This window comes from Fusarium redolens, assembly GCF_020744475.1.
Source record: "Fusarium redolens strain MPI-CAGE-AT-0023 chromosome Unknown BKA55scaffold_24, whole genome shotgun sequence".
NCBI lineage: Eukaryota > Fungi > Ascomycota > Sordariomycetes > Hypocreales > Nectriaceae > Fusarium > Fusarium redolens.
The window spans coordinates 1-242505 of record NW_025763687.1 but is presented as its reverse complement, the minus strand read 5'-3'; the positions used below and the strand labels follow the sequence as shown (position 1 = coordinate 242505).

At 46.4% G+C, this 242505-nt stretch overlaps 67 protein-coding genes across 67 annotated transcripts; 33 read left to right on the top strand and 34 right to left on the bottom strand.

Annotated features, from left to right (window-relative positions):
• The first annotated feature begins 7480 nt into the window (after positions 1–7480).
• Positions 7481–8669, top strand: BKA55DRAFT_210113 (uncharacterized protein). Its single transcript, XM_046185151.1, has 2 exons — positions 7481–7963; positions 8022–8669. Exons 1-2 carry the CDS (start codon positions 7726–7728, stop codon positions 8549–8551), a joined length of 768 nt encoding a protein of 255 aa, XP_046042729.1. The 5' UTR covers positions 7481–7725; the 3' UTR covers positions 8552–8669.
• A 24311-nt stretch (positions 8670–32980) lies between these two features.
• BKA55DRAFT_583805 (regulator of G protein signaling domain-containing protein) lies at positions 32981–35145 on the top strand. Its single transcript, XM_046194250.1, has 3 exons — positions 32981–33422; positions 33571–34914; positions 34990–35145. Exons 1-3 carry the CDS (start codon positions 33363–33365, stop codon positions 35083–35085), a joined length of 1500 nt encoding a protein of 499 aa, XP_046042728.1. The 5' UTR covers positions 32981–33362; the 3' UTR covers positions 35086–35145.
• Positions 35146–37654: 2509 nt separating this feature from the next.
• BKA55DRAFT_583801 (uncharacterized protein) lies at positions 37655–38856 on the top strand. The gene is made up of 2 exons (XM_046194249.1): positions 37655–38447; positions 38508–38856. Exons 1-2 carry the CDS (start codon positions 38008–38010, stop codon positions 38740–38742), a joined length of 675 nt encoding a protein of 224 aa, XP_046042727.1. The 5' UTR covers positions 37655–38007; the 3' UTR covers positions 38743–38856.
• Positions 38857–44139: 5283 nt separating this feature from the next.
• BKA55DRAFT_626377 (uncharacterized protein) lies at positions 44140–44691 on the top strand. Its single transcript, XM_046196854.1, has one exon. The coding sequence runs from the start codon at positions 44324–44326 to the stop codon at positions 44507–44509; it is 186 nt and encodes a 61-aa protein (XP_046042726.1). The 5' UTR covers positions 44140–44323; the 3' UTR covers positions 44510–44691.
• Positions 44692–47642: 2951 nt separating this feature from the next.
• Positions 47643–49013, bottom strand: BKA55DRAFT_696819 (alpha-amylase; the record flags this gene model as incomplete). The annotated part of the gene is made up of 1 exon (XM_046200306.1): positions 47643–49013. The coding sequence occupies one exon, from the start codon at positions 49011–49013 to the stop codon at positions 47643–47645; it is 1371 nt and encodes a 456-aa protein (XP_046042725.1).
• A 4080-nt stretch (positions 49014–53093) lies between these two features.
• Positions 53094–54009, bottom strand: BKA55DRAFT_599028 (uncharacterized protein; the record flags this gene model as incomplete). The annotated part of the gene is made up of 3 exons (XM_046196324.1): positions 53094–53493; positions 53545–53848; positions 53973–54009. The coding sequence occupies 3 exons, from the start codon at positions 54007–54009 to the stop codon at positions 53094–53096; spliced, it is 741 nt and encodes a 246-aa protein (XP_046042724.1).
• A 5737-nt stretch (positions 54010–59746) lies between these two features.
• On the top strand, positions 59747–61159 carry BKA55DRAFT_696815 (uncharacterized protein; the record flags this gene model as incomplete). The annotated part of the gene is made up of 1 exon (XM_046200305.1): positions 59747–61159. The coding sequence occupies one exon, from the start codon at positions 59747–59749 to the stop codon at positions 61157–61159; it is 1413 nt and encodes a 470-aa protein (XP_046042723.1).
• A 2435-nt stretch (positions 61160–63594) lies between these two features.
• Positions 63595–64854, bottom strand: BKA55DRAFT_526862 (kinase domain-containing protein; the record flags this gene model as incomplete). Its single annotated transcript, XM_046188881.1, has 2 exons — positions 63595–64265; positions 64344–64854. The coding sequence occupies 2 exons, from the start codon at positions 64852–64854 to the stop codon at positions 63595–63597; spliced, it is 1182 nt and encodes a 393-aa protein (XP_046042722.1).
• Positions 64855–65614: 760 nt separating this feature from the next.
• BKA55DRAFT_583782 (uncharacterized protein) lies at positions 65615–66053 on the top strand. The gene is made up of 2 exons (XM_046194248.1): positions 65615–65899; positions 65978–66053. The coding sequence occupies exons 1-2, from the start codon at positions 65688–65690 to the stop codon at positions 66018–66020; spliced, it is 255 nt and encodes an 84-aa protein (XP_046042721.1). The 5' UTR covers positions 65615–65687; the 3' UTR covers positions 66021–66053.
• Positions 66054–67078: 1025 nt separating this feature from the next.
• On the top strand, positions 67079–69187 carry BKA55DRAFT_696812 (uncharacterized protein; the record flags this gene model as incomplete). The annotated part of the gene is made up of 3 exons (XM_046200304.1): positions 67079–68196; positions 68290–68777; positions 68964–69187. The coding sequence occupies 3 exons, from the start codon at positions 67079–67081 to the stop codon at positions 69185–69187; spliced, it is 1830 nt and encodes a 609-aa protein (XP_046042720.1).
• Positions 69188–69254: 67 nt separating this feature from the next.
• BKA55DRAFT_655157 (peptidase S8/S53 domain-containing protein) lies at positions 69255–72141 on the bottom strand. The gene is made up of 3 exons (XM_046197410.1): positions 71906–72141; positions 71496–71858; positions 69255–71450 (listed from the first exon to the last, which is right to left on the bottom strand). The coding sequence occupies exons 1-3, from the start codon at positions 72029–72031 to the stop codon at positions 69315–69317; spliced, it is 2625 nt and encodes an 874-aa protein (XP_046042719.1). The 5' UTR covers positions 72032–72141; the 3' UTR covers positions 69255–69314.
• A 917-nt stretch (positions 72142–73058) lies between these two features.
• On the top strand, positions 73059–73552 carry BKA55DRAFT_680676 (uncharacterized protein; the record flags this gene model as incomplete). The annotated part of the gene is made up of 1 exon (XM_046198225.1): positions 73059–73552. One exon carries the CDS (start codon positions 73059–73061, stop codon positions 73422–73424), a length of 366 nt encoding a protein of 121 aa, XP_046042718.1. The 3' UTR covers positions 73425–73552.
• Positions 73553–74038: 486 nt separating this feature from the next.
• On the bottom strand, positions 74039–74392 carry BKA55DRAFT_471180 (uncharacterized protein; the record flags this gene model as incomplete). The annotated part of the gene is made up of 1 exon (XM_046186142.1): positions 74039–74392. A coding segment is annotated over one exon (354 nt), but the record flags the coding sequence as incomplete, so codon positions are not given.
• An 8-nt stretch (positions 74393–74400) lies between these two features.
• Positions 74401–75958, bottom strand: BKA55DRAFT_667868 (uncharacterized protein; the record flags this gene model as incomplete). Its single annotated transcript, XM_046197856.1, has 4 exons — positions 75009–75958; positions 74850–74951; positions 74483–74808; positions 74401–74451 (listed from the first exon to the last, which is right to left on the bottom strand). Exons 1-4 carry the CDS (start codon positions 75532–75534, stop codon positions 74401–74403), a joined length of 1005 nt encoding a protein of 334 aa, XP_046042716.1. The 5' UTR covers positions 75535–75958.
• A 175-nt stretch (positions 75959–76133) lies between these two features.
• BKA55DRAFT_209975 (uncharacterized protein) lies at positions 76134–76797 on the bottom strand. Its single transcript, XM_046185150.1, has one exon. The coding sequence runs from the start codon at positions 76696–76698 to the stop codon at positions 76231–76233; it is 468 nt and encodes a 155-aa protein (XP_046042715.1). The 5' UTR covers positions 76699–76797; the 3' UTR covers positions 76134–76230.
• Positions 76798–80579: 3782 nt separating this feature from the next.
• Positions 80580–81076, top strand: BKA55DRAFT_583768 (uncharacterized protein). Its single transcript, XM_046194247.1, is given in 3 exon segments — positions 80580–80603; positions 80620–80622; positions 80635–81076. The coding sequence occupies 1 exon segment, from the start codon at positions 80649–80651 to the stop codon at positions 80823–80825; it is 177 nt and encodes a 58-aa protein (XP_046042714.1). The 5' UTR covers positions 80580–80603; positions 80620–80622; positions 80635–80648; the 3' UTR covers positions 80826–81076.
• Positions 81077–81286: 210 nt separating this feature from the next.
• Positions 81287–82978, bottom strand: BKA55DRAFT_583766 (S-adenosyl-L-methionine-dependent methyltransferase). Its single transcript, XM_046194246.1, has 8 exons — positions 82877–82978; positions 82796–82828; positions 82645–82735; positions 82538–82579; positions 82332–82486; positions 82233–82270; positions 82043–82180; positions 81287–81994 (listed from the first exon to the last, which is right to left on the bottom strand). The coding sequence occupies exons 1-8, from the start codon at positions 82919–82921 to the stop codon at positions 81571–81573; spliced, it is 966 nt and encodes a 321-aa protein (XP_046042713.1). The 5' UTR covers positions 82922–82978; the 3' UTR covers positions 81287–81570.
• Positions 82979–83400: 422 nt separating this feature from the next.
• On the top strand, positions 83401–84051 carry BKA55DRAFT_209866 (uncharacterized protein). The gene is made up of 2 exons (XM_046185149.1): positions 83401–83461; positions 83515–84051. The coding sequence occupies exons 1-2, from the start codon at positions 83454–83456 to the stop codon at positions 83942–83944; spliced, it is 438 nt and encodes a 145-aa protein (XP_046042712.1). The 5' UTR covers positions 83401–83453; the 3' UTR covers positions 83945–84051.
• Positions 84052–85290: 1239 nt separating this feature from the next.
• On the bottom strand, positions 85291–86208 carry BKA55DRAFT_696806 (uncharacterized protein; the record flags this gene model as incomplete). Its single annotated transcript, XM_046200303.1, has 1 exon — positions 85291–86208. The coding sequence occupies one exon, from the start codon at positions 86206–86208 to the stop codon at positions 85291–85293; it is 918 nt and encodes a 305-aa protein (XP_046042711.1).
• A 548-nt stretch (positions 86209–86756) lies between these two features.
• Positions 86757–87704, bottom strand: BKA55DRAFT_526800 (uncharacterized protein; the record flags this gene model as incomplete). Its single annotated transcript, XM_046188874.1, has 6 exons — positions 86757–86837; positions 87028–87049; positions 87286–87328; positions 87480–87524; positions 87589–87612; positions 87662–87704. 6 exons carry the CDS (start codon positions 87702–87704, stop codon positions 86757–86759), a joined length of 258 nt encoding a protein of 85 aa, XP_046042710.1.
• Positions 87705–92134: 4430 nt separating this feature from the next.
• BKA55DRAFT_483902 (uncharacterized protein) lies at positions 92135–95118 on the top strand (the record flags this gene model as incomplete). Its single annotated transcript, XM_046186204.1, has 2 exons — positions 92135–93119; positions 93173–95118. Coding segments are annotated over 2 exons (2931 nt in total), but the record flags the coding sequence as incomplete, so codon positions are not given.
• A 2006-nt stretch (positions 95119–97124) lies between these two features.
• Positions 97125–97889, bottom strand: BKA55DRAFT_526861 (uncharacterized protein; the record flags this gene model as incomplete). Its single annotated transcript, XM_046188880.1, has 1 exon — positions 97125–97889. One exon carries the CDS (start codon positions 97887–97889, stop codon positions 97125–97127), a length of 765 nt encoding a protein of 254 aa, XP_046042708.1.
• Positions 97890–99459: 1570 nt separating this feature from the next.
• Positions 99460–102402, top strand: BKA55DRAFT_655124 (uncharacterized protein; the record flags this gene model as incomplete). The annotated part of the gene is made up of 3 exons (XM_046197409.1): positions 99460–100510; positions 100674–101294; positions 101363–102402. The coding sequence occupies 3 exons, from the start codon at positions 99460–99462 to the stop codon at positions 102400–102402; spliced, it is 2712 nt and encodes a 903-aa protein (XP_046042707.1).
• Positions 102403–104097: 1695 nt separating this feature from the next.
• On the top strand, positions 104098–104691 carry BKA55DRAFT_526576 (uncharacterized protein; the record flags this gene model as incomplete). The annotated part of the gene is made up of 1 exon (XM_046188855.1): positions 104098–104691. One exon carries the CDS (start codon positions 104098–104100, stop codon positions 104689–104691), a length of 594 nt encoding a protein of 197 aa, XP_046042706.1.
• A 1942-nt stretch (positions 104692–106633) lies between these two features.
• Positions 106634–108702, bottom strand: BKA55DRAFT_526654 (uncharacterized protein; the record flags this gene model as incomplete). The annotated part of the gene is made up of 3 exons (XM_046188866.1): positions 106634–107460; positions 107531–108155; positions 108208–108702. The coding sequence occupies 3 exons, from the start codon at positions 108700–108702 to the stop codon at positions 106634–106636; spliced, it is 1947 nt and encodes a 648-aa protein (XP_046042705.1).
• A 1387-nt stretch (positions 108703–110089) lies between these two features.
• Positions 110090–112207, top strand: BKA55DRAFT_680667 (heterokaryon incompatibility protein-domain-containing protein). The gene has a single exon (XM_046198224.1). The coding sequence runs from the start codon at positions 110232–110234 to the stop codon at positions 112032–112034; it is 1803 nt and encodes a 600-aa protein (XP_046042704.1). The 5' UTR covers positions 110090–110231; the 3' UTR covers positions 112035–112207.
• A 2370-nt stretch (positions 112208–114577) lies between these two features.
• On the top strand, positions 114578–115831 carry BKA55DRAFT_526614 (uncharacterized protein; the record flags this gene model as incomplete). Its single annotated transcript, XM_046188859.1, has 2 exons — positions 114578–114664; positions 114848–115831. 2 exons carry the CDS (start codon positions 114578–114580, stop codon positions 115829–115831), a joined length of 1071 nt encoding a protein of 356 aa, XP_046042703.1.
• A 2075-nt stretch (positions 115832–117906) lies between these two features.
• Positions 117907–119586, top strand: BKA55DRAFT_545560 (uncharacterized protein; the record flags this gene model as incomplete). Its single annotated transcript, XM_046190829.1, has 4 exons — positions 117907–118084; positions 118291–119037; positions 119109–119453; positions 119573–119586. 4 exons carry the CDS (start codon positions 117907–117909, stop codon positions 119584–119586), a joined length of 1284 nt encoding a protein of 427 aa, XP_046042702.1.
• Positions 119587–120355: 769 nt separating this feature from the next.
• BKA55DRAFT_526621 (heterokaryon incompatibility protein-domain-containing protein) lies at positions 120356–121504 on the bottom strand (the record flags this gene model as incomplete). The annotated part of the gene is made up of 1 exon (XM_046188862.1): positions 120356–121504. One exon carries the CDS (start codon positions 121502–121504, stop codon positions 120356–120358), a length of 1149 nt encoding a protein of 382 aa, XP_046042701.1.
• A 244-nt stretch (positions 121505–121748) lies between these two features.
• On the top strand, positions 121749–123388 carry BKA55DRAFT_209635 (uncharacterized protein). Its single transcript, XM_046185148.1, has one exon. The coding sequence runs from the start codon at positions 122170–122172 to the stop codon at positions 123118–123120; it is 951 nt and encodes a 316-aa protein (XP_046042700.1). The 5' UTR covers positions 121749–122169; the 3' UTR covers positions 123121–123388.
• A 586-nt stretch (positions 123389–123974) lies between these two features.
• BKA55DRAFT_526676 (uncharacterized protein) lies at positions 123975–124540 on the top strand (the record flags this gene model as incomplete). The annotated part of the gene is made up of 2 exons (XM_046188867.1): positions 123975–124256; positions 124349–124540. Coding segments are annotated over 2 exons (474 nt in total), but the record flags the coding sequence as incomplete, so codon positions are not given.
• Positions 124541–132461: 7921 nt separating this feature from the next.
• On the top strand, positions 132462–134644 carry BKA55DRAFT_599013 (uncharacterized protein; the record flags this gene model as incomplete). Its single annotated transcript, XM_046196323.1, has 5 exons — positions 132462–133038; positions 133139–133208; positions 133442–133632; positions 133678–134308; positions 134452–134644. The coding sequence occupies 5 exons, from the start codon at positions 132462–132464 to the stop codon at positions 134642–134644; spliced, it is 1662 nt and encodes a 553-aa protein (XP_046042698.1).
• Positions 134645–140704: 6060 nt separating this feature from the next.
• Positions 140705–141541, top strand: BKA55DRAFT_526859 (Alpha/Beta hydrolase protein; the record flags this gene model as incomplete). Its single annotated transcript, XM_046188878.1, has 3 exons — positions 140705–141149; positions 141221–141303; positions 141365–141541. 3 exons carry the CDS (start codon positions 140705–140707, stop codon positions 141539–141541), a joined length of 705 nt encoding a protein of 234 aa, XP_046042697.1.
• A 6087-nt stretch (positions 141542–147628) lies between these two features.
• Positions 147629–148267, bottom strand: BKA55DRAFT_545555 (uncharacterized protein; the record flags this gene model as incomplete). Its single annotated transcript, XM_046190828.1, has 2 exons — positions 147629–148125; positions 148222–148267. 2 exons carry the CDS (start codon positions 148265–148267, stop codon positions 147629–147631), a joined length of 543 nt encoding a protein of 180 aa, XP_046042696.1.
• Positions 148268–148412: 145 nt separating this feature from the next.
• BKA55DRAFT_716163 (uncharacterized protein) lies at positions 148413–149155 on the bottom strand. The gene is made up of 2 exons (XM_046200897.1): positions 148941–149155; positions 148413–148878 (listed from the first exon to the last, which is right to left on the bottom strand). The coding sequence occupies exons 1-2, from the start codon at positions 149029–149031 to the stop codon at positions 148505–148507; spliced, it is 465 nt and encodes a 154-aa protein (XP_046042695.1). The 5' UTR covers positions 149032–149155; the 3' UTR covers positions 148413–148504.
• Positions 149156–150461: 1306 nt separating this feature from the next.
• Positions 150462–151839, bottom strand: BKA55DRAFT_583719 (uncharacterized protein). Its single transcript, XM_046194245.1, has 4 exons — positions 151411–151839; positions 151146–151358; positions 150696–151092; positions 150462–150622 (listed from the first exon to the last, which is right to left on the bottom strand). Exons 1-3 carry the CDS (start codon positions 151488–151490, stop codon positions 150843–150845), a joined length of 543 nt encoding a protein of 180 aa, XP_046042694.1. The 5' UTR covers positions 151491–151839; the 3' UTR covers positions 150462–150622; positions 150696–150842.
• A 977-nt stretch (positions 151840–152816) lies between these two features.
• On the bottom strand, positions 152817–153725 carry BKA55DRAFT_583713 (uncharacterized protein). Its single transcript, XM_046194244.1, has one exon. It carries the CDS (start codon positions 153325–153327, stop codon positions 152884–152886), a length of 444 nt encoding a protein of 147 aa, XP_046042693.1. The 5' UTR covers positions 153328–153725; the 3' UTR covers positions 152817–152883.
• Positions 153726–154973: 1248 nt separating this feature from the next.
• BKA55DRAFT_583710 (S-adenosyl-L-methionine-dependent methyltransferase) lies at positions 154974–156245 on the bottom strand. The gene is made up of 5 exons (XM_046194243.1): positions 156038–156245; positions 155951–155988; positions 155770–155904; positions 155300–155722; positions 154974–155251 (listed from the first exon to the last, which is right to left on the bottom strand). The coding sequence occupies exons 1-5, from the start codon at positions 156116–156118 to the stop codon at positions 155224–155226; spliced, it is 705 nt and encodes a 234-aa protein (XP_046042692.1). The 5' UTR covers positions 156119–156245; the 3' UTR covers positions 154974–155223.
• Positions 156246–158556: 2311 nt separating this feature from the next.
• Positions 158557–159087, bottom strand: BKA55DRAFT_526680 (uncharacterized protein; the record flags this gene model as incomplete). The annotated part of the gene is made up of 1 exon (XM_046188869.1): positions 158557–159087. The coding sequence occupies one exon, from the start codon at positions 159085–159087 to the stop codon at positions 158557–158559; it is 531 nt and encodes a 176-aa protein (XP_046042691.1).
• Positions 159088–159758: 671 nt separating this feature from the next.
• Positions 159759–160336, bottom strand: BKA55DRAFT_526783 (uncharacterized protein; the record flags this gene model as incomplete). The annotated part of the gene is made up of 2 exons (XM_046188873.1): positions 159759–159919; positions 159967–160336. Coding segments are annotated over 2 exons (531 nt in total), but the record flags the coding sequence as incomplete, so codon positions are not given.
• A 133-nt stretch (positions 160337–160469) lies between these two features.
• BKA55DRAFT_680658 (NYN domain-containing protein) lies at positions 160470–161641 on the top strand. Its single transcript, XM_046198223.1, has 2 exons — positions 160470–160587; positions 160647–161641. The coding sequence occupies exon 2, from the start codon at positions 160683–160685 to the stop codon at positions 161577–161579; it is 897 nt and encodes a 298-aa protein (XP_046042689.1). The 5' UTR covers positions 160470–160587; positions 160647–160682; the 3' UTR covers positions 161580–161641.
• Positions 161642–162479: 838 nt separating this feature from the next.
• BKA55DRAFT_583694 (uncharacterized protein) lies at positions 162480–163502 on the bottom strand. The gene has a single exon (XM_046194242.1). It carries the CDS (start codon positions 163426–163428, stop codon positions 162595–162597), a length of 834 nt encoding a protein of 277 aa, XP_046042688.1. The 5' UTR covers positions 163429–163502; the 3' UTR covers positions 162480–162594.
• Positions 163503–165400: 1898 nt separating this feature from the next.
• BKA55DRAFT_583690 (uncharacterized protein) lies at positions 165401–166917 on the bottom strand. The gene has a single exon (XM_046194241.1). It carries the CDS (start codon positions 166802–166804, stop codon positions 165632–165634), a length of 1173 nt encoding a protein of 390 aa, XP_046042687.1. The 5' UTR covers positions 166805–166917; the 3' UTR covers positions 165401–165631.
• A 150-nt stretch (positions 166918–167067) lies between these two features.
• BKA55DRAFT_209331 (uncharacterized protein) lies at positions 167068–168286 on the bottom strand. Its single transcript, XM_046185147.1, has 3 exons — positions 168279–168286; positions 167174–168216; positions 167068–167113 (listed from the first exon to the last, which is right to left on the bottom strand). Exon 2 carries the CDS (start codon positions 167989–167991, stop codon positions 167392–167394), a length of 600 nt encoding a protein of 199 aa, XP_046042686.1. The 5' UTR covers positions 167992–168216; positions 168279–168286; the 3' UTR covers positions 167068–167113; positions 167174–167391.
• Positions 168287–168889: 603 nt separating this feature from the next.
• BKA55DRAFT_583684 (uncharacterized protein) lies at positions 168890–171532 on the top strand. The gene is made up of 9 exons (XM_046194240.1): positions 168890–169459; positions 169513–169559; positions 169606–169646; positions 169712–169905; positions 169958–170301; positions 170359–170703; positions 170750–170881; positions 170931–171347; positions 171400–171532. The coding sequence occupies exons 1-8, from the start codon at positions 169192–169194 to the stop codon at positions 171147–171149; spliced, it is 1590 nt and encodes a 529-aa protein (XP_046042685.1). The 5' UTR covers positions 168890–169191; the 3' UTR covers positions 171150–171347; positions 171400–171532.
• Positions 171533–177716: 6184 nt separating this feature from the next.
• BKA55DRAFT_486626 (uncharacterized protein) lies at positions 177717–177941 on the bottom strand (the record flags this gene model as incomplete). Its single annotated transcript, XM_046186227.1, has 1 exon — positions 177717–177941. A coding segment is annotated over one exon (225 nt), but the record flags the coding sequence as incomplete, so codon positions are not given.
• Positions 177942–178295: 354 nt separating this feature from the next.
• BKA55DRAFT_474080 (uncharacterized protein) lies at positions 178296–178679 on the bottom strand (the record flags this gene model as incomplete). The annotated part of the gene is made up of 1 exon (XM_046186157.1): positions 178296–178679. A coding segment is annotated over one exon (384 nt), but the record flags the coding sequence as incomplete, so codon positions are not given.
• Positions 178680–179375: 696 nt separating this feature from the next.
• Positions 179376–186808, top strand: BKA55DRAFT_696782 (armadillo-type protein; the record flags this gene model as incomplete). The annotated part of the gene is made up of 3 exons (XM_046200302.1): positions 179376–179440; positions 179494–186322; positions 186374–186808. 3 exons carry the CDS (start codon positions 179376–179378, stop codon positions 186806–186808), a joined length of 7329 nt encoding a protein of 2442 aa, XP_046042682.1.
• A 208-nt stretch (positions 186809–187016) lies between these two features.
• On the bottom strand, positions 187017–187451 carry BKA55DRAFT_526613 (glucosidase II beta subunit-like protein-domain-containing protein; the record flags this gene model as incomplete). The annotated part of the gene is made up of 1 exon (XM_046188858.1): positions 187017–187451. A coding segment is annotated over one exon (435 nt), but the record flags the coding sequence as incomplete, so codon positions are not given.
• Positions 187452–191372: 3921 nt separating this feature from the next.
• On the top strand, positions 191373–192189 carry BKA55DRAFT_680652 (uncharacterized protein; the record flags this gene model as incomplete). The annotated part of the gene is made up of 3 exons (XM_046198222.1): positions 191373–191535; positions 191578–191602; positions 191649–192189. 3 exons carry the CDS (start codon positions 191373–191375, stop codon positions 192187–192189), a joined length of 729 nt encoding a protein of 242 aa, XP_046042680.1.
• Positions 192190–193758: 1569 nt separating this feature from the next.
• BKA55DRAFT_481360 (uncharacterized protein) lies at positions 193759–194802 on the bottom strand (the record flags this gene model as incomplete). The annotated part of the gene is made up of 3 exons (XM_046186197.1): positions 193759–193840; positions 193922–194059; positions 194276–194802. Coding segments are annotated over 3 exons (747 nt in total), but the record flags the coding sequence as incomplete, so codon positions are not given.
• Positions 194803–195252: 450 nt separating this feature from the next.
• On the top strand, positions 195253–196473 carry BKA55DRAFT_583661 (uncharacterized protein). Its single transcript, XM_046194239.1, has 2 exons — positions 195253–195631; positions 195689–196473. Exons 1-2 carry the CDS (start codon positions 195554–195556, stop codon positions 196361–196363), a joined length of 753 nt encoding a protein of 250 aa, XP_046042678.1. The 5' UTR covers positions 195253–195553; the 3' UTR covers positions 196364–196473.
• Positions 196474–197887: 1414 nt separating this feature from the next.
• BKA55DRAFT_583659 (uncharacterized protein) lies at positions 197888–198437 on the bottom strand. Its single transcript, XM_046194238.1, has one exon. The coding sequence runs from the start codon at positions 198173–198175 to the stop codon at positions 197948–197950; it is 228 nt and encodes a 75-aa protein (XP_046042677.1). The 5' UTR covers positions 198176–198437; the 3' UTR covers positions 197888–197947.
• Positions 198438–198863: 426 nt separating this feature from the next.
• Positions 198864–199774, top strand: BKA55DRAFT_583658 (uncharacterized protein). Its single transcript, XM_046194237.1, has one exon. It carries the CDS (start codon positions 198905–198907, stop codon positions 199481–199483), a length of 579 nt encoding a protein of 192 aa, XP_046042676.1. The 5' UTR covers positions 198864–198904; the 3' UTR covers positions 199484–199774.
• Positions 199775–201201: 1427 nt separating this feature from the next.
• BKA55DRAFT_626285 (uncharacterized protein) lies at positions 201202–202631 on the bottom strand. The gene is made up of 2 exons (XM_046196853.1): positions 201825–202631; positions 201202–201773 (listed from the first exon to the last, which is right to left on the bottom strand). The coding sequence occupies exons 1-2, from the start codon at positions 202558–202560 to the stop codon at positions 201421–201423; spliced, it is 1089 nt and encodes a 362-aa protein (XP_046042675.1). The 5' UTR covers positions 202561–202631; the 3' UTR covers positions 201202–201420.
• A 364-nt stretch (positions 202632–202995) lies between these two features.
• Positions 202996–204662, top strand: BKA55DRAFT_655073 (uncharacterized protein). Its single transcript, XM_046197408.1, has 2 exons — positions 202996–204275; positions 204326–204662. Exons 1-2 carry the CDS (start codon positions 203097–203099, stop codon positions 204470–204472), a joined length of 1326 nt encoding a protein of 441 aa, XP_046042674.1. The 5' UTR covers positions 202996–203096; the 3' UTR covers positions 204473–204662.
• A 566-nt stretch (positions 204663–205228) lies between these two features.
• Positions 205229–209166, top strand: BKA55DRAFT_655065 (uncharacterized protein). The gene is made up of 3 exons (XM_046197407.1): positions 205229–206378; positions 206438–208290; positions 208456–209166. The coding sequence occupies exons 1-3, from the start codon at positions 205358–205360 to the stop codon at positions 209068–209070; spliced, it is 3489 nt and encodes a 1162-aa protein (XP_046042673.1). The 5' UTR covers positions 205229–205357; the 3' UTR covers positions 209071–209166.
• Positions 209167–211255: 2089 nt separating this feature from the next.
• BKA55DRAFT_482047 (uncharacterized protein) lies at positions 211256–211989 on the top strand (the record flags this gene model as incomplete). The annotated part of the gene is made up of 2 exons (XM_046186199.1): positions 211256–211850; positions 211901–211989. Coding segments are annotated over 2 exons (684 nt in total), but the record flags the coding sequence as incomplete, so codon positions are not given.
• A 116-nt stretch (positions 211990–212105) lies between these two features.
• BKA55DRAFT_583647 (uncharacterized protein) lies at positions 212106–214908 on the bottom strand. Its single transcript, XM_046194236.1, has 5 exons — positions 214624–214908; positions 213363–214578; positions 213197–213313; positions 212609–213145; positions 212106–212562 (listed from the first exon to the last, which is right to left on the bottom strand). Exons 1-5 carry the CDS (start codon positions 214818–214820, stop codon positions 212152–212154), a joined length of 2478 nt encoding a protein of 825 aa, XP_046042671.1. The 5' UTR covers positions 214821–214908; the 3' UTR covers positions 212106–212151.
• A 382-nt stretch (positions 214909–215290) lies between these two features.
• BKA55DRAFT_583646 (uncharacterized protein) lies at positions 215291–216214 on the top strand. The gene has a single exon (XM_046194235.1). The coding sequence runs from the start codon at positions 215355–215357 to the stop codon at positions 216129–216131; it is 777 nt and encodes a 258-aa protein (XP_046042670.1). The 5' UTR covers positions 215291–215354; the 3' UTR covers positions 216132–216214.
• Positions 216215–216224: 10 nt separating this feature from the next.
• Positions 216225–220496, bottom strand: BKA55DRAFT_716104 (uncharacterized protein; the record flags this gene model as incomplete). Its single annotated transcript, XM_046200896.1, has 7 exons — positions 216225–216710; positions 216783–217019; positions 217394–219368; positions 219418–219446; positions 219499–220101; positions 220164–220291; positions 220349–220496. The coding sequence occupies 7 exons, from the start codon at positions 220494–220496 to the stop codon at positions 216225–216227; spliced, it is 3606 nt and encodes a 1201-aa protein (XP_046042669.1).
• A 963-nt stretch (positions 220497–221459) lies between these two features.
• Positions 221460–222779, top strand: BKA55DRAFT_526933 (uncharacterized protein; the record flags this gene model as incomplete). The annotated part of the gene is made up of 2 exons (XM_046188888.1): positions 221460–221847; positions 221902–222779. 2 exons carry the CDS (start codon positions 221460–221462, stop codon positions 222777–222779), a joined length of 1266 nt encoding a protein of 421 aa, XP_046042668.1.
• A 1384-nt stretch (positions 222780–224163) lies between these two features.
• BKA55DRAFT_526931 (uncharacterized protein) lies at positions 224164–226028 on the top strand (the record flags this gene model as incomplete). The annotated part of the gene is made up of 2 exons (XM_046188887.1): positions 224164–224370; positions 224421–226028. 2 exons carry the CDS (start codon positions 224164–224166, stop codon positions 226026–226028), a joined length of 1815 nt encoding a protein of 604 aa, XP_046042667.1.
• Positions 226029–226486: 458 nt separating this feature from the next.
• On the top strand, positions 226487–227338 carry BKA55DRAFT_583645 (uncharacterized protein). The gene has a single exon (XM_046194234.1). The coding sequence runs from the start codon at positions 226535–226537 to the stop codon at positions 227291–227293; it is 759 nt and encodes a 252-aa protein (XP_046042666.1). The 5' UTR covers positions 226487–226534; the 3' UTR covers positions 227294–227338.
• Positions 227339–227655: 317 nt separating this feature from the next.
• On the bottom strand, positions 227656–228171 carry BKA55DRAFT_526890 (uncharacterized protein; the record flags this gene model as incomplete). The annotated part of the gene is made up of 1 exon (XM_046188883.1): positions 227656–228171. One exon carries the CDS (start codon positions 228169–228171, stop codon positions 227656–227658), a length of 516 nt encoding a protein of 171 aa, XP_046042665.1.
• A 3546-nt stretch (positions 228172–231717) lies between these two features.
• BKA55DRAFT_545528 (uncharacterized protein) lies at positions 231718–233511 on the bottom strand (the record flags this gene model as incomplete). Its single annotated transcript, XM_046190827.1, has 1 exon — positions 231718–233511. One exon carries the CDS (start codon positions 233509–233511, stop codon positions 231718–231720), a length of 1794 nt encoding a protein of 597 aa, XP_046042664.1.
• Positions 233512–234941: 1430 nt separating this feature from the next.
• BKA55DRAFT_583639 (antibiotic biosynthesis monooxygenase) lies at positions 234942–235577 on the bottom strand. Its single transcript, XM_046194233.1, has one exon. It carries the CDS (start codon positions 235424–235426, stop codon positions 235028–235030), a length of 399 nt encoding a protein of 132 aa, XP_046042663.1. The 5' UTR covers positions 235427–235577; the 3' UTR covers positions 234942–235027.
• Positions 235578–242505: the final 6928 nt, after the last annotated feature.

The window sequence follows — 242505 nt, the reverse complement described above, 5'->3', positions numbered from 1 at the left end:
ATATTATTAAGAGAATAATTTTATTATATTTTATATGTTATGGTTTAGTTTACCGTAAGCTCCTATAAGCAGCTGTATGCACCACTGTAATTGCTATAATAGCAGTTATTAGCTAATCTTTTGCCTCATGGCGTAATGGTTAGGTGCAGCTGTTATATTATATACTATCTTACTTATTTTATTTATTTTAGTTACTTAATATAGGATATTTTGGGCTACTTAAAAAGGCCTCTAGTTAAGAAACTAAGTGTTAAATTAAAAAGTCTATAACTTATATTTCTAGGACTAAGTTTTTCCTAGCTTTTTATATTACTTTTTAAGCAATTATAATAGAAGGTAATATTTATTAGAAAATCCGGGAATCCCCCTTCTCTTCAGGGTTCAGACTGTTAGTCTGAAAGTCCTAGATTTAAAGTTCAAACTCCTAGATACAATCATCTAGAGATTTAAGCACGAGAAGAACTCTCAGCTTAATAATAGAACAACCAAGTTTCATAAATATATATATATATATACATATTCACCCAGCACTACTGTGCAATATAAACAACAATATTAAGGGGGGTTTTAACATAGCTAGACTTATCCATTTGAATTTAGAATATATAGTTTTAAAGCTTAATATATAGCTATAGACTTTATTACTTGCTAAGAAAGTAGCTAGCCCCTTGACCACTTAGGTCTTAAAGACCTTAAAGATAGTTTTTAAGGCTAGATCTTAGTTTAAATACCTTAAGAGATAAATTAAAAGATATTAAAATAGCTTTCTAGAGTTGATTCTTAAAGCTTTAAAGTCTCGTAAGAAGCGAATAAAGATAAATATATGTAAGGTTGCTTTATTAAAAGCCAGGGTTAAAGACCTTAAAGAGGTAAATAAGATACTAAGCTAGTACTAGAGGGTAAAAAGAACCTAACCACAGGATAAAGGAGATATAATTATAGAGGAAGGGAGGGACCTAATTAATTAGATAGATATTAATATATAGGTAGTGACTAAATTATCGAGAAGAGGTAGTTAGGGAAGTTCGGTATAACCAAGGGTTTACTATTATAAAGGATGCGGAAAGACTAGGTATAATATAAGAACCTGTTAGGAAGGTATTAAGGCCTCTAGAGAGGAGTATAGTAATTAATTTTAATTAATTAAATAGTCTATTATGGTTTTTAAGATTTCTATTCTAATAATTAAGATTCTTGTCCCGCCCGCTTGTCTGTCCTGCCCGCTTATTATAAACGTTACTCTCTTTTTGTGACCTAGAACAGGCTCGGTCTCCAAACTAGTTATATTTGTCAACCCGACGGTAATAGTCGTCGAGTGTCCTCCATGTGCATCATTCGTTTATCTTGTTACTATGTGCTTGAGGCTCGAGCAAAAGTAATGAGAACTGAAACTTGTCCTCTAGAGCTTGCTGCAAGCACCCACATCCCGCGATGCCTTCCCTATCTCTTTGAGTGTAACAAGCCTCCACTTCGTACCTCGCCCCACTCTCGTTAGTCATCATAAAAGTACATGCGGGGTACGAGAAGTTCGTCAGACGACGCATTTTCCTCGAAACACCACTCAAATTAACCCAAATCAGTCTCAAGTAAAATATTGAATTCTCAAGAAATCTTGGATGAAATACACGTTGAAATTGATGATCATAGCTTTCATACACATTCGCAACGCACAGCTAATAACCCCACCGGAGTGCCCATTTTTCCGCCCGAAGAGGGAGCCGGCCACAACTTCACACCTTTCAACATAGAATATCGTGATTTCACATCAATATCCTCCCTCCAACACCACTCGAGCTTTTCCAGTATTTTATACCTAAATCACTTATACTCTCATGGATTCAATACACTGAAAGCTGGGTCCTTTATCTGCTGGAAAATGGCGTTATTAACAGCTGGAATACCCCAATTTCCGACCACTCGAGGATCACTAAATAGGAGGGTCTCTCCTCTTCACAAGTCTACGTATAGCTCGGTGTGCTGATTTACCTAGGAATTCATAGGGAAAATACAATTACAAGCCATTGGAATACCCCTTCCTTAGGTGTTCAGGCCCCCCTACACTCAATCATTAAGTTCATGCCGTTATACCGGTTCCAGCTAATCTCACGCTATCTTCGCACATTTGACTACATAACACTCGATCTTGGCAACGAAGAGGACCTTCCTAAGGTATTCCAAGCGGCTAAACCGTAGTCTAACCACATACAGAAGGTATCTGCTGAATTATACACTCCAGGGACTAATATCACGGTAGATAAGTGTATGGTTCCTTTCACAGGCAGATCAAAGGAGACAACCCTCATCAAGGGAAAGCCAACGCCGGTAGGGTTCAAAGTCTGGGTTATTGCGCAGAATGGCTTCTTCTTGCGCTGGCTTTGGCACCTAAAGGCATCACCATATACCGCTGTGATCATCAAGATGCCGAGCTCGCAGTCAAAGTCACAGTCACAGGGAAAGAAGAGGAAACCAAAGGAATATATTGCCCTCAGCAATACACAAAGCATCGTCGTTCACCTATGTAAAATGCTACCAAAAGCGATATATCACGTCTTCACAGATAACCTCTTTTCCTCACCAAATCTGTTCCGTGCCCTTCGTGATACCGGCTACGGTGCCACAGGCACAGCACGCCCTAACTGTGGCATCACGAAGGAGCTGAAGGATGCCAAAGAGGATGATAAAGCCGGCAAAGCCCCCCCCTTTAGTACAATGAGGTACGAGCTATCCCTACAGAAGACTGCAAGGTACGGTCGTCAGACGGGATTTCTATGTATTTTCTTTACTAATTCGTCTTTCCTAGGTTATGCAAATCGGTTGGCAGGATAGCAGCTACGTGCTTTTTCTCTCAACTGTGCACACAGGGGCTAACGAAGAGCACATACAGCAAAAGAGGAAGAAGCCGGCTACGAAAGGATCTCGCAAGAAAGAAAGAGAGATACAGCGCTATTTTGGAAAGAATTCTTCAATAATTATCGCGATCCCTACGGTAGCTGCCTCTTATAACGATGAAATGAATCATGTTGACCGAGGCGATCAGTTGAGGTCATACACAAGCTATGAGCATCGCTTCCGCCGCGGCCCTTAGCAAGCCCTCCTTTGGTCCTTCCTTCTCGATGTTGCCCTTGCGAATAGCTTCATTTTACAGCTCAAGACGACATCCCCTAGGTGGCCTCCCTTCAAGACCCTTCAGAAGTGGAAGGAATGCATCTGCAACGCTCTTTTCATCATATACGCGCACGAAAGCTCGGCAAGGAAGAGATGTCGTACAGGGAAAGAAGAGGACATCGGCGATACAGGAATACACGAAAAACACATGCAAAGAGATATCAACCATATCTGGCGAGGCGTTAAATCAGATTGCCTAGCTTGTAAGGGCTTTAAGCAGGGACAGCTCCGACCCTTCAAGAAAAGGAAGCTTGAAAAAGGATCCCTGCAGCCGATAACAGGGAATGCACGAAAAACCAGGGGCCGACAGACGAGGTACGGATGCAAAGTGTGTGATGTAGCTATTTGTAACAGAGACCTGCTGGTACTTCTATCACACACCAAATTAGCTGTGTTTGAAAGTACCCTTCGTTCTGATCATTTTGATTGGTCTTACACCCTTGTCGTGACCCCGCTGGAGGCTTGTTACACTCAAAGAGATAGGACAACTACGAAGGCTTGCGGGTCTTGGATAGCACTGAAAATACCGTCATTTGCATCTGCTGGGGGTTCCCAGTGGAGGTGGCTGGCGAACCGCGTTGGAGGCCATCTTAGGAGAAACAAAGCCAGCTCGCCGAGGTTCCAGTTCTTCACGCTTACGTTGCTATATCTCGCCAATTTAGATCTCCTCCCGGCCATTAATAGCAATCTAAAGATGAAATGTTTCCAATTGATATGGGGGGATGCTATGTTTCCTAGTGTAATCGATAATGGACGAGAAGCTAGGGGGTACAGGGCACCAGGGAAGGAGCAGAAGCAGAAGTTGAAGGATATGGCATCGTTGTTATCCCTAGGATTATTGGAGAGATTTGGCCTGCGGGAAGCGATGCGCGCCGTACCAATTGAAGCGATTATGGACAAGTCTACCACATGACGGAACAATGCGGTGCTCTGGTGGATGACCGCCTTAGTGCGGTAGCATTCGCAGGCTATGTGGACAGGATCGTAAACAACAGAAAGGAAATTAACAAGCGGCGTATTACCCTCTAGCGGCTAATTGACTATCAAGGCTTTATAATTGCCCCTCCTGGACCTCCCACCTTCCGTCGGCAGCTGCTTGCTAAGGCTGACTCCTGGTAGCGCTGGAGCCTGTACCGCATATCTGGGACCTGGTATTGGCCTTGAGATGCTGGCATTTGCCGCATTCTACCTAACCGGAGACCCGCTCCGGATCCTCCGCTGAATTACGGCAGTTTTCAGTTAAGTTACACTCTTTAGATAACTTGGTTTGGCAAACTAAAATGACCCCACCTTTCCAGCCGCCTGAGAAGATCGTCAACAAGGTTACAAACTTCCAGTGAGCTAAGACTGCTGTCGTTAGGAGAAATAAAATCTGTCCCGGCTACATTAAGCTTATTGGCTTATGGGCTGGTTGATCCAGAACCAATGAGGCCGTGTAAAAGCATGTGAACTCTTGTTCGGAATATCCCTGAACTTTGAATTTTGCTTGAAGGGCTTCTCAGCCACAAAGGTTACCCAAGGTGAAATCAAAAGGCAAAGATAAAAAAAGAAACTAAAAAAATAGCCTTCTGGGCAAACACGAGTCGACCCATATCTGTCACTAACACCCATCTCATATTAAAGCTTAAGCTAAGACGGTGAGGATGATTTAACGATGATTTAATGTAAATATGTAGGTCTAAGAAGAGTAAAGCTTGTTTTTATTAGTCCTTTATCGAAATACACCACAATAATTACTTAACTGCAGATTAATAATCTCTATATGCCTATAAGTATAATGTACTCTACAAGCGAGTGTCAAACACAAGTGAGTGTCACACTATACTGCGTAACTAGAAATAGCCTACTCTATAGCCTCTAAAAACCTTGAAAAGATAATCAAATATTACAAAAAAATATTATTCAGTTTAGTATAGTTAATTAAAGCTCAGAATATTCTTTGTAGAATTTTGGCTATTTTACTATATATATTAAAGCATAAGTATATAGTGTAAATAAGCTATTTTACTATAATTTTATTAATACATTAGCTACAACCTTTTAAAGAATAGATATAAGATTATAGTTTAATTTTTTACTTAATATTAAAGTTAACGTGGTTGATAAGCATGCGACGCAGATAAGCATGCGACGCACTTTTTTTACCCTTTAAGCTAGAACTTGCTTTAAATCCACCACAAACTATCTAATCAATTAAAACTACTTACTATACTCTTCCTCAAATGTCTCAATTACTACCCGACAGGTCCTTGCATTATGCCCGGCCTTGCCGCATACACCACAACGCCGACCAGCCGGTCGCTCTGACCGGGCCCGACCACCACTTCTAGATGATTCGGCCACTACCTGTGTATCAACATCCATCTGATCAATTACTTGTGATGCATCCTCTACAGTCATGGCCCCTCCTTTCTGTAATCTAGTCCTTTTTGCCCTCCGGCGCCGGCTTAGTATCTCATTTGCATCTCGAAGGTTTCGGACCTCAGCCCTTAACAAGGTAACCTCATGCATAACTGCCTTTGTTGCTTTAGTATTAGACTTTAAAGCTTCAATAATTGACTCTGGGGAGCTGCTTTTATGTCTTTTAATTCGTTTTTCAAGGTATTCAGACTGAGATTGGGCCTCAATTGCCGTCTTTGGCGTCTTTGAAACCCATGGGGTCGAAGGTTCAGCAGCCTCCCCGGGAGGCGTTGGAGTCCGTAACTGCACATCAAGCTTTGAGATAACATTTTCCGGGTCAAAAGGAGCAAGCCCGGCTCCTTTAAAACCTCCCTGGATATTACTTTTTGTAAAAGTAGCTTTAAAAGCGGCGTAAAAGGCGGGAAAGAACTCGGCCTTCGAAATGTGAGTTATAGAGCATCTGATCAGATACTCAATTTCTCGACCATATGCCTTTTTCAGCGGCCCAAAGCACCCAACGTCAAGAGGTTGGAGTAAGTGAGACGCATGAGCAGGCATACAAAGCGTGATAATCTTGTTCTCCTCGCAATATCTCTCAAAATCGGCAGAGTGATGGCTTTCGTGACCATCAAGGATCAGAAGACGATAGGGACCAGTTGATCTATTAGTTGTAGACCGATCAAAGTGCTTTAGCCAATGGAGACCTAGCTGGTTATTTGTCCATCCATTTTGGCTCGTTGCAATAACCCAATCGCCTGGGAGGTTGCATTCTCGGTACCAATTCGCAAGGTGATATTGGCCTGCACCAATGATAAACGGCGCGATCGATTGACCTTCCGCATTGATCGCCTGGATCACTGTAATCCATTCCCGGTTTCCAGGCTGTACTGATTTTGGCCTTCCTTGCCTTTCTGAACCTGTAACGACCATTCCAGCCATAATAGCGCCCATCATAAAGCCAGTCTCATCAAAGTTCCAGATATCATCTGATCGGATACCGTACTTCGCGATTGTGTTCTGTACGAGCCTAAACCAGCCACGAATAATAGATAGATCTTCGCATTTGGCTCTCTGATAGTCATATTTCCGAAATAAACGCGTCTTTAGCTCTGGTTGTCGCTTGACGAAGTTGTGAGCCCAGCGCTTGCCAACAGGTGACGCGTCGCGGTCAGCAAGAAGAGAATTGGCCATTTCTTCCACAAAACGCAGTCGCGAGGGAAACCCTCGCGAATCTAGGTCAAGAATGAATTGGACTATTATCTGCTCTTCTAGATCAGATAGTTTCCGCGATTTCGGGATAAAATCGCGTCGCGATTGAATGCCATTTCTACGGCGACGTAGCCTAGGCTCAGAGATCTCGTATATCTTTGCAGCGCGTCGGGTACTTAATTTTGGGTCATTTTGAAGGGCCTGAAGGGCAAGGAGGGTTCTGGCTTCATTTGAAGATTGTGACATTGTTAATGGTTGACAAATATCTAATCAGATAAAATCTATAATGTAAGAGGGAAAAGTGCGTCGCATGCTTATCTGCGTCGCATGCTTATCAACCACGATATAGCTATTTTAAAGCTAAATTGAAATTTTAATAGAATTTTGAAAATCTGATTTTTTGATAGAGATTAGCTGGTGACACTCACTTATGTGTTACACATGCTTGTGGAGTACGTTAATACTAGTAGCCATTAACGACATAGAGATATAGGGCTAGAGCTAGCGCTTATTAGTTAGATACCTGCGAGTAACTGCTTTGGAGGCTTGGCGCAATCCAAGGGATAGTGCTAGGAGACGGATTTGCAAAGCCTATTTTAACATTATCATGAAAGTATGAACATGATTTCATCGTTGCATCATATTCCCTTGAAACGGTGTTCTAGGCTAGCGTTTGGCATGTGATTGTAGCGAGTCGCCTCCGTCAATCTGGCCAGAGTTCTAGCAAATTATGAAAGGATACTTAACAAGGGTGGCAACACCCGCTCGTAATTTACTCTTCTCCATTGTCTGGCTTGACTGTTCTCTTTCTCGCGATCGCTCCGAAAAGCAGGCGAGGGCGAGGGCAAGGGCGAAAGTGTCATTTCGAGAATATCGCCGCCATAACGGGCGATGTCCTACGGAATCAGCGTCTAATCTCTTCGCCTTAATCTCGACTATCAATTCGATACAATGTATTCGGTATTACCCCTTACGCTATTGTTGAGTGGCTTTGCCGCCAAAGTCCGCTGCGACAGTCAGTTCATCACACCTCAAGCTACGGTCGGTTGGCGACACAATCCAACCTTTGATGTAGGAGATAGCGTGAATGTGGAATGGGTGACGGATTTTGATCAAACAGACCTATATATATACCAGGCTTACCCTCTTGCGACCGAGAATGGGGACTTGTGGTACTCCCAGCTCCGAGGTACGAGAGAAACATGCCTTCAGGGTGGATGATAACGAAGCTCACTAAAGAATACTAGCGAACACAACATCTACCAGCTATATCTGGCAGGCCAAGTCTGATCAATTCGACACTGACGTCAAAGACGGCGAGGACGTCGTATTCTTCTTTGCGATATACAAACCTGGAACAAATTTAAGTTCACCAAACCATGACCTTGCGGCGGCCAGCTCCGGTGTGGTCAACGTCACCGTATCAAACGCGCCGGAGTCAAAAACGACGAGCGGGATAACGCCCACTGTAGAACCTAGCCAAAAACCCACCACGTCTAAAGCCGAATCAGGGCTATCCAGCGGAGCGGTCGCTGGCATTGCAGTTGGTGCCACGCTTGGCGGCATCGCGTTTCTCGGAGGCCTGGGATTCCTGGTTTGGAGGCATTGCCTACAGGGAGATGCGAGTAGAAGATATGCACCAGCGGCGCCACAACAACCTTCGCTGGTTCAAGAGCACTACAAGCCTCCACAGGCACCAGCTTACGTAGCCTGCCAAGCAGAAGATTTATCCCCTGGAGGGCAGGAACAGCTAAGTGCGGGGGCCTCGCGGGTTTAGGAAGTACCTTAATTGCCGTATTATTTTAAGAAAAAGCATGAAGAGGGTGCCGGAGTAATAAGTCAGGGTTGCCTTATTCAGAGAATGGCTTGAATTAATTTGTATAAGTACAACATAGGGTTTATTAATTAACCAGATTCTTCCTAATATTGGGAGAGATATACGTCACATGAGGATTGGCGGAAGTGCATTTCAAACGCCTTATTCAACGCTTATCATCAAGAAAGTCAAGCAAGGAAGAGATATCGGTCAGGGGCTGAAGAGGACATCGATGATTAAGAAATACGGCAAAAACACATAGACAGGAACATCAACCATGTCTATCGTGGTCGTACATCAAGTTGCCTAGCCTGCTCAGGCTTCCGACAAGGGCAAATAAGGTCAAAAGGGCCAAAACGGCATTCCTTAAGTGAAATCAGCGGTAATGCAAGCAGCAGGCGTAGGGCAAAGCAGACTAGGTATGGCTGTAAGGTATGTGATATAGCGATTTGTAATAATAAGAACTGCTGGTACTTCTATCATCGCCTGATTAGGTGGCGGTAGAAGTACCTTTCGTTTGGTGCATTTTAATTGGTTATAACCCCCCGTCGTGACCGGATTGTAGCCTTATGACCCTCAGGAGATAACAAATGAAATACACGAACTAACATCAGCGTGATGATCTAGCTGCTTTCTAAGCAATGAGATGTTCCGCAAAGCGTGCCTGCATAAGAGAGGACTCGGCACTTGTTACAACGTCTCTAGTTGTTTTTGTTGACGCAACGGCAGTTGTTCAGCTTGCTGCGCCTAATAATGCGGACACCAGCCTGGTAGTGGAAAGATCAATCGTCGTTGGAAATTTCAAAAGCCAACAGTGGTCTCAATTGCCAATCCTTTGGGTTTCCGTCAGGATTCGGAGACGATGATAAATCAGGCGGGTGACGCATTGATGATGGGTAACAGCCACCCTACATAAATTAGTATTGGCACACGGGATATACGTCCCACCCTATCGAGTGATAACCGTTTGCGCCACGCACCTCAATGTGTTTCATCGATTGATGGGCATTGGGTTCGAGTTTATACCTGTACGTGAGTAGAATACTATGCTCCGTTGCTGCTATGTGTGGCCCTCTCTAGAAGAGACCAAGAGGAACGAGAATGAGAACCTGGATGCCTTCAAAAGGCTCCATGCGGAACTCCACAGGGCGTAAACTCGCATACCCCACGAAGCATGTCCAGGAATTAGATGAATTGTGTAAACGTCAGTCCAGATTAGCTTTTTCGAACATCCAAACGTCAACTAGGGTTGCGCACACCACCGAAAACGGGCCTCCGTCCCGAGACGGGACGTGCCATTTAGCGTTCCGCCTCATTAGTATGGCTTATATGAGCCTTTTTCTACTGGCTATTACATAAAGAAAGCAGTAGGCGACGCCGTTAGAATGCAGTACCATATACATAACAGTATCAGCGTGGCGACCTGATTAATTTTCAAGGGTTATGTTGAACAGGTGCTGGGGTCTCACATGCAAGCAGGGATACTTTAAGATTACAACCGAAATGGTAAAACCTCTAAGGGGTAGAATTCAACAGAACACAACATGAATATACGAATCTGGATCAATGGACCGAATACACGTAATGTCTGACAGGTTATCGTTCTGTAACGCAACAGTACGTCCTGATATTCATGGCCTGTTCTTTAGTCCAGGCGTTATTCAGCTAGAACTCTAGGTTAAGGTTAGTAAAATTATATGGCAGTTGCAGGTAGTGTATAGGCTATTTTCCTTTTAATTATTATAATAGTAAATAGGTTAACGTACATGATAAGTATGCAGTACAGTTTCTTATTTATTAGTACTTATACTTTAAAATCCTACTTTTTTAAAAAATTCTTAGAAATTTAAACTAAGTCTAAAAAAGCTTTGATTTTAACACTAAGTATCTAACTATATTTTCTTTATTTATTAATTTTCTAACTTTTCTTACTATTTTATTTAATATAGTTTTCCTATAAAATCTATTCATACTGTGATTTATACTATATAATAAGGTTTTATATAAGAAATAAAATAGTTAAAACTTTTTAAAAAATTATTTCTGAAATAACTAAATATACTATTATAAAACTAACCTTTTTTATATTTTTATTCATTTTATTTGAGCTTTAAAATACTATAAAGCAGGTTATTTTTAGCTACAGTATGCTGCGCCGCACACTTATCATGTACGTTAATTTACTTTTTCTTTATATAAGAAATTAGCACAGCGCTATTAAGTTATAGGATACTTTACTTTTTTAAGAAAATAGACTTTTAATGATTAAATTAACTTTAAATTAAAGTATATAATGTGTTTAATAAGTAAGCTGACCAGACAAGTGAGCTGACCAGTGCACTGTATAGTATAAAACCAGCCTACCCTATAGAGTTTAAAATTATAAATAAAATAACTGAAAACAACCTTCCTTTGTCATCACACTTTCTTGGCATACAAGTGTTAAGAAAGTGGCCCTGCCTACACCTAGATCCTTAACAAGTGCACAGCAAACATCCCAATCTGCGCTTTGCGCAGTCGCAAGCCGCGGTGATGGCTTCGTCTACGACGATCCCACCCGCCGCCCCGGATCGCTTCGATCTGGGGATCCATACTCCCGTCAACCTGAACCGAGGAGCCCGTGCAGCCCTCTTGCAGAACAGTCCGGCAGCCGTCAACGGCACCATTGGTGTTTCACCTGGACCTGGTCGGATGGCCCAGACACCATCTTCACCACTCAACCCCGCCACCACCGCTGCAGCTACGGAAGGAGCTGAGCGTGCCAGCCCCGCATCGATTTTTGAACAAGGACCAATCTCTATCATCGAATCAGCCAATGATCTCGCGCGAGAACGCGTGGAAGAGTACAACACCAAGCTGATGGTTTTCCAGGCCTTCTGTGCCAAGTTTGAAGAAGCGGCCCAGCAATTCGCCACCGGACCGCAGCGACGTTTCGCTCAGCAATTCGCCGATAGTTTCCTCGGCATTTGGAAACAAGAGCTCTCCTGCTCCGGGCCCGCGACCCCCAAGCCTGCATACAGCAGCGTGGCCGCTGCCACGCCTCCCACTGACCACGACCGTCTAACCCACGGACAACAACAACATGGACGCCGACAAACAGACCCACCTCATCGCCAAGGGCAACAGTCGACCATCGCCCCACCCCGGCAAGACCTCCGTGTCTTCATCCGTCTAGAAGCCGAGGCTCCGGCCAGGGCCCACAGTAGCTATGCGATCCGGACCCTAATCCAGGAAAAACTCGGCGCCGTCTCGGACAAGATTCGACAGGTGTTCCAGGTCCGGTCTGGATGGGCCGTCCTGGCTGCAGACTCTGCAACACGCGACTTTCTAGTAGAAAAGCAGGCTGAGTGGGCCGCTGAACTGGGAGCTACAGCAGTAGAAACGAACAAGGAATGGTTCACCTATGTGGTGTCAGACTTTCCCACAAGACTGACCGACTTCCACGGCGATGAGGTGGATAGTGACAGCGTTGTCAGCGACGAGATAGAAATCCAGACTGGGCTCAAGCCCGTTGACGTACGCCCTGCGCGACAATTCTCGGATAATCCCTTAACCAAGGCCCTGCTTGTGTCTTTTATGAAGCCCACGAAGAGATTCTGGTCGCTTTTCGGCAGCAGCGCAGCCAGACTCATGGACAAAACCGACCGACCCAGACAGTGTGAGACGTGCTGGGGCTACCACTTTACCCGCAACTGTCACAGACAGCCAGTCTGTCGACGCTGTAGTAAGGCTGGCCACCTTGTAGACGATTGCATAGCACGAGAGCAGTGCATCAACTGCTTAGGCCCCCACCAGGCCAACCTTCGTAGGTGCCCAGCTCGGCCAAAGACAGTGCACGGCGTGCTCCGCCGACTCACTAAAGAGCAACGAAAACATGTCCGGACCGTAGGTGCGGAGACATACCGACAACGACATCGAGAACCACATCTGGAATCGCACCAGGAAACCCAGCAGAGCATGGCTGAGCGACAAGCGAGGATATCACATCACAAGAACAGCCGAACGTTCGTGCTCTCATGACTAGGAATAGATATTCTCAAAGACGAAAGAACGACAGGAAGCCGCTCAGGATCTTCCAGGCCAACGTCGGCAAGATCCCTCCGGCCCACGACTGCGCTCTGGCGCTGGCCGACTCGGAACGATATGATATCGTGCTCTTGCAAGAGCCGTGGACGGCTCATACAGAGACCCGCTCTCTAACCAAGACTCACCCTGCATATGACACATTCGCGCCAGTCGACATGTGGAACAACAACGACACTCGGCCTAGAGTGATGACATATGTCCGACGAGACCCCAGACTTCTTGCCGACCAGATTCGACCCTTCCAGACTCGCGATATCCTTTGGCTCACGATCAACGGCATGACGGTAGTCAACTTCTATCGCCAGAATGATGAGAGGGACGCCTTAAACACGCTGCTTCGATGGTCTGTCCCGGAACGCTGCCTCGTAGCTGGCGATTTCAATGCTAGACATCGTAGCTGGCAGACAGGCCAAACTACGAACCGTGGCCAAGAGATAGCAGGCTGGGCGTCAGAGAACGACCTCGACCTTCTCAACACTCTAGATATCCCGACAAACCCGCACGGCAACACGATCGATCTTGCATTTACGAACATGCCACTGGCCGAAGCTACCGTCGAGGACCATCTCGCCACTAGCTCTGACCACTTCACACTCAGCTTGACCTTCCCTGACCTCCGGCCGGCCCCGACGCAGCCGGGCAAGATTCGAGTGACGACGGAAGACGAGCTCAAACGATTCGTCGAGATCGTAGAGCTTGGCGCCACAGAAATCCCCCTCTCAGATTCGACCCCCGAGGAGCTGGACGAGCTTGCGTCTTCACTTGTGAGTCTACTAACATCAGCAGCAAAAGCATCTGGACGGCCCGCACGGAAAGGCGGACGTCCGGTTCCCTGGTGGACGGAGGAGTGCGCCGACGCCGCGGCTGCTTTTCGAACCATCCGAAGAAGCTACCCGCTCGGGTTCAATCAAGATGTCCAGATTGCCAAGAGGGACTTTCATCGCGTGGTCCGTCGGGCCAAGAGGCAGTATTGGCGGAACCTCATCGATAGCTTCTCCAGCAGTAGCGCTGTTTTCAAAGCTGTCCGGTGGCTGAAATCCCCAGGAGCCTTTGAGCCCCCACCCTTACAGGTTGACAACGTTGTGTACGAAACCCAGATGGATAAAGCCAACGCACTCCGACAGGCTACGCTTGAACGGAAAACTGCGGAAGACGATATTGCAAACGCATGGACACCAGTCTCTCCTTCTAGGTTGATTCCTTTCTCGCCTGAAATCTCGCTGGATGAGGCGGAGTATGCGACCACCCAGACAGGCAATACATCCCCAGGGTCAGACAACATCACCGTCAATCTTCTCAAAGCCGTGTGGCACATCATCGGGACACACGTCCGCCGCTTGTTCGAAGGATGCCTCTCTACAGGCCATCATCCGAAACCATTCAAGGAGGCGGAGGTGGTCATGATCGCGAAACCGGGGCGAAGAGACCTCACAGAGCCACGGGCTTGGCGACCTATCTCACTGCTCTCCTGCCTCGGTAAGGGACTAGAACGACTGATTAATAAAACTAGCTATACTATTATAAGAAATACTTTTTTTTAGATTTTTAACTATTTTATTTATAATAAAAAAAATACTATAGAGTAGGGCTTTTAATACTATATAGTATAGTGGCTTACTTACTTGTCTGGCTAACTCGCTTATTAAACACGTTATAACGTACACAATAAGCGCGTGCACCAAACAAGTGCATGCACCATTACACTGTGCGGCTAAAAATAGCTTACCCTATAGAAACTTAGCACTTAAATAAATTAACTAAAATTCTAGAAAAGTTATTCCCTTAAATAGTATAGCTAATTATATTTAAAAATATTTTTTAACTATTTTTAACTATTTTATTTTATATAGAAAACCTTAATATACAGTGTATTTTACAGTATAAATAGACTTTTAAGTTTATAGCTATATAGGATTTTTTAAAAAATCTAGGAAATTTAGTATAACTTATTTTAAGACTTATATATAAGATGTTAAAACTCTAGCTAGTTTAAACTTAGTTTGGACTTTTAAGAATTGTTTAAAAAATAGCTTTTAAGGTGAAAAGTGGAGTGGTGCATGCACTTGTCTGGTGCATGCGCTTATTGTGTACGTTATAAATTGTTAAAATTCCAGCTATTTCAAGATATAAATAAGCTTTTTATAAGCTTTTAAAAAACTAGGTTTAAGGTGTATAGGTTAAGTGCGGCGCTGGCTTGACTGCGGCGCTTGCTTATTAAATACGTTATAAAGATATCTATATACTTATACTTATTAATAAATCCTTTAACATACTTCTAGCTATAGCTACTTATTTTAGCTTGGAACTCCTTTAATATAATTTTATTAATACTTTTATTAATACTAAACTAAAGTAAGATATCTATATATAGATACCTAGAGACTATTAAATGCCTAGATTAATTCTTAAGCTCTAGAAAGCTTTATATACATTATATTAATTACTATTACTATAGTAAAAAGAATTAATTATTATTTTTATAAATCTTAATTTTAAACTTATATTTTATAAGCTATACTATTTCTTAAAAGGAGGTATTGTTGAACAGGTGCTGGGGCCTCACGTGCAAGCAGGGATACTTTAAGATTACAGCCGAAATGGTACAACCTCTAAGAGGCAGATTTCAACAGAACAGAACATGAATACTGTTGAACAGGTGCTGGGGCCTCACGTGCAAGCAGGGATACGTTAAGATTACAGCCGAAATGGTAAAACCTCTAAGGGGCAGATTTCAACAGAACACAACATGAATACACCAATTCACATCAATGAACCGAATACACGTAATGTTTGACAATTAAGAGTCTCAATTGCATCTCGGCAACCCGCGCACCCAAATGCATACGACCTTCGGTTCATTCTATCACCATGTCGGCCAAACACGCCGAGAGGACCATTAGCTACGCGTCTCCGGAGGATTGGGACTCCTGGTCCAACGAATTCAAGAAACTGGCGCACGCCTACGACCTGTGGCAGTATATTGATCCGACCGATCGTATCCGATGGCCTCAGCGACCAGAACTTCCAGAAATCCGAGACTACCCCAGACAAGCAGATCCGGACGATCCCGATAGTGGCACAATGACGCCCGGCTCAGATTACGTACCGCCCCGGCGAATCGGAGAGTTGACGTCTGAAGGACGAGCGGAATACGAGCATGATATCAGGATCTACTCTCTGAAAGAAACGGCGTATAGAGAGACGAAGAAACAGGAGCAGAAGCTGGTCGAGTTTGTCCTCAAGACGGTCTCGGCCACGTATCAGAAAACATCCTGCGTCACGGGAGACCGATTGGACAAGTGGTATCAGGAGCTACGAAGATCTGGAGTGGTATACAACGAACGCCTTCGACCCGAAGCGCGCGACAAGTACCACAAAGCCGTACATACAGCCCCGAAGATCAACAAACTCAACGAGTGGGTCACGGAGTGGGAGACGACGATGGCCGAAGCGATCAGCAAGAAAGTCCCTGATGCCCTCGACGCACAATGCTGGGCGGAAGACCTGAACCGAGCAATGTATCACGTCCTCCCCAGCTGGGCATCTACTTTCCGACAACACCGACGCCCTCAAATCCTCAATAATTCCCTCAACTATCGAGAGGTCGCTGCCGACATTCGATACGAAGCCAAAATGGCCAACGCTAGCGGAAGGCCGCCAGGAATCAAGAGAGGCGCCTTCGCAGCCACATACGGCGCTGCATCCAGGAACGACAGACCTGCAACCACAGACCGCGATAATGACACTATTGAAGTCCAAGGAGACGCCTCAGATTGGGCGACGGACGAAACGTCCTATGCACATCGAGATACGCGAGGCCAAGGCCGTGGGCGTAGAGCACGAGGCGGCGGAAGAGGAGTATCAATAAAACGAAAACGAGCAGAGACGACCGTCAATCCGAACCCGGATGGCCCTACTTGTCGAGGATGTTTAGGTTTCCATGACTGGAAAGGCTGCTGGTACTTATTCCCAGCCCAGAAAGCCGAAGGATGGGAGCCAAACCAAGCGATACAACGATTAATAAATGACCGTCTCAAGAACGATACTGGTTTGGTGGAGGAAGTCAAACGATTGTCAAAAAGTAGAGACAGAACCACTCAGGACGAGTGACTTGGGCGGGGTATGGCACACGTCAAGGCAACCTACCTAGTGATGCACAACTTTATCGCAGCCTTCAACTGTGCCCCCTACCCTCTCAGACATTCTGCCATCCTTGACTCTGGATCGACAATCCATATCTTCAATGAAGTATGCAGGTTCCTCAACTACCGACCGGCACCGTCTGGAGACTTCGTCTACGCAGGGGAGTCACCAGTGGCCATTCACGGGTACGGGAACGTGGATATTCGCGTTCAAGGACCTCAAGGACCCTCTCTTCTCAGATTGCGAGATGTTGCTCACTGCATAAACTTCGCCTGCAATATCGTCTCATACCGCCAGTTGCGGAAAAGGGGCTACTACTGGGATACCAAAGGGAACAACAACCAAATCCGCAGGAAAGATGATTCAATCCTCTGCACATTGACGGATCATTTCGACCAGTACGTACTGGAGTATATCGACAAGTCAACAACAGCAGCAGCATTCCTAGCCAAACGGAAACAGTATGATTCGTGGACTAAACGCCCTCCTCGCAGTGGAGACGAAACCTTTTGGCACCTTCGACTTGGACACCCAGGGCCTGAAGCACTCAAGCACCTCGTGGGCCAATCTCGGGGGGTGAAGATCAGAGGGATCTCCACGGTTGAGTGTGATGCTTGTGGAATGGCGAAGGTGAAGCGCCAAGTCCGTCGACAAAGACGAGTTCCACCCGAGAAGGCTGGAATCCGACTCGCTATTGATTTCCACGACATGAGTGGGGATCCAGGCTACACTTCAGCTATGCTGGTCATCGACCGTTACTCTGGCTATATCTGGGACTATTATCTTCCCGATCGAACTGCACCAACGCTTATCGGTGCACTTGAGCATCTACTCAGAACACTAGAGCGACAACTCCAGTGTAGGCCCGAAGTCATCGAGTGTGATAACGAGATCCCGGATAGTCACCAGGTAAGTGACTTCCTCAGTATCAAAAACGGGATGCGCCTAGAGCCCTCCGCGCCATATGCCCAAAGTCAAAATGGCGGCGCAGAGCGCTCGGGGGGTGTGATCAAGGAGAAAGCTCGCGCGATGAGAATCGGAGCAAAGCTGCCTTCGTTCCTTTGGGTTGAGATCTGGCGTGCTGCCGTATACCTATACAATAGGACATCCAAGTATATCTACAATTGGAAGACGCCATATGAGCGTTTCTACACTTACTTTGCCTTTAGGGACGGCGTGGTTGTCACGGAGCGTAAGCCCGATCAAACACACCTACGCGTGTATGGCTGTAAAGCCTTCGCGATGACGACCGATGCTTTGAAAAAGAAGAATCGGCGACAACGACTCAATCCCCGAGGGTGGATAGGATACCTGGTCGGGTATAACTCGACAAACATCTACAGGGTCTGGAATCCGTTGACCAACAAGGTCATCTCCACTAGAGACGTGATCTTCAACGAGAAGGAGACGTTCTCTGGGGATGTCCAACACCTCAAGGATGATTTAAAAGAACTAAACGAGGAAGAACTTATTCAGCATCTCACTGATGCTGAGGTCCCACAGGGATCTAGCATCAATCTGGATGCTTCTACCCAGGAAGAAGACGAGGAATTAAGCGCCTTGCCAGAGGGACTAGCGTTTGAGCGGGAGGCTGCAAGTCATCCACCTGAAGGGTTGGAACGCGATCTGACGATCACGCAGGGTGAGACTGGCAGGACACTAGTCGTAGGAGATCGCAATCGAGAAGAGCCTGACGGGACTGATCACCCCTACACGACCGCTCGATTCACTCCCTACCTGACCCCGGAGACTTGCCCTCTACGGCCTGCTGCCCTTCTGGTCGCTACTATCAGAGAACCTCCCGCGAGGAAGGAGGGGGAAAACCCCCCTCAGTTACGAGCTGCCAAGATGGTGCATGTCCCACCTAGCGCTGGCACTTCCCCGGGACGAGACGGCGCAAATGGAGCCCCTCGTGTCATTTCAACTCCGAGCAGTTACTGGGAGGCCGCATTTAATGCCGGTCGACTCGCATCTGTGAAAGGGACCTGGAATGGCAAGGTGGTGAGTAAGCGGAAGCTCGAGAAGCAGGCGAGCTCGGCCAGCTGCCACCCTGATAGCGGAGAACCTCAGTCTACGGGAAGTCGGGGGGAATCTACTAAGCTGATGGATTCTCCCAATCGCAAAACACAATCTGCAAAGCTGACAGATTTAGGTGACGGCCAACGCCGAATACACCGGCGAGACATGCCAATATTGCCAAAAAGGCATAAAGACCTCAAGAACCATCCACTAGGTGACCTATTCCGCGAGGCAGAAAAGACTCATCTTGAAAGCCATAAAGAAATGCGCTCCTGGCGTGAGGTTCAGGGAGAAGAAGCCGCAGGCAAGGAACTCCTGGACTGCATGTGGGTTTATGTGTACAAGTTCGACAAGCACGGATGGTTCACCAAGTGCAAGGCCCGGCTCGTTGTACGAGGCGATCAACAGGCCAAGTCGACACACGAGGATACCTATGCATCTACACTTGCCGGCAGATCTTTCCGAACACTCATGGCTATAGCTGCTCGCTTTGATTTAGAACTTCTCCAGTATGATGTCGTCAACGCCTTTGTCAATGCTGAACTGAAGCAGGACGTCTACATGCGGATGCCCGGAGGCTACCGAAAGCCTGGCCTGATTCTCAAACTTCAGAAAGCACTATACGGCTTGCGCCAGTCACCATTACTTTGGCAAAAGGAACTAACCACCACCCTTACGAACATTGGGTTCAAGTCTGTACCTCACGAGCCATGCTGTCTCTCGAAAGGAGGAATATTGATATTCTTCTATGTGGACGACCTCATTGTTGCCTACGAGAAGACCAATCAAAAATCGGTCGAATGGACAATAGGCAAGCTTCGAGAAAAATACCAACTCTCTGGAGGAGATACGCTACAGTGGTTTCTTGGAATTGAGATTATTCGCGACCGAAACCAACGTCTGATTTGGCTGTCGCAATCGTCATTCGTGGATAAGATCACTAGTCATTTTAGGATTCAAGGGGGAAAGCCTTCCCTCACTCCAATGACCACGAAAGAACTTCTTCCGAACGAAGAGCGCGCATCAACAGCGTCAATACAGCAGTATCAACGCAAGACTGGATCAGTGCTCTACCTGGCAGTAATCACTCGACCCGATATTGCCTTTGCTGTTTCTCGACTTTGTCGATTCAACATGAACCCGAGCGACGATCACCATGAGGCCTTGGACCACCTATTCCGGTATCTGCAAAACACTAGGGCACTCGCACTACAACTCGGCGGAACAGACACTTTTGATGTGTACAGTGACGCTTCCTTTGCCGACAACACAATCGATCGGAAGAGCTCGCAAGCCTACGTGATGAAGCTATTTGGAGGGACTATTGGATGGCGCGCCAACAAGCAGGACACCGTGACTACCTCTACAACAGAGGCGGAGTTGCTGGCACTTGCGCAGGCTGCGAAGGAGTCCATGTTCATCTCCAGATTAATCACCGAGCTCGGCGTGACCCTTGACAACAGAAGCATCATCATTCAGTGCGATAACGTGCAGACTATTCGGCTGATCAATTCCGACGTGGCGCTCCTGCAGACCAAACTTCGACACGTCGACATCCATAACCACTGGCTACGCCAGGAAGCACTCGCTAACCGGATCTCGGTGCGGCATACTCCCACCACCGAGATGATTGCGGACGGCCTCACGAAGGCATTACCCGCTCAGCAGTTCCAGAAGTTCGTCACACAGGTTGGCCTAGTGGATATCAAGGACAGGATTCAAGAGAGAAGGACCAAGGAACTCACTGCGGAGGACTTTGTCAGAACAGAGGAACATCTCGATGGAGGAAGAGCCGAATAAGGGATCGGAAGGATGGCCAACCTGACAACAGGAATACGGACTGCACAGACTGAGCCACGATGGCCAGTCTGGGGGGGTGTGTTGAACAGGTGCTGGGGCCTCACGTGCAAGCAGGGATACTTTAAGATTACAGCCGAAATGGTAAAACCTCTAAGGGGTAGATTTCAACAGAACACAAGATGAATACATCAATTCACATCAATGAACCGAATACACGTAATGTTTGACAATTATAAACTAAATTTTTGCAATTGGCAAATTTGGGGGATGATTTTAATATTAATGCTATAGTAAGTTTAAATAACTATAGTAATATTTTTTTCTTTATTTTAATATTAATATTTAATGCTTTTAATCTACTTATAATATAAAGAATTATTAAAATCCTAACATATATTTCTAAAGTATAATTTAATTAATATAGTGATTTAAAATATATTACTTAATAGTTATTTATATACTAAGATATAAAAATATATAACGGTCGCACCTACTCAAGAATTATCAGCAGAAACGCATTGCGTTTCCTGTTTTTGACCAATCATCGTCTGGCATTTTCGCCCCATATTTCCCCGATGGAAACGCACTGCGTTTCTCGTACCGCACTCATGAAATTAGAAAACCTAAAACACGAAACGCGTCGCGTTTCCGTCGGCTGACCCCTGTAGAGTTTAGGGTTAGGGTTAGAATAGAATAAGTATTAACTATCTAAGCTATCTTTGCCTAAGTGTTTTCCTCTAGCTAAGATATAGTAATAAAAAGAGGAAAAGGTAGATATAAAAGAAATAATAAGGAAATAGGCTTAAAAGGAAGGTATAGCTAAGGAAAAGCTAATAAAGAGAGATATAGTAAGATAAGCTAATAAAGGGAGGTATAGCTAGAGGAGCTAATAAAGAGAGATATAGCTAAACGAGCTAATAGAAGAGGATATAGCTAAATAAGTTAAAAGAGAGAGGTATAGCTAGAAAAGCTAAAAGATAAGAGATAAAGGGGGGATAAAGCAAATAGCCTATAAGAGGTTTTTAAGGAGACCTTCTAGAGGTATTCCAAATTGACTTAGCTATGCCTGTAGGGATATCTTTAGCTATAGAAGCTGCTGAGATAGCCCTAGTTTTCGTTAAAGTCAGGCCTATTGTGGCATCAAGCTGGGCAGCTGCTAGGGGACCCACAAGCTCCTGAAGCTTCTTATAGGTCTTAGCAGTCTCTAGGTCCATAAGGCTACTTGCAGAGATAATAATAGGCTGAAAGAAGGCCCCTAAAGATCTATATTTTTGGCGCTTTTCCTCTGCAGCCTCTAAAAGGGTGCTATCTCTTTGACCGGCACAAGACTGCAACGGGGTCACGACAGGGGTCTAGAGCCAATCAAAATTAGCGCAACTCAAGGTACATCCCCACGCACCTAATTTTGTGTGTGATAGAAGTACCAGCAGCTCGCTGTGTTACAAATAGCTACCTTACATACTTTGCAGCCGTATCGGGTCTGTGACCGCCGCTGATTTCCTGATATTGGCTGTAGATAACCTCCTTTTTTGCTTCTTTTTTTGAAGGGTCGAGGCTGCCCTTGCCGGAAGCCTTTGCAAGCTAGGCAGTCGGAATTTTTGCCTCTACGGACATGATTGATATCTCTTTGTAGGTGAATTTGCCGTGCTTCAAGATCCTCGCTGTCTTCTTCCTTCCCTGTACGGCATCTCTTCCTTGTGCCGCTATCGGTGCCGTACTTGTTGAAAATGGCGTTATAAATAGCCTCTTTCCAGTCTCGAAGCGTGCTATAGGGCTTCCAACGAGGCTGCCGGGTCTTCTTCTGCAAAATGAAGCTATTCGCAAGTGCAACGTCAAGGAGGAAAGACCAAAGCAGCGCCTGCCAAGGACCGCGCCGGAAACGGTGCTGATATGAGGTATAGGATCTTATCTGATTGCCGCGATCCACGTGATTCATTTTATCGTTATACTGAGCAGCAACAGAAGGAATAGGGATTATTCTAGCCTGATCCCCGTTGAAGACCTCTCGTAGGCGTTGTGCCTCTGCCTTCGTGCCTCTTTTGGCAGGCAACTTCCTCTCTTTTGGTGTGCGGTTGAGAGGGGCTCCGCTGTGCACAGTTGAAAGGAAGAGCACCACAGAGCTATCCTTCCAAGCGACTTGAAGGACCTAGAGTGAAGGGAAAGAGACAAATTAGTAAGGGAAATACAGGTAAAGTTGTCCGTACCTGTTTATCCTTCGTCGGGATTAAATATACCTCGTTATATAACAAAGGCGTGCCGTCAGGAAGCTTCCCGGTCTCTTTTATCTGCTTCATCTCGGTAGTAATGCCGCAGTTAGGGCGTGCCGTGCCTGTAGCCCCGTATCCAAGCTGCCGAAGAAGGCGGAAGAGCTGCGGCGACGAGAAGAGGTTATCTGTGAAGACGTGATGTGTCTGCGTTAACAGCCTTTTCAGTAGGTGAATCACGACGCTCTGTGTATTGCTGAGAGGGATCTCGGTCCGTAGCTTTCCCTTCTTGCCGTACGGCGTTGGTACCTCTTGCTTGACTGTTACAGCTATAACTGGTGATGCCTTCACATGCCAAAGCCACTGCAGAAAGTAGCCCTGTTGCGCAATAACCCAGATTTTGAAGCCTACCGGCGTGGGCTTTCCCTTGACAAGCGTTGTCTCTTTTGATCTGCCTGTAAAAGGGACCATGCACTCATCTATAGTCAGATTAGTCCCTGGAAGATAGAGCTCGATAGACACCCTTTGTATGTGTTCAGACCACTCTTTAGCCGCTTGGAAGGTCTTTGGAAGATCCCTCTCATCGCTCACATCGAGATTGGTGTGATTAAAAGTGCGGAAATACCGTGTGATCAGCTCGAACTTCTGTAACGGCATGAACTTTGTAAATGGATGAAGGGGGCGCTGATCTCCTAGGCTAGGGGCCTTCCAATGGTCCTCAAGGGATATTTCCCTATGAATTCCTAGGTAAATAAGGATACCAAGCCATACATAAGCTGTTGCGGTGGAGATGCCTTCCCAAGCGTGCAACCGCGAGTGGTCAGAAAGGGGGGTATTCCAGCTATCTTTGACGCCATTATCAGCGCAAAAAAAAGCCCAGTCTTCAGTGTATCTAACCCATGACTGTACAAGGGAAATAGGCACAAAAAGCTGGAATAATTCAAGTGGTTGCTGGGGCAGAGGGTTAATCTGAAAATCACGATATTCTAGGTTGAAAGGTTGAAAATCATCACTGCAGCCCTCTTCGGGCGGAATATTAGGTGCGCCGGTGGGGTTATTAGCAGCTGCTATAAAAGGCAGGCTATCAAAGCTATGATCATCTAGTATATGTATCTCTTGGGAGCTCATCGTTTTAATTGAGACTTGTTAGGGTCAATTTATATGAGGATTTTGATGATTTTGGTGGTGTTGAAAGAAGCAGCTGTCTGACGGGGAACTTTACGTACCCTGCAGGTACCTGCAAAAAAGCGAGGTAAGTTACATTTTGCAGTCTTGTGCCGGTTAAAGAGATAAGGGTCCTCCCTAGCAGAATCCTTGGAAATAGCTACAATTTGGATATTGTAAAAATACCGGCTTGTTCCTAGGGTAACTGCTAAGTCAGCCCGGAGGCTAGTTTCCTTCTCAACTAGAGGCTCTTTTTCAACCTCTAGGGAAGGCTGGCTGCTTAGGTCTCTATAGAAGGCCCCTATAATCTTATTATGCCTTGCAATCCACCTTCTAGAGGCACCCTTACAGGTATCTTCATGGCCTAAGGCTGCTATAGACCCACAGGAGCTACAGAGCAGGCTTGGGGGCTTAATAGGGTAAAAGAGTCTGCTTCTTAAGGCCTCAGTAATCTCAGAGTCTGCAAAAGATAGGTCTTTTTTAGTAGGCAAGACTCCTAGCTACTTTCGGCCTAAATAGCTAGTATTTTCCAACCTGGCCTGCTTATAGCTAGTAGGTAGGTCCTGTAGAAAGCTCTCTAACCTAGCCTTATTTACTTCCTTTAGCACCTCTTTAGCTGTTTTTCCTAGCTTAGGGCCTGTATTTATAGGTTATGTTATGTTATGTTATGTATATTTTTCGTCCGGGGGGCCGTAGGCCCCGAAAGTCTCCTAATGGAGCACAGGACGTGCTGAGCTAGAGAAATTGGGACCTATCTACACACTAATTACAGAATACTATGACTTCCTCTCGAATTCCAATTCTGCAGACGCGTCGATAGACCTCACACTATCCAGCATATCAACGGCACAAATGGCGCATCTTATCTAGCCTGTTACCCGTCAGCGGGATGATCAGGCGCGGCTGATGAACGACAGCCGCAAGGTAAGCCCGTTGTTAGGCGATCGTGAGCCTCTGGGCGCGGTAGCCTCAGGGCTGCCTTCAAGTGGTCACGATCAGATAGAGGGCGTGCTAGCGCCCTTCATCTGGCCGAGAACAGGTAAGAGAGAAAGGTAAGAAAAAGGAAATGTATAAGGGTAAAAGAGGGGAGGAAGGATGCGAGTGCGTCCCGGGTCGTGCTCGTCTAATAACGAGGACAGATCTTTCCAAAGAAAACGCTGGCTTTAGACAGTTCGGTGAACTTGGTGAAGTCTCTTCCTGTTGCCAGGTTGACTGCTGCATTCGGTGAGGGTGCCAACCTCATCCGATGACGCGGCGGTACCTTTCTGCAGTAGAAGATGTGGTCCGGTGCTTTGCGTCGGTTGCATGAGCAGACCAGGCGTGCATCACTATGGTCGAATCTCTCGTGATATGCGGCGAAGTCCCCATGAAGCGACCTTGCTGCCAGCAGATGGTGCAAGGCTGCACGCGGGAGCGACAGCTCCGGCGGACAGCCTGTAGTCGCCTTGAGATTGAGTCTTTTGTACTGCTCAGGAGCGGAGGTGGACCACCACGCCTGGAACGCTTCTTTCGGCTTCTGTCTTGCGATTCTTCGTAGGTAAGCCAGCGTCGGTTGAGCGCCTTCGGGCTCGGGGAGCGATGACGCTGCCTTTGCCAGCTTGTCGGCCTGTTCGTTGCCAGGGATGTTGGAGTGCCCTGGCACCCAGCGAACTTGGATGGCTCCATGCGATGTCGTCAGAGCTTGGAACTCGAGAAAGACGTTTTGAGAGGATTCAGAAGGAGTGCCTCGTAGACACGTGGCGGCTGCCAGGTTATCTAGGCAGATGAATATATTCTGTGTTGCTAATTCTCGCAGGTTTAGAGCAGCCTTCAGGCCCTCTAAAGCCCCGGTAGCTTCAGCATCGAAAACCTCAGCAGGTCCGAGGCGACCTGATCCGTCAAAGATGGGGATATTGTTCTGATGGATGGTGAAGCCATAGCTGGCAGCCCCTTCTGAGGAAAGAGAGCCATCCGAGTATACGACCAAGGTGAGCGGGTCGAGAGACTCGACCCAGCGGGAAAAGGCGTCAGCCGATTTCTCTTTAGACGCTGTCTGCAGTGGGGGCAACTGTTCTTGATGGAAGCATCGATAGACGAGTTTCGGCCGCGTGCAGGGTGCAAAGAGTTCGTTTGCACGTCGAAGGCGCGTCCTGAAGCTGCTCTCTGCCTGTATTTGATATCTTCGTTTGATGAGGTCGTGGTAAGTAGGCTGTCGGGGCGGGCGCGTTCGGATCGCCAGAGGATGAGCCTCATCCAGCGATTTGAGTCGTGCGGAGAACCTAAGTCGCCTCGCGTCAAGCAATTGATCGACTGGTGGTATCCCGCTTTCTCTGTGGAGGACGGTGATGGGTGTCGTCTTCCAGACGGGAAGAATGGCCTTCATAGCCTGTTTCATGGCTTTTGTCATTATTTGCACGAGATGCTGGTTACTCGATGGTAGATCTTTCGTAGGATGGGTCCACCGCGGCCTGGTCTTGCCCGGGTACCACGCCTCTGAGCCGTGGAGCAGCACTGGCTCGACACATGCTCTGACGGCGCCTCGCACGGCGCTCGGTAGAGGGCCGTGTACCGTGTTGGTGAGCCCCCGCAAATGATAAGCCACTGCCTTTGCTTTGGCCGCCCACTTTTCGACATGAAGTCGAAAAGATAGTCTGCTATCCAACCAGATACCAAGCCAGCGTAGAGCTGGTTCAGGGTATTTCTCGACATCGCCGTGGCGCACTGCCGGCGCAGTCCTGAGTTTGCTGCGGGAGAAATGCATGACTTCGGTCTTCTTCGTGTCGAAGGACACGCCATTCTCCGCGCCCCATCGCACCATCTCGGCGATGGAACTAGATGCCATGGCAGAAGTCTCGTCTACTGTGTCGCCTATGGACAGGATGGCCGTGTCGTCTGCATAGCCGAAGCGACCCTGAGGGTTCCCTAATCGATAGATTGGCTCAGTGTAGAGCAGAAAGAGGATTGGCGATACCGGCGACCCCTGAGGGAGGCCGCACTGAAGGGGAGAAGAGGGCGTGACTGTGTCTTGGTACCTGACACGCGCCGACCGGCCGCCCATGAAGGAGCCGGCCCAGCGAGCCAGATGATTAGGCCAGCCTTGCTCACGAAGACGCAGGACGAGCCTGTTGCGCATGACGGTGTCGAAAGCACCTTGGACGTCCATTGTGACTAGAGTCGCCACCTTCTTGCGTGCAAACGCTTCTTCAATATCATGGACCAGAGCAGTTACCAAGTCTGTTGCCGACCTCTTGGGGAGCGCCCCAGCTTGCTGCGGATGAAGGACGCTGTAGTGAACGGCTGCCCAGGCTAGGCGGCGCGCGATCAGTCGTTCTAGTCCCTTACCAAGACAGGAGAGCAGTGAGATGGGTCGCCATGCTCGTGGTTCGGTAAGGTCTCTCCGTCCCGGTTTCGCGATCATGACCACCTCCGCCTCCTTGAATGGTTTTGGATGATGGCCTATGGTAAGGCATCTTTCGAAGAGACGCCGGACGTGTGTACCGATGGTATGCCATACTGCTTCAAGAAGTTTGACTGTGATGTTGTCTGACCCTGGGGATGTATTGCCTGTGTGACAAGTCGCATATTGCGCCTCCTCCAGAGAGATTTCGGGAGAGAATGGGATCGATCTAGGTGGGAATACTGGCGTCCATGCGTTTGCGATGTCGTCCTCCGCAGTTCTTCGTTCAAGCGTGGCCTGTCGGAGTGCGTTGGCTTTATCCATCTGGCTTTCGTACACGACGTTATCGACCTGTAGAGGTGGCGGCTGGAAGGCTCCTGGGGACTTTAGCCACCGGACAGCTTTGAAAACGTCGCTACTGCTGGAGAAGCCATCGATGAGGTTACGCCAATAGCGCCTCTTGGCCCGACGGACCACACGATGAAAGCCTCTTTTGGCGATCTGAACGTCCTGGTTGAAGCCGAGTGGGTAGCTTCTTCTGATGGCTCGAAAAGCAGCCGCGGCGTCGGCGCACTCCTCCGTCCACCAGGGAGCCGGGCGTCCGCCTTTCCGCGCGGGCCTCCCAGACGCTTTTGCTGCTGATGTTAGTAGACTCACGAGTGAAGACGCAAGCTCGTCCAGCTCCTCGGGGGTCGAATCTGTGAGGGGGATTCCTGTAGCGCCAAGCTCTACGATCTCGACGAATCGTTTAAGCTCGTCTTCCGTCGTCACTCGAATCTTGCCTGGCTGCACCGGAGTCGATCTGACGTCTGGGAAGGTCAGGCTGAGCGTGAAGTGGTCAGAGCTGGTGGCGAGATGGTCCTCGACGATAGCTTCAGCAAGTGGTAGGTTAGTAAAGGCAAGATCGATTGTGTTGCCGTACGGGTTTGTTGGGATATCTAAAGTGTTGAGAAGGCTGAGGTCATTCTCAGACACCCATCCTGCTATCTCTTGCCCCCGGTTCGTAGTTTGGCCTGTTTGCCAGCTACGATGTCTGGCATTGAAATCGCCAGCTACGAGGCAACGTTCCGGGACAGACCATTGAAATAGCGTGTCTAGGGCGTCCCTCTCGTCGTTCTGACGATAGAAGTTGACTATGGTCATGCCGTTGATCGCGAGCCAGAGAATGTCTCGGGTCTGGAAGGGCCGAATTTGGTCGGCAAGGAGTCTGGGGTCTCGCCGGACATATGTCATCACTCTAGGCCGAGTATCGTTGCTATTCCACATGTCGACCGGCGTGAATGTGTCGTATGCAGGGTGAGTCTTGGTTAGACAGCGGGTCTCTGTGTGAGCCGTCCACGGCTCTTGCAAGAGCACAATGTCATATCGTTCCGAGTCGGCCAGCGCCAGGGCGCAGTCGTGGGCCGGAGGGATCTTGCCGACGTTGGCCTGGAAGATCTTGAGCGGCTTCCTGTCGTTCTTTCGTGTTTGAGAATATCTATTCCCGGTCATGAGGACGAGTGATGAGTACGATTCGGCGCTTTCGCGGTGAGCCTGGTCTGGGCTGTTCGGGTTCTTCCTCTGCTTCATAGCCAGCATGAGGGGTCGTGGCCACCATGATGCACGAGGGTGCTCCTGATACAGCTGGGCTGGGAGCACGATGGTTAGGCTGTTCTTGTGATGTGACATCCACGCTTCGTCGCTCAGCCATGCCCTGCTGCGTTTCCTGATGCGATTCCAGATGCCGTTCTCGATGTCGTTGTCGGTATGTCTCCGCACCTACGGTCCGGACATGCTTTCGTTGCTCTTTAGTGAGTCGGCGGAGCACGCCGTGCACTGTCTTTGGCCGAGCTGGGCACCTACGGAAGTTGGCCTGGTGGGGGCCTAAGCAGTTGATGCACTGTTCTCGTGCGATGCAATCGTCTACAAGATGGCCAGTCTCACCACAGCGTCGGCAAACTGGCTGTCTGTGACAGTTGCGGGCAAAGTGGTAGCCCCAGCACGTCTCACACTGTCTGGGTCGGTCGGTTTTGTCAACAAGCCTGGCTGCGCTGCTGCCGAAAAGAGACCAGAATCTCTTTGTGGGCTTCAGAAAGGACACGAGCAGGGCCTTGGTCAAGGGGTTATCCGAGAATTGTCTTCCGGTACGTACATCAATGGGCTTGATCCCAGTCTGGACTTCTATCTCGTCGCTAACGACGCTGTCACTATCCACCTCATTACCGTAAAAGTCAGTCAGCCTTGCGGGAACGTCTGAGACCACATAGGTGAACCATTCCTTGTTCGTTTCTACTGCTGTAGCTCCCAGTTCAGCGGCCCACTCAGCTTGTTTATCTACCAGAAAGTCGCGTGTGACAGAGTCGGCGGCCAGGACGGCCCATCCCGATCTGACCGGGAACACCTGTCGAATTTTGTCCGAGACGGCGCCGAGTTTTTCCCGGATCAGAGTCCGGATGGCATAGCTACTGTGGGCCCTGGCCGGAGCTCCGGCTTCTAGACGGATGAAGACACGGAGGTCTTGTCGGGGTGGGGCGATAGTCGTCTGTTGCCCTTGGCGATGAGGTGGATCTGTTTGTCGGCGTCCATGTTGTTGTTGTTGTCTGTGGGTCAGACGGTCATGGTCAGTGGGAGGCGCGGCAGCAGCGACGCTGCTGTATGTAGGCTTTGGGGTCGCAGGTCCGGAGCAGGAGAGCTCTCGTTTCCAAAAGCCGAGGAAATCATCGGCAAATTGCTGAGCGAAACGTCGTTGCGGTCCGGTGACGAATTGCTGGGCCGCTTCTTCAAATTTGGCACAAAAGGCCTGGAAAACCCCCAGCTTGATGTTGTACTCTTCCACGTATTCTCGCGCGAGATCGTTGGCTGATTCAACGATAGAGATCGGTCGTTGTTCAAAAATGGATGCGGGACTGGCACGCTCAGCTCCTTCCGTAACTGCGGCGATGGTGGCGGGGTTGAGTGGTGAGGATGGTGTCTGAGCCATCCGCCTGGGACCGGGTGAAACACCAATGGTGCCGTTGACGGCTGCCGGACTGTTCTGCAAGAGGGCTGCACGGGCTCCCCGGTTCAGGTTGACGGGAGTGTGGATCCCCAGATCGAAGGGATCCAAGGCAGCGGGCGGGATCGTCGTAGACGAGGCCATCGCCGCGGTTTGCGACTGCGCAAAGCGCAGATTGGAATGTTTGTTGTGCACTTGTTAAGGATTTAGGTGTAGACAGGGCCACTTTCTTAACACTTGTATGCCAAGAAAGTGTGATGACAAAGGAAGGTGGCCTGTATTTATAGGAGGGTGCTTTCTAATAGCATTTAGGGTAGGTTGGGAGGCTTCCTTAGCTGCCTGATATAGCTGAGCTGCTAGTTCCTTATGTAAAGGAATTCCTAGGCCTCCCTCCCGGACTGGAAGAGCTATCTCTTTGGGTGGCACAAGGCATCAGGGAGGTCACGACTAGGGTCGGGGGCCAATCAAAATGATCGCGACGATCGGTACATTCTACCCACACCTAAATTGGCGTGTGATAGAGGTACCAACAGTCAGCATTGTTACAAATCGCTACATCACATACTTTGCAACCATACCTAGTCTTCTGGCACCCCTGATTTCCTGATATCGGCTCGAGATAGCCTCCTTTTTCCTTCCTTTTTTTAAAGGGTCGAGGCTGCCCTTGCCGGCAGCCCTTGCAAGCTAGGCAAGGCGAATAGCTGCCTCGGCGGACATGATTGATATCTCTTTGTAGGTGATTTTGCCGTGCTTCTATATCCTCGATGTCTTCTTCCTTCCCTGACCGGCTTCTCTTCCTTGTGCCGCCTTCAGCAGCATACGTGTTGAAAATCGCGTTGCAGATGCATTCCTTCCAAGCTTGTAGCGTGCCGTAGGGCTTCCAACGAGGGTGCCGGGTCTTCTTTTGTAAAATGAAGCTATTCGCAAGTGCGACTTCGAGGAGGAAGCTCCAAAGCAACGCCTGCCACGGACCACGGCGGAATCGATGCTCGTACGTTGTATAGGACCTTATCTGATCGCCGCGGTCCACGTGATTCATTTCATCGTTATACTGAGCAGCAACAGTAGGTATAGGGATCATTTTGAAGCTATTCCCGTTGAAAAGGCGCTGCAGCTGTTGTGCCTCTGCCTTCGTGCCTCTCTTAGCCGGCAGCTTCCTCTTTTTTAGTGTGTGCTCGTGAGGGGCGCCAGTGTGCACAGTTGAAATGAAGAGCACCACGCTGCTATCCTTCCAAGCGATTTGGATGACCTAGGGGGAATAAAAAGGGACGAATTAGTAAGGGAAATATAGCTAAAAGTCATCTATACCTGTTTGTCTTCCGTCGGGATCAGTATGACCTCGTTATATCTCAAAGGCGTGCCATCAGGAGCTTTGCCGGTCTCTTTTATCCGCTTCATCTCGGTGCTAATGCCGCAGTTAGGGCGTGCCGTGCCTGTGGCACCAAAGCCAAGCTGCCGAAGGAGGCGGAAGAGCTGCGGTGACGAGAAGAGGTTATCTGTGAAGACGTGATATGTCTGAGGAAGCAGCCTTTTCACTAGGTGAACCACGACGCTCTGTGTATTACTGAGAGGGATCTCGGTCCGTAGCTTTCCCTTCTTGCCTACCGGCTTCGGCGTAGGTAGGTTGATAATAACAGCGGTATATGGTGATGCCTTCACGTGCCAAAGCCACCGCAGAAAGAAGCCCTGTTGGGCGATAACCCAGACTTTGAAGCCTACCGGTGTGGGCTTTCCCTTGACAAGCGTTGTCTCTTTTGATCTGCCTGTAAACGGCACCATACACTCATCTACAGTCAGATTAGTCCCTGGAAGATAGAGCTCATTCGACACCTTCTGTATAAGGTCAGACCACTCTTCAGCCGCTTGGAAGGTCTTTGGAAGATCCCCCGCATCCCTCACATCGACTTTGGTTTAGTTAAAAGTGCGAAAATACCGGCTGATCAGTTGAAACTTCCTTAAGGGCATGAACTTGATGATTGAGTGAAGAGGGCGTTGATGTCCTAGGCTAGGTGCCTTCCAATGGTCCTTTATTGAGATTTCCCTATGAATTCCTAGGTAAATAACGACTCCAAGCCATACATAAGCTGTTGCAGAAGAGAGGCCTTCCCACTTGAGGATGCGTGAGTGTTCAGAAACAGGGGTATTCCAGTTGTCAATAACGCTGTTTTCTTGGAGATAAGAGACCCAGCTGTTGGTGTATTTAATCCATGACTGTACGAGGGAAATAGGTATAAAAAGCTGGAATAATTGAAGGGGTTCCTTGGGTAGAGGGTTGATCTTGAAATCACGATATTCTAGCTTGAAAGGTTGAAAATCCTGACCGCGGCCCTCTTCGGGCGGAAAATTAGGCACGCCGGTGGGGTCACTCAAAGGAGGGGTCTCAAAGCTGTGATCATCTAAGCTATCTTGTATCTTTGAAGAGCTCATCGTTTTAATTACGACAGGCTAGGGGCTATTTATGTGAGGTTTTTGATGAATTTGGTGGTGGAAAATCATTAAGCTGTCTGACGAGAACTTCATGTACCCCGCAGGTACTAGCGTGGTTAGTCAGCTAAGTGGGGCGAGTGACCTGTTGATGCCTTGTGCCACCCAAAGACATACTATTCTTTTCTCTTTCAGCCGACGGTGCCGCGCCGCTTATTCCCGCTCACGTTACTAGACGTCTTGGCGGTTACCGTTACATCGTTTCCGTCTTTACCTCCAGCTAGTGTTCGCTGAGTCGTATTCCCGCTTTGACTGAGGCCTTCCTCGACCGTACCCAAAAGGTCATTGCGTGCATCTCGAAGCCAAAGCCTGTACGACCTCGCCTGTCCAATGGTACTCTTGCGGTATTCAACAGCTCTAGAACCTCATCGAAGCGCTGGAGACGAAGAAGTACTACTGTTTGAGTAACAAACTCACGCCAGTCTCTTCCGTCTAACGCACTCACACGGCAAAGCAACCTTGTTCTTTCAAGCAGCACCCTCAAATCTCTTGCTTCTTATCAAATCTCTCTGCGATATCAAAATGCATCAGTCATCGTTGCATTTGCTTCGCATGGTGGACGATGGCCGACCGTTCAGTAAGGTATGTATCATGACTCTCTGCATCGCTTGACACGCCTGTCTGGCATACTGAGGCCAAGTATAAAACATGGCCGTCACTGCTATGACAGTTCTCGAAACCTCATTCCTCGCTGGGATATTGGCTATTGGCTGAATGTCTCATCTAACAGGACTTTAAGGATATCTTCTCCACGCTAATTGTCAGCCTTCTTCCTCTCTCGGCCCACCGCGTCCGGTTGACAAAGGTCGAGTACACTTTCCTCTCTCAAGACGCCATCAGTAACCTTATGTATCTCAAATTCTCTCAATCCAATCGCCTACCCGACCCTAAGGATCCTTCTCGTATTATCAACACAACCACTGCCATCACATTCTCAATGTCCAAGGATGTGGCCCGCTCTATCTGTCAATGCTTCGTTGACGCCCGGCTTATTGAATCGGCGGATGGTAAACACCAGCAGGTGTATACCATAAAGGGATCTGTTTGGCAATTAACGCCAAAGGGAATCACTATATTAGACCGTTTCTGCGCAAGAAATGGCATCCAGAAAAAGCAGGTTTCTGAACTTGCTAATCTTAAAGCGACGCGGCTTGTTGTCCTTGAACGAGACTCACAAACTGACAAACTTCACTATGATCAAGGCACTATTGAGATCGTTTTTCGTCGACTCATCGGTGCCGATAGCTGTAATGCTATGTCAAGCTTCACCGCTGCTGATTCAAGCTCGATGCTCGAATATAGGGATAGTATCACTGAGGTCAAGACTTCTGCTGAGCTCAAGGTCAATGGAAAGATCTACCGCGATACTTTCACCGGCAAGGCTATAATCGACTGGTTAATGAACTATACCACCATTATGGAAGAGCGCGAAGCCGTTGCGGTTGCCACTCTTTTCATGGCCTACAGCCTCATAGATTGTGTGACCAAGGACAGGGCATATACTTTCCAGAATCCAGCCGCTGGGAACAGTATCTTCCATTTCAGCAAGCATGCTATCTATCAGTTAACGCAACGAGCGAAGGACCTCACCAATGGCTCGAATTCACCACGACAGTCTCCAGAGAGGGAGCACTATACTAACTACCAGCGGAACGGTATCTTCAAGGATTCCAACACGCAACGACTTGACAAAATCCTGACAGATCCGTCAGTGCGACTTCTCTTCCGCGAGCAATCCCGAGACACATATTGCGAGGAGAACCTGACATTCTACCAAGACGTGGACGAGTTTATTCGGAATAGTAAAGTGGCCACACGTGCTGCACGTAGGGAGCTCAATATGACCACAAAGGCCGGCATCAATGATAGCATAGCTCAGTCGTATAGAATCTATCATGCTTTCCTTGCTTCTGGCTCGCCTTGCGAGCTTAATATTGACCACCAGCTACGGAACAGTCTTATAACGCAGATGACCAAGGCTGTGAGTCAGGATGTTACCATGATCGACACTCTTGAAGAAGTAATATTTTTATTCGAGGAAGCTCAAGATGTTGTATTCAAATTAATGGCTAGTGTAAGTTGATTTAATACCCACCTCGTTATCCAAAACCCCCCCTCGAGACCTTCGACCTGGTGCTAACAGAAACAGGACTTGGTGCCAAAATTTCTAAGCAACCCTAAGTACCAGCAGCAATTGAGAAGCTATGATTTTGGCGTAGTTAGAAAGGGTCCCGAACGAGGATAGAGTTAACTACCTTTGTGTACCTTATACGCTTATAAAGATGATTCGTTACGAGTCTCCCAGAGCAATATGGTCTGACCTTACAGGTTGAAATTATAAGTTTAGATTTGAAAGAAAATGCAACATAGGTCACTGGGTCGTGATGTCTATCTGTATACTTAATCTATTTCCTACTGTAAACAGACCAAAGTCGGACATTGCTAAGTTCGGATGCGGATGCCAGGAGTCTCGAATCTTATAAGAGTGTCATAGATACTACTGCATGTCTATGGCCTTGAAGTTCCTACAAATAAATAAATATCAGGGAGCCAAAATATAACAGTTCTATCGTTGGAATTAGATGCAAGAATTTTGCAGTTGTGAATAAAAGTCAAATACGTCACCCAGTTGCCATGACCTTCTGAGACCTCAAGCATGTGGTATTTCACAAACTATCTTAAAATACAATACTTTTAGGTAAAAGCCAGGGCTGCATAGTATACTTAAAAAGGATGAAAGCAGATAATTAGAAATTAAGAAAGGTCAGCCGCATAACATCCCGCAGGAGCTATGCCAGGTTTCTGTTCCCGTCTCTCTCAGTTCTAGTCAGCATGATATCGGATAAGTATATATCCTCAATCCCCTAGGCTCTTGGGTAGTGTTGCTTGATCTATGCAGGGTTCTCTCTCTATAGACGGGTCCTGATAGAGTTCAACGACATGTCGAGGATGATGCTTGGTGACAGTGGCATTGGCGCAAGTTAACCCCTGTGGCTTGTGGATTCTCTGATAGGATGAACTCCTTGGACGAGTTATAGGCGCCCGCTTTGGGAAGGGGGAGTAGTTTGCCATAGCTTCTTGTGCAATGTTTGGGGAGCTTCGACCAGGAGGTCGAGAATCCTGTTCCTTTCGGCCAACCCTGTCTAATGTTTTATGGGGTCAAGTTTGTGTGGGGATTTCAGGAAGTGGTTTTTCTGGAGGTGGTGTTGACGGGGGTCCCAGTAAGTGAGGCTTGGCAGGGAACAGAAAGGCATGGTGTAGCTTGTTTGAGAGATGAGAGTTGTTACTTTTGCTAGTTTCCTTGGGTTCAGGCATAGGGTTAACCCAGATCTTATCGGAGGGTTGGTGGTACTGGTAGGCCTCCTCATGGGATTTCTCTGGTTCGGTTTAGTCGTCAACAGTCCCAGGTGAGGATCTGTTAAACCTAAATGACCTCACGACCTTATGTCCGAAACATTGGCAGGGGCACTTCTGCGAGCCAACCTCCATATGTGGGCTTGTCGTGCTGCCTTGATAAAAGTGCTTGCGAACCCACTTGAGGTGGAATGGCCCGTTTAGCTGTTTGGTGATGCAGGCCATTACAGGAAAATGAAGAATGCTCAAATGCAGTCGAGTGGCAAGCAGAAAGAGGACTAAACGAGGGCTTCTAAGGCACAACTAATCTGGTGGGACATTTACACACGCACGGGTGTTATATGCGTTTCTTCTATATATCAAAACAAATCCCTTTTCAAGAGTGAGCCATGGATAGGGGTATTCACACTTGGAGGGACAGATACACAACCAACTCGGTAGACGTAGTACAGCCTTTTTCTTCTTCAGGGGTTAGGTCTGGGGCCTGGAATTCTGCATGCTGACCTCGATGTCGAAGCCACCTACCTGGAATCCCTTGTATTGTCCTAGTTTGCACTTTTCAGTTGCGTGGTTCAAACGGCATATATACCAGTCGCCAAGCCTTGTTGAAGCAGGAGCCGGTTAAGGGTAAGCAATTAGTTACAGGGCCAAAGCGCTGTGGCGCCATGCTTTGTTGGGGTAGTGAGAGTAAGGCTGGGGTATTGCGTGTACGCTACGCTCAGGCTCAGGACGACACAGCGCGTTACATTTTCGTATTCTGTTGCTAACATTTTAAATCCAGCATTGGCACTTGGATTCAGGCCACGGTCAAGTAGTTGGCTTCGGTTTCAGCAGAGCTCCATAAAGTTAATCCCTATCATTGGCCAAACAGACTACCTCCACTTCGCTGGCGGACTGCTTACTGGGCTGAGGCTGAAATAATGAGTGGCCTGTTACGGAATAGCTCGGTTTAGCTAGGATGCTGGCGCCATGGAGTTGTCTCGCTTTGTTCACCAGCTGCATTATAGTTAGTCTGAGTGCTCTCGAACGGCCGTTTCATGATAATATTAGTCAACTCGACTTTAGGATGCATATTTGCAGAAAACTAGAGATAATGATAATAATGAATGTTTCCAAGTCCATAAATTCCATTTTTCTTGATATGTACACCGGATAAGGCTCGGATACACATTGTACACACCTCCACTCGTTCGATCATTCAAACACTTGGAACTCGGAATTTATCCACGAAGAAAGCAAAGTAGTCAGCCAATTAAAAAGCCTGAACCCCTCTTTTGACTTGAAATTCGATCAGGGGCACTTGCACTGACCAGCGATCGGGCCTCCTTCGAAAATTCGACAGTGGGTTTTATTGGGTAATACGTCCTGTAAACCGTACAGATACAGCTAGCTACCTTAGCGTGACAGGGGTAATGGATATTCGGCTGGTAAATTGTGAGGGCAAAGCATGTCATCACGCATTTAAGAAATCATACGACAACCAATGATTGCCTATTCTGTTCCCTTACTGCCATCCTCGATTCTATTCGCCGAGCGTTTTTGAGTTGCTAGCCTACACTTGTCACTCTGTCACAAATGCCACGGGACGCCCGATGACAGGAGTGCCCCTTTACAAATTCTCACATGTGAACATAACCCCGCCGACAACCGCTTTGCCGCTCTTCGAGACGCTTTCGCATCTTGTCAGGCACAAGCCGCAACTCCACGGCACGGGCTATCTCAGTATCCTTTTTCTGTTCCTATTTACCTTCCGCTGTTTTCTTCGCTGCGGCCAAACGTGGTTAGAACGGTGCTCCTCTGCCATCACAAGGACATGTTGGCCCGAGGCGGAAACTATGCCCAGAGTACGAACCAGTTCGCCGCCACTTCAGGCGTCCCCGGTCACGCTCACCCTGCTCCTGTCGCTCCACAGAGAATAATCCCTTCGCAGCAAATGTCGTGGGTAAATTGGGATCCAATTGGCTCTGCTCGCGGCATGAGTATGATTAGTATAGCCTCTGATGAGAGCGAACAAGCCAGGCTCAATACTCGAGGCATGGGCAAGAGAAACCCCTCTCCCACTAACGGCCGACGAAAAGCGGATGAGTCCACGGTCCAGGCTCCCACTAATAAGAAATCCAAGACCAATGCCGCTGCTACCAACAGTGACATGGATTTATCGGATGAAGGGTCCACGATGAGACTGGAGGAGAGCGTGTCCATGTCAAAGATGACAAATGAAGAGAACCGAAAGAACTTTCTCGAGCGCAATCGGTATGTCTTACAATCCCTGATTGTTCTGTATTGTGGCAGTTTACTGACTCCTCAAACCAGCGTCGCTGCCCACAAGTGTCGTCTCAGGAGGAAGCAATGGCTTACCCAGCTACAGACCAAGGTTGAGTTGTTCACTACGGAGAACAATACCTTGATGGCGCAAATCGCCCATCTCAGAGAAGAGACAGTCAACCTGAAGACACTCCTTCTTGCCCACAAGGACTGTCCAGTTGCTTATCGGCAAGAACTATATAGTGCTTCTATGTCGCAGGTTATTAAGCCCTGTAATTTATGACTCAACTCTTGTAATATGGTTAGATATATGCTGAATTAGGTTGTAGCTAGTTAGGATGGTGGCGGTATTTCTTATAGTGTAAGATATACAGGAGGGTGCGTATCGACTGGACTGCCTTCCACGTGGAAAGGTGTGAAGCTGTGCCCCCGGATTCAATCGGGTGGGATATCAGCCTGCCTCCTTGGCCCAGGCCGATTTTGGCACTCAAAGCTCTTGTTATTATAGGCAGAAGATGTCTCCTTATCAGCTAGAATTAATTGGGAATTCATTACTTTATTTGGGACAGATTTGTATCGTGACGTAATTTCAAGTCACAGGGCATATGGACAACTGGAGTTTGCAGCAATTTGAAAAGTTTACCCTAGCTTGATACGCCCTAGTCTCTAGAATCCTCCCTACCCCTACTCCCTCTGGACTTACTCCGCTGAATAATAGTGCAAGTATAAACTTTCATTATATTTCATGAATATATATAAACACTTGGGCTTATGCCTTGCTACCCTTCGATAGACCAAGAACAGTTGTCACGACTCTCAAAATGAGCACGTATCCAATGATTAGATTACAAAATTTAATATTATTCGAAATCTCCCTTACCAGAATTATATAGACTATAGAACACTGCCGAGAAGAATGCGCAAGAAGCGTCCGCGAAGCCATTGTTGAAGGTTTTAGTAATGCTCGAGAGCCTATTCGTCATGCCGTCAATGACGGGCTTCAGGATGGAATCCGGGAGGGCCAAGGAATTATGCGAGATACTATCAGAAGCAGTACCCAGGCCGAAATTCGTTTAGCCCAAGAAAACATTGTCGACATCGTAAACAATCGCAACAAGAATGGCATCGATAGTACTGATAATACTGGGCTGGCCTTGAGGTGGTGGGATGAATTTCTCCGACACACAATTGCAATATCCGTTTTCGGAGGATCAATCACCCTTACAGTCATTATCCAAGCGATTCAGGATCCTGCCGAGCTGAATAAGGACTCAAGATTTCATTACGACACCGTCCGCATATTTCTCACAGTAGCCTGGCTTCTCTTTGTCAGCGCACTGGCTCTTGCACTCGTCAGCAGTCTTCTACTGCCATTTGATCATGAGGCAGTTAATAGAGCCTTTGGAGGGGACTTGCCCTCCATTTTGGGTGCCTTGTTTCATATACTATCTTTTCTACTCTGTGCTGTTTTGCTGGGAGCTTTCATTATGCTCTCACTCTGTGTAGTACATCCTTATTGTCCGTCCCAATTTCACTGAAAGAGGAAATTCTGTATCTCTCATTGGCTTATACCCCTGCTAGTTCCTCTTTCACTGAAAGAGGGACAGTGTTTTCGACCCCGCCGGTTTTTTTGATTACAAGTGCGTGATAATCCTTCTCATTGGCTGGTTCGTTCCTTCGTCGCAACCTTCGCAGATAGCGTTACTTTGGTGGCGCAAAGCGATATTACCTCCTGAGCGCCTACGTGTAAATTAGTATCTTGACCGCGCGTGTTTCGTGACCGCGTCGTAGTAATTTAGCAAGGGCTCTACCGACGCCAGTATGTTTGCAACCAAGATTTCTCCCTCCTTAATTGACTCTTGATCTTGTCAATCGTCTTCTGTCGCAGGGTAGGCATTAGTAATCTAGCTATATGCTTTAAGTAACTCTGCGGGATGGAATACCCCGCACAAGGGATAACTTAAGACAACAATCAACGTATTTTTGCTGCTGCTCAACACATTTTACTTTAACCCTTTAAGCACGCTCAGTGCGACATCTTCTTTTCCCATGAAGTATTGACTACCCTGACTATCTTTAAACATGTGGCCTCCAAAGCTCCGTGACCACCAGGCTGATGGTCATGATGTCGAGCAGAATGAAACAACTCCATAGCTACAGCATACAGGATGGCCTCGCTTATTTCATAACTGTTGAACAGGTGCTGGGGCCTCATGTGCAAGCAGGGATGCTTTAAGATTACAGCCGAAATGGTAAAACCTCTAAGGGGTAGAATTCAACAGAACACAACATGAATATACCAATCTGGATCAATGGACCGAATACACGTAATGTCTGACAATTTGTTGGTTTCGCTTATCGTGTACGTTATTTTATACAATGTTAATAGCTTTTTTATATACTAGCTATATAGAATTTTTTTTTAAAAATCTAGGAAAATTAATATAACGTGTTTGATAAGCGAGTGTCGCAACCCATTTTTCACCTTAAAAGCTATTTTTTAAATAATTCTTAAAATTTTAAATTAAGCTTAAAATAGCTAAGATTTAAATAGCTTATATATAAGTCCTACGGTAAGTTATATTAATTTTCCTAGATTTTTAAAAAAAAATCCTATATAACGTGTTTGATAAGCGAGCGACGCAGACAAGCGAGCGACGCACTTTTCTTACCCTTGATACTTTTAATCGCTTTAAAACCACAACAACCTATCTGATCAATTGAAACTATTCACTATGCTCTTCCCCAGATGCCTCAATCACTACCTGACAGGTCCTTGCATTATGACCGGCTGTGCCGCATATACCACAGCGCCGACCGCCCGGTCGCACCGACCTTTCTCGACCACCACTTCTTGACGATTCGGCCACTACCTGCGTATCAACATCTATCTGATCGATTACTTGCGATGCTTCCTCTACAGTTATAGACCCTCCTTTCTGTAGTCTAGTCCTTTTTGCCCTTCGGCGCCGGCTTAGTATCTCATTTGCCTCCCGAACGTTTCGAAGCTCACTCCTCAATAAGATGACCTCATGCATAACTGCCTTTGTTGCTTTGGTATTAGACTTTAAGGCTTCTATTATTGACTCTGGGGAGCTGCTTTTATGCCTTCTGATTCGCTTTTAGAGGTATTCAGACTGAGATTGAGCCTCAATTGCTGTCTTTGGGGTCTTTGAAACCCATGGGGTCGAAGGTTCAGCAGCCTCCTCGGGAGGCGTTGGAGTTCGTAACTGCACATCAAGCTTTGAGATTACATTTTCAGGGCCAAAAAGAGAAAGCCCGGCTCCTTTAAAACCTCCCCGGATATTGTTTTCTGTAAATGTAGCTTTAAAAGCGGCGTAAAAGGCGGGAAAGAACTCGGTTTTTGACAGTGTTGCTAATAATATGGCAATAAAGTAGTATATTGCAATACAAACCATATGATATGGATCTTCTCATATTGTCACAATATGATATGAGCTTTTTGATATTGTACCAATATAATATGAGGATGTCCATATTGGCAATATATTATTTATATTGGGTTGTCGGTCCTGAAGCGAAATTGCCTCTTGACCGTGGTCTGTCTTGACTTACCCTACACCCCACGGCAGGTATACTCGGCATTTTATTGGTGAGCACGCACTTCCACTTAACACGCGTCGCTATTTATAGTTAAGCCCAGGACGCGACCACGCGTTTCTTCCGCGCGCCAAGATTGGTACGGACCATGTCGGCCATTGTCACCACAGGCCATTTTCTTTACCACTATCGAGCTTGGACGGACCTACCACCATGCCTCAACAACGCCTCCCTTTTGTAAAATGGTCACAACGAAGAGAATCGTCAATCTCAGTAGACTTTTCGGACTATTCCGGCCAGCACTTACACAGCCCAGACGAAAGCGAAACATCCAAATCCCGACCTTGCACAGCCTCTACAACTTCATCCATCAAGCCCAGAACATCATGGATCTTCTCCCATATGCCGGACGAGGAGATAGAGACGAGATACTACAATGAGCGGACTGGAAAAGAAGAGTGGCGCTGCAAACACTGTGACAGAACCTATGCCTGTTCTGGGGGTACTGCGGCTCCTGCAAACACCTTACGGACCCTCCTCCTGACGGCCACGGTCTGCCAAGAGGAGCCCCGCGAACGACTAAAGTGACAACGATACGAACGATTCTCGAACGAGCTCGTGCTGTGGCAGAGGAAAATCCCCACAAACGTCGTCGGCTCAACGATCAACCCGGTGATTCCATCAACCCTGACCAGCTCGAAGTTTTATATGTGAGGTTTATTACGGCCTGCTCTCTCCCATTTCGGCTGGTGGAATGTCCAGAGTTCCGGGCACTCTTGGCCTACATCAATAAAGATGTCGATACTTGGCTTCCAGACACTCATGAGACCATCAGAAAATGGATCATGCGGCAGTACGAAGACCAGAAGGAGAAGGTCAAACAGCGCATACAGTCGGCCAAGTCAAGAATTCACATCAGTTGTGACCTCTGGACTTCTCCCAACTCTTTGGCCATCCTAGGCATAGTCGCACACTATGTCACAGAAGACGGTCAGCTGGAACACCATGTTTTGGCGTTGAAAGATATCGACAGTGAGCACGACGGTTCTCATCTTGCCGTGGCTGTTTTGAATGTGGTAGATGAATGGGGCTTTGCCTCCAAGCTTGGCTATTTCGTAATGGACAATGCTGGGAATAATGACACCATGATGAGATCCCTTTCACTTGGTCAGCACAATGACTCGTTGTTTCTCCTGACTGGTGGCCCTAACATCCTGCAGGCCTCCTACGCCGATATGACATCCAATACGACCCCAAAGTGCACCGACTGCGCTGCCAAGGTCATATCATCAACCTCGCTGCCAAAGCCTTTCTTTTCATCACCGATGATGAGAAACTCGAAGTCGACGATCCTAGCGTGCATAATGTGACACTAAGACATATTGAAGCGTGGCGGAAGAAGGGGCCTCTTGGCAAGCTTCACAACTTCGTCGTTTTCATCCAACGCAGTGTCCAGCGCGGCCAAAAGTTCCTTGCCGTGAGCCATAACCACAAGCTCGCACGGGACAACGATACAAGATGGAGTTCGTGGTATAACATGTTGCGAGTGGCCCTGAACCTCAGAGATGCGATTGACGGCTATTTCAACAAATGGATGGAATCAGATTGCGCTGGAGACGAGCTCTCTCCAGAGGACTGGGTCATCTTGGAGAAGGTTAAGTCCTTCCTGGAGAAGCTGAAGATGACGACCAAAGCTCTCGAGTCATCGTTTGCAACACTCGACAATGTCCTCTTGGCGATGGACTTCGTATTGGCACAATTCGAAGCCGGCAAGGAGGCAACTATGAATGATCCGGTGATGGCATCAATGTACAACTCGGGCTGGGCCAAGTTGGATAAGTACTACCGCCTTACTGAAGAATCGCCTGCGTACGTTGCGGCTATTGTGCTTCATCCTTCGCACAAATGGCACTACATCCAGGAGAACTGGAAAGAAGAGTGGATTGAGCCGTCAAAGAAGCTGATTGAGACACTGTGGAACGAATATAAACCTATGGAACCACCGCTTCCTCTCTGCGAGGTCCCATCGACAACCACCAACGAGTTCTTGAATTGGAGGAACAAGCACTTGCAGCCGTCACTCACCATGGACGAATATGAGCGATATTGCAACTCTGAACGGGTTTATGGCTTTACGAGCGCCCTCGCATGGTGGCTAGAGGAGACACAGCAGAAAACCTACCCGAACCTGAGTAAGATGGCTGTGGATAAACTGTCAATTCCTGCAATGTCTGCGGAGCCGGAGCGGCTCTTCTCTGGGGCGAAGATAACGATTACAGACCGTCGAAATCGACTTGGGAGTGATGTCATTGAGGCATTGGAGTGCCTTAAATCATGGTGTGGGATACGAGATTTCCAGGGTGACGAGATTTGAACGGGTCACGTGGAATATATTGCATGTATTGTCACACTGCCAATATATTAGCTTCTTGGCAATACATATAATACGAGTCATGTTCATATTGGATAATACAATATGCGCCCCTTGACAATACAATAATATTGCGAGGGGGTTCATATTGCCAATATCGTATTGTTTATATTATTAGCAACACTGGTTTTTGAAATGTGGGTTATAGAGCATCTGATCAGAAACTCTATTTCTCGACCATATGCCTTTTTTAGCGGCCCAAAACACCCAACATCAAGAGGCTGAAGTAGGTGAGATGCATGAGCCGGCATGCAGAGCGTAATAATCTTCTTCTCCTCACAGTATCTCTCAAAATCGGCAGAGTGGTGACTTTCATGACCATCAAGGATCAAAAGACGATAGGGACCAGTTGATTTATTAGTTGTAGACCGATCAAAGTGCTTTAGCCACTCGAGACCCAGTTGGTTATTTGTCCATCCGTTTTGGCTCGTTGCAATAACCCAATCGCCGGGGAGCTCGCATTCTCGGTACCAATTCGCAAGGTGGTATTGGCCTGCACCAATGATGAATGGCGCAATCGATTGACCTTCCGCATTGATCGCCTGGATTACTGTAATCCATTCCCGGTTTCCAGGCTGCACTGATTTTGGCCTTCCTTGCCTTTCTGAACCTGTGACAACCATTCCGGCCATAATATGGCCCATCATAAAGCCAGTCTCGTCAAAGTTCCAGATATCATCTGATCTAATACCGTACTTCGCGATTGTGTTCTGTACGAGCCTAAACCAGCCACGAATAATAGACGGATATTCGCATTTAGCTCTCTGATAGTCATATTTCCGAAATAAACGCGTCTTTAGCTCTGGTTGTCGCTTGACGAAGTTATGAGCCCAGCGCTTGCCAACAGGTAACGCGTCGCGATCTGCAAGTAGAGAATTGGCCATTTCTTCAACAAAACGCAGTCGCGAGGGAAATCCTCGCGAATCTAGGTCAATAATGAATTGAACTATAATCTGCTCTTCTAGATCAGATAGTCTCCGTGAGTTTGGGATAGAATCGCAACGCGATTGAATGCCATTTTTACGCCGACGTAGCCTAGGCTCAGAGATCTCATATATCTTTGCAGCGCATCGGGTACTTAATTTCGGGTTATTTTGAAGGGCCTGAAGGGCAAGGAGGGTTCTGGCTTCATTTGAAGGTTGTGGCATTGTTAATGGTTGAGAAATATCTGATCAGATAAAATGTATGATGTAAGAGGGAAAAGTGCGTCGCTCGCTTGTCTGCGTCGCTCGCTTATCAAACACGTTATACCTCTTCCACATAACTGGATGTGCTGGCAAGCTTGACTAAAATGGATGACTAATATTCCTGCTTATCCTGGTCATTTTCAACTACGATCGATTAATTGCATTGAACTTCAAGCCGGTCGCAACGTTGCAATTCTGATGTTCTGTTGCTGAAAATGAAAATTTAATATGCTCTTACTATAATGAATTGATTCATGTGCTTGAAATCCATTTTACTAAACAAATGTTGGGGATGACCTGAATCCGTTGGGGTCCAATGGATTCAGGTCGTCTGTCCATTAGCGCCTTTTTTTTTTGTATGGAAAAGCCATTGGATTCGCAGCTGAATCCGCCGCGCAGCTAGGATAACAGTTGGATAGGGTGGGGTAACTTTGCACTAGCTAAAAATGGACGGATTTTGCCCGCGAAATTCAGTGATTGGCTAAATGGAGGCCCCATATATCCGAAAATGGATGGATCTTGCCCGCGAAATTCGGCAATTGGCTGAATAGATGCCCCATGTATCCACTAGATTCTAATTGGCTGTAATACTTGGGGGTCGACGACAAAGTCAACCTCTTCTATGAAGAATATCTAGACAATAAGCAAGAAGAAGTAATAAGCAATTAGATACAGCGAATTTCAATCTCTTACATTATATATTTCTCTGGTATTAGTAAGTTTTATACTATATCTAGTGTCTAGTTTGAGTCGGTTAATATGTGATGTTTTTGGTAGCGACTCTGATTGGTCAGATCAGGTCGCCAGCTATTAGCAGGTTCCGGGTAAGCTGCAAAGACGTGCTCATCAGCCCGACAGGTCATATCGCCAACCTTATATCCTGTATCAAATATATCAAATGTTATTTCAAATCTAAGTTTTCTATTTGTTTGATTTGAAATAAGATTATGGCATATTTGGTTGATTTGTTTGGCAGTTTGTTTGATTGGATTTGATTTGTGGGCAGCGCTGGAGCCATGGGATCGGCTCGCTCGTTCCAGCAACCGCGACACGATCAGTTTGAGTACTTTCGACTGGTCTTTTCATGATGAGAATATCCCAACTTCGGGATTGATACTTGCGGATGGCTTGAGAGGGTGATGGCAATGGAACTCTCCAACTGCTCAAACCCCGTATGCCTGAACGTGTAGGCGGCTAGGATAAATACGTCGTACGCGCGTCGACGCGTTCAGGTCATTTAAATGGCTTGAAGTCGAAACTCTTCAATGGAAAAAAAAAGCAAAGTCGACCAATGAAATAGCGAGATCACCACTTTGGCTTAAACTTTGCTCCGAGCACATATATTGAGAACCCTCTTTCAGGTGAAAGTGGAATGCGGGGTTGATACAAGGATTATCAGCCAATGACATTGCGAAACGTCCACCTTCATCGAAAGTGAATGAATCCATAGAGATGTAGTGACTGATGGTCAGCCTAGTTCTACTCTGCTAGTTTTGTTCAGTAGAATCCTAGGATTCTCTTTATCTTCGGGTTTATTTTTTCCAGCGAAGTCATATACGCCTTACCTCTCAGGCTTGTTGTCTTTGGTTAGGCATAGCCGCATATGCGAAGTCTTACCGCATCAATTAATTCTGCCTTGGCGAAAGCTGAATGAAACCAACCGGCATCAAATCACGTGTTCCGTTGTTCTTCAAGGCTGTAGAGGTCAAGGTTGATTCAATCTGATAACTGAGTCCCTAGGTACTATTCGCCCGGTGGTCCTGGATAGTAGGTCTAAATCCACCATCACACAAACCAGTAATACCAGCTATATCAATCAGATAGATATTAAGGCTTAAAGAACGAAAGGACGACGTGAAAACAATCTCCAACTGATAGCGACGCTCTTGACATGACCGACAGGGATCATTAGGTTGTGATGTACACTGCCACCCCTGGGGTTACACTACGAGGAGGCGCTGTCCCTGCTGTTGATAATCGTCACCTAGCGGGTAGGATAGGCTCTCAGCAGGATGTCTTCCCGGCGTAGATGGCCAGCGCGGTATTGGAGCCCAGGGTAGCGGTGAACTGGCCGCTCGAATTCACCGTCACGTAGGTGTTACTCTGCACGTTACAGTATGTGCCCGCAGGCAGTGAAGTTTGGTATGTATGGGTCACTGAGCTTGACTCGTGGTTGATGGCGACGTACCCCATGTTGCCTCGTCCGAAGCCGATGGCGTTGTTACCATTGTCCCACCAGTTCGTCAGCCGTTGGCCGCGGACGGCGTTGCGGAAGGCGACCATGCGCATGATCTCCGGCCAAGCGTGCTGACATTTCCAGCCGTCCTGCCAGCAGGCGTCAACGGTGCCGTTCTTAGGCGGTCCGGCGTCCGTGTCGGAGAACTCGTAGCCAGAGTGAATATCGGGGGCGGCATAGGGGTAAGCGAGCATAAAGACGTTAGCCAGCGTGTACTTGGCGTTATCCTTGTAACTGAGAGTGGCGCCGTTACGCTCGGTGTCGTGGTTGTCGACGAAGACGGCGGCGATGGAGCTGCTCATGTAGCCCCAGCCCTCCCCATAGTTCTTCAGATAGGCGAGCCTCTCGTTGTTGAAGACGCGCTTAAGGTTGTAAGCATAGCGGAACTCCTGGACGTCACCGTTGCCAGTATACTCGGTGGGCTGGACGGCTTCCCCGGCGCCGTAGATGACCTCCTGCTTCCAGTACACAGACGGGTTAGCCAGGCGGGACTTAATATTAGCAAGGTCTTCAGTTGCCATGTGCTTGGCGGCGTCGATGCGGAAGCCGTCGACGCCGAGACTGAGCAAGTCGTTCATGTAGCCGGATATGGCCTTCCTGGGGTACTCCTCAGGGGTGTCCAGATCGGCCAGGCCGACAAGTTCGCAGTGCTGGACGTTCAAACGGTCAAAGTAGTTGGAGATGCTGGAGGTGCAGTCGTTAAAGTCGAAGGAGGAGTAGAGGCCCGGGTAGTTATACTTGGAGTACGACGAGCCGCCGGTGCCGGTGCCACTGCCGGCCGACATGTGGTTAATGACGGTGTCAACGATGACCTTGACGCCGGCTCCGTGGCAGGTATTAATCATGTTCTGGAAGGACGCGCGGTTGCCGAGGCGGCCGGCAATCTGGTACGACACGGGCTGGTATGAGGTCCACCACTGCGAGCCCTGGATGTGTTCAGCAGGCGGAGAGACCTGGACATATCCGTAGCCGGCGGGACCGATGGTGTTGGTGCACTCCTTGGCGACGGAGTCGAACTTCCACTCGAAAAGGACAGCAGTAACGTCCTTAGTGCCAGGCGGGAAGGCATTGACTACAGGGGTGGTCAGGCCAGCGGCTATTAGCGCTACGACTGCAGCGATGCCGGTCTTGCGTGCCATAATAGAGGTTTCGGAGGCTTCTCGGATTCTTTTATACTAATAACCTCAAGGGCGTATGTGCATAGAGAAGACATATAGCAGGATAGAACAAACTTGGTAGTATTGATTGTTGTATAATGAAGATGAAGGAGAGGACATCTATTATATATATTCGTTCGTACGATACATCTGTCCAATAGGAACTCCTAATCACGAACCTGCTACCTAGTAGTCAAGTCATCATTCACGTGCCTCCCTCACCGCCTAGTCTCAGTCCTTTGTTAAAATGTCTCATCAATGAACATTTCAATGTCTTGCAGAAACCTGCCTCAGCCTAGGTGGCTTGCTCTTAGAAGGCGATGCAACCAGTTGGAATAACCCCGTGCGGTTGCAGTGCGTCCCGGGCTTAAGTGGATCCAGTCCCCCCGGCGCAGGCAGATCTGACAATTGCCAGTCAGTCTCTCCCCCGCAAACGGATTCGTACGGTGCCAGGCGAAAGCTAGCGATCTCTAAGAAGCAAAATGCCCGAATCCTGGGCCGAGATACCTGACCATTTCTGGGATTAATCATCCTCCTCTGGGCTGAAGAACTTAGTAGGTATAGGAACTTTTAAAGCGAGGCATTAAATGCACTGTGTTTTGTGAATACAATTTGCATAAACCTCTCTGTCTGTACATAGCCTGTGTGAGGGAAGGCCCTAGACTTATTTGACAAGAGTGAATTGAATAGATTAAAGTATGTTAAGCTGAAAAGACGTCATAGCTACGTCACTAAGACCTCCTACCACTACTGTAAACAGTCGTGGTTGTAATTTGTCAAATTATAATGATTCTGGCCCGTGCACGAAGTATGTCTATCACGGCGGTAATAGGCGGCCAGGTGCCCGTCCTTCTAAAATGGTGTCACGAGCCCTGATTTCGCCGGGTGTCTTATTGGATGTGTGTATATTCTGAGTTGAGTTGCTTCCCCGCTCCAAGTCCCCTGGTCATCTTTTTACGGGGGCCAAGCTGGAGTATCACTGCTATAACGATCACACGCCCCATTGCCTAAAATGTACATCGTGACAAATGGGACGGGCCCGTCCCAATTACTGTTAGATTGGCGCCTGCGTGCGGATAGAAAGGGGTTTGCCCTTCGTTATAACAATATGTGTGGCGTGTGGCTGTGAAAACATCAAGTACGGACCAACGCCCCCGCACTCTGACGAGAGAGAAAGACAAGGCATCGTCAAGACTTCAATCAATAAGATCACCAGTTTCTGCTCCATAATCCGTCGAATTCACCTCATCGTGCGCTCAAGATACGTACCGCGTATCCAATAATAACGATCCACTTACACAGTCTCGTTCAACCAACACATAAAATCTCAACACAGCCTACATCACCAGCTTAGTGACCAACTCGGTTTCTCTGTGTCCACTTGAAGCATTCTAGCCCCCCATCTACCTCATAGCTTCGCTTCGCCCAAATGTCATCCGTTCCCAAGTCCACAGCTGAGCAAGCCATAGCTCCCAGCTTTATGGTGGAGATCCGTCGTAGACCGGATCACTGGCACCGTAACCCAAACGCCTCTTTATGCTGATTGGCTTATTCGATGTCATAATGTCATCGCCTAATAATGTATGGGCGCCAGAGTAGAAGAGGCTTCTCTAGAAGAGGCTTTTCTAGAAAAGGCCGAGTCAATTTGCTGGGCTATGTCGAATAGTTAATTCTATGTTAGGCCTGTTTGAGGGTACTTGGGCTATCATTTTGAGGGTTTGTAAGACTAGATCTCTGGCCACGTTTAGATCGCGAGACAGAGCAAGCAGTGCCTCAAAATGCGAGTTTAGTGATTTCAGGATCTTTGCATAGAGGTCATTGTGCATAAGAAGATGGGTTCTCTCGACCTAGGTGTTATTCGCAGGCGATTTGACTCAAATCGTCTATTCAAGTATTAAGGACAGAAACGGGCCCCGTTTCCACTTCTCCTCCAATCAATTCCTTCAATTTTAATAAGGGTCTTACAGACTGAAACGGGGCCAGTTCCTGTCCCTGCCTTTCTACATCCCTACTGTACCAAGGATAGACGGTAATTTATCAAAATACACACTTTGCGTCCGTGCGCGCTAACCTTGCCTTTCATACCTTCATGAAATCACACACTTTGTAACCGTGCAAGCTGATTGGGCCCTGGGGGTTAATAACCCGTCGTCGTCGTCATCGTCGTTGTTTATTTGCCCTTCCCTTGCCGTTGTCAACACGCGGCGACAAGGCTCTCTCACTCACCCATCTCAATCAGTACCACTCAACTGATATTATCTATCAATCAATCAGTATCTCCTATCTAATCATATATGTAATTATCATCTCCCATAATGACGACCTACTGAAGTATATAGACCGGAAACGCACTGTATTCCCCCTTTCCGTCCAATCACAGTCCCATAAATCTCTTCCCCGTATTTACCCTCCAGAATCGCACTTACTGCTGTTTAGTAGGTAGGGGACAAAAATGGCAAGTGGGGTTAGTGACATATAGCTTATGTAAATACACCGTCATACGCTAAAGCTAGTCTTGAACTTTTCCTCGTAAACAGCTATTTTTAGCCACTCCCCAGCTCGGAATATTATTGAAACCAAGCCGGGACCTTGTCGAGCGCGACACGCTCCGTTGAATTTATCCCCGCTCCTGCCTAAGAGCCTTAACTTTGTCTCAACAACATCCACCAACGCGCAACAACGCAAAAAAAGGGGGACAAGTGATGCCTTGCAATATAGATCTAGTCAAGTATATCAATATAAAACGGAATGTATTTGTTATTATAGACCAACAGCAATTCATACTCTTCTACACCTCATTAAGAGCTCTAATAATCCTATAATAAAGCAGAGTTTGTAACTAATCTAAGGTTTTATGGCTTATACTTATCCTTAAATGCATATCAGCCAATATAGATGAATAGTCCTATACTTCCTTAATTAGGCGATGCAACAATAGCATTATGGTTGAATATGCCTTAGGTTACCGGCATATGCAGGCTAAGTGAAACTTCCCACTCTAGGCTATCATCTGCCGGCAATATCCGACTTATAGGTCAGTACACCCACAATTAAATAGACTGAATCTAGGCCTAAACCTTAAAGCACTTACCAGCAGCTTAAGCTCGCAGTATAAAGGTAGCGCAATTAAACCTGCAGACTCTAAGACTATTATTACAGGTCAAATTTATTAAAGCTTAATCTGCAATACAGCGATAATAATGAAGTTCTAAGCCAGCCCCCTATATGAGTGAATTTAGGCTTTTAGGAAATGTTCCCAAAGACGCAGGTTTTTCTAACCAATTGCCACAGGGGAGCTAACTTTAGCATACGAGTAAAGGTGCATTATACGCAGGTTAACGGCCACAGCGCGACCAGCCGAAGGAGAAGAATGATTCGATAATGACGACGAGATGCGCAGTGTTCCTGATAGTCTATATCGACGTGATAATGGATAAGTGGCTGCCCGTGCGCAGGATGTGTAAAAGGATGATAGACAAGCTTTGCACAGAAATGCTAAAATTTCGGCCGGAGCGTAAGTCGGTGCCGCGGAATTTGAAAAGGAAGCATGCAACGATGAATAAACTGTTGGTCAGTCTGCCAGTGCAAGAATATCTACGCAATTAATCACTTGTCAGGCTCGAATTTGATTTACAAGTCAGGGGCATGCCGCTCCAGGGCAATCACTTGATAAGATCGTTAGACAACGGTTTTAATCATTCATCAGGTTAATTGGGAGGCCAATGATACATCTCGTGCTTATTTCTTTTGTTAGGAGCCCGGATACTATAGAAAAGATATTAGACAGTTCTACTAAACCCTCCGCGGAGCGGGTGCTCCGGGTGAGGGCTAACTCAGCAGGTGTCATACTAGAACAGATATGCCGAAAGCTAAAACTACATCACAAGGCAGATAGATTATAAGGTAATTATGTTATGTATTGTGAGAGGGTTATTTGGATAGTGAATTGCAGCTGATAGGATAATATTTCATCTATAGTTAGGAACTCTCTTCTGTTCCTTCAGAATCCATTATCGCGGAGGTCAAATTAAGAACGATCCTTGCGTCTAGTAACTTCCTATATTAATAGCGCTCCATAATGAGCTGCATCTTTAGTGAGTCCTTACAGAGAAACCAACCCTTGCCTTGCAGGTAGGAGATAAGACTGTCATGCTTAATCGAGGTTGTCCTGCAACACTCAGTCTTAAAAGATGCCTCAACGAGGTAGTCGATTTCAGTATCTACACGGTTGCCAATAGGCCAGACCTTAATGTAGAGCCATATCCCCTCCCACTTACCAACAGAGCGCTTAGCGCAGACCGGCCCAAAGATACGCAACTCTACCAACGCACCAGTGCCCCAGTCATTGCCCTGCCAGTTATCAAAATTATTAGGCGCTTCGTCAATTAACATTACACGCAAGTTTAACTCCCCCGGCAGATCCATCCAGCTATTTATAGACTCTACCACCTTCGTCTTGCAGCTAATAGAGAGCGTCTGCTTCTAATAGCCCCATTCGACTTGCGCCCCGTACTTCGCATCGCCGGCGTCGAAACCATCGTCGTTCTCAATCTTGCGAATGGGTACGCTCCAACCGGCGGTATAGATATCCTTACCAATCGGGTTGAGAAACTGGATATTCTGCTTGGTGACACTTGAGGGCATATCAAAGGTCGATAGGACGGTGCTCTCGAGCTCCTTGTTGGGGCAAAGGACTGCGGTGGGTTCGAGCGGGAGCTTGACCTCGTATTCAGGCATCGTATTTGGCGCTGCTTGCGTTAAGGGCTCGGTATTGGCGGTTATAGCGAACAGGCAGCGCGGCAAGGGCTGTATAGTATCTGTGCGTTAACGGGCAGGGTTTGAACGAAGCAATAAGGGCGACTAAGTAGCAGTAGATTGCAAGAGCAGACCAAATACATATAATAGTAATAGTTCTTAAACAAAATGCCAAAACTCTCTTACTGAATACGAATATAAGCAAGCGCCAGTCTATTACCATTATAATTTTTACTTTTTAAGCATAGGGATAAGACAAGAAAAAATAAAATCAGGATAATTTAGTACAAATTTCATTATTCTGTATTTTAGTTATATAAATAAGGAAGTAGAAAAGGTAATTATAGCATAATACAGATAATTCGAGGATGTAAGCGCGGTAAGACCTTGACGTTTGGAGCGTAAGTTCTTATTTTAGACTTACCATATAATAAAACGTCTGAGCTTAAGTTTAGGTCGCATACTGGCATCTGCACTTGGTGCTTAGTTGTGGCAGCAATCTGGCGGCGCCAGAAATCTTCAATTTTCGGTGACGGCCTAATGGTTAGGCTGCTATTTTCAACACATTTTACTCACCTATTGTCGAGGCATCTAAACTTTCAGTTATAGCCCTTATTCTCTTGAGGGGAGAGAAATATTAGCATTTGAGCGAAAGCCTGGTTATAGAGTCTTTTTGCTGTTAGGGGTAAAGTTGAGTGGATTTAGGAATTGAAGGGAGCAGGCTGATAGGGTTGGGAGTGATGGAGAGAGGTCAATGTAAAAGCAAAATCGTATAAAAAGTTATGTCGTTGCACATTGTGACGACATGCCTTGGATCGACGGCTTGAAGATGTAAAGAAGCAAGGTAGCCACAATATTGAGACGGGATCATCTGCATCTGAAGAGACGTGGTCCAATTGTCTCAATGGATGCATATGGGCAAATCTATCATGCCAAGCCCAAGCAGATCCATGCACCAAAAAATGACCCAGGGTGATAAATTGTATACGGCACTGCCTTTTAAGCGTAAATAGTCAGCAGTATCCAAGTCGAACAGCAGTAAGTATTGATGGGCAATCAAAATGGAACTATCTCGCCGCCAACATCTTGCGGAAGAACAAAAGGAACATATTCCTTCTCGAATCTTGTATGTGTATAGCTATGAATTATCGCTGCGATTATTAGGGCGTTCTGTGCCTCATTGGAAATAGGTGAGCATCTCTCGCCAGTTCCAAGCTCTTGTGCATTTTGGGGTGCAAGCATTCAGAGTGACGCTTGATATTCTTCTTCCCTGCGCGTTCTTTACTGCATTCTGGACATCATAAGAGCGGAAAGTAATGGGTAGGCATATTCTTTGGCCATCGTTGGTATTCAGGAGACAACTATTCGATTCCTTTCCATAGTGTACCTGAACATGTATAAAGTGTGGTACAATCTTCGAGCTTCTAACTGCATCCCTAGTAGGAGCAAAGTAAGTTCCAGCAGTTGGCAAGATCTTGACAATGGTTGCAATGTCTTTTCCCAGCAAGGATGGGAACCACTCAACGTATTTCAAGATATTGAATGGATTGATGATCAACGTCAATTCAACTCAATCAACATCGAGATTTGATTATGCAATACGTCAATCCATTTTGATGTTCTGTTGATTGAATGGGTTGAATTTGTTGACTTGTTGATTTAGGGTAACTTAGAAGATTTTGCCCGGATTTTTGGCCGTCGGTCATGGCCCAGCGGCCGTGACATTCGAGCCAAGTCGACTGGTGGCCCCTGCACCTCACAATTCAGATCACGCTAAGCCCAAGGTAGTTGAGACAAGCCAAGGGTAATGCCCAGAACCTAAACGCGACTTCGCGATCGCGTCTCAACGGACAAGAAGTTCCGTGCTGCGACACCAAGGCCAACGACGTGCTGTATCCGACAAAATGGAACCCACCACGCCTTCAATGAACGATGAAACCGAGACGCTCTCCCGCATGACGCCTGTGGAAGCTTTCCTAGCAACACCTGCCTCCAGCGTGCGATCAGAAACACCTCAAGGTCCAGAACATCAATACCTCTGGCGGTGTTTCCCCGACCATGTATGGTCACAACGTGTTCGCGATACATCATCCTGGGTATGGGATTTTGGGTACGATATTCAGAATCTCAATGGCAGCCGCCGATGGGTCTGCAAACGCTGTATCCAAAACAAGAGCCTAAGACTAAGAAGTTTCGCAAAAAAGGGCATCCAGAACGCGAACGCTCATTTATTCAAAGGTCATGGAATATGGGCTCCTGCTGAAGCGACGAAATCAGCAGCTCAGAAGAAAGCAGAGAAGATGAAGACGAAAGATCAGAGGTCGATCGCTGATGTAATGAAGCTCGATACTAGGCTCCCACGCGAACAAGAGATTGCGAATAGTCTTGTTAAGAGCTTCGACCGGAAGCACTTCCAGCGTCTTCTACTGGAATGGATCATTGAGGAGAACCACTCATTCAGCATCTGTGAACAGGGAAGACTGCGCCAGATATTCGAATACCTCAACCCACTTGTCAAGATCACTGATGCCAGTATCACCAGGAAGACTATCCGCCACAGAATCCTGTCAGCCTACGAATCACACAAGGGTAAGGTTATAGCGGCGTTGAAGCAGTCAAGCGGCCTGATTCACGTCTCCTTTGACGGATGGAAGTCAGGCAACAGGCACAGCCTGTACGGGATTGCTTGTTTCTTTCGGGACGAGAATAGCCAGCCGCGCAAGCTGGTGCTTGGCGTGCCTGAATTATGAACGCGCCATTTCGGACACAACATTGCGGCCGAAATACTTGACGTTCTTGATGTCTATGGGATCCAGGACAGAATTGGGTACTTCACACTGGACAACGCAGAAAGCAACGATAAGGCCATGGAGGTAATTGGTGGCGAGCTTGGGTTTGTCGGATCGACGAGGCGTGGACGCTGCTTCGGCCATACTCTAAATCTCTCGGCCAAAGCGCTGCTGTTTGGCCACAATGTTGAGGCTTTCGAGGAACAGTTATCAGGCGCAGCGGCACTGTCTGAGGCAGAGCACGCACTCTGGCGGCGCAAAGGACCTGTCGGAAAGCTGCACAACCTCGTGGTTGAAGTCAGAAGGTCGGACCAGCTTACTTATCTTCTGCGGAGCATACAACGTTCTAAATTCGACATGTCTTCGGATCCCAGGATCAAAGCAGGGAAACCACTCGATTTGATCATTGACAATGATACCCGGTGGCTTTCTCAACTGTATATGATCAGGCGCGCCCTCACTCTTCGGCCATTCGTCGAGCAGCTCGTCTTGAAGCATCGTCAACAATGGGAGCAGGATAATCGGTCGAGGAGGACAGGCAACCTCAGGAAGTCAGCCAAGGAGCCCCAGATTTGCTTGGAGGAAAACCAGCTTACGACGAATGATTGGGACGTGCTCGACCACCTGGCCAAGCTTCTTGGGTTCTACGAGGATGCTGTCAAGACTCTAGAAGGGGACGGTCAGCAGCGCAGGCGGAAACGAGGGTGGGTTGGCTCCTACGGTAATGTGTGGGAGGTTATCCAGGGCTTCGAGTTCCTGTTGGAGGTGCTGGAGGACTACAAGAAGCTTGCATCGGAGATACCTGATGCGGAGCACTTCAGAATCAACATCAATCTGGGTTGGGAAAAGCTCAATAAATACTACAGCAGGTTGGACGAGACGCCGATCTACTACACGGCTTTAGCGTTACACCCGGCCTTCCGATGGGGATATTTCGAGAATGAGTGGAAGGACAAGGCGGAATGGGTCACAAAGGCGAAGCAGATGGTTCGAGAAGTATGGGAAAGGGAATATCGTCACCTTCAGATTGTACGAAACTCCGTGGCCGACGAACCAGTTGCCAAGCGACAGCGGAAGTACTACAACCCGTTTCAGGCGTACTGTGAGCGCACTCGACCAGTCTCCGGGTGCAGTATGGTGAAAGAGGAAGCTTCTTCGCCAGACGGCATCGATGACGAGATGGACGAGCTCGAATCATGGCAGTCGTCGTGGGAGGATGGGGACAACGATGTTAGAGACCCAATATCGTATTGGCATGAGCGCAGACGGCGGTATCCTCGTCTCTCACGAATGACGTTGGACTTCCTTACGATTCAGCCGATGTCAGCAGAGTGTGAGAGGTTGTTTGCAGCGGCAGGACGTATGGTGACGCCGCTACGGAGCCGGCTTGATGCTGATATTATAGGTATGTGCCAAGTGTTGCGGTCGTGGTTACGGGCTGGGGTGATCGACGATTTGGACGAATTGTTTCTTCCTGTCGAAGAGAGTACTGGTGTTGGGGCGGATGAAACACCGTGGGTAGCGATGGGATGTGAAGGCAAGGAGATGGAAGAGCGAGGGTGGATATAGCTTGGCTTGGAGGTCAACGACTTCAACCAGTGGACATTCAACTCAATTTGACTCGCAATTGATCAACTCCACTGGGAATTATGATTGACCAGGTCAACTCAACGCAACTGAGGCATTCCGTTGATTGAATTGAATGGTTCCCATCCTTGTTTCCCAGGAGCCTTCGAGTTCACAGGAGGTTCATTGAGTTCCCCGAGTGAATGGCGGTTTTGCCCCTTAGACCTTGGGCTTGCGTCCACCAGTTAGCGCCCTCGAGGAGGAGCCTAGGATTCGCTGCGCAGCGAAAACCTGACTGGAGTTTGAGATCCCGCAGTGATCGTGCTTAATATCGCAAAAGAAATCTTCCACGCATTGAGGAAACAACGCTAATACTGGTGGATGCGCTTTACGTACTCTCAAGCACACACCAGGGTGAATATAGTACAAACACGTCGGTGCGGGTAAATGTGCCCACCACTAAATGTAACGCTGAGGGTTACGATGACTTGTAAATGTCAAAACGCTACAGCGGCAGTTAAATAAGCTCCATACAGCTCTCTGGTAATAGTCCCGAAAAGACTATAAACTGCGTCACTAATACGCATGATATCCGTTGGCAAAAGGAGCTTCCTGCTAAGGGTCAACGAAACTAGAGCCTTGTCCAGTCGCAACACGCTCTAATTTACAATTTATCTGCACCTACCCAAGAGCCTTTAACCCTATCTAAACAACATCCACTAATGAAGCATCCAACGCTAGGAAATGAGATAAGCCAGGCGTTACAATATCGGCCTACTCAAGCATGAAAACATATAACGCAATGCCTTCCTGTATTAAGGCCAATAACAATGCATACTCTTCTACCCCTGTGTAATTATTTAATAATCCGTCATGAAGCTGGGTTTATAACTGTTTTCAACTTTTTGACTTATCGCTAATATTCTTTTCAAACCCATGTAAGTCAATTTGAAATAGTAGCCCTGTACTGTGCCGTCCGGTGATATGACAATAGCGCCATGGCTCCATATACCTTCATTTGCTGGCACATGCAGAAAGAGTGGAACTTCCCAGTTTTAAGCGATCACATGTCAGCAGCATCTGCTTGTAGCACAGTTCATCTGTCAAGTGGATAGCCAGGATCTGTGGCTTGAACTATTAAAAGTCTACCAGCAGTTCGATATCTCAGTTCGGACGCAGTCCAATTGAATCTGCAGCCTCCAAATTTATTCGTACAGATGTTTACGCACGGGGTAAACCCTAAAATAGGAAGATTTGTTATGGTTGGGCCATTACAAGCCCATTCTTCCACCTTCTTCGTGCATAAATTCCTGTGACTTGTATTTTACGAAATTACATCATTTTATCTCTGTGGCTTTTCGGATTTGCATTATCACCTAGACCTCTGGTTGGGGTACATGTTTGTGGCTGCGGGAGGTGGTGAGTTGTGGTACAGCATGCTAACCTACATTCAACCCCATGCCGACACAGATAATCTAGCTATCTTCCATCTATATCTTTGACCTTCAAGAGCAATATTTCTACATATACTTTGTTACTCCTCCCCGGAAAACTTTGCAGCTCGTATTTCCTTCTTTAGCTGTAAGAGCATCTTAAACACCAAATATGAGTCAAGTGCGTTATAATTCTTTGGTTGAAACCATCTTCAAGTCTCCTAATCTTGACCGACGTATCCAACGAAAAATCATTAGAGACCTCTCGGACAACAACAACCCCCGATTACAATCGACTATTGAATTAAATGCGAGGCACATCATATGCCAAGCCAGAGCGCAAGGCTATAACGTTATCACTCGCTTTGTACCTCCTTATTGCTCAACTGTAACCTTCTATACCACCAGAATCGGCTTTGTTACAGTCTCACAGCTCAGTCCGACCTTTGATAGCAATCTCGAAAGGGTTGCTGACAATTTCGATGTTACCCGAGGGGCAATCAACACTCTCGAAGCAGCCTACCGTGATACGCTCCTCCTCAACGGTGCAAGGCACGGAGCGAGTGCATGTGGATCTATTAGTCATCTGCGCGACAAAACGGCGCATCAAAAAGCCCTTAATGGCTCAACTCTGGAGTACAACCAGGTTTACATCCGTTTAGAATGTCCTCCTTCTACGAATCCAGGACCTATACTCACCTTCAATCCTCCTCAACAAGATGGTGGAGTGCACATAGTTCAACATAAACTCCGTATCATCTTTCATTGCTTGTTTGGGGACAGCAAAGTCAACTTCCGAAAAGGTCCTGCCGCCGTAATCAATGACTTCCTCTACAAGACTCATGAAGGCAAATATGCGAAGAACGTACACCTTATCGGAGGAGAACTGTCTGCTCATTTAACCTTCCTTGGCCGAATATTTGCCTGTCTCAACCTCAACGCTACCAACGCTGGCATTGCGGTTATAATTGGGCTCTTTACTTCGGCGAAGATCGGCAACGAAAACATAGCTCTAACCCTAGCCGCATCAATACTACTAGGTCTTCGTATTTGGCAGTGGCTCTGGACACTGTTAATGACCACCACAACCTACGAAAATATTGCCTCCAATGACTTACGACTACGAACCGAGGAAGCAGCGGCGTCCTTATACGCTCTCGATTACTGGTACCTGGCGTTATTACTGGCGATGATATCTCCTCAGGAGAATATCTATGGTCGTGGGACCTACCGCTCATGGCTAGACGTTGCGGGGTCGGGAATTCTTGAAATGACTGGCCCGGCGCCGCCAGAACTTCTTTACTTTGCAGGGTATATCACGACTTCACTAGATCCAAGTGAACTCGACAATAGGTGGGACAGCTGCGCACCACTAGCGGCTTGGGTTCCTTACGATACTCATCGAATTACTTATGCGTCAAATGACAAGGTGCGAAAAATTTCGCTAATCGATAACTTCCTTCACTTGTCCAGTTCCAGCAGAGCATCGCTTAGAGAACATGCAGGCTCTTTGGTTTTTAAGCATGATGGAGATGAATTCAGCCTGCCACGGACACTTCGTATATATAGCAAGGAGATAGGGTAGGGGGTAGCTATACAAAGATTTGTCTGCTATAGGGAAAAACAGTAATTACCGAGGGTTTTACTATACCAAAGGCTGCTTATAGCTTAATCTATTAAGTTAATTAAGATTTTATCTTATAACGTGGTTGATAAGCATGCCGACCAAAAATCCCTCAATCTACATTATTACTATCTGATCAAACAGTTCTCAACCACCCAATATGTCACAATCTTCAAATAAAGCTAGAATTATTCTTGCACTTCAAGCCCTTCAGAATAACCCAAAAATAAGTCTCCGACGTGCCGCAAAGGCCTGCCAAGTCAGCTATAGAACCCTCCGCGATTAAAAGAATGGCATTCAATCACGATGCGATTTTATCCCAAAGTCACGTAAACTATCTGATCTAGAGAAACAGATAATAGTCTAATTCATTCTCAACCTAGATTCGCGACGATTTCCCTTATAACTATGTTTTATTAAAGAAATAGCTGATTCTCTACTAGTTAACCGCAATATATTACCCATTAGTAAGCACTAGGGTTAACGTACATGATAAGCGAGACAAGCGAAATGGTCACATTTCTCAACCTCTAAACTAGAAATCGGAATAAAAACACAACAAATTAATTAATTAATTAAAACTACTCACTATACTCTTCCCCAGATGTCTCAATTATTACCTATCAGGTTCTTGCATTATGACCAGGCTTACCGCATATACCACAATGCCGAACCCTTGGTCGCGCCGACCTTCCTTGACCACCACTTCGGGATGATTCGGCCACTACCTGCGCATCAACATCCATCTGATCAGTTACTTGCCTTCCTTCCTCTACTGTCATTACCCCTCTTTTCTGCAGTCGGGTCCTTCTTGCCCTCCGGCGGCGGCTTAATATCTCATTTGCCTGTTGAAGGTCTTGGACCTGACCCCGTAATAAGGTAACCTCATGCATAACTGCCTTTGTTCCCTTTGAAAGAGACTTCAGAGCGCCTAGGATTGACTCTGGGGAGCTGTTCTGATGCCTTCTAATTCGTCTTTCAATATATTCAGACTGAGACCCAGCCTCAAGCACGGTCTTTGGAGTCTTTGAGACCTAAGGTGTTGACGGGCTAGCCACCTCCTCAACTGGCGTTGGAGTCCGTTGCTGCATATCAAGCTTTGAGACCACATTTTCCGCATTAAGAGGAACAAGCCCAGCTCCTCTAAAGGCCGACTTGATATTTCTTTCTGTCATAGTAGCTTGAAATTCGGCATAAAAGGCCGGAAAGAACTCAGTCTTCGAAACGTGGGTTATAGAGCATCTGATCAAATGCTCTATTTCTCGACCATAAGCATTCTTAAGCACGCTAAAGCACCCGACGTCAAGGGGCTAAAGTAGATGAGACGAATGAGGCGGCATACAAAGCCTAATGATCTTATTTTCCTCGCAATATCTCTCGAAGTCGATCGAGTGGTGGCTTTCATACCCATCAAGGATTAAGAGACGATAGAAACCAGTTGATCGATTGGTCGTACACCGGTCAAAGTGCTTTAGCCACTCTAAACCGGTCTTATTATCGGTCCAGCCATTTTGGGTTATTGTAATAGCCCAATCGCCCGGGAGGTTGCTTTCTCGGTACCAGTTGGCGAGGTGATATTGGCCCGCACCGATGATAAACGGCTGGACCGCCCAACCATCCGCATTAATCGCCTGAATGACCATAATCCATTCCCGGTTTCCAGGCTGCACTGATTTTGGTTTTCCACGCCTATCTGTACCTGTGACGACCATTCCGCTTGCAATCATGCCCATAAGAAAGCCAGTCTCGTCGACGTTATAGATATCATTTGATCGGATGCCATATTTCGCGATTGTATTCGCCATAAGCGTAAACCAGTTACGGATAATAGTTGGATCTTCACACTTGGCTCTCTGGTAGTCGTATTTCCGAAAAGAACGCGTCTTAAGGTCTGGGTGTCGCTTGACGAAGTTTGAAGCCCAACGCGTGCCGACTGGTGGCGCGTCGCGGTCGGCAAGTAATTGATCAGCCATTTCTTTCACACTACATAGCCGGGGGGAAAATCCTCGCGAATCCAGGTCGAGAATAAACTGAATAAGAGTCTGTTCCTCTAAATCAGATAGTTTGCGTGAATTAGGCATTATATCGCGTCGAGCAGGAATGCCATTATATCGGTTAAGGAGATTACTATAGCGAACTTTATAGATCTTTGCAGCGCGTCGAAGACTCAATTTTGGGTCATTCTGGTAGGCTTGAAGTGCAAGAATGATATTTGCCTCATTAATTGATTGTGGCATATTAGGTGGTTGAGAAATAAGTAATCAAATAGAAAGAGGAGAGATTGAGGGAAAAGTGACCATTTCGCTTATCTGACCATTTCGCTTATCATGCACGTTATATATAAAATATAAAGAAATTCTTATACTAATAGCATTATAAAAAGACATTATAAAGTTTTATAATCTATACATCTCTATAAGCGCCTTTAAAGAATTATCCTCTAGCAGCTGACTGGCAGTTAGGCGATTCTCGGGCAGATATGAAAGTCCCTTCCGCAGCACGGAAAGCACAAGCTCTCGCTCTACCGTATCAGCATCCGGTCGATGCCGTGCTACCTTGTTTTCAAGTGCCATTGAAGGGATTCTTTCATATCCCTCATTATACCACTGGTCATCACAAGCGCCGCCTGCCTCATAAGTTCCCCTCCATATAGCAGGAAAGGGTCCTAGAGTCTGAATCATGGACGACACTATTAGAGAGTTTGTCGCGCCATGAAAGAGATTATAGCCCATATATAGCTGTGCGAAAATGCACATGTAGCTCCACATGTCAGTGGCGAACGTTGGGCCATGATTGTGAATTTTCTCTGGTGCGCAATAAATAAGAGGCGACTGCAGCTTTTGCGAGACTGGAGTGCCTGACTTAATTGCTAGTCCAAAATCTCCAAGAGATATATCATCTCCTATTAGGTTTTTGTCGACCTGCATTGGCATGACGAGCTCGCCTGCTTTCCATAGGTCGGGATATAGAGGTATTTTCTTAGGGCGCCCTATGCACTGGTACTTTGCAGTTGCAGTGCTGTGATCAATAGGCAGGAGAGAGTACATAATATTTGCACTACTTAGATCTGTAAAAATATATTAGTTTACATATTATTATAAAGCAGTATAAGGGGGCATAAGAGGGCTAAGGTAAGTTGACTAACCCCCATGCACGATTCCACCATCATGCAGTTGTTTGATAGCTTGTAACAGTTGCTTGGCAGCTGACATCCGATTGGCAGCTGGTTTTTGACGTCGATAATCTCGAAGGTTAGGACCTTGTAGAGGCAAAACGAGGACGCGGTGGGTGCCGTGAGATCCACGAAGGGTGAATGTATTTTGATAAAGCGTGAGATAGGAGGTGGTCTGAACGACCTTGATAATCTCTCTCTGCATTTCATACTCACGCTCACCCGGCTTCTCAGGCGTCATAATCTTAAGAGCCACATCTGTCTTCCCAAGTATGTCATATGCCATCCAGACAGTTGAAAATCCCCCGTGGCCTAGCTTATGTTCAATGTGATACTGGCCGGCTAGGATGTCGCCAATGCAGATAGGGTAGTAAAGTCCCTCTAGATAGCGTTCAGGGTCTTCAGAAGCCTCCTCGACTTCATGTTCGTTATCTGAGTCCACGAAATCACCTCGATCAAGGATATCATCGTCACAACTGGGCATACTGATGGCAGAGAGTTTCGAGTCGTAGGGTGGCCTTGATTATTTCTGAAGGTAGGGGAGATTGAAATCTTTAGAAGTATATAAAAGCTAGAGGAAGCGCTAGGATTAGGGCTAGGAGGGGTTATGGTTAAGATAGAGGTAAGGTAGGATTAACAAATCAGCCAAGGTTCCTGAGAAAACACTACAGCGCCTCTTCACGTGATGGATTTAACAGGGGTGTAATAAGTGGGCCTTTGTCAGATAAGGCAAGGCCCGACACAGGATGCAGCCAAGGCGCTTATATGAGTGTTGGTTCAAGAAAATATTTCTCTATTCTTATTGTAAGGTAATTAATTGGCCAGTCTATAAAAGGATTTCTTTACAAGGGCTGGTTTAACCAGGTTATAAATATAGGCCTAGTGTTGAATGAATCTAATAATATGCTAATAATAGGGATAAGAACCCCTTGCCACGGTTAGTACCAGGACACCAGGCAGATAAGTGTTACAACCTAGAGTTATACCTATGGCCTAGCAGCAAAATCATACCAGTAGCCCCCACCCGCTGGCGATACGCTGGCCTTGTGTTAGCCATATAAGTTATATAGCGCGCTTAAAGGCCAGGCCAGGATGGAGCCAGAGGGAGTTACCTTACTAACAGCCAATGGGACTAGGTCAAGATACAGACAGCCGCCATAGCATATAAGAACATGTATAAGTATATAAGGGGTCTGTCTTGTCAGTTTGTTAAATCTTGTATCACTTAACTTAATCTCTTACGGCTTAGCACCATTATAACAACACAATATTTTCCCTACAGCAGGCATCTGTAGCCTAGTTCTGACCTTATCTATCATGGCTTTTGCACACTATAACTGTATACTCCCGGCCGAAACATATGATGGCCATGTCGGCAGCATCCGCATTCGATGGTCAAACAGCGCGATGCAGAGGCTTCACGATGAAGCCAATGACAGTGGAGTACCGGTTATGACGATGAAGGCTCTCTGTGAGCATTTGGCTTATAGCAGTGCCTATCGGCTTCAGAATGACCAAGCCCTAATACGGTATGAGAACCTAACCCAGGGATTAATTCAAGATTCTCTTATAACCCTAACCCTGACAATTATTTGTTGCGTCGACAGCCTGCCGAGGATTAAATTTGTATGGGAAATTTCGTGGCGCTAGCAAGACAATGGGTGGCGCGACGATTAAAATGAGTGTCTGCCGACGATTAGCGTTTCGGGCGCTATAGCAGCTACAGTAAGTTTAAAACAGGTAAGAATGTAAAAGAAATGCTTGCGAATCGATTGATACTAATATCAGTATATAAAGTCGCGATATCAGCAACTGCGCGGTGTATTTGCTTCGAGGTCATTTTTTTTGATAGTTGTTGGGCGACAGGGTTTGTGAACATGGATTAGTCTGCCACAGCCAACCAGAGCGCCTTCTTGACTTACAAAGTTCAGCAACAGCTGTAGCCATATGTCTCATCACATTCAGGTCACATTCAGCTCGAACTGCCGATGTAGAGTAAAGGGGTTCTAGGAAAGTATTAATACTGCATAGTAGCTAATAGAGCTCGAAGTTCAAAGTAAGACTTTAATCCCGTTAAATTCGTTCGTAATGGAGTACTTTACATATAATCCAGAATTCCGACTTCTCTGCTGCCGTATATGCCAGACTATGGTTACACAGAAACAAGTTAAGGTGCATCTTTGCAGTGAGCCGCATAATCTTGGTATTGAGGCAGTCAAGGATGCACAAGTGTGGACATCTAAGCTTATAACCCTAACCCTAACCCAGTCAACCATGCCGCGTTATGGCCCTCCTCCACCAGTTCAACAAGTCCCTAATTATTCTAGACATCGGCCACAGCCACCCCCTACTTTGAACCAGCCAATGCCAAGGCAACAACATTAGGGTCCAATGGAAAATCTTGATGCTGGTCATAGGGTTTCAGGCCGACACTCTGGCTCTCAACAGTACTCCGCACCTGATCGGGAGGAGATCGAAAAGGTCGCTAAGGCTTATATGGAAAGCGAACAGACGAACTGGAGAAGACATGAGGAAGAAACAAAGAAAGACGCACAGCGGCAACTCGAAACTGATCGAGCACAGATAGAACTTGAGCTAAGGAATCAGTACTAATCAGAACTTGAAGCCTAGCGAAAGAGAATGGCGAAGGAGATGGCCAAAGATCGAGATATGCGTGTTAAAACTGAAAGAGAATACATCGCTGCCAAATGGGAAGAAAGGCTAGCTACACAGTCCCAAGCCAGACTTCAGTCAGAGAAGCAGTGCAAATCCAATTAGAGGAGGCAGCCGAGAGAGAACGAAACCTCAGAGAGAGAATTGCCCAAGTTGAGTCTCAGCTTCAAGCACAGCAAGCTGGCCAGGATGAGATACAGCGCAAGATGATGACAGAGTCGAAGGATGCTTTACGTCGACTCGAGACCAGAATTGAGTCCGAAGCCAGACATAGAGAGCATGTTGAAGATGGGCGCAACAGTTTGATTGAAAAGCTATCCATATCGGAAAGACTCTATCTGGCAGAGGTTGATAAAAGCACATTGGCGAGCAACGAGTGCGGCAAGCTACAGGCACAGCTTTCTCTATCCGAAATGACGGTCAAGGCAAAAGACGAACAAATTGCAAAAGCCACGGATGGTCGTGATGATTTAAACAGGAAACTCGTTATGAGCGACGAAGCGCGGAAGTTGACAGAACTTGAAATTAAGGCGACACAAGACGACCGCATTCTACTGCAGACAAAAGTCACCGAGTTGGAAGAACGCCTTACATTGGAAACTAGTCAGAGGACAGATTTGATGAAGGAATATAGTGAACTACAAACACAGTTTTCTGAGTTGCAGGAGCAGTACAATGACAAATTGGAAGAAGAGGAGAGGGAAGCAACAGAGATTGAAAAGGTTCTTGAAGCAGAAAGAAATCTTGTTACCTCTGCAATGACAACTCGGTTCGGTGAGGAGGTTGCAGATCTAAGAGCAAGCTTGGAAACGACTATGAACCAAGAAGCAGAATCTAGGCTCGCACCGATACAGCAAGGCCTAGTAATACTGGCGGGAAAGCTTGCATCAGAAACGACGCTCCGACAAAGGGCAGAAAGAGAGTGTGATAGCTTCCGCACCGAACTTTTCGATATGAAGCAGCTGGCTCATAGACTACAAACACACTATGGACATAGCCCACACAACAACTATGGCGAGAGGAGAGAGCAACGAATTATCACAGGCAATGATGTGGCATTCAGACCTCTCGATCAAGTTGATCATCGAGAAAGAGACCACGTCAAAGCCCGCACCCATCGCCTATCAACTGCACCTTCTGTTCCGGACGCGCCGTAGTTTTTCATAGGCCAGAGTGAAGCAGAAGACTTCTCAGACGTTGGTCTAAGTAGCAGTGGCTATTATTTGGTTGATCCTGAGACTGGCAGGTATCTGGGCATTCCACTAAGGGACAGCTTGGGAAGTTTCACTAACTGGAATGCTATCAATGGTCACAATGGGGCAATCGCAACTAAAGGCCATCTTTATCAGGGTGCAGATGGCCGAACTCATATTGCCTATGCTGACAGACGGCACACACCTCTTGATTCAGACAGTCAATCGTATTCAGCAAGTGCTGATAGTGACCTGGATCACGGGGAGAATATGAATGGAACACCTATGGAGTCCACGACAACGGCCTCGCACCACTCAGCTAAACATCAAGGGTCATCCCAATCAGAAGATATGGAGAGAAGGAATAACGACGAATATGTTCCTGTGCAAATCCTTGATGGTAGAAGAAAGGCAGACACTAGATTGAACAGCCCCGAAGAGAGAGCATCTGATCATACATCCAATATCCATCAACCTACTCCTCTCAGACCGGTCCAGCTCAAAATTGACACTGGAGAAGACAACGGTCATGATCAGGACGGTGAGCACGACTTTCAAAGTGAGGTCAGGTCCGAATCATTTCGAAATGCCCAAATGAGGCCTCAGGTCCCTCAACAACACTCCAGCAGTGAGGTATCACATTCTACAAAGGATGTGCCTGCATCTGACCTTATAACTCAACATGGAGAAAGACATGGCGTTACATCTTACGCTAATCACATAATAGAGCCTATGCTTCTCCTACCGTATGCGGATCCTATAGGAAGGCCTGTCTTTCTGTTTCCCAATCCGAATGGTAGAATTATTCGAGCAACACCCAATGGAAGAGTAGTGGAGGAAGACCAAAATGGCGTTATATGGGGCTTCCAGAGATCCACGACTGTCAATCACTTAGAACCCGGAAATAAAAATGCCACAAGGAGGCCAGAGAGTATGAGTAAGGTGCTTTAGAATAGAGATGTAAGGATATTACGTTATTAATGAATGATACCATCACGTAGCTACTGGCTAAAATATACCCACCACTGTCTGTAATGGCATCACAGTCATTTCATAACGTGCCAAACAACCATGATGTTCAAGGGTACCTAAAGCTGAAGACAGGCGACTCAGACTTATCCCAATCGCTCTCCTTCTTCTCATTTCCGAAGATTCTCAGAGCACGATAAGCAACTTTGTACTTTCCAGCAGGTGCATATCCTCCATCGGCCATCTGGCCGGTGAGAGTAATGGCATTCGGGCCCGAAGGGACCCACAAGGCAGGGAACCAAGCAGGTGCTCCCACACTCTTGCCAGTCGAGTTACCATGGACGGGAATCAGTTGAGCTTCTAGCTTAGCAGATCCTAAAGCGAGATTCCATGCTAGAGCAGGAGCAGGCTTCTCATTAGTAGCGTTCTGTCCTCTGATAGGAACAACAAAAGTGTAATTTCCTGGTACGGGATTGAGGTTTGTATCATTAGACTTGGTGATCCAGGTATCATCAGCGGCTAAGACACGGGAGTTGCGAAGAGAGCCAGTTAGACCCTGGTAGGGAAGAGACAGGGAGACTCCCGTGCCATTGACAGCGATGTATCCAGACCAAAGTGCAAGACGCTTAGCATCAACGCCCTCGGGAGGAGTTGGCATGACCTCAATGGTAACAGAGTCACCAGCACCAATGCTAACCTTGGCCTCGCTGAACTTGAGGCTGGCGTGGGCATCTACAACTTCGTTGGGGAACATAGAAGCATACATGCTGCCATTGATAAGAGTGTAGACGCTCTTGGTGGGAACATGCGAGATGCTGAGATCAAGACCCTTGTCACCAGTGTTGTGAAGAGTGAAGTTGAGAACCTCAGTGAAGTGATCGGTATCGTTGAAAGACAGGCTGGAATGGCTCATCAAGAGGGTAGAGTAAGCAGCGTCGTAGGCTTGAATCAAACCAGCACCTTGTTGAGGCACAGGAGCAAGATAGTCGTAGGTCTTATTACCGTCGTTGTAAAGCGCAGGGTTGGCAGTGGAAGACAGAAGGGTCTCATACTCCTGTGGCTCAAGTCTTCCTCGAACCTGAGCAATGAGAGCGATAATAGCGGCGGCCAAGGGAGTAGCCATTGAAGTTCCGGAAAGAACAGCATAACCTCCCTTCTTGAGAGGATAGGTCGAGAGAATGTGTCCACCAGGTGCACCAAATTGGGGCTTGACATCCATCTCCCAAGTCGGTCCCCAAGAGGAGTAAGTGCTCACAGCGCCGCCAGTCTGATTGTTCTTGTTCTCTACAAGAATGACCTTCTTATTAGAGCGGTGAGCCATATCGAGAGTGACTTTAGATCCCTTTTTAAGAAGTTCAACCCACGTGGTACCGACCTTGGAGTTCAGCATAGCAACAGCACGGAGACCATCAACAGTTGAAAGGTCAAGGGTTACAGAACCGGCCCCGGGAAGATCGTTGTAGAACATCAAGTACTTTGCGCCATGCATAGCAGCATTCTGTGCCTTCTGGACGAAAGTACAGTTTCCACGACGGATCAAAACGATGTTTCCGCCGAGATCAGGTGTATTAGCAGGGTAAGGATCACAGCCACCGTTGGGTATAATAGGGTCCAGGTTAGGAGCCCAAAGAGGCAGAGTAACGTTGTCCCAAGCAGCGGGAGCGCCAGCAGTGTAACCAAAGTCAGTCTTCTTGCTGGAGCCATCGACAGTGTAGTGAGTGATGTTGATAAGAGAAACGTAGTCGCTGTTGTCATAAGACGCAATAGCCATGACCTTCTTACCGTTGGCGGCGCTGGAGGCGTAAAAGATACCCTGATCGCCAGAGTTACCAGCAGCGAGAGTACAAGGAACGCCCTTCTCGACAATTCGAGAGACGACGACAGCCCAGGGTTCCTCAGACCATCCACTGGGTCCTCCAATGGAAGCGGTAATGATGTCAGCGGTATCCTGGTAAGCCTGGTTAAAAGCGGCAATGAGAACATCGGTACCGGCTTGTCCAGTGCATCCAAAGACTTTGTAGGCGCCGAGTTTGACTCCGGGAGCAGCACCAGTGAAACCATACTCGTTCTCTTGAGCAGCGATAATGCCAGCGACGTGAGATCCGTGTCCCATGCAATCCATTGGGTCATCGTCAGGGTGGGCAGTGTTAGAACCATTATAGGCGTCTCCAACGAAGTCAGTACCAAAAGAAACAAGGTAGTCGGGACTGAAGCCGCCACCGAGAGCAGGATGCAAATAGTCGATCTAATCAAGTTAGCCGGAGTCCAAACAAATGAGTTATAAACTTACACCAGTGTCAACAACAGCAACCTTGATACCATGTCCAGTAATGCCCTTCTTCCTCAGCTTATCAACCTGAGTCATGACGTGAGTCGAGTACGTATCAGCCTTACTATGCAGATTACGCTTCTTGAGAGGAGCCTCCATGTCAGCCGTAGCAGTCCACTCAACACGTGGCTGAGGAATACTGTAGAGCTTGACAGGCCACATGTTCTTGATAGGTGGAAGCTCAGCTATCTTAGCGGCCATCTGCCCGGCAGTAGTAACATCGTTAAACTGGACAGAAACGCCCTTGAAGAGATCATAATCGAGTTCCAAGCGGGTGGTGAACTTGACATCATCATCAATTAATTCGTGAAAATCCAGAATATTCTAAAAATATTAGCGGGTTGATGAGTGTGTTGGTGGCAAAGGCGTACGTGATTTTCTTCGAATTCAAATATGTAGGCACCAGGAAATTGGGTAACATCAGTAGCCTGTTCAGTTGCTTGAACAGCAGTGGACAACCCTGCGAAAAGCAGAGCGGTCAATCCTAAACGGACCATAATGAGCGTGGCCGGTAAGATAAAAGAGTGACTTGAAAAGAATGACAAAAGACAATAAGGAGCGTGAAACAGTCAAAGAGTGACAGAATACCAGAGCGAGTTGAATGAAGGGGAGGCCTTGGTATATCAACAGCGTCTGAGCGTTGCATAGCATTTATATAGGCTATACGGGTTAGATCAATGCAACGCCATCTATATGCCGTTACATGTGATGAGACGTTAAAAAAGGTTAATCCTGGAAGACTAGCAGATTACCGGTAAGTGCTTCAAATAAACTCCCTTTCAACCAAAGGTTCCAATCAATTACCATAAGTTCTCGTTACATTTTTCATTCCGACAGCTTTCTTATCATCAGACGTACCACCTTGAAGTTGGCGCTAACTCATCTAGAGTCTTGAATTCAGGGGAAATGCAGGGATTGGCGTTACAAAATCTCGGTTTAATTCTGGAACGGAGAGATTACCTCCAGGGAACATTCATCGACTGCCGAAACTCCGCTGATATGCCCATGGTCTGTAATTTTAACGATATGGATATACGATGATTGATGCAGCAGGTAAAGGCTTGAACGAGTTTATCTGGGGGGCCTTTTTTGATCCGTGGGTTTTATCGATGTAAGCAAAAGATGGCTACATCCCTACATCCCTATTGTCCGTCCCATTTTCAGTAAAAGAGGAAATTCACCACCTCTCATTGGCTTATACCCCTGCAAAATCCTCTTTCGCTGAAAGAGGGACAGTGTTTTAGAGGTCCCCGCAGATTATTTTGATTAAAAGTGCGTGATAACTTTCTTATTGGCTGGTTTGTTCCTTTGTTGCAACCCTCCTAGCTGGATTTACTTTGGTGGCGCAGAGCGATACTACCTCCTGGGCGCTTACATGCAAATCGATATCTTAACCGTGCATGTTTCGTGACCGCGTTGCAGAAGTATAGAAAGCACTCTACTAATTGATTCTTATTCTTGTCAGTCGTCCAGTTTGCTATAATAATACATCGACTACTCTAGCGACCCTGACGATCTTCAAACATGTGGCCTCCAGAGTTCCGTGAACATCAGCCAGATGATCACGACGTTGAACAGAACGAAACAACTCCATGGTTACAGCATACCGGTTGGCCTCGTTTATTTCACGACCGACCGCTTGGCATCATCGCGGCCACGGCAAGAAAGCCCAAATTAGCATGGAACGAAGACTATCTATTGGGCCAATGGAACGATACAGCACTCCGGAGTCCAGCTGCCGTGGAAGCCCAGCTACGAATCATACTCCGTGGTGTCGACCTCATGATTGATCGAGCCGTGTTCACGTTGGCCAAGACTTCATACAGATCTCGATGCTGTTCAATACCTACTGGAAAGATAACTTTTGGCCCCACAAATTCAAAGTTGTGAACTGCCTGAAAAGATATGTGGATGTATAGAAGAGGTTCATTTGTTATGTGTCCAGAGTTCAACATGTTGAAACACATCAGCAGCAAGATATATACAGCTTACGGCTCGGACGCGATGAAACCATCATGATGTGTCATATACTATATCTGGTTGCTCTTCTACAACGCGAGGCTGTGAACTCTAACTGGAATCTGGATAAAGGACATAAGGAAGATAAGGATAAGCCTGGCGACTGTAGTAATAGAGATAAGTATGAAGATAAAGATGACGATGGTGATGGAGCTAACAAGGAATGGTATTAACAAGTACGACCGAGTCGAGACTGAGAATCATTCCAACAAAAACGGTAAATATTGCACTTGTTAAGGATTTGGGGGAAGACAGGGCCACTTCCTTAATACGTGTATGCCAAGAAAATGTGATGACAAAGGAAGATTTCTGCGTAGCGGCTGAGTTCATTGTGTATTTAATGACTGAGCAGTACAAGAGACTCCATCTCAAGGCGACCACAGGCTGACCCCCTCACCGCTGTAGCGATCAACCTCGCAATAGGCGGTACCATCAGAATTTGTTGACCCTGATCTCTTCACAAGGTATCCTGGTGTAGCAGAGTAGGTATTTGAGTCATGTTGCTTTCTTTTGGTGGTCCTCTGCTGCAAAGTCCGCTTCGCGTCATTGCGCACCTTTTCAGCGATGTTCTTCAAGAGCTTCCTGTGAGCTTCTCGAGCTTCCGCATCGTCCTCGTCAGAGATTTCCGGTAAACGCCAATTTGGGTACAGATTCAGATGTGAAGGCCGAACTTGAATCTGGCTCTGTGAGTGTGAGCTGAAGTAATAGTGGCATAAGCGACAGGTTGGCTTGCTGGCGCTGATGTATTGCCATTGCCGCCAAAATCTATTTGGCATTGTGATTCCGTTTTTGTTGAGGTAGTGATGAATGAGAACTTCTGCGTGTACGAGTGGCCTGAAAGTTCTCTTCAAGAGTTGAATTTGGATAGCCTTATCGAGACCCATCCTGCGGAGATCCTCTGCATCCTGCATAAGCTCTGGCATCTTTACTTTCTCGAAAGCCTCCATGTGTTGAACAATGGCAATAGCTGTCAGGTCCGACTGTACAATGGGCTTGGATATGCGAGTACTAGACGGTAGTGAGGTGATTGTAAAGTCCTGAAATAGTAGCGGCCAGGCTGTTGCTGCACAAACAATGAAGCTCGCAGCTTGACGGTAGGAATGCCAACGGCCGAGATAATGTTTTAGCTCGCACCACGGCCCAGACCTGAGGAACTCGCTGCCCCTGGCTTTCGTCCTGACGGCTTTCTTGATCCCTGTCATCGCCAGCTGGGCATTATGGATCAGGTTGATCAGCCTTTTACAGTCTCTCAGTGCTGGGGTAAAATTAGTTTCGGTATATATAAAGTATGTCGACAGAAGGGGGGAGACTTGCACTTGATTTCCTCCTGCTCGCGTATGTTGTTGACCGAGAAGCTGCATTTCTCTCTGAGCTTTTGAAGCTCACTCTTCAAGGCCTCTGTTCATCGTTGGAGTCAGTGTCATGTAGTGGGCATTGCTATATGCTATGTCATACCGTCTTCGGACTGTCGCCATTCATGGTCTTCTAGACAAAGGCCTAAAGCCTTATCGAGTTTGTCTTTGTATTCGGTAATTCGGGGCATGTTGAAAGCTAATATCATCCAGAGTACTCTCTTCTCGACGGCATCGGAGCTAAGATTTTGGGGATTCTGCCCGGCCAACTGTAGTAAGTTCGTTACGAATCTCGTGGTTGCCCTAGTCTCCTCTTCGTCCTTCCTGTTCGCTGCAAACACGAATTGGGGCCCATTCGTCCCTTCGAGAATCGTCATGGCGGTGACTGAATTCCCGCCTCGGTCATTGTCACAGACCTGGGCGAGCTTATTTACGAGCACGCGAAAGGCTTCGGAGTCGGATTGCAGGTTGTCAAAGTCGACCGTCGCGTGGCTTTCTGGTTCTTCTCGGGTCAGGTTGCAGCTTTGAATCATTGCATACTCGAGAACGATTGGCTCGTAGAGAAGTCTACGGTCAAAGGGATCGAGACCAGCATAGTATTGGAACTCCGAAGTCTGGACTACCGCCATTCTTGATGATGCGTGATGATGCTGTCATGGGAGAACTCCTGCCTGGTAGCTTGATGTAGCATTAGCCGAGCTTTGGTGATTAAACGCCTGGAGTGAAGATAGTTAAGCAGATTACTACCAAGACTCCTAAGGCAAATGAATAATCAAGTCTAACTCTTTAATACTTCGTACTAGGCCGGCATCATCATCGGTGATGACCTATGACACAATCGTGAGTAATATGGCTGGGGAACTAAGGTCAGCTTTGGCCGAAAAAGACTTTTGCCACCGCATCGGTATTCCTCGTCTGATTAACCAGGAGCTATTGAAGGCCACCAGAAAGCCCCGACTTGCTAACACCAGCTTCGGATACCAGGTTAGTATGAACTTCCATAACCACTCGAGTAGTAAATGTCGAGCGTATTTACCACAAAAAGTTGATAAGATACAGAAATCATTCAGGAAGACTCTTGACAACAGATGCTCACTAAAAAGCTAATTCGGGAAGCTAAGCCGCGCCGCCGGGACACAGTTGCGTCATTCGAGTGGTGGCTTACATACCCTTCCCCCCGCGTCAATGACACCCTGACCCTGGAAGTATAACTATCTTCACATGCCCCCGCACTGCTGGTCCGAATTACTTTTAACCAAGAAGTCCAAAGGGCGCGTCTTGCGCTTTTGAAGTTCGTCGCTTGCGCTTAAACACTGAGCTTACAACTAGGTACACACGGCAACCATGAAATGTGGAGAAGGCATCGCTTTTTGCTGCTTTGAAATAAATACATTAGCTGATGAGTTCCCAGAGACCCCCTCAATTATGGAGCTAGTACCAGAAACGGCTTTTAGGCCGCATGCCTTGAACCCAACTCTACTCAATAAGACCGGAGGGATTGTAACCGAGGCACCTGGGATGCCACAATATGGGGACCTTATCACTGTCAACTCCCTCTCCCTAGGCCATACAGTCAACCCGGCTCTCCTACACGCTACGGCTTCCACCGACACTGTCACCGCCAACCCTTCTAGTTGCTTGAAGGCATAGTCTTCTCGTAGCTCGCATGCTAACAGTGAGGAAGACGATGACTGGAGGGTGCTTACGAAGGATTGCGAAGATGCCCCCGCTAAAGTCAAAGTGAAGAGTCCCGGACATGTTATCAACGCCATTGAACTATCAAGGTGCGACATAGAGTCTACTCAAACTCTAGAACAACATTTGCCGACCCACGCAGTCACTCCGAGAAAACGTATAAGGCATGCCAGGGGGCCCAATGGGGAGTATTGTTGTTCCTGGCTGGCGTGCTCTCGGACCTTTTTGACAAGCAAAAAGCTGAGGTAAGCGCCTATCTTTCGATTACCGACAGTCGAAGTATTGGTTAGTTGGTTAATGAGTTCTGCAGCATTCATATTCGCACAATGCATAAGCCCCGACGCTTTGTATAGCAGGATGTGGACAGATATTTGGGGACAAGAAGCCCATGCTCCGGCACGTCAGGGTCTACCATCGGCAGTTCCTGCCCACCCTAGATGCGTTCGAATGCTCCATCTGGGAGTGCAAGAGAGAGTTCACCCGCCCTGATAACCTTAAGCGTCACATTGAGGAAGTGCATACCAAGCAAAGATGGAGGAGGAGATGATCATGGGTGGACAAGGTTCTCCCAGCGTTGCAGAGGATGGGGGAGACTAAGGCGTTATCAATTGATTGATTAATTGATTATATCCTACGCGGTTATAATCATCTAAACGACTATGCCTAATTAACAGGGTCCAGCAAATAGCCGAGGCCTCGCGGATTAGCATTAGTCTGCATTACCCTACTTCGCCAAAGTTAATAATAATAGCTAGCTATCACTGCCGCGCACTTCAAGAATGAAAACTCAAAGCATGTTCGCCGTTAGCAGTTGCAGAGTCTGTTCCACTCTTTTGACTTTCTTTTCCTGCCCTACCGGTAACTAACCCCCCCTACGTCTCTTCACAGGCTGAAAGTTCGTCTTCTAGTTTAGGACAAGGCCCGGCTAGGTTTCGAATTTGTCGCTGGTGAAGCCCTTGACCATGCTGGCCACTGGTCGTAGATGAAGGTCTCCTTCAGAGGCCGAGTAGTGCTTCTGGGGGAGGTCACAAGAGAAAGGTACAATGCCGAGCTACAGCGCTCTGTCAACATGCTACCAATCCTGAAAGCACGGGACATATACCTTCCCACCGACGTATATCACCCGTTTAGGTGGTTCCTTATTGATCAGATTTTGATGCCAAATTAACTCCTTGCTGGTAGGTGGCGGTTATGAGAGAAACTATTAGTCGTCAAGTGTGGAATGGGAGGTCGTTAGATGTTAAGCATCTCATGTCGTAACTTATCGGCCACCGAGACCGTCCTGGCGGTGCAAAACGCCCAGTCTTGTGGCATGTTGAACATGTTAAGGGAGGAGGAGGGCGAGAAACAGAGACAAATTGGGGATCGTGTGAAAAGGAGCTGAAAGAAGAGAAATTGGAGGCAAAAGGAACACGAACAGTTTGTGCAGAGTCGGTTGTACTCGCATTGGCATGGACTGCTCTAGATGGAAGGCGGCGGCGTTGTCGATTGATGATCTACACGGGAGGAGTCGCACAAACTGCAGAGGTGAGTTCGAGAAACGGCCGGTCATCTGCCTTCTGCTGTTCGTCGCCATCTTCCTCTTCGGTCGTCTGAAGAGGAGTGTTGAGGTTGCGAAGTTGGTGGCGATGTGGAATTTTGTAGCCAAGGACCAGGTAGTGGTGTTCAGGAGCCTCACCTGTGATTGTGATTCACCACAGGTAAAGTCGCATTGCGCATCGAGCTCTGGGCGGAGATGGTTGCTAGTACCATCTTGAATGGTATCGCTGGTAAGAATAGTTCTGTTATATATGGATCTATCATCGCCTACATATTCGTCATTGCGTAGTTTTCCGCCAAGGTATATAGAAGAGATCAGAACTGGCCATTGACCCAGCCCAAAGAGAAACACGCGAACACTGATTCAATAAACATCTTATGGTATCAAGTCAAAGACAAGAAAGATCATTATTGATGGTTGCTCATCTCCTACGCTTGCGTTATCTGCATATATGCACGCCATTTACCACCCTCTAGTCCTCATTCGTGGCTTCTTTCGAGGTCGTCCAGGGCCACGCCTACTCTTGCGCTTCTCTGAAGCACCGCTAGCTAACTGCTTAGTCTCAAACTTCTCCAGTTTATCCGGTGTAATCGTGCGCAGTTTGGACTCGTGCTCCCAAGTAGATTCGGCTGGACGGTAGCCAACCCACTGTACCTGGTACATGTGTTGGGAGTTTCCGAGCTTGTCGGATGGTGGGGCTCGCTTTAGGATCTTGAAGACGTGATAGGTATCAAGGTTGGTGGCAGCCTCGCGACCGTCCAGCTTTTCCCAGTACTTAAAGACAAGCGCGGGCACCTTTTCTTGAAGACTCCATTCTGACTCCCAAGTGGTTTCCCCGTCTTGCCACTTGACTCGGATGTCTACGGTGGAGTTTTCGGTGTCAACACGATGGCCAATGAATTCGCCAATCGCAACGTCTTTTTCAAAGCCAGGATCGATCTTCTCAGTCGCGTATCCCTTAGGCGCCGATTGCAATTCGTCGGCATTTGGCTTGAGGCTCTTACTGACAGACGTGTGAGGTATATTAGGCATATTTGGTCCCGTATTGGAAGTTCCTTGAGTGCCAGTTCCGCTAGTTCCGACTCGAGATGCCCTGTCGCTGGGAGTGCTAGACCTCAAGGCTGGAGAAGCCATAGTTTCAACTGGCTCTTGGTGACGAGCCGGGCCATGATTCTTGGAGCGTGTAACAGCAGCCATACCGTCGTCTCGAGTTTGAAACGTAAAGCTAGAAAGTTGTAGGGAGTTGGTCCGTTGGCGTATGCGACGAGTTCCGATAAGGTCCAAAACACCTTGTTGTGCAAAACAGAGATAATGAAACAAAAACCCTGCTGGTCACAATTGACTTTGCGGTGATTCAGCGCGTTGAGCCGTGTTGAAGTGGTTGCAATATTGCGTTACTGCAGATGCTGATCGCAAGTTGCGCGTGAACGCGTTCACCCGCAACGCGTTGACAGGGTAAGGGCGCCACAATTAGCCACATGCTCACCTCCATAGACATCATGAAAAGGGTGACTAGACATGGGCGTAGGGAGCTGACCAAAACTACTTTCCATACACTATACCCAGTCTCAAGGTCATTTAGATATTATAAAAACTCTTTTTATCTTCATTCCTGCTCTCGTTGTGACGTTATCGCTCGTATTAGTTGTGGACCTCGTCGTCGCTTCACCAGCCCAGAGCCAATCAGAATTTCGTGGTCAAAACTAATCCTTCTTTGAGCTAGCGCAGCAGGTACCCGCGCTAAGTCTGTTTAGTCAAGTAATCTCCACATCTGTGGCCTTAGGGGGTTTACTGATGTATTTGTGTAAGTACTTTGTTTTGTTTCATCTCTATGCGTCCCAAACCTCTCACCTATTCTTTGTGTTCAATAGTGCCTGTTAAGCCTACTGTACCAAGGACAGCTTGTAATTTGCTAAATTACTCACTTTTCGTCCGTGCGCTAGCCCCCTGTCTCCATTATCTTCATGAAACTACATCCTTTTTATCCGTGCACGTTGGTTGGAATGTGCTACTGTACCAATTACCACTGGTAATGGCACCCAATACCATTTTTTCTAGGCCGTGCACCATTCCTTTGATCTTAGGATTTAGGTCCGAATCCAAAAATTACTCGGCCTGCGCGACTTCCCTCGCTTACATCATATTGTTTAATGTACTAATCCCTTGTCGTTACAAATAAGTAGGAAGAGGCTTGGTCGGCTCAATTTCAATATGGACGAGAATATACTGCATGATGACCTTATGTTAGCATTGCTCCAGTGCCATTTAGCCCGTTCCGAAAGCATGGCTTTACCATGTAGTGGGCCTTAGGGCCACTGAAGGGATGGATAACAGAGTTTATTCATTCTCCGAGGAAAAAGAAAATAGCCTGGGTCTATGGCCGTTTTCGTTTTTGATGCAGACCCTGTCAAAACCCCTAAAACGGCTTGCTTGACCGGCTGCAGCAATAAAAGCCCCTCAGCAGATTGACCATACAGGGCTTGATGGCGGGCAGCTGACCACACAGCGATGGAAGCACTGGGCCATCGGACGTTCAGTGGCACTTGTGACAGACTGACAAGTGCAGCCGAGCAACTCAAAAGCGGCTCGGCGAGTCACTTAGCGGTGCGAGAGGATAATTACGGCATGGCAGTGAGGGCAAGCGAATGGGCAATCATTGGCTGTCGTATGTTTCCTCAATTGTGACGCGACACGCTTTACCCCGCAAACTATGTTAGCATCAAGTTGTTGTTAGGCAGATCGGCCCGCTCCGCGAAGATAGCTAAGACCTGACGAAGGAACCTGTATTATGGATTCGCCCTCGAAGAAAAAGCCTTCTGCTGCATTGCAGGTATTGGCTGTAATGGAGCTTCCTGTCTCGCCTCATTATGAATACCGACGAGTTGCTTCGTGTATGGTGGCGGGGGTGCGCCATATTCTCAACCAATGTAGTCGAGCTGAGGTGGCTAGCTGTAGGGTTGCAGGACTTGTTCCCGACTGTCGAACGTTCGAAAGAGGCCCGGGCGTTGGTCTGACCAAATGCCCTTTTCCCGTCCTTGCAGCCTTATAGACCTTGGCATTGTGGATTACAATGTAGATCATTCTCAGTGGGGCTCTGATCGCAACAGCGCGTCCGCGATTACAATAGAAATTACTATTAGAATAGTTATTAATTAGGGTACTAATAAATCCAAGCTATTTAGTATATCTTTTAAGCCTATATAATGTGGCCTCAGGACTATATATCAGAAGAGTAATAAAGCTAGTAAGGCGTGAATTACTAGCTCGCTGTCCACCGTTACGAAACAAGGTTTCTCTAGCCCTCCTTGATGTTTCCCAACCCTATTGCTAATATTATGATGGGATACCCCCTCATACTAAAGGCTTTCTTCCATAAACGGAGCAGCTGTCGGCTGATTAGTCGATATAACTAGTGGATAACCATATGCACTTACATTGGCCAATACCCATGTATCTTTGGGCTGTTAAGATCTTTTCTCACACTAGACAGAAAAGTATGGACCTCTTCAACAGACCAACCATGGGCTCTCGTAAATGGTGCTATAGTCAATGACTCCAGAGCGATGGCAATATTCTCATTATTCCATACTCCAAGCTCTTTATACTTCTTATCCTTTGGCCAGTGGTTTGTCGGCCATTTGAAACGCATGTCGACGATTTCGGTAAACCCTGCTTCGGCCATCATGTCTTTGAACTCGTCAATCTTTTTGTAAGCTTGTTGCAGCTTGACAGAGGCCTCGTTCAATAGGTTACTCCACTTCATGATTGCACTGTCGTCGCCAAGCGTGCCGTCGTCAGACTTCATCATCACGTCGATCTCTTGGATCTCGACATAGCCCCCAGGAGCGAGGTTTCTGAGGTTGTTAGACTATAGAGAATACTGAGGTACTGGTTAAACTTACTGGTAGATCTTGTTCAAGTACTCTGGCCAATTGGGGATACTGAAATTCATCATCCTGCTATGTATATAATCGAAGGGCTCAGAAAAGTCCCATTGCTCATGAATGTCATCAATAAGGAACCGAACATTGGGCGGAACGCTAGCTAATTATTAGCATCTATAAAGAGAAACGATAGTTATTCAAAGCTGACAAACTGGGCTGGATAGGAGATAGATCGACGCCGATAACCTAAAAGTATCAGCTTCTAATCCTCGCTTCGAGTTTTTAATCCTTGGTTAACTGATCCTACCTCGGCTTCGGAATGGTCGTCACCAAAGTCTATTGCCCATATTCCCGTTCCAGTTCCCAAGTCCAAGACGCGCTTGACCTTGGAATCAGGAAGGTTTGGAGGTGAAAGACCAAGTTTGTTATCAAAAGTGAGGAGGAATAAATTATGCTGCAAGTCTGGACTTCTTTAGTATAAACGTTACCGCCATACCGCAACCGGGACTGTACCTAGCCTGTCATTTTCACGCTCATCGTTGGGAAGATGATATTCTTTGTGTGGGTAAGGTTAGCATTGGACTCCGAGCTAGGAAAAAGAGTCGTTGACGGTAACTGACTTCCATCCTTGTATGCATGATATGTTCTCCCGTTTTCGTGACGAAAGTCGAGGATTGAGCTGCTCAAACTTGCTGTCGATGATGTCGCATCCTGCCACTATTTGTTAGCTCATTCTCTCCCCGCTACATAACAGCCAGAGACAGATCTTACATCTCCAATTGATGAGTCGCGGTCGTCTTGGACCTATATCAGATATCAGTCGAGGCACATGAACAAAATAAGGGATCTAACATCTTCGTCGGGTGCCACGATAGGTCCATCATTGTTTGCTGCCATTTTGTCGATTAGACTCTCTCGTCTTTGAGTAATGCGTCACGAGAGAAATATCGAGGCAACCAGATTTTAATACCGCAGCGAGATTTTTGCCACGTGAACGATGGCCAATCAGACTTTCGAACGACTACATTGTTCTCTCTCGTCTCAACCAATGTGTTGCAAGGATATCGACCAACAACCAAGGCTGACAGTTTATCCGACACTTCCAGTTGGATGATCGATCTGACAGGCTCAGTCCACATCTCGCTTCGATGCAGAACAAGGGTAGTTCGACGGGGAAATAAACTGGACCAATAAGCAGCTCCCATCATTTGGCATTACCGTTGCACTACCCCACTTCAATCCCAGCTTTCCCTAAGCCCATAACGGATGGTGTGTTGACATGTCTCCACTCCAGTAGGCAAATGCGACTTATGTCTTCAAGACCGCCACCAATTTTTTGGCTAAACTTAATTCTATTATATGGTTCTCTGGTCTAAAGAGCATGAAGAATGAAGTTTTATCCTTTTTGAATTAATATTGCTGTCGCGGCATGTCATGGTATATTGCGATGGAATGACTCGATCAAGCGTTACATTTCCTAACATGGCTAGTTCTCCTAGCTTCGCAAAGTTCAACTGTCTTACCCAATGTTTTGTCAGGTGCGGGGTGATGAAGGTTCGATTTGTAGGCACAAAAAAACAGGACAGCGCTACGGTACGTCGGCGCCTTCTACAAGCAATTCGTACACGAAACTACCGAAATCGCCAGAAAACAAGAAATGATATTACCAAGGCAAACCACCGGGGCGAACTATTGCCAGCCGCAGTTGGTTCAGTGGCAGAGAATGGGCTATCGGAACTTGAGAACAATTCATTACGCGACACTGAGGAGATTGAAGAAAGCGGCAATTTTGCCTGTGACAACTTTACTATCTCTAGTCAGGAAGTTGATGATCCCAGCATCAGTACCATCGAGCCAGATCCCTGTTATGGGGAGGAAGTAGTCGACATCTACTCTGGTGAAGAAGGCGGAGATCGGTGACAACCCCAAAGCCCACAAATCTATACCGAGGAGCCAGCAGATCTGGCTAATGATAATGCCAACACTGATGTGGAATATACCACATAGAATTGTATTCAGCAGTTCCTTGTTTGTATACATGGCTGTAGCGCCCAAAGCCATCGAGAATCTCTGACAGCGCACATCGAAGCTGAGGGACCAGATAACCATTACGGAATTAATGGATTAGTCCCCCATGACGTGCCTTATACAGTTGATAAAGAATACATTCTCGCCCCCGAAACTGATAGCGATGCAACGAAGCTTACCCCGGATCAATGGCAAGCGTTATTCACCGGCTATGCAACCCAAGACTCTGAGGACAAACCCAAGCAGGCTGGCCTCCACGTCGAACGGCCCCCTCAGACTCAACCTGGTATTCTCATTTGACGTCGATAGCCTCTTAGGCTTTGTGGGATCTCCGGCAGTTGCGACTCATGGGATTTGGTTTTATTCTGCTCCTCAATATAAAGTTATAAGCCTGGCGCTTGACAATAGGTAACGCATCGCAATTAGCAAGGAGACAATTAGCCATTTCTTTAATAAAAGAATACCGCGGAGGAAACCCTTTTAAATCTAGGTCAATAATAAAGTGAATTAAGATCTCTTTTTCTAGATTAGAGAGTTTCCGAGATGTAGGGATAATATCGCGCCGTGATTGAGTGCCGTGTTGGCGGCGTTGCAAGGTACGGTAATAAACTTGATACATCTTTGCGGCGCATCGGATACTTAGTTTCCGGTTGTTTTGAAGCTCCTGAGGAGCAAGAGGCATCCTAGCCTCATTATTAGGTTGTGACATATTGAGTGGTTGAGAATTAGCTGATTAGATGGTGATGATGAAGGATGAAGAATTTTTGTGACAGTCGCTTATCTGTACCACTCGCTTATCATGCACGTTAAAGACTGTATCATATATAATTCTGTTTCTTTAACCTAATTTTCAAGTTTGAGCTCCTTCAGACTCAGTTTGAATTTTTACAAAATTATTTTCAGTCTGGTGTAAGCTTAAATAAATTTTCCAGCATGACACATACTTTTGTAGGACCCAGGCTTATGATGTATGTTAGCGTGTTTTTAATTTTTGTGCGATTTCAAATGGACTCTACTACAAATTCATTTATAAATTTCTATTAGAGCTATCAATTGAACCCAGTTTGGCTGGATTTGGGCTTAAAAAAACTCTATGAATTCTGACCCCTCTTGTTTTAATGAACTCTGCCCCCTACCTTTAATTACCCATATTTTATTTGTATGGTGTTTTCTATGAACTCTGTCGCAGGTTATCGTGGATTTATTGTTAGGTTTGAAATGCTCTCAGTAACCAGCCATTACTCATTTGTTAACCGTCCGTTCAAGAGATACTCTCCAATTACGGCAATCCCGCCATTCTCTCCTCTGTCCTTCACCACTCCCTCCATCGCCGTCGTCAAGTTCTTCAGAAACCCATCATCCATCCCATCATCACGACAAGCCTCCAGAATATTCCTTAAAGCCTGTGCTTGCATTCCAATTGGATTCCCCAGGTTATCATCCCACGCCTTGTCATCCCAGCACCGAGCAATAAGTCCATTATACGATATCAATGCGCCTAGGAACGGGTTCAGGCTGCCTGACACAACAGGTTCAAGCTTCTCGTCGACTATCGCATGTCCCTTTTTGAGAAGTCCCATAGCGACGAACATTCCGCTAAACATGCCATACATGGACGACAGAGCAGCAAGGTCGTATCGAGCAGCAGCATCTATGGCTGTGCCGAGATACTCCGGCCTTCCGAGGGGTTCAAGGAATGAGGCGATGGGCTTGAATGCTTCGGGGGTTTCTCCACTGACGACAAAGAATGACTGGGGCCCTCCGATCATTTGAGGCGTTACCATGACCGCTCCGTCGAAGTATTGTTTGACAGAGTGGGAGGCGGCCCAGTTTGCCATCTCCCGTGCTTGTTTCGGGGTACCGTTGGTCAGGTTGACAATGGTCTTTCCCTCGAAGGCAGAGGTCGGAATGTCAGCCAATACATTTTTGATGCTGGAGTAGTCGAGGAGACAGATGGCAATGATGTTGTTCCTGGAGATAGCATTCTGGACATCCGCTTCGAGGATAGCTCCCGCCTCAACGGCGACTCTGACCTGAGGTCGGGCTGTCGTGCGGTTCCAGATCGTCACTTTGTGAGAAGCCTTCAGAAGAGCTTGTACAAGGGCGGAACCCATGTTCCCGAGGCCGAGAAATGTGAGAGATTGAGAAGTGGTCATTTTGAGCGTTGCAAGTGTGATAAGCAATGAGTGCTGAGTGTGTTTGTTGGTATTCTAGATGTTTGTTGATTCACGACTGCTACGGAACCTTGCCATCTCTTTATACTACAGTCCAGGCGATAGCTACCTTCGCATTACGGCCTCATCCCTGTTTGAGCTATGCAATCTGCTGCCTCGCGAGCGGTTCATGATGCATGAAGCCATTGAGTCGGACTGTCATTCATCCGCGAGTGACATTTTCTTAAGGTCTCCTTCCGACTTCTTAGAATTTGCGAGTCACGTCGAAGTAAGCAGGTATAGATCAGTCGAATATTTCGACTAAGCTCGGGTGAATTTGAGGTCGTTCGGAGGATGTTGAGGCTTAGAAATCAAGCCCCAGAAGTGGAGGAGGTTCAATTAATCAGCATCCACACCCAAACGGCAGGTAAGCTTAAATTCCCGGTCGACTAAGCCTAGTCCTACAGTTTTGCCCCACAGTACATGGGTAGAATTGAATTTACCAAAGTCACTAGCCGGGGAGTAGGTTTGAGTTTCTGATTGGCGCTTGGTTACACGTCACGGTACAGCGACACCATGATGCAGCGCGCAAAGTTTTGGCTCAGGTTCATCAACATTACTGCAAATGTGAACTATAGCCAACATTAAAAAGCCTAGTAGTCAATGACAATATCAATTGTAGTAGATTTGAATTATTTGCCCCACATTACACAGGGTAGATTTGACTTTTGTGAGCCAATCAAATCCCATTAATATCTTCCTAAGACACGCGACGCGCTGATCGCGTAAAGCACCTCAGAGTCAGTCTTAACTTACACTTACATGTCCTTCAAAGCTTTGCCATCTGATTTTTCTTTTAATAAACATGACGGAACTAGGCCCTAGTAGCTAATGACTAAATCAACTCTACTAGAGTTGATTTTACAGACCCACTTTAAACCTTGTAGGGTTGATTAATGCCAGGGTGTAGAGTTGATTTACATTGTTCCATAGTTATACAGAAGTCATTAAGCTGATTGAAACCGGGGTTAGCGCAGAAAACGACAGGACGCGTCGCGTGAATTACTAACTTTAACATACTGAATGGCGTTGGCATTAATTGGGCCGTGGACTTTTGCCGAGACTACGCAATTAGTAGTCAAACCGTGGTGATGGACTCCCCTACAAGGCCTGAACCATGCAGTTCATTTTATCCATATGTTCTCTCTTCATGCCGCCTCCTCGTGAGCCAAGTATGTAGATTTGCCTTTATAGCCGATGAAGTGGCCACTCACTTACAATCACGACACCGTGATATAAAGCCAGAGCATCAACAATGACTGGTAGAAAGGATACGGCAAATTACGAATATTCTGCGTAGTCAAGCCGACCTACGCGACTTACAATATCCAACTTGTACGCTTGAACCTATTCCGCATCTTATACCACCGAAATCAGACGGACTGAAATGTCGTACATGCGACCATATTGTTCGTTGGTTCCAAAAGATACAAATACATTGTGCTTGTCGCCTACCCACTGTTTGTTCTCACGTATGCGTCTATCTCCGACCGATTTCCATGCATCGACTTCCATAGCGACTACGTACAATCGCTACTTTACGTGTTACCGGCTCCTCTAAACGCGTGCCACATAAAGGCTCTCACGCTGCTCAAAACTAACGATCAAGGAATGCTAGTTGGTCAACTACATCCCTATTGTCCATTCCATTTTCAGTAAAAGAGGAAATTCGCCACCTTTCATTAGATCATACCCTTGTGAAAATCCTTTTTCACTGAAATAGGGACAGTGTTTTGGACGTCCCAGCAGAGTTTTTGATTAAAACTGCGTGGCAAACCGTCTCATTCCCTGGTTTGTTCCTTCGCCGCAACCGACGAACTAATAACATCCAATCGAATTGCACCCCTTGCCATGTTGCTTAATAATCCCAAGGCACGCCAACTATCGATTGCAAGTAATTATATGAAATCACTAAGAATTAGTCACACAGGCCATGATATGTAGTTCACACCGCTCTTTATGAGAAATTCTCTAAAATTCTACTTTGTCATTGCGCAACTCCAGGTAAAGATACAAGGTAGCACGATGACAATTTAATCTCTATGTACTACACGATAACCAGTGTCTTGTCGCCAACCACCAATTTGTACAATCATACTGAGCCTTTTTTTTTCTCACCTGACTCCAAACCATGTCATACAATAGCCTCACAACGGTCTTCGTATAGAGCGAAGAATACAATGGACCAGGTAGAACCTCAAGCAGAACACACAATCCTTGCCCGCCGGAAACTTTAAGGGAGGACTTACTATCCATACTATATCGCATTGATAACAGAGTTAATCGCCCTGAGCTATGCCACTTATAAACGGGAAATAATTGGAAGAGATTGATAAGAATTGTATTTAATTCAAGTGAAAAGCCATATGGGGGAATTTGGTTAGTAGACACCGTTTATTTTATGAGATTTTCCAAAGTTTTACTAACATATTGTGCGATGTGTGACAAAAGCAAGATGTTTCATTGTCTAAGACGCCATTAAGCTTTTGCCCTCGCCTACTACCTGTATCGTGCAACCCGAGACGAAAAGAAGAAGGTTTCACAACGTAATACTGTACTACCATCACCGTATTTTTATTTTCGTCTAGCTTCCTATATTGTTTTTCACGGGAACAAATGGTTTCACGATAGAAGATTGTACTACCACCACCGTATTTTCATTCTCTTGCACAAATTATCCTGTATTTTACAACAGAACAACAGAATGATAAATACCAGGTTTGCGACAGAGCAAACGATGAAGAGTACTAGAGTATGAAGAAAACACAAAAGAATAATCCTACCCCTTAGCATTGATTACTCTACGCTAACTATCGAGAGTTAGTCGTGTTGCTGGAGTCCCTAAGCAAGCCTCGAACCTCAAGTCAGATAATAGACCTTCCTCAACCATTACGCAATTGTTCTAACGTTATTAGAAGCAAACTCAGTCCGACCGGCACATCGCCGCTTTGAACCAATCCAGGATGCGCTCAAGCTTCGACGTTGTTGATAGACGGGCTATCAATCATCTGTGGGACTTAGTAGTCGAGAAGCTCCTCGAGTTCGCAAGTGGGCGTCGCGGACTGTCAGAACTCGAGGAGAAAGATGTCCAGTATTAGAAAGAGTGGTTACGAAAACACCGGTCATTAGAGGGCCCAAATTACCATGCCAAGGGGTATGCTTGGAAGCATATCAACGACGTAGCAAAAGTCGACCGTGGCCTCGCATTGCTGGTATTAATAGTCAGCAAAGCGACGCATCTCATGAAACTCTGCCCGGGATATTGTTGTTCGTTGGAATTTCAACATTGGTGGTATGTATTGGTAGCGAACGGCAGTTTCCAACAACTGGTTGCCTTGCAAACAATCTTTCAGGAATATGGACTTGACGAAAATCTAGATCTAAACAGTTAGCAAGGAAGATACATGGGGAAATATGATGCAGATAGTTAGTTGAGAAAAAATATGACACATATAATACCCTAAAGATGCAAAGAACTGAATATAAAGTTTCTATCCCTCCTGCCCTGTTTTTTTTGAACTGGGAATTCTGCTTACCAGAGATTATTATCCCTCGCGTAGTTTGGCAACCGACGAATGATTTTTGGTGGGAAATGAAAGGGCGCTAGCATGACATAGGGTAGCCGACGAACTCCAGTTTCTCCGTAATATACTAATGGGATTAAGATAAAAATTTGTGCATTCCAGCCCCATGTTTTCGTTGAAGGAGGTAGATGGACTACTAAGTAGGGCCAATTCCTGAAGCTCATTTAGAATACAGCAGCGTTTATGAATAGCGTAGTAGGAGAATTGGGCAGGATTAGGAGCAACAGCAAAGGGGCATGTCTCGTGGCGGCAGATAATGGCCAAAAGTATAGCAAACTACTCGTTGGAAATGCCTAATTCGGCCCGAGGAAACATCCCAAAAGGACAGAACAGGGTAAGTTTGAATTATTTATTATATATACAAGCAAAGTCGATTCTCAGATCCCTTGAACTCTTCAAGGGTTTTGGGGATTTTAGACTGGGACAGTTCCTCTGGCATGATAGATAGAGTTCAATAATATAGATTAAATAGTAATGCGAAAGAGTGCAATAACCTGAGAAACATAAGGAAGAGGAAGAGAAGGGTGCCTATTTATATATGTTTCTAGAAACAATTGTATGTCACCATATTATTCCTAATTTACCCCGAGCAGTGGCCGAGCCCGGTGACGCCCGTTGCGTGGACCTTGTCGGTGAGATACTATTGCCGGGACAGATTAGGCAAGCCTTACGGTATTCACTGCTTATCATTTGAAGCTTGGATCAACCAGCGCTTGCCCAAGTCCCATTTATGCTAGTTTGTGTGCTTGCGTAGCTAGCAATTCCCCTAGCCCTTTTTTCTCGCAAACGAATGACATCGGTCTTGTTCTCTGCCTACTTTAGTGCTGATCGGCCCATCCATCGACTTTAGGTGGTGACTAAAAACGTCATGGCGGTGAAATATCACCCTCTTCCGCACTGAATGACTAAGTGGCTGGCAGGCGAATTTCGGACAAATGGTTAATAGCGCAAGGCTGACCTGATCTGTTCCATGCGGCAGCATGAATGCCAGACATCCCCAGACGGCTGCCTAAATACCTTGCCCCTACTGTAGCTGCATACACACGTTGTAGAGTGCCCGAGCCCAAATTGCTGAGCCGCTGTGAGACTCATACTTACATCAAGCCCAGCGCATTAATCAAGAACCGCTAAGCCGAGAGGGAGAGTAGATACTCGTTGATTGCCCTCCAGAGTGGGAATGCTGACAGTTAACCAGAAGAGCAGGTCAATAAGCAATTCGAGTTTTCGTTCAATTGTTTACATTACAGGCACGGATTTTTCTGCTCTAGCTTCAAATCAAGTCCTGGGTTGCAATCATGTCAACCATCTCTGCCGAGGCTTTGGACACGCGTCGAAGCCTAAAGCCTAGTCCTACAGTCCAAAATCAATTGTTGTACAATTGATTTAATTTACCCCACTTTACAGGGGGTAGAATTGATTTTTGACAAGGGGTAGACTTGAATTTCGAAAAATGGACTAGCGTTGGGGTCAACTCGATTTTGACAGGGGTTGACTTGGATTTCTGATTGGTTCTTGGTTACACGTTCAGGCAAGACAACACTTTAATAGCAGCGCGTCAAGTTCTGGCTCCGATTTTATCAATGTCTGTCGCGACAAATGTGAGATCTAGCCAACAATTATTGTTAATTCTTTTTAGAACTGATTCGTCAGGCCATGGCGCTCAAGCCTACGACGGAGCTCGGTCCTTCTAACCCTACTCTTCTATTCTTAATTGTCGTGTACCCCAAATTGTCGCCTACCCCTTGTTCATTCTCACGTATGCGTCTATCTCCGACCGATTTCCATGCATCGATTTTTATAGCGACTACAATCGCTACTCTATGCGTTACCGACGCGTCTGAACGCGTGTCCCATATAGGCTCTCTTGCTGCTCAAAACCAACGATCAGGGCATGCTAGTTGGTCAACCTGATTGCAACAAGTAGCATTGAGTACGCCACTTTTGCGCTGGAGCCCCTGCCGATTGGGTTTCAGCCCTCGTATTCGGCCGTTATATAAAGAGGCTATGGTGTTGGCATGGACGCCTATCGCCAATCACGCGTTGAGCATGCTCAGCTTGCGGCAACACTGCGAAGAGAGGCGTCTAATTTACGCCACCCCCTCATTCATGCAGCCTGGTGAGAGCCTGCTCTTCTGCCTGTTCAAAATTTCTGTCACTTTGTCTCTGGTTTACTTTTTGACAATTTTGCATTCTACATCTCCGGTTTCAGAACCATTGTTTGTCGTATGGTCGACCAATTTACCTTAATCAGTACCTTGCTTTCTCCTGGCATCATATCGCAAATCATGGCGAACCCCCAGGACTACACAGTTGGCTGGATCTGCGCCCTCACTATCGAGTCTGTCGCTGCCCAGGCTTTCCTCGACGAAGAACACGAGGGCCCTCGAGAAGTGGCCCAGAACGATAATAACAATTATGCCTTGGGCAGGATCGGAAGTCATAATATTGTGATTGCCGTCTTGCCCGACGGGGAGTACGGTACGGCCGTTGCCGCGGCCGTAGCAAGAGACATGCTTGGCAGCTTCCCGAATATCCGCATCGGACTCCTAGTCGGTATTGGTGGTGGTGCGCCAAGTCCACATCATGACATACGTCTCGGCGACATTGTGGTCAGCAGCCGTGATGGCGGGAAAGGCGGGGTGTTCCAATATGATTTTGGCAAGACAATCCAGAATCAGTCTTTCCAAGAAACACAAGTCTTAGACCAACCGCCGATGGTGCTGCGGACAGCAGTCAGTGCCCTTAAGGGTAGGTACGAATTGAAGGGCCACCGGCTTAATGAGGACGTGGACATGGCATTGAAGAAGATTAAAAAGCGAAAGAAGTACTCCCGCCCACCTGCCAATAGCGACAGACTGTACCGAGCTGCCATCACACATCCTCCAAACTCGTCCGAAGGCTGTAGTGTGGTGTGCGGCGACGATCCATTCCATCTACTGGCCCGGGCCGAACGGGATGAAGAAGACGAAAACCCAGCCATCCACTACGGACTAATAGCTAGTGCCAATCAACTGATGAAGGATGCGCTTGTGCGGGACAAGTTGGCGGCGGAAATGGGCGTCCTCTGCTTCGAGATGGAGGCGGCAGGCCTGATGAACCACTTCCCATGTCTGGTTATACGCGGTATATGCGACTACTCTGATTCTCATAAGAACAAGGAGTGGCAGGGCTTCGCGGCCATGGTGGCAGCTGCTTATGCGAAAGATCTTCTGCGCCAGACCCCGCCTAATAGGGTTGAGGCTGAGAAGAAGTTAGGCGATATTCTATCCGGTAATTCAAAAGTTCAAAATCATACTATCAATGCATACTAATTCTATCCACAGGCCTTCAAGAAACTGCAGAAGAGCACCGGGACATTGCAAAGGAGCAGCTCCAAGTCCAGAAAGACCTAGCCAAGGAGAGGCTGTCTAAAGAAGAAGAGAGGTGTCACCAATTGTTCCGCCTCACAACCAGCGGCAAGGACGCCACGTATGAGTGGTATAAAGACCGAGTGGAAGAAAGGGTTGAGGGCACGTGCCTATGGTTCCTCAAGCACGAACACTTCCAGAGGTGGTTGAAACAGGACTCTGGTCCCCTGCTAGTCACGGCGGATCCTGGCTGCGGAAAGTCGGTACTGGCCAAGTACCTGATCGACCACGGCCTGCCACGATCGACAACTATCTGCTACTTCTTCTTCAAAGACCAAGATCAGAACACTGTCCGGCAAGCGCTTTGCGCACTGCTTCATCAACTCTTCTCTCAAAAGTCATGTTTGATTGAACATGCTATGCCACAATTCCGTAAGGATGGGCAAGGTTTGATTAACTCTACAGACTCGCTCTGGAAGGTTCTACGAAACACTATAAAAGATCCCCAGGCAGGACCTGTAATCATGGTCCTTGATGCCCTGGACGAATGTGCTGAGTCGGAATTTACGGACCTCATGCGGAATGTGGAGAGCCAATTCCGCAGCGACCAGTTGGGCTATGGCAAGTTGAAGTATCTTCTAACATGCCGCCCGTATGACCAGATTGTGTCCAAATTCCGCGTCCTATTGGACGCTTTTCCAAATATCCATATACCAGGAGAGGAAGAGTCAGAAACGATTAGCCAGGAGGTAAATCACGTCATTACGCGCCGGACCAATCAGCTGGCGATTGAGAAGCGCTTCTCAACCCAAATCAAGAGCCACCTAGAGAAAAGACTACAGGAGACTACCCACCGCACATATCTCTGGGTATACCTTGTGTTCGACTACTTGGAGAAAGACGACTTTAAAAAGACACTAAAGGGGGTCGAGTCCGCTGTTGCAACACTTCCGAGGAGTATCAACGAGGCGTATGAGCAAATTCTTAATAAGACTAAGGATGATCCGATGGTTCGGAAAGTCTTGAGTATTATCTTGGCAGCGAGCCGGCCATTAACCCTCTCAGAAATGAACGTTGCCGTGAATATTGACTACAAATCGCAGTCTATTCACGACCTCGACTTGGAGGATGACGAGGACTTCAAGATGCGTCTCAGATCTTGGTGTGGATTGTTCGTCTCAATCCATCAAGGCAATATTTATTTCATTCACCAAACAGCTCGCGAGTTTCTCCTCGTAGATTTGGCATCGCCCACAACTGTTTCGTCAGAGCTGCACTGGCATCACTCCATCACTATCCAAGAGGCACACACCGTTCTTGCGGAGCTCTGCGTGCTCTATTTGAACTTCTTTAACTCTAACGTTAGTCTACCGACAGATTTGAATGGAAAAGCCGGTCACTCTTTCGATAGATATACCTTTTTAGAATACTCGGCCCAAACTTGGGGCACTCACTTCCGCGAGGCTTGTGTCATCAATGGCGCCGCCATTATACCTCTCGCCCTGAGAATTTGTAATCCTGATTCGAATAGCTACTCGGCATGGTTTGGAATTTATTGGAAAACTACAGGTATGATGACTACCAAGTATTTTACGGATCTCATGATAGCGTCATATTATGGCCTTCATGCGGCTGTCAAGCTACTTCTAGACAAGGATGCGAAGATCGAGGCGAAAGACAGCGAGCATGGTCAGACGCCACTGTCGTGGGCCGCCAGGGAGGGGCACGAGGCGGTCGTCAAGCTGCTGCTCGAGGAGGGCGCCGACATCGAGGCCAAGGACGACTTTGGTTCGACGCCGCTATCGTGCGCCGCTAAGAACGGGCGGGACGCCGTCGTCAAGCTGCTGCTCGAGAAAGGCGCCAACATCGAGGCCAAGGACAACCGTGGTCGGACGCCGCTACAGGCGGCTACCGAATATGGGCACGAGGCAGTTGTCACGCTGCTGCTCGAGGCGGGCCAGCGAAGTAAATAATAACCTGATTGGTTTATGTTGGCAGTTGTGACGATTTACGTACGGATCACGTCCTTCACCGCAACTCTGGGCCTACTGTACCAATTACCACTGGTATGTTGAAGTAAAAGGGTTGATTGTCTTGTTATTACTTCTAAGTTACATGTATCCGAGAGGAGCGCAGCTCCTTACATACCGGTACCTGATAAGTTTCGGGAGTGGGATGAATCATATCATGCGCATCCTCGCCTCTGCCCTAGTAATTAATGACCAAATCAACTCTAGTAGAGTTGTTTTTATTGACCCACTTTAAATCTGGTAGGGTTGATTATTGCCAGGATGTAGAGTTGATTTTATACTTTTACATAAATAGAAATGGAGGCGCTGATTAAGACAGGGGCTCAGAGTGAAATGCGACGCGTCCTGTCGCCAGAGCCTTTATATATCGTTTTGTAGTAGAGAAGGATTGTTGAGTCTTAGGACTGACTTTTGGTTCCTGATGATAATAATTCCCCATGAGAAAATCAACAGCTGCTTTTGCGTTCATCTCGAAGAGGACGTACTGCGACGCCAGGGGGGGGGGGGGGGGGGGGGGAGATATTAGTAAAGAAGTGAGCTGATTTGCCAAACCAATTCTTAGAGAGCTACTAAAACTTCTCACTTGGACTACAACTGGGAACCTTGACTCCAAACTAGCACCTGCTTTAAGAAACATCTGAATGACGTCTGAAAACAGTGGTCCTAATTCCGATTTTGATGTACCATGAAAGAGCCTCCAAGGCCTCTCCAGAAGAGCGATGAGAAAATTGACCCAAGGATTCGCCACGAACCGATTCCCTGTCATTGTAGGAGTGTTGACTGCACTCCAATCAGAGCTATATCGCTTTTCCAGTATGTATCTAATGCAGAAAAATAAGTGGAGGAAGACCTTAGAGCACTATGCAACAGCCTCGACGAAAGTAAACGCCAAGGAACCTGCACCGCGAGGAGCGAAGGGGATCTCAGAGCAAGGAGCCAAGGCCTTGAAGCAGAACGTGAGAAGGAAAGGAGAAAGGTATAAGGAAAAGTGGGTAGAAATGTGGCAGCGGGTGATGCATTACCCTAGTAACTAATGACCAAATCAACTCTACTAGAGTTGATTTTATTGACCCACTTTAAACCTAGTAGGGTTGATTATTGCCAGGGTGTAGAGTTGATTTGACTTTATCCTGTATACAGGAATAGTAGTGCTGATCAGAACAGGGGTGTATCCCAAAACGCGACGCGTCATTTCGCGTAAAGTGCTATGGGTATTTCATACTACTAAATTATTTTATTATTAATCGAAGCACACTTGTAATTCAAATCTTACTATCAGTGACTAAGTCACTATGAAGATCACTATGACGGCTTCAAACTTGCAATCTGAACCATGAAGTGCGATTTATCCCTACGTTCTTCTCTCTACTTACCACCTTCTTGTGTGCCAGGTTTGTTGCTTTGCCTCTGTAACTGATGAGGTTGCTACGCACTTGAAAACACGACGTCGCGATATACAGCCAGAGCATCGACAAGATCTGGTAAAGAAGATAAAACAAATCCCGAATATTCTCCGTGATCAGGACGAACTACGTGATTTACGGTACCCATCGGATACGATTGAACCCATTCCGTTTCTTGCGCTACCATAAACCATTAGAATCTCTGAAGCAGCATTTAGTGATGCTAGCGCGGACCAAGCTACCTCGGCGGACTGGAATCAATTACGCCGAGATCGTGGAGACATGCTTGACATGTCTTGATGATGACTATAGATTTTGGGGATGAGTCTGAGTTTGTGGATGAAGATGGCATCCTGGTGGGTGTTCGATATATTGGAAAAGTAAGTAGACCTGTCCTATCTCATCCCTTAAAGCTAATGAAACCTAGGTTGTTACCACGCTAGATTTATTATATATTTAACCCTCTAACTGAAGTTGCCTCGAAGAATAATTCCACTACCATCCATGTCTGAAAGTGAGCTCCATCACTCTTAACTCTTTCTTCCCAATCACCATCCATTTATCACCATCCCTCATCTGTTGGCCTCTTCCCATTGCATACCGTTTATAGTAGTCTGTCTGGCTGCAATCTTCCAGCGCGCACACTCCGCCAGTCCAATCGGTAGGGGGCATTTTTTCATCATACATAAACACAGTCATCTCAACCAGCTCGGGGAACATATGTTTAATAAGCATTCTGATCGTGTCGCCAGCTCCTTGATGATACGTCCAGCTGGCGCTGACAGCCAATCTCTGCAAACCTTTTCCCTCCGGATCACCAAGACGCAAGTCAGTGAATAGTCGTGATATTCTGCGATAATCCAGATCGCTGAGTACAACGACGGTATCGACCGCAGGTTTAATGTATAACACACGATTCAAGTCGTTTATACTATCGCCAGCATGCTCATATGGCGCAACAGTCGCAAGGGGGAACTTGACAGGATAAAAGTCCAATGCGGCAGATCTCGCCTCGGAACTGACTGACAGCGCAACAGGGTTGTTACAACGGCTTTGCCATTTTGGCACACCGCCATGTTGAAAGTCATCGGCGTAATGCGATCTGCGGGCGTGAATTTCGACGCAACGGGGAACGAAAGAGTAGCGCCAGATTCTTAGCCTTAGCTCAACGGGCAGGTTGGGAAAGCAGTGAAAAGACAAAGATGGCACAGATGCTGGAAGCGCTGGCTCCACTGTTGTTTGCAATCTGCCGCTGGCCATAGTCAGCGTCCTCAAGGAAAGACTGACACAAGCTGATAAGATGGAGCAGGACTTGAATAAATGACGCAGGTGGAGGAGAAGCGGGGAAGTTGGTAATGTGATTCCTAAAATCTACTTGTTTATAAAGAAAAGGTGGGGTTAAAACCTATAAATAGTAGATAATATAACGTACATGATAAGCATGTGAACCATCCAAGTATTTGAACCACTTTTCCTAACTACAAGTCAGCAACGGCCTACTCAAGAATTATCAGCAGAAACGCATTGCGTTTCCTGTTTTTGACCAATCACCGTCTAGTATTTTCGCGCCATATTTCCCCCGGTGGAAACGCACTGCGTTTCTCGTACCGCACTAACGAAATTAGAAAACCTAAAACACGAAACGCGACGCGTTTCCGTCGGCTGACCCTTATCGAGTTCAAGAACTTAACTACTCCAGACCTAATCAACAACATTCATTACTATCGTCTACTGAAACTCACATGTTTATCATCTTCGTATAACATCTACTCCATCTCCGTCATTCCATCCTGTCTATTATATTTATATATGCTTAGTCACAATGACCCGCGCCTCTGTTCATGAGCCATGTAGCCATCCCACTTTACCCCCAGCAAAGCTGCAGAAGCTCGAGAGGCTCAGTCTTTATTACAATTTGCCGGAAGCAGCTATTATGTATACCAAATGCGGTTTTGCTTTGAGTCCTAAACGTGCATGTATTTTCCCATATATCTTGGTTGGTTCAGGGCTAATCAGCTGGACTGCAAAGATCACCTCAGGGTAGACAACTCTCCATTCAAAGTGTTAGCGTCTGTAGCCCTGGGCAACGTCCCCGCCAATCTCCTTAATGTCTGTGTTTATCTTTATACGACAGCTGAGAATAGGGTCAGATCCGGTCTGCCAGGTGATAATTTGTGGATGGACTAGATCGAGGACAATATGAAACAGCATATACTTACTTAGTAGTCCTATCTAGAGGTTGGGTGGGGGGAGATGCCCCATTTAATACGATCTGGGGAGGAGAGATTGTGAGCATTAGCGACCGACTGGAAAGAATATGAATTGTAGTCATTCCATTATACTACGATAACTTTGTCATCCGTAAGTCGACTTTCGAATATATACATATATCGTACCTCTCCTTTACCGCCTTTGTATAATCGAAGAAAATAAAAAAGAATGATAAGCGGGGCAACGAGGCAATTGGCTGCTAATAGTGGTTTTGTGCTCCATTGCTCTGCCACTTGGCGTGGCTGGCTGCACTTACCCCTACGGTGGGGAATCACGAGCCAGTCAGGTTAACTGCTAAACGAGCGCGGTGGCAGCCACAATTAGCGGCAGCAGTGCATGTGAGAGCCTGACAGGGACACCATAAATGAGGTGTCTAATGCACGTTCAACCACCCCTACCTTTTTCTTTCTGCTGTTTCCAACCACGTATCCCTATGACAATCACCGCCTTTCATTGCACGCCGTTCACTTCAACCACCCGACCACATTTTTCGAGACCGACTGCTACACATAAAGAGGAACCGCCCGTTTTAGCCGTAACCAGATGGATCCTCGGCGTGATGGAGGGGAGACAATCTCGGTACCAGCACCTTGCCGAAACGAGCTCTCCTCAACCTCAAAAACGACGAAAGCTCGCACATCATGACCCGGACGATGATATTCGTTGGTCGCGAGACTGGCCGCTCCTCTCGCGCGATCAGTACACCATCGCCTGGATTTGCGCGCTACCTATAGAGATGGCCGCAGCCCAGGCCATGCTGGACGAAGTTCATAAAAATTTGCCACGCCTTATGAACGATACCAACACCTATAAGCTCGGCAGCATAGAGAACCACAACATCGTTATTGCGTGCTTGCCCAAAGCCCGATATGGAACAAATAACGCGTCGAATGTGGTGGCAAACCTGGTTCGTACCTTCTCCTCGATCCGCCTGGGCTTGATGGTGGGAATTGGAGGCGGAGCGCCAGGCCCAGCCGATATACGTTTAGGGGACGTCGTTGTCGGAACATTTGTGACGCAGTATGATCTCGGAAAAGTTATCGGAGACGGACAAATACAACATACTGCGACCCCGAAGATCCCAGATCAGCTACTGAGCACAGCTGTGTCCTCCTTGCAAGCTAAACACGAACGAAACGTTGGACAGGTTCCGAGCATTCTGAGAGACAGGTTCGAAGGACTAGCTGGATACGGTCGTCCGAGCTCCGCGGATTGCCTCTTCCTCTCAACGTATGATCATATATTCACCGTAACACCTGGCTGCAACGAATGCGACCATTCGAAGCTAGTATCGCGAAGTTGGCGGAGCACATACGATCCGCTCATCTATTACGGTGGGATCGCTTCAGGAAACCAAGTTATGCGAAGTGCTACGCAACGCGATAGGATTGCTCGACAACTAGGCGTCATATGTTTCGAGATGGAGGCTGCTGGCCTGATGGATATACTTCCTTGCTTACCGATCCGGGGAATCTGTGACTACTCAGACTCTCATAAGAACAAGGAATGGCAGAGATATGCTGCCGCTGCCGCCGCCGCATACGCAAGGGAGTTGCTTACGGTTCTAACTGTGCTACCTGTCGTCAGCGCGCCTAATGCTCGTAAGTCAGGTTCATCGTTTCGAGAGCAACTCCTGCTCATCTGGGGCCACATTCGGTGTGCTAGTTAAGCACCTCTTCGAATAAGTCCTGGATAGTTTGGTGTTCGCTTACTGTTTCGTACTTACACAATCTATCTATCTGGCATGAAATCGCTGACTCCAACTTGTTGAAGCTCACAATTCCTTCCAAGTACCCTTTAGCCTACAAGGTATGCCTGCATCAGATAACTTTATCGATAGTCCATCCGATAGGGCCACGCTCGAACAGTACCTGCTGCCCGAGCGGTGCCCCACCGAACGGCGGAAGGTGTGCATTCTGTATGGACTGGGCGGTATCGGTAAGACGCAGTTATCCATCGACTTTGCTCGTCGCCATAAAGCTAGTTTCAGCGCGGTCTTCTGGCTAGATGGACGGTCTGAAGACCAGCTTAGGCAAAGTCTTGCCAAGTGTGCCATCCGAATCCCTGAACTGAGGAGGACGAGCCGCAATTCCGACGTGGGACTCTCCAGCAAAGATGACTTCGACGCTGCGGTGGCCGATGTGATGGAGTGGCTCGCTCGGCCAGATAATACCCGCTGGCTACTAATCTTTGACAACGTTGATCAAGACTATCAACAGGGCGGCGCAACAGGAGCGTATGACCTTCGACAATATTTACCTGGGGATCATGGTTCAATGCTGGTGACGACCCGATTATCACGACTTCAGCAGCTGGGTAAGCCGAAACATTTAACAAATGTTAATCGAGACCTTAGTAAGGCCATTCTAGAAAGATGGTATGGGGAAGAACTGGGTGAGTATCTACACAAGTACTAACACATCTATAAACAACGTACCCCTTATCGCTAACTAAGATCGCAGATTCGGACCCGGCTTATGAGACTTTGCTTGAGCTGCTACAAGGCCTGCCTCTGGCTCTGGCACAAGCAGCATCATACATGCGTGAGACAGGCATAGATGTTACATCATACAATCGTATTTATAACGAACAGTGGACAAAGCTTATGAACTCTGACGACAATCCCGTGACAGACTATCAGCAAGGAAGTATCGCCACTACATGGGCGGTATCTCTCCACACAATCAAGACCCAGAGTAACGACTCGGTGAACATATTACGACTGTGGGCATTTCTAGATAATAAGCATTTCTGGCATGGAATCTTGCAAGCGACCGTGGCTCCGCCTTTTCAAAAGCAGTGGCCTACATGGTTGCTTGACATGGCACATGATGTGACCCGTTTTAGAAAAGCAATGAGCCTGCTACTCCGCTTTTCAATGGTTCAAACCCGGACAGAACCAAAAGGAAGCTACACCATACACCCAGTGGTCCACCGATGGGTGTCAAATCTGGATGACGACCAGCACAAAAAGGAGTTTGCGCGCCTGGCGCTTATGCTGATCGGCCACTCCGTACCAGCCCGTGAGAAAGAGGAGTATTGGACTCTGCAGCGAAGACTTCTCCCACATGCGGAGTGCTGTTCGTTGTGGATGCGCAAATATGTATTTGAGTTGAACAAAGATACTACTAGTAATTGCGTGATAAGCGCGATACACTACCTGGGGGATCTCTATGCAGATCAAGGCAAGCTTGTGGAGGCGAAAGAGGTGTATGATCGAGCACTACAAGGATACGAGAAGACACTTGGATGCGATCACACATCAACTTTGAACACAGTTAATAACCTGGGGCTCCTCTATGTAGATCAAGGCAAGCTTGTGGAGGCGAAGGAGATGTATGACCGAGCACTACAAGGCAAAGAGAAAACACTTGGACGCGATCACACATCGACTCTGAATACAGTCAACAACCTGGGGAATCTCTATGCAAAGCAAGGCAAGCTTGTGGAGGCGAAGGAGATGTATGATCGAGCGCTGCAAGGCAGGAGGAAGACATCTTGACACAATTACCCCGGGACATCGTTGGCCGTGCGCATTGTGGAACCTACATCTCTATTGATCCTCCCACTTTCACTGAAAGTGGACGTTTTGCAATCCCATTGGCTGGTCATCCCTGTGATAACCCTACTGCACCAATTACCCCGCGTATCAGGTCCTGCTACACGATTTGATGGTCCGTGCCCTTTGGTATTGTGCCCTGATACATGAAATCATGGCCCGTGCACGCCACGTCCCCACTTATTATTCATTCTGATCGTGCTTTGCAAGATCTCCACTACTGGCCTTTATTGCGGTAGAAAGTGAATAACGCAAGAATCGATACCCCTCTTCAAATCATATCCTTACAGGTTTAGGTGAGTAGCGCTGCTGGAATGGTACTGGATTGTTGAGCGCGAGAAGAGTCGGCTCCAAGCAATTGGGATGTAGAATGGTAAAATAGCTGTGCAATTTTCCCCCCGAATCCTGTTGAGCTTAGTTGATCGAATGGTTTGCATCGGCTGCACAGCCTATACTAAAGCGCTTTAGCGAATAAGAAGACCAAATGGGTCATCTTGGTGTTGATTGAGTTATGTTTCTTGGGATTATAAATCATCAAAAAAAAAAAAGAAAAGAAAAGAAGAAGAAAAAGAAGAAGAAAAAGAAGAAGTAACCACGAAATGGTGAAAAAGTCCGTTCAGCACAACGGCTCGCTTCGTTGTGCAGGGAAGCCAAAGATGCGAAACAGACACAAATTGCCCCAGCATTTACATAGATCGTAGCGTTGCACCTTGTGTGGTGCGGCGAGAGGACATCAGTCTACTGTTAAGCTGCTTCTAGACACAGGAGAAGTCGGTGATAATGCCCAAGACTTGGATGGCCAGGCGCGCAAAATTGTCAAGAGAATCATGGGCACGAGCGAAAGCTCTCTCTAGAGCAGGAAAAGGGCCCCCCGAGGATAGCAGCCAAGTCGGAGAAATATCACAGTATAGATGGATTGACTACGTCGCACTAAGCGGTATAGTGGATACTGGGGCGATCAGATTGGCCTCACTAATGAGGCTTTCAGCGCTCCAAATTCCTGTTGTTCCGAAACTCTAAGTAGAATAATTCATAGTGACGCAATCATTCTGGGCTGACGTGGATGTGTCTGAATCCCCATTGTGAGAAGGCGCCGTGGCTTGAGATCTAGAACCTCGGTCGCTATTTTTAGGGGTTTCAATACTGAGCCACATCGATGCTATACAGCCCTATCGAGTATTGAAGAGGGTGTACTGCCAAGCCATCAGACTGTTAACAGCAGGGCAAAGCCGCAGAAGGGTTGAGTCACACCAGGCCATTCCAAGAAGAGCATAGCTTAATTGAAATATATGTCTCCTCTATCAAGAATCTGCGCTAACTAGTATGTCTGGGGTCTCTTGTCAATGACATCCTCTCTCTGTGATAGGCCAGGTCACAGCCGCACAGGTCTCATATAGTCGGATTGTGGGGTCTCCGGGTCTAGTTATCATATTGTTGCTAGAGGTGTAAGTGACGTTCTTCAGATAAAAATACTCCAGTAACATTTATCTGTCAATTCAGAAGTGTATATAACGATCATCAAGGTCCTAGCAAAAGTCCCAATTCTCACCAGCATCGCTACTATCAATCACTTGCTTAACAAAACAAATCAACTCAACCACATCTATCTTCGCTCGACAACTTAAGCCTCTCGATAAAATGCATTTCACCACTGCTGCCATCTCTGCCCTCCTCGCCTCCGCTGCCTTGGCGGCTCCCCTCAACTCCACTCTTTGCGACAACCCAGACAGCAACATCTTCCCAGACTTTGACCGCTACTCAGACTGGGCAATCTGCAAGGGCAAGATCACCAAAGACCGCTTCCCCAACCTTCAGGCTCCCAATCGTGACGGCGGCTGCGTCCGGTACTACCGGGGTATCGATATGACAGGCGTCGTCACGGAGCAACACTTCTTCTTCAAGGATGGCTTCAAGACCGCCTGCGACTGTGCCGCCAAGTGTTTAGAGGAACCCAATAAGTGCACAAACTGGGTGTGGAAGCATACATTCATGCCGGAGGATGGTGGCAAGCGGTCGTGCACTCTGTACAGCAGTCCCAATCTGCCGACTGACGTTACGCTTAAGTACGACTTGGCGAACAGCAAGGGCTTTAATCTATTGCAGGCTGCGAATAACCCGCAGGCTGGAGCCCCCGCACCGTTGACTTTCCTGGACGCGGCGGGAACGATCCCCGACAAGTTTGGCGTGTCTGGCTTCATGGTGCAGGATCAGAACGGCAGACAGTTCTGTTAATGGGCTTGTGATTCCATGGAATTGCGTTGGCCTTCGGATTGGCTTGAAGAGGGGGTTTAGATTAGCACGATGTATCGCTTTTGATTTTAATTGTTATCTGGATGTTTAACTGTCATTCCTTAATATTCTGTCAGTTTTTGATAAACTACCCTAAGTTAGAACAAGGGGTAGTATGCGTGTTTTAGAAAGGGGGCTTAGGCGACATATAGGCTCCGCAAGGAAAAGGTAGATAGTACTGGTATATAAGATAAATAGAGAATCACCAGAGTCTAAAGATGAATTCCTATAGTGGTATCATTTATTTGGTAGCGTTGCAATTGAGTGTTGTGTTAAAGAAGAGGATTGTATTGATAACGTGATTTATAAGCGAACAGCGGATTTTCCACCCCGATGCGTCTCATCTTATTTTGACATGATGCCGTTCAACCGCACAACATGGGATCAGATTGAAGTGGAAGGAGAATACTCCTAGCTGTTCAAGCTATTTGAGAAAATGGCAATTTTCCCGCAACTCAGGTGGTAAAAAATCCATACTATGCCTGAATTAACACTACGCGCCAGAATGAAAGGCCGTCCGTCGCGACGCCATATCACGCCCGACTCTCGGAAACTTACTGACCTGGAAGAAGAGGCCGTTTTTGAACATATTTTAGATCTGTATTCGTAAGGCTTCCCGCCAAAGCTTGCTGACGTGGAAGATATGGCCAATCTGCTGCCGCAAAGCGTGCTGGAGAGAAAGTTGGCAAGCTATGGGCTAGAAACTTTGTCAAATGACAAACGTTGCTTCAACCCCGTATTTACAGCCTTTAGTATGACATTGATGATATCGATATTTATTAAACTTTGACGTAACCGGGCTTATGATGGGCGTTATTACCCAAACTATGGTTATGATACGCGTCAAACGGAGTGGAAAGCCAAAAAGGACCCAGCCAGGTAATCGCGAATGGGCCACGGTGACTCAGGGGATTAATACATAAGGCTGGCGCATCCCGCCGTTTATCAGGTGTAAAGGGGCCTACCACCTCGCAAACTGGTACTCAGAGTGCAACCACCTACTAGATTGGATCATTAAGCCTACTGAAAACGTATAGAAAAATAATAATACAGGCTTGAATGGATCAGCATTTCGATAAACAAATAGCTGATCGCAAGAATGGCGTCTATTGCATGTTAGTGATTGACGGTCACTTGAGACATCTCTCCCCGGTTTCGGCCGGTTCTGTAGGGGCAAGGAGGTAGTCGCGGTTCTATGCCTCCTCATTTATCAAATCCTCTTCAGCCCCTAGGCCTCAGGTGCTTCGGCCCTCTGGGGCGGGCATACACTTATCAGGATGAGCAGCTGGTCAAGTCACACATTAACCACGTGACCAAGATCGATTTCATCGTTTTTAAGGCCACGTTCTTTGCCGGTAAGGGGAAAACAAACATTAAATCAGGGCTTAGTGCATCAGGATTAGTACCTCTGGGCCCAGAAATTGTCCTGTCAAAGCTGAACATCAAGAAGAGGATCGAGAAGAAAATGGACGGGAGTGGTAGCCAACCTGCGCTGGGCAAAGCAAGTAAACGGAACTGCGGGAAGTGCGGCAGGCCCGGACATAATTCCCGGACTTAGGAAGAATAGGGAGAGGTGATTCATGTAAATAATTCCGAGTAATATTTTAGGATTAAAGACGATATGGTGGTGTAATTGACATTGACGTTAACAGGGATGGAGTGGTGGAAAATCCGCCGTTTGTATAAACCACGTTATATTTATTCAAGTCATCAACGTTACTACCTCGTAGTCATTCGATGAAGTCATACTGCTCAAGTACGTTTTTTTCCTCTGAATTATTCCCGAATCCTTCGACTGCTGGGGGTCTGCAAGCTCCCCCTGTCAAAGCAGACCCTAAAGTCCTTATAGAGGACCACCTGTTTCTGAATCTGGCTGTTGTGGGGGTCAAGAAGGCGATATCGTTGATATTATATTCTCTCTGTCGGACGAGATAGCGCAGGAACCTCCTTCACTGCCGCGTACGGCGGCTGTTGGTGGCAAATGGTTAGTCTCCGGCGATGTCACTGGCGGAGTCAAAGCCCATCTCAAGCCAGTCTCCAACAGACTCGGGATCGAGGATTCAGACCCTGACAGTAATCGCTGGGGCTGAAGCGGCCTTGTATTCAGCGTCGGATTCTGTCTCCATCCAGAGCTCAAACTAACGGGTGCATCGCCATGTATCATCTGCAAGACTCCTGGTAATTTGACAGACTCAGTTATAGCCTCTCTTCCCGTTGCTCGCCCCATTACATGCTCAGATCGTGCAACTCTAGCACTGCGAAGAGTCGGAATAGGCGACAGAAGAGGTTGCATGGATGGGAGAGCCCCCGATGTCGATGACATCGCCACTAGTGTATGTCCAGTCATCTGCTGTTGACAAGGTCCGGACGCTGCCCAATATCCGTCAGCAGTAGCCACCAAACCGCTGCCAGGTATCGCGTTGGGTTGAATAAGGTCGTCGACACCGACTTGTATGACGCCAATGTCTTTATGCGAGCCGACGATCCTGCCGTTCGACGAGTCCCTCTTTCCAGATTCAGAGGTCAACCAGTCCTTATTTTGTAGGTTCATAGCTGGCACATCTGTATATAGACTGGGGGCTGACGTGATCTGGGATTCAGCAACACCAGCGAAATTCTCCAACTTTCCCTTTACAGGATAGTCGTCTTGAGAAATCATCTCGCATGCGGTAGCAGATTCGTATGAGGTTCGCTGCTTCTGGGTGTCTGCCTCTTGAGACATGGTGTCAGTAGACTCATCGGCATGGGCCAATAGGACCCTTGATATTACTGGACGACATACCGTTGGTAATTCCCAACTTAACTCGCTTAGCCTCTGTGCCTGATTGTGCGCCCAGCTGACCATTTAAGAATTTCTGAACCGTTTTTGAGTGAGGGATAAGAAACGAGTGAACTCCAGGGTCGTATTTATGCAGTTCTTCGATGTGCACCCAATCGGTTCTGCATTTTGCTGGAAACTCCGGTCCTTCAAAATACATGATTGCAACTTGCCGCTCAGCTATTACAGGTTTAGTCTGGTTATGGCCTTGCCGCCATCGAAATCCATCTGTTTCGTGCATGTGCTCCCAGCACTCCGCCACTTCCTTCGTCAAGTCGAAGCTCGCGATAGTGGCGGCAACGCCAGCCTCGTTGAAGTTGTTTGGGAGGACGAGGGCAGCTAGCCATTGCTTTAGCTTCTTCCGAAATACAAGGCATATTTGCCCACAGACTGGTTCAACACCCTCCATGGCAGACTTTCTTTGTCGCTTTCGACCATTATCGCATGGCCTAACCTTATCAGGCCGACTTTGGTTCTCTAAAGTGTGTTTTTTTATCATCTTATCTGGCCTTCCACGGGTCTGTACTCCACTAGAATGGCGGCGTTTCCGTTTACTAGGGATGGAATCCAGACACTGTGCCTCGTCATGCTGTATATGTCAACAGAATTCTAAAGTCAAACACAGGGCACAGAATACTCACCACGCAGACGTAAATGACGCTTTGCTCCAAGTCTGTTTGCGTATCCATCTTGAACACCGAATTGCATCTCTCAGGGTTGTCCGATGAACTGGTAATCTGACCTTGGTTGGATTTTGGATTGGCGACCTTAGGGATAGGTTTCAATGTCTTGCATGGCCCAATTACCGTGTTCAGCTTGTCACAGAGCTGCTTCATAGCGGCATCGATGGTTTTCTTATAGAGTTCCTGTTGCTGTCCTATCGTCCTATCGTGGTTCAGTTGCAGTCCCCTTAGCCGGTCAGAGTGTTCGGTAAGCTGTTTCTGAAGTGCTAACTGGATGGAAGGTTTAGTACAAGTGGACAGACTGTCGAACACCTCGTCGACATTCACTCTCGCAGCCGCCACCTGCTCTTGATACGCCTCATGCGGGGATTTGAGTGCTCCGAAGTCTATACACCACGCCTCAATCAACTCGGTGGCCCGCTCAAGTATGTGTCGAGAGTCCGGGGTTGGCATTGTGATTGCCGAGAAAGTAGGGCTCCTTTGCAACGCTCACTGCAAAATCCTCCCAGCGAGACATAAATTTGTGGCTGATGCCGCAACTAACACGCAGGACGGTACCGCGAGAAAACCCGTTGCCAGAGGCCAACCAGCCTTTCTTAGGTGCCAAAGAGAGGTGATTCCACGTCTCGTGAAAAGTGAGTTGACGCCTAGATGAGTGGCGAGAATATTGAACGCGTTGATTGGCTGGGCGACTGGAAGGGAGAGATTAGTCATTTTCTCCATGCATATTACTTGTGGGGCATGAGCCCACTCGCCGTTTTCCATTTAAGCCTATCTCTTTGAGCGGCATAAGACTACCACAGGTCACTCGCTCCACCTTTTCTGACTAATTTTGCGGGTACCTGCGGGGTACATGAAGTTCCCGTCAGATAGCTTCTTCATTTAATACCACCAAAATCATCAAAATTCTCATACAAATTGACCCTAATGAGTCTCAAATGAAACAATGAGCTCTCAAAAGATACAAGATTATATAGATGATCACAGCTTTAATACCCCGCCTTTCAGGGCAGCTGCTAATGACCCCATCGGCGTGCCTGATATTCCGCCCGAAGAGGGCCGCGGTGATGATTTTCAACCTTTCAACCTAGAATATCGTGATTTCAAGATCAACCCTACTGTACAAAGGTTGAACTAAATCCCGCCGCATTGTCTAATTTTTATCCGTGCCAACCCAGGCGACTACAAATTTCCCCATCGTTTTGCCGTAAAATCGCCTATAGCTTCTACACTTTTTGTCCGTGGACATTAATATGGTAACCAAGTTCAATAAAACTAACCTGTTGTTTACCTCCTTTTTATCCGTGCGCACTCGTGCTTCCGACTTCCCACTTTTATTCCATTCCTACCACGTTCTATCCTAGTGCCGTAGTACATGAGGAACTCTAGTAGGGTTCTTTTTTACGCCCAACCTTACAGGCGATAGAGTTCTTTTTTTGTGACCGCCAATCAAAGCAAGTAAACTAAATATTGGTCATCCACTTTAGTCGAGTCAATCCATGTATAAGAGGACTAATATTGAAATATATATATATATAAGCCTGGTTAAGATTATCGCCAAAGAGCAAGTGCTTATTTGTGTAAGTAGGTGTTGCTGCACAAGGACACGGTGGAGTAACATGAAGTAGTTAGCTATCGCTAAGGGTTGCGCCTTTAGAGGCGGGGTTGAAGAAAGATGATGTCAGGAAGTGCCCGGCTAATATGTAAGTCGGTCTGACATACTTGTTTATCATATGCAGGCTATACCACGCGTGACTTGTTGCGTCCACTAACGAGTGCAGCTGCTCCCTGCTTGGTCTGATCAGAGACATCATTCCTCTGTGAGTCACAGACAATTAATATGCCTTAAATACCCCATTCCTGCCTAGAATCAAAAGCAATAGTCAACGCATAGGTTGAGTCCTGACGAATACATATTAAAACACATTTCTTTACATACTTCCGAACTAGGATTTGAAACCGGCCTTAGCCGCGAGTAAACCATGGATTCACCACGCCTGTATCACAAGCTTCCCTTCCCTGACAGTATTCGATTGCTCGAACTGAGCCAAAATGAAACGAAATACTCCATATGTGGCCATCTCGTATTGTCCAGACTCGAGGATACTCCATGCTTCGCAGCACTGTCATATGTCTGGGGCTGTGCATCGTCAGAGGATCCAATCCTCCAGGTAGACGGCTTCGAGCTCAAGATTCGGCAATCCTTAAAACATGCCATCGACGCCATTTTCTCTGGCTCAGACAAAATTTTGTTATGGATAGATCAAATTTGTATCGACCAAGAGAACTATATCGAACGACAGTTTCAAGTTACGCTTATGTCAAAGATTTTCAGACAAGCTCAGCGAGTAATATGCTGGCTAGGCCCTGACGACGAGAATACCAAAATCGCCTTTGATCTATCAACTGTCTTGGCGATTGAAGGATCCGACTTGGCGTCTGGGAAAGAGCCGATGCAAAGGCTGGTTGAAGCTGGGTTTATCCATGATATATCAGATCTGGTTAATCCAGCTAAAGTTCCATTATCCGCTTTGGCCTGGTTGGTCAAGAATACTTGGTTTGGCAGACTATGGATAGTGCAAGAGGTTGCACTCGCATCACAGCTTGAGTTTCGATGTGGTGGCTCAACTATTAATGGAGACATCTTTTTCGCCGCGATTAGGAGGGTATCCTCTTCCGTGCATAACCCACCTGCACCATTGGTGCTCGAGCCATTTCGTCATGCTGTTAGGTTGGGCCAGCTCAGAGCACAGATTGCAGATGCTATAAGCTGTTCATATCCACACCTGGCTCATACGTTCAGTACGTGGGACTGCACAAAAAATGAAGATCGATTGAATGCACTTTTCGGGTTGGCTTTCCCATACAACTCCGATTCAACATGGTTTCAACCACGATATGATCTGACTGGACCGGAGTTATATATCAAATTTGCAAAGGATTACATCAAAGAAACTGGCAACTTGGACATCCTTCACTTCTCAGGCTGCGGCGATTCAGAGAAATATTCACTCTACTATATTGGTGGTATCCCTGTGCTAGAACCTAGCCCTCCAGTGGATGACGTACCGTCATGGGTGCCTGACTGGCGCGTGCAATCGCGGCCGCTCGTGCTTCTGTCCGACCCTGGATATGATGTAAGATCTCATTTTACAGCAACCCTGTCGAAAGTGGACTATTTCTTTGATGAGAACGAACACAAACTGCATGTTCGTGCGCTTCTGGTAGATGAGATAGTTGCATGTGGCTACCCTTACTATCTATCCCTATGCCGAAACCTTCAGATCACTGAACATGGAATTTTCGAACAATGGCACGAACTAGCCAAAGACCGTCTGAACAGCGATACATTTGAGAACATGTTCTCGTCGACCTTGGTCATGGACGCAAGAATGATGCTTACTGAACGTGGAGCTCTGAACGTGAACCAAGACGAGATACCTACTTTATTCAAATATTGGCAGAAAATGATGAGAAATGACTCATTGTCCTATGATCCAGATGAGGCCCTACCGGTGATCGAGGGCTCTGCACGATATGGTTATGTTGCAGAGGAAGTCTGTCGCAACAGGGCAATGTTTATTACAAAAAGAGGTCGTTTAGGGTTGGGCTCAACACACGTCTCTCCTGGTGCGCACATATACTTACTTCATGGTCTGAAAACACCGTTCGTTGTTTTCAAGACTTCCCAAGGACATATACTGCGCGGGGAGTGTTATGTAAATGGCCTAATGGATCAACAAGTTCATACTTCAGAATCAGACATCTATATTGACTTGATTTAGATATTAGTTTATAATACTTAAGATATCAATGTTGAGCTTCGGGTTTGGGGTTTTCACCTACTACTACTCCCGTAACAAGGGCTGATAACAAAGTGCCAGATTACACGGGAATTTACCTGCGCATTAGTGGAGGTTCTCCCAAATTCTGGCAAGATTGATCAATCGTGCGCCACTTATTCTTTATTCTGATTGCAATTTTCCAACTGTGCACAATACCTTAACCTTACTCTAGAATACTAGATGGTAACGGGGCCCGTTACGGGTTTTGGGCCAATCAAAACTATTGAATTCGCCATGGGCTCCTCAAACTCGTAACGGTCCCCGTTACTGTTCGGGTCGTGTTTACAAAAACGCGGAACGGGGCCCGTTTCAGAACACGGTGATCCGTACCATCCTAATACTACAGTCCAAAATCAATTGTACAACAATTGATTTAATTTACCCCACTTTACAGGGGGTTGACTTGATTTTTGACAAGGGGTAGATTTGAATTTCGAAAAATGGACTAGCGTTGGGGTAAACTCGATTTTGACAGGGGTTGACTTGGATTTCTGATTGGTTCTTGGTTACACGTCAGGCAAGACAACACTTTAACAGCAGCGCATCGAGCTTTGAATACTATTTATCAACATCTATCACAATGAATGTGAGATCTAACCAACAATCTATTATTCTTTAGCTTGTTTCAAGAATATCCGTCAGACCATGGCACTCAAGCCCTCATCCCCATCAAACCAATTTTGACCCGACACACCGCTTCTTTGCTATTAACGACCTCGGTACGGACTCCATCCTTATTATCGATTCCAAGGATGATGCCTTCCAGGTCGTCAATATTATAAAGGTCTTGCCTGGCTGTGACCCTCGACATGGTGTCTTCTATCCCGAAGGAGTATTGTGGGCTACGCATTACATCGTCATCTGCGAAATCAGCGACCAATTATTAGTTTATACAGTGTTATACCGTGGTACCTATCTTGATCTCAAACTGATCCAGGGGATATCTACCTTCGGCCCTGGCTTTCCACCAGTTAACGCAGCCAGCGCTGCTGCTGGCGCTATCCTCTTAGCACCAAATAATAGAGATTTATAAATCTCGAATTGACAGACAGGCAACTCGACGGATTCTATTTCTCATTTCAAGATCATCTCGTTAAACGCCACCTATATCTCGCTAAACTTCGCAAGCTGTGCTTCCACTCATGATGAGCTTTAGTAGTGATGATCAATATGTACTTATTGCTAACCAAAAAGATGGATTCGGCCTTGTGGCTTTGGAGAGAAACAATAATGATATTCTTGGAGCAAACCCTGCGTCGGTTCTGGGTGCATCGGGCTTTAACCCACGATTCGTACAACAGATTGAACTTGATTAGAAGTAAAATTAGAAATCTATTATTTATTATGGTATAGCAAACATCTACGTCCCTGACTGCTAGAAGTTGAGCGATGTCGGCAACTTCTCGAGGAACTCAAGGAACCCAGGGGGGTCGCCTCCCGACAAGCGGTGAGGAAGCAGATGATCAGATTGTTGCAACATATAATGGGTAGAGCGGAGGTGATCGGATGGTGGATATAGAGTAATAGCAGTTATACAGTTGAGGTTGCCTCTAGGGTTAGGTGGTAGGTTGAGTTGCTGGTGGAGGTGCAGTCTCGCGTGATACAGGATTATTTGATCAGGTATTTACTGTATGGTGAGCTCAGTTCAAATTGGGGTTGGCTTCGGGAAAAGGTGTCAGGGACCTGCCGCAAAGAGCAAAGGTAGACAAGTTCCGGATCGAGAAGAAGCATAGACGTAAAATGTAACATGGAGCTGATTAAATAGAGGCTGCAGAGGGTATTCCTGAGAATTATTAAGGTCAAAGTTCGAATGAGGAAGGATGAGGACTTAGGGTGTGTTGGGAGGAAAGAGACTTTGTATATGATGCTGCTGAACAGTGTTGATGCTGTGTAGGTGCTGTGTCGAGGAAAAGTGGGGCTCGATTCACAAACAACCCGATCAACTACACAACACCAAGGAATTTGGATTGCAATGCAGACTTGCTTCCCTCTTCTCTCTTCACCACCTCTCGTCATTTATTCTCCCTCGTTCAATTGAGGCAGTTATTTCCCGTGGTCTGCGCTAATTCCCTTAATTTTGAGCTGTTTCTTGTTGTCCAATAAAACCATTTTCATGCGTTTATGTTAGTTGATGCCTGAGGCCTAAATATTAGTCATCTCCTCGTCGGCGCAACAGGGGCAAGACTTTGTCCAGCCAATTATAGACAGCAACCAGCCACGTATTCCCCATCACGCTAATCCTGTTTCTCTCTTCTCCTCTTTCAATATGACTAAATCCATTTCTGCCTCCTTTGAACCATCAATGACAATTATCAACACAGCATAACACAACACAACACGTCCAAAGCCCGGTGAATCGTTGCTACAGGCCGCATAAAATTCCGAATTGTACCCATCGAACGAGCACGCCCGCATTACGTGTGTGGCTCCTTTGCTGGAACAACCGGGGACTGTAGAAGGGACCTGGCTCAGTTCTGCCAGCTATGCTCTGGAGGACTGACAACTGGTCTGCCAGCTTTGCTCTGGAGGCCAACGGGTCGCCTGTCGACGAAGCTGGTTCTCTTTGGTCTGTCTTGTGTGGTGACGCGACGTGTTATTGCGGCGTGAGCAGGTAAGTCTGCTCAGCTTCCCGTCCCACTAACCGCGTCATTTCGTCACAGCCATAGACAGATATGCCCGACATTGGTATCCATAACACGACGCCTGCTGTCATCGGATGGCAGCGGAACAATGCACTCCATTTCTTGACCGAGCCCGACCCCAATTACAATAACATTACCCTCACGACGCGCTTTGACACGACGTGCTCATTCTTCGAATTGAGCGTGCCAATCAAGATAAAGGGCATCAGGCTGAAGGATGACAAGGCTCTGGACAACAGCATCTCAGCGCTGCTTCTTCGTATATGCCCGTCTATCGTCAAATCCTTGTCCCTCACCTCCATCGCAACGGCCCCCGAAGCGATACGAAAGAAGTTCACATCTGCTATTTTGCGACTTGACCTCGGACTTGGTCGAAACCTTGACATCGTTGTCCCCTCCAACGCCGAGGAGCCAATCGTCCCAGGTCGCGCTGCATCAGGAGTGGTCCTTGATGCTATCCGGCAATTCTCCAATACTACCTCCCTGTCCATCTACGTCCAAGATTCTGAGCTGTTTAATACGAAGCTGCAGTCCATCAGCAACGCATTCAGCCAGGGTCTCTACAAGTCAGCTCGCAGTGCGCAACATGACCTTGTAAGCCTCTATGGCGGTCGAGGAGCCAAGATGATCCATCTCTCGGCCGAGACTGGACAACTCCCTCCGCCTTATACCGAGTCCACATCTCCGCCACCAAGTGCTTCCACCTATCAACAGAAGCGACCTCGCCAAGATTCTCACGATGACCGCGATAATGCCATGTCCCAGATCTGGGCTGTGCTGGCAAAGATGAAGGAGCGTGACGCAAGAATGGAGGCATTGGAAAATGAGAATCGACGTCTGAAGCAAGGCATGGAAGAGCTTCAAGAGCGCCTTGCACTTCTAGAAACGCAGAAAGACGATGAGAGACGTGTGGAGAGCCAGACTGCTGAGAACGCCGCCGAGTTAGTAAACATCGATCTCGAATTGATGGAGATCCGGCAGGATGTCGACGAGTTGAAGATGAAGGCTGATGCTGTTGAAAGAGGCGAGTTAGTGGACACGGTTAAGAACGATGTCCTCGAATACATGAGGATACGTCTCTGGGGCGACGGCTGAAGCAGTAATTCGCTGTCAGCTTCCGTGCACAATGTCCGATCCAACTAGGCATGCTTTTGATGGCTGATATGGATCAACAACTAACGTCATGGCCGGAACCAGTACATGCCAACCTCTCTACCATACTAGATGACGATGCTCTCCTAGGAACAAGAGCTAGAAGTCACCAACTGCGCAGGGCAAGGCGTTGCTTAGCGTTGGTCGGATGATTGGATCAACAGCCAGTATGCGAGCATCCATCGTATCACTACTTTGCCAATGCTCCATGCAACAGTAAGTGGTTGGTACATCAACGACACAAATACAGGTTAGACATATCAGGTCGCCCTTTGAACCTGTGTCAACTAACAAGGACAGATACGGCTGTGCTCGGCTTACAATGGGATCTATCGGACACCACGTCATATCAGCTGGCAATGATCCAAGTCACACAACAGGAGAGGCAGAGATAGTCAAGAAAGGCAAGGACCAAAGAATCCAATACCAGGCTTCAATCCACGTGGTTTAGCATCACTGTCTTTTAGATCGCTGTTACGGTCGAGCTGGGCCTACAGTTATGATATGTCATGTAATCGGTTCACTTGATCTTGGTAAATAAAGGAAACGTGTTTGCATGTATATGCGTCTATTTGTGATAAATTCATACTGCGCCTGCCAATTGTTTGTTGTTCCTGTCATTTTGTTCTGCTGTATTGCTCTTGGAACTGTACCTTGTGTGCTCACCCCAAAGAATGGCCCAAATACCGTTTGATGACAGATCAACACATGGTTTTAAACGTGGCAGCATGTGCCATAGTTGCTTGCTCTACCTCGGGCTATTGTGAGCAGTTGATATGCTGCCTGAAGTGTGTTTTGAGAAGTGTTATGTAGAGTTGATTTTGGCCAAGAGCTGACGCAGACCGCGCGCCTTACCTCGAATCTGGCCAGGAGTGGATCAACAGACCCGCATAGGTTCGAGACATAGGACATGCGAATCGGGCTCCCCCCAGGCTTGGGGGTCTTAGTGGAATTCGCGCGGGCAGTCGACAGAGGCATTTTATTTTGTCAAAATTCAACCACAACGATACATCTAGCGATATGTATATAAGCCGATAGAGAATAAAGCAATTAATCGATAAATCTCCATAAAACCATTTTTTATTCATCGTTGGCTAAAAAACACGGGAAAAGAAAGCATCTAACTCGGTGTCGAGACGAAAACATGGTCTGAGCTCAGAGGCTGCTTACGAAATATCGTTACACCCTGGTCGCTTGGTCTGGAGCTCAAACCAATGAAAGGAGGGCTTGGACCGGACGGTATCCTTGTTGACTCCACAGTGGTTTCCTGAAACAGCTAGCTGAACTGAGTATGAACAGGGGCGGGTCGATACGCTGATCGTCTATCATGACTTAAGCCAATGATAGCATGTCTTGGGCCGGACGGTATCCTGGTAGGCTCCACAACGATATCCTAAACAAGGTAAGTTTAGTTTTGCCCATAGAACTGGCCGAGCGAGTAGTCAAGCAAGCACTGTCAAGACTAAACGACCGAGACATCATTGTATTGCGGACAACCTAGACTTATCACTCAACATAGCATGAATTCAAGATGCAATAAATATGATTTTGAGGGGCCACTTGGTTCATTAAGAGATTATCATGTATCCTTCGTCACCGAGTTTACTTTTCTACTGCGATTGCTTGTCGCGATTGTTCTTTGCTCCTACCCTAGATCGCCGTATTTTACCTGGCGGCCCTGACCTGACAACAAGTGCCGGGTTGACCTCTTATTTGCTTTTTCCCCATCAGCTCGCAAACTCTCAACAGGCGCTTCTGTCCCTCCGAAACCAGTAATCATTTCTCAACCCTGTCAGCCGATCCAATTATGTATTGAGTCTCGTAATTAAGCTCGCCCCTTTACTAGGTATGTTAAAGAATACGCATCGCACCGACGCGTAGAAGGAGATCAAAAGTGAAGATGACCAAAACACCGCCGGAAGCAGAGGGAGAGAGAGAAAGTCTTGACGAACCTACCAATCCGGGAGCGTGCAATTTGTTCTGCCATATCCTCTCGAGATCCTTCGCGCCCTGAGATCATGCTGCCTCCATCGGTTTCGGTCGAGTCCAAGAAGCAGAAAGAACGGGATCGTGGTAGAAAACGGCGCCAACAGTTGCGTCGGCAGGGTCAAGCGCGGCAACTCCGAGAAGTTGACAGCCATGAAACCATCCGGCTAGTGAGTCAGGTCCATGACGTGGAGGATGATGTTACCAGCCGTGAGTTGGACTTACCAATCCAAGATATCTCTTCCTACTCTCAAACTCGCGGTCCCGTATCTTGTTAGATCGTCCACACGAGCACTCCCATCGAGGCCATCCTGCCACCTTGTCGACCAGTATTCAGCACCTCCTACCAGAGACCTCTACTTTTCGAGATTCCTCCGTCAGCAACTATACTCCTCCACGATTTTGTCCCCCTACAGCTGTGTCGTCGGGCCCTCCAGTGACGCGTTCTCCGAGAGATATAAGACGAACGAGGGGTGCGTTTGAAGCCGTCACTGATTCAACAAGTGCGGGAGAACCGTTGATGCAAGGGTCATCCGAGACTGCAGCTACCGCCGTGTCCGGTCTTTCGGATGCAACCGAAGAGGTGCAAGCAACAGCGGGTCGTCCACGAAGAGACCCAGCCTTGTCGGAACGTGAACTCACACGACTCCGCGTCCGAGCCTATCGAGCCCGTCAACATCCGTCCAGGATTCTACAGACTGCCCAACCCCAGGATAATACCCTTTTTTCAAACCGGATTGATTCAGAAAACCAGTGTTCTGCTCAGGGTAATCCATGTTCTCCACAGAACGAGCCGACTTTGCCTGTTCGTTTCCATCAAGGTGACGACGCACAACAGGCAACAAGTGACTGGAGACGAATTAATTCGAGCTCTCCGGCCTCTTCGAGGACCTCGGCCTCGGACTTTGCTCTCGCTCCGCTTGATATTAATGATCACTACCACATAGCGGGCGATCATTACCGTTCGCTTTCACCCGACCGCTTGATAAGGGAGAACCCAACATTCCCAGCCGCCGACCGAATACAGGTGGGCCTTCCATACCTTAATAGCTTTATTGAGGCTCTTCAGGCTCTGGAGACACGGAGTGGCCTTGACTTTCTTGAGTCGCAAACCACGACCTATGATCGTATCTTCAAAACATTGTTTACTGCCGAGTGTCACTGTAAGTCTGTTCCTCCACCGCATCGTGTATGTTTAATCACATCATCTGATAGGAGGCTTCCTCAGGTTCAGGTTCGCATAAGACTCATGATCTTGCACGGTCTCATAGCCTTCAAGAAAGGGCGCGGTTCCTCCAAAATTCATTGCCACTGCTCACGACTGTCTTCGACGAGCGCTTTGCCTATAAAGCCATTAAATACCTTCACCAATGGAAGGAATTTCTTTCTGATGAACCTGCTGAGCCTTTATCTTTCCACAAAACCGAAGCTACTCTGGAGCGTGGTCCAGCCCATGTCAAACGGCAGTGGGACGTCGATAGTATTTGGTTCGGGCCCAAGAGCCTGCAGGCTGTCCACAAACCCGGCATTTTCCGCTTATCTTTTATGCCGCCGTTAACGCAATCTGTCCACGGATCAGGTAATCCGGCCGCAACCACGTTATAATACTTTATATATTAAATAGTTCTTATTTTATTTAATTATTTATTTTAAAAATTATTAATAATAAGCTTAATAAACTTTAATAAATTATTTTAGCTTTTTTATATTAAATTTAATAAAACAGCAAATATTATATTTTATATTTCAGTTATATTACTAACTAATATATCTTTAAGAAAAAGGGAACTTATTACTTAATTAATAGTAAATCTAAATATTATTACTTATTATTTTTACTGTAATATAATAGGGTTTATAATAGTAGACTTGTTTATAGGTTCGCCAAACATCATCCCGTATACATAGACCTCTCCAATTAGCCAAAATTTGTCTGGTCTCTCTTGCAGTGGCCGAATAATATACGGTACTTTCCCCCTAAGGAAGATACAAATTTGATCACCTTTTTTGGTATTGTAGGGTGCTAATCCCACGTGCCCAGACTCTAACAGAATTGGGACTCGTGTATTTAGCAAGCGTAGCCGTGTCGTGTACCAGTGAGAAGACAGCCAACTATCCCAGTCGTAATCGCCAGTCAACCCTTTCGTTATATGTTCGTCTCTCTGAGGCTCCACGACGCTACTGTCTGTTGGAGACATGGCGCCTTTCAAATAATCCATCACCTCTCGCCAACCTTGGATACAGTTCTGAAACTCCTTCTGAACTTTTGTATTATCATAGGCGGCCGCGATGGCTATGTGTGCAGCCGCTATCTCCACCTCATCTGACGTCAATTGCTGGGACCTGATGCAAAATGCTTGAACCTCCTGTAGATAAGCAATTGTTTGGGATAAATCCAGAGAACCAAGCCAATCAGGATTCCATACCGAACCACATTGTGCAATCGTGCCAATTATCGCCCCTTTGAGCTGTATGGTGTGCTCATCGAGCGACGTTACGCATTGTTGGGAAGCCATGCTTGCAGATGCGCAAAAAGCTATTCGACCACGGAGGCCCAGTACAAGGCGAACGTATCTGAATACGCCAATCCGGAGTCCATGTTGGCATGTCAAGCGACAGCTTTGGGAATTGACAGTATGCGAGAAGGTCAATATGTCCTTGTTTCAAAATGACCAGCGCAACTTCGCGATATATCTCTTCGCACGACCGGGAGTAGTCTACTATGTTAACGAATTCAACGGCGTCCTGGGCTAGATGCAGAATTGAGAATACTCTGTCCAGCGGGTTGGTTGCTTGGGGATGATTGTAGTCGTGCTCTAGGACTAGTGTAGTAACTAGCACGCAAAAGAGAGTGTCGCTGTCGATGTCTCCATCTTGACGCGCCCAGTATCGGCACCGCCTGGTTACGACGCCTTCCATAAAGCTCGTCGCTGACGTCAAATAGGTACGAGGCATACTGTCGTCGAGAACATTACTAGTCTTTCCCCGGGATCTTGTATGATGACCCTCTAAGAGCTGATTAATATAGGCGAGTAATGCTTGGAGATTCCAATCCCATATCATCATCTCACCACATGCAATACGCAGGCTACTGCCGACAGCGAACTCTTGAATGATCCAGAGTCTCTTCCAGTATTCCCGTTCGCAGAGAGAACGAAAAGCACGGCTGATGGCTTGTAACCCTTCTTTATTCGAATGAGCAGCGAGAATGCTGCCGTGATCGTCTGCCCAAATTGCCTCCCCGATTTTCTCGATGTGTTTCAGAAGCATATCGCTATCGTCTGCGGCAGGTCCAAGCCAAGCTATGACAAGCCTTGCTTCGCTGTAAATACTTTTCATCTGCTGCACTTGGTCGCTCTTCTCGGCGTTGTCTTGTTGGTTGATGCACACCTGATCCACCCAGGCGAACGTGTCGGTATCCTCAACCAGGAGTTGCCGGAGGACTTGCTCGACCGTACAGCTAACTTCGTATATCTGGCCTCCAATTGCCAGTCGGGAGCTTGTTGTGCTTTTGCCCCAAGCGTAGGATACAGCTGTATATGGTGGGCAGCGACCACGGGAAAAGGAAACTAGTTCACAAACGACAAGGTCTGCACTTATCCCGGCAGGTCGACGGCAGGATCGTGACATTAACCTAATTAGTCGTATGGCATTCGTACCCGTTGGGAGAGGCACATAATTCATATCATGTAGGGGTCGAATTCGAGCGACCATCTCGAACGGTAGGACTCAGGTTGTTGGTGAAGGGGGAGTTTTATTTTCTATTTTTGTTCCGATCATGTCCTTCTGAGGCTGCCTAATATGAAATCCCGTGACCAGGAGCGTAAGGCTTTAAATGCGGGGTAGGCATGGCAACACCATAATCTTTACCTCGTAGTAAAACAACCAAAACTCCACAATGGAGAGCCTATCGACCGCCGCATCTATAATGGGCATTATTTCCATTTCATTTGAATACTCTCGTATCAAAATCTCCTATGATTGCCTCAAGGTGAAAGATGAAAGTTTTGGGAGTATGGCCAAACTCAAGCCGACAATCAAAAGGGTACACGATAGCCTTTCCAATCTCACCTCGTCAATGGAAAGACTATGCGATATCCTTCAGATGCTCAAGATCAAGCCACGAAATGCCATGTGTCCGCTGCCAGTAGAAGAAGAGCTAGCGGTTGGCGAGTGTGCTTCCGACCTGATAAAACTTGAAAGTCTGGTACGAAGGATACAGCAAGAAACGCCCGATACGGGGAATACTTTACGCAATACTTGGCGGGGATATCCAATGGTTCTGAGAGAAGAGCATGTCGAGGAAATGCTGGCTATTTTGGAGACCCATATCAATGCCTTGGAGCCTTTGGCTCGCATGCCTTCTAGGTATGCCCTCCTCCAACTACAATGTTGTTAGTGGCAGTCTAACTGTGTCCTTATACAGCGTCAGCCAACCGAGAAGTTCTGAGCATTTCACTTGTGTGTCAGAAAGGTTGATGGACGAAATGGGTTCGGCAAACTTTATACCCGTATGGGACCCCCCCACCCCAAACTCGGTCCGTCTTCGAGACGATGAAGGCCGAAAGGTTCTGGCCAGTGATGAACAAGACGGGTTTTCCAGCCGCGTGAAGAACGCAATGCAGCGATTGCATGATGAAGACATTACATTTTCCAGACTACAATTATATAACCTGTTGTGTCTCCTTAGGGAAATAAACGGTCTGAAGGAAGACGAGGAGGAAACCGATATCCAGGGGGAAACCGATATCCAGGGGGAAACCGATATCCAGGGGGAAACCGATATCCAGGGGGAAACCGATATCCAGGGGGAAACCGATATCCAGGGGGAAACCGATAACCAGGACGAAACCGATAGCCAGGACGAAACAGAATACAAGGCTTTCAGAAGGCAAAGTCATATATGCGCGCGACGGCTAGCGAACCTTGCGAAAACAAAACTATCAAGGTCCCGCCCATCGATGGAGGCAAGGAACATCATCCTGACCTTAAAAGAATTCATCTCGGAAGTAGAAACAAGGTCGGATCCACAAAATCACAACCCCGTGTCCTTAACAGGGAAACGGAAGGCTGAAGCGGGATCTGGGAGTGAAATTCCTAGTCATGGGAATGATTCGCACAATTTCAAGAGGGCTAGACGCATGAGTGTACGGTATTGGTGGCCGTCTATGACGACGCGGAAATCAACAGTGAAAATCCAGGAGTGTGGGCGTCTTGCAGTTGAAGATGGCACGAATATATGCTAGAAATACAAGGTTGGACTTAACTATTAATGCCTCTGTTTTTAGTAATCGTGGACACGCTGCTCTTATGTTTCTGACGCCACCGCTCAGTTGTCAGTTCACGCCACTGGATCCAGGCCATACCTCGCAGGGACTAACTCTAATTGGCTCCCCGCAAATCTAAAATTTAGCTTATCGCCTTGTCGGCTTCAATACGGCGATACGGCGGGGTTCCTACATTGTTTGAGCCGTGATCGGCAATTAGTTCGATTTATTGGCCAAGATGAATTGGGCCCGTCACTCGGTTTATAGCGACTATAGCAACAACAACAGGACTTTCCATTATTACGAGATGGAGCTAACATAGCCTTTCCACTGGCTATACACCGGGGCGGACCGGTATAGATTAGAGAAATGTAACGTTGAGAGGTGGCGCGGGAGCTGTTCATTTCGACCTTTCAGCTCCCCACTCTTGAATCTTGGCATCTGGTCAGGTCATAGTTAACAGGTGCCAAGTGGCACACGATTTGTAATCGAGCTTGCTGCCTCCCTTAGTCCTACATGTCTTATTACCCCGCCCTTCCCGGGCCTCAATCAAAGACGGGGTTGATAGCTTCCAAGGGTCAGACAGCACAATTCAGGGATGAGTGCAGAGGTTCTGGTAGTCGCGGCCTGTTGCTTTGTTATCTGCGGGGGTTGAAAATATGCAGCTGCTTCCCTTTCATCCATGCCTGGCGCAACCATGCAGCCAACAAATATATTTTAACGAATCATAATGTGACTGCACTGCTCTCAAAAAGAAGAAAAAAGAGACAATATGAACATATCTACGCCACGTAAGAGATTGCAATAGTACGGACTAATGATCGTTATATTTTATATCAATAACAGGGATTCTTTCTTCTGATATGCCGCATGCCACTTCTCGCACCTCATCTGTTGTTTCTCCTTATACGTTATTTTCTCGCAAATGGATACGCTTCCGTTCGTCCGATGAGGCTGACGTGCCAGTTTTCTGTATTCGAGCCAACAAGAACCTGCAGGTAGAAGGCCTCATTATGAATATCGCTAATTCTGAATTGCTAGCCGCACCAATTGGTGAGCCTCTGAATGATTTTATTTTCGTCGGATCATCGGCAGGCCCTGCCGTCCGAAGTTTGGTTGGTTAGCTGCCATGGAACCATCGGTGATCTCCCAATAAACAAGGAAGCAAGACTTACCCCAGTAGACCCTGTGCGCCTATTTTCTGCAGACGAAGACCCATATCGCCCAAATTTTCTCAGGCTGCAACTCTCTCTCCGTAGACACTGGTACGGACACCTGGCGACCCGAATTATGCGTGGCATGCACGGACCATCAAATCGTGTATCAGGACCTGATACGCGGGGTAATTGGTACAATACAATACAATTTATTACGCCCGGCGGCTTATTTTGGCCGATAGGGCACTAGTCACTAATTCGTACGTACCTTGCCTAGTTTTCGTCCTCGCCTCCCCAAGCCCATGCTGTGCTACACGTTGCTCAATCTGTGTCCGCATTTCCTAAAGCCCAGACTGTACCTTGCTTTTCACCATATGAATTGAAATAGGTCTCCTCAAGCCCATAATGCGCCTGTTCCTCGATTGTGCTTTTTCCTTCTACCCTATTGCTCCCTGCGTTTTCCCGTGATTTACTAGCATAGCCAGCGAACTAGCTTGAAGGCTATTCTTCAAGTGTTCAACGTCCTATCTACGGCGGCTGAAGCGACGTCCGCTTTTATAAGACGGGGTGTTTGGTGTTTAGTGTAAGTAGGTTAGTAAGAATAAGTGGGTGTGATTCTTGCAATCTGGTTTCAGTATTGTGTGTCGAGTCGGCCTGTGGCCATTGCAAATCGTATAGTTGCATGGACTGCCTGCATGTTTGGCGTCCACTTGGCGTCATCTGATGGTGATTTTCCTCCTAGGTAGAACGAGAGATTTCCTCTCAATGTCTCCGTGCACTGCAACATTTCAGTCCTATGCGCTGTCCATTTTGTGCATCGAAAGAGAAAGTGCTCTACTGTCTCTATCGCTTGCCCGCATACGCATTGCTGTGACGCTGCTACGCTGATCCGGAAGAGGTACCCGTTCAGTCTGGCCATGCCTGTCCTAAGCTGTGATAGCACGCTGGCTTCTCTCCTTGATAAGTCATCATAGAGCAGTCGGGTGTGCTTGCCTGGGAGCGCAGCATCAACCTTCTTTGAAAACTTCCCAACATTGTCTAGTAGCCGTTTGCTTGCACGCTGACTCGATCGGGCTATGTTCAGGGTCGTCGATCGCATTCGGGGAAACTTCCGAGCCGGGACGGCACCGTCTTGGCTCGCACTTCGCGCCTCATTCTTAGCCATTTCCAGGAGCCTGTGTTCAGCACTGATGGGCATCCATACGACAGCCACCACGTTTCCCTTGAGCCTCAATACATTGATGGAATCATATATGCATCCAACATACTCTTGACCGGACTGCTGGCGAGGGTTTCGGACCGTGAGCACGGCGGCTTTGTTGCTCGCCAACAGTGCCACGCTTCGATACTCAAGGTCGGGTAAGTGTCTCAACGTGTAAGCCATCGCTGCTAGTTGTCCGGAAAATGGGTTCTGCTCCGTCCTCATGCCGAGCGTGAAGGAAAAGCGCTCAAGCTTCGGTCCTCCTCGCACCGAGGCAGGGATCTCGATGACCCCGCCGACTCCGACTACCCCATTCCGCGCCGAACTGCTCACTGCAGCACGTACCGCCCATCCTAGGGGTCTGCTTGCGTTGTCCCTGAACTATCCCCTTCATCCACTATAGTTTGCACCCGTTCTACCCAGGGTGCCAACGTGAAAGGGTTGATCGTTTCTAGTTCTTCCATTGGGATCTCATTGAGTGCCACTGCTACCTCGTAGAATGGCGAGCGATTGTACCTTCTGAATTTTCGGATACGAGATGTAGCATTTCGGAGTGGGTTAGTTGCTGGCAGGGTGTGTAGATCAGTCCACATCTTGATTGCTCGTCTCCAGAACCGTTCATGTGCGCTAGCGATATGCGCCTCTGCTTCTGCTACGCTTGTTGCCACCGTGAGGAACGTCCCCACGATTGTATTTGCTCCGATCCTCTGAACCCGATTGATGGGGCTGGCTCTTCTATACTTGCATGCGTGCATCCAGACGTTTGAGGCATAATCCACGACTGGAGCCACCGTGGCTGTAAACAGCTGTCTTGCTGTTCTTGGGGTAAGACCCCTGAGCCTTTGCAGCTCCATCGCAGCTTTCAAGCCCTTGGTTGCTGCTCGCGCAATATGTTCTTTGTATTTGAGGCCAGAATCCATGATCAACCCGAGAACCTTGACCTGGGTCTTGGGACGAACAAGCTGTCCCCTGATCGTAAAAGGCTCCGAGTCGGACTTGTATGCTTTTCGAGTAAAGTGTATAATCGCCGTCTTTTCTGTCTCGAAGGTTGCACCACTTCTCCTTTCCCAGTCCAGCGCCTTCTTGATTATGCTTTTAATCCCATCGCAGTTGCTTTCTGCTGTTGGACCCGTGACCCAGGCCGTGAAGTCATCCACAAATGCTATCGCTCCCCCATAACAATCAATGCGTTGCTGTACGAGGTCTGAATTAAAGAAAAGGAATAGAATTGGAGACAGAGGTGAGCCTTGTGGCAGCCCAGCTTGCGGCAAACTTTGCATCTCGGATGTCTGTCCGTTAACCTGAATAGTCGCTGTGCGATCCGAGCAAAAGGCTTCGATCCAGCGAAGCAGATCTTCTGGTATGCCCCTTGCTCTCAGTCTTTGGATAAGTCTCTCCTTGCATACTCCGTTATAGGCTCCTTTAATGTCAAAGCTCACCAGGCTAAGGATCCGCCGTCCCCGCCAGGCGGCGTAGATCTGCTCTTGCAGCAGCATCAGGGCCTGCTCAGCGGAACGCTGCTTGCGAGCTCCAAAGTGGTTTGTTGGCAGTAATCCGTGTGTCTCAACAGCGTGCGAGATCCGTTCCGCGACAACTGCCTCTAGTACTTTGCCTAGGGTAGATAGGAGCGATATGGGCCTCCACGCCTTTGCGATCGAATAGTTTTCTTTATTTGGCTTCTTCAGTGGAATAATCTTAGCATGTCTCCATTGATTCGGCAGCACTCCTTCTTCTAGCGATGCACGAAACAGCGAGAAGACTCGGTGCTTAACAGAGGGCCAGATCTCTTTCCAGACTGCTGCGGGTAGTCCGTCCTCGCCAGGTGCTTTCCACGCCTTTGCCGAGAAGAGCTGTCGCTCTACCTCCTCCATGGTAACGTCTGGCATGACGATGGCGGCTCCGCGCTGAGGTCGCTCCCCTTCCTCTTCGATGTGTTCCGGCAGTGGAGGGAAAAAGTTGGCTAACATCTCCTCGGCTTGTTCAAAGCTGTTGGTTGTGCGGGTGCCGTCAGCCCTTGTGAGTTGGGGTACTTTGCCAAATGCTGTATCATCTCCAGACTTGAGATACTTTGCCGCCTTCCATATGTTGTCGTTATCTGCTAGAAACTCGTTCCAGTGCGTCTTTTTCTGCTGTCTGATAGCATCATGATACTGTTTTGCTGCTCCCCTGGCCGTCTCCTCAAGCTCCTGACATGCCGATCCTGCTCGCCTCAATGCTCTGGTGCGATTCCTCCAGTGTGTGTATATCTGCCGGAGTTGCGTAAGGTCTGAGGTCCACCAGCGTTTTGCATAGGGTGACGGCTTAGCTCTGGGTGTCAGAGCGCGAACCGCCTCTAGCACCACTGCCATAAGCCTGTCAGTCTTCTGCTGTACGGTACCTTCCTCCAGGGTGGACTCTAATGCTGCGGCAATTCGAACGTTGATTTCCTTCCATGGTGCGTTCTTGAGTAAGAGCCGTTCTTGAACTTGGGGCACCGGGACGGAGACGTCGAACTCCGTCTCAATAGCACGATGATCGGACCCGTGCTCTGTACCGTGTATCATACACTTGACAGTCGAAGACGCTAGGTCCGCGGAAGCGAGGACCAGGTCGACTGTCGTCTCAAAATCTCCACCGCTCCACGTCTTCGTTCCTCTCGGGAGCAGGCTCATAAGTTCAAACTCATTCATAAGATTGATGATCTGATCCGCTTCGCCTTGCCTCGTCAAGCATATGTCGTCTCCTCCCCATAGCTGGTCGTGCCGGTTGAAGTCTCCAACAACTACCACGTCCACCAGTCTACCGGCTTGTCCTCTTACGTCTGAGATGACCTGGCGCAAAGCGTTGCAAGTGCCTTGTAAAGCTTGGGTGTCTCCTCCTGGCACATAAACCGAAACAACCAGAACCAGCCGCTCAGGGAGTCGCAAGATGGCTGCCGTCATATCCGCTGTCTCAATCGGTATCTGCTCTGCCTCCACATCCTTGTTTACCCATAACATGCTTCGGATCGGCCATCGGCCCTCTCTCCAAATCGTGGGGACTATCTTAACCCATCTGGGGTGCCCCATAGGGACAGTTAGTAGCTTGACGTCCTTTTGGTGTGCCTGGGGCTCTTGGATCGCTATCACTGTATATTCTTGTAGTTGCTTATCGTTCATGAGGCTCTCATGTACCATATCCTGCTTTCTCACATTCAGTTGAATCACCTGCAGCGACTTACTCATGCCGCCTAGGGTGAAGTTTTAGGCAATTTCTGCTGAATGACTCATGCGGACCGCTGCAGAGAGCGCAGGTAATTGGTACAGTAGGGTATGGAAAGTAGTTTTGGTCAGCTCCCTACGCCCATGTCTAGTCACCTTTTTCATGATGTCTCACCGATGAAGTACACTATTCTATAATAGGAAATGTAACGCTTGATCGCGAGCCACCGTATGGCAACATACTATGACATGCCGCGACAGCAATATTAATCCAAAAATAATAAAGCTTGGTCTTTAATGATCTCTAGACCAGGAAGTTATATTACAGAGCCAAGTTCGACTAGATTATTGGGGGCAGCGTTGAAAACCTAACCTGCAAATGCCTACTGGAGTCGAAGTTGCTCTGAGCAGATGCAGCCTAATTGCTGCAGGAATGGGGCAGTCGACAGCATCTTCACCCAGTCATTCTCGTTGTCCGATGGTGAGGCAACCACATCAAACGAGAGCGGAGGCGATTTCATAGGACGTCGATGGTTACACTGCTGGCCTTAAACGTTGCAGAGTCTTGTATTCGGAATTTCCAATTGCTACGACTACCTATGCAATAATTCTGCCTAGTGTCGAAATCGGGCTGAAACATTGTCGGCTGCCGGGGTGTGATATGTGAGTTCATCATATGGAATTGAACTATTAGCCGAAAAAAGCCGCCGGGCGGAATAACGTACACGATAAGCATGTGGCACAGCATACTGTGCAGCTAGGAATAACTTACCCTATAGAAATTTATTTCTTAAATAAAATAGCTAAAAATCTAAAAAAATTATTTTTAAAGATAGTATAGCTAGCTTAGTAAAGAAATATTTTTATAAAATTTTAATTTATTTTATTTTATATAAAAAACCTTAAAATACAGTGTAATATACAGTGTAAATAGATTTTAAAGTTTATAGCTATATAGAATTTCTTTAAAAATCTAGAAAAATTAGTATAGCTTATTTTAAGACTTATATATAAGCTATTAAAATCTTAGCTATTTTAAGCTTAATTTTAATTTTAAAGAATTATTTAAAAACCCGCCTTTAAGGTGACAAGTGGGGTGTGCCACATACTTGTCTGTGCCACATGCTTATCGTGTACGTTATAGGAGTTTAGTATAGTGCCATTATATTATAGGTTAATTTACCTTTTTTATACCCTATAATTTATCTTTTCCTAGAGTAATAGAAAAGTTACCCTTCCCATAATTAGATTTATTTAAAAATAAAGTATATATTATATAGCTATTTAATTAAACAGGTAAGCCTCTTTTTTATATTAACCCTGGTATTATTACTAAGATATTAATATAACCCTGAGATTAATTTAGATTTTAATATAATAGACCCCTGACCTAAGCTTACTATATCTGCTCTAGCTGCTTTATTAGCTTAGGCTAATTATACTTTGATATTTTATTAATTAGCAGTTTGCCTTTAACTTTTATTATTTATTCTAATATAAATTATCTAATTAGATAAAAAACTCCTAAAAATATATTCCCTTTATTTTAATATATCTCTAATAAGTTAATTAAGCTTATTAGTTAATATCTTATTATAATTTTATTTATTATTATCTGTTTTTATTTAGTGTTACGACCCTCGCGGTTACGTCACATATACCCCATAAAATTCCCTACTTCTTTCACTAATCACATAAGGACCAAAGGATTCCTTTTTAGTCCTCTAGCTTCAACTAACTACAATAGGATTAAAGCATTAAGATATTAGTCCTTAAGGAAATACTATTAAGTACTTTATAACCATTAGTATATAAACTATATTTATTTACACTTTTATAAACTTAAGCTTACTAGCTATTAATAAAACTTCTTTATATTAATTAAGCCTAATATATATTAAATCTACTATTAAGAGATATAATACTTAATAAGCTTAGTAATATGCCCTATGTAATCTACTAATAATAAACCTAGTATAGCTAGTTTAATATAATTAGACCTAACTATTATATATTAATAACTCTTATTTAAATTATACTATATAATACTAAGTAATATAAATATAATAATAACTAAGTATAGAGGGGCTTAATCTCCTAGCTAGGGGGTCTTTTAATAGCTTAAGAGCTTTCCTTCTTTATAAATTCTTATATAAATTAATATACTAAGCTATATATAAATTTATATAATAGAGATCTTTTCCTAAGCTAGGAGTTTTAACTATTTAATAAGTAGGTTATTCTAGCTATTAACTATAGTATTTTTAAATAAGTAATAAATCTAGCTATTAATATATTTAATTTATCTCTAAAGTAGTAATTTAAATATAAAAAGCTAAAAAAGATTAAGTGGTATATTAGGTAAATAACTAATATAAAAATTATAAGGTTATATAATAAAAGGGCTAAAGTTAAAGCCGCGGGCCTTATTAGGCAGAAAATCATTAGCCCTGGTATGATCCTTAGGGCCTATGCGCGAGCCCTTGTATTCCTTGCAGAAGCTCTTGTCATCATAGGAATCAACCTCCTATCTTTGATCGGGATCTGAAGATATATTCATTGTTTGAACTGCCATAGATTGTATAGTAATTTAGCTGTGAAAGGTTGGAAGTTGAAGCTTTTGATACCCCGCTTGTACTGCTGTGATGACAGAGATAAGGTGGGGCGGGGTACGCATTGGAGCTCTTAGATGAGACAGAACATTTTTACACACTTTGGAATATATTACTAAAAACCATTGCCGAAAAAAGGCGGACCGGAATCCATGGCTTTTTGCTGTCTATATGTTTGGTCTGTTCTCAAAGCCACACGCGAAAGTGTAAATAGAACCCCCAGTAAAATGCACAGCCTTCTAAGTTAAGACGTAGGGGTGATGTGGAGCGGAAGGTTCCGTCGAATCCTCGGTAGATTCATATACACCAATCAACACATAAACGATCTTCACATGCATCGTCTTTAGATGAACTTTTCGTATAGATGGTACCTATATCTACCTTCAGTCAGAGGGCCGTGACCGGGCATATGTATAATCGAACAATCTATATATAATGCCAGCGGGCTTACCCGCAACGGTTCACGCGCGCACAACGAAGTCAGGTGCAGCCCGTGGCGCTCCAATAGGTCTGTAACTCCGTGGGTAGGCATGCTGGGCCCCTAAAACAACTGCCCCGCCATAGGAGTGATGTCGACGGTTAGCACTGATTGGCCCCCATTGTTCTCTAATGACCAGTGTCGACGGAGCGAGATTGGAGGACGCGCCATCTATTTTCTTGATGCGTAAACTATTATCCCATTCTAAAGTATCTTGAGGCATTCCTTAAGCGGTTTCAGTCACGAAGTCGGGTGTACAATACAGAGGAGCTATGGCTATCAATGCGAGTTTGATATAATGCTTTGTACATGAGGTATCAGCATTCGCGGGCTTAGTTCGTACTTATGTGTGACGCCACCTTGTTTACATTAGACTATAACAGCTTAAAATCATGCATGTTCTTTATGGCTTTGAAGAATGCCTTACTGTTCTGCTGAGAATGTTGGTGTAGCTAGTTAGCCAAGTGCAAGTGGGGGGCTGCACATCCGGGCTAAGGTCACCATATGTCCGCCATAGCCACCCCCAGAGCCGGATTCTATTATTAGCAAATAGACTACTTCAGTTATATTTCTGATAGTCGAGGAATATTGAAAAGAATGAAAATCCTTAACAACACCACTTTGACACCGTCACTGGATGTCGCCCAAGTAGCAGGCATAACTTCTAAGCCAACTTTTCCGACATTCCTCACCATGTACGTCAACGTGTATACTGGCATGTGGGTCGATTATTCCAATGGGCAAATCACTGGTGCAACCATAACTCTGACTGCTCGAAATGGCTCAATCTTGGTGGCTGCCCTGTCCATATTCCTTGTCCTTGTTGGAAGCCAGTTCTGGAGCATTCTGAGCTTTGTTATTCACCAGATGAATGCAACAGACAAGGCTACTGATATACTGCACTTTCAACACCAAGCAATTTTTCGCAATGCCGGCACATCAATCGGTGCTGCTCGAGAACTGCTGGCGCTTCCATTGCCATGGCGGCGTCGACAAACGGGGTCAAGAGACTTCTCGATGACTATACTTCGGTCGTGGGCGTGGGCTTTCCTTGCTCTTACCAACTTCTGCGTCTGGTCTACGGTTGGACTCTTTTCATCTGCCATTACAAGATCTGCCGGAAACCACATTTTGATCACGCCCGGAACTTGTGGGATAGTGTTTGACAACACGTCTGAAACCGGCCTTTCAAGCAAATCACTTGGCAAAACCATCATTGCGGACACACACGCACGAGGTTGTTATGGGAGTAATGATAGCTCGGCACAATGTAACTTGTTTGTTCAAAAACAAATTACATGGACCGAAGATGCAAACGCGTCCTGCGCTCTCGGGAATGGATTCTGCTCGGCTACGCTTGAACTTGACAGCGGATGCATCGACTCTCACTACGACCTGGGTATTAACGCGCCCTTGGAAAACAGAATTTATTACCGCAGGGTAACCAAATGCGCCGTCGTCGATCCTAAGGTGGTCCGAAATTTTACAAAGGAGACTTACACTAACTATACCGCCTACCCCGTGTATCAATATTATCTTGGCAATAGCACAGCTCCTGAAACACCATTTACCTTTGAATATGACTCGTACCTGGCCGTCTCGGATGTTGGATATGGGTTGAGGTAATTTCAGTCAATCGTATTTCTCTATATCGCTAACACCTTCATTGGCAGCTCGATAAGTCAGTATGGCGGAGATATTAAGGCCTCAAGCTGGCTTCCCTCGGAAAAATTCTACCTGCCAGATGCAGATCTTACCCTCGTCTGGCTACTTCCAAATTTTGTGTTCTCCATGACCCCTATCGACGACCCATTTTTTGGATTTCATCCAAATAATATCTCAAGAAAATTCTGCCAACCCGACAGTAAGTCTTATCGAATGCTAGAGTGCTAGCGCTAATTGGTAACAGATTTGGTAAACATCATGGCTTGTACTGATCAATATCAAGTGTGTAATCCAAAGAGACAAACGCCTATATGCTCCCCGTTAACCGCAGCCGTCCTATTACGAGACAATATTTCCAACATTGAGCTGAATCCCACTCAGAATGTCACAGCCAGACTGATACTGGCCCTAAATGGTGCTGATGGTATTGGTTCCTCACTTGGGGGAAGAGGGGCAGGCGCGCTTCTTGCAAGCGAAAAGGTTGCTCAGTCCATACAAAGTTTTCTTCCTAGCAACCAATGGGCTACTGAAGTTAAAAACTGGTTTGCGATCAGTTTGATAAAACTCCAGTATGCCCTTGTTGAGTATCCAACCGGTCCGACTTCTCCCTTAACGGAAAATCTTGCCCTGAAGGTTCCGCAGACGTCTGAATCCCAGAATCTCTGCCGATCAATGAAAGTCCCAAACCCAGGAGGGTACAAGTCCTTTAGCGTTCTTGCCCTCGTTATCGTCCTCGTTGTAGGAGGCATGGTCATTATCATAAGCATCATTCTTGAGCCCGTCACCAATTATATTTATAACAATTGGGTCACAGAGCACCAGTTCCGGAGGCTTCAGTGGATTCTCGATGGAAAGCTGCAGCTACAGCGAATGGCGTACGAATGTTCCGGGGTAGGGACCTGGGTGAATAAGGACAGATATGTTCCCGTTACCACAGAAATCACGAAGATAACTCATGTCGACGGAATCCCCGTCAATTTACCTGGCGTAGAGTTCGACCAGGAAATACCTGAACAAGACTTCATTATCGGGCGGTTGGAAAGCCCAGGACGACACCATTTGATGATACCAGGCACACCTGGCACCCAAGAACACGCACCGCTTCGAGAGCAGCTTGCATGAATGTGAATAAACAACACAGAGGTTGGGAAAGGAAAGATGGTGAAAGGCACCCTGGTGCTGCGCCACCAACTCGATCCAATCAAGGTTGATATGGTCATCAGCTCGGCGGTTCTGGATAATGACCATGAGGTCCGGGACGGAGCAGCGGAGATGTTCTGCGAGAATGAAGCTAAGGCGGCAAAAATTGCATGGTGAAGCAGACAGAATATTGGGAAAGCGTATGGATCGATAGTGGTGTATTTGGTGGATGCCACTAGTATAGCGCCGCCCAGAACGCTAATCGTCGCCAGGCCCATATCGTGCTAGCGCCACTAAATTTCCCATACAAATTTCATCGTCGGCTGCCAGCCAACGCAAACAATAATTGCCAGGAGCTGAGGAGAATGAAACTCACACAATAAATTGATCATAGTTGTTATCTTTGGGCATCTTGCTTCTCCCCGTCTACCTAGCTGACTTCTTGAAGAGTGTCAATGCGATATGAGCATGGGCGATATCTGTAAACACCCCACTTCCAGAGATGATTCATATATGCATATAAGTTGAAGTTCTTATGCTTTTCTTTGATTATATTCGTACCTCTGACTCTGCCAATAGTTCTCTTAAGAGAACCAATAATATTACTACAACTGATGTCCAAGTTTGATTGTGATATGCCAACTACTAAAATTCCATCCTTACTGCCATTTCTGAAGATTATGGCATTGCTATCAGCCCGTTTCCTAAGGACAACCCTGTCACTTCGGCGGTCGGTTTTAATCCGGCTTGGTAAAGAACTCATCTATCGTACCAACTGAACTGAAGCAGATTTTAAAATTGCTCCATTTATATTCCCAGAGTCCTTTACTAAGCCCTGAAGTACATGGACGATACGTGGACGAAGGGGGAGACTCGGCGCCAACGGAGAGCAGCGACTCCTCTCATGGTGGGCTTTCTAGCGACGCCAAGGCTCGCATCGGAGCTGGTGCGGCTATCGGTGCACTTGCCATCATCGGATTGCTGCTATTTCAAACGACAGAAAATAGCCCATATGATCGTCAGCACAGACATCTCGTAGGCGGCACTTGGCGTCTTGAGACCTTTTGTCTCAGCTCAACCAGTCTCATAATCATCGGATAAGGTCATTTGGCCAATAGCTAGTATATTGTACCTCGACTAATTGCCAAAATTGAGCCTAATAACTAAACCTCTGCGGCATAGTATAGCGGCAAGATATACTATAATAGTGGGTAGGCGAGAGCATCCTATTATCGTCTATGCTTATTTATCTTTTCTTGGTAGAACTTCGTCACAGGACTGTGAATCTCTATAAAGATCCTTTCTACTTCGCCTAATAGATATCGCCCTCCATATCCCTGTTAACCTACCCCTCGCGACTCTATTTTTTTCATTTTCCCATCCATGCAACAAACCCATCACAGCATCCCCTTTCACTGAATTCCTCTTTCACTTAACTCCCTCCCTGGCCCTGTCGACGCCAGGTCATTTCCCATGCAAATTACCCTGTCTGAGGTGCCTTCCAATCCGACAGGGGTCTCCTCTTTCACTAAATAAGGACCGAGGCATTATTGCTAGGCGGGTTTCTTTACATGTTGCCCCCCTCGTTTTCAATCAATGTTGCCCCCTATGGTTCAATAGCGCCATTTCATTTTGTATGTATTTTTCAATCATGTAGCCCCCAACATGAATGCTGAATGGTTGATAGGTGCGTAAGGTAGGCCTGGCAGAGCACGCTCTTGTTCCAGCGGCCGGCCTGAGAGATTTGGGCGAGCGACGTGCCGTGGGTCTCCGCGTCCTGGGCGCCTACCCTGCGCGGGAGGTGCATCTTCTTTGATGCTATAAGGCCAGCGGCACCAAAGATACGCCAGGTCTCTTATAGCTGTGTCGGATACGAGAGCTCCTGCTCGCGGTCTCGTCTAATAAGAACCTTCATCTGATACTAGTCCTGGCGGCGCCGAAAGGACAGGGACAGCTCGCCGGCAATATGCTAGCGCCAGAAGAAGAGCTGTGCTAAGGCCCCTTATATACAGAATAAGGCATCCTTATGCCGGAGGGCACCTATAAACTCTTTCTTTGCTGTCTTATTTAGCTTACCGTCTTGCAAAAGGGTAATAAGATAGCCACAGGGGGTCAGGCCTTTGGAAGACGGATAGTCGAGTAGAGACAGGTCTGCAAGCTCTATCTTACGGCGGTTTTGCCCCTGTAAGAGGTAGTAGTGGCCGAATAGGAGGTCGACTCGCATACAGAGGTTTTGCAGCATATATGCGGCCCCGCTAAGAAGGAGATCCTAGACCCGGAGCCATTCATCGGGTGAATAGCCGGCCTGGATCCCATCGGTTCTGCGGTCTTTAAAGGAGGCGCGGTCGTGCTTCCCCCGCTGCCGGCCGCGTTGCTCAAGGAAGCCTCGTACGGCGGCGCCCCGGGGGTTTTCCGTGTTTGCGTTACCGTGGGCTACTTGGAGCCGCCAGAGCTCGATAACGGCCGCGATATAGGCATCGATAGTGCCCCTCGTAAGCAGAGATCCTTCGGCAAGGTCTGCTGCAGCCGGCGCAAGGGCCGTGGGTGGCACATAGCCCTCGCGATCGTCCGCGAGCAGCTGGGCGGCCTCGGCCAGGGGGACCTCTAGGACTTCGGCTAGGCTTTCGGCCTCTGCCAGGGCCGCGGCCTCGAGCTGCCGCCGTAACTGCACAGCCTTTACTTTGCCCTTGACCTTACCCCGTGCCCGTGGTTTCTTCTGCGGTAGGGCAACGCGTCGTAAGAGGATATCCTCTTTGAGCCACGCTGCTAGCTTGTCTGGCGTCACGAGCTCGCCGTCGGGCCAGCTATAAAGTGAGCCATCTGCCGTAGCCCGAGGCGTACGGCACCAGGCCTATAAGTCCTCATCTATTAGCCGCCCATAGGACCCTACGTAAAAAAAAAAGACAAGGTTAAAGGGGAAAAGAGAGGGCGGCGGCCGGGGGAACGCGCCTTCCACTCCCGCTGCTTCGCAGTATAACTCCATGCCGTGTTCGCTGGCTGTTCGTCCTTCTTCGCCTGAAGGCCTGCCCTCCGGGCAGCATGGGCATGCTCGTCTGCGGCTATATATACGTCATCTGCGGCCATCTCGGTCAATCAAGGCCTTTCTACGTGGTGCTTTTTTCCTGTCTGGGGCCTGATAAGCTGCAGGGAACTTATCAAAAGCACTTATTAGGCACCACGCACACGATTTCACGGGCCGCTTTTTGCGGGGGATAAGTCGTTACGTGGTCTGAGCGAATTACGACGTAATTGCGGGCACCATCGATAAGCTGGCACGTATGTCTGCAGGGCTGAAGACAGATAGAGGTATACTCAGATATAATATATTATTACTCCCATGATAGTGCCAGGGTTCTATATATAATTTGCTTAAAGAAGGCGACGTTATGCAGTATAGTGCAATGGTTTCCACCCTGGCGGATGCGGCTTTCGTGCTTATAACTATAAAAATGATATTCTTTTCAATCTACAGGTACAAGGAGGCAGCCCTTATTTTAGATACACGCGAACTCGTTCATTATCCACTACATTTACCTCCAAATGTAGGCGGAAGGTCCAGGTCGAGAGTGCTGGGTCATTGATCATGATGTGAGCTGACAGCGAGGTATCAGGGGTCAGGGACTTCGAGGTCATCTGAACATCTGTATGAGAAGGCGAAGGCAAACAATGGCCAAGTGGGCTGCTGCCGAACTCTCCTGCAGCAAGAACAGGCTCTGAGTCTTGGACGGTGATGTTTGCTGGAAGGGGGCCATGGCTGGAAAAGACGGGCTGAGCAGCGCTGCCCACAAATCAAATCCAATCAAACAAATTACCAAACAAATCAATCAAATATCCCGAAAATCTTATTTCAAACAAACAAATCCAAAATCTTGGATTTAAGATAATATTTAATATATTTAGTACAGGATATAATGCCATAGAAGATAGCTGGTTAGGCTCATAGCCGCCTTTCCTTATAACTTACCCAGTACTCAAGAGGTGCCAAAGATCTGGCACTTAGATCAGGCCAATCAGAGCCATTATCCGAGCTCTTACGTTAGTCAGCCGCCCTTATATAAGCCCCTTAACATCGAACACGCATCGTCATTGGTGCTTCTTTGTTATGGCGTGTGGCAGTCCTTACCTAATAAGGACTAGTCCAGTGGAGCTCGACGGCAAACTCATCCCTCTCCATCCCCTGGTTTTACTTACCCTTCACCAGCGTCAAGCACTCAGCAGCATCGCCAGACCTCCCTAGTAGAATAAAGTCCCCACCTGCAGCGGAGAGTAATAAACGACATATGCTGAGGAAAGTTACGACTTTATGAGGTTAAATCCGACGACAATTAGGAGAAAGGAAGACCTATAACGATCCCTTTCTAACCAACTAGGCTCGCCTATTCTGGGATTTTGCATTAATAGAACTGCAAGGCGTGGTGTTTAGTAACATAGAGTGCCGTGCTTACGGATAGGCAAGCAGATAGATGTACTAGAAAATCTATTATAATTAAGAGGCTTTTTTTGGCCGTTTTCGAGCTGCGGCTTATAAGGCTCCTGATAAGTATAGTCAGCGCTTGAGACCATGCGTGGTGCCCTACAAAGAGGTCGGAAATAGCATCGGAGAAGTATAACGCTGAGATTTAGAACATTTGAAATGTTTAAATAAATGTCTTAAACAACAAATCCAGTGTCTAAAAGTATTAAATAAATCAAATTCGACTACGGATTTGATTTGTTTGATTTGTGGGCAGCGCTGGGGCTGAGAAGATACGTATGATTACATGATCCGTCCTACGCTTCCTGAGTTGGGTTGAAATGCCTCATCGGCAGGCCTACCCACCAGTCTGGATGCATCTTCCTTGTTGACAGAGTGAGACCCAGCCAGGTGAACCAGGAAATGCAGACCACGAGCGAAAGATCACTATGATTCTTGACTTTCTCTATAAGGTGATCCATGGTTATGGGGAAAGAGGCCGAGGGCAACTCTGCTGCCTGGGAAGTAGTCGACCCTTAGTCTCCTTGCGCGTTATCCGAAGCGCGCCCCAGGGCATCCTCGCCGAGCAACCTGCCGACGGAGCCCAAGGCGCTGACACACATGTAAGTGACGAGCGCAGGCGCCCCAGTCGGAGTAACGTGACCAGCCTAGAGCGCGGGCACGGCGCCGAGGGGTCGGACCTGCAGTAACATTGAATCCTGGATGGAGAGGCTGCTGTCAGCGGCCTTGCGTCTCTTCGGTGTAGCTGGTCAAAATCAGGCCCTGACAGTTTGACATTCAGAAAGCTCATGTTTCTCCTCGGTCTCGGCGCCGAAGGCCGAGTCGAGCATGCCGCGGAGGATGACGGATATGGACTGATGGAGGTCGATACGGTGATGCGGCGTTCACCACAACCTACTAGCCTGGTTTACCACATAATCAGGCACACCATGCATTACCCCGCGAATTGCCCCTTTCTGTTGACAGGGGATCAAGAGAGTCGGGTATCGTTTCGATGCCGGGGTTCTACCCCAGAGTAATGTCGGTGATGAGCCATTGCGGGGCTATATGTAACTTCACAACCCATCACCATATGTTGGGGTTCAGTAGGCCCGATTAGAATGCACGAGAGTCCAAATATGGGCATCATCTTGCAATACTTTTGGGTTAGTTCCTGGGCAGGTAGGCAATATTCTATGTCATAAAAATCAACCCCAAAGATGTACTGCGATCTGAAGCCAAGTGCCGTGTTGAGGTCCTCCGCTCCAATCCTTGGAGATGCTAGTCATTCCACGAACCAGATCAATGACCAGATGTGAGTTCAACACAGAATCCCTCCAACCGGCCTGAAGGAAACAAGACTATCGCCTCTATAGTACCACCGATTCGTTGGATAAACATTGCCGATTATACCCTCCACCACGGCCAATGCCCTATTTCAGAATCCTCAATGCGCCAAAGAAGAATCACGAGAAGCCTCTTCGGACCGAACCAACGATTTCATGTGATGCGGGGTGCATAACGAGAGATGAGCGACACGGATAGAGGGTATCTTTTGTCTTCAAGAGAAAGATAAATAGCCAGTCAGCTCCGCGTTATCAACAGTCAACTCCATCTACAACAACGCTACACAACAACACTAACTAACCGACTTGGCCATCCATCGCCTGTTTTGAAAATGTTGAACACAGTTTTCCTCGCCTCTCTTTTCCTCATCCCATTGGCCATCGGCGCTCCGGCCGTTGACATCGAGGAGCGCCAAGCGCCATGTCAAAATGTGCACATCTTCTTGGCTCGTGGCACTGACGAGCCTTATCCGGGTCGCCAAAGCTCCCTTGCCTCGGCCATTTGCAGTGGCTTGCCTAGCTGTGGCTACGAGAACATCAATTACCCGGCTAATTTCAATACATACTGCACTTCGATATACGCTGGGATCACCGGCGGTCTGTCACAGATCACGGCATATGCGAATCGATGCCCTAATTCCAAAATAGTCCTGAGCGGCTATTCGCAGGGTGCTCAGCTCATTGGCGACATCCTTGGTGGCGGCGGCGGGCAGAGCTTGGGATGTACCCAGCAGTCCAACTCTGCGTTGAATCCTGCGACTTCGCCTGGCAATAAGAGTAAATCCTTCTCCTTAATTCGTATGGCGATAATGGTGTTCTGGCTCGAATGGCTAATCTCACCTGCATAGTTGCTGCTGCGCTGTTCTTTGGCGATCCTCGCCACGCTGCCAATCAGGCCTACAACACTGGTACCGGTGCTTCAAGGAACGGCGTAAGCAAATCAATGTGTCCTAGCAACGCCCGACAAAGAGTTGACATTTCCCCTTTAACAGATAAACCCTCGGAATGGTGCTCAACTGACCTCGCTGAACCGCTTTTCCAACAAAATCCGATCCTGGTGTTTGGCAGGCGATAATGTGTGCGCGCAGGGTACTGATCCAAACGCCCACACCTCCTACTTTAATGTGTTCTCTCAGGAGGCAGGTGCTTGGGTCAAGACTAAGGTCTAAGGGTTCTCTGGTTTCTTCAAGTTTGTGGCTGCTCCGCTACTCCCATGCTACGAAACCCACAAATTGTCTGTATAGCATGGGACTCGGCGTTACTTTTGCAGCAAATTAATCCGAGAACAGTTGGTTTGCCTGAACGAGTACTTTAACATATGACGTCTAGTTAGTCTGTTTCCAATTTACACCCTTGAGCCAATTACTGCTCGTGAGTCTGCGAGTTGTGCGTATGAGCGGGTATGGCCGAGTACTACCTGACCCCGTTACATACTCATCTTGGTCATGCAAAGCGCGGCAGCAACTGAGCTTGAAGTCCATTTTTATGCTGTAGAACTAATAAACCCCATTTGTACGATTTCATCGGGAGGATGACAATTGACCCTAGTCCATCCAAGTAGCCTCATATGGTGTAGCATTATCGGGATAATGCAATGATGCAACCAACTCCAGGGTAAGGTTACTAGGGGTCCAACCAACTACCATGCAGTACCCACCTGTAACGGTTGCACAAGCCGTTAAGCCACAGGGCAAAAGATCGGGCCATAATCGCTATGCAAGCAATTATAGGTGTGCCACAGCTGCCTTATAGAGCCTTATAACGCTGTTACGGACACGAATCGTAACACCACCTGCCGGACATACCCACCTACCATACACCAAAAAAGATTTTCCCTATACAAAATGCCCAATTTCACTTATAGAGTATGTTATTAAAATAAAAGGTATTTTAATAAGAAAATATCTATTATATTAAGAATTACATAGAATTTAATATTTCTACTTTACTTTTATAGCAATGCTTATAATATAATTACATAGAACTAATATAAAATATCTTAAAATACCTCCCTCATTAACCAGCCTCCTTAAAGCTTTATCTAAACTTTTCTCTTCCTTATCTTTCCTTAGTTACCTTAAATATGCCTTAATTATCTTATACAGAGGATAATATTATCTAGGCTATCGTGGTTGATAAGCATGCGACGCAGATAAGCATGCGACGCACTTTTCCCTCTTACATTATAGATTTTATCTGATTAGATATTTGTCAACCATTAACAATGTCACAATCTTCAAATGAAGCCAGAACCCTCCTTGCCCTTCAGGCCCTTCAAAATGACCCAAAATTAAGTACCCGACGCGCTGCAAAGATATACGAGATCTCTGAGCCTAGGCTACGTCGCCGTAGAAATGGCATTCAATCGCGACGCGATTTTATCCCGAAATCGCGGAAACTATCTGATCTAGAAGAGCAGATAATAGTCCAATTCATTCTTGACCTAGATTCGCGAGGGTTTCCCTCGCGACTGCGTTTTGTGGAAGAAATGGCCAATTCTCTTCTTGCTGACCGCGACGCGTCACCTGTTGGCAAGCGCTGGGCTCACAACTTCGTCAAGCGACAACCAGAGCTAAAGACGCGTTTATTTCGGAAATATGACTATCAGAGAGCCAAATGCGAAGATCTATCTATTATTCGTGGCTGGTTTAGGCTCGTACAGAACACAATCGCGAAGTACGGTATCCGATCAGATGATATCTGGAACTTTGATGAGACTGGCTTTATGATGGGCGCTATTATGGCTGGAATGGTCGTTACAGGTTCAGAAAGGCAAGGAAGGCCAAAATCAGTACAGCCTGGAAACCGGGAATGGATTACAGTGATCCAGGCGATCAATGCGGAAGGTCAATCGATCGCGCCGTTTATCATTGGTGCAGGCCAATATCACCTTGCGAATTGGTACCGAGAATGCAACCTCCCAGGCGATTGGGTTATTGCAACGAGCCAAAATGGATGGACAAATAACCAGCTAGGTCTCCATTGGCTAAAGCACTTTGATCGGTCTACAACTAATAGATCAACTGGTCCCTATCGTCTTCTGATCCTTGATGGTCACGAAAGCCATCACTCTGCCGATTTTGAGAGATATTGCGAGGAGAACAAGATTATCACGCTTTGTATGCCTGCTCATGCGTCTCACTTACTCCAACCTCTTGACGTTGGGTGCTTTGGGCCGCTGAAAAAGGCATATGGTCGAGAAATTGAGTATCTGATCAGATGCTCTATAACTCACATTTCGAAGGCCGAGTTCTTTCCCGCCTTTTACGCCGCTTTTAAAGCTACTTTTACAAAAAGTAATATCCAGGGAGGTTTTAAAGGAGCCGGGCTTGCTCCTTTTGACCCGGAAAATGTTATCTCAAAGCTTGATGTGCAGTTACGGACTCCAACGCCTCCCGGGGAGGCTGCTGAACCTTCGACCCCATGGGTTTCAAAGACGCCAAAGACGGCAATTGAGGCCCAATCTCAGTCTGAATACCTTGAAAAACGAATTAAAAGACATAAAAGCAGCTCCCCAGAGTCAATTATTGAAGCTTGAAAGTCTAATACTAAAGCAACAAAGGCAGTTATGCATGAGGTTACCTTGTTAAGGGCTGAGGTCCGAAACCTTCGAGATGCAAATGAGATACTAAGCCGGCGCCGGAGGGCAAAAAGGACTAGATTACAGAAAGGAGGGGCCATGACTGTAGAGGATGCATCACAAGTAATTGATCAGATGGATGTTGATACACAGGTAGTGGCCGAATCATCTAGAAGTGGTGGTCGGGCCCGGTCAGAGCGACCGGCTGGTCGGCGTTGTGGTGTATGCGGCAAGGCCGGGCATAATGCAAGGACCTGTCGGGTAGTAATTGAGACATTTGGGGAAGAGTATAGTAAGTAGTTTTAATTGATTAGATAGTTTGTGGTGGATTTAAAGCAAGTTCTAGCTTAAAGGGTAAGAAAAGTGCGTCGCATGCTTATCTGCGTCGCATGCTTATCAACCACGTTATATATTACTCTTACCTGCCTATATACTACTCTTATAGGCTATAGCTGCTAAATAATAGTATTTTTAATATATTTAAGGCTACTTATTAAAAAGAACTATAAAAACTTATTAGCCTAATTAATTCTATACTAGTAAATAAGATTAACTTTATTAAGGCCTATACTAAGGCTAAAGAAGTAAATATAATAAAGTAAAATATACTCTTAGGCTAAAGAGTAACTAGAAACTAGCTGATTTTATAGTAAAAAGCACTTATATATCCTAAGATTTAGCCAGATAAAAAGGAAGTAATACCTAGGTTAAATAGCTACTAAGATAAGTAAGTTAACTTTAATAATATACTAAAGACTAGCTATTATATCTAAGATATAAGGAAGAATAAGAGCCTATTAATAAGAAGGTATTATTTTATAATATTAAAATAGTTTAAAGCCTAAGAGTTAAAGATTACCTCTTTAAGTATTAGAATAGCTAGTCTAAAAAAGGAAGTTAGCTAGTTAAGTAGAGGTAAAAAGAGGAAGGTAATATTAAATCCTAATAAAAGATTTATAATATTAGCAGAAGCTTTAGTAATTAATAAGACTATTTCTAAGGTAAATAAAGTAATTAAAGAGGCAGATACTATTAAGGATATAATTAAGATAAAAAGGATAAAAGAAGTTAAGAGTTTAAATTTAAAGGAGGAAGAATTAAGTATAATATATATATATATAAGGCATAAAGTTAAAATACTATAAAAATATTAAAATCTACTTTATTCTAAAATAAAATTTAAAAATTATTTTATAGGTTTTATTTTTAGTAAATTTTTAATATATGGTTAAAAAATAGTATTTTATATAGGGGAATTTTTCTTTTACTATATAATAGGTAGGTATATATAGAAGGTAGGTACTACATGGTATACTCTACTAGCTGTTTAATAACACGAGCTTATAAAGATTGTTAAAAAGAAACCTCGGATTGAAATTATAGTAAAGAGGGTAGATAACCTATAAAAGGTAAAGTACACATTTACACGCATATGTGACATAGGCGCAGACCATTGATTGAAATGGGATAAGTTGCTATAGTATGGATTACATAGGAATAAACCGGAGATAGATAGGCACTTAGGAAGTAAACAGAGGTGCGCAACAATTAGGGGTAAACGACAATTAGAAATAGAAGAGTAGGGTGATGCAATTGCAAACACATATCAAATGTTTAAAACTTCAGCTTGGTCGGGAAGGAAAGGAAAGTCAACGTTATCTAATAATAGAGAAATAATAGGGGTTCCACCGTAGCTCCGCAAACCCTGAAAGCGTGCACGGACGAAAAGTATATATTACGATGCAACTCTAGGGAAATTGGAGAGACGTCTAGCGTGCATGGACCAGAACATGTGCATTGCATCGCAATGTTCGCGGTAATCATTGTAGTAGGGCCTTTGTGAAAGCCCTAGGCAGCCGGCCTGACCTTGAGGTCGAGATCGAACCTCTAGTCCAGCAAGACTCCTCCCTCCGGGCCGACTTTATAGTCACTATTAGAAACAGCCGCTACTTCTATGATATCCAAATCGTAGCTATCTCCAAGGACTCTGCAAAGGAGGACCCCTATAGCACCCTAAAGGAAGCTGCTAATAAGAAAAGGCGGAAATATTAATTTCTCGGAGCCTTCTTCTACCCTCTTATCTTCTCAGTAGGCGGCCTTATGGATCAGGAGACCTCACAGACCTACAAGAAGCTCCAAGAGCTCTTAGGTCCCTTTACAGCCTCACAGCTAGACTCAACTATAGGCCTAGCCTTAACTAAGACTAGGGCTATCTCAGCTGCCTTTATAGCTCGAGATCTACCTAGGAGAACTTACTCCTAGATAACCTCTTCCTATCCTCTCTATCTCTCCTTTCCTCCTATCTTTATCTCTCTCTTTTTCTCTTTCCTTCTTATCTCTTTCCTATCCCTATATATCTCTTTATTCCTCTCTTTTATATCTATATCTCTTTCTTATATTTATATCTCTCTCTCTTACTCTCCCTCTCCTATTTCTTTTATTATCTCTTATCTCTTTTCTTTCTTTTTTATATTTACTTCTTTTTTATAATTCTAGGAAAACCCTTATATAAATAGCACTAGAGCAAGATAGCTTCCATAGCCTAATATAACCCTATCCTAACTCTAAGGGTGATTCCAGACTTTTGGCCTGTTATTTTAATAACAACACTTTTACCTCAACATACCAGTGGTAATTAGTACAGTAGGCCCAGAGTTGCGTTGAAGGACGTGATCCGTCCATAAATCGTCACAACTGCCAATATAAACCAATTAGGTTATTATTTACTTCGCTGGCCCGCCTTAAGCAGCGGCATGACAACCGCCTCGTGCCCATATTCGGTAGCCGCCTATAGCAGCATCTAACCACGGTTATCCTTAGCCTTGATATTGGCACCCTTCTCGAGCAGCAGCTTGACGACGGCATCCCGCCCGTTCTCAGCGGCGCATAATAGCAGCATCTAACCTTCGTCGTTATTAGCCTCGATGTCGGCGCGCTTCTCAAGCAGCAGCTTAACGACCGCCTCGTGCCCATCCTTGGTGGCGCATGATAGCGGCGTCCGACCACGGCTGTCCTTGGCCTCGATGTCGGCGCCCTTCTCGAGCAGCAGCTTGACGACCGCCTCGTGCCTGTTCTTAGCGGCCGCCTATAGCGCCGTCTAACTATCGTCGTCCTTGGCCTCGATATCGGCATCCTTCTCGAGCAGTAGCTTGACGACCGCCTCGTGCCCCTCCCTGGCGGCCCACGACAGTGGCGTCTGACCATGCTCGCTGTCTTTCGCCTCGATCTTCGCATCCTTGTCTAGAAGTAGCTTGACAATCACATGAAGGCCATAATATGACGCTATTATGAGATCCGTAAAATACTTGGTAGTCATTAAACCTGTGGTTTTCTAATAAATTCCAAACCATGCCGAGTAGCTATTCGAATTAGGGTTATAAATTCTCAGGGCGAAAGGTATAATGGCGGCGCCATCGATAATACAAGCCTCGCGGAAGTGAGTGCCCCAAGTTTGGGCCAAGTATTTTAAAAAGGTATATCTGTTAAAATAGTGGTCCCCTTCCCTATTTGCATCTATCGATAAATTGTCGTTGGAGTTGAAGAAGTCTAGATAGAGTATGTAGACCTCTGCAAGAACAGCGTGTGCCTCTTGGATAGTGATGGAGTAATGCCAGTGCAGCGCTAACGAAACAGCTATAGGCAATGCCAAATCTGCAAGAAGAAACTCGCAAGCTGTTTAATGAATGAAATAAATATTGCCTTGATGGATTAAGACGAAGAGTCCGCACCAAGATCTGAGATACAACTTGAAGTCCTCCTCGTCCTCCAAGTCGAGGTCGTGAAAAGACTGTGATATGTCGTTTATATTTACTGCATTGTTCATTTCTGAGAGTATTAGTAGCCGACCCGCTGCTAAGATAATACTTAAGGCCTTTCGAACTATTAGGTCTTCTTTAGACTTGCTAAGGATCCGATTATATGCCTCATTAATACTCCTCGGGAGTGTTGCAATAGCAGACTCAACACCTTTTGGGGTCCTTTTAAAGTCTTCTTTCCCCAAGTAATCAAACGCTAGGTATACCCAGAGATAAGTGCGGTAGGTAGTCTCCTGTAGCCTTTTCTCCAAGTGACTCTTGATTTCGGGAGAGAGGTGCTTCTCCATAGACAGCTGGTTGACCCGGCGCGTAATGACGTGATTTACCTCCTGGCTAATCGTTTCTAACTCTTCCTCTCCTGGTATACAGATATATAGAAAAGTATCCAATAGGTCGCGAAACTTGGACACGATCTGGTCATACGGCCGGCACGTTAGAAGATACTTCAACTTACCATAACCCGACTGGTCGCTACGGAATTGGCTCTTAATATTCTGCATCAGGTCCGCAAACTCCGATTTGGCACATTCATCTAAGGCATTAAGTGCCACGATTACAGGCCCTGCCTGGGGATCTTTTATAGTGTTTTGTAAAACCTTCTAGAGCGATTCTGTAGAGTTAACTAAGCCTTCTCTATCCTTACTTAATTGTTGCATGGCATGTTTAATCAGGGACGGTTTCAGTGAGAAGAGCTGGTAGAGCAGTACATAAAGGGCTTGCCGGATAGTATTCTGGTCTTAATCTTTAAAGAAGAAGTAGCAGATTGTTGTCGATTGTGGGAGGCCATGATCGATTAGGTACTTGGCTAACACCGACTTTCCACAACCAGGATCCGCCGTGACTAGCAGGGGGCCAGAGTCCTGTTTCAACCACCTCTGGAAGTGCTTATGCTTAAGGAACCATAGGCATATACCCTTAACCCTTTCTTCCACTTGTTCTTTATACCCCTCATATGTGGAGTCCTTGCTGCTGGTTGTTAGATAGAATAACTGGTGACACTCCTGTTCTTTTTCAGACAGCTTTGCCTTGGCTAGATCTTTCTGGGCTTGGAGCTGCTCCTTTGCAATATTATAATATTCCCTTGCAACATCCCGATGCTCCTCTGCAATTTCTTAGAGGCCTATGTATAGAATCAATAGGTATTCATAGTATAATTTTAAACCTTTGAATTACCGGATAGAATATCGCCAATCCTTCTCTCAGCCTTAACCTTATTAGGCGGGATCTGACGCAGAAGATCTTTCGCATACGCCGCCGCCACCATGGCGGCATAACCCTCCTACTCCTTGTTCTGATGGGAATCAGAATAGTCGCATATACCGCGTATAACCAGGCATGGGAAGTGGTTCATCAGGCCTGCCGCCTCCATCTCGAAGCAGAGGACGCCCTACTCTTCTATTCTAGATCGTCGCCTGCCCCTGTTCGTCGGTTGCCCCCCTGTAAGTCGCCTCATACCCCAACGCCCGTTTGATCTCCGGCGGAAGATCTAAACTCCAGTCTCCTCCATTCTCCTGCTTGCTTACCGCTTTAGAAACAGTGCTAGGGTTATATCATTTACGCGATTGCGTCTGGAATGCGACTGATTGCATACTTATGCTTTTGCTCCTGCTTTTACTCCTAATTTTACTCCTGCTTATAGATTATAACCACTCATCTTTCTTTAACCTTAGTCTCCTTATAAGATTTAATCATTTAATATAATTGTTATAGATCTGAACGATCTCTTCTATTACGATAGCCACTGGCACATTCTTATATATAAAAGATGCAGCACTATGCCGCAGACTAGCATCTACCGGCATATCAGCATGTTTTATAACCCTCTGCGTGCCCATAAACCTGCCGATATTAAGTCCTTCGAACGATTAATGGACTGTCTGCCTTACATACGGGATCCGGATGAGATTAGTAGATCAGTCCGACCCTGACAATTATTGTTTGCGTCGACAGCCTACTCTTCTATTCCTAATTGTCGTGTACCTCTAATTGTCGCCTACCCCTGTCCACTTCTCAAGTACCTGTCTATATCCGGTATATTCCCTTTCAATCCATACTATGGCGACTGATTTGTCCCATTTCAATCGACGATCTGCACGCGCGTCACACGCGTGTGAGCGCGTATTCCAGAGCTAGACAGCTTCTTCCTTTTAGTTCTCAACTTATAGTTGAGTGAACTAAAGTATTCAATATTAAACATAACAGCAGAAAAGAAACTCTCCTACAGAGTGTACGCCCGTGCCAAGATCCATCTCCTGGTTTTACGTACAACAGCAACTAATTCAATGTATTCGACTCTAGATATATATAAGGGGGGTTGTAATAGATCTTTTGATAGGAAAGAAGCCTAACTGGCAAATTCCATATATTACCTGCTTTATAAACTACGATCACAGTCGCTGTAGTGCTTTTCATATCATAGACCATCATACATAATTATCAAATAAGCAGCCAGGATGATTAGGTCGAGGATTAGGTGCGACAATTTACATCAGTCTTGGTCAACAGGCAAGGCTACAGCGGTAAGTGAAATAGGGCTTATCCCTCAACGCTCTACTACTTTAAAGAGTTGCTTTCCATACCCATGAGAATAGAACGGAATTCATGTTTTGTATAAGCTACCAAAAGCCTAGTCAAGGATCAAGTTCCGAGTTTTACGCAATCATATTACAAAAGCGCTATTCAATACATGATTATCGTCATTGGTCAAGCTCACCGCAGCAATTCACGGCTTGGTCCGGCTTTTAAACCCTTTCCCTCCAGCCCTTAACTCATTCTATATTAGATTGTAACCTAGTTGCCTTCATTATTTATCTTCTACTCTCGCACCCTAAAGACTAAATCCCTGAAGCTATAGGGTATGTAGCTAGTTATACCAGCTTTAATAATAAGGCATCAGTCTGTATAATTGCCTGAATAATCTCTTCTCAGTATTATTTCGTATCGGGAGTTGGAATATCAAAGAATTTATAAAGCAGAATTTTTAGGTTAATAGATACAATTTGGGACGATGATGTGTTCTTGAACTCATGTAATGTACAATGACAAGCAGATTCTCATTCTGACATAGCTCGAGATCTATTCGTGCTCCTCTTTAATGATTAAGGCTTCTAATGATTTGCATAAAGACATCTGCCCTCGGAAAACTACTTGACAGTTATCCGACCTTCTCTCAAAAGTTGGTCCCATACTTTGAATCTTCTGCGATCCGTCCATATAACTGTTATTCCAATGATCAATAAACTCTTGTGCTGCTTTATATTTTCGGAACGATTTGTGGCAAGCAAAAGAAACTTGTTCTACGGCCTCTTTGGCTCCTCCTGGTCCACTAATCCTGTTAGCAATTACCGAAGACACGCACCTAACGAAGGAAACACCTACTCCCAGAATGGATAAATACCAGGCTTGGGACCATTAGCGACGGCATAATAGTTACGTGGGTCAGGCAAGGGCGCCGTCTTGTCTGTTCCATCGTCGATCAATTGTTCGATATAGTCCACTCCCATTAGTTCCATATATATTCGTGCTTCATGAATTGTGTAGAAGCCCCTATACTTAGAAGGACAACCAGTCACTCGCGGGTGTGCATCTGCCCTGAGAGTCGTTAATCAACTTGTCTTTGAAGTTATCCTTAAGTAAATGGTACCAAGATGAGAAGATAGTAGGTTTGTCAATATGCCCTTCAATGACTGCATAATACTTTTTACTCTTCTTCGGGTTCCCCATGTTTCCAGATTGAAGTGAAATGGAGACGACAAAATGGAACCGTTAGGTTAGTTGTCGAGAAGATAGCCACAACAAGGTGTGAAGTAATGTTTTGCTACAGCTAATAGATACGAAGACAAAATGGAGCATGACGGTGACCACGGGTGGTTTGAGGTAAATCTTATAGCCCGTAAGGTATTACTCCTGGCTTAAAACTGATAACCTTTGATAAGAGGGGAGTTCACACCAGGCTTAGGCATCGAGGCAGATAGGCACAATGAGCCGACAGCCGTAAATCAGGCTGCTTTGGTGAACAAGGGAAGGAGGGCGAGAGGAAACATGGGAACCAATGGACTACAAGCGAATGGGCTCAAAGCATCGAATCAATTGGAGATTTTGAACCAATCAACAGTTTGTTGAGGATTGGGTGTACTGTACTGTAGTGATGGCGTCGCCAACTCTGTTTGATTCGCCATCTATGTCTGACAATCAATATCACCCCACCTGTGCTTACCACCTCCGAAATGCAGGTGCCTTTGTTGCTTGCTGGCTTATGGTTCGCACACAGATAAATGAGGCTCTGCGCTGCAATGGGTTATTGAACGGCTGCCCATGTTTCTTCCACATGATTTGACGAATAATTTGCTCCTTGAACATTGCAAGAACCAGCTCTGTCTATAATGCAGTTTGAGTTACAAATACCTCGTCGCCAAATGTCCAATAAATAGAAAATTCTAAGAACTTTACTATACTCTTACAGCCTCGTCTCGGGAGAACCGGTCATAAGTCGCTCTGGGCTGCGGTTAGTACTGTGTCTGGTCCGGGGCTCCTTTTCTTTCGGCAGAATTCGCCGCGTCGTGTGTCAGATAAATGTGAACTAGAGTCACATGGCTTCTCTTTTTAGACTTGGGCGCAAAAGAATTGTCAGATGGCAGGCACATGAGAAAGTGGCTGGCTTCAAACTGTTGCAGTCTGCCTAGCCTGCATTATGCAGTCAGGGAAAGCATTACTAGTTGAGTTGCATGCGTAGGCGGGGCAAATCAAGACACCGTGTACTGCTATGCAGGATCATCATGATCACGCAGCGTTGGATGCGCTGGGCCATCGGGCGTTCAGTGGCACTTGTGACGGGCTGACAAGGCGAGCAACTCAAAAGCGGCTCGGCGAGTCACTAAGTGGTGCGAGAGGACAATTGCGGCATGGCAGTGAGGGGAAGCGAATGGGCAGTCATTGGCTGTCGTATGTTTCCTCAATTGTGCGGTGACACGCTTTACCCCGCAAACCATGTTAGCATGAAGTTGTTGTTATGCAGACCGGCCCGCTCCGCGAAGACAATTAAGACTTGACAAAGGAACCTGTCTTATGGATTCGCTCTGAAATAAAAAAGCCTTCTGCTGCATTGCAGGTATTGGCTTTAATGGAGCTTCCTGTCTCGCCTCATTATGAATACCGACGAGTTGCTTCGCGTATGGTGGCGGGGGTGCGCCATTTTCTTAACCCACGTAGCCGAAGTCTCCTCGGCCCATTGCTGCCTGATAGTCAAGCCTGCGGCCACACTAAAAGCAATCATACACTTTGCCAGCCGAATTGCACATTGCCACCGTCGAGCTGAGGTGGCTAGCTGTAAGGTTGCAGCACTTGTTCCCGACTGTCGAATGTTTGAAGGAGGCCCGAGCGTTGGCCTGACCAAATGCCCTTTTTCCGTCCTTGCAGCCTTATGGATCTGGGCGGGCAAAGGAAACGGTAGAGCATTTCCTCTTTCGATGCGTGAAATGGACGACACAACGCAAAGAGAAGTTTCAGAGTATAAATGAGAAACGCGGCAACCTCTCCTTTCATCTGGGAGGTAAGGCAGCATCAGACGGTCAGGAATGGAAGCCAGACATGGACGCGGTGCGGGCCACGATCAGGTTCGCGATCGCTACAGGTCGCTTGGAAGGGAGATGACGGGAACACTACTAACCTAGTAACATTTTATCAACACTAACCGATAACCTATGACGCCCTCAAATAATCAACAGCAGGCATTGCTTCAGCCGCCGAAGATAGGAAACTGAACACTTGGAGGGATTGGGCTTCAAGTTGACCTGCTACTACTAACAATCACGAGGACTAAGAAGAAAAGCAATGACTAGACTGGAAGGAACAAGGTGAGAATTGTATGGGCTTGGCGAGAGCAAGGCAATAAGTAGCGAAGTGTATGTACCTTTAGCTTCAGAGCCCATTGGGCGTTGGCCTACCGGGCGTAATAGACTTGTATTGTATTGTACTACTAACGAGGAACAGCACGGGTAGAGCTTCCATACCACGGAGAGGGGAACCTTCACTGCATTTTTAAACGCACCAAAGGGAACAAGAAGACCGTGGTTGGCTCGATCGGAAAGTGTGTGTGGAAGGTGCAAGCAGAGATACTTTAAGATTACAACCGAAATGGTAAAACCTCTAAGGGGTAGAATTTAACATAACACATGAATATACCAATCTGGATCAATGGACCGAATACACGTAATGTCTGACAGAATCTTGGTTGTGGTGTTGAAAACCTATAGATATCATTTGATTGGATACCATACTTCGCGATTGTGTTCTGTACGAGCCTGAACCAATTGCGAATAACAGCCGGATCTTCACATTTGGCCCTCTGGTAGTCAAATCTCCGCTGAAAACGCGTCTTGAGCACTGGTTGCCGCTTGATAAAATTGATAGCCCTGCGCTTGCCAACTGGTGATGCATCGCGGTCAGCAAGCAGTCGATTGGCCATTTCTTCAACACCACGGTGCCGGGGAGGAAATCCTCGCGAATCTAGATCGAGGATATACTGAACTATAATCTGTTCCTCTAGATTAGATAGTTTCCGCTGTTTTGGAACCCAATCGCAACATGCAGACAAGCATGCCGATCAGTTCCACTTTTCACCTTAATGACAACTTTTTAAATAATTCTGAAAAATCCAAATTAAGCTTAAGATAGCCAAAACTTTATTGATAGATATATAAGTCTTAAAATAAGCTTTATTAATTTTCTTTAGATTTTTTAAAAAATTCTATATAGCTATAAACCTGAAAGTATATTTACACTGTAAAATACACTCGATAGGGCCTAGTGGAGAAGATTCGAAAGATCCTGATACATTCTACGCAATCACGACGAACTACGTGATCTACGGTACCCAACTGATACGATTGAACCCATTCCGCATCTTGCGCCACAAGAACCAGACGGGATGAAATGTCGTGCGTGCGGCCATATTGTTCGTCGTATCCAAAAGACACAAAAACATTGTGCTGACGAGCATCAATGGATGAACACAGGAGGCAGAGGCAACCAAAGCTCAAGAGGAGGGGAGGTCAGGATGAATAACAAGGCATGAAGAGATAGAGGCATAACTTCTAAATTGGTAAATTATAGATCAGAGGATGTACGGCTGACATGAACGAATTGATTCAGAATGTACAATACACTCTCCTACTTCTGGCAACACTCGATGACAGACGTCTAGTAACCTCTGCGTTCTGGAGTAAGCACTACATGACCTTGCAGAGTCAGGTGTAGAGAATCTCGGTGATGACCTTTCCATGATGTCCTAACAGCACGAATGCTTTCGTTGTCTCTCGTAGGGTATGGGGTGTACGTGATTCGCTAACTTAGAACATGACACCGCATTTTAGCTCAAACCTGCTGGAATAGGTTTGTAGCTTGAGACATAAGGAGTAATGGCGGTATTCGGTCGCTCCCGTCGAGACTCAACTGGAAATTATGGTTTCTGGCCATATACAACATGGCTGAGTGCGTTAGATGAAGTCTAGGATGGCTTTGAGGTGTAGACTTACAAATCAAACAGAGCATGGTACTTGCGAGCATACAATTCCTGACGTATCTGGGCCAACATCACCAGGACTTCGTCCATGGGCATGCCCAGAACTCCACAGAATATCTTCAGAGAGAAAGCCTCTAGGCCTTCCAAGAGTTGAGCGATATTACACATGCCTATATCTTTCAACTGTGGATCTTTGGGCCATGATCCTAGAGGCAATCGGAACTTTCGGTGGACAACATTCGTGAAGCCAGCATGCCTGATCCACCCTTCAAGTCTTGGCCCTGGGCAGGGCTCGCGGTTCAGCTTCGTTCTTGCCGTATCGATGAATAGTTTCATCCATTTCAGGAGGTGATGATCGTCCGTGATTGAGCCGTCTTCTGAATAGTAGAGAAGGTCAAAGTCCTGAAATTCGGCCCAGCCGCCAGGATGAAGGTGCCTGTTGACGATCAGTAGGTGCTATCACTTCATTTCGCGCTAAATTACTCAAAAACGTTCTCCACTAGCTTTGGCCAGTCCAGGATGGAAGTCGACATGTAGCGTGAAAAAATGTAGTCAAACTTATCGTGGACCCATGGTTGCTCAACGTCATCGACCTCGAACTTGACGTTTGGGGGAACCCTTCTTCTATCAACATTGCTACACGTCAAGCTCGGGATCAACATACCATGTGGGTTGGATAGCACTCAAATCGTTTCCGATAATCTAGAATGTCAGCAATTCTTGCTCCGTATATAGGGAAAGCGTTACATACTTCAGCACTAGGATACTCTTCACCGACGCAAATGGCCCCTATTTCTGTAAGCATGAATCGACACAAAGGAAGACTGAACATAATACCCACATATACCTGTCCCTGTACCGATATCTAAAACCCTTGCTGACCTATTCAAGTCAACTGGAGCTAGAAACAGGCGATTGCCAATGCCTTTAGTTATGAGCAAATGTGTCAGATCGAGTCGTTCTCGTTCTGCTTCGTCGTTGGGAAAGTTATAGGCTGTAAAGTATCAGAAGTTGCACAAAGTCGTACGAACTCAGTGAAGGTCTTACAGTCCGCATTGTAGGCATGGTATTGTCGACCGAATTCAGTGGGATAATTCAGGACGCTCGAGGTCAAAGACGCAGTGTAGGTTGATCTGCTTCGATAAGTAACAGACTCGAAAAGGACCTGGTGATTTACATTTCACTACTTAAGGTTGAGTCACTGTCGTTAACCTTGGAACGGTGATTAGATTGCAATAGCGTAAGAAGAGGGGTAGGGAAGGCACACAGGACGCGTGTCCACTTCAACTGGGGCCGTATTAGTGGCGGCTTCTGCTGCTTCGTGCACCGGTGACTGCGGAGGATTAGAAGGACTTATGCCAGTCATTGTGGCGGATACGATGGGGAAAGGATTGCTGGGCAGCTGCTAAGGAAGTAGACGAAGGGTCAAGTGAAACGGCTTACGGGAAACGTCTTGTACTGGGGCCACCGGGTAAACTAGTGATAGCCGAAGTTTATGGCGTGGGGAAGGTCCAAGTTTCATAGGCTAGTGAGGCCATACGCCCCACTCAGTAATCTCTCCACTCAGTGTTAACAGGCTACAGTACGTCAGCTGACTTAATCGAGCTACTTAGCACGTGACCCAGTTGAAGCGCTGTTGGCACAACACTGTTACCGAGCCCTGACCTAGACTGTATCACTAGATGAGGAAATATCTTGGAATACTCTTACTCATCTTCTCTATAACTTTTGAAAGACCTGGTAACTGCTTGGCGGAGATTCTGGCCGTTGGTGGATGTCCTGTGTTGCGAACCCCGCTTCAGACGTCATCATCGTCATGGGACGTGACCCGCAACGCTATCCTCAAATCAAATCTGGGGTCATCTCAGTGCCCACAAGCCTCGCCTTACTGACAGCGGGGTCGATCCAATTAAAATGCCTATATAAGAGGTACTTTATTGCCTGCCTAATTTCTATTATGATAGAAGTACCAGCAATTCCCGTTGTTGCAAAGAGGAACCTTACACACGCTACGCCAAGTATTTCAGGGGTCGGATTCGTCCCCTGCTCGATACCTCTTCCTATCTACATCCTTATTGTTCGTCCCAATTTCACTGAAAGAGGAAATTCTACATCTCTCATTGGCTTATACCCCTGGTAGTTCCTCTTTCACTGAAAGAGGGACAATATTTTTAATCCCCTGCCCGTTTTTTCGATTAAAAGTGCCTGATAATACCTTCTTATTGGCTGGTTCGTTCCTTCGTTGCAACCTTTGCAGATAGCTTTACTTTGGTGGCGCAAAGCGATATTACCTCCTGAGCGCCTACGTGTAAATTAATATCTTGACCGCGCGTGTTTCGTGACCGCGTCGTAGTAATTTAGGAGGGCTCTACCGACGCCAGTATGTGGAACAAAGATTTCCCCCTCCTCAATTGACTCTTGACCTTATCAGTTGTCCACTTTTACGATGAAGTATCGACTACCCTAGTACTACAGTCCACAATCAACTCAAGTAGAATTGATTTTATTGACCCACTTTAACCTTAGTAGGGTTGATTATTGCCAGGGTGTAGAGTTGATTTGACATCGTTCTATATACAGGAATAGTAGTGCTGATCAAAATAGGGGTTTATCCAGAGCGCGACGCGTCCTTTCCCGTAAAACCCATTTCTAATAGAATGCATTGATTTGTTACATTAAGCATATAATCCCCCATAGGATACAAATTGGATTCGAATGATCCTGACAAGTCAAACGATGATGCCTAACTGCTCCGTACCTCTAATAGGTAAGGCTCCGATTAGCTCAGTGGTTTAAGAAATTGCTTGGATTCTGACAGCATTTTCCGCAGAACAATTACTCTCTCCTAAGACCTTCGTGAGGTGAAATAACCACTGTCTCAAGGAGGGCAGGCAGCGGCTAATCAAGCACGACACCACAGTGTTCTTGAGCCCCAAATTGGCATAAACGTGGAATGGTTATAATATATATCTTTCGGGTGGTCTATATCTGTCAGTCCTGGTCTTCTCAAAACATCGACCTCCCGTGTCTAGGTTCTCCTGTGTCATGCAGCTTCAGTTAGTGCATTACGACGGTATCTTGTCAAGGCTTCATGGCACCCGGCATATACATTTACTATCCAGTGAAGAAAGCCGAGACTCGCACCAATTATACACCTGACGCCAGAAAAGCCCAACTCTCTCTCTCTTTGTCACCCTCTCCCTCACTGCTCGACTTTCGCAGGGCCCAAAACGCTCTTGACATCCATGATATCCATGTGATTCGACAAGATCAGCTCTCTACCCCATGGTATGATTGACGACCTTGGATCTTCTTACTTCTATATAACGTCCCTGGAGGTATTTCGTCTGGCCGATACATCCAGTGCACGCGTGCATAGACGTGGTCTGCATTCAAAGCTCGGACTTCGAGAATGCGTGTTACCCATTCCTCATTATCTTGTGTTGCTTGGTTACTGTTTATGTTCTGACGTTTTATAGTTTGTTCATTGGCGACGAAGACAAAGTCGCCCAGTTTATGTTTGAGGCCGCGTAGAATGAAGCTCTTGTAGCTTGTCATTTCCTGCCATGCGGTTCTAGGCCCTACCACATAGAGGAGGTCTAGGGAGTCCGTAATAGACCACGTGAGAGGGAACGTTTGTAGCTTGATTCGTCCGTGAGAATTGATAAGGCCGTGTTGGCTTGTACTTTCACGGCCATGCTTCGCTCTGGGCTTTGGGGTTGTCCTTGGATATGAGATGTAGAAAGGATGTTCTTTATATTGCTCTTGTTCTTCGGCACGCACACACTTGTGGCCTGTCATTTGAGCGGCTTTACGCGATCAGTCGAGTCAATCAAGTGGTCGTCACGATCGCAACCTGAACTAATGAGTGATGATAACGTGAGATGTGCTCCTGGAGTTTGGAAAATAATGTAGATAGTAAGCAAGAACATGTAATCATGGAAGAATAATAAACAGAACACAACCGAGACTCTGATAGGTTAGAAGTTCTTTCAACTGATTGCAGATACGTTCATTGAGAAGAAGGACAGAAAATGAAAACAAAACTCAATCGACAATTTCCACATCGTCAGCCGCTTAGTAATAAAGTTTTATAGCGGGGCGCGGTCTCTGCTATATTACGTCTCTTACCCCAGACAGATTTCTTTACTATAATTACTCCGGCTTTTAGACAAGAAACAACAGTTATCTCTATCGGTAAGCGCCAATACTACTCTACTTATGTATAGTCATACCTACAAGTGAAATCTGAATTCTTCTATTACCTAAATCTAACAAAACGTCATGTAAATGTCATAAAACATTGGGGTGCAACCTCCAAGCCCAAAATGATCATGTCGTTACGTGTTCTAAACATGTCACTATCATTGACACATAGTTTCCTCAAGACTTTTCAAGACACAGTTCAACGGAATATTTTCCCGCGTCTTTGTTTCCTACTATCATAGCGGTATCCTTTGACAGAACAACTTTCATGCTGCATCTGTACGAATTCGCTTCTGTCGAGCTCCCTCACCAGCTGGACCTGCATGCAACGTCTGGAGAACCATCCAACATCCTGGTCTTGACTTTTTCTGCTCTTCCGTCCGAGCATAAGGATGCCGAATCATCTGTAAAACAGCTGTACCAAGCTCTGTAATCGTATCAGCTTAAATTCCATAAAATCATCATTCACCTTACCTTTATCCTCACACTGCCCAATACTCTTCATCGCATCGTCATAATGCCTATGGAACAACCATCTATTCCCTTCAAATGCTTCACCCTCCCTCCAAGGATTCACACGATACTGCCACGGATGTCTTCCAAGAAGCATCCAGATTGCCGCTACACCAACAGCCCAAACATCTGTCGTTGTGGTAAACTCTCCCAGTTCTCGCTCGGGAGATATATAACCCACCGTTCCCTTCGTTCCAGGCGTCACTGTTACGATGCCTCGGGGTGCATAGATTGCGTCTTCTGTGTCGAGGAGGACTATGGATGTTTGGTCTAGGACCCATTTATGAATGCCGATATTCATGGGTTTTATGTCGCCGTGGATCCAATTGTTGTCATGTAGGAAGGTGAGAGCTTCCAAAAGTGCTACTTTGCGCAGTCGTGGTGGTAATTCAACGAATTACAACAAATCTGGCCCGTGCACGTTGCTGGGTTATCCGTGTACGCGTTATGTTTTTTTTAAGCTCATTAAACTATTATATAATAGGCGCTTAGTGTAATTTATAATTGCTCAAGTATAGACAAAAGTCTTAGATTATCCTTTTCAAGCACCTATTAGTGTCCTTCACGGCCTAGTACTATTAGGTAAGTATCAACTCCAGCCGCTGCTTGGAAGTGAGGTTAACGGTGCCGGGACATATCAGTCAACTTACTACTTGCAAATAGTATCAACCGCAAGCATGGCTGCTGTCGCACAAAGCGTCAAGCTCGCTGTCCTGATCGACGCGGACAATACCAGCCCTAACGCAGTGTGCTTTATATTGGCAGAGATTGCCAAATTTGGCGCTGCTTTTGTCAAGCGCGCCTATGGTGATTGGACTAGTCCCGGCTTAAACAGATGGAAAACACCTCTCCTCGAGAATTCGATACAGCCGATGCAGCAGTTTGCATATACTACTGGAAAGAATTCAACAGATTCAGCCATGATAATCGATGCCATGGATCTTCTGTACTCCAAAAATTTTGATGGCTTCTGTATTGTCTCGAGTGACAGCGACTTCACTCGACTCGCTTCACGGATTCGCGAATCTGGTCTCGTCGTTTATGGCTGTGGAGAGCGCAAGACTCCTAAAGCATTCGTTACAGCTTGCGACAGGTTCATTTACGTCGAAAATCTTATGCCAACAACAAAAGCTGCGCGACCAGTTGGCTCAGATGGGCCGTCTAGCGCAGCAGGGCTATCCGCGTCGTCAAGCTCCCTTCCGGTCCACACATTGCTGGCTAAGCGGAAAAGGGTCAAAAGTAGATTGGAAAAGGAGGCGTCCATCGACACCCAAGCTGTTGGTTCTTTGACGATTGAAACTCGGGAGGTTGATGAGGAGGTAATTGACTTACTGTGGGAAGCAGTTGAAGTAGCAGCAGATGAAGAGGGATGGGCCGTTCTTTCGAAGGTCGGGTCTCTTATCACGAAATGGCATCCAGATTTTGACTCTCGCACTTACGGATTCAGAAAGCTAAAGGAGCTAATGGCATCCACCTCCCTCTTCGAAATCATCCACCGCAGCCCTGGACTAGGAAAGCCAGAGCTAGCATATGCACGTTGCAGTGTTGAACAATGGGAAGCCCGTCTACTCTAGAATACTAGATGGTAACGGGGCCCGTTACGGGTTCTAAGCCAATCAAAACTATTATATTTAACATGGGGTCCTCAAACTCGTAACGGGCCCCGTTACAGTCCAGGTCATGTTTACAAAATCGCTGAACGGGGCCCGTTTCATAACACGGTGATCCGTGCCATCCTTGCTGAGTTCATTGCTCTTAGGCAAGAGCCAATCATAGGTAACTAAAATCATTAGTTGATTTGACTTCATGTCTGATCTCTCCTCGACTGTCGCGTCTTGTACTTGTATTCAATGGTTTAGTGATTGAATTTGTAGCGTTTCTCTTCTCCGAATATTTCACCTGGTCGCCAGTCCGTACTCTTCTATTCCTAATTGTCGTGTACCCTTAATTGTCGCGTACCCCCGCTTATTTCTCACGTCTTCGTTTGTCTCCTGTCTATTCCCATATGATCATACTACGGTGAATTATGTTTTCTCATTTCGATCGACAGTCTGCGGGCGTATTACACGCGTAAACGCGTACTTCAGCTTTTTTACACCGTCTACTCTCTTTGCTGTAATTTCAATACGAGGTTTTCTCCAACGATTCTTAAAAACTCGTGCCATCAAAAGGCTGCAAATAAGTAGGTTTCAAGGGTGCAGGACCATATCGCCAGGACGTCTCGACGACAAGACTAAGGGTGAACATCACCAGGAGGTTATTATAGACGTAACTGACCACCTGTCTCACAAACCGCCATAAGAAGACCACCAGCCTACAAGCAAGCATAGTTCCAACGTAAATACCAACACGTAGAGCAGAAGTGCCGTACTCCAGGTCGGGAGTAATATACAGGACATCGATACAGCAGGCAGTCACTCTTAAGAAAAAGCTCCTCCCGATATTCTTAAAGGCCATCGGCAGGATTATTGGGATTAGGAGGATATACAGCTAAATTCACTATATAATTGTAAGCTAACTACCGTGTTATTCAGCTTGCAAACACACAAGAGGGACTTGAAATCATCCAGCACGACTATCATGAACCATTCAGGCCTCGTTGATATGGACCTCGATCTTGTTTGTACCAGTGGCCCTTGTCTTGATATAGGTCAGATCCGGCGCCCGCTGTGGGTCCCCGAGATGGTTAGTCAAGAGCCAGGTGCCGTTGTCCTCTAGGTTGAAACCGGTGCCGGTGTCAATAAGGCGGGCTTTAAACCCGGACTGGGCTGAGACCGCGTGGGCCTCAACCATATTGGTGCCTGTGTTTCTGATCTTGATATAGTACAGGTCGGCAAACTGGCCGCTGCCGATTCGTGGAGCGAGACACCAGGTACCGTTGTCCTCGACGGCGAAATCGGTACCAACCTGCTTGGTGAAGCTCTGATATCGAGACTCCTTGCTGGCGACGTGGTACTCGATTTTGCCGGTGCCAGTGTTGCGTGTCTTGATGTACACAAGGTCTCCCTTCGCTGACATAGTCCAGACGCCGTTGTCCTCAATGTCGAAGACAGTGCCCGTCTGGAGCACGAACCGCTGGTAACGGGACGCAGCGTCAGCGACATGTACCTCGATCTTTCCGGTGCCCGTATTTCGCGTCTTGATGTAGACAAGGTCGGCCTTGCCGTCGCCCGTGTAGTCCTGCATCAGCCAGGTGCCGTTGTCCTCTATGTCGAAGACGGTGCCTGTCTGAATGATGAACTTCTGGAAGCCTGACTCCCTGCTGACAGCATGCACCTCGATCTTATTGGTGCCCGTGTTTCGCGTCTTGATGTAAACGAGGTCCTGCGTGCCGTTGCCGTCGACGTCGGCAAAGGTCCATACGCCATTGTTCTCGATGCTAAAGGCAGTGCCGGTGGCGACGATTCTCTTCTGGTAGGCCATGATTAGGATGTTGTTCAGAGATGAGAATATAAAGTTTGGTGTAAATGTAATGTCTGGTGTTTTGAGCTTGTTTGTGGTTAGATATTGGGCCCTTGGTAGCGATGTGGCCTTCTTTATATAACCTTTACTGATCATCTTGGTGTCGAACTGTCGGACTCTCCCATACAGTCTTCTCCTTGCAAAGGTCCACTTCTTCAGCTTCGCTCAGTCCGACACAAGAACACATCTAGACCTCGTTCTCAGCTCGCCACAAACAATATCACATTTCCGTCACTAGACTATTGAGATAGAAATTTGCCCAGTCAGGTCATTCATGTCGTCTTCAGCCAGACATTGTCAGATACGAAAGTTAGTTGTCAGAATGAGGCTTTCCAGCCTTCGTCGCAATTCGCTCTCCGGAACCAAGCTATTAATTCTCAGGCAGCCATGCGCGCTGTGTGTCTTAAAAGCCAACAGCTGACTCTTTTTCTCTACACAGCCGAGTTATCTTTCGGCCAAATTCCTTTATCGAACTGCTACCTGTTCATATCAGCCAGCCACAGCGAACCATGGGGCAGGGGGAAGCGATTCTGACACTGGATTTATCAAGCCACATCGCATAAGGGGCCATTTCAGCTCAGTGTGTCTGCCATCCTTGGCTGCTCTCTTTCCAGGATACCAGCTTAAGTAGATAGAATTTGCAGGCGGCATGCGGCTTGCATATTAGCTAGCCAAAACGAGGCCCAAGCATGCCTCACAGGAAACACAGGAGAAGGCTCTGTGGCATTTATTGTTGAAAATATAGTTTGTGCCTTTTGTTATATTAAGTAGTAATTTCTTATTTATTTTATTAGTAGAATTCTTAGTATTAAGAAGAGTATCTACTTAAGTAATATCATATTTCAAATACCTAAGAGGCAATATAGTACTATTTAATAATCTGTTTAGTTATAAAATACCTCCGTAAACCGTCGGCACTTATGGCAGAACCCTGGAAAATGTGGCTCGCTGAAAAGCCGAAAAAACAAGCTTGTCTTATGTCGATCTCATGGTGCTAGGCATTCTAGACCAGACCTAGTCTACTAACGTTAGTCGCTGCAAATAAGTAGGAAGCGGCTTGATTGGCTTAATTTTAAAATGGAAGAGAACATACTGCATGACGACCTTATGTACAAGGAGATGGGCCAAATTCAACTCGGCCCGGATGCGTGCTGTTCCTCTAGAAAAGACAGAAGCTAAATATGGCCTTGGTTTAGATCACCTCGCGCACATTCGTAGTATTGCTCCAGTGCCATTTAACCCGTTCCGAAAGCATAGATCTACCGTGTAGTGGGCGTTAGGGCTACTGAAGGGATGGATAACAGAGTTTATTTCTTCTCTGAGGAGAGAGAAAACAGCCTTGGTCTATGGCCGTTTTCGGTTTTGATGGAAACCCTGTCAACCCCCCCAAAACGGCTTGCTTGACCGGCTGCAGCCATAAAAGCCCCTCAGCACAGACTGACCAAACAGGGCTTGATGGCGGGCAGCCGACTACGCAGCGATGGAAGCACAGGGCCATCGGGCGTTCAGTGGCACTTGTGACAGATGACAAGTGCAGGCGAGCAACTCAAAAGCGGCTCGGCGAGCCACACTGTGGTGTGAGAGTACAATTGCGGCATGGCAGAGGGGAAGCGAATGGGCAATCATTGGCTGTCGTATGTTTCCTCAATTATGCGGTGGCACGCTTTACCCCGCAAACTATGTTAGCATCAAGTTGTTAGGCAGATCGGCCGGCTCCGCGAAGATAGCTAAGACCTAACGAAGGAACCTAGTCCTACAGTCTGGCTGTTGTTCTGGCTGAACATTGACTGTGGGGTTCGTGAGCGGGCGATCGGATGGGGTCGACGGGCCGCGTGCACGGGTTATTCCTCGAGGACAACTTTCCTCCAGGGCAGCCAAGCTAACTCCAAATTCCAAATCGAATGAGGCTGGCGCGACTTAAAACCCTATATAAAAGACAGACTCTATTGATACGCACCCAACTCTCAATTCGTACGCACCCCACCACATTCAGCCACAATGCCTCCGACATCGCCCCGTGAGCTTTGTCTCCGCCATTTCCAACAATACGGCCCACAACCATGGAAAACAAGACAAGACTAGTCCTAACTTAACTGCAGCTACCTTTGGTGCTAAGGCAGTATTGAACTACCTTAATTTATTAAATTCCACCCCGGGTAACTTCCTAATCCGTTGCAACAGTAATGCTATCCCCAACCTTTTCTTTTCCCGTTTCCTTTGCAGGCGACGACTCTGTTATGTCCGGGTTTTCTTCCACTTCAAGAGCAATATGCCGCTCAATTGGCTTGTTCGTATCTTCCTCTCTCTTTGCCTGTTGACGAGCAGCTTGAGTTGTTACTGAAACAGCAACTTTACGCCGTTTTCGCCGAAGTTGTTGGTCATGTAAGTCAGCTGCATCTTCCTCGTCAAGAGTTGGTCCTAGTTCGAACTGGGAGTAATTTCGACGCGCCGACCTCTGCACGCCACTTCGTGTTGAGCCTTGAGGGGCAAATTCTTGTTCTGGGATTGCACGTTCGTTGCCAAATGGTTCACTATTTCGTGGTCGACCCTTAGGTATCCCCATTGGAGGACGTTTTATTTGAAGAAGAGGATCGTCAATATCTCGTGATCGTTTGATATGCCAAAATGTATCCAAGCCTTCCTTCTTTAGTGGTTCGTCTTGAAGAGCCAACTCCAAGAGCCTGTGAGCACAAGGCAAGCCATACTGAGTTTTCGTAGAGCCTGTACAAGGTGGCAACATCTTCTTGGAGACCTCGCTTGATTCCATAAGCCTGTGGATCTCGTCCAGCTGGTCTAATGCCCAACGAGTGACAGTTAAGGGCAACTGGCCAAGCCATTCTCTTCCCGAGAACTGGTTCCGAATAGTGGTATTTGCCCGCTGTATTTTGTCTTTATACAGCTGACGTTTATCGTCTGTCTGACTAGCCGTTGCTGCTTCAACATCAGGGAGGTCAGACCGAAGGGATAGGTGGTAGGTCTTCAGAGAATGATGGTTTGATTCGGCGGGTGCTGCAGTAATCAATCCGAAATTTCGATAATAGCGAGTATAGTAGCAAGCCCATTCTCTCTTCAAGGGCAAGTATGTATCCTTGAGATATCTAAGAATTCGCTCCTGGTGTGGAAAGGTCTGTTGAATTTGCCTCCAAGCTTGATTGAAGTCGTCTTCCGATCTGGTGTATACCATATATCTCCGGAGGAGGTACATACCGGCACGAGTATTTAATACTCGTTTGGGAAGAGGACCAAGCTTTGCATTCTTCATGTCTTTGACCTTGGTATTCCCACGCTCCAGCTCCTGGACATCAGCTGCGTCTGCATTGTCTTGATCATCGTCCATATCAGAGCCCAGTGAGCCGTTGGCTTTCTTCCACCACTTCTTGATATATCAGACCACGTTGCTGTTGATATGGAAGACGCATAGCTGAAGTTGCGTATTGAGAAAGACTTGACGGATTGCATTACGCGATTGATCGTCCTTATCTGTGATAACGATCTCTGGGGGACGGATGATGCCTGCCCGTTGGAACCTAGATACCTGCTTGAGAAACCACTCTAAACTAGCAACTTGCTCATTATTGAGTAGACCATAACAGATAGGCATAGATGTATTCTCTGAGGATAAGGCCACAACAGTAACCAAAGGCATCTATAGCAGTTAGTACTATATGTAGCATCAATCTGGAGACATGACGAGAATTGTTGCCACATTTTGCCACCTTTGTGATATCCCCAAGCAGCATTTCGAAAGCGGAATTCATCCCCAATCCAGTCTAGCCCCCATATCCAGACTTTCTTCGACTCAGAGAGCGTCCGTACAAATTCGTTGGCAGGGCCGTAGCCGTGACGTTTGGTCTGGTTGACTTTCCATCGCCAGTTGTAAATATCGGTTCTCCGAATAGGAATCTTTGGCCACTTTTGACAGAGTTACTTATGAACGCATCGACAGGAAGTCGTCTTGTCAAGACAAAGATCTACCAGAAGATTCATTTGTTCCTCTGTTAACCTTCTCCAATGGTTGTGCTCGGTAAGATTTTTCGATCGGCTGTGATCTCGATGAAGAGGACTGACAATTCTCATGGACCATTCGTAATTGTTGGTCTGGAGAGATTGAGCGATAATCTTAAACTTGCAGTTGGCGGCCAACTTTGTGGTAGTCGTATTCCGTATTTTGGCAGTGGATTCCCTTGGATTGTACCGACTCTTATCACAGACAAGCTCATATTTTATCGTTCTTGTCTTCGCCTTATCCTTTTGACTTCGTAACGTAATGAGACCCATCCGATTCTCAATACAGAACCCCTTTAGGGCATCAAAGAGTCCGCCAGAAGACTCATAGGTTATTGCCAGAAGTGGGGAGTCCGAGGGAAAGACTACCTCCCAAGGCTGACCGTCCCAGTCGTCATGGTCGTGGAAATCGTCACAGTCATCGGAATCGCTACATTCATCCGCTGATTCGACTGGTAGCGCTTCACGGGGTTCAGGAAGCCCTGAAGGAAGCGCCGGAGGCGGCATCGGAAAGGCCATGGCGATAGCTTATTGTTAGGTCACACAATGATGCTGTGTGAAGCTGTTGTAATCCATCTACTTCTTGTTCTTTGGCTATTCTCGTGTGAACAGGATTCTAATGCTCTATGTAGTTAGTCTCTTTGAACAAAGTGTAGAGGTCAGAGATCTAGGACTTTTGAGTCCTACAAAGTCCTACCATCTAGGACTCGGCCCTATAAGGACTACTGGAGCACCTGCAGTCAGCTGGCAATTGGTTATCTTCTCAACATTGCTTAATTCGTTGTTATTATCAGTCGCGAACATACTGCACACGAGATATCATTGTCGGCGAATTGCAAGATTGGCGACATCGGGAGGCATTGTGGCTAGTATGTGGCTGAATGTGGTAGGGTGCGTACGAATTGAGAGTTGGTGCGTATCAATAGAGTCTGTCTTATGTTAAGCCAGAAGTATAGCAGTACATCGCTGAGGTTCAACGTGTTGACCCTGTTGACTATGTTGCGGCCTGAATCTCAAGTATCTCATCTTGCTTGACGACTTTCTCTTATTACTCAAACCTTTTGACGCGAAACGGTAGATTCCTCATATTATGCTTATCGTATGCAGGTAACTTCTGATAGCCAGGAACCACTGAGGGCGATTCCCCCGTTCCTTGCAAGGTACCACTTGAGCTATGCTTACACCGAGTAAACTATACATTGAATAAACACCGTAAAGCATAAGAATTGTACCAGTCGGCAGTATTTTACCGCGTGACTTGGAATTTACAATTGGGCGTCTTATATGAAGTACACCGATGTTACATCACATGGAGTAGACCCAATCAGAAGAATTCACACCTTGCCAGCTGAATAGTAAGACCAACCTTTTGAAGCCAACCATCAAATCGTAATTACTCACTTATCAGCAACTGTTTCCCTGCCTCAACGCCACCAGTTATGGTCCAATAATACCTTGAGAAATAGTCACCTGACAGGTTGAAAATCAAGCAGCGCGTCTTGCACTTCCTTAAGCATTGAGATAAGCTCCCAACTCATACGCAGCAACCTGTATACTGGGTCCTGTTTAAAGTCTATAAAACTATGACTTGGCGAGTAGTAATGGCCTTGTCCATATTCAATTGTTTGCTTCCCCGCGCCTCATCACTACATGAAAGAAGAACTTGGTCAATAACGCAATCTCTTTTCGGCAAGCATCGCTCTTATAAAAACACTTAGAATGTCTTCTATACAAAACAGAATTCCTCATACACTATCAGATGAAGTGCTTAACAACGACACGATGTCTTCAATCTCGGGAGAGGATTACATGCTTAACGAAATCTCGAGATCACCCAACCCTAATCCAGTACCTCTCAATCTATCGCTAAATCCAATCCTCAATACCTATCGATCAGAAGTACACGCGGTGCTCTATGAAGAAAAAAACTTCTTGTCAAACTCTCGGGTGGATGTTCTGACGGTCTCGGGGCCCAAAAGCGAAACAGGTACTTTCAGAGTTCTGTGCCCCGTCAGTGTCACTTACTGACGTATATGCCAGATTATCGTAGAGACCAGCATGACTCCCAAGTCCAGGCGATAATTGATGTAATTATCTCCCGTCAGATGTTGGGTATTCTACTGACTGGTCAAGTCCCTCAAGCTAGACGCAGACAGTCCGACTCTTGTGGCTTTGTATATCATATCCCCGGCAACCTGATTGGCTTTATGTTCTTAGCCTAACCATTTTGTACGTCTAGATGCATCAAACTTGAGAAAAACTCCAGCGCAACATATAAATACACGCCATCTATTTCGAAAACTCTTCTTACCCGTCTCTTCAACGATTATAACATCAACAGCAACTTCTTGCTCGATCTGGTTGGGCGCGCGAACTACTGGTCAGCGGTATCTCAAGTAAAATATGACACTGTTAAGAACGGTGAGATATTTGGTAAGTGGGGAAAGCGAATAGTGATGCCTGTCTGACTTGATGATTCGTTTAGAATTCCATTGTCAACAGCCACGATGGCATCACAGAGAATGGTACGACAAAGAGAAAACGGAAGAGACAGCGGCCTCGGAGTGTAATAAGGCGCCCTGCTCTGTCTACATGTCATATTCCGTGACCACTGACACATCCATATACTTAATCGTGGCACCAGATGAGGACATCTGGTTTTCTTTCATCGGTCTGATACAGCTTGGTTCCGTTCCTGTTAACAATCAGCTAGTTACAGGACATGACTTGGCAAAGAGTCCTTTTCTTATATACGCAATGGTCTCCAACATTGGTTTGGAAAAGGCTGCTAAGCACATTACTGAGGCACAGGACTTCCTAATGGCCCAAGTACTTCTTTCAACCACTCACGGATATACCTAACTCTGACACTAACGTGCTTGATAGCTCAGACGGGTCGATAAATACTCAGAAAGCTTGAAAATGAGTGGAAAGCAAAACCGAGATGCTCACGATTCTGACTCGAGGGAAAAGCTATCTTCAATCACGCGAGAGCTGCATTACGTATCGCAATTGCTAGACACAGGGCTTGCACGTTCAAGGTCAGCCGTGAAGCTCAGCGCCAAATTACTCCAAGCTCATGAACAATTTTGTCATCACACTGGCCGAGGACTGCCAGGTACAGCAGCAAGTCAAACACAAGCAGCGACTCAATACATACACGATTCATATATATGCCAAAACAGCTGGTTGGAGCAGTTCAAAGCACGAAAGGAAACGGCCATGCAATTGGTGAGTTTGATCCCGTTGTAAATCGCAGGATCTAATCCCAAGACAGGTGTTTAATATGGTCACGCAAGGTGACAGCGCCATCAATCTCAGGACTTCTTACAGAATGTCTCAAGATAGCGCTTCAATCTACGCCATCACAGTTCTCGCCATGGTTTTTGTCCCAGGTAATTTCACAGCGGTACGTTCTGCTGCTCTTATATTAACGACAAGTGTACTGATAATTTCAGGCGTTGTTCTCCTGTGTTGCGTTCCGAGCCACAGAATCTGGCGCCATGGAAGTCACGGATTGGCTCTTACCGTTTATACTTATAACAGTAATCTTAACATTGACCGTGATTACACTGTGGTTATCTCATGAGAGAATTCGAGACTTTTATTATGCAGTGGCTCTAAGATTACAGAAGCAAACAGCTAGATCAGGGAGGGTTCTTAACGCTATGCCATAACTAGCATAAAGCACTACTAGGCTGCGCCTCCACCAATAAATATGCTGCGCCTACACCCCTTTTATCCAGCTCACTTTCGGTGAAAGTAGAAATTCGCAGTCTTTCATTGGCTTATACCCCTGTATATCCTCTTTCACCGAAAATGTGACGGGGTTGTTAAGCTTCTAGCTGGCTTTTTAATTAAGAGTAGATGATATACCTTCTTATTAGTTAGCCTCTTCCTCCGTCGTAACCTTTATAGCTATACTTGCCTTTGTGGCGCAAAACGATGCTACCTCCTGAAAGCCTAATCCAGTAGGCAAATGCGAGTTAGGTCTTCAAGGCCGCCACTAATTATTGGGCTAAACTTAATTCTAATATGTATTTATATGGTCTAGAGAGCATAAAGAATGAAGTTTTATTCTTTTTGAATTAATATTGCTGTCGAGGCATGTTATGGTATGTTGCGATAGAGTGACTCTCAATCAAACGTTACATTTCCTATTATGGAGTAGCGCACTTCATCAGTCAAGCGTTACATTTCCTAACATGGCTAGTGCTCCCAGCTTCGCGAAGTTCAACTCTCTCACACAATGTGTTGTCAGGTGCGGGGTCTTTATGAGTGACCCCCTCGCACTTCCAATGTATAATGGTATAGTAATGAACAATTGATTTTGGACTGTAGGACTAGGAGAGTCGCCAGGGGAAGAGAAGACTTCACTGCATTTTTAACTACACGCGAAGGGATCAGAAGAATCATCGTTGGTTGGGAGAAAATTCGTGGTGGAGACTGCCCGTCATGGCGGACCCAATAGGGGCCGAGATCGTAGTGGAGCAGGATGACGCCCCCTTTTCGACGCCAAAGAGACCGAGTCGAATGGTGAGGCCAACGAGCAAGGTCCGAGACACCGCGCGACAATTGGAAGACACTGCCAAAGAAACGCGAAAAACTACCCGGCAGACGACGCGAAATGTACCGGCCGAAGAACAGATCGACCGACCGACCGAAACCCGAAAGAGTAGCGGCAGTGGCAGCAGCAGCGATGGAAGGGCAATGCTGCAGAAGGCGCTGGATCTCCTGGCGGAGTCGCGTAGGGAGACCAAGAGGCTGCAGGAAGCGCTGAAGGAACAGATGGAGATGACCAGGGAACTTAAGGAAGCTGTTATAAAGCAGGAACAGACAGTGCACGAGATGGGCAAGCAGATGGTAGAGATCAAGGATCAGACGACCGAGGAGCTGCAGCGCGTCCGCGAGCAGCTCGAAACTACCATGACGAACGCAATGGACGGACCTCAAAGATCATATGCTGACGTCACACGACTGACATCGTTCTTACCCCACAACGATTCGAGAACCTTAGCCGCTCCTCCGAACCCTGCAGACGTGCTTTACTGCACGATTGACGTTTCAAGACTAGAAGAAGATGAGGCTAGGCCCTCAGCCGGGACGATCCGAGCGACGGTGGAGAACGAAGTCCGCTCCGAACTGGATAATCCCACGTGGCGATGCCGAGCGGTGACTAAGGACCTAAAGAATCCCCACCACGTCAGGATCACCTGCAGGGATGAGAACGAGCATGAGATTGTGAAACGCGCAGCGGAAACAAAACTCGCCCCTGGGGCCCGGATCCTACGAGATGACCTCTACCCCATCAGAGTCGATAACGTTAGCTGTATTGCGGTATTGGATGAGAGAAATGAAGTTCGAGCAGAGGCCACTCAGACCTTGGGCCGAGAGAACGACACCGAAGTCGCGAAGATAGCGTGGCATAGCAGGAGAGACGTCCCCAAGGCGTACGGCTCGATGGTCGTATACCTTAAGAAGCGTTCCGAAGCCAGGCGATTCATTAGCGAAGGGTTTTTCGTGGCTAGAGGAGAGTCCGGCACCACAAAAGTGTTTGAGCGTCGTGACCGACCAAAACAGTGCTGCAATTGCCAGCAGATCACGAACCATAAAGCCTACCAGTGCGACCGACCGCAAGTCTGCGGCAAGTGTGCACGAGAAGGTCATCACCATAGCAGATGCACAGAAGCGATCCTGAGATGCGTCCCGTGTGGGGGTCCTCATGAGTCATTCAGCAGAAACTGTCAGAAGCTCTATCCATCACAGCATGAATAACGTATTTCGACTGTTGCAACTGAACGTTGGGAAGCAAGGGCCGGTACATGAGAGCTTAATAAACGACAAAGACATTTAAGACGGAACCGTGCTGGCCATCCAAGAACCCCACGCGCGACGGATCCAGAGGAAACTATTGATCACGCCGATGGGGCATCACAGATGGGTCAGGATGGTACCGACGGCCGAGAGAGAAGGTAGATGTGTGATTCGGAGTATGCTTTGGGTGAGCAGAGAGGTAGAAGTGGAGCAGGTGTCAATAGAGTCCCCAGATGTGACGGCAGCGGTCATCGACTGCCAGATCGTCTGGTCTTCTTGGCGTCTGTATACGTACCGGGGGGAGATGCCCAAGCTCTACAGGACATTTGCGGTAAGCTTGGCAGGGCCATCATGGAGGTGAGGCGGAGGTCAGGGAGGACGGTGGATGTGGTGATTACCGGCGACTTCAACCTGCACGACCAGATGTGGGGAGGGGACGATATTTCGGTGGCAAGACAGGGCGAGGCCGATCCGATCATTGACTTTATGAACGACTTTATGCTCAGGAGCCTCCTCCGCAGGGGCACGAAGACATGGCAAGGCAGAGATTGCGAAACAACCATCGACTTGGTTCTGGCTTCCGAAGAGCTTGCAGACGCAACCATCAAATGCGCGGTACATGGCACAGAGCACGGATCAGATCATTGCACGATAGAAACGGTGTTCGACATTTCAGTCCCGGCGCCGAAACAGGAAGAAAGACTTCTATTCAAGAATGCACCCTGGAAGGAGATCAATAGCAGGATTGTGAACACGCTGAGAGATAGGCCAGCAGGAAACACGGTACAGCAGAAAACGGACAGGTTGATATCGGCCGTGCTGGAAGCAGTCCAAGCACTGACACCCAGAGCCAAACCATCGCCATATGCAAAGCGGTGGTGGACCCATGACCTCACACAGCTGCGGCATATATACACATACTGGAGAAATCGAGCCCGAGCCTCAAGGCGGGCGGGACAGAATGCTAAAGATCTGGAAAACACGGCAAAGGCTGCGGCGAAGCAGTACCACGATGCCATCCGACAACGCAAGAATAGCCACTGGAAGGAGTTTCTAGCGGATAACGACGACATCTGGAAAGCAGCCAAGTACATGAAGTATGGGGACGATGCGGCTTTTGGGAAGGTACCCCAACTCGGTAGAGCGGATGGAACGAAAACGACAAATCATCGAGAGCAAGCTGAAGAGCTTCTTGCCAAGTTCTTCCCGCCACTACCAGACAACATCGAAGACGAAGGGCTGCAGCATCGGAGAGCCCCTGTAACGATGCCGGACCTGACTTTGGGGGAAGTGGAGCGTCAGCTATGGGCGACAAAGTCATGGAAGGCGCCAGGGGGAGACGGACTACTAGCGATTGTATGGAAGCAGATCTGGCCATCGGTCAAACACGACGTCCTCGACATCTTTCAAACATCACTAGAAGAAGGCGTTATACCAAGACAGTGGAGACATGCTCGAATCATCCCGCTCAAGAAGCCAGGCAAAGATGATTATACGATCGCGAAAGCCTGGAGACCGATCTCGCTTCTCGCTACGCTGGGCAAGGTGCTGGAGTCGGTTGTTGCCGCGAGGATCTCCCATGCGATAGAGACTCACGGACTTCTTCCGACCAACCACTTCGGTGCGCGCAAGCAGCGGTCGGCAGAGCAGGCCCTCGTACTTCTACAAGAGCACATATTCTCAACATGGCGCTCACGTCACGTTGTGAGTCTCATCAGCTTCGACGTAAAGGGCGCATACAACGGTGTGTGTAAGGAGAGATTGTTGCAGCGGATGAAAGCAAGAGGGATCCCTGAGGGGGTTTTACGCTGGGTGGATGCATTTTGCTCCGAGCGAACTGCGACCATCATGATTAATGGACAAAGTTCCGAGAGCAGACTTCTACCACAAGCAGGACTCCCGCAAGGATCGCCCTTATCACCGATACTGTTCCTATTCTCCAATGCGGATCTAGTGCAGACCCAAATCGACAGGAATGGCGGAGCCATCGCATTTGTTGACGACTACACGGCGTGGGTGTCTAGACCCACAGCCCAGAGCAACCAGAGAGGAATACAAGCAATAATCGACAAGGCTCTGGACTGGGAGAAGCGCAGCGGCGCAACTTTTGAAGCGGAAAAGACGGCGATCATACATTTTACTAGATACACAGGCAGGGTAGACTCGGAACCGTTCACCATCAAGGGCGAGAAAGTCTCTCCCAAAGACCAAGTCAAGGTCCTTGGAGTCGTCATGGATTCGCGCCTGCATTACAAACAGCACATGGCCAGGGCAGCGACTAGGGGGCTAGAAGCTGCAATGGAACTGAAACGCCTGAAGGGGATGGCTCCCTCGACAACGAGACAGCTCTTCACAGCCATGGTAGCTCCCGTGGTAGACTATGCCTCCAACGTCTGGATGCACGCATGCAAAACGGCGTCGGCATATGCCATTCATCGAGTACAAAGAGTAGGAGTACAGGCAGTCATAGGATCATTTACAAGCGTGGCTACAGGGGTAGCTGAAGCGGAAGCTCACATAGCGACCATTCATGAACGGTTCTGGAGGAGAGCAAGCAAGCTTTGGGTAGACATTCATACGCTGCCGCGGACTAATCCAGTCAGAAACCTCCTACGAGGGATCAAAGCTTTTCGGCGCTACATATTTCCTCTTAGATGCATTGCAGACGTATGCAAAGAGCTACCAAGAAATACCATGGAAGTCATTCAGCCGTTCGCCCTTGCACCGTGGGAGGCACGTATGCAAGCCGTGCTGAGCGGACAGGAAGGGGAAAACGAGGACCAGATCAAAGAACTAGCCAAAGCAGAATGGGTGGTCAGAATAGCGACAAGCAGCTCCGCAAGGAACGATCTTGTTGGCATAGGAGGAACGGTTCGGACTCCCGTATCTGTGGCAAGGGCCGGCAAGATCATTGAGAACTTTTCGGTCACGCTGGGCACGAGAGAAGAACACAACCCCTACGCAGCCGAATTGGCAGCTATCGCCCATGGGCTTAACTGTCTGCCGGAGACGAAGTATCGAGTCGTTGTGATCTTGACGAGTAACAGATCGGCGGCACAAGCTATAGGAAATCCTCGCCAACAATCAGGCCAAAGCCATATTCGGAGGATATATGATGCCGTAGGGAAGCTCCGAGAAGACGGAAACAGAGTCAATCTCATGTGGCTACCATCTGGTGGTGAGCTCAAAATCCAGAAGATAGCCAAGATGTCAGCCCGTCATGCGACCGAGCCATACGCCACACCGCGAAAAGGGGCGATCAAAGTAAAGACTACAATTCTCAGTGGAACAAGGGCAGGCCTGCGGAATGAGAGAAAGCTACCAGACGGAGTTGGCAGGCATTCAAAGAAGGTCGACTTAGCTCTACCCGGAAAACACACCCGTATACTCTACGATCAGCTATCGTGGAAAGAAGCCAGCGTGTTAGCACAGCTCAGAACCGGAATGGCGCGACTAAACGGTTATCTCTATCAGATTAGAGCAGCACCAACAGATGAATGTCCATGTGGGCAGGCAAAGGAAACAGTAGAACACTTTCTCTTTCGATGCGTAAAATGGACAGCACAACGCAAGGAGATGATGTCACAATGTGTAGAAGAAAAACGTGGCAACCTCTCTTTCCACCTGGGAGGCAAGGCAGCGTCGGATGGACAGAAATGGGCACCGAATATGGAAGCGGTGCGAGCCACGATCAGATTTGCGATCGCTACAGGTCGCCTAGAGCAGAGATGACAACACCACTCACCTACCAATTGCTGAAACACATCTACTAACAACAGCTACCCTCGTACAACCAATAGCAAACACTGCTTCAGTCGCCGAAGATAGGAACCTGAACACTTGGAGGAATTGGGCTTTAAGTTGATTTGCGACCACTAACCAATACGGGGATCTAGAAGGAGAATAATGAAGAGACAGAGAAGAACAAGGCGGGAAACATAGGGGCTTTGCGAGATCAAGGCATCAATTGGCGAAATGTATGTATTTTTAGTTTTTAGAGCCCTATGGGCGGTGGCCTACCGGGCGTAATAGACCTGTCTGTCTGATAACTAGGACTTTGAGATTGGTTGACGTTCATAGCCAAGCAGTCGTCGTAAGCCCATAGTCTCGACACGATTAGCAACGAGTGAAATAAAACGCGACATTCGAAACGGCGCGAAAGAGACCGATAGCGGAGTAAGCTATACCAGATATGGCAATTGGGACGGGACCCCGTCCAATTTTAGAAGGACGGGCACCCGTCCGCCTATTGACCGCCTGGGAAGTTGGAGAGGGCGCACGGACCAAATATTCTCATACTGCGACCCAAATTCCCAAAAATCTAAAATAGAAAGGTGCACGGGCCACGAAAAGTGGTATTGGATGCCATTACCAGTGGTATTTGGTACAGTAGGGTTTGTGCTCGAAGATGAAGGTTGTGTTCGCTGTCTTTTCTGCTGGGGCTGGCTCTCCTCGTTTTGCGAGTCCCAGCCATAGTCACGCTTCCTATCTTGGAATGTGGCATGGGCTGCTCGTCCCCTAGTAGCGTTCTCCTTCGGTGGTGCCATTGTTCTGAATTGCCTAATACAGAATCCGATCGTGATCTTCCTCTCGGAGAGGGTTGGGTTGAGCTTGCGGAAGGTCCTGAGAGCTCTGTTCGTTGTATTCTGAGCTTTCTGAACAATAGTGGCATCATCATTTTGATCATTTTCGTCCTCTTCAGAATCAGCCGAGCTTGCAACGGTGATAGAGCCGTTACTGGCATGGTCAGGACTAATCTCGTTAAGCGCGGTGAGAAACGCGTTTGAGATCTTCTTCATGTTTTTTGCTGCCTCCTTGATGAGGTTCTTCTCATTCTCAACCAGAGCTTCTTAGGACTTCATATAGTTGTAGAACGGTGGGTTGACTTCACGAAATGCTTCAATGAAGGCATCACAAATCTGTGACTCACTGAGATTCTCGATCTTGTAACGCTTGGCGTTGCTGACGAGAGCAGGCCAGCGGCTAAGCCATTTGTCAAGACTAGTGCTGCCAGGGCCTTTCTTAAGCGATTCGAACTCGGTCCTGACATTCTGGTTCTGATCTTTCGCGATGGGTTGGATGCTATCAGCCAGCGCGATGAGTTTGCCGCGGACGTCATGGATTCCGAGGTAGTGTTGCTTGAACTCCTGACACACCGTGAGGTCGATGCGATCAGAGACCTTGTCATATTTCTTCTTCTCGCTCTCGTAGATAGCCTGGAGGCTGTGGTATTTCTGGATCGTATCCTTGCTCGCTGAGTCTGATGGTTTGGTCGCAGTAAAGACCAGGTTTTCGATCCCTTCTGGATCACAATAGTTCCAGACATCATTACGCACAGCAAGGTCCTCGATAGAATTAATCCAGTTCGTCCAGTCTTCACAGGCGTTGAGCATAGCGAGGTTATGGTCGTTGATCAACATCTTGTGTTTGACGTTTTTTTTTTCGGTAAAGGGAATGTTAACTTCACTTTTTAATTGACTTCTATTTAATGCGTTAGCTTCCTTTTAAGTGAAATCATTACGAAAATATCAGTATTTCTGAGTCTTCTCTGTAAGATCTTGTTGCTGCTTTCGCGGCTGGTGATGAACCCCGCAGTAAGCATAATGCAACCGGTCCAACTTCGTTCCGGTTTCTCTGAAGAGAATTTCCTGTCGGAAGAAGGATTTCATTGCGTCCAGGTTGACAGGAAAGCTGGTAATGGTGATAAATATCGCGTGCGACGTAGCGGAAGAGTCTCCGGGCTCATAACTGTCGCACTGGATGTGCTTAAAATGGATTGAAGGTCGGGTCATTCACAATGAGCAGCAGTAGTGAGTTGATTTGTTTTATCTTCTGTGTGGGGTATTCCATCCCACAGGTTTTACTTTAAATCATCCAGCTTGATTACTAAGGGCTGTTGTTGCTGAGGATCATTGAGACCATGCCCGGCATGCGACACGACACGTGCACGCGCGCCCACGCTCAACGCTTAATTACGATCTCCCCCTCCACCTCGAACCCTCCTCGAAGAACTCTCGCCCACAATCGAGCACTCGATATCCGAGTACATGTGCCCTTGATCGCTCACACACGAGTGCCGCGACGGCATCATGGCGCAGGCACAGCATGTCGCCTTGGAGCGACTGGAGCAAATCTCCCGCGGTCTTCGATCAAGGTCAGTTTCACCATGTGACGATTGGTAGGGCAAGGGGCCTAATATTTCCACAGAACAAGCGACGATTTGCGAAAACGATCCGCCGTACAGCTTCGCGAGCTTGTAGCTGTTTGTCATCGAGACCATAGCCCTGAACAATTTCAGGTTTTCTACAACTCAGTCAACAACAAGATTACACAGCTCATTACACATGGGAGCGACTCGTCCGAGCGACTCGGAGGCATCTACGCCCTTGATGCGCTTATTGATTTCGAAGGCGTCGACGTCGGTGTCAAATACACGCGTTTCACACAGAATCTTAAGACGATCCTTCGAGGCAAGGACATCAACCCTATGCAACCAGCTGCGATCGCGCTTGGAAAACTATGTCAACCTGGTGGATCAATGATCTCGGAAGTGGTGGACTCGGAGGTCAACACAGCTCTCGAATGGCTACAGAATGAACGCGTGGAGGAGCGACGATACAGCGCAGTCCTCGTCCTGCGCGAATTGGCCCGAAGCGCCCCGACACTGATGTATCAATACATCCCGACAATCTTCGACTGGATCTGGATAGGACTTCGAGACACCCGGCAGCTTATTCGGGCTACGTCGGCGGAAACAGTTAGCGCCTGCTTCCGAATCCTTCGCGAACGAGACCAGGAGATGAAGCAACTCTGGATGAGTAAGATTTACAACGAGTCGAAAGCAGGTCTCAAGATCAACACGGTCGAATCAATTCACGGTTCGTTGCTGGTTCTCAAGGAACTGCTCGAGCAGGGAGCTATGTACATGCAGGAACATTATCAAGAAGCATGTGAAATTGTCTTTAAGCACAAAGATCACAGAGATCCCACTATTCGAAAGACTGTGGTTCTTGTGATCCCAGATCTTGCCAGCTACTCACCAGCTGACTTTGCGCATACTTGGCTACACAAATTCATGGTATATCTATCGGGCATGCTGAAGAAAGACAAGGAGCGAAATGATGCCTTCCTTGCAATTGGTAACATTGCCAATTCGGTCAAGAGCGCCATTGCTCCGTACCTTGATGGTGTCTTGATCTATGTGCGAGAAGGTCTCAGCGTTCAGTCTCGCAAAAGAGGTTCAGTCAACCCGGTATTTGACTGTATCAGTCGTCTTGCTGTAGCTGTCGGCCAGACACTGAGCAAATACATGGAGGCACTTCTGGATCCCATCTTTGCGTGCGACCTCACCCCCAAGCTCACACAAGCCCTTGTCGACATGGGTTTCTATATCCCTCCAGTCAAACCGACAATCCAGGAGAGACTACTTGATATGCTCAGCATGGTACTCTGCGGCGAACCCTTCAAGCCCCTTGGTGCTCCGCAGCCAAACACCCTCAACTCAGTTCCTATTATTCCCAAAGACGCAAAAGATCCCCATGCTTATGAGCATAGGAAGGCTGAGGTTAAGTTGGCGCTCAACACTCTTGGTAGCTTCGATTTCTCAGGACATGTCTTGAACGAGTTTGTCCGCGATGTCGCAATCAAGTATGTTGAAGATGAGGATCCAGAGATTCGTGAGGCAGCGGCTTTAACATGTTGCCAATTATACGTTCGCGATCCGATTGTCAACCAGACCAGTTACCATGCGCTTCAAGTTGTGGGTGATGTGATAGAGAAACTTCTCACGGTCGGAGTCTCAGATCCTGAACCGAATATCAGGCGGACAGTTCTGGCGGCTCTCGATGAACGATTTGACAGACACTTGGCCAAGGCTGAGAACATTCGCATCCTCTTCTTTGCGCTCAACGATGAAGTTTTCTCCATTCGAGAAGTGGCCATCTCCATTATCGGCCGCTTGGCTAGGTACAATCCAGCATATGTCATTCCTTCACTACGAAAGACTCTCATTCAGATGCTTACGGAGCTCGAATTTTCCGATGTCGCCCGTAACAAGGAGGAGAGCGCAAAGCTATTGAGCCTTCTGGTACAGAATGCGCAATCACTTATCAAGCCATACGTTGAGCCTATGATCTCAGTCCTTCTCCCGAAAGCGAAGGACAACAACCCTTCGGTTGCCGCCACAATTCTCAAGGCCATTGGCGAGCTTGCTACTGTGGGTGGCGAGGATATGATGCCTTACAAGGACAAATTGATGCCAGTCGTTCTTGATGCGTTACAGGACCAGAGCTCCAACGTAAAAAGAGAGGCTGCTCTGCATGCTTTGGGACAACTCGCAAGTAATTCAGGATACGTTATCCAACCATACATCGAATATCCTCAACTGCTCGAAATTTTACAGAGTATCATCAGAACCGAAGGACAACGCGTGCCCTTGCGACAGGAGACCATCAAGCTGATGGGTATCCTGGGTGCACTCGACCCTTACAAACACCAGGTAAATCTTTCGAAATGGCGCAAATTGCTCCAGCTATTAACACCAACTCAAGCCGAAGAACGAACTCCCGATTCCCGACGAGGCGAGGCCAACCAATTGACCGACATTTCTCTCATGATGACCGGACTGACACCCTCTAACAAAGAGTACTTCCCGACTGTTGTGATTAATGCTCTTCTCTGGATCTTGAAGGGCTTTTCATTGGTTCAGCACCACGCGGCTGTGATTGAAGCTATTATGAACATCTTCCGCACCCTGGGCTTGGAGTGTGTTTCGTTCCTTGATAGAATCATACCGGCATTCCTCCAGGTGATACGATCGGCCACTTCCACGAGACTCGAGTCTTACTTCAACCAACTGGCCACTCTCGTCAGCATCGTGCGGCAACATATAAGAAATTATCTTCCATCAATTGTCGAGATTTTGCATGAGTACTGGCACACCTCGCCATCACTACAGACCACCATCTTGTCGCTTGTAGAGGCCATTTCGAGGTCGCTTGAGGGTGAATTCAAATTTTACCTCGCTGGTTTGCTACCCTTGATGCTTGGTGTCCTCGACAAGGATACTTCCGCCAAGCGAACACCGTCGGAGAGGGTGATGCACGCTTTTTTGGTGTTTGGTGCCAGTGCCGAGGAGTACATGCATCTCATCATCCCCGTCATTGTCAGGACGTTCGAGAAGCATGGCCAACCTACATTCGTCAGGAAGCAGGCTATCGATACAATTGGTAAGATTTCTCGCCAGGTGAATCTTAATGACTTCGCTGCGAAAATCATTCACCCTCTTACACGTGTTTTGGACATGGGCGAACCTCCACTCCGTACTGCTGCTCTAGATACGCTCTGTGCGCTCATCCAACAGCTGGGCAAAGACTATCTACACTTTATGGGGACTGTCAACAAGGTCATCAATCAGCACCAGATTCAGCACTCCAACTACGAGCTGCTTGTGAGCAAGCTTCAGAAGGGGGAGGTTCTGCCACAAGGTTTGAGCTCTGGTGCTGGCTTTGCCGATGGCGCAGACGAGCCTCCTTTTGCGGATCAAGGCACGAAGAAGTTGGAGATGAATGCTATCCATTTGAAGGCTGCCTGGGATACCAAAGGCAAATCCACAAAGGAGGATTGGCAAGAGTGGCTACGACGGTTCAGTACAACACTGCTTACCGAATCACCGAACCACGCACTTCGAGCTTGCGCCAGCCTCGCCAGTGTGTATTTACCTCTGGCTCGTGAGCTCTTCAACTCAGCGTTCGTGTCTTGCTGGAGCGAGCTTTATGAACAATTCCAGGACGAGCTCATCCAGAACATTGAGAGCGCTATAAAATCCGAGAGCGTCCCGCCCGATCTGCTTGGCCTCCTACTCAACCTCGCCGAGTTTATGGAGCATGACGACAAGGCTTTGCCGATCGATATTCGAGTTCTCGGTAGGGAGGCAGCTTGCTGTCACGCGTATGCAAAGGCCTTGCACTACAAGGAACTCGAGTTCCTTCAAGACCAGAGCAGCGGTGCAGTCGAAGCCCTGATCGTTATCAACAATCAGCTACAACAGTCCGATGCTGCCATTGGTATTCTCCGCAAAGCTCAGTTATATAAGGAAGGCATCCAGCTGCGAGAAACCTGGTTTGAGAAGCTGGAGCGTTGGGAAGAGGCACTTGCGTTTTATAATAAGCGTGAGGAGGAGGTGCCCGAGGATCAAGCTATACCCGTTGATATTGTCATGGGTAAGATGCGATGTTTGCATGCTTTGGGAGAGTGGGAGGCTTTGGCTTCTTTGACCGGTAGTACTTGGGCCAACTCTACGCCTGAGGTTCAGAGAATGATTGCACCGCTTGCGACAGCCGCTGCGTGGGGTCTGAACAAGTGGGATTCCATGGACAACTATCTCTCATCGCTCAAGAGATACTCACCTGATCGATCATTCTTTGGTGCGATTTTGGCACTCCATCGCAACCAGTTCCGCGAGGCGATTGCCTGCGTTCAGCAAGCTCGCGAAGGCCTAGATACCGAGTTAAGTGCATTGGTTAGTGAGTCGTACAACCGGGCATACCAGGTCGTCGTTCGGGTGCAAATGCTTGCTGAGCTTGAAGAGCTCATCGTCTACAAGCAATGTGACGAGAAGAAGCAGGCCATCATGAGACGCACCTGGGAGACACGACTGAAAGGTTGTCAGAGGAACGTCGAGATTTGGCAGCGAATGCTCAGGTTACGTGCCATTGTGATCGCGCCGACCGAGAATATGCACATGTGGATCAAGTTTGCAAACCTTTGCCGCAAGTCTGGACGAATGGGACTGGCTGAGAAGTCACTCAAGCAACTTATTGGAACTGACGCTCCTTTGGTATCCACGATTCCCTACTGGAGTGAACAGCGACAGCCAGGACCTGGTCCAAGGAACTCACCAGCTGCACAGGTCATCTACGCTGTGCTCAAGTACCAGTGGGAACTCGGGCAGCAGTTGCCTGCTAACAAGAAGGCCAACATTCCCGAGAAGACACTGTATTGTCTGCGCAAGTTCACTAATGATGCTGCTCATCGTTTGGAGGTTGCTAAGGCTCACCTGAATGCACAAGCTGGTAGTGAGGTCAACATCACTGGCGACTATGGGTTCCAGAACCAGATGGACCCTACTCTCATGAGCCCACAGACTCAGCGAGCACTGTATGATCAGACGGTCCTGTTGGCCAAATGCTACTTGCGACAGGGAGAATGGCTAATTGCGCTCGACAAGGATGATTGGCAATATACTCAGGTTCAGGATATTCTCACATCGTATTCTCAGGCGACCAAGTACAATCCTCGCTGGTACAAAGCCTGGCACGCTTGGGCGTTGGCCAACTTTGAGATCGTTCAGACTCTCACAGCTGGAAACGAAGGACACTTGCCAAGGACGGATCACAACATGGTGATTGACCACGTTGTTCCGGCTGTCAAGGGCTTCTTCAAATCTATCGCACTCTCACAGGGAAGTTCGCTGCAGGATACTCTCCGACTGCTCACACTCTGGTTTACGCATGGTGGAAGCGCAGATGTCAACACAGCTGTTACAGAAGGCTTTGCTAATGTCAGCGTCGACACCTGGCTTGAAGTGATTCCTCAACTGATCGCACGAATCAACCAGCCTAACAAGCGAGTTCAGCAGTCAGTGCATAACCTTCTTGCCGATGTTGGACGAGCTCATCCGCAGGCTTTGGTTTATCCCCTCACTGTCGCCATGAAATCTTGGCAGAACACACGCCGATCCCGCTCTGCAGCTCATATTATGGATAGTATGCGGCAGCATAGCGCAAACCTGGTCGCCCAAGCTGACACGGTCAGTCATGAACTGATTCGTGTAGCTGTCTTGTGGCATGAACTCTGGCATGAGGGACTGGAAGAGGCTTCGCGTTTGTACTTTGGTGATCACAATATTGAGGGTATGTTTGCAACACTCGAGCCTTTGCATGAGCTTCTTGAGCGCGGTCCCGAGACTCTTCGTGAGATCTCTTTCGCACAAGCGTTCGGCCGAGGCCTCAAGGAGGCGCAAGATTGGTGTCGACAGTACGAGACAAGTCAAGACGTCAACGATCTGAACCAGGCGTGGGATCTGTATTATCAGGTATTCCGCAGAATAAGTAGGCAGCTACCTCAGGTTACCACCCTGGAGTTGACGTACTGCTCGCCCAAGCTCCTCAACGCCAAGAACTTGAACCTGGCAGTTCCCGGAACATACAAGAGCGGACAGCCCATCGTAAGGATAATGTCCTTTGACACGACGTCTAGTGTTATCAACTCTAAGCAGCGCCCACGAAAGCTCAACATCAACGGTAGTGACGGAAAGTCGTACGCTTTCTTGCTAAAGGGCCATGAGGATATTCGCCAGGACGAACGAGTTATGCAGCTGTTCGGCCTATGCAATACCCTTCTGGCTTACGACTCTGAATGCTTCAAGCGCCATCTCAACATTCAGCGCTACCCTGCCATCCCTCTGTCGCAGAATAGCGGTCTGCTCGGGTGGTTTCCCAACAGCGACACTCTTCACGTTCTTATTAGGGAGTATCGTGAGAGCCGCAAGATTCTGCTCAATATTGAACATCGCATCATGCTTCAGATGGCGCCTGACTACGATAACCTAACCTTGATGCAGAAAGTCGAGGTGTTTGGTTATGCACTGGATAACACCACCGGACAAGACTTGTACCGTGTTCTCTGGCTCAAGTCAAAGTCTTCTGAGGCTTGGCTTGAGAGACGAACGAACTACACTCGCTCTCTGGGTGTCATGTCCATGGTGGGATATATTCTGGGTCTGGGTGATCGTCATCCTTCCAACTTGAAGCTTGATCGTGTCACTGGAAAGATCATTCATGTCGATTTCGGTGATTGTTTCGAGGTGGCGATGAAGAGAGAAAAGTACCCCGAGAGGGTTCCTTTCCGTCTCACTCGCATCTTGACCTATGCTATGGGTGTCAGCAATATTGAGGGTAGCTTCAGAATTACATGCGAGAACGTAATGAGAGTTCTACGCGACAACAAAGAAAGCGTCATGGCTGTTCTCGAAGCGGTAAGTTTTCTCTCCATCTCCAAGCTGAAGATTCCATACTAACAGTCACAGTTCATTCATGATCCCCTCCTTACATGGCGCTTAACGAATGCCGCATCCCCAACAGGCCCCAACTTCCGCTCCGACAGAGACGTAGCAATGCCTGTCCCCGGCGGTGTCCGCGCCCGCCGTGCCTCCATTCTCGACAGCGACGTAACACCCTCCGAACTCGTCAATGCCCCCGAAGCATCAATCCAGACACGCGCACGCGCTCGCACAAACAGTTCAGCAGGCGAAGCCATGACAAACGGCGGCGCACCCGAAGTAGAAAGTCAGAACGCGCGAGCTGTGGAGGTGCTGGATCGTGTGCAGCAGAAGCTCACGGGTCGTGATTTTAAGAATAACGAGGAGCTGGATGTCATCGCGCAGGTTAACAAGTTGATCATGGAGGCTACTAAGCTGGAGAATCTGTGTCAGCACTATATAGGATGGTGCAGCTTCTGGTAGATTCGCAGAAGAAAGATGTTGCTAGCCGGTGCCTTTTTATGTATGTATTTGCTTCAAGTTTGCGGGAGTTGGGGGTGGGAAATGCGATATCAGGAAGCTTTTCGTTGTATGTTTGTCCATGTAGTGTACGAGTATAAAGCCTAGATGAATCTTGTTGTATTCTATCTCAATCAACATTGTTCCAATTCAACATTCTTTCCTCCGCTGTTTATAGCTCATCTCGATGTCTAGGCTTCTTGGGCTGACTTCCAACATCCCATCTCGAAAAGTCACAGGCAGCAGGCGTGCCAATCTCCATCCTGTAAACACACTTCTCACTCTCACTAACCCTCCACAACTCCTCCGTCTCGGCACAACCCAACCAGACATCCGTTCTCCTCTGGGGCCCATTCCAGCACTGTTGACCATCCTCATACTTCAACAACATACGCTCACCACGCCCAAGACTCTTTCCGTCGATTCTGTCTTCTTCATCTGCCATTTCGCGAGCGATGCGCTTGAAATTTCCCATGTTGCTTTGACCGTGGCCCTTCTTTGACTTTTGCTTTGTGCTGCCGAGCCAGCATTGTTCGTAGGTGTACTCTCCTGCTTCGAGGGTCACGCATTTTCCTTTTAGGGCACGGAAGATATCGTCTGGACCGTAGTCGAAGTCGAGATCGGCTTGTTCGACGTCGAGGGTGGATTTTTTGTCGGAGAGGTCGCGTTAGGCTGCATCGACAGCTTCGCGGGCTGCGCGGACGAGAGTGGATTCTTTGCCGGGGGTTGAGTTGTCGGCGAGGATTCCATTGGCGATAGCCCAGACACGGAGGTTGTCGAGAGAGTTGTGGATGAAAGCGCGGACGGGAGCTACTTTAATATCTTCTAATTTATCTCTAAAGGTATTTAGATTATAATCCAGCCTTAAGGACTATTTCTAGGGTTCTTAAAGTCTAAGATTAAGCTTATTAGGCTACCTCCTTAATAGGCATTAGAATCCGTAGCTGTATATTAAGCTTTAAGATTATAACTTCTAAGTTAAAAGCAGCAAGGCTAGCTCCTCTAAAACCTCCCTTAATATTTAACTTAATTATAGTTAATTAAAAGGCAATATAAAAGGCCAGGAAGAACTTAGCCTTAGAAATATAGGTTATAGACCTTCTAATTAGATACTCTATTTCTTAACTATATACTTTTTTTAATAGCCTAAAGCACCTGATATTAAGGGGCTATAATAGATGTAAAGAATAAGCCGGTATATAACGCATAATAATATTATTCTCCTTATAATATATCTAGAAATTAGCATACTAATAACTTTTATAGCTATTAAGGATTAGAAGATAATAGGTATTAACTAATTAATTAATTATATATTAATTAAAGTATTTTAGCTAATTAAGGCCTATCTTATTATCTATCTAGCTATTTTAGGTTATAGTAATAGCCTAAGTGCCTAGGAGGTTGCTCTTTTAGTATTAATTAGTAAGGTAATATTAGCCTAACGTGTTTGATAAGCAACTCCAGACAAGCAAGTGCTCCACTGCACTGTATAGTATTTAAAACCCTACCCTGTAGTATTCTTTTATTATAAATAAAATAGCTAAAAATCTACTAAAATTGTTTTTTAACATAGTATAACGTACGCGATAAGCGAGCGAGACAGACAACCGAGCGAGACAAAAATCCCTCACCTTACATCAACACTATCAGATCAATTGAATTTCAACCAAATAACATGTCACAAGCCAGTGAAGAGGCTCGTATGAATCTTGCACTTCAGGCCTATCAGGCAGACCCAAAATTAAGTCTGCGACGAGCTGCATTTCTCTATGACGTCCACTTCCAGACCCTCCACCACCGATCTCAGGGTCGTCAGGCTCGCATCGATTGTATTCCTAATGGTCGGAAACTAAGTGATCAGGAGGAACAGGTTATAGTCGAGTATATCTTAGACCTAGATTCGCGAGGATTTCCCTCTCGGCATCGTGATGTTAAAGAAATGGCGAATCAACTACTTGCTAATCGCAACGCATCACCAGTTGGCAAGCGCTGGGCTATCAATTTCATTAAGCGCCAACCACAGCTCAAGACGCGTTCTTTTCGTAAATATAACTATCAGAGGGCTCAATGCGAAGATCCAACTACTATTCGCAACTGGTTCAGGCTCATACAGAACACAATCGCGAAGTACGGCATCCGATCAGATGATATCTGGAACTTTGACGAGACCGGCTTTATGATGGGCGTGATATCAAGCGGTATAGTGGTCACCAGCTCGGAAAGGCGTAGAAACCCAAAATCAGTCCAGCCTAGAAATCGGGAATGGGTTACTGCGATTCAAGCGATTAATGCAGAAGGCCAAGCGATTAATCCATATCTAGTGGTTGCAGGCCAATATCACCTTGCCAATTAGTACCAAGAGAGCAACCTCCCGAGCACTTGGGCTATCGCCACAACACCAAATGGCTGGACAGATAACGAGACGGGCCTCGACTGGCTAAAGCACTTCAATCGATATACAGCCGACCGATCAGTTGGTGCCTATCGTCTTCTGATCCTCGATGGCCACGAAAGTCATCAATCCGTCGATTTCCAGCTGTATTGTGAGGTCAATAACATCATCACGCTCTGTATGCCTCCTCATTCTTCGCACCTACTACAGCCACTTGACGTCGGGTGCTTTGGGCCGCTGAAAAAGGCCTATGGGCGAGAAATAGAGCGACTGATCAGACGGTCTATAACCCACGTTTCTAAGACCGAGTTCTTCCTGGCCTTTTATGCCGCTTTTCAATTGACTATGACCGAGTCAAATATTAAGGGGGGTTTTAGAGGAGCCGGACTTGCTCCTTTTGACCCTGAAGTTGTGATCTCAAAGCTTGATGTGCAGCTACGGACTCCAACGCCTGTTAAAGAGGTGTCCCAACAAGCTCAAGCTTGGACTTCAAGGACCCCAGTAACAGTCCTTGAGGCCGGATCACAGTCTGAATACCTTCGGGGCCGAATCAGAAGACATCATAGTAGCTCCCCAGAGTCAATCCTTGAAGCTCTTCAGTCTCTTACAAAGGCAGTCACAAGGAATATACAGAAGACTGCCTTATTAGAGGCTGAGAATCGGGAGCTTCGTGAGGCAAATGATATGCTTAGCCGGCGGCGCAGGGCAAAAAGGACACGCCTACAGAATAGAGGGAGCTTGACTATACAGGAAGGTCAGGATTCAATTGATCAGATGGATGTGAGTACGCAGGTATTGGCTGAATCATCGAGAAGTGGTGGTCAAGGAAGGTCAAGGAAGGTCGGGGCAGCCGAGGGTTCGGCGCTGCGGGACTTGCGGTAAGACTGGACATAAACACCACATATTAACCGACTCAAACTAGACACTAAATATAGTATAAAACTTTCTAATTCCTGAGAAACATATAATATAAGAGATTGGGATTCGTTTTATTTAATATCTTATTACTTCTTCTTGCTTATTGTCTAGATATTCTTCTTAGAAGATGTCTACCCCCGAGTATTACAGCCAATTAGAATCTAGGATAGTGGATACATAGGGCCTCCATTTAGCCAATTACTGAATTTCGCGGGCAAAATCCATCCATTTTTAGCTAGTGTAAAACTACCCTCCGTTGATCTTACATAAGGCACATGACGACGCAATGCGACCCCGAGTTGGAAGAGGCCATGACGAAGCTTCTTCATCAGGTACCCAACCAGCACAAGTTCATCAAACAAACACTCTATGGACCTGTTCAATATGAACCCACTGCCATCAGCATTGAAACGAAGACGAGTCCAGTGTCGGATGGTCGCTCTCAGTCGGCTTTTGGATTTCTGCTTGGATGGAGCAGATGCGAACTCTCAAGTCTTGGGCGTCAAGTCCAGACGCCAAGCACCCTGCTCTTTCCCTAGAACCTCTTGATATACAGATGCCGTTGATTGTCTCCACGAAGGATACCTGGCATTTATACCTTGCGAAGGAGGGGGAGGGCAAGATTCTTATTAGCAGCTTGTTTGATATTGGACCAACAGATTCGATATTAGGAATCTATACACTTATCAAGTCTTTGAGAGTCCTGGGTACTTGGGCAGATAAGCCGTTCAGGAACTTTATCAAGGACAAGATCTTATCTCCTCCGAGAATGGGACGGCCACAAAGCATTTTTACTAAGCTCGATCTAAGGATACCTTCCGTAGGACATGCGACATGATCATTGCGCAAAACACTCTACTCAAACATTTTCACCAGTAACGCACAAGGGAAAAAGGTAAAGGCCAAATTGATTGACGAATGACTACCACGCACGTGCTCGCCGTCCGGCAGCCGCGTTTGAAATCTAGGCGGCTTTTATTTCAGCTACAAGCATCAATAGGATCTGGCCAATCTATGAGCAGATTGTGGAACTCATCAGGTTTTATCGGGGGACAAGTGGGGCTGAGGTATTTTTTGCCTCATAGACACTTTTCTCCACAATTTCAAGCATCATGTCGAGTACATAATACAGCATTGTTCTGCGTTCCAGGAAAAGGGACACTACCACTTCTTTATACCAATTACTTCTGTGGCAGAGAGAACAGCAACAAAAGCATGTCAGGATCCGAAGGGGTGCCGAAAGGCAGAAAGGATCTATGGACACGGTTTCCAAAAGAGCTCGTTCAGATTATTAGCGAATACCTGTTGCCTGATTCCTTTGGTGTTCATGCTTGCCCTTCGCCTGAGGCCGATGGAACCAACATTCGGTACTCAGTATGTAAGCATTCGATTGAAAACGGGACGATTCCTCATTTCATAGGGTTACAGATCGTCTTTGGGCCCCAGTAAGTTGCAAATAGGATGGGGTTTCTGATGCGTGACTCATCATAGTTTTAGGCCAGATATTCTCAGGAATCGCATGCAGCTAGTCGTGAGCGACATGAATTTTCTTAAAGATCTGCCGGGCAAAGATTGGCTTTCGGAGATTCACCTCAGATTCTTTTATCCGCCGTCTATGGCGTCTGGGCTGGAGGAGATTTCTAACTTCAAGTCATTGAGGCGGATTTCAGCCGATTGTTTTCAGGATTCAGGTGAATCCGTTCACAAGCGTTTGACTACCGCGAGCCCTAATGTTGAGATCATGATCACCTCCATCCTCGTATCCGAACCTGGTACGTCGAACTATGCAAGACACAGGCGTCATCAATTAGAAGCCAAGATACGGACACGAAGCCAGTCGACTTGCGGTAAAGCGCCGCACATAATGACACTAGCGCTGCCCCGGGGATACCACCCACACTCACCTTGCTCTGATAATCAGGAATCCCATCTTGGAACGGGCGTTCACGGCGACATTATGTATGAAAAGGCTGAACCCTTGTGGTTTTGTGATAAGCTTAGCCGATGGTTGGAACTCGAACCAAGAACATAACTAGAACGAGATCTATACCTAAGGTCGGCTCAGGATTCAATGTTACGTCCATATTGGCAAAATTGTATTCTTCATATTATTAGCAACCTAGTAGTTAATAACAATAGGAACTCTAGTAGAATTCTTTTGGATGTCCCACTTTACAGGGAGTAGAGTTCTTTTTTATCACAACCAATAATAACATGTCTACGACGTGTTATATAAGATGCGCGACAACGCGAAGTAAGTGTATCTAAGTAAATGAAATTGTAAAATTATATAACAGAAGTCCATTTACATTAATGCTATAAAGCCTCTTATCTATCTTCTGTTGTTCGAGGTCTAAGGAAGAGTCATGATAACAATTCCTCGATCTTATAATCATCTAGTATTGAAAGCGAGGCGCACGTATTGGCGATGCCACAACAGGTAATCCTAAGCCACCTACAGCCTACTACTACTACTACTGTACAAAGGTTGAACTAAATCCCGCCGCATTGTGTAATTTTTGTCCGTGCCAACCCTACTCAAGAATTATCAGCAGAAACGCATTGCGTTTCCTGTTTTTGACCAATCACCGTCTAGCATTTTCGCCCCATATTTCTCCGATGGAAACGCACTGCGTTTCTCGTACCGCACTCATGAATTAAGAAAACCTAAAACACGAAACGCGGCGCGTTTCCGTCGGCTGGCCCTTGTCAAGTTCAACAGCTTGACTACAAGCCTAAACAAAAACATCCATTACAATTGCCTGTTGAAACTCACGTGTTTATCATCTACATCCCTATTGTCTGTCCCATTTTCAGTAAAAGAGGAAATTTACCACTGCTCATTGGCTTACACCCCTGCTAGTTCCTCTTTTACTGAAAAAGGGATAGTGTTTTGTAAGTCCTTGCACTTTTTTTGATTAAAAGTGTGCGGTGAAACTTCTTTATTGGCTACTTTGTTCTTTTATTGCAACCTGTGCAGCTAGCTTTACTTTTGTGGCGTAGAGTGATACTACTTTATGAGGAAAGTAGAAGCATAGGATGAAAGTGGAAAAGTAGAAGTAAGAATGTGCATAGATGAAAAGGAGATAAACATTAGGTTATTTTTATTAAACCTAGTTACTATATTAATGTGTATGAACGAAAAACGTAGAATCTAGGGGTGATTATTTGGGAAAATTTCAGAGGAATTCAGGGTTGGTACAGATGAAAAGTAGATAACCTGGCGGGATCCTGATGGTCCTTTGTACAATAGTAAGAAATAATGCTTTTATATAACTAATACAAGTTCATTTAAACACTAAAGTCAGCTAGAATTATAAAAGGTGTCTACTTTCTTAAGCCTTTTTCCATAATTTATTTATATTTACTTTTATTTATTTGTATTTAACTACACAATAGATTACCAAAAGGCACCTGTCTCCCACTCCGCTTGATAAGTCTGGTGAGACCATACTACAGCCCCAGTTGATCCATCAACAGTTCGTTGATAGCCCAAGGGGTGCGACTTCTGCCTCTGACCATTGGCCGCCTTCCAAATGGGAACGCCAGTGTAATACTCCCGTGAACATGGTGCAAGCCCCCCTACAGTGAAACCTGTGACTGCGGCCACCTCTCCTTGGCAACGTCTCCATCCTTGAGCCAAGAGGCGATAAAGTGCATACCGAAGGCTACATGACGAGTTCCTTGACAATGTTAGCCTGATTGATCTCTTTTTTTTCTCAATTTCTTTAAAAATTGGAAAAAAGAAAAGGGAATAGGCATACTTAACAGGAATCATCCAGGAGTCAATCTCGCAGTCCTCATTCTTGATACCCTCGACTCTGTGTGCCCGAAACTGTAGGAGAACAAGGTTCGAACCGTCGAAACAAAAGACCTGGGGACACTTATATTTGCTTGCATATCTAATATCTGTTAGCTGTCTTTTGACTTTTAATTGTATGATAGGAAAAGAGGAATATAGGTGAAGGCACCTGGGGGATATCAAGAAACTTGAGACCTTAATCCTTAATGGCAAAAAGAATTAGGTAAGCTTATCTTAATTTTAGGAAATTTTGGCTTAATTTATTTTGTCACCTTGTCTTTCGGTCTGAAGTCTTGCTCCCTGTCGGGGAACTTACCCTCTGAGTTCTTGTGAAAGTTTCCTTTGGCCACCTTTAGTAATAGAACCACTTCCCCACTCATTCGGATCGAGAAGGTTGCGCTTAAACTCCCCAATAGCTACAGTGTATCTCTTTCCGCCATACTTTACTGAAAATGTGCAATCCACATTTTCGGGGATATTTTCTTCTGTCAGTGGTTTAGTGTGAGAGGTCTGCATAAGTGGTGGATTCGAATGCCAGGCAGAGAGAACCACGTTAGTTATCTCAGTATTGAACCAGTTCTCGCAATCTGCTTCAGTCTCAAGTCTCCAATGACGTTGATTGGTAGGAACGGCTGGCTGACGAAAGCGAATGGCGTCATCTTCCATCATTCCCATGAAGGCATTTTCGAAATTGGCATCTATAACGCCATTATGAATCTTCATGTAGGAGGCTGTGCTCTTTATGGGCTTGTAGGAGTTGGACCAGGGTTTATCGGATGCGGTCTTATACCCCGGGTTAGCAACCACATTGGTGGGGTGTTGTTGAATAAGCTCTCCAGCTGAATTGGTAGACATGGTTTTAAAAGCAATAGTTAGGAGGAAAGTGGAGAAAGATTAACAAGAGTAGAAGCTGGACTTGAGCTTCTTTCAACATGAGCGCTGCTGGCATATTATATAACAAACTGTAACCGCTGGTTATGATCACCCTATAGTAAAACTTCAACCAACAAGATATCATGGCGGCTAGAAGCTGAACTGTAAAAACTAAGTTCAATTCCAAATAAAATCACCAATCGCAATATCGGTATTAACGCTCGTTGGTCCATTTTCTACCAAGACGACAACCAATATGCACAAGGACATTCTAAGAGTGATTTGATTGGGCCTACGGGCCGACTGTGGAGTTTCTGCCTGGCACCCCCCTGCCTCAAGAAAAGGCTGACTCAGTGATTGATGGCACGTGCGTTTTGGCTTGGAACTCCTGAAATTTGGCATTCAATATACAAACCGAACCTCTTTCAATTACATACTGACCGCACCTTTTTGTTGGAGGGACTGCAAGCCATGAGAATACACGTTAGCCAGCTAACACAGGTGATTGGAACCCAGCATTTTGTCCCTACGATATAAACTTTCGTCAGCTGGTCGTTCCGACAAATCAGCGCCATTGGAGGCTTGAGACTGAAGCAGATTGCGAGAACTGGTTTAATATTGAAGACATCGCTTCTTGGCTGCAAAAAGAGGCCAAGAGAGAGGTATAAATACCTTGAGATTCTCTCTCGAAAAACCAGCACGACACAAGACTGATCGCATTATGGAGCATTCGGATGGAATACCTTCCTCTCCAACTAGTGATATACTCACTGAAGAGGTCATGCAGCCTGAAGACACTGTAGGTTCCACTACCCGTTCTAAGCCATATTACACTGCTGATATAACTTGACCGTAGCGTTTTCGGTTTGGTACGCGAACTATCACAGCCAGAGGTGGACCTGCAGACCATTGCCATCATAATGTCCTTTGCCTGCGAATTCAGCAGACATTTCTGGATCGGGTCGTCCAGTCCTTATTCGGTGTTTTATCTGGCGCGATAGGCCCATGGCTGCAGAACAAATTCCCAGAGTGGTTCCTGCCAGAAAGAATTGTTTTAAAATCCCAGAAGCCTAATTGGGAAGAAGAATTTGACAAGGAACTGGAAGCATATCACAAACTTCAACCTCTCCAGGGCACCGTCATACCTAGATTCTACGGCATGATTCAATTCAATGATATCCGCGCTTTGATTCTTTCAGATATCGGAGGGGACTGCCTCGCGACACCGGAAGGCGCAGTACTTGATAAACAAGATCTTCGGCCCCTGTTAGATCAGGCGTTTACGTCTCTTGCTGATCTCGGAGCGTATCATGATGATATAAAGCTTGACAACTTTCATCTTGTGACTGACAATGGGAAGGACAAAATTATGGTATTGGACTTGGAATCTGTGAGCTTCGAACTTTCGGGGGAAGACCTGTCTCGTGTGGCAAAGGGAACCTCAAATTGGTTGATAAACCAGTACGATAACCATTTAGAGTGCATGGAGTACGATGGAATGATCCTACCAAAGCGACCACTCAGAACATGAGAATACTTAGCTCGCTGATTTAGCGTGACATTTTCTTGCTTGGAGTTACAGGGAGAAAATACGATAATAGGAGAAGATACATTCCATAAACCCCACTGGTTGGTGATTCCAATGAGTTTACTTTCAGTCCTTCCTCCATGTATAAACATGACTAGATCGCTAGTGACCTGTCATGAATTCACTCCATTTTCTAACTGCCCCTTTGCATTTCTCAGTAATCAACCTAAGGTACCTAGGAAATAATCCGCTGAGTGTAATGGGTGTCTTTAGTTTGTAGAAAGTGCGAAACTTCGGTTTCACTTTTAAGATATATAATCTCATTGTTTCTTGGGTGAATCGAGTTACCGATGTAAGGTGACGGCCAACCATCATGGCCGTTTCGCGCTCACTACTGAGTGTCGAAAACAACAACGAGGCCCGTTTTAACATGGTATGATCACTGTCAGAATCGGGATATATGATTGGCCTAGTACTACAGTCCAAAATCAACTCTCCTAGAGTTGATTTTATTGACCCACTTTAAACCTAGTAGAGTTGATTATTGCCAGGGTGTAGAGTTGATTTAACGCTGTCCTATATACTGGAGTAGTAGTGCTGATCAGAACAGGGGTTTGTCAGGGGTTTGCCACAGAACGCGACACATCCTTTCGCGTAAAGTGCTATATGGGGGTAATATCATACTACTAGACAGTCTCGTTGTTGATCAAAGCACTATCATTATTCAGGTCTTACTACTAGTCACCGAGTCACTATGACAGCTTCAAACTTGCAATCTGAACCATGCAGTGCAACTTATCCCTACGTTCTTCTCTCCACATACCAGATCGTACTTCTCCTTCACCGCCTTCGTATAATCGAAGAAAATAAAAAAGAATGATAAGCGAGGCAACGAGGCAATTGGCTGCTAACAGTAGTTTTGTGCTCCATTTCTCTGTATCGCAGGGTAGGCATGATCTTCATGGCCTCAGGAAACGGCGACTGATAGGTGGGCGCCTCCTCCAAGGCTACAATATGGTTGGCTCAACACATTGTGCTTGATGACAAATAATCTCCACATCATCGACCAAAAATGCTTTCAGAATCAGTACAATGCCACTAACAATTAGGAAACGTTTGCAGCAATATGACACTGGTACTATATAACGAAATTTGCTATTCTAATTAAATATCTACAATCAGAAAATAACTACAGCTATTTTCACTTGGGTTATATAAGGATTTCGAGTGAGGAATCGTTTGCGTCTATGCAATTCTCAAGCTTCTCGAGGGAGACCGAAGAAATTCGTCGCTATAGCGGTAATAAGAAAACTACCATACCTCAAGGAATTCAGGATTATTTAATCCCTTTTCTAATTGATATAGGCCGTAGCTTGTCTTTTCCCTCTCATTTTTTAGATCAAGTCTATCGGTCCAATTCATAATAGCCGTAAAGACCTCCTGTAAAGCAATTGTTGTGATGTATGTACCGTCTCCAGGCTTAGTCAGGAAATGCGCCCAGGCGCCCACCTATCACTCGCCGTCTGCCTCTAAAGTCCTTAGTAAAGCAGAGTAATAAAAGCATAGTAAGATATTGGCTGCAGGAACTTAAGAGAGTTGCTCCTGGTTATCTAAAGACGAAGCAGAAGTCAACTCGGCATCAGAGAGATCACCTGCTTCTATAGCCATACTACTCTGATTGTTATATTCCGATTTACCATATTCATCTCTCTCCTCACATTCACTTTCGTCCTCGCCTTCATCCTCTTTATTATCATCATCATTATTATTCTCCTCTTCTTCACCCTTATCATCGTCACTCTCATCACCATTCATAGTCTGCCCTCCATCCTGGTTATTAGTACGGTTTCTATTAGCAGGCCCCTTAGACTGCTAGATACCATCTACCTAGAGCTTAGAGCTCACAAAGAGCTCTAAACTAATATTTATTCAAACCTCGCCCTATAATTGCCCGCACAGTCGTCAGCAATAATCAAGATAATCAAAGCCAGATGTAGATAAAGCATTTAAGTTCCTTCCGGTAGAGCTTCTCGGAAGACGGCTTTACAACCAGCTTAAAGGGCACTTTATAGAGGCAGTCTAGGAACCTGGCATAAAGCCACCTAGTCCTACAGTCCAAAATGAGACATGCCAGAATTGTAACAACTGAGACTAACTAAGAGCCGAATTGTGGTGTAGTCCTACAAAAATGAGGCCAGCCGCAGGCGGGGTTTAAATCGCCTACTGCAGTCGCAATAGGTAGAGAGCTGATATCATGTTGGTCATGCTGCATTCTATACCCCGTGTTGGAGGCGCTAGTCAAAGTCATCGGGTTAGCTAAAATGGGCATTTCAAATTTCGCGGTCAACGGGCTAGCCAGTTTGGGTCTTAGTGCGTCCCACTGTGTCCAACCAGAATTTAGCGGTCATACGCTAACGCTTTTTTATTTTCGCGGTCACTTTACTAACCTAATCAGGATTTAACGGTCAGTTCAGGGGAATCTCATTTCCTGATGCCCATCTATACAGAAACATTTCCTACCTATCACAACCTATCATACCCACAATGCCGGGAACACCCAAGAAACGAGGGCGGCCTCGAAAATACGACACGCCGAAGGACAAGGCTAGGCACGATGTCGTCGCCAAGCGCGCTCGAAGACGGCTTCAGAAACAACCAACGCACGACAACATTAGATTTCAAATCTACGTTTCTCCACAGATAGGAGCATCGCCGCTTGAACCCTCACAGGAGGACAACGAGTCAAATGAAACGAACCTTTTGGGTGATCCTCCAGAGGCGGATAGCTCGTGGAACCGCACCGAGTCACCCACCTCGTCAATTGACGCAGTCGTAGCCGGAGGGGAACAATCTCCGCAATCGTCGAGTGGGAACGACCTGGTGTCACCGTGCTCACAGCGTCTTTGTAACCTAACGGGGCCGCGTATAGTAATGGGATCGTTCTCAACTTCGCAAGGCGGCCCAGCTGAGATTCTCTTGCCCTTGAGTTCTGACGGGGTTCCGAGTGATCGTACGAGTCACGCTGCTGGGGATGATGACAAGTCTGTAGAGTCAGACCGCGAGCTGTGCCATATCAGCAGTGTATCAAGTCCTCGCCAGGCAGCAGATCCACCATACCGGTAATGATTTGACGTACACTTGCAATCGAAGCTGAAGAATAGCCTAAACAACTGATCGTATACAGCAATTGCCCCATCGATGGCTCGGTCTCTTGTTTCACTTCCTTGATCTCTCGACGCTTGGTAAAAACGATCGAGGCCGGCACAAATCTTGATGTGGCTATGTTCAGTCGGGGGTGATCCAACCCTCGATGATAGTGGACTAGCTCGATCTGCATCCAAACTGTAGCTCCACGAAGGGTCGCCTTCAGTCGGGTCGCCTTCGGTCGGGTCGCCTTCGGTCGGGTCGCCTTCGTTTAGGTCAGAATGTGCGTCTTCTGTTTCATATTCGTAACCCGATTCCATAGTTCTATTCTCGCCGTCATGGGCCGATGCGTTTGACGGCCGATCTATCGGCAGTTTCGGATGTGGTATTCCATCAATGGTGAGATCTTGCAACCCGGATAGGACATCATCTTGACTGTTATTGTTCACTGTGTTGAGGTTGTCTGACGTAGTAGTCGCTGCATCTAGTCGTAATCGATGTTGCCTTTCCCTATATCGCTGCACTCGGAGGCGCATCTGTTCGCGTCGTGTCTGAACAGGATCGGACGATGGAGCGTACTGTTCCTCCCGGCCCATTGGCTGTTCGGATATTCCTGTAGCTGAAGGATTTGGACGAGCCGAGCCGTTTGCTGCTGAGATCGGCCCTGTAACGGCTTGGGTAGGTGCATCGTACGAAGTGATCGAAGATTCAGGGGTAGTTTCACGTATCGGTTGAGAGCATCCATTGCTGCAACTAGCTGATTCGATTTGTACATCCGTTTGAGAGTCGCGGGCTTGCTTTTTTTGTCGCATTCGTTCTCGATAGGCTTTGGCTTTCAGCCGGTCACGTTCCCGGGTATGTTGCATGGAAACTGGTCGAGGAGCCATAGTTCTTAGAGGTTTGTATTGCCTAGTGCAAAGATAATGTCCGTCTGGACCTTCGATATTGTTCTGTTAGAAACGCGGTTTTTGCTCCTCATTTTAACCGCTGACGCGTTCACCGCTTAGACTCGAGTCGTCACATATAATCACAGATAATCACTGCTTTCCAAGAAAATTAATTACGCGTGTGGCCCTGGGACAGCGAGCCTATTAGATGAAACTGGTGAGTTTTCCTGTGCACGAACTCTAATCGAGACTCCAACAGGATAAGATGGCGTATCTTCTATGGTAAGATGATTGCTAGGGCGCGAGAGCGCGCGATCGCGACGACGATTCCTATGACGATAGTTTAGTTCGGTGAAGTCCTGCATGCTAGTTTTACCTATCGCAGCACTGATAATATTCAGATGCTGCGTACATCTTGAACACTTACAGACTGCCGAGCTTGTCCTGGAACACGGGCTGCTAGTACGGTAGCTATTATGTGATACCCCTGAGCTAGTGTGGATACCGTCACCGTCATGCCTGTCCTGGATTGGCTGTAGGACAGCGTTACCGCCATAACCGGATGGGATTGGCAGCCGCATTCCAAGTTTTTGAGCATGGGTGTAACGCTGTGTCGACCAGGGTGTAACGCTCTACGATAAACTGCCTTATCGTCATACCGGCATATGGTAATTAACACCAAGCTGTTAGCACGAAGAGTTCCAAACCAAGAATAAGGCATCCTAAAAGCGTCGCACCCGTAAGAGGAGATGATTCAATGATTTAAGATACTTTGGACTTGGCTTTATCAAGTTTTACAGAGTCAATAGAGCCCAAATGTGTTTTTTTTTTGGCATTGAATCTTCTGTGCTCCCTAACAACACAGACTCAACGTCCACTGAAACCCGAGCCCGATTTCCATGACATATATCCCCAGGACTTCTGGCACCCAAGGTCATTCACTGGCACGAAACCACATGTCATTGAGGATTATTTCCAGTCCTTTGGCACCACTTGATACTCAATTTTCGGCAATTCTTAGCACTACTACTACAGAAAATCTTCTAGTTTCAGACTGGGTACCAACTCTTCTAACACGCAATCGTGCGAATCTAGCATTCTCTCGAACCGACAAGCATCGTGAGGCTTGCAGGCATGCCACGCAGGAGTTTGTATGCTCCGAATAATCTCATATATAGATGGCGAATTATACCCGGAGAAAGGTTTGTCTGGCTTGGTTATTGGAAGATCCTTTGCCCTCATTTGTTGCATCAATGAACCAAGAAGCCTACAAGAACATTCTAGAGAACAGCCGGCTTGGCCGACCATGAGGTCCTCTTGCAGCTCATACATTTCAGAAAAGAGCCGGTCGATTGTATGGACGCGACACTCATTGATTTTAGCTGCTTCGTATTAGGAATTTCTACTTCTGGAGTTAGGATAGAATTCCATACCTAAAACTTGACTCGGTATCGGGAGATTCGTTCTAATCAGCCCCGTTGTGTGGTTTATGGCTCTTGATCCAAGGTTTGAAAATGCTGATCCGTCTCGAATTGCCCAGGCGATGAATAGCAAGATTATTTCGCGATTCCCAAAACTTTCTGCCTTATCGGCAGGAGATGGGTCAAAAGGTCCACTGTATCTGGCCCAATCATCAAGGCGCGAACACCAACTATCGAAGAATATTTGGACAATCTCGAGGCAGTCGTAGTAATCAACGAGTAACCCAACTTGAGCTATGATCTCCAGGTTGAGCTGTCTAGGTACTTCTCGATGATGACCATGTATAATATCAAGCAAGATAAGGAATGCTTCAGCACTCCAGTCCGATGCCCCGATTTCTAGTATGCCTTGTGAATTAGGTTGAGATTCTCTGTATCTCCCTTTGATAATAGCCCTGAAGACTGGTGACACGATGCATAGATGCCTGGTCGATACTTGGAACTGTATCATATTAGGATCACCATTGTTTAGATATGGCTGTAGCGACCTTAGATCCTCATAAGTTGTGGGCGATTTGATAGAGTTTTTTTTGTCCGTCTGAGGCGATGTCGTTGTCTCAGATTGAGAAGCCTCACCACTATCCCATGCTTCTCTCTCTTCCGCCGATGTAGTCTTTTGCGCGTTAGGGCACTGCAAAATCAGGAGTGCATCTGCCTGAGGATCAAGCTCGAGGAGAGATTTCTTCATCGCAGGGACTCGGAGGCTCAAGTCATTGAGATCTATAGTGTGATATAAGTTGAGTGTTATCAAGAGCAGACAGAGCAGACATCAACAACATTTCCCCGCCTTTCATGTTTACTTTTTGTACGCTCAGCTTCTTACGTCAGTCACGTGCGTGCTCAAAGCAGCCAGTTCCATTGCTATCTATCCGCAATTAAAAAAGGCTGAGCAGCGGCACTACTAATGATTAGAAGGCGTTTAAGTAGTCGGTAATTTTTACATTTTTAATTCCATAAATGTAAAAGACTGGTGATAATTTATTTGTTATGATGGGTACTGGTGAGATGCCGATGCTTACCCTATATCTCCGATCTTATCGCTATCGATAAGATTGCATTTAGTGCGAGGAACACAACACCCCTTGCGCACGTTTCTGTGCCAGCACTCGTTATCTTATCTCTTTCAAAATAACGGTCAGCCAATTCCAAGGACGTTAACAACATCGACATCTATCATGTATACAGACCCAACCTGACTTTCCACACATTTTCAATTCTATCTCCATGACGGACTACAATACAAAGCTGTCAGAATACATCGACGGCTGGCTCAAAACCTTTATCGCTGATTCCAGCACTCCGTTCCGCGGCCAGAAACGCGACGCGTCGTTGAGTCCCATATTGAATTGGAACGACATGCCGACTCCGCCATCGTCTGACGTGACTCAAGAAACACCTAGGAAAAGTCGAAGGCGATCGCCGAAGAGACCGAGACAGGGTGACACTCCCGAAGAAAACACCAGCCAGGATACTCCCTTCGACGACAACCAGACTCCCACTGGCCCTGCAAGAACGCTTCGGATGGCAATGCCGAGTCGCCCTTTTTCAAATCCACCGTCTTTACCTCCATCATCTTCCACATCTCAATCTTCAAATCGTTCCCGATCGACCAGCCCTGTCAAGCGCTCCACGCTAGAACTCCTCCAAAAACCCGTTAAATTCATTCCTTTGGATGAATGGAAAGTCGAAGAAAACATACAGAAGGCATTTAACAGGATCTTCGATATCTCGTATGGCGACAAATTCATACCTAACGCGGTTGAGAAAGAGATACGGGCCAGCGGCCAAAGAGCAATGTCAGGCTGGTTCTTCGAACACTCGGATGACAAAACCGCCTATTATATGGAGGAACTTGCCGCTCTTCTCAAAATCAAGGATGCTGCCAGGTACCTTGAAAAGGGAGGAGCTCACGAGTCGGCTTGGAATTTGGATATCCATGGACCTCTGCTGGAACTTGCCCTGAAGCCGTTCAAGTCTTTGAAACGCGAGCTTCTCACACACGCCAGAATAAGCCCGCCCTTTATCCCAGAGCTTCGAACGGATTCATTTTATGACATAATATCGTCCAAGATGATCGACTTCGGCATCACAGTGCAGCCTTCGGCATCCACGGCGCAACATATCAGCAAGGTGCTTAACGCAGTCCCGCATAATAAACACTCTATCAATCCGACGACATACAACCTCGTTAGATACGATCCAATCGCGGTGCCAATAGAAACCAAAAATACAACAGGGCATATGGAGGAGGCCAGAGTCCAGCTTGGACTTTGGGTAGCAGCATGGCATAAGCGGATGAATGCTCTTCGGACGAATAACGAGCAGATCATTACGTTACCGCTGATAATGGCCGTGGGGCATGAATGGAAGCTCCTCTTTGCGTACGATGGAGAGAATACAATTGTGAGTACAACCTCATTAGTTGTGTAGTAAGAAAACTAATCGGTCTTCAGGGTATTGCAGAGGGCATAAATATGGGTGGGACTATGGACTTGGTTGGGTTATATCGTGTTCTCGGGATATTGAGAGAGTTGGCAATGTGGATGGAGACTGAGTATGTTGCTTGGTTGGATAGATGGCTTGGACTTAGGCAGCCATAGGACATGCGAATCGGGCTCCCCCAGGCTTGGGTCCTTGGTGGTCTATCCTAGCTGCGAGGCGAATACAGGTCTGAATTGAATGGAAAACACATATAAACTAAAACCACGCTAATGAAGACAGGGACCTGACAATTATTGTTTACGTCGATATCCTACTCTTCTATTCCTAATTGTCGTGTACCCCTAATTGTCGCGTACCCCTGTCCGCTTCTCAAGTACCTCTCTATCTCCGGTTTATTCCCTTCCAATCCATATTAGGGCGATTGATTTGTTCCATTTCGATCGACGATCTGCACGCGTATAAACGCGTACTTTAGCTTTCATACGTTATACACTCTCTTTTCCGTAATTTCAATCCGAGGATTCTTTCCAACGACCTTTGCGAGCTCGGGTCATCAAACGGCTAGTTTAAATTCCATCAAAATCTTGGTACGAAGATGCTGGTCAACGCGGGAAATGCTGACGATCTACCGAGGGAAGAGCGGGTCAACGAGCAATTCAAGGCTTAGTTCGTGTTTACGTTACAAGCGAGGGTAGTTCCGCTCTAGCTTGAAATTTATATCGCCCAATTGACTTTCATTATTGAAATGATTCTGTAATCAATCTGGACCAGACTTTACAGCTCACAGCTTGAGCATGACGGGTATAGCCACCACGGCAAACTGATGAGGCGGTGGCAGTGTTGAAGTCACGTGAGTTCGACAAGTCCTTTGACGCAGCCTGATTCCAGCCTCCATGCCCTCGCCATCTTTTCCTCGTGTATCTCCAGTCTTGGACGTAACGACAATCTTACTGAGTGTCAAGACAGCATCCCCTTTTGCCTTGCCACAGAACTAGGTCCGCTGCATTGACCGTGGCGCGCAGCCCGAGAGCAATTCTGTTAACATGAACCTTACTTTGTTGCATGATCGCGATGGCGAAGACTATCCCCGACCCCTGAAGCGACAGAAGACGCCTTGTGCGAGCGCGGAGAACGGTCTGCCATACGATCGCTATACTATAGCCTGGATTTGTGCGCCGTATATCGAGACGGCTGCCGCTCTAGCCATGCTAGACGAGAAGCATGGTGAACTACCGAGATGCCCCAACGACCATAATACCTATACACTTGGAAGCATCAAGAATCACAATATAGTCATCGCGTGCTTGCCTCAAGACCAATACGGGAATATTAATGCCGCAAGTGTGTTAACAAACTTGAAGCGTACCTTTCCATCAATCCGCCATGGGTTGATGGTCGGTATCGGCGGTGCAGCACCTGCCAAAGAAGACATTCGCTTAGGCGATATTGTTGTGGGAACAAGGGTCATGCAATATGACCTTGGGAAGATTCTGAGTGGTGGTGGAATTCAGCGAACAGCCATCCCTAGGTTCCCTGAGCAATCTTTATGCACGGCTATAGCAAACCTGCGAGCCAGCCATGAAATATACTCTACTCGTATTCCGGCTATTCTATGGGAAAGAATGCAGAGAAATCCGGAATATAACCGTCCCAGCGCACCTGACCATCTATTTCAGGCATCATATGAACACGACCGGTCAATGGCAAATTGCCAAACCTGCGACCAGTCGCAGCTAGAGAAACGGGAGGCACGAAGATCCTGGGAGCCAAAGATTCATTACGGAGCAATTGCCTCCAGTAATCAGGTCATGAAGGATGCAGTTACCCGCGACCGTCTCGCCCACGAACTGGGCATTATATGCTTCGAGATGGAGGCTGCAGGGTTGATGGATGTCCTTCCCTGCCTTCCAATTCGAGGTATATGTGACTATTCAGATTCTCACAAAGCCAAAGACTGGCAGAAATATGCAGCAGCAGTGGCTGCCGCGTATGCGAGAGAGTTCTTAGAGGCTCTACCAGCAACCGGCAGCGCGTCAAGAGACTCTTGGCCTAGTGCCCATTTTCGTATGTTGGTCATTTACCCTGCAACTGCTCAAGTCAAAGAAGCTAACTTGTTATTACAGCTGAGCAAGCAAATCTCGGAAATCGTCGACAAAAGCTACTAGAGTCTCTCGAATTCGACCAAATCGATTCACGCAAGACTACTATCAAAACTGCCTATTCCAAGACCTGCAGCTGGTTCCTCAAACACCGTCACTACCTGGAATGGCTCGATTCAGGGAAGCAGTCGCAACACCATGGCCTTCTCTGGATCCGAGGCAAGCCAGGTGCTGGTAAATCGATCATCATGAAGTTCATCTACACAAAGACGAAGAAGACAGATATCCCAATGAAAGCACTCACTGTCTCATTCTTTTTCAACGCCAGAGGAGAATTGCTAGAGAAATCAGTCTCAGGGATGTATCGATCTCTACTCCTGCAGCTCCTCGAAGGCTTCCCCGATCTACAGAAAATCCTGGACGATCCTGACTTGATACCACGGAACCAGGTCACATGCCCACCGTTAAACATCCTCAAAGACTTGATCCGTTCCGCAATCTCGTCTCTGGAGAAGCGATCCCTTACCTGTTTTGTCGATGCGCTGGATGAGTGCGATGAGCAGCAAGTCAAGGACATGGTCGAGTTTTTTGAAGAAGTCGCAGAACACTGTGTGGAAGACAATGTGAGATTTCAGGTGTGCTTCTCGAGCCGACATTACCCTTACATTGACATCAAGTCGGGGATTCGATTGACGTTAGAAGGCCAAGACGGTCACAACGAAGACTTGAAACGCTACATCAGCAAACACCTGCGGATTCAGGATCGTTCCCTTGTGGATGAGTTGACGCAGATGATGCTTGAGAAGGCGGCCGGTGTCTTCCTCTGGGTTGCTCTGGTAGTGGACATTCTAAACGAAGAGAATCGCCATGGACGCATAGCACTTCGAACAAGGTTACGAGAGGTACCGAGTGAATTAAGTGCACTTTTCCAAGATATCCTGACTCGAGATCGAGACCACCTGGAAAGTCTGTTACTCTCTATTCTCTGGATTCTGCTTGCACAACGACCGTTGCAGCCTGGAGAGTATTATCATGCTCTTTGGTCTGGATTATCATTAAAAGGCAAAGGAGATCGCGAGATGCCGCCTGTCAACACTTCGGATGCCAGCGACTGCTTTAATAAATGCGTCATCAGCTCTTCTAAAGGACTTGCTGAAATCACTAAAGCTAAGAAGCCTACAGTCCAATTTATACATGAGTCAGTCCGTGATTTTCTTATCAAGGACAAGGGTCTATATAAACTATGGCCAAAACTTGGGGCAGACTGGGAGAGCCAGGGTCATGAGGAGCTCAGGCTATGCTGTAACGCCTACATATTTCATGAGGCCATAGGAGAGGCGATTGACGGACAACAATCTACTGAAGCACAGACCATAAAGGATGACCTGTTAAGACAGTTCCCCTTTCTAGAGTACGCCAGTCAGTTTGTTCTTGGACACGCTGATGCTGCTGCCCAAAAGATTGCCCAGCAACAGTTCATTAGCGAATTTCCAGTATCAAGCTGGGTCCGTATCTTTAATATCTTTGAAAAGCATAAAATCCGAAAGTATAGTGAAGGAGCAGACATTCTCTACATCCTCGCAGACAGGGGATATCCTGAACTCATTCGGATGAGACTCGAAGTAAACCCTGGGATTGACGGTGGAGGAGGAAGATACCGTCACCCGCTCCTTGCTGCGATGGCCAAGGGAAACAAAGATAGTGTCACAGCGCTGTTGGGTTTATCATCGAGGTTCCATAACGGAATCGACATTACAGATGGCCTCAAGAGCAAAATAGACTCAGTAAAGACGAATCATACCCCTGTTTCTTGGGCATGCGAAGAGGGTCATCTGGCTATCGCTGCATTTCTTCTGGACCAGGATGCGAAAGTCGGTGTGGATGACTTAGTGAGATTTGTGGGGAACGGCAATATCGAGGTAGTGAAGATGCTTCTTGAGAAGGGAGCAGATGCTAGGGTTGCAACTAAGGATGGACGGACACCACTGCTTCTATCATTACGGAACGGTCACTTGGAGATAACGAAGATGCTTCTTGAAAAGGAAACGGATGCTGGAGTTACAGATAAGGATGGATTAACACCACTGCATCTAGCATCGCAAAATGGTCACTTTGAGATAGCGAAGATGCTTCTTGAGAAGGGAGCAGATGCTACGGCTGCAGATAAGGATGGGTTAACACCACTACATCTAGCATCGCAGAATGGTCACTTGGAGATAGCGAAGATGCTTCTCGAGAAGAACGTGGATGCTAGGGTTGCAACTGAGTATGGATTGACACCACTGCTTCTAGCATTACGGAACAGTCACTTTGAGATAGCGAAGATGCTTCTTGAGAAGGGAGCAGATGCTACGGCTGCAGCTCTGGATGGACGGACGCCACTGCATCTAGCATCGCAGAACGGTCACTTTGAGATGGCGAAGATGCTTCTCGAGAAGGAAGCAGATCCTACGGCTGCAGCTCAGGATGGATTGACACCACTGCATCTAGCATCGCAGAATGGTCACTTGGAGATAGCGAAGATGCTTCTCGAGAAGAACGTGGATGCTAGGGTTGCAACTGAGTATGGATTGACACCACTGCTTTTAGCATTACGAAACGGTCACTCGGAGATAGCGAAGGTTTTAGGGTTTGGATTAGGGTTAGAAAAGGGTTAGCCATTGAGGAAAATGGGACAGGACATGGGTTTCAAAAACCAATCGAAAATATTCATCCCTAGTTCAAATCTACTCAATTGAACATCGTAATATCGGAAAAGCTACTTTAACCTTTACTACTACCCTACTCTTCTATTCCTAATTGTCGTGTACCCCTAATTGCCGCGTACCCCTGTTCACTTCTCAAGTGACTATCTATCTCCGGTTTATTCCCATGTAATCCATACCATAGCAACTTGTTTGTCCCATTTCGATCTGCGCGCGCATCACATGTACTTTACCTTTCATACGTTATTCGCCCTAGTACATATAGTAGTTAATGACAATAAAAACTCTAGAGTTCTTTTGAACGCCCCACTCTATAGGGGGTTAGAGTTCCTTTGACCGACAGGAGTAGAGTCCTTTTTCACCGCCAATCATAATCTCAAACATATTATATAATAAAAGCGACTACGCGAAGCAGATCCAAGTACCTCAGAATGCTTCCCTGCGGTGTTTCAAGCCACAGTTTAACTAAATGCCCATGGGTCCAATCACTAAGCGATTTCCCACTATCACTCGGGTCATGTCTTAGATGATCCGCACGCCACGTCCACTTTACCAAGCTGAATCTGAACCGAGAAAAGATCGAAAAGATCTTCCTGTGGATCAAGAGCCGCTTTGACTACGCCTAACTTTAAATGAGCTTTCTGATATGGCGAGAAAGGTCTTAGTGCACCCTAGTGAGATGACAAAAGCCTCTCATCAGGCGACCATTTGCCCCTCGTTTCTGGGCCGTATGTTTCACAGACGTCATCTTACCTGTCCTATTGGGGCGCATTTAGCGCAGACGCCACTAGCAAGTTGACTGTTGAGGGAATGCCTGGGCCAAGGCTAATAAAGAACTACTGGTCATATAATTCGGCCACAGAGTGATGGTAACCTCTGGATCCTTGATTGGCTTCGTAAAGCTGTGGTTCAGTACTTACTTTTCGGGAAAGAGTTATCCTTGTTGTGCTTGCGAAGCTGCACTTGTTACTTTCTAGGACTGATGTGAGTGAGCTGTAATATGAGTAGGTATTTTTATGCAACAGCAGTATCAAGTAACATCCACTTTGCTTTCCCTGATACGAAACATTATTTATTCCTAAATGCTTTAGTACACGAAGTCGGAGAATTGTTACTTACAGACTCTCATAGAACGATACTCTTTATTTCTACCCACATTTAAGAACCGATAATGATGTACAGCCTTGAATCTCAGAAAGTTCTCTACGTTACAGTCTTGTATTTTCCACCTCATTTGTAATTATTTTAAACGCCTATGAACTCATACCGACTGACAATGCTGCTCTAAAAAAACAAGAGATAGTTTCTTATCTCAGCTCTTGGCAAGTACAGATAAGACAAAGGCTTGGACAACATCCCTGACATTGCCAAGAGTACTTGCTGTCAATGTTGCTGCAATTTCTGGCCCCCAATACATAAATGAAGTCTAGATCCCGCAGAAAGAGATATAAGAGGTCTAATAGTCTTAGCAGATTATATGGTATAGTTCTACCCCTATTATCATTAAGCCTTAAACTCTTTACCTATTAGATTATTATATATTTATACCTTTATATCTCAATATAGCCTTAGAGGCCTTAACTTATATTTATCTATTAGGGTCTAAATTATAATATACTAATAATATAACTTAATAAATTAGATTATAAGTTATTATTAAAGTATTATATTAATATTTAGAGTCTATAAGATTTAAGAATATATTTATAAGACTTAAGTTATTACTTAAAAGGATTTAAAAGTCTTAAAGGAGAAAATTGCTTCTAATTCTGTATTATATATTATAGTAGTATTATATTAATAGGGTATTACCTAAATGCCATTAAACACTTGATAAAATATGGCCCCTAAGATGCTGGAAAAGTATTCCGCTTTCTTTCGATAGCGCCTAGCCCCCAAATAAGGAAACTTCCGAGATACCAGGTGTAAATAGATGCCACAAGCTAATGTAATGAAGATGTATAAATAAAAGAAACCGTGCTGGTGATAGTATATAACTTAGAGCCTTAACTCTATCACTTTCTATTACATCAAACTAGTCACTATGCATTCTTTCAAGATTATTCTTATCTCCCTGGCCCCTGTACTGGCTGTACCAGCGATGAGTCCACGGGACATCGATTCTGATGAGCCTTTCGACTTTGGACAAGGCTTCCTGGTCCCTGCCAACGTTTCCATTGATGACTATGATTCTACTCCCATGATCTCACTGTCTCATCTCAACCTGCGCGATCTTGAAACCTTGGAGGAGCCCCTCGCTCCCGAGTTGGGCAACACCACTAACTTCGATCTCGACACCCGCGCACCCAAGGAGACCAAAGTATTCTTTGGCAAGACTCAAGTTGATTACGGCTGCGACGCCTCCATCAGAAAGCCTCTCGGCGAGGCCATCCACTCCATCTGCGGAAATGGAGACTGCGACAAGAGCGTCGTGTACACCCGCAAGGTCGCCCATATGGTGAATGGCAAGCGCAGAAAAGAAGCCTGGCTCCGTATCTCAGTCAGAGGCGAGTACTACGGACGTCATACACGAGGTTACATGGTCTCAGCCGTTGAGAATACAGTCAACCCCAAGACTGCGAAACCAGCAATGCGATACTATCTCCCGACAAACCCAAACTTCCAGGCTCAGAGTTGTAAGATGTCCAAATTTAGCAACTACATCAAGATGCGCAAGAACTTTGGCGACGCGATCTATATGGAGATAGACGTCACTCTCCAGACCAGTAACTGTGAGTCATGTAACCATCAAGATAAGAAGACTGGACTAATGTTGAGGTAGCGCACTGTTTCACACCAAATGTTCTTGAAGAGGTTGCTGGCGCGCTTGGAGGTGTCGGTGGTTCCTTTTTTGGATATGTTGTTACTTCCATGATTGGTTGTTAAGTGAAGGATCAGACGTGTTCAAATAGAGCAATCTTCAACTTGCCAGGGCTATAGGCACTCAACTCCTATGCCGTTAGTGGCTCGCGCGTCACGATCCTGGAGGAGAAATCATTCCTGGATTCTAATATAGATATCGTCTGAAGCTTTCTAGATACCTTGTTCTGGGCTGCCTGCGATCCTTTTCGTGATAATGCCAAACTTGCTCATGCCTGTATGTATAGTCGACTCATTGCGCCTATCATACTGGTCCTTGGTCCAAGGCCCTCGAGAATCTTCTTCATCCATATAATCCTCGCCCTCTCCGTTCAATCTTCTTGAGTACGAGCGACAGATGGGCGCTTTGCTTCGTTCGACGTGATATTCATTTGAGTGCCAACGACCAAAAACCTTCCCGCATCCCATCGCGAACCCAACAATAGCGAACCCTCCATCTGGACGCAGATGAGTGGGAAGCCTATGGCTACTGATAGGAGGACAAGCCTTATTCGTTTCTTTCCCGTTTTCACCTTGTTCCATGTCGACGCCCCAAATCACTGAACGGCCCCGATTTGTACAGATCTGTATTATGTATTAGATTAGATGGCACTGGAGTAGCCTGACTTACTTCAATTGCTTTGGGCGAAGGGTCTTGGGAGAATGCATGATGGACTATAACTTCTTCGATTATCTCGCCCCCTGGACCATCTATGTCGAACGTATCCCAACGATGCTCAGGCCAAATCGAGCCGTCGTCATCCATATCTCTCAGATAACGAGTCTCCACGTCAGTTGTAACGCGTAAGTTGCCAACGTCACAACAATGGTTACTCCAACTATTGAAGCAGATCCGGTCTCGGATCAGGTATGCAGAAATGCTGCGTATCTGGTATAGTTGGGTTGTATCGTTGGCGAGAATGAGAGTATTAAGCGGAACGAGGCAGTGCCAACGCTCGAAATTACGAACGCGACCTTTGCACAGGTTTAATTCGAGGTCTTTGTCCGGTGAGATTAGGCTTTTTAACATGCAGTTCACTGTGTTCCAACAAGACACCTCATGGGCTCGATGTTTGAGGGAATCTCGAGAGCTTTGCCCGCCGGTGATAGGGGCTTGTAAAACCCAAATTTTCTCGATAAAGGGATAAATACCATGTGTCTTGTGTGCCTTTTCGATCATAAATAATGGAACCTCCAAAAAGGGTCTGCGGAGACTTACTGTTAGAGTGCCTTTTATCCCCACGATCGTCATGTTCTCCGCTGCAGCAAACGGCATTTTGACAAGATGTTGACCATCCTGGCCGTACGTATGCTCCGAACCATCAGTGAGATGAACCTAGGATAGTCAGCGCTTGTGAGCGATCTCAAGCTTCTTCAATACATACTGTAATGCCCTTGCAAGAGGAATAGTTCCAAGAACAAGCCTGCCAGGGTCTAAGAACGGATGAAACGTAGATATGAAACACAAAGCCCCTGATCCAGACGCCACCTGGAAATGATCCTGTCGTTTGGGCGGCGCCTCTTTCCAGCGGTTCATGTCCAAAGATTCTCTGGTCTTCTCCAAAGGTAACAGATATACCTGACAGATCCCCCTCCGAGTTCCAGAAAAGGTCAAGAGTCCATGGGCGCAACAACTCAGACCAATCTCGTAGGAAATTTACGGATCGAAAGTACAAGCCTGGTTCTCTTGTATCTCCTATTACTTGCCCTTCACTTCTGCGGGCCTGGCACTCTAAGTAGCTCTTTGGGACATTTTTCTGGTGAGGTTCTTGGTTGTATATCTCTCCGATTTGCTCGCAGACCTTCCAGATCCGTCGACGATTAGCGACTGGAAACATGAGTCTCGTCACTCCGGATTGCGGCTTGGAGGCTGCATCAGCCCATAGGAAGATCTTTCTGAAGTCTCTGTTCTCCAAACCTTGAGATTGCTCTTTCAAGTAATCATGTAACTCGAAGAAAAAGGGCAAGTGAGTGATTATGCGCCTTTTCCAAAAAGAACCGTTATCTCTCAAGCTTGAAAATGTTTCCAGTGAGGCGCAGAATAGGTTTATGAGGCTCCGGTTATCAAGGAACTCTGAGACACCAAATATCACTGTCTCTGGAAGGGTTGTGAGAGGGTTTGACTCTCTATTAGCTTCGTGGCGGTACTGGCGAGGCTTCTCGAATCGTGGACTTGAGATGAAAGCGACGATATCACGCTTCAGTTGTGCTTGGCATTGGGGACTGAAGACTGTGTACTCTTGTCCAGGAATGCATTCCCAGTAGTCCTTCTGAGCCTTGCTGACGTCGCCATAATCCAAGGAAAGGCATCTGTACTCAGACACTGACGCTTGTTGCTGGACACGTCTCACAACCGAGAATCGATCCAAGGCTCTATAAAGCGCCCCTTTTCTAATTCTCGTGGTGTCAGATGTCCCAGTCAGATAGAGCGCTAAAGTCTTATAGCATTGCCAGTGGAATGGTATCACTCTCTCAGGACCCTTCTTGTTTCTATAGACACGTAGAGTACGCACGTCAACACCTGCAAAAGAAGGATCTGTCTGTGTTTCACTAGCCATGTCCACCCCTCGACCAATGATAGCTAGTCCAGAGACGTAGAACCTATTTTGGTCAGTTTGTGAAATGTGCAATGTATGGCTAGCGTACTTTGACCTCGTTGTTACTGAGGTGTTATAGCCGAGGAGATGTACTTGATCAAGCCACTCGACGTCTGCGTCGCAAACAACATCTGGATCATATGTAGAGAAACCTTTCGGGTAGATTAGACGGAGTCTAATAATAGTTGACTCGATTGTAACTCCGCAAATAGCGCACCAGGCATTTCGAGAGTTTGACGAGGTCATGTTGAAAGGCAACGTGAGTTTGTGCGGATCGGCCTCCAGAAGGCTCTCAGAAAGCTGTTGGCGATAAAGCTATATAGCGGTAGATTTTGAGGAAAAGGCGGAAAGCATACCATTTTCATGCAGGTAGTTGCCTAAACTCGGACTAATTATGCCCCGGGCATGGTTGGCTCGGGCCCTGAAGTACTAAAGGGGCCATCTTGGTGCATCTTACTAATATATATTAGGTTCTCTATAAAATAAAATACTTTAATAAATATAAGTTATTCTTTTTAAAAAAGTATTTATATTAAAAATGATTATTTAAAGTCTTAATAAAATATTTTTAAATAGGATTAAAAAGTATTAAATTAAAAGTAAAACTAAATTAATATTATAATATAACTGTAAGCGTGATACTTATTTAAGCGGGAGCCTTATTATAAAATCCATATTACCATCTTGCCCACTTTCCTCTTTTCTGAAAACCTGTAGTCTTCCTTCACAACCTATAAAGTACTAAACGCAACACGAGACAGAAACATCGGAATCGATAAAATGCCGTCGATCTCAGAGATGATTGATTTCCTATGGCGGCCCCCACGAAAAGAACCAGGAGTCAAGAGGCGTCCACTTGATCAGAGAGATCCAGCAAATGCCCAGTATTATCGCAACTGGGGGTTTACAGTTTACCGAACATATTATGGCCCTGACTCGGATAAGCATTGGGAGACACTTATCGATGCAATGACTCGACAAACTCACCTTGCACTCGGCTACCATGAGACTGAAATGATATACCAAGAGGACCAGAGACAGAAGTGGGGTTTATATGCAGACAAAAGCGACTATGTGGACGACATAAACCGATTGAAGAAGCTATTTCGTCTTACAGTGAGAGAGGACTCATCAGTACTTGATGGTCTCGACATCCCTCGCATTCGAGATCTGTGTCGCAAGGAACTTCCGGAGGCCAGCAAGAATATAGAAGGGGCGAAAGCTTGCTTTGTCTTTGTCGCCGATGAGGCTGTGTTGAAAGATATCGCCCGTGGAGTGTTTGTGATCAAAGTTGTTGGTTATGATTGGGACGAGGATCGAATCGGGCAGGGTTGGATGAGAATTCCAACCGGCGAGGTGCTGACGTTTTGGGAGTCACTTTTACTCTGGGACTTCATTGAAACTGACGTTTACCGCGAGATTAATGATCACTGGTTTGGAGAGGAGTCGGAGAGGTACACTTGGCCAGGCGATGCCTCCATTTATCCAACTCACGGCTGTTCCGAAGCTCAAACTGCATGTCAGTCTAGACATTCTCAGTTCAGGTTTGATTATTGACTGAAATGGACTCGGAGATGGAACAACTGCATTTTAATCTACATACTTTCTAAATATTATAAATACAGAAACTCAATCCTAACCCGATAGCTCTCAATCTGACCCGGTACTCATTTCGTCTTCATCCTCCAACAAAGGGATGTCCCAGTCCGTTACGATGCGCACAAAGGTCATCTGACTCTCAAAAGAAACAATAGCCAGCCTAATCTCTTCCGCTCTGGCACCCGAAGCCGCTCTCTGCCTTTCTCTAAGCTGAGCTATGGCCTCGCGAAGCCACGCTCTTGCAAGTCTTCCTGCCTCCTCGAAGTAGTCTTTTAGCCACTCCACGAAAAACTTAACCGCTGGGACAGGGCGACCCGGATGTTCATTATTCCAAAGATCTTGCGCGTGATCTAACTGGTTCACGATGTTGTTGACGATTTTGTTGATCTTCGTTTTGACGGTCTCGCCGTTCTCGTCTCCTTCTTCGGAGCCCATGTATTCAAACAATGAAATGACTGTTCGAATTTGTGACATCAAGCGGTCTGTGTCATAAGTTTCAAGCCGATTTTCCGCGACAGGGGCAAAGAGTTGCATAACCTGTATTTCGTAACGTTTCGGTTAGCCTAGGCGACATGGTGGTTGTCGTTATTGAAGATATAGAGTACTTACCCTGGCCTTTATAGAGTTGATGGGTCCTACGATGATGACAAAGTTTCGAAAGTTGGTCTGACTGCCAAGACACTCGAAAATACGAGTCAACACATTTTGATTATCGAAGGGGACGCCGCGGCCATCAATATCAGGGAAACCGCCATGCAGTTCCCCGAGTCGTAGCGCCTCTTCCCAAAACCTTACAGGTATCCCATGGTAAGTAGATTGAGCTCCACTTCGTAATCTTTTGAGCACCTGTTAGCAAGCGACGTCTCTCTCAGCTTTGCGATCAGAAAAGACGAAAACGTACGTTCCAAAACCAGCGTCTAGAAAGAACCGCTTCAAGATGACTTTGTCAATCAGATGCTCGGCTAATTTCTAGTGTTAGCTGTAGTAGCCCCAAGACTGGGCAGAAAGATACAAACTCTGAAAGCCCATGTTCTCCAACCCGACGGACCATGTTGTATACCATAGCTTGGTCTCGTGACAATCTGCCTCGTTGGCAAAGTCGACCACCTGGGCATCCGGATTCCTCAAAGCCAATTTCTTTGGCTCATCATGCTGAGAAAATCATCAGTGACTCGATCACGATGAGGCTCGGGATTAAATGGCAGTCCAGGTTCACTTACAGCGGGAATGTTGTATTCAATTGTCGCTTCACCCCCGCCTCTATCCCTGAGAGGCACCTCATTATGTTCTGCACCTGCTTGTCGAGCATGCAAGTGGTAATGGAGGTGTGCAGCTGAATGCGAGGCCCTACTCGTTGATAGGCCACGCCGCCTCCTGGCTGCCTCAGGGGTAAAAGGCTCGCAAACGCCGTTCTGACATATGGTATTTGTACAGTTAAATGCCAATGTCCTTCCATCACTACCCTTCCCCAGAATGGCAGCGATCCTGGCGTTGGCCCGTTTAGGATCGCATATAGTGACGCGCGACATGACCTCGGGATCCTCGTCCTCCCACTCAGGTACTGAATTCTTCGCTTCTTGAAGGGTCCTCACCACCAAGTTCGGATACTCTTCCTCCACAACAAGATTCCATTTCGGCGTGAGTGCCTCCGCCACCTCTTTGGAGACCAAGCCCGCGATAAGTCGGGCCAGCAATATAACCAAGTCGTACGAATCCTCCATTTCTTTAGCCCTCGGGGATAAATCCATGGAAAGCGACGAAACCATCGTAGTGTCGTTTAGCGGATCAAAACGCTTGAAAAGACCGCCGTCGTCTTTTGGACAAGTTGGATTCTTGATCCATGCCTTGACGTCGTTCTCAAATGCGTCAATCTTGGGATTCTCGACCTCAAAAATCTCGGCATAGTCGGTCTTGCAGCAATGGGCCATTCCCCCGACCCCGGCGATAGCACAAGTATCGACCTGAGTGTCAATAGCAACCTGGATGCGATCGGGAGGACAACCACTGCGGCAGAAATCCCTCGGCATGACGTCCGGTACTGGTCCAACATTCCTAAACTTTTGGCAATCTGTGAAGCGAAGGTTCTTGTCGCTGTCGTTACAGCAGAACTTGCGGTACTGCACGCCGGGAACATTGAGGCCGAGCTCGTTCTTTGCGTCGTCGCAGTTGCCACCACCAGATCCCGAGGCCGAGTATGCCAACAGAGACCCCATCTTCTTGTTGCCGAGGGGATTGGGACATCCTTCCTGAGCATCGCACTTCGGATACTGACCCCATTCGCAAGTGCCATAGACCTTTGTACCCACGACGTCGGTCTTACAGCAGGCTGTCTGAAAGTTCTGCTTCTTCGAGCCTTTCTGCTTCTTGCAGTAAATCTCGTTGGAAGCGATTTCGGTCATATCGCTTGGGCACTCGCTCCGAACCGGGCAGCGCCCATTGTTATGCCCGTACCAGCCGCACGTGGGCATCTTTGTAGATCCCGCAGGGCAGCAGAAGGTATGGCCGCCGTCACCGCCACAGCCCGTCTCGTCGAACATGATCTCGTTCTTGCGCGCACCTGAGTCGCTGCGAGGGACAGGCACCCAGCCCTTGCGACATCCCTCCTTGCAGTTGGTCCAGCGACATTGCTCGTTGGGAATCTTCTTGATCTCGTATGCCTTCTCTTTCGGGTCAAAGTCGCCCGATGTGGTTTTTCGGTTCAGTGATAAGGCCAATGCTTTGTTGAACCTCGCCTCTTTGGTATCATGTGATATAGCCCATACCATGACACCTCCGAGACATCGAGATTTCGCATAGTCAGTCTTCAGCTTGAACGTGTCCTCGTCATCGTATGAAACCCACTGATTGCCCCATTTGGCGACCTTGACAGCCTCCTCCTTGAAGAACTCGGGCTTGATGTTGTACTTCTTGATAGTAGTCACAATCTCCGAGTTCAGCAGGATGCCCTTCTCGCGACTACAGTCACCAGCCTTGCCCGCTGCCTTGAATAGGCAACCGGGTTTGGTGCAGGTCCCAGACTGGACCGAGAAAGCACGACCGTAGAAGCCCATGCCGAGGACCACCTTGTCCGACTGGATGTTGTTGCGCCAGAGCAGGTCGAGGGCAAGATCGATCTCCGTAAGGTTGCTGTGAGCATTGAGAAAGGGTTGGGTGTAGTTCTTGCCTTGATCCCAGGCACCATGCAAGTCGTAGGACCTGTGAGAGAAGTTAGTACGAGGACTGAGAAACTCATTTGAGAACTCACATAATGTTGAAGAAGTCAACCGTTTTTTCCTGTTAATAGTTGTTAGTGTTTGCTCGGGGTTTCTGTAGAGAACTGACTTACGAGCTTCTTGATGTCGAATTGTCTCAGATACCAATATGATGCAGGCAGCGTGATACTGAGACCTTTGTCCGCGGAATCCATCATGCTCTTGAGCCTCTCCATGAACTTGGGAAAATTGGCAAAGTCGACCGCACGACCGCCTCTGTCTGTGTCGACAGGGTATTCCCAGTCCAAGTCTAGGCCATCGAATCCGTAGGTACTCATGAACGAAACAAGAGACTTCATAAAGGCTCTTTGACGGGGAAGAGATGCCGCAAGGTCGGAAAACGTAGATGCGGTTGGACCTGGGTCGTTGAAGGTCCAGCCGCCAACTGCGATGTAGACCTTGAGCTCAGGATCCAGTCTCTTGAGTTCGGTAAGACGCTTGTACATTCGGATGTCGGATTCTTTATCGGGTTTAATCTCGAAGGTCTTGGGATCGATGGTAGCGAAAGCGAAATTAATGTGCGTATAAAGTCCGATCGGAATCTGCTCGGGAGAGAAGGCTTCGCAAGGACGGGCTTTCGCCCATCCCTCAAAGTATCCAATAACTCGAGAGACATCGCCAGTCTTACTGCAGCTGGGCTTCTTAACCTTTTTTGAACCACAGAAGTCTTTAGTGGTCTTTTTTCGTGTCAGTATCTCAATCAGAACACTGCCTGAGCAGCGCTGGATGCTTTACTTACGCCGCAATATCCGTGCTTGGAGCAACAGACATTGAGAGGGCATTTGTCGTTTTCGGCCCATTTAGAGCCGAATCCAGGATTACACTCCGATTTGCGATCGCAGTCCGATCGACAGTTGGTTCCGCAATCTGTGAAGTGAGTAGTGAGTACCAACTTGGTAAGTCAAGTAGAACAATACTACGTACAATCAGGGCCAAAGCCACAGTTGCCGGATTTGTTACAGCAACCGTTCTTACAGCGTCTGGTTGCACTGCATGTCGTGTCATCCTGCGCCGCTACTGCTACGCAAAGACATAACAGTAGCAGGCCGAACAGCCATGTGCGCAGCCGCATGTTGGCTGTCGCTTGCTCAGCAATGAGGATAATTCACGATAAAGACAGTCAATATGAGTTTGACGCTTGAAAATATTGAATGAGAGTATTCTTGCGACTGATTGACAAACTTAGTCGAACACAACTGGCTCTACTCTTGCCAGATAATAAGAAGCCGTACATTGAGGGCAAACTCCCCACCATACCTCGATACCGCGGTCTCCGTTCCTACTGTCCAGGGTGAAGAGCAAACATGGTGATGGATGTTGCTCTATTGCCCCATTTGGTAATAACATGTAGTCATTCGGGCCTTCCGAGAGGACCGTGAGGCTGGTGATACAGATGCTCGGTCCTCTGCTCGTGTATGCAACTCGCAATTAGCCTCCAAGCATGACCCCTTCACAGGTCAGGGTCCAGCGTCCCGCAATGAAAGTGACCATAAATCATGACAAACCTGCAAGGGTCGTGACAAAGTTTAGTGTTAAATCCCCAGCGAATCATTGGCCCGGCTCCCCAACCGCCGACTAGCCTCGTGGGGCTGAGGGGCTTAAAGCTAATGACTACAACAAACTCACAACCAACACAGCGTTACATATGAACGAGCAAAAGTACTCCTGTTTAGGGAGCTCGTTGAAATTCTTTTTCATCCGGCTTGGCGGACTTGGCACATGCGATGTCTCGGGATTTGATGTGTTATTACACATCGGATGATGAGCCTCGGCACGCCTAATGTCAGGGGCACAGACGCGTGATAAGAAAACTGCTATCCAGGATCTGTCTGAAGCGTGTTGGTTCTAAGTAAGACCCATGCAGGTAGCAAGGGCATCGGATTATCGCTCATCGTGAAGTCTGTCGTTTTCCGAGTGACCCGTATATACTACCTGAATCAGTGGTTTGTCGGAATAGGTTCTGTTGATCGCCACCTTTGTAAAGATCACTCGCCTTCCATTCTTTTCTCTCACCAAGCAGTTGCAGATAACGACCATGGCTTCAATCCTCAAGCTTGCTGGTCTCGGCCTTCTCGTCGGTGCAGGAGCTTTCCGCATCTACGAAGCCGAAGACCTCGAGGCTTACGATGTCTCAGCAGCATGTGTCAGCGCCTTATCTGCTGATATCACCTGTAACCCGTATATTCGCTCATTTATGCAGCCTTCATACAGAGGATCGCTGGACAACGTGACATTCACCGATCAGATCTGTGTTGGATCCTGTTCTGGGTCCCTCCGCCGATGGTTTGATTCGGTTTCCAAAGACTGCGAAGGTGAGACTCTCGGGTCTAGTAACGCCGTTCCTATGCGCTATGGCGGTAACATTTGGGCCGGCTGGAACGAGACTTGCATTAAAGATCCCAAGACAAAGAAATATTGCAATGGTGAGTTGATACAGAGAAAGGGGGACCGCGCAGATTGCTAATGCCGAGCCACAGATATCATTGATGACTTCTCAGAGCCAGAAGATGGTGAGGACATGCCCCGTGAGGAGCTATGTCACATCTGCTATCAGAGGCGCCTTTCCATAATGCAATCCTCTCAGTACTCCATCTATAATGAGTACTACAAGGAAGAACTCGAGCGTGTCTACAAGACATGTGGTGGTTCGGGACCAACTGAGATTCTGCCTCCTGTCAAACCAAAGGAGAAAAAGCCAGAGTTTTGCCTGACTGGTGAATATTACACGACCAAGGAGGGTGACACCTGCGACTCTATCTCTAAAGCCGCAGGTGTTTCTGGCGCTCTTCTCTACATGGGCAATCAGGAAGCGATCCGCGATTGTCGTGAGGTTCCTGCGGACTTGAAGCTTTGCCTTCCTACAGCCTGCGAGACTTACTACGTGAAGCCCGGAGATACATGCTTTAGCATTGAAAGAACTTTGGGAATCCGCATGGACAGCATCTACAAGTACAACTCATGGGTGGACCGCGATTGCACCAATCTTCAGGTCGGCACTGAGTTCTACGGCAGATCCGTCTGTATTTCTCCTCAGGGCTCTAAGGACACCATTGCAGCAGTCTCGGAGGGGTCTACGATCAAGCACAAGTTCAGCAGTGGAAACGGGCCTGCAGTCTTGCGTACTGATCCTCCGAAAGAGGCCAAGGTCGCCGAAGGCACGACTCTGATGTGCGGTGAATGGCATATTGTTGGAAAGTCTGATACTTGCAATGGTATCTACAAGGATTATGGAATCGAAGATAAGCTGATGTACGCCATTAACCCCTCGTTGAATGGGAAGGACTGCGACAAGAGTTTGGTTCCTGGTACGGCTTTGTGCGTGGCACCTGTTTCTGGTTGGGATTCTTCTAAGTAATTAACACGATATGCTTGGACTCCTGAGGTGGCCATATGACAACTGATACATAGATAGATGAGATATATTTCTATGCTAATCGTAAACTTCTGTTATTCCTCGACATGTTTCTGTTTAGGTGACGTAACCATAAGCCTGGATATAATTGCGATGCAACCTTTTTTCGTCTTACCTGTTGAGACAATCATAACATCACTACAGACACGATAAGGAACGAAACTCGGATACTAATCCCCAGCGTATTGGCTTATTACTTTTGGTTCCTGAAAGCCAAGGACTGTGTAGGCCAAATCCGGAATACGAGGAAATCTCCGACGATTCCTGGTAGCCAGCCTCATTCACGGTGCGAGGACTGGGTATTTGGTGGAGACTAAACCCATGATAGAAATTACCGACAAAAGTTCTTTCGTTCTTCGGCTTTCAGGATAAAGCGAATTCACGCAAGACCTAGTCAACGGTGTAAACAACGGCTCAGATCGGGTCCAATGACAAGGAGGAGGCGGACCGAGGTTTACAACCGCACATACTCGAGTCAGAATCGCCTGTTGGAGACCCAGAAGTAATTTCAGTATGGGCGCGGAATTTACGCGAAGACCGAGATTCCTCGTTAAAGCCTAAACTCAGAATCTGATCACAGAGGGTCCAGTCAGTAGTGGGTCGTCACATGCAGCCCCTGCTTCATCTAACCCTGCATCAGCTGAAGGGACAACCAACAACCAACAGCATATCAAGCACCAACAGGTTTAACGAGAAAATTTTTCAGAAGCGGAGAATCTATCAAAAGTCCGACTAGCAAAATTACCACTGCCTCATTGACTTCACCAGGGAGAAAATCCCGCAACATACCGGGAAATGACATACCGACTGTTAGAGTTAGCCTGTAGAATTATGCTTATTTGGAGAACAAAAGTCCGGCAACGTTTAAGGTTCTTACAGTCATCCCGGTCACGTCAGTCAAACCGACCATTCACGCTCACCGCCTGACAAACCTTAGCATGCATGCTTGTAACGTTGTATACCAGGTATCGCGGATCTTGCCGAATGAGGCGGCGGCCAAAGTCGCATGCCGAATCTTGACCCCCATACAAGGCTGTTGGTCCATCATGCTAAGACGGCACATTCTATCCTACCCGTCTTGGCGTGACTGATGCCTTCGGAACCTCGGACTTTCATGACACGATCATGTCTACGGGTCCATGACCTGATCTGGAAAGTGGCAGGGTAAGATGAGCCCATCGTGATAGTAGTGACACCGTGAATAAATTAACATGACTATTGGGTTGTGAAGATATGATTCAGTAGCTCTAAGCCTCCTACACAGGTTTGAGCACCAGATTGTCCTTCTTCTACAGAATCCTTCATCTTACTGGTTTCACTATCAGCCATGCATCTTTCTTACTTGCTTATCCAAGGGCTGCTGGCGGTTTCTGCCGGAGCATCTCGCCACCGAAAAGTCCGCCGACAGAAAGGACCAACTGATCCAGGTATCCCTTCAGACTGCACCTATTGGGAGACTGTAGAGGCAGAAGATCAAGGTTGCACTTACCTTGAGGATCTCTGGGAGTTAGAACACGCTACGTTTGTTGAATACGTAAGAGTACCCCACGAATCCCTCAGTCAACTTTCGCTGACAGATCGCAGAACCCCAGCGTCAAGGACGACTGCAGTGGTATCCAACTCGGGCACTCGTACTGCGTTGAGGTCAACAATGGGTTTCCTCGTGACGATGATCCTCCCAAGGTGACAAGTACTAAGGATACCAAGCCAGAGCCCGAGCCTACGCGGGATACCAAGCCCAGTCCTACCCAAGATGGTCTCATTGACACTTGCACATCGTTCTACGAAGCCAAAAAAGGAGATACTTGCAACAAGATTATTGCTCAGTATAAGACTTTTGACTTTGATGACTTCTTCAAGTGGAATCCCGCGGTTGACAAAGACTGCAGTGGCATCTGGGCTAGCACTTGGTATTGCGTGGGAGTACCTGGAACGCCTACAAGCCCGCCAACCAAGACAATCGTGACTACAACCAAGCCAACAGGCGTTCCCAAGCCCACTCAAACCCAAGAAGGGCTTATTGAGAGCTGCACGGCATTCCATATGGCTGAGAAGGGCGACACCTGTGCCAAGATTGTCTCCAAGTTTGGCACCTTTGACTTCGACACTTTCTACAAGTGGAACCCTGCTGTCGGCAAAGACTGTAGTGGCATTTGGGCAAGTTACTACTACTGTGTTGCTGTTCCGGGTACTGCTACCGTCAAGCCCTCTGCTACTACCCCGAAGCCGACGGCGACTGGAGGAATTGAGACTCCCTCTCCCATTCAAGAAGGTTTGGTCAAGAACTGCAACAAGTTCCATCAGATCGCCTCGACCACAACTTGCTCCTCCATTGAGTCATACTACAAACTACCGCTCTCCCAGTTCCTCGCCTGGAACCCCGCTGTTGGCAAAGACTGCACTTCTCTGTGGAAAGGCTACTGGGTCTGCGTCAGCGTTGAAGGCTACAAGCCAGCCACTACAGCAACCGCCAAACCCACTACGACAAAGCCTGCGAATGGCATTGCAACGCCTTCACCAATCCAAGATGGCATGGTCAAGAACTGCGAGAAGTTCCATCAGATCAAGTCTACTACCACTTGCACCTCCATTGAGAACTATTACAACCTCCCACTCTCGACCTTCCTCTCGTGGAATCCCGCCGTCGGTAAGGACTGCAATTCTCTTCTCGTCAACTACTGGGTTTGCGTTGCGACTGTCGGCTGGAAGCCTCCAACCAAGACCACTACGAAAGCCGCAACAACAACGAAGAGTTCTTCCAACGGAGTCAAGACGCCTCCCCCTGTGCAGGCTGGCATGGTCAGCAACTGCAACAAGTTTCACATGGTTCAGAAGACTACAACTTGTGCTTCCATTCAAAATTACTACAAGATTTCTTTGGCAGACTTCGTCAAGTGGAATCCGGCTGTTGGCAAGGACTGCAAGGGGCTATGGGCTGACTACAACGTCTGCGTTGGGGTCATTGGTGGAACGCCGACGAAGCCAGGTAATGGAGTTGAGACGCCTTCGCCCATCCAGGCCGGATTGGTTAGCAATTGCAAGAAGTTTCACCAGGTCCAGTCTACAACAACCTGTGCGTCTATTCAGAAGTACTACAGTATTTCTCTTGCACAGCTGGTGAAATGGAATCCGGCAATTGGATCTAAATGCACAGCCCTCTGGGCCAAGTATTGGGTTTGTGTTGGTGTATGATCCAATCAGTATAGCTACACTCAGAATAGAGGAAGATGTAGCCATGATACATTCTTGAATGGATGCAATATGAATCGTAATGTGAAGTCCCTTCCGTGTAATATCCTCGTGGAGATACCACGAGACGTGGTTGGGCAGAATTGGCCATAAAAGAACCACCTCTCCCTTATGTGTCGATGTCGTGATTCATTGCCTAACACCTAGTGATCATCCATTTCCAGCAACTTTCGAGATACCAATAACCAGAATTCTGCCAGCCTGACTACAATGCCCACGGTCGTGGATATGATTGAGCTTGTATGGAGGCCTGAGAGATATCTGGCCCCTTCACATCGGGAGAATATTAGCAATGGTGCCAACACTGTCGGCCACCGTCTCAGGTGGGGGCTCGTCATGTTGCTGCCTAAAAAAGGGGGCGGCTTTCCTGGTCTTTATTTGCAACGTGTCAGCCTCTCTTCCTTTTCAATCCTGCCAGAACATCACCATAGTACCAGCAAAGTCTGAAAATGGCAGAACTGTCAGAAATTCTGGATCTATTATGGAATCCTCCCCGAAAAGCTGACCGCCATCCTGAGATGCCAAGACTTAACCCATCTAAGCCCGAGAATTTCCAATACTACAAAAACTGGGGGTTTGCGATTTATCGCACATATTATGGTCCCGAATCAGACCATCACTGGAATGTTCTTCTCCAGGCATTGAGGCAACAAACCCCGCTATCTATTGGGTATTACGAGAGTGAAGAGGCTGAAGACCTCTGGAAGAGGCACGCAAATGGGCGCCGCGGGTATTGGAAAATGAGGGCCAATTATTTAGCCTCACTAGACATATTCAAGAGCTTGTTTCGTCTATTTCCGCATCAGGATCCTTCTCATCTTGAGGGTCTCGACATCAATGGCATACGAGAGGTTTGTTGGAAACAACATCATGAGGCAAAGCAGAAGATGGCAGGGGCCAAGTTCTGTTTCGCACTGGTTGCTGACAAGGCGGTACTGGATGGCATCGCACGAAACGAATTTGTTGTAAAGGCAGTTGGCTACGACTGGGGTGGACAGATACAAGACGGTCGCTGGGGTTGGGTACGGCTGGAAACAGGCCGTTTGCTTGAACTTTGGGAAGCACTTCTGCTTGCCGACTTGCAATCTACCAACAAGTATTACTGGATGAAGTGCGATGGGCCAGAGAGCGATTTAGAGACCGACATCTGGACTGGAGACTGGTCCGTGCCTTGCTTAGACATTCACTCTGAAGTTCATACCAACTGAGATGACTTGGTTAAAGTTTGACTATTAATTGATAAAAGAAAGACCACTTTACAGCTCTTGTGTGATGTATGTACGATCCCTTGCTTGGTCGAATCTAAAAGGAAATGATCATGGCAATACTTTCTGTGGCAACGTCGCTGGTTAGATTGTCTTGAGAATAAGATTGATGCTGAAAGCTTATGATATCTGAGCGAGATATATCAAGCCAACACACTGAAAATACCCAATTAACTTCCTTTTTTTTTCATGTCTTGCGAATAAGATATTTAGTAATTATTTATGTGTTTTAGGTAAGTAAAATTCATTACTTGTGTAGAAATTAGCATTAGTAAATGTATTCTAGTGTCTATAAGGTTTTCTAGCTACTGTTGGTTACTGTAATGAATGCATCTTCGTATTTCGGAACATTTACTTGTCGGTTCTGTGTCCCAGCCGCCAGGCCATATGTACTCCTCTAGATCCTCTTCTGGGCCGTCGAAAAATAGCACCGCATGGTAATTATCGTCCTTCCCCATAAGCGAGTGCCAAAGCTCAAGCAGATAGCTTGTTGGTATTCTCATCCAGCCCCAATTATTCCAGCCTTCCTCCCAATCATACGAGACTGCCTTAACTACAAACTCGCCCCTTTCCATAGCTTGAAATACTGCTGTATCGGCAAGAAGAACGAAATTGAACCGACGCCCTGCCATAGCTTCTTGCTCCTCGGGTCTATCATGAAGGCATATTTCGCGGATCTCATGAACTCCAAGGCCGTCGAGCGATGGATCCTCACGAATATGAAGATGGAACAATTCTTTAATTCGTTTAATATCGTCCGAATATTCCTTTTGGCTTTTGTAGTACCAGGCTTTTGGTAAGAAATCAGCCCGTTGGTGCATCAGCTCATCTTCAAAGGGCATGTCTTGATCTCTACACCCCTTTTATCCGGCTCACTTTCGGTGAAAGTGGAAATTCGCGGACTTTCATTGGCTCACACCCCTATATATCCTCTTTTACTGAAAAAGTGATGGGGTTGTTGAGCTTCTAGCGGGCTTTTTAATTAAGAGTGGATAATATACCTTCTTATTAATTAGCCTTTTCCTCTATTATAACCTTTATAGCTAGACTTGCCTTTATAGCATAAAACAATACTACCTCCTGAAAGCCTTTATGCAAATCGATATTTTAACTGCGCGCGTTTCGCGCCTTATCTCGTACCTGCCAAGTGAGAAGTTCTTCTTCAAGGCTTCTAGAGCTCATTTCCATCAATGAACCTGAGGTAGTCGCCAAAGGTTACATATATAGGCTATAGATCTCTCGTAACATCCGTTTAGTATCACAATCTGCTCAAGAGTTATGTCGAAATGGTAGGCGTGAAGTGCGTATTTGCGATTAAAGGAGACGAGGGCCGAAGGGAACTGCAACAATGAGAAACTACCCGAGTCCTTCTTGTCTTGCTAGATATAACCCTAGAAGTGTCCTATCTTGTGTTGCCAATAAGAATCACATCAAGAAACATACTTATCAACAGCACTCACTATGGGGCTTCAAAGTCTGGTGTTACAAGATGGTCCATATTGAAGATGGTAGACCGCAAATCTGGACTAGATGCAATGACTAGTGCCTACAACCAAAGCCGTCTAATGGCTTGCTTGACATCTTGGAAGAATAAAAAGGCTGCAATTAAGCCACTGCACCATCCAACGATGTACTCCGAAACTCCCTAATTATGGACCATAATTGAAAGAGCCGACGAGAGATACAAATTAGAAACATTGAAGGAAGATGAAAGGCAGGCTATCTATACGGGGTGTCCTTCAAAGATCACCATAAGCAAGCTAGCACCGACCATCATCGCCCCCAAAAACGGCTGTACAAAAGTATTCATGCTTTTTGAACATGCTTGTCTTAAACCATTCCAAACATAATTGCTGCCTTACAGACAATTAGTTGCATTTCTTGCGAGTAACACCAGTACATACGCAATAAACCTGATATCTAGGCACCTACGGTAGAACAGTCATCATAATAGTAAAAGTGGCCGGTTGCAGTGCGAAGAGGAATTGTCTTCGCTTAGTGGGTATAATGGTACATCCAGCCTCACCTGAGAAGAAAGATGTCTCACAAAGTTAGCCGATTTATGTCTATGTAACGAGGAGGGCCCCTTTAGCAACCGTCATAGTAACAGGACATATGTAAGTGATGCTTGTTTTTGAGTCATATCATATCAATTATTCCTCATTGGCCTGAATTCAGATTTTGCTCCTTTTATATGTGTAGCCGTACTGGCGCTTTGCAGTAGATATTATTGGCATTCTTCTTCAGTACGAACTCACTCGTCTGCTGTCGTACCTCGTTAATAGCATCCTGTATCCCATCCGTACTTTCATGGTCAGTCTCACCTGCTTCAGCTGGGTCTGAATGAACGAGGCTGCATGGAGCACGCTGCTGAAAAGAGAAAAGGAAGAAATCGTTGACAGGGGTTGAAGCTCAGTAGATAAGGCGTTCTTTGCTTGATCAACCAAGGCGAGCGTTAACCTCACTCCGCATGTCCGTTCTCCTCGCCAATACTCCAAGTTCATCCTTAAGATTACAGGAATTCCATGTTATTTCCTAAATAATCTGGTAATTTTGACAATAAGGTAGAACTTGCTTGCTAGTCCGCATGCGCATTGCTGTGACGCTGCTACTCTGATCCGGAAGAGGTACCCGTTCAGTCTGGCCATGCCTGTCCTAAGCTGTGCCAGCACGCTGGCTTCTCTGGACTCTACTACAGTCGATGAGAGCATTGGTTACGAGGGCGCAATATGTTGACCCCGCAACCCCATTTTGGTGAAGGATTTGACTCAAATCGCCTGCGAATAATACCCAGGGGTAGTTGACCCGAGTTGAAAGTCAAACAAAACCTTGTGCAGCCTACTAATAAATATGAGACTTTACAGACAGCGAGCCGGACAGCGAGTCAAACAGTCGGACAGTCGGACAACGAGCCGGACAACGAGCCGGACAGCGAGTCGGACAGCGAGTCGGACAGCGAGTCAAACAGCGAGTCAAACAGTCGGACACTCGGACAGCGAGCCGGATTAGGCTAAGTCTAACTACTCAACCAAACCAAATTGGTCTAGGTTGCAACATTAGCGTTCAGCATGTGTTAATTCGGTAGTTCTGGCCCCTGCGCCCGTCACATTACTCGTGAATTTTACCGAACTGAAGACATGGTTTGTTTTTATCGTGTTGTATAATGGTAACTGTAGCGAACTGGGTTCTGAGCGGCAGAACAGTCGACTGACTAAGGATCTCAAACTTACGGAAAGAAAAAAGAACATAGCAAAAGTGGCAGAAGCTGCAGATGAAGCTCTGCAGCTTGGGCCAACAAAATAGAGTCCGAGCTTAACCCAGCAATTACGAGAAGTTCCACCAAACTCACCAAACCTGACTTAACGACCTAGGGACCTAGATCGTTACAGTAACGACCGGAATTGAACCTGACTTCCCTTGCGGTAGCGACTGTGACTGACATGCTGTATAGGAGATCGAAACTTTCTGCCTATCGGCTCGTACAATGAGTAGTCGGTGGATGGCTCTCGACTTGCTGTCGGCGCCGCCCATGTCCGCAGAGTGCGAGCGTTTGTTTAGTGTTGCTGGGCAAATGGTCTCACCGCAGCGGACACGACTGGAAGCCAGCACGATAGGGATAACACAGACACTAATGTCGTGGGTGCGGAATGGCCTAATCGACGCGGTGGACACGTTGATTGACGTGTCAGGAGCGGTTGGGAACAGCATTATATGGGGGGCAGAGGAAGATGGCTAAGACGCTGGGGAGTAAGCGTTGGGGATCTCGGCGCGGGTATGCGGTTCAACCTCTTCAATTCAACACCATCAATTCCATTTGGAGATGCGGTGGTTCAACTCCACGGGCCAAATGCTGAGTAAGCTATCAACACAACGCCGCGCAAAGGCGAAATTAATGGAATTGAATTGATGACCAGCCTGCGAACAACATCTCTGCATTAATAGTGATCTATGACTAAATCTCGGCGGAGCATAGCAACACACATATTCTACTTGACCTCGTCACATCCTAAGTAACATCTCAATGTGCGTCTTTTCTATACGAGAAAGAAAAGAAAGCGTAGTTCTGTGGTATCGTAAGCACAAACGCTGACAGCCAAACATCAACCCTCAATTTTTGGTAGTTATCCATCTAAAAAGTTTTCCCGAGCGAGTGAATCCCTCCAAGAACCGTCCATGCTGATACACCCGTCGAGACAAAAATGAATCGAAACCTCTTCCCCCCGGTGTCGGGGCTTAGAGAGCTTGGCCCACGGTCTGGCGCCCAAGGACTCCGTCACTCTCGGAGCGAGAGTGCCTCAGGGGAGGATATCCCCCGGCTGCTGTGCTATATCGGGTAACTCTGTTTGGCACCGGAGGCCATTCCTCAGTCATGCTGACCCCGCTCGTGTATTGAAGCTCTCACTGCGGGAGTGTGTTGTCGTGCGCTTTGGCATGCTGTGGAAGGAACTGGCGGCGGTGTAGCGCGACACGGAATAAATGTTGCTCGCGCTAGGAACATGTCGACCATCGAGCTCCAGATCAAAGGGGTTGGAGTGGATGCTGTCGCGCCATGCTTGTTTCATGGGCGGCGCAAGGTCCGCTTTTCCAGGCGCCTGGGGAGTGAGGTTGCGATACATGGACGGGCCCCGAGATTCCTGAACATCAGCCACATAGGTCGTGGGAGTGAGCCGGACAGCACCTTGTGATGTAATCGAGTCCGAGTCAGCGAACGGGTCGTCGGATCGCGGCGGTCGTGGAGGCCGCTGTTGTCGACCGGGAGCCAAAGGAGGAGGAACGAGCGAGCCTTGAGACATGTTGTTGCCATCTGAATAGGGGATGCCTCGGGGCATGGGTATCGCATTAGCATCAGAAAGGGGGTTTGGGCTGGACGATCGTGTCGTCTCCCGCCCCTTTTCCGCCATGTCCTGGGTGGAAGGCTGCTCGGCGCTCGATTCTGGAATGAGTCGTGACCACCATCCCTGCACCACCTCGGGCGACGAGCTCGCCCGGTTGTGGTACTGTCCCATAGATGGACGGCTATGGGGTGGAGTAGATTCGAGGAACTGCGAGTTTCCTCGGTTCATGTTGACATGGGGTGAGCCGCTGGTTGATAGTCGGAGCGCTCGACCGAACTTATTAGCATTAACGGTCACAGCAGCCGCCACCTTAGTGGAACGAGGAGTCGGACCTAGTGAGTGGTTATTAGTCTCATATGTCTCACCGTCACTGCTGCTAGGTCCGCTCGGTGGCAGAGGCAGGCCAAGGGGAGTCAGGAGTGTGCTTCTGCGTTTCCGTGAAGAGCGTCTCTTCACGAACCACAAAAGAAACACTAGCATTGACAGTCCCATAAAGGAGCCGATAATGCTTCCCACAATGACTGGTGTCGATTTGGTTTCGTTGGATTCCTGGCTGATAATGCCAGCACCATCGTCAGTCTCCGAAGCCTTGTCGGACCCAGCAGTGGCATCAAGCCCGACGGTGGTGATAAGACCGCCAGGTAGGGTTGACGTTGTCAAAGATGGTCGAGGATCAGTGATGCCCGTCTCATTGTCATCGGGAACGATGCCATCGGAAGCTTGAGTAGACTCGGGAGCAGAAGCGGCAGTCGTGGCTCCCGATCTAGTCTGGCGTGTTGTCGACGAAATACCAGCCGGACCAGTCCAAGTCAGTGATGCGCTGTCAAATAGGAGAACTTCGGACGTAGGATACTGTGCGTCCTCCGTATTCCGTCCATCCTCCAGCCGAGCCTCGTCCGGTGTTTCCAGAGGAGCCTCTTGAGTCGTCGGCTGGGCAGCTGTTTCCGTAGGCGCTGTCGTCTCGTTTGCGTCGCTCGTCTCCGGCAAAATATCCTCTTCAGCCGCGCTGGTAGGAAATTGCTGGCCGTCGCTTAGGAGTAGCGATGGATTGATCGCGGACGTAGAGTTCGATATCGCTGTCGAAGCAAAAGGTATCGTGGCGCTCGTGGCGCTCGTGGAAGTGTTGAGTGGAACATGATATGTAACCTCAACAGTTGTTGTCTTGGGGACAGCAACGGTGTGAGTGTCCATCACGGTTTCAGTAATAACTACCGGGTTTCTCTCGACAAGTGAGACCGAATGGGCGGCGTCGATTTCTCGTGGTATGCCAGCATACTGCCTTCCAAAAATGAAGTTGAACCAAGCCCCAGCCCGGAGGCCTAACATGTCGACCAGAAAGATTCGCGATGCCAGTCGCAGAGAGGGAGACTAATGGGCCAGTCGCCTAGCCCGGCACTGAATGAAGGTGGACGATACGACAAGCAGGAATTCACATAGGGTCTCGCTGGCCACCTAGCCCCTGTCGATATTCATGAAGATGGATGAGTCAGTCACCTTGTGAGTTTGCAATTCGAAGAATACGGCGTTTAAAGCGTGAGAGCCGCAGAAAGGAAAGACAGTAAGTGAAAAGATGATGAAAGAGAGAAAGGGAGGGAAAACAAAGCTACAAGGAGAGACAGAGAGAGAAACACACACAAAAAGGGAGAGACAGACAGAAAGAGAGGAAGAGAGAGTGAAACGACGATGAGGATGACTATGAGGGGGGATGGAACCCTAAACTAGAGCAACAGCCCGAAGGGGGGGCTATGCCACTCTAGTATTTTGCTTGACTCCAGAATAGAACGGGATTGGGCGAGAAGCCGGGACGAAAGCGAGGGAAGAAAAGCTCAGTTTGAGGCATGGAGCAGGGGCAAGCAAGGGAGTTTGACAGAGAAGCAAGGGTTATGAAATTTGTTGAAAAAACGGGTACCTGGGTGTTACAGTATCTTGTCGGGCCTATAAAGAGATTAGTAAACAGTACATAATCAGTTCAGACGAAGTTTCACAGACTCACTATCCCAAAACAAAAGCATATAATCCCTGTCTCATTAATGCTGTTTGCCATTAAACTATCTTTTGTTTGTCGTGACCAGTGATGGGTCGCGAGAGCCATATTTTTCATAGAACGAACAAGGACTCTTGGGAATCTTGTGGCAAGATATTAGGCGCTTGGTGAAAACCCTAGGCATATGGCATCAGATGCTGGGCGGCTAGGACTGCCTTAAAAGATCTTATTAGTACAGAGCTACTTTTTATCCTTGGACAGGCAGGTTTAATAACTATAATTCAGTCAAGGTAAAGCAAACGTGGGATTAAGTTGCAGCCTGATCTTTTGGTTTAGTTTACAATGCGTTGAGCTAGCCTTTAGTCATGTGCTACGAGCTTCCGCTATTCACTAACCGTAGGCGTTATGAATTGCTTTGGATTAACGACGGTGGGCTTCTGGATGCGGAGCAATACTGGATCCAGAGCGAATGGAAGATGAGAGGGCGTAGAAAAATTGTGACAATCTCATATGATTATAGATAGACAGAATCTCTCTTGGCTACTCTACCGTTATCATCGGACAACTAAGAAAACTGGCTGGCTGGCATTGTGCTGTCACTGGACTACAATACGATGAAAGATTACTTCCTACAGATTGAGTCGTTTGCTATCCTGTCGTCAAGGCGAGAAGGCTGTTGTAACGTCTCGGGAATAGGTCACGCTGCTCAGACAGCAAGCTTCCGCAAGTTTGAAATATTGGTTGTTCATCACAATTTCACAGGAACGTCTAGGCCAAAATTGAGAAATGTATTCTTTAGTTCGATATAATGATGTAGACGTGACTTTGGTTATTCGCGTTGTTCAAGCCAGGTAGCGTCTACGCGACACAGTTACCAGGCACAGCAATCTTGCGCATAACGGTAGGCTTGAAAACTGTACCAGAGGGGAGAGCCTCCAGAACTTTCTTAAATTCGTCCAACTCCAGTCCTTTCCTCAAATCTTCGTTGGTCTCCCATACGGCGTAATTCACGAGAAAGTGCCCGTCGAGGGATCGATGCAATTGGGTAGAGATGTAGCCTGGTTGCTTCTTGAGAACATCGCCGCTCTTTCGCCATGTATCGAGAAAGTGGTCGTAGTCGGCGCCATCGGGGATAGATATGATATTCATGAGAACGACAGGGCCGACAGGTGGGGATTGAGCGAGCTGCTCAGCAAAAGTGATGCGCGAGTCCAGCTGTTGATGGCTGACAGTCGGGGCCAAAGAGACAGGTGCCATTTTGATGGAATTGTCGAGATAAGTATAGGTCGTTGTGAGAAAAGACGAGCTTGTACGGTTGTCAAGGTTTGGGTATGCACCGAGTAGCACGATTATATCTTAATTTTGCATATCCTTACGGTAATGACAATGTGACTCTTGACCTTCTGATAATGACATATTGCCTATTTACGAACAGCTGACAAATGAATAGCTGACAAATAACTGACCGGACAATTCGGACTATCTGGACTATTTAGAAAGTCCGATTAGCCCTATCAGTTATGTAAACGTGGATAGGTGCAACCCACGTTTTATTTGTATGGGAGTTTAGTGTAGCACTAATATATTAGGGGTCAGCCCATATTTTTTTTCGAGGTTAGCCTAGTCCGACATACCAAAATCAATTATAGTAGAATTTATTTATTTTACCCCGCATTACAGGGGGTAGACTTGATTTTTGACCGGGGGTAGAACTGATTCATCACGTCATGACGCTTAATCCTATGACAGAGCCTGGTTCTTCTAATCCTATATAAGTCAGACTACCTATTTACGGATCAGGGGCTTAGCTAACCGCCCCACTTACCTTACACAGCAACCAAAATCCTTATTTAACTTTACTTAATATATATAATAAGTATGTGCACTAATAATTCTAACCCTCCTTAATTGAAATTACCAGAAAAGCATAATAAACCGTGAAATTAATTAAAATTAATTGCTAAACTCTTCTTTAGATATTATAATAATTATTTAATATATTCTTGCATTATGTCCTGTCTTTCCGCATCCTCCACGGCGCCTTTCCCTTTGGTTGTGCTAACCCTCCTTAACCTCTACTTGTTGATAATGTGCCCTCTACCTGCCTATCTATATTTATATAATTAATTACCTCCCTTGCTTCCCTTACTATTAGCACTCCTACTAACTATTTCACATTTATATAAGGGGCTATATATTTAAAAAATATATATAAAATAAAATAGCATTATTAAACTATAGGAGGTAATATTAATTAAAAATAAGGGGGGTAATATATAAAGAAACCTACTAAGTAAAATAGCCTAAAGTAATATATATTAAAAGGTAATATTTAGGTATATATTTTTCTAAAGTATAAATTAATACTAACTTATATTATAGTATTATAATAAGTTTAAAGTTTAGTAATTTTTTTTAATATAATTATTAAGATTAAGATTATATTATATAATTAGCTAGGCTATATAAATTATATATTTTAATATATTAAATTACAGAGAGATAAGTAGTTATTTAAGATAAGAAATAATATAAAAATATTAATTTATAGTAAAAGTTATTAATTTAAGTTATAATATATTAAAAGAAGATTAATTAATATAATTAGGGGATTTAATATATTTAAATCTAATTAGATTTATATTATATTATAAGGGTATTATTTAATATATTTAGCAGGGAATATAAAAAAGTATAATGTAAGGGTAATTCTATTAGCTAAGTAAAAACTAATTTATTAGTCTAATAAGTTAAATATAACCTGCATTCTAATTATTATCCTAATATATAATAGAATATTATAAATAAAGGCCTAGTAATAAGAAGGAAGGCTAAGATTAAATTATTATAACCCTAGCAGTTATATTACATATACCCTATAAAATCTTATATAAGGCATTAGCCCCTTAATAATTATAAGCTAATTAGAAATAGATTACCTTATAAATAGGATTATAATACTCTAGGAACTATTATAATCTAGGATTACTATAATTTAACTGCCTTAGTAATCCTTATAAATTACTTTTAATATATAAATTATATTTATTAGCACTTTTATAGACTTAGCTTACTAGCTATTAATAAGACTTCTTTATATTAATAAGCTTAATATATATTACTTAATTATTAAGAGATATAATACTTTATATTACTTAGTATTATATCTTATATTATTTACTAATATAAACTTAAAATAAATTAGTTTATCTCTTAAAAATTATAATTATTATATATTAATAGCTCTTATTTAAATTATATTATATAATACTAAGTAATACTAATATAATAGTACTTATTATTTTAAGTTAGTTTTTTAACTTAAGATATACTTAGTAGTACTTATAGTAAAAAATGCCTTATAACTTAGAGGATATTTTTATAAAAGTTAATAAAGAAAATAAAGAAGATATTACCTCTGCTTACCTAAGTACTTATAAAGGGGAAATTATAAAACTTAAATATAAGCTTAAATAACTTAGCTAGTAGTATAATAACCTCCTAGAAAATGTAAAAAATAATTTTAATATAACTAAAAATAAAATTAAAGCTTTAAAGAAAAAGGTAATTAATCTTATTAAGATTTTTAAAGTACTTAAAACAAATATAAAAAATAGCTAAAAACTTTATAAGGAATATATTAAATATATTATAGCCCTTATTATTATTAGAAAAAACCCTAAAAACTATTAAGAGATAATTAAATAGTAATTATCTAATAAGTTAGGTTATCTTACTTAGATTTTAAACTTAAATTAGTTAGGCTTAGGCCAAGTTACTAATTGGCTTAAAATAACCCTAACCCTACACTTAGGGTTAGCTAGTATAAGCTTGGGGTTAGTATAATATAAAGGAAAGGGGACTATAATTAATAAAGAAAAAGAATAAGACTGCTTTTCTTTTTACTTTCTATAATTAAGATTAAAAAGGCAATATTAAATAATAATAGAGGATATTATATAGCTTAATTAGGATTATTAAATACTTATCTGCTAGCTATATTAAGTAGCCGTTTAGCCTAGCAGTAATATTAAGTTACATTTTCGATAGCAGTATTAGCTTCAGGGATAAGTACTTAAGGATATTATAAACTACTATAGTAAACTAAAACTAGCTAACCTAAAGCGTATTATAATACTAGAAGATAACGGCCTAGTAATTAAAGAGCTTATTATTTTAGGTAGATATAGCTATTATATATACTAATATCTTACTATTATATATAATAATATTATTTATTATTAGAGAGAGGCAGGGTATAATATAATAGAGAAACTATAAACTAAGGTATAGCTATAAATATAGATAAGAGGAAGGCATATATATTACTAAATTATTTAAAATAATAGTAATAAGAATGGCCTATTAGATATAGCTAATAAAGCTAATACTAGAAATTAAAGTACTATAAATAAGGTTATTACTATAAGTCTGGCTTAATTAAAGGAAGAAGATATAATATAACTATAAAAGGGTGACTTAGAAGAAGATATTAACTGTAATTTACTATAGGTTAAGAGGCTAGGCTAGGTATAGCATTTTAGCTTCTAGGACTTAGTTAGTATTTATAATATAGCCTAGTGGCTATAGGTAAGGGCAGTAATGGGCAGGTAGGCTAAAAAGTAAGAAGATAAGGAAGTAGCCTGTAAATAACTATTATTAGGCCGGCTTAAATAGAGCTTTAATTATAAGGTAAAATATTATTATTAGTAACTTAATAATATGCTAATAAGGATATTATAGTAGCTTAATAATATTATATTAATAACCCTAAGATTATTATTTATATTAACAGCCTGCTAATAATTAAATTTATATAGGAAATTTCATAGCGCTAGTAAGACATAGGTATTATAATAATTAAAATAAGCAGGTATTAATAATTAGCATTTTAGGCATTATAATAATTATAGTAAGTTTAAAATAGGTAAGAATATAAAAGAAATACTTATAAATTAATTAATATTAATATTAGTATATAAATTTGCAATATTAGTAGCTATATAGTAAATTTACTTTAAGGTTATTTTTTTATATAGTTATTAGGCAATAGGGTTTATAAATATAGATTAGTCTGCTATGGCTAACTAAAGCGCATTCTTAACTTATAAAGTTTAGTAATAGCTATAGCTATATATTTTATTATATTTAGGTTATATTTAGCTTAAACTGCCAATATAAAATAAAGAGGTTTAAGGAAGGTATTAATACTATATAATAGCTTATAATATATAAAGGTTAAGTTAAAACTTTAATCTTATTAAATTTATTTATAATAAAGTACTTTATATATAAGTTAGAACTCTAGCTTCTCTACTGCTATATATACCAGATTATAGTTATATAGAAATAAGTAAAGCTATATCTTTATAGTGCTCTGCATAGTCTTAATATTTAGGAGATTAGGCTTATGTAAGAGTAAGTATCTAAGTATAATATCTTTAAGGGTTAGCTAGAGGCCTATATTAATCTATTACCTAGGCCTAATAATATACTGCTAATTGCAGCTTTAGGTCTGCTAGGTATAGGAGGTATTTAATATAAGTTTATCTTAGAGTAAAGCATATTATCTTAGTTAGATTGCCTATATATAGGTATAGAGTTAAGGCAGATTTAAAAACATCTTAAGGTTAAGTATAATTAGGATATAGAACTTAAAGGTAGATATTACCTAGCTGCTATAATAGATAAAGAAAGGAATAATAGTCTATAGAGAACAGGAGTCTGTTATTAATAATTATTCTTTAGTAAGCCAGGAAGCAAGTTATTTAAGGTAATAAGAGGACTAAATCTTAAATAATTAAGGGCCTAAGATAATGAGTTATAAGCCGTACTTTAGAGAGCTATTAATGCATTTTAGAGTAAAGGTAAAGATATTTAAAGTTAAAAAGTAGAGTATATTAATAAGGAGAATAACTTTATTGCGCTAAACCTATAGCTTTATTAGCTTAGTTCTGCTATTTACTTAAAGGATTTTAGTAAGAAAAAGGACTTTTTAAGGGGCTTAATTACTATAAAGTATAAAGTAAATTTAAATAATCTAAATAAGTTAGATAATACTTAATTATAGTTTATATATATTATATTTAATTAGCTAGTTAATAATACTAAGGCTGTTATTATATTAGGTATTATATCTTAAAATGCTTTATTTAAGGTTAATTATAAAGAATTGCTAAAAGAGAGGATAAAGCTATTCTATTTCTGCTTTAAGCCTAAAATATAAAGGAGGTATATACTTATAGTTAAGCAGCTACTTGCTTATATTATCTAATATATATCTTTTAAGGATATATTAAATAGATTACTATTTAAGCTTAATATATAGTAATAGAGTGCTTATAATGTTATAATAAAATATATAAATAACTTAACTAATATTTAGAAAGAAAATAAAAGTAATTTAGAAGTGCCTAAGATTATTAAACTTCTTGAATTACTAGAAACTGCTGTTCTTAAGCTATATATCTCTATTCTTAACTATTTTACTAAGGATATAAAATATAATAGTATTTTTATTAGTTTCTTAACTGTTCTTAGTATGTAGGCAGATGGTATGTAGGAGGGGTATATAGGTTTTATACTAAAGCTTTCTGCTATTATAGCTATCTCTTATCTCTATATTATTAAATATGCTATAGACTAATAAGCTAAAGCTATTAAGTAAAAGATATAATAGGGATAAAGTTAAGAGGAAGCAGAGGAAAATAGCCTAAGCCATTTTATACTAATATCTAAGATAACTTAGCGTTTATAGTAGGCAGGGGCAAGGGCTAGGAAATAATACTAATGCAGTTTATTATCTAGCTTTAAAATTTTAGTATAGCTATATAAAATAATATAGCAGTATATAGCTTAGTAAGCTAGGATAATAGCAAAGAGGCTCTTATCTATAAGGGTACTTAACTTAGCGTTCTTAATATACAGGCTATAATGAGATTAGCTGTCTAATAGTTAGAGATTATATTTTATAAGGACTTATTATTATTTATAGAGTTCTCTAAGCAGTTTCTGGCTAAACTTAAATTACTTAAAATCCTATAAGATAAGCTTTTAGATAATGCAGCTAATAAAATAGTTAGGCATTTATTTATTAATAAATTATTCTAATATAATAAGGGTACTAGTAGAGGATAGGTTATTAAAAAGATTTTATAAAATAATAGCTTAAGAACTAAGTAAGTTAAATTAATAAATAATAGCAGTATAAAGTTAAACTCTAGGCTAGCATATTAATACAGTCTTAAGATAAAGAAAGTATTAGAGCTGCTAGCAGTTTTTATATATATAAGTAGTAGATTTCTACTAAAAGTATAGGAACTTCTTATTATTTAGCATTGCAATATAAGTAATAAAGGCATATAGAATATTCTATATAACTAGGGACTTATTATAATTATTATAGGAGCATATAAAGGTTTTATAATAACTAGGAGGCTTAAGATTATTTAGTACTTCTTATTATAAGAGGTTAGTACTTTACTAATATACTATTTATAGCTTATTCTGCCATTCTGGGAAGATATTTAGGCTAATATATAGAACAAGTCTAGCTTTAATACTAGCTTATAGGTAATAGAGGGCACTTAGGAGAGTAAGAAGAGTCAGGATAGTAAACAGGCAGATAGAGCAATAAAAGCCAGCTAAAATTAAATAAGCTAGGTCAGGGAGGGTATACAAGATAATAGTTAGTTACTAGGCCCTACTGTACCAATGCTAAACTAAAACGCGTCGCATTGTTCACTTTTCGTCCGTGCCAATCTAGACTACCCTTGATTTTAACCGATGTTCTTCCGAAAAATCACCCCTAGATTCTACACTTTCTGTCCGTGCGTATCAATACAGCAAGCAGGTTCGATAAAAACAACCTGCTGTTTACCTCCTTTTTATCCATGCACGCACTTGTGCTTCTGACTTCCCACTTTTATTCCATTCCTATCGCATTCTACGCTTTCGGAAAGCTTGCACCCACCCACACAAAGCTTCACTGCATTTTTAACCGCCCCCAAGGGAATCAGAAGATTACTGCTATTAGTCCGACTGAGAAGTGTGTGTGGAGGTTAGTGAGGCTACTGTTATAGTGGATCTAATGGGGACCGAGATCGTAGTGGAGCAGGACGCCCCTTTTTTAACACCAAAGCGCCTAAGTTAGGTAGTAAAGCCTATAAGTAAGGTCTAAGATACCGCGCGATAATTAGAAGACACTGCTATAGAAATATAACAAAATACGCACCAGACAATACAAAATACACCGGCTAAAGAACAGACCGACCGACTGAAATCTAAAAGAGTAGCGGCAGCGGCAGCAGCAGCAGAAGTAGCGATAGAAGGGTAAT

What these genes read in the sequence shown, in the direction of transcription:
- BKA55DRAFT_583690 (XM_046194241.1), bottom strand. Translation starts at nt 166,804, where the DNA reads ATGGACGATGATCAAGACAATGCAGACGCAGCTGATGTCCAGGAGCTG.
- BKA55DRAFT_583658 (XM_046194237.1), top strand. Translation starts at nt 198,905, where the DNA reads ATGCCGGGAACACCCAAGAAACGAGGGCGGCCTCGAAAATACGACACG.
- BKA55DRAFT_583766 (XM_046194246.1), bottom strand. Translation starts at nt 82,921, where the DNA reads ATGGCAGCAAACAATGATGGACCTATCGTGGCACCCGACGAAGAT. An exon ending in GCGACTCATCAATTGGAGAT is followed by an intron (nt 82,736 to 82,795) that starts GTAAGATCTGTC and finishes AAATAGTGGCAG; the next exon opens with GATGCGACATCATCGACAGC. An exon ending in TCTCCTATCCAGCCCAGTTT is followed by an intron (nt 82,181 to 82,232) that starts GTCAGCTTTGAA and finishes ATAATTAGCTAG; the next exon opens with CGTTCCGCCCAATGTTCGGT.
- BKA55DRAFT_680658 (XM_046198223.1), top strand. Translation starts at nt 160,683, where the DNA reads ATGGCTGCTGTCGCACAAAGCGTCAAGCTCGCTGTCCTGATCGACGCG.
- BKA55DRAFT_626285 (XM_046196853.1), bottom strand. Translation starts at nt 202,560, where the DNA reads ATGAAGAAATCTCTCCTCGAGCTTGATCCTCAGGCAGATGCACTCCTG. An exon ending in GATACCGAGTCAAGTTTTAG is followed by an intron (nt 201,774 to 201,824) that starts GTATGGAATTCT and finishes AATACGAAGCAG; the next exon opens with CTAAAATCAATGAGTGTCGC.
- BKA55DRAFT_583782 (XM_046194248.1), top strand. Translation starts at nt 65,688, where the DNA reads ATGGCTTTTGCACACTATAACTGTATACTCCCGGCCGAAACATATGAT. An exon ending in AATGACCAAGCCCTAATACG is followed by an intron (nt 65,900 to 65,977) that starts GTATGAGAACCT and finishes TTGCGTCGACAG; the next exon opens with CCTGCCGAGGATTAAATTTG.
- BKA55DRAFT_680667 (XM_046198224.1), top strand. Translation starts at nt 110,232, where the DNA reads ATGGATTCACCACGCCTGTATCACAAGCTTCCCTTCCCTGACAGTATT.
- BKA55DRAFT_583645 (XM_046194234.1), top strand. Translation starts at nt 226,535, where the DNA reads ATGGCAGAACTGTCAGAAATTCTGGATCTATTATGGAATCCTCCCCGA.
- BKA55DRAFT_583661 (XM_046194239.1), top strand. Translation starts at nt 195,554, where the DNA reads ATGGAGCATTCGGATGGAATACCTTCCTCTCCAACTAGTGATATACTC. An exon ending in TCATGCAGCCTGAAGACACT is followed by an intron (nt 195,632 to 195,688) that starts GTAGGTTCCACT and finishes ACTTGACCGTAG; the next exon opens with CGTTTTCGGTTTGGTACGCG.
- BKA55DRAFT_655065 (XM_046197407.1), top strand. Translation starts at nt 205,358, where the DNA reads ATGAACCTTACTTTGTTGCATGATCGCGATGGCGAAGACTATCCCCGA. An exon ending in TTGGCCTAGTGCCCATTTTC is followed by an intron (nt 206,379 to 206,437) that starts GTATGTTGGTCA and finishes TTGTTATTACAG; the next exon opens with CTGAGCAAGCAAATCTCGGA. An exon ending in ACCAGGATGCGAAAGTCGGT is followed by an intron (nt 208,291 to 208,455) that starts GTGGATGACTTA and finishes CTTCTTGAAAAG; the next exon opens with GAAACGGATGCTGGAGTTAC.
- BKA55DRAFT_655073 (XM_046197408.1), top strand. Translation starts at nt 203,097, where the DNA reads ATGACGGACTACAATACAAAGCTGTCAGAATACATCGACGGCTGGCTC. An exon ending in ACGATGGAGAGAATACAATT is followed by an intron (nt 204,276 to 204,325) that starts GTGAGTACAACC and finishes ATCGGTCTTCAG; the next exon opens with GGTATTGCAGAGGGCATAAA.
- BKA55DRAFT_583710 (XM_046194243.1), bottom strand. Translation starts at nt 156,118, where the DNA reads ATGTTCAGTCTTCCTTTGTGTCGATTCATGCTTACAGAAATAGGGGCC. An exon ending in AGTGCTATCCAACCCACATG is followed by an intron (nt 155,905 to 155,950) that starts GTATGTTGATCC and finishes TGATAGAAGAAG; the next exon opens with GGTTCCCCCAAACGTCAAGT. An exon ending in CTAGTGGAGAACGTTTTTGA is followed by an intron (nt 155,723 to 155,769) that starts GTAATTTAGCGC and finishes GATCGTCAACAG; the next exon opens with GCACCTTCATCCTGGCGGCT.
- BKA55DRAFT_583647 (XM_046194236.1), bottom strand. Translation starts at nt 214,820, where the DNA reads ATGACCTCGTCAAACTCTCGAAATGCCTGGTGCGCTATTTGCGGAGTT. An exon ending in TCAGTAACAACGAGGTCAAA is followed by an intron (nt 214,579 to 214,623) that starts GTACGCTAGCCA and finishes TGACCAAAATAG; the next exon opens with GTTCTACGTCTCTGGACTAG. An exon ending in CTTCGCCCAAAGCAATTGAA is followed by an intron (nt 212,563 to 212,608) that starts GTAAGTCAGGCT and finishes TACATAATACAG; the next exon opens with ATCTGTACAAATCGGGGCCG.
- BKA55DRAFT_583805 (XM_046194250.1), top strand. Translation starts at nt 33,363, where the DNA reads ATGCATCAGTCATCGTTGCATTTGCTTCGCATGGTGGACGATGGCCGA. An exon ending in ATGGCCGACCGTTCAGTAAG is followed by an intron (nt 33,423 to 33,570) that starts GTATGTATCATG and finishes CTCATCTAACAG; the next exon opens with GACTTTAAGGATATCTTCTC. An exon ending in TATTCAAATTAATGGCTAGT is followed by an intron (nt 34,915 to 34,989) that starts GTAAGTTGATTT and finishes TAACAGAAACAG; the next exon opens with GACTTGGTGCCAAAATTTCT.
- BKA55DRAFT_209635 (XM_046185148.1), top strand. Translation starts at nt 122,170, where the DNA reads ATGTCGAGGAAATGCTGGCTATTTTGGAGACCCATATCAATGCCTTGG.
- BKA55DRAFT_583713 (XM_046194244.1), bottom strand. Translation starts at nt 153,327, where the DNA reads ATGCTGCCTTACCTCCCAGATGAAAGGAGAGGTTGCCGCGTTTCTCAT.
- BKA55DRAFT_626377 (XM_046196854.1), top strand. Translation starts at nt 44,324, where the DNA reads ATGTCATTGAGGCATTGGAGTGCCTTAAATCATGGTGTGGGATACGAG.
- BKA55DRAFT_583646 (XM_046194235.1), top strand. Translation starts at nt 215,355, where the DNA reads ATGCCGTCGATCTCAGAGATGATTGATTTCCTATGGCGGCCCCCACGA.
- BKA55DRAFT_583659 (XM_046194238.1), bottom strand. Translation starts at nt 198,175, where the DNA reads ATGAATGGTGATGAGAGTGACGATGATAAGGGTGAAGAAGAGGAGAAT.
- BKA55DRAFT_209975 (XM_046185150.1), bottom strand. Translation starts at nt 76,698, where the DNA reads ATGTCGCACCTTGATAGTTCAATGGCGTTGATAACATGTCCGGGACTC.
- BKA55DRAFT_210113 (XM_046185151.1), top strand. Translation starts at nt 7,726, where the DNA reads ATGTATTCGGTATTACCCCTTACGCTATTGTTGAGTGGCTTTGCCGCC. An exon ending in GTGGTACTCCCAGCTCCGAG is followed by an intron (nt 7,964 to 8,021) that starts GTACGAGAGAAA and finishes AAAGAATACTAG; the next exon opens with CGAACACAACATCTACCAGC.
- BKA55DRAFT_583719 (XM_046194245.1), bottom strand. Translation starts at nt 151,490, where the DNA reads ATGGGGAACCCGAAGAAGAGTAAAAAGTATTATGCAGTCATTGAAGGG. An exon ending in CCTACTATCTTCTCATCTTG is followed by an intron (nt 151,359 to 151,410) that starts GTACCATTTACT and finishes AACGACTCTCAG; the next exon opens with GGCAGATGCACACCCGCGAG. An exon ending in GGTATTTATCCATTCTGGGA is followed by an intron (nt 151,093 to 151,145) that starts GTAGGTGTTTCC and finishes TAACAGGATTAG; the next exon opens with TGGACCAGGAGGAGCCAAAG.
- BKA55DRAFT_583694 (XM_046194242.1), bottom strand. Translation starts at nt 163,428, where the DNA reads ATGGCCTACCAGAAGAGAATCGTCGCCACCGGCACTGCCTTTAGCATC.
- BKA55DRAFT_583639 (XM_046194233.1), bottom strand. Translation starts at nt 235,426, where the DNA reads ATGGCACCTGTCTCTTTGGCCCCGACTGTCAGCCATCAACAGCTGGAC.
- BKA55DRAFT_716163 (XM_046200897.1), bottom strand. Translation starts at nt 149,031, where the DNA reads ATGGTGGCGGCGGCGTATGCGAAAGATCTTCTGCGTCAGATCCCGCCT. An exon ending in GATTGGCGATATTCTATCCG is followed by an intron (nt 148,879 to 148,940) that starts GTAATTCAAAGG and finishes TAGGCCTCTAAG; the next exon opens with AAATTGCAGAGGAGCATCGG.
- BKA55DRAFT_583768 (XM_046194247.1), top strand. Translation starts at nt 80,649, where the DNA reads ATGGAAGCACTGGGCCATCGGACGTTCAGTGGCACTTGTGACAGACTG.
- BKA55DRAFT_583801 (XM_046194249.1), top strand. Translation starts at nt 38,008, where the DNA reads ATGTTGGCCCGAGGCGGAAACTATGCCCAGAGTACGAACCAGTTCGCC. An exon ending in AACTTTCTCGAGCGCAATCG is followed by an intron (nt 38,448 to 38,507) that starts GTATGTCTTACA and finishes TCCTCAAACCAG; the next exon opens with CGTCGCTGCCCACAAGTGTC.
- BKA55DRAFT_209331 (XM_046185147.1), bottom strand. Translation starts at nt 167,991, where the DNA reads ATGGCCTTTCCGATGCCGCCTCCGGCGCTTCCTTCAGGGCTTCCTGAA.
- BKA55DRAFT_655157 (XM_046197410.1), bottom strand. Translation starts at nt 72,031, where the DNA reads ATGGTCCGTTTAGGATTGACCGCTCTGCTTTTCGCAGGGTTGTCCACT. An exon ending in TTGAATTCGAAGAAAATCAC is followed by an intron (nt 71,859 to 71,905) that starts GTACGCCTTTGC and finishes TAATATTTTTAG; the next exon opens with AATATTCTGGATTTTCACGA. An exon ending in TTGCTGTTGTTGACACTGGT is followed by an intron (nt 71,451 to 71,495) that starts GTAAGTTTATAA and finishes TAACTTGATTAG; the next exon opens with ATCGACTATTTGCATCCTGC.
- BKA55DRAFT_583684 (XM_046194240.1), top strand. Translation starts at nt 169,192, where the DNA reads ATGTCTTCTATACAAAACAGAATTCCTCATACACTATCAGATGAAGTG. An exon ending in AGTCCGACTCTTGTGGCTTT is followed by an intron (nt 169,647 to 169,711) that starts GTATATCATATC and finishes TTGTACGTCTAG; the next exon opens with ATGCATCAAACTTGAGAAAA. An exon ending in TAAGAACGGTGAGATATTTG is followed by an intron (nt 169,906 to 169,957) that starts GTAAGTGGGGAA and finishes TGATTCGTTTAG; the next exon opens with AATTCCATTGTCAACAGCCA.